The 288358-nt window shown below is 46.1% G+C and overlaps 1 protein-coding gene across 1 annotated transcript; it reads right to left on the minus strand.

Annotated features, from left to right (window-relative positions):
- Positions 1–32651: 32651 nt before the first annotated feature.
- LOC138521256 (myosin-6) lies at positions 32652–182220 on the minus strand. Its single transcript, XM_069633953.1, has 38 exons — positions 182118–182220; positions 159913–160121; positions 157071–157214; positions 150362–150518; positions 145913–145940; positions 141688–141790; positions 141377–141469; positions 141142–141205; positions 140354–140452; positions 129006–129109; positions 126637–126775; positions 113062–113180; positions 112555–112704; positions 101654–101824; positions 98741–99050; positions 97829–97896; positions 93874–93961; positions 88608–88725; positions 88320–88443; positions 87807–87943; positions 86274–86529; positions 85698–85940; positions 81632–81808; positions 80188–80333; positions 79704–79794; positions 77683–78072; positions 72458–72703; positions 69480–69676; positions 66811–66994; positions 66382–66547; positions 63562–63686; positions 59061–59369; positions 40817–41020; positions 39281–39406; positions 37417–37692; positions 36458–36553; positions 35023–35157; positions 32652–32800 (listed from the first exon to the last, which is right to left on the minus strand). The coding sequence occupies exons 2-38, from the start codon at positions 160111–160113 to the stop codon at positions 32780–32782; spliced, it is 5805 nt and encodes a 1934-aa protein (XP_069490054.1). The 5' UTR covers positions 160114–160121; positions 182118–182220; the 3' UTR covers positions 32652–32779.
- Positions 182221–288358: the final 106138 nt, after the last annotated feature.

The raw sequence follows: 288358 nt of genomic DNA on the forward strand, positions 1-288358 counted from the left end.
CTGTGTCTAGTAGTACGGGCCCTGTATTCTGCCAATTGCTCAACCATCTTGCTTTCCTTCCTCTCTCTACTGCTGTTTCCTCTTTATTCTGATCTGTGCGTCATTCTGACCGTATGCACTTTAATGAGATCTAATAACATTAGTGTTACCACTCTAGAAACTGTATATATTTGCCATTGCTGATTTTTGGAGTACAAAGTGAGTTATCGTGATATTGTATATACCTTTAAACATTAATTATATAAAGACTGTGTTGTAACCGATACAGTGTGTGGACATTCCTTTGTGGGTGCTTGGGGACTACACTGTACTTAAGGACCAGCTCGCATCACCTTCCGAGAAGCTAGGCCTTGATTGCTCGACCACAACTACCAATAATAGAGAATCTTGGCAGGGATCTCTGTGCCTCCCCTCTACCATATAGAGAGTGGAAGTGCAGACCCCCTCTCCGGCCTTTACACGATGGGTGTATTTCTTTTCCTCCTACAATATGGTTCTCACTTATATTGCAGGAACCAGTAACCAGATAGCAGATGCCTTGTCCAGATGCTTTTTGCAAGAAGTCCAAAAACAAAGCCAGAACATCCCTCCATTGGCTGTACAAAGACATCGACTAACCATAGAGGATGGATTGTATTACCACAACAAACAGTTGTACATACCCACAAGCCTACTCAAACAACAAGTCCTCCAAATGTGCCATGATCACAAGATTGCGGGACATCATGGAATCACTACCACGCTGGATTTGATCAACCGATATTTTTGGTGGCCACACATGAAAACCGACATCAAAGAATACGTGTCGACTTGCACAAATTGTCTTCAATCCAAGACTTCCAGAAAAGGTCCCGTGGGCAAACTCATACAGCCTGCTTTGCATACCCGCCCCTGGGAGAAGATTTCCGCTGACCTTATAGTTGAACTCCCTCCTTCATCTCGAAACACCACCATCATGATGACCATTGACTCTTTAACCAAATTGGCTCATTTCATTCCCAGGGTAAAGATCCCTCTGCTGCACAAATGGCTTCTTGTTTTCTGCACACAATCTTTCGATGACATAGACTGCCAAAAAGTATTCTCTCAGATAGAGGTCCTCAATATATTTCAGCCTTTTGGAAATGCCTATGCCAGTCTCTAAGTATACAATGCAACCTCACCTCAGGATATCATCCACAATCTAACGGCCAAACCAAGAGGCTTAACCAATCACTGGAGCAATACCTCAGATGGTTCATTTTAGCTTCTCAAGACAACTGGAGTTCATTGTTATCTTATGCAGAATTTGCATACAATAATTCTCAGCATTCAGCCATACAAATGTCACTGTTTTCTTTGCTCCTATGGTTATCATCCCTCAGTTTACCCTACAGCTGGACCAACCCCAACCAAGATACCTTCCGTAGATGCTCTAGTGGCTGAAATACAAGCTGGTCACGCCACCGCTCTTACGGCTCTCACTGATGCCAGACAAAGGGCAAAACATCAAGCTGACAAAAGACGCTCACAAGAACCTACTTACAACCCAGGGGATCAGGTAAGGCTATCCACTAAATACCTCCCCAAGTGTCTCATACCATCCAAGCTGTCTCCAAAATATTTTGTACCCTTCAAAATTCTCAAGGCAATCAGAGAAGTGGCCTACTGCATTCAATTACCCAAGTCTTGGCACTGAATACACAATGTGTTCCATGTTTCTTAATTGGAAACCCCATGTCCTAGACAGATTTCAAAGAAGACGAACACCCACTCCTCCACCAATCAATACTCCAGAAGGACCAGAATACGAGGTGGCGGCCATCAGTGACTCTAGGTATTACAGGGGTTCATTACAATACCTTATAGATTGGAAGGGTACTGGACCTTCCGATCGTACATGGGAACCGCCCACCGCTGTACATGCACCCGCCTTGGTGAGTAGATTCCACCAAATGCCTCCCTGGAAACCTGACCCTTCTACCCCACAGGGAGGCCATACTGTTAGAGGACCCTTCAGGTCCGTCTAGTTACATTGGAAATTACATCATCCTTGTTGTACCACACAGAATCCAAGATGGGGCCTTCTCATTTCCATCTTAAAGGAACCTAGCAACAGGTCTAGTCTTTTTTCCAAGATGGCGGAATCCGCCTCCACCGTTTCTCTCATTCCGATATCTACTCCAGAGAGTAACAGGTAAACGCATCGCTGCTTCGCCCTGTTCCTGGCCACAGCTTTTGCTATTGCTCAGTGAATATTCCACCGCTTCTGCAGCGGTTGCTTTTATTCCAGTTCTGTTCTGTCTTCCTCGTTTCATTCTCTTGTCCTTCATTCTGCCTTTCTGCTCTGTTACTCTCTGTCCGCTCTCCCTTTGTTTGCACTTCTTATCCCTCTTTTCCATCTTGCTTATCCTGTTCTACTTCTATTTCTTTATTTCCTTTTGTCTTCCAACGTGGCTCCTCCTGCGGCCTATGTTCTGGTGCTGGTATCTGCCACTGTTCCGTGGCTGATCTGTTCCTTGCTGCTAGTCGCTCTCTCATCCTGCGGCGTTGAACTTCCTTGAGGCTCTCCGCAGCGTTCTGTTGTGGTCGTGCCTTTCATTAAGACGTCCTCTTCTAAAATACAACTGCATCCGCAGTTCTACGAATGGATTGTTTATTAGGCGCATTCTACTTCTTCTGTGCCTGCTACTTCCTGATTCACCGGCAGCCTTCTCTTCATGCAACTCGGCTGTATTCGACCTTGCCGCCATCTAATCCACTCCAGGGTTCCTTCTCCTTCATCTGCCAACTTGGATCGTTGCGGTAATCACATCAGCCACTCGTTGTCTACTGGGATTTCTGCCCCAGTCACTGGTCTCTGGACAACTAGAGGGAAGCACTCACCTACTTCAAAGACCTATATCAGCACTAAGAGGACACAACTGTGAGTACCTTCTCATTTTGCATCAAGAGAACTGCATTATTGTTGGGAAGCTAATAGAAACAAGATAAAAGGCAATAGAAACCAAGAGGCCACAGTGGCCATCTTGCCTTCCTTCAGGAATCCCTTGATTCCTATGGCAGGGCCTGTGTTTCCAAAAATGGAGGACACGCAGAGCCACTGCCAAGTAAGCATGTAGCTGCCACCATTCCATACCCTGTTCTGTGGGCAACACACAGGACCCTACAAACACACATAAGGGGTACATGGGTGTTCCCCTCACTCACAGATGTCATAGGTATCCCATGGGTGTTGTTCAACAAAAGGAAATAAGGCAAGGAAGGGGTGGGCACAACGTGTGTCATTCAGATTCTCTTATTCCATTAGTCGCTTCAAATAGTAAACTTTTTATTAACGGGTTTGACCTGGAGATGTCAGAAAAAGGATGGTCCTTTGACACAGGGACCAAAAAATATATAGCGAAAAAAATGACGTGAAACCACCTCATTAAATCTGGCGCTCTTCACCAAAAGGAAAACATGAAGAGCTGCACTGCCAGAGGTCCAGTCTGGACCTCAGTGGCAGAAAACATAAAAAGTGGTAGGACAAGGACTTGGAGGCCATGTCCCTCCAGAAGCATTTCCAGCATTACAGAGCCAATCGAAGCGAAAGCAAAGCCGACTTCACCGTAGCTGGTGCTACGGTTTGCCGCAAGAGAAACAAAAGGCGCCAGAAGAGACAGGTGAGTCCCGTGGGATGGGAAAGGAACACCGCGGCATATTGGAGGCGGCCTGTATAAAGAAATAGCAGAAAGGGGAAACACGTTCACCTGGCAGGCAAAGAAACCATATCCCGATAAACTGAAGCAAAGTAAGGATGCAAATGACATTTCACATAGAAACACGCATTTTCTGAATGCCGAACCGAATGAAAGTACGCATTTTGAATACTGATCTGAATGACAGCAGTTTTGTGTGGAAGCTTATGAATGTCCAGGAAATGTGAACTTTGAGAGAACAAGCATTGGCAAGAGCCATATGAACTATATCAAGCAAGGAGCTGTGTGTTTTGAAAGAATAAGCATTGGCCAGAGCCATATGAACTATATCACAGAATTGTGTGATTTTGAGAGAAACAAGTATTGGCCAGAGCCAAAAGAATATGGAAAAGTGTAGTATTTGCATAGGGGCCAACAAGTAAAGGTTAAGCATCAAGAGGATGTCAAATGAGCCTGAAATTAATCTCACTGTGAATCTGAAACAGTGGAAACACGCGGGTGAAAGAGAAACCAGTTAGGTGTATCAGTTGCATGCCCTGTAATGTGTCCAACAACGGTGCCTAGACCAAGGACACCCACCTATGGAAAGCCAATTGAAATTCCTGCAACAGAGCTTGTGGGTGAATCTGAAGGAAACCCAGTGTGAACTGCAACCCAGGATTTGAACTCTGTGGAAATATTGAAAGACTTGAAGCCTCGGGGAAAGGAAAACCCATTGGGTGTTTTGTGAACTATCCTGAATCGTGGGGAAGAGAGATCCCTTGCACCCCAGAGCTGGAAGCAGACTGGAACTGTTATTTGAACACTTATTATTTTGAAGCGGACACCCCTATATATTGTATCCAGCTAGATGTGAGGGCAAGTATAGGGTTTTGACACAGACAGACATTTACCATGGACATCCTGACATAGACTATCCTTAGTAGTATTTAAATAGGGAAATCCCACCTCAATATAGGGCATGGTAGGCCTTTTCCAACCCTCTTTTGATTTAATAAAAGTACAAAGAGGAAACTTGAATTAAAGGTGTCTGTGTCTGCTTCCTGATGCCTTCACATAACATAAACAAGAGCAGGTGATTGATCTGATGAAAGAGAGATCAAATAAACAGAGATCCTATAAAGAAGAACATGTGTATCCATAACAATTCAAGAATTCACTGCCACCCTACCTGCAGAAAGTATTGAAACAACATCACCCAGCCTTTTTGGAAGAAGCAATTTAAAGCACTGGTGAGTACCAACAGGAGTATGCAGTCAGATCTGGAATGATACAATGGGACCTCAAACAAGCTCCATTCCCGAGACAGGGAGAAAAGAGACCATACATCCTATGAACGGAATACCTCACATCGCTGGAGAGAAACGCCTAGGACCGGTGGCCCTATGTGGGCATGAAAGGGCCAGATTGTGCTACTATACCACCGGTTGGACAGGCAATATAGCTCAGTCCTGTCCAGAGTCTTAGGCTCTCGGGCAGCAGAACAGGTGGATCCCATCTATTTGTGTCCCGGATCGCCCCCATGGGAGTGGCAAGAGGTGTGGCATGATCCTCTATGGGAGGAAGCTGGAGATCCCAACCCATGGATAGTCATGCCAGGCCAGCGGAGGGTGGCCAAGAGTACCATTTCTCAGTGAACATTGAAGAGACCACGGTTGGTTCTGAATGGAAGCAGACAGGCAGCCATTCAATCAGACGTGTGCTCGGTGATTTATGATTACATCTCCAATTCTAAAACAGCGACATTCCATGGTGCAACACCCCCTAGTACAGAGCCCCAAACCAAAATTCTGGGACAAGAAACAGGATGGATTTTGGCTTAATGTTGTGTTTTGTTTTTTAAATAGTGAATCAGATCTAAAGTTGGCCCCCTACCGTTAGTGTGGAGAAGTCACCAGCAATGCTGTACAATTTACAGGCAGCTGGTCTTCTGAAAAAGAATAGCTTGCATTTAATCATCTTGCTACTTTACAAAGCACATATACATCCATTTGAATGAATCAGACTTATTTAAACGAGATTTCTAAATATCAATGAGCAATATACATTTCAATATTTCCGTTTGTCAGCTAGTGGGCATTTTAAACATTTCCATCAAACATAGGCAGGTCAATATACTTTGGATTTGGTTGAATATCCGATAATCCAATGCATTTTATTTTCTCCAACATCATGACAAGTGTTGATATCAGAGAAAGGTTTCAAATTAACATTCAATTGAAGTTACTCTTCGGCTATTGAGAAGTATTGGCGTCAGAGAAAATCAAAATCAAACTATATATATTAAACAAGGACGCAGGAGCCCCTCTACTGCGAAAGCCACGTGTCTGGGGTTGCTGGTAGTTCTCTTGATCAGAGGGGAATTACCCAGCATTCCCAGGTCAAATGATTTTTCTCAGAACATATTGGATGAATTTGTTCTGTATTTATCTCGAGATGGCACGTGTCTGTGTGGGCACAGTCCACTTTATTTATTTTGCATTTTTAAAGCGCTCACACAGCCCACGGGCATCGAGGCGCTGTTACAGGAATCGTTTGTTAGTTGCGTAAGTTTTTTGTCTTAGTTGCGTATTTATAACATGCTTTGTTCTAAGCGCGGACCCAGGGATCGAACCTGTGTTGCTTCGTGTCATCTTATTTCAAGGCGAGCACGTTGCCGCTGAGTTATCCTCCCACTTAATGTGTTTATTGGATGAGAGATGAAAGGGCTGAGTTAACAGATGACTGACTCATGACTTCAAAAGCCACTGGCATTCCAAGCTTCCAAAATCAAGTGTACAGAAACAATGTGTACTCCTTTGGTTCCTAAAGGAACCATATATTCGGGATGCGCTTTCAAATGGCAATATTTTCCTCCCAATTCCAACCGCAATGAAAGTCTTTTTAAAGCACAGAATATGGACTGCGCTCATAATACAGTTGGAGTGACGTCTGCATTTGTAAAAAAATCGCATACAGTTTAATTTGATCATTATTTTCAAACAACTTGTATTAAATGGTACATTTATATAGAAAAATGACAGAGCAGTTTGTAAATGTGTTACAAATATATTTTTATTAATGTGATATAGTTTATAAATAAACTTTACACATAAAATACATAATTAAATAAACAAGGTTTTAACATATAATTCCTAAAAAGACATAACAATTATTAATTCATTATCACATATTTAGTTACCTGACTTATCATACAAACAAATCATACAACAAAATAAGTACAGTCAAAATAGAACCAACGTTACATCACATCAATTTCAGTACTGAGAAAGGATTTTGATCGCACTAAATCCACATATTACAATATAGAGTACCTAATATTATTCCTGCTGATCTTCAATATTTATGTTCAAATCGAGATTCCCAATAGACTCTCTATTACTAACCAGGCATTATACATTGCAATAAAGAACGTAATGTTTGTTGTGTTAATACTGTGGCACCAGAAAATTGTCTCTGCTATATAATCTTTGTCATGCACGTATCTCCCGTACTGCGTCTGATACGTAGTTAACGTTTTTGGGCACTTCGTTTCCCTGTTTTTGTTGTTTCATTGTTCTTACATAATCGGCAGAAACGTTCAACAAATGGTATCTGATTCATTATTCCAGTAATAGCCAGCACTGGTAAGTAATGGACCCTGAGGAGTAATATGAAGCCGCTTAATCTAACTCCAGGGCAGAGATTTAGATAAAACTGTGGCTTTTGATAGGTATACAGCATGTGCGTAACAAAATGGTAATTCTCAAGGTTTCCAGATGGACGTCATTTTCTAACCAATCCCAATGTTCAGCTTTTTTAGATAGAGCAATTCTTGATGTTTTGAAAAAATCTGCCAATGCGAGTGCTCCACCCTATTTCTTTAAGATAGTTCTCTACCTTGTTTTTTAAGAGTGATTTCCCAATTCGCTTCAGAGTTTCCTGCCTCATAGAAGCTGATAGTTGGCTGCCCGAGTTGCTCAGCATGGTCAAATACAATTCTGCCCTTTTCTTGAATACTAAAGATTTTAACGAGAACAGCCCCAGTTCCGGCCTGATGATGGCCATTGGAACGCAGGTAGGGAGGCCTATGATCTTTTTCCAATACTTTCCTTCAACTACCTACAACCAATCGAGATCCATCGTCTGATGGGCTTCAAGGCCATAGATAATCATTGGGGCTAAGACCTGCTGGTAAAGAAGACGCGCAGCCCAAATGGTGAAGCCGCCATGCATGATGGTAAAGCGATGTGCCAAGGCAGTGATTTGGGCGGCTCTAATCATTCTAGTTTGCTTGCATTGGAGATAATCCCCCTTATTTTCGACTTCAATTGCCAAGTATTTGTAATCAGGAGTGTAGAGGATCTCCGTCTCCTGTACCATTAGCCTGGTACGAGAAATCCTTCTGCTTGTGAACAACATCAATTGAGTTTTCTGCAAATGTGTTACTGTTATGGAAAGAAACATTATATGGGTTTGCCCATGCATGCCCAATCATACAGGTTTGGCTTTCACGTTAATACATTGGCACGTTTCTCATATGAGCTGCAGGAGCAGAACAACAGGACCCTGGTGTATTTTTCCTTGCGTTTATCTAATGTGTGTTCTTTTTGTACTCAAGTTGGTATACTTTGCAGGTTCTGCCCCATTGGAAAAGCAGAGTTGGGAAAAACACATTGTACACAGATACAGTGCTCCCCTGCTGAACTCCTGACTGAAACTGCACTGGTCATCTAGCTACCCTCTGATCCCAGGCCCAGGTCCCCTCCCCCACCAGTTGCACACCTGCATTGCCTCCCAGGCAACACCTGCATTTGGGGGCTGTTCTGTATGCCCACAGTCCCCTACCAGCTCTTGACACTTGATGTCTGCACTTACCCCTGTATTTGCCAAAAGCTGGCCACACTTTTATCTATTGTTGTAATTTATTCTATTTATTTTACTATTGATCCTATGTATTGCACTGCCCCTTCCCCCTCCCTCCCCGCAATTTTTCACCTCCCCCCCTCCCCTGTACTTGCGTGATCTCAATGTCACCTGGCCTAGTAAGATCGCTGTCTTTGTCGTCCCTCTGCTCCCCCTCCCTTGCCTCGTCGCGCCTCGAAACACTTGTGTATAGGCGCGTTATAAATGCCATATCATATCATATCATATCATACATACCGTAATGCACCATCCGAGCACTTTGTTTTAGCACATGTGCGTTCTATTTACATTGAATAACTTTCCGACCTTGTTTTCCCAGAAAAGGTCAGAATGGACCATCTGAATCAGAGCACATGTGTCTATAGAGTGCAGGAACTGTATCCCAAGGCCCAGTGAGCCTTTGGCATGTGGGGACACCAGGCCTCGTGGAAGCCATAGTCATGATCAGACTACCTGAGACTATAGTCTCAAGGACTGATCAGGAGGAATTCTGCCTAAATTAGAGTTGAACCCAAGCTCATGAGAAATCAAGGGAGTCCAAGGGCCCTTCTAGAAGAGCCTCCATCAAGCTCCTGAATCGAGAATTAGGGACCTAAAGAACCAGCAAACACGCTCTTAAATATGGCCCTGGGATTTTGAGAACACAGACATGCATTCCCCAACTGACAAGTGTTATACCCAGACAATTGAGAGCTGGTGAGCGATAGTCCCTAGGAGGAAAGAATCTGGCAGGGGCTGAAAAGAAAGGGAGGGCTATGTGCTGGAGACCAATGTAAGAAGCATTGAAAAGTGGGGAGAGAGAGAGAGAGAGAGAGAGAGAGAGAGAGAGACCCTAAGGCCAGAGGAGACCACCTGTTATGTGATGTTGATCCAGAGGTGGAATGTGGTGGATCCTGTAGACCTCTCCCCCATTATTGGGCTACACATTAATATTGAAATTTGCCATCCAAAATTGGATCTGAGAAGTTATCTTTTCACCAGGTACTTGGGTGCGTGCACACCCTAAACCCAAATGTGCTCTGCAAACCTTCAGAACAAAGAACTCCCAGTCAAATGCTGTGGACATCAATCTTCGGCGTACTCCTTTTTCACAGACCAAAGCTGCTACTGTGTCCATGAACAGCTGGCATCATAAACATGGGAAGGGGACACACAGAAGTGAGGGGACCATTTCCCCCTATCAACTATGCACTCAGAGTCAATGAGAAGTTCATTAGTTCAAATGTCTGTCTCCTTACCCTTGCCTTACCCGTTTCCGCCTCCCTCCCCCTCCAGCACTATCTTAAATGTCATCAGGCCTAGTAAGATAGTTGCTTGTTTTGTTCCTCTCCCTCCTCCCTCACCTCTTGTTAATCCCCGGCTCTACCAGAAATGTCGTCAGGCCTAGTACGGTCATCGGTTGTCTGTTTCCATTTCCTTCCCACTCTCCCCCTCCCTTCCTTATCTATGTTTTAGCACTTGCAGTATCTGAAATGTCGCCAGGCCAAGTACGATAGTTCATTTCACATTCTTGTTGTTCATGGCCTTATAAGAATGTCATTGTATTTTCCCTTGTTCCCTCCCTTGCCTTGAAGCGCTTTGAAACATATTGTGTATAGACGCTACATAAATAAACTATCATATCATATCATACCAAGTCGGGGTGGGGTCCATTAATGTAGACCAATCCTAAAGCCCAATCCATGAGTCCCCCCCAAGGGTACCTGATTGAAACATTAACGTGACTAATTTCCAAAAGCTTAGAGTATAAAGGGAGCCTCTGATGCTGAGGCTTGTGTTGGAGTTTAGAACCAAACCTGAGGCCCTGAAAGCTTGTTTGATTTTACATCCAATCTGATTGCGAATATTTGATTGGAAGAGGCGCCATCCTTTTTAGCCTTCGGTTATTTATACGTTTGAGGACTTGAAAGTGCTAGATACCATCAAGGCCAATAGCACGGTTTGTTGTAGATCTACGAGCATGTATATCCCTAAAGAAGATTAGAAAATCAATTTTAATCAAAAATCATACTTAAAAAGACAAATAACATTGACCAGGAATGCAAACCATCAACCAAAGGGAATTACTGACTGCTCGACTGCGTTTTGTACCTTACACCATAATGACTTACATCCTTGGACAGAAGAATTAAGTTCTCCTTACAACCGGATAAATATACTCGTGGCCCTGATCACCTGTTTATTACATCACCTGTTCCATTTAACGCTTGTAACTATTCAATAGTATGTCGACAAGAAACTTGGCTTTTAGAAGAACCATTAGTGAAAGGGTATATTAGCTTTCAAGTTTGTGCCCAGAAAGGCCTAGCGGGTGGTCCTATGGGGGCCTAATCACTGCCATTCATAATAATGTGGGAAATACAGCCGAAAAGTGGGATATTAATGCAAATGACATTCTAGCTGTTAAAATGAATTGGGTAGAGCGTGGGTCCAAAATTCAGTCCCATTGCTTATTATCGAATCTATATTTAAATCAGAAAAATCTGTCTTCTTTTATCACTCTCATCCTAGAATCCCTAGAAGAAGGGTATGCAAACATCTCAGGTCACATTATAATATTGGGTGACTTTAATTGCGCTCTGTTTGACAGTGGATATTATAGCCTGGGTCTGGATCCAACATACCATCAGCTATCCGTCCGCAAATACCTCCCTTCTCGAGCACTCCGCTCCTCTACCTCTAACTCCCTCAGGGTCAGTCGTTTCTCAAAGAAACGAGCTGGCGGTAGATCTCTGTCTTCGGCTGGCGCCTCCCTCTGGAACAGCCTCCCTGCCACTCTAAAACCTGAGGAGAACCATCTCCGGTTCCGGAAGCACCTCAAGACCTTCCTCTTTGCTTCTGCCTTTGTCCCCCCTCTCCCCTGATGATTCTACTCTCCCTCAGCACCATGCACCTGGCCACCCTCTTTCCTCCGGGCCCAGGTACCTGCTCCTCTTGCCACTCGCACGCACTGCCTCCGGGCCACCCCTTGCACTGGGGTCTGTATCTGTACCCATACAGCCCCCACCCTCTTTTTTTTTGTTCTTCCTGCACTTATCAGACCTACCCAGCCTGCTGTCTTAAACCCAGCACTGCCACTTGTGGCTGCACTCCCTCTGTTTGTTGCCTTTTTTATTTATTAATTTATTTATTATTATTTATGTTTTTTTCCTCCTTGCTCCACACTCTCCTTTTTGTTCCCCCTTCCATGCACTTCTCCCCCTTCTCCCTCTACCTTGCACTTGCAAGTTCTCAATGTCACTGGGCCTAGTAAGATCGTTGTTTTTGTTTCTCCTCTGTTCCCCTTCCCTTGCCTTTGTCGCGCTCTGAAACACTGTGTATGAGTGTGATAGAAATAAAATATCAATATCAATATCAATAGCGATTTATTGTGGTCCACCCCATCATTGGAGGCACAGAAACTTGGTCAGGCAGTACGAGAAGTACTGAATCTATGGGTCTTCTTTTTGTTCAATGGTAATATTTTAAACAATATCCTGGCACATTTCACATGGATTAATGTTCAGAGTTACTCCATTTTAGATTATACATGGGTTTCAAAATTGTAAGTGAATAGTTGTAAAACCGTAAACATTATCAAAAATACAAAGTTATCTTTGTCTATTGGTTTTATCCATGGAATTAGAGATATGTTGAGGCCTGCTCGGAGAACGTTGTTCTGGATCACCTGCATCTTTTGAGTGTTGCACGATGACATGCCTGTGAAAAGTGCATTGCAGTAATCTAGTCTGGGGCCAATGACAGCTTGCGCAATGGTAAAGGGGAGATAAGAACGGTCTGCAGGCATTCACAAGTCTTGTGGTGTGGGCAGCGGAGGAGGCAATGGAATTCACTTGACTGGTGAAACATCAAGATAAACTCCCAATGTTTTCACTGTCGGGGAGACAGGGATCGAGATACCGTCTATAGTGAAGGTAGCATATTGATGGTTAAGATAGTTAAGCACCACAGAAGGTCCTACGAGGAGGATTTAGGTCTTTTCATCATTGAGGGATAGAAGGTGTGTGGCAATCCAGCAGGCCTGGATGGGCTGGTGGACAGTGTTTAATGTGTCAGAGTCTTCAGAGTAGTTGCCTGTAAATTGGTGCAGAGAATGGTTTGCTTAAGTTGGACTTTTCTGTGAAGGGTGGATATTTTGTCTAGGAGGGTGTTTTGTAACTTAGTGCATGAGGCCTCATCTTTGGTGAGGTTGGGTGGGGGGGCTTCCAGTTCTCTGAGGATGGTAAAGATTTGTCAAGGGTTGGATATGACGTTAGCAATTCTTGTGTTGTAGGTGGTAGTTTTTGCAATTAGGATGGCTTGTTTATACAGTTTAGCTGCGGTGGCAAACAAATGTTTTGCTGCAGCACAATACTCTCCCTTCTTGGAAGGTTTCTAATATAATTCCAATCTTTAAAAACGGAGATAGGCTTAACCCGGCTAATTATAGGCCTATCTCCCTTTTGGATGCTTCGATAAAGATTTTCTCAGCATTGATTTTAAATGAATTAGAAAAATGTGCAGCTGCCTCGAGTATGCTTGATAGAAATCAAGCTGGCTTTAGGAAACCAGTGGGAATGGCAGTGAACAGTTGCATGTTTTACCTAGCCTTTATAGATCTCACTATGGCTTTCAATGGCGTCAACCGTTTGAAATTATGGTGTAAGCTACATAGGATGGGTTGTCCAACACTGCTATTTAACCTTTTGGTGCAATTGCATTCAGATACTAAAGTTAATATCCGACTCAGCAGAGAGGATAATTGCTCACATTATATACATCTGAGTCACGGCCTACAACAAGGATGCGTTTTAGCCCTATTTTTATTTAATGCGTATATGTCAGATCTTTGTCAAGTATTATCTTTGGCCAGCATATTCCCCGCACCCTTGGACTCTTTATCCACTTCATCTATAGTATACAAACTCAATGTGTCAATACCTCTAATTTGCAGGATTCTTTACAGTGATGTTGTTGATACTGTAATTGATTAATTTGATTAATTAAAGTAATTGTTTTAAGTAAGATAGGTTTGAATTGACTTTTCTTCTGGTTCTTTGTGTAAGGTTTGATGTTTAAACCAATTCATAGTAATACTAAAAAAAACACAAAAAAGTTTACTTGAGAGCTCTCCTTGGTATCTGAGATCATTTGGAGACTGAAAGGTTGAGCCCGAATGAGGAGGACCAAAAAAAAGATCTAAGCAGATGAAAGACTCCAACTGGACAGAGTAAAGAAGGGAAAGAGTGATGCGTTACTGCCCTTGGAGAATGGCTATAATGATGATGGCCTGAAAATCTACATGGGACCGATGAGGAATACATAAACCGTCACCAGGCAACCATCGGCATCTTTTTCTGTGACCTGGAACCTAAGGTGCAGAGAAATACCCAAAGAAACCATTATTGAATTTGTTTTGAGGGTCCAATTTTACAAAGATTTGATGATCTCTCAACTCAGGGTAACAACTGTACCAGGCCCGCCTTGTGCCTTGTGAACATTTCCTGCCCTTGTGAGTTCACAGCCTTCCCTCTTGTTACATAATAGTCTTGCCCTATTTTGGTTGAATTTTCCTGTTGCTGTATTTCAATCAATTTTCAATGATAATAGAATATTATTGTATGGTTATGTGAATAAAACTAAAAGCAGGAAAATGATGGCTTTCACTATGATTAAATTGCGCACTGTAATTCGGTTTATTTATTTATTTACTCGTTTACATTGCGCCTTAGGCCCATGGGCAAACGGGCGCAGGATCAAACAATGTTCATAACAGACAAACAAGTAAACACCAACAACAATAATAAAACAAGTAAGAAAAAACTGTTTGTACCTAAAACTTCCACAGAAACATTCAACCCATTAACGCATCTAATAACAGGTTCAGCAGTCAATTGATTCATAAAAAGTCCAGATATTAAATTAAAAAGCATAATTCGCCCAGTGGCAAGGGACACTAGATCATTAACTCCACCGCATTCCCCAAATAATGAGTATGTGTCCTCTGCATAGTTAACCACAATATTGAAATCTGAATAGAAGTGCCGCAGCAAGCCGAAGGAGAGTGCCATTTCAGGATCCATTTCAGTTTGGATGGTATTTGGGGCTGTAAGGTACCAGATCTTGTCAGCCAGTCTTGTGAGAACACATTCTTTTCAGTGGGAGGTATACATACAAGTGTATTAAGTGTCAGTGTATTAATCCTTCATTCGCTGTCGACGAAACCTCAGATCTGGCAAGTGTATTGTCTGATGAGACCATTTAGTTATCTTTTGCCCATAGGCTGGTCTCAGTGGTTGATCCCTATGGACACATGAGAAGTCTCCTTTCCAGCCGTATGTTCTGAAGCACATCCTCTCGCTCCTCAGCCTGCCTCAAACATCTTTAACGTATGCCTTTACTTCATTCACTCCGCCATGCATGCACTTTGCCACCTTTACATCTTCTCTATCTTTCACTTCTCCTAGCATTGACTTCATCATTCAAGGTGAGATCCCCTTTACCTCCTTCGTTACTAACCCATTTTCTTCCCCGCTTAACCCTCACCCTACAGCTAACCGTGCCACCATGACAGTCAGACGAAGTAAAAGCAAGGAGAGGTAAATGCCTGATGAAGGAAGTCAATGGTAAGGTCAGAGCACAGAGCTCTAGACATGGGATTGTGAGTCGAAGAGACATAAGGAGAGGTTTGTGAAGAGGAGAGTCGTGAAGGGAGTAGAATAGAAAGGAGACACGCGAGTAGAACAGAAAAGAGAGTCAAGAGAGAGAAGGGTGGAGATAGAGGAAAGGGAGAAGGGTGAATTGGGTGCAAACCTGGGGAATATGGAAGTCTGGGCTAAAGAGGGGAGAAGTCCACGGGAGGACAAGAGAGAGAGATGCCCCACCCTCTCTCCAGCAGTGGAGCGTAAAACTGTCTGCCCTTTAGAATTGCACCATCTGCACCACTGCAGTTGTGAGAAAGAAATAAAAACCCTAGAACTCTCTTGGAGACTCTGCAAATTCTTGAGGCCATCTTTGAGACTGGGGCCACAAACATGGCACGGTATGGACGAGGGGGAGTTGGGGTTCCGCAGTATTTCTCCCGTAGACCTACATCACAGAGCAGAAGGTAGTCCCCGCTTCCAGAGTCTAGACAGTGCCATCCTCTAGCCTTGGACATGTGATTTTTCCCAGGGCCTAATTATCAAAGCAACGTTCATTGATTAACTAACCTTTTATAGCACGCCTTATACCAGAGACCAGTCTCTAAGCGAGGGACGGGATTCACACCTGTGTTGCTTTGCATTGTCTTGTTTCCAAGACAAACACGTTGCTGCTGAGCTATCCAACATACACAAAAACAGGTAGGAACAGGGGGTAGAAAGTCCAAATAAACTGTGGAGGGGGTACAGGGGGCCCACTTGTCGTAATGTGCACGGGCACTTGTGGAATGTTGATGCCGGTTCAGGAGTCAGCATTCCACAGCGGCCGTTTTATCAAACACTGGAGGAGGAGGCTGCGTCTCTGTGGGGTCCATGAATAAAAGGACTTAAATACAATTACCTGTGTATGGGAGATTGTGTCTTTGGCGACGAGGATTATCGTGGACCCCGGTTCCACGCATGCAAAGGGCGGCCATCCTTGATGCCACTGGCGCACCTCTGGCCTGCGACGTGGGCAACCGGCGGAGTCGCTACAGCCATCACGACAGCCAGTGACCGTGGTTGGGTGTCGCAGGAGCGGCAGTGGCCGTGTGAAGAACCGGAGGATCGGTGCTGCTGGGATTGGTGCTTCCTCCGCCGAGGTGAAAGGCTCCGCGTCCACAGGGCTGGGTGAACCGCTTGCAGGAGTGGCTGCGGGAGGGTCCCGCCTGGACGTGCGGCTCTGCCTAGCCGGGAGGTGCCGGAGGATCGGCACCGTGTGGACTGGTGCCGCTCGTGCTGTTTCCACCGCCGGATTGCGGGGATCCGCGTTCAAGGGGCCTGGTGAGCCGTTTGCTGAGTTGTGTGCAGTAGGGATCGCCTGGACGTGTGCGGCTCTGTCCAGCCGCACTGCTGCTGTGCGGGTTTGGCGACAACGGGCTGAGGAGACTGGCGGCTGTTTCCAGGGCTGGGACGTGACTCGCATCAGCGTTACCGGCTGTCCTTCGTCGGTTTTGACGAGCGCTGCCATCAAGGACCGGGGCTACCATCGGAGTCTCTCTGTGTGAGCAGGGGGAGTTGCAGTGGAGGAGGAGACGCACATTAAAGGATAAGCCGACAGCAGGAGCGTGGCTGCTATGGAGATGCCAGGGAGCTGTTAAGGAGTACCGGCAGGTGTTCTGGTTTGAGGGTTGTGAGTACTTGGATGGTTGGCATCAGACACAGTTTTGGATGGCTTATTACGCGCAGTGCATCTGATATTTTGTGTTGACTCACCCAAAAGCCACTTTTAGGTTGGGAGTACTGCATTAACGTGTGGGTGCACGTAGAGAAGGTGACAGTCTACGTGGAGGCTACACAGTGGTTAGGGAGCAAAATGCCTTGTGGCTCAAGGAGAAGTGTGTTGATTCCTGTTGGGGCCTGGTGATTTGGGTATCGTCGGTTGACATGTTGCATACAGCTGCCAGGCCTCCGCCTTCTTTTTTGCCTAACCCTGGTGAACCCACCGCCCCTTGGGAGCAGTGGGTGGATGCCTTCAAAGTGTACCTGAGGGCCGCCGGTGGGGCAAAGTTCAACGACGATGAGAAGGAGGCTGCATTGCTCAATTGTATTGGCACTGAGGGGCTGAGGGTTTTTCGTCACCTACCTGGGGAGAATGCAATGGTTCAAGGGGGTGGTGAGGGTGAAGTGATCATAAGTGCTTACGAGACTGCCTTAAGAAAACTGCAAATGCGTTTTTATAAAAGAGTTAATGTGGTTTTAGAGCGGTATAAGTTCTTCTCTAGGGCGCAAGGTTCCACGGAGAGCATAGATACTTATGTTACGGCATTACAGGCACTCATGGCTACATGTGGGTTTCCGGGTAATGGGGATGAACATACCAGGGACCAAATTATGATGAAGACATCCAATCAGAAAATCAGAGAAAGGTTGTGGATTGAGAGTGATCCATCACTAGATAAGTTGTTGGAGATTGCCAGAGCAATTGAAGTTTCTAAGGCGAGCGTACAAATTGTGACTGAAAGGGATATGTCTAGGGAGATTGTGCATGCTGTAATGCCAAGGAACAAGAAAGGTTTGGATAAAGTTGTTGGGCAAGGGGGTAAGGGATCTAAGAGCAAGGATGGGTGCAAAAATTGTGGCTGGTCCAGTCATGCTGTTGATTCTAAGTCCTGTAATGCTTGTAATGTTGAATGCAGGAAATGTAAGCGTTTGGGCCATTTTGCACGCATGTGTAAGCGGCAGATGGTGGCTAGTGTGGCTCCAGATGATTCCACCATGTTGCTAGAAGGTGCATCAGGAGGCGGATCTAGTCAAGGGGTCATACTGCATGTGGAGGGAAGTGGGCGGAAGGGTCCATGGGTGTCGGTATTGGTGGATCAGCACCCCGTGGATATGCTGGTCTATTCGGGGTCACCTTATACACTGGTGGCTCCGGAGGTTTATCAGGAAGTATTGAGAAAACAGGTTTCAACTTTGTTGGCTCCGGACATCAGACCATGTGCATACGGGCAGAGTCCCATTGAGCTACTAGGGTACAATTGGTCCAATTTTTCCTTCAAGGGGAGGCAAACTTTGGGTAACCTGAATGTGGCCTCAAAGGGCACGAGTGTGTTGGGTGTTGGGTTGGGATGAGCAGGCATCTCTAAAGATACAGATTCATCCGGGTGAGAAAGTGCCGGTTCTCAGTGCCGGGGAGGGAGCGGGGCAGAATCACATGATGGTTACCCCAACAGTGCTCATGAGTGAGTTTCCTGAGGTATTTTCAGACACCCTTGGTAAGCTCAGAGGTTTTACCCATCGTATTGTTTTGAAGAAGGGCGCAGTTCCCAAAGTACATAAGGTCAGGGGAGTGCCAGTAGCAGCGAGGGAGGCTTTGAAAGAGGAATTGACTAAATTGCAGACGGCGGGGATAATTGAGCCTATCGAGTCCTCAGAGTGGTTGTTTCCGGTGGTTTTAGTTAAGAAGGGTGACGGGAGCATCAGAATGTGTGTAGATCTCCGGGAGCTAAATTCTAGCATATGGGTGGATCGGCATCCCTTGCCGAATATCAATGAGTTGTTGACATTGGGAGATGCCAGATATTTTTCCACCTTTGATCTGTCAACAGCGTATCATCAAATTGACTTGCACATTGAATCCAGACCCCTGACTTCATTTGTGACTCCTTTTGGGGCATACAGGTTTTGTCACATGCCATTTGGTCTTGGTTCGGCTTCTGCCGTGTTCCAGCGGTTGATGCAGCAGATGTTGGGAGGGGTGTTGGGAGTAAGTTATTTTCAAGACAACATCTTGGTGTGGGGCAGTAGCAGGGAAGAACATGATGTTAGAGTTAGGAGGGTCATGCAGATTCTCAAAGAGAGAGGTCTGACTGTGAAATTAACCAAGCGTCAGGTGGGTGTGGAGGAGGTTACCTATTTAGGACATACCCTAAATTCGCAAGGTGTGAGTCCCAAGAGGGACTTGGTACAAGTGTTGAGAGACACACCAGCTCCGGTCAATAAAGATCATCTGAGGGCTTTCCTGGGCCTTGCAGAGTACTATGTTAAATTCATTTCCAATTATGCTGAAAAGACGGTGGCCATGAGAGCCCTCATGAGGAAGTCTGCCAGATTTGTGTGGTCTGAGGAGTGTGGGGCAGAATTTGAGTTGGTTAAGAGGGATGTGGAAAATGCTCCGTGCCTGAAGTCTTTTGATCCTAAAAACAAGACCGTGCTCACCGTGGATGCGAGTGAGGTGGGTTTGGGTGCGGTATTAGAACAGTGGGTGAATGGTGAATGGATGCCAGTGGCTTTTGCTTCAAGGATGTTGAGAGATGTGGTAACTCGGTACTCGGTGATTGAGAGAGAGACTTTGGCCGTGTTGTGGGCCTCAAAACATTTCAGGACATTTCTGTGGGGTATACCATATATTGTTAGGACGGACCATAAACCGTTGGTGCAAGTGTTTTCTACCAAAGGTGTCATGGCAGTATCCCCGAGGATTGCGAGGTGGTCAGCGGAGCTACAGAATTACAATTTCTCTTTGCAATATTTTCCAGGGAAGTTTAATGTCGTGGCGGACTGCTTATCCCGCTTGCCCGTGAGGGAGGCGGAAAGTCAGGAAGGGTTGGCGAAAGAGGAGGACTTGCAGGGATGTCAGGTTGCCTATGTGGCTTCTGCTGTTGACAGGTCATTATGGGAGGTGGAGTGTGAGGCTGATGCGGAATTGAAATGGATTAGGGAAGGTCTGGTCAAAGGTTGGCATACCGTCAAGGATAAACCCAAAGGGAAAGGCTATGCCCAAGTTTTGCATGAGTTGTCTGAGGGTCCCTGAGGTGTGTCCAGAGGCGTCAGGTTAATTCCCCCCTGTAAGTCTAAGAGGTAAAATGGTGGAATTGGCGCATGTCGGTCATTTGGGTCGGTCTTTGACCAAAAGGAGACTCAGGGAGGAGTACTGGTGGCCGTCTATGGACAAGGATGTAGAACAGGTGGTGAAAGACTGTCAGGCACGTGCTGTCAGTGATAAAAGCAAGGTACTGCATCCCCAACCTGTACATCCTGTAGAGGTTCCTGAGCAAATTTATCTTACTGTTTATTTTCCATTTGTTCAATTCATGTTTTGCATTTAACTGTTTTACAGCTTGTTAACTCTTTTGTTATGTAAGGGAAGAGGATATGTCATAATGTGCACGGGCGCCTGTGGAATGTTGATGCCGGTTCAGGAGTCAGCATTCCACAGCGGCCGTTTTATGAAACACTGGAGGAGGAGGCTGCGTCTCTGTGGGGTCCATGAATAAAAGGACTTAAATACAATTACCTGTGTATGGGAGAATGTGTCACCACTATCATTTATAAAATGAAACAAAACAAATAAAAGGAGAAAAAAGTTCAAAATGAACAGAGGAAGAGTCCAGAGAAATAGACCTTGAACTACATAGATTCCTTCAGCCGCAGCATATTAGAAACCTACACTGCCCAGCCAAAGCCTGACGCCTGACTCCACAGGACATGTTGAGGGCTACAGAATCCATGTTCGGCCTGTTGCTGTGTCTGATTCGGCGGGCCTACAATACAAGGCAAAAGGATAATGGCCCCTACTCACACTTGGCCCAGCGAATCAAGATAAGAGTCGCAGGAACAAGTGGTGTAAGAGCTAGATAGCCAATGAGAGTACATGAAGGTGGTGATGTGAGGGAACCGATATGTCCTGTGAAGTAAGGAGACCACCCCATGGCCAGCACTTACACTACCCCCGCCACTAAACACACATCCCGGGGCAATGAGTCGGCGCCGTCGACCAAACGCCCAAGTACGGCGTCAAGGGGGAGGTCTGCAGAATCCCTGTCCTCTGGGCACTCAAGGTCTCGATCGCCCCATGACAGGCCCCAGAAACCGAAAGACGCTGCCCCTAAAAAAACGATTGCCAATGCGAAAGAGTGTCCGACATGGAGGTCAGTGTACCCCAGATGTGGCAAGAAGGAGCACTTTATGAGCTTGTGCAAAACGCCCAGACAGACAGGGGGCAACAGAATTGTGAGTGGTGTGTGCTGGTTGCTCGGTGATGAGCCAGGAGATTCTGCAACAGAGTGGCGTTTCCCAGTTGCGTGGCTGATGAGGATGATGTGAATTGCCTGTGGCGGAGGTGTTGGTCATGGGGCACCGCTCCAGATGCTGGTAGATTCAGGGTCCCTATAAATTGGTACCTGAAGCAGTGTACAGTCGGCTCTGGCCTGGAACAGAACACACATTGCATTCCAGACATAAGGCCAAGGGAATATGCTGGTGGGGGTTGTTGGGGGGGGGTTCCTAGTCATTGCATCGACTGCCAAACCGTTGAATGCCATACCATTGAAAAAAATGCATCGAAAAAAAGCATTGAATGCATTTTTTAATGGGGGCTTCCCCCTCAGTCCCCCTTTTTTTACCTTTAAAATCCATTATAATTAAACTAAACCCTTTACCATTTAAAATAAATGCATTTGATGCTTTTTTTAATGCATTTTTTTCAATGGTATGGCAGTCGATGCAATGACCAGATACCGCTGGGGGGCAATTGAGGTACTGTGCTATGTGGAGGACACCATTATGCACCATGATCAATAAATCAAGGGCAACATTTACGTGGTGAAGGATGGAGACTGTCTTCTAGGGTGGCGGCACTACGGGAGTTTGGGCATGGAACTCCACCCAGGCAAGATCCAACAGATATGAGCAGTTGGTGAGGACCTGAGCCGGGATTTCACCAGAGAAGTGACAAGTACTTTCCAGAAGGTCTTTTCAACCCACTTTGGCAGATTTAATTGGTTTTGCCACCGTATTAGGTTAATAGCAGGAGCCAAACCGGTAGTGCACAGAGTTAGGTGCCTCCAGTATGATATTTTGATTAGTGCAGCGATGGGGGTCGGGGGGGTGCATGCCAGCCACATGTATTACGTATTAAAGATATTAGAAATGGTGGATCGAACAGTAAAAAGTACCAGATTAAGGTGTGCCTGGTCTCTTCATTATGTCACATGTTAACCAAAATATGACTATGGGCACTTTCCACTTTTTCTTTCTTATTTGGGGGCTGTTTCAAAAAGGGACGACCACACCTTAGGCAACAAAAGCAAGGAAACAGGCTACCCCTCCCTTGAATGCATTCAATTGCGCGACATAGTATGATTAAGGAAAAACAGGGGTTTCCTGGATTAAGCCAAGTGTATGTAAAGTAAAACAGAGGGCCTCATTACCAGTTTGCCCTCCAGAAACAAGGGTGCTGGTAAGCTCACCACACCCTTGTTTCCAGACCAGCAAATTGCGAGTTTGCCTGCCGGGGCCGCTGCGCCTGAAAGGTCTGACCCTGCCAGGTGCAGCGGCCACGGTAGGCAGGCTCTTCACAGAAGCACTGGTACCGTTAGCAACGGTGCATGCGCTTCCGAGTCCCCACTCCCATAGAGTCCTATAGGACTCTATGGGAGTGGGGACTAACATTTTGCCGGCGCCTGACTTCCCAGGCTGCCTAACTTGTAATGTCCCGGTGGCACCGGGAAGTCAGGCGCCGGTAAAATGTTACGAGTCCCGCTGCAACCCACTGGTAGCAGCGGCAGGGTTACCGCCAGACTCGGAATGAGGCCCGGAGTGTTAATCGTGTTGCTCGACTGTTGATGCTTAACACTGTTCAAATTGCATTTGCACAAACGGCACGGTCCACTAACCCCGTTTTTGTGAGCACTGTCTTTTCACATTGTATGCCACATAAACCGTTACACAGCATACCACAAAAGAAAGTGTGAAATGCTGTATGGATCTACACATTTTTTAACAGATAATATGGTACACTAGCAGATTTTGATTTAACACTGCTTGCTGAAGTCGTGATTATCACATGTTAACCAAGGACAGGATCTGCACACACCCCAAAATGGTAGATACCATTCACAAAATGGAGCCAGCTAACTGTAACGACAGTTTGATGCAAGGGCCAAGACGTCTGTAACAGTGACACTTGCGCTCAAGACCTTGGAGTGGTTCTGAGTCAGGTGTCAGAGGTGGGCGTGGTCCCCATTATTTTTGCTTCCCTTTTTGAAATTGAGTTTTACTGTTCCTATACTTTTTATTCGGGAATGTTTTTGTTTTAAAATTAAAGTGTAGGAAGAAGTTGAAACTTGCACTTCAGAGCACTGCACTGAATGTTACCATAAACAGCAGGTGCATATGTTTGTATGATTTGTGGTGATGGGGTTTGTGGGGAGTGGGTGCAGGCCAGCAGGGGAACATAGTTCCACTACTTCATTTTGTACACTTCGACCACTGCCACCCCTAATTCCACCAGTGGTAATTCCACCAAAATGTGTAATTTGGCGGTGCAAGAAAAATTGAGGTAACGGAATTACTGCCACTTTATTTCCTGCCATAAATCCCCAACGGAGTCCTATGGACGCGAGAAAATGGGGATTTACACCACCTGCCACCACTTGTAAACCCGTGGTAAATCCACAGCACCACAGGACCAAGTGGTGGTAACTGTAAATCCGTTTGGTGGTTTATCAGAGGATTTACCTCTGAAATACCTCCAAACTCGTAATGAGGCCCTTTCAAGTGTTTTGAAATAAGTTTCATTGACAGTATCACCATGTCTACGGTCATTCAGTTCTGGAGGAGGTATGCTAGAGGGAGGGGATGCTAGGAACAATCGTGTCAGACAATAGTGTTCAGTTGGTGTCCAGAGAGAGTCAGGCTTATCTGGAGGAGAAAGGGATCATGAACTGTAGAACAGTGGTATAATCCCAGGGATAATGGTTTGGTGGAACGGGACAACTGATTAGTAAAGGAAAGTGTACAGTTGGAACATGCGAATGGTGTAGACTAGGTGACGACACTACATGACATGATGGTGAAGTACACGGGTACTCCTCCCTATATAGACATGGGTGGCACGATATGCCAGGATGTGAGGGGAGGGTCATCACAGCCCAAAATGTATCCACGTTGGATGTCCGAGGTGGCACAGCAGGGAGGAGATGTCCCCAGAATAGAAAAAAGGATTCTGCATCACCAGTTCAAGAATAGGAGGGTGCAGGATACCTCCATGCCTGCTTAAACATCATGGGGCAATGGTGGAACATTTTAGGGGCATGTGGTGAGGGTACGTGAACCGTTTAGGGTCCCCAAAGGAGTTTCAGCATGTTCCCCTAGACAGGTCACAGTAGAAGAGAGGAAACAAGTGGTGATGGACGATGGCAGTAGATGGATAAAGGTTTGGGTGGCTGTTAAAAGTAGCATGGGCACTGGTGTAGGACTACGTACCAGCGTTGCTAATACATGTAAACCTTATCCGTTGCAAGACCATGAACTGGAGCAGAGGTTGCTGGCAGAGGAGGAATGGTGGAAGTAGGTGTCTGTGAGTCAGGGTAGCGGTGAGCTGCGAGAAGCAACGCCGGCAGCGTCACCGCCATAAAATAGATGTGAGACACCAAAGTCACCGACTGGCGCAACCGCTGCCCACTGTGGCTCCTTTGCTTATTCACCCCGTAGAAGCATCTCAAGTTGCGGTGTGAGGTGAGGTATGTGGTGCGATGCCAGGACGTGTTAGCACAAGGCCATCTCATTTCAATGATTACGTGTTGCATTGAAGATCTATAGGGTTGGATTTTTAGTGCCATTTCATTTCCGTTCCCTTTCCATCTTTTCCCTGTTTGTCCTATTTTCCCTTTCTCTCCTTACTCCATGGGAGTCCTTTGTGTGGGGGGAGGGCATATGTACAAAGCATGGGTTATTAAGGGGGGACTTGTGTTGTTGCAACCTGCGCCACCTTTAAGTTCTACATCGTTCCTTTGGAAACGGCAGTTGGAGACAATGGGCCTCATTACGACCCTTGCGGTCCTGTAATGAAGGGTGCCGATACGGGACCGGCACCCTTCATTACGGGAGCGCTGATTACGAGGTTCCCTTTGCGGGACTCGGAACAGACGTCTGGTAAAACGAGGCGTCCTTTCCGGGTCCCGTGAGGGGAAGAGGGAGGTAATAACGGGCCATGTATAATGTGCCCGTTATTACCTCCCTGCCCATTCCCATTGAGCCCTATGGGGGCTCAATTGGGAATGGGGAATGGTTCCTTCAAGGAGGAATTACCGGGTCCTCCAATGTTGGAATGACCCGGTTATTCCTCATTGAAGGAACCCGGTAACGGAGCTCGGTTTGGAGGCAGCCATGGTACTAAAAGGGATTCGAACCTCTGTTGCCCTGAGTAGTCTTGCTTCCAAGACCAGCGCACTGCCCCTGTGCTATCCTCGGTTTACTGATGTTTGATGATAACCTCACCAGCTCCCCAGGTACTGAAGCCATAAACCCGCCTGCGGCAGCACTCCAATGCCCGTGGTCTGTAGGCTGAATAAACTACATTGGCTCACCCAATCCCAGTCACTGCTGATGGGGATCCTCTTGACCGCTCCTCTTTATTCTGGCATCCCAGTAAAAGGATCACTGCATCTCACCAGCTCTTCTCACTGTAACCCATTCACCCTGTGACTGGGAGCTTGGTACTGCTCTATATAGGCCCTGTTTATACCCAGATAATACCCTCGGCTCCCCTTTACTCTGCCCGTGGCCCCTTGAAACCTGTATCCTAATTATCTTTTATTTTTAGTTTTTTATTTGTATGGTTTATTACAAACCTTTATCTTTAAAACAAATAAACCAATCCGCACATTGTTCATAAAAGAAGAAAGGCAAAAATAAAACAAAACCCATCCAATCCAAAAGAAGAAGAAAAAAAAGAGCGCGTAAAAAAAGAAAATGATCCCTTGATGGGGCCTCTGCTCCCGATTCTGTGTATCCCAAGAATTTGCATAGAAAACGAGCACGTGCCCTACTGTCCTCTCCCAAGCACCCACTGACCAATGAGAAGAGTAAACCCAAAGAGATCAGTCGGACGCCGCTGTGTGAGAAAGCTTGTCCCGTGTTTCCCGATGAGTGGTGGCTGGGTGAAGGGTTCCAGTGCCAATTGCTGGTTACTTTGTAGTTTTTATGAAGCTCATTTCAGGAAAAAGTTATATGTACTGAGAAACAAGTTTTAAAAAACATTGCTAGGTAAACTTTTTAACTGATTGGCTTTGCAGTGTTTTTTTGCTGTGCTGTGCTATGCTGGGTGACGTTTTGTGATTGCTTTGGCTAGATAAATAGGTCGTGTCCACGGCACTCTGCTGGGGGCTTTTTAGTTGATCCAGGGCCTGTAATCATCCAGGAGACTGTGGGTCTCTGACCTTTGATCCTGGGGGTTGGCTGGCCAGGAAATTCGTGGTCAATTTCGAAGTTCCATATTGGTTTAGCTGCAGAATTTAAGCTGCTTCCCAACGGTGGTTGATCGACATAAGAGTTATTTCGGGAGACTGTGGGGTTCTACCTTTTGATCCTAGTGCTGCAGTGCTGAGGCGACCTTGGAACAGCTACAAGCCTATGAGAAATTAGGCTTGGAAGGCTCTCATATATTTGTGTGCCTTGCAATAATGCCAAGTGAAATTTGCCTGCGGAAAAATAGATATTGAAGATACTAGTTTACCAAATCACTTGTAAACAAACTTATATCCCTGTTTGGCATAAATGTGCTACAATTTAAGAAGCGGCATAGGTGGTGCTAGCGTGATTTGAAAGAACCATTTAAGGGCTCCTGAGACCGATAATATGCAAGGTTTCAAAGCCCACGATGCTAGCACATCTACACACTATCCGCAGATTCTACATATTCACAAGGAGGGGACAGTCGATCTCAATACTGACTTCTCTGCACATCTTGTAATATCTAGTCCCTGCCCCCGCTCACGGATGATCTCAATGCCTAAAATATTGCGGAATAATTTGGACTATACACTTTCAACTTCATCAATTAAAAAAAACATCTTGAATGGGAACATTTAAAAAAGAACTTTAAGTGATAGTACCACGTGTGAGGGTTTGAGCGGGGGGCTCAATGACAATGGCAGAGAAGATGAAGAGGAAGTTGTGGTTCCAACGGACCACTCTCAGGTTCAGACAAAAGAACGGGAGGTGTTGGCCGATGCAACCCCGGTCATTGAATTCCAGGATATTACTCCTACAAGTAGGGAAATGAAAGACACAGACCAAAGGCACCTAAGTGAAAAAATTATCTTAAGCTTAATGGAAAAATCTCAGCTCCCTTCAGAATACACACTCTCGGCATTGAGTTTTGTATTAAACTCTTTGGTTAGTGTGTTTGAACTGCTAAAAGTAGAGGTTCAATCCAATTCTGGAATGCTACTGGAATTAACAAAGGAGGTGGGAGCTTGCGAGTCTGCAATGATAGGCCTAAATGGTCTAATCCAAGCCTCAGTTGAAGAAAAGATATTGCTTTTGAGCGACGAGGTAAAACAGAATATAACAATGGGCAAGGATATCAAGGCCCACTTGATCAAACTTGATTCAGACTTTGATCTCTTAAAATCAGACGTCATATATATGAGGAATGACTTGGCTGAATTAAGAGATGCCAGTCGGGAAGTACCCATTGAACATTTCCCATTGGACGACACTCCTCTTTCACAATCGACTCTGGAAGAATTTATAAGATTAGCGCAACTGGGTGATGACGCCATGCCTATTTCTCCTTGGAGGGTCAATCCTAGGGCAGAATCAAGGATGCCCCATGAGGAGCCTAAGGATCAACAAGATGTTACTGTGAACTCAATAGAAGAAAAAACGCAGGAGGAAGAGAAGGGGGAGGAAATTCCAAATGAATCAACTTTGGACTCACCTGCCCAAAAGGAGGCATCATTGGAGAGGGACAATCGGAAGAAACAGCAAAGGAAAAAAAGAAAAAAGGAAAAAATGATGCAAAAAGGAGTGCTGAAGATGGGGAAGCACCGTTTATTCCTATCTGGCCACAGAAACATAAAAACAAAAAACAGGGAAGACAAAAAATAACTGAGAAAACAAAATTCTTTAAGGCCTTAAACAAAATCTCAGAAAACCCCTCTTCAGAATCCAATAAACATACTTTGGGGGAACCAAAAGCAATTAATCCCTTAAGAGATCTGGAATAAAGTCCTGGAATCCTGATTTCGGACTTGGGAGTACCTAAGAGTCCTTTAAAGGTCAACACGGTTAGTGTGGGTCTACAAACTGAAGATAAAACTGGCCCCGTTAAGAAACCTCTCAGAGTTGCTCCAATATTTCTAAAAAGGAAAACAAAACAGCCTGAGGAATTAAAAGCAACACAACCCAATCAAGATGGTAACTCCGACAAAGAAGTAATCACCATAGGAGATCTAGAGGAACAAAGTCTCACCAGGGACTTGAGTCAAGGTCCTCCACAGATGGAGGCAGAACCAAAGCCCATGCCATCAACTCAAGGGGAAGTTGCCAACGAAGAAATGGTGATGGGTAAAGGCGGCCAAGATCTTGTGGAGAAACCTGTGAATCCTTTTGCAATCCCTAAATTATGGCTCAAAGGGTCTAATTTTACCAAGGACAAGGGAAGCCTAAATAGAAGCAGTATTTTGTCATTGACTAGACAAATATCTGATCTCTATTTACTCTCAACGCAAGATATTGATTGCGTCAGTTTCCCGTACAATCAGGCTCCATGGGTAGCAGGGGTGGTGATGAAATCTCATCTGGGAGCCATAGCTATAAAGAACGCAGCGGCCGACCTGAGCAAAGTGGGCCTCGAAGACTGCCAATCATTGCCGATACTTGAGGGTGGTCAAGATCGATATCAATGTGCAACTGATCCTCGACTGATGGGGCCTTTTAAATCAAGGTCAAGCATCGAAGGAAGGTGGGCTAGTGGACAACAACAAGAGGGGGTAGGAGCAGGGGCCGAACCCAAAGAACAAGATCTGGGATCTCTTTCCGGGGATCATCACAGAGGTTTTTCAGAAGCTATCTGTGTCTGAGGACTCTCTCTAGTAATGCAATGTTTGGGGATTGTCAGTTGGAATACGTGGGGCTCTAGTTCACTTATAGAAAAAAATACAAAGTCATATATGTTTGAGATCCATGATGTGGTCCTTCTACGGGAGACTTGGCTCATGGAAAAATGGTATCTCAACGGTTTCCCGACAATTCATCAGGGGGCTCAAAAAGCTCCAATGGGAAGACCAACTGGTGGTATGATGATCATGATGGGAACTCCCACATATCCCGGTTCGATCAGCTGAACACTAGTAGGCAAGAGATTCTTGCAGTGACAGTATTGTTCCTCCATCGTGAAAATTCATTTATAAAAACTCCATGGATTATATTTAGTCTTTACTGGAGCCCCGTCCATTCTAATCTGTCTGACTTAGACAATCTATCGGATCTCTTATCACTCGTGTCGATTAAATATCCTGATGACAATATTTTGTTGGCAGGGGATTTAAATTCAAATTGCTTAAGGAATAGTGCTAGCGCTAGTGAGAAGGTTCCATATCTTTACATCGTCGGTGGTCTAATTTCTTTGGAGATTGCAACCTCTGAATAGCCAATGGGTCAATAGAGGGTGATATCCAGCCGCTAAAATATGGAGAAGTGGTGGGAAGTCATCCACAATAGACTACTTTGTAATGTCAGACCAGCTTTTTGATAACTGCAGGGAGTCTAAAGCTGTGGATAGAGGGTCCAGTGACCATATCCCTCTCTCCTTATTCTTTGATTTACATAAAATATCACAAGTTAGGGACACATATAATACTGTTCTATCGGTAAATCAGAGGGGAAATAGTGTCCGCACGTTTAGGCAGCAGGGTGACCAGTTGAACAACAAATTAGATAATCAAATAAATAGCATTAGGAGTAATACCACTCACCCACTAATATTTCCAGCCACATTTGTGGAAGCCCTTTGGGAAATTGACAAACCCATAATAAAAAAGGAAGGGCATCTAGTTAAACATCTTCATAGATTTGACAAAGAAACCGCCTCCCGTAAAAGAGATTTAAACCATGCTATACGTAAGCTCAAACAGGAAGGAAGTGACTCCAACATGATATGTAGGGAAATAAAAGCTCTGCAAAATAAACATCGAAATTGGTCTCATCTCCAAAGGGCAGGTAGATTGGATTTAGATGGAAAAGAGATTTTAGGGGCAGTAATGGAGTCTATTTCCAGAAATTTCAGGAATTTAATTAGCGGCTCTTCCTCAACGAATTCCAGCTCTCAGTCCAATTGTATTGGTGAGCTGGTTTGGATCAATCATTTTCAATTTAAATTTAAGGAATCAAATCCAATCGACTGTCAGTTGGAAGATGATCAGAAGTGGCTATTAACCATGGATGAAAATCAGATAGAGGATCTCATCCGCAGCTCTAAGAAATAAGAGCATCTGGCCCTAATGGTCTGACCAATGAAATCTTATGGAAGTCAGCTGGATTGTGGTCTTCCATTCCATTAGCTCTGTTTAATAACATCCTGAGCTCTTGTAAAATCCCACCTTCATGGAACAATGCAATAATCATCCCGATCTTCAAAAAAGGGTGAGAGATCCGACCCAACCAACTACAAACCCATAGCTTTAATGTATGTGCACAGTAACATTTTTGCCAGACTGGACCTTAAAGACTTGGAAGAATGGGCGGACCAAGCCAATATAATATCAAAACATCAAACAGGCTTCCACAGGGGTCTCTCTACCTCACTAAAGGGCACAATATCGAAAATCTTGTCTACCAACAATGTAAGGCAAACACGTCTGTATGTGGCGTGGATCGATCTCTCTTGTGCATTTGATACCATCAACAGAGGTAAACTATGGTGTAAATTGAAGAAATGGGGTATACCACATGGGCTCCTGGCGATAGTCATCCATCTGCATGAAGCCACCTCAATCCAGGTTCGCTTGAACTTGGGGGGAGATGTGTCCTCAAAAATAGCAACAACTAAAGATGTTAGACAGGGGTGTATAGTGGCACCCTGTTTGTTCGTTTTGTTTTTGGCAAACCTGTGGAACTACCTCATGGGTTTGGCATTTGCACCCTCATGGATGGGATACCAAAAGATCTGTGCTTTAGGTTATGAGGAGGATATAATGCTAATGGATTGTACAGAGATAGGACTGCAAAGGTTGATTCTTGCTTTTGCAAATTACGCTAAAGAAAATGACCTGCTGATAAATCCCTCAAAAACTGTTGTCATGGCTTTAAAATCTAATAAGGGAGGCGTAGTAAAAAGAAATTTGGGTGGTATGTTGAAAATATCAAAGTGCCTATTGTAAAAGAAACAAAATATTCAGGTTATCAAATTAGAGCAAATTCCCTGATTGTAGCGATTGAGACTCACCTCATTAATAAAATCACACAGTTTGTAAGTCAGATGAAATCGATTTTACACAAATACTATAAATTCTGACATTTTATCAAGCCAAAGTAGTCCCAGTTCTGATGTACGGGATGGAACTCGAATCCCTGACTTCAAAAATCAACTGGAATCGATTGGAGGGTGGATTGTGGAAAAAAGTCCTAAACCTGCCACCCTCCTTATCAATGTCACAGTTGAGGTATGAGCTGGGTATTTAATCATTAGCTCCCCAAGCGGAGTGGAAAAGAATGGCCCTATTTAGGCTTATTATAGTTCCAACAAAAAATTCTCTATATGATGACATTAAGTGTCTTTTGGATTTAAATACCAACCACTTTTTAAATGATCTCAAAAAGGATGCCACGCAGCAGCTCATACTATGTAATTGAACAGAAAGGGAGCTAATATAAAACGCAGTAAAAGTGAAGAAAAAGTTTGCAGAAAGCGATTGGATCAGAACAAGATCTATGTTTGTGGAAATGAAAAATATTTTGGACATACTACCTCTTGATAGACCTTTAGGTGAGTTACCAAAGTATTTGTCTAAATTTCTGAACAATTACTGGAGTAAGGTTTCGAATGAATTTGATAATAACAAAAGCGACTGTCAGGATTAGAAAGAAAGCAGCGAAGAGGGAGGGTATATGTGACCTTTGTGACTCGGGGTGAAAACAAATAGTGAACCATCTATTGATGGGCGATTTGTTCACGATTCTTTATTGGTTGATGGCTGAGGAATTTTGGAAAACATTATGTGAAGGGAATGCGGTTTTCTTGGCGCTGGAAGTCCTGAGATTGCTAAAGGAGATCGAAATATTGATAAATCCTTGAAGGTTTACAGGTCCCCTCCGTTTGGAATTGAAGTTTGAGCCTTCTCAAAGCAATAGACGTCATAATGAATTTGAAATGTTGAGTTATTAAATCAATGTAGTGGGGGTGTATCCTGTGAATCATGTGGAAATTTCCTTAGTCTTATTTTTGTTTCTTCTCATGAAATTTCATTTTTTTATACGATAACGAATGCTATCAGTATTTTATGATTGATTGGTAGCATGATTGCTGTATTAACTGCTCTGTTGTTTTTTTCTTTATTCTTTTGTACCTTTGTGTGTCTTGTAAATTGATGACTTTCTTGTGTTTGTCTGTTTGTGGAAAAGTCAAATGTTGACTGTATCACAAATAAAAACATTTTTTTAAAAAAGAGATCAGTCGTTGTGCCACACAGAGTTTTATTTAGGGAAATATGTCTACAGGATGGCCAGGAGGGATCACAGTCAAGGTGGCTGCCACTGTGGATTTTGCGCCCCCCTCGAGCTGTTTGAGCGGATACAGGGGTGTTTTCATTCTTCATCTTGCAGTTTCTGGGGAAGAGAAAGAAAAGTAGAATCAAGGAATTCATGAGTACAATGAAAAAGGGAGTCTCCGGGTTACGAGCTGTTGTACGTGACAGTAAAGAGTGTGGGGTATTTTAGTTAATGTTCAACAGAGTGGGTTTGGGGAAACAGTCTGCCATTGTGGGGTACAGAATACTGTGCTGGGCAGTGCTGGAGACATAGTTGTCAACATAATCCATTCCAATCTGTAGGTGCTTATCCAGTCCTGGTTTCTTCTATGCATTCTGGGACTTGTAGTCCGAGGTATATAATGGGAAAGTGGAACTACAAGTCCCAGAATGCAAATTAAAAAAACAGGACTAGATACGCATGTACAGGTTGGAATGGGTCACGTTGGCAAGTGTGGCTGGAGAGATCAGAGTTTTGGCATAGAATATATTCTACATGGCAGAAAAGGTTGTGATATGCTTGCGCTGGTGTTGGACGATATGGTTATCAGAGAATATACGCAGGGCAGAGCAGACTTTGCGAACAGTGAGATTTCTTGGAAGTTGAATATCAATGAAGGACTGTGAGGATTGTAAGACAGTATACGGCTGTGTAAATAATGCAGAATGCCAGGATAGTATACACAGAGCAAGACAAGAGGCTTCTGGGAGAGTACAATCTGGATCGGAATCTTGGACGCTGTATGAGTGATTGGGCAAGGAGTCACATGCAGTGTGAAAAACCCAGCACTAAATAGAGCCCCGAACCTTTTTACACCCACTTCTAATGATGTGAAATTTGACCTCCACAAGTAGGTGTCAAACCCCGAAGTAGACAGGGAGAGTTGTGAGAAAAGACTCACTAGAATAGGGCAGAGGGGACCATGGTATGTGATATGTTGGTGTTGCACGGAGAGGTTTGTTGGGGCAGAAGACGCCAGTTTAGGACAGAACATTCTGGGATAGACTACGCCTGTGGGTGAGAGAGAAAACTATGAAATACGCTATACCTGTGTAGAACGGAGACGGGTGCAAAATGTTTATTTATGCCAGTGTAGTTGGATGAGACAGAGGATTTTGGGATAGGATACACAGATGCAGGGCAGGGAGGATGTTGGCATTGGCCTGACCATCGTAGCAGAGAGAGAATTCTTGGCTACGTGGCAGTGTAGGACGGCGAGCATTGTATAACAGGATATACCTTTGTAGAACAGAAAGGGCTGTGAGAATTCTTTGCCAGTGCCACAGAGCAGAGAGGATTCTGGTGTAGAACACCAGGGAAACACATATTGGCCCTCATTACGACCTTGACGGAGGACCATGGTTCTAATAGCACCATGGTCCATGCCGCTAAGGTCAGGATTCTGCCATGGTGGATGGCGGAATTACCGCCCCATTCCAAGGTGAGTGGGGCGGTAATTCCCCATTCACCAATGGCCCCTTCCCCATTCCCATTTTTGCCCATAGGGCATAATGGGAATGGGGAAAGGCGCTAATTACGGCACCGTAAATTACGGTGCCGTAAATAGCACCAAGGTCCCTTTGCGGCATGGGTTTTAACGCCTGCAAAAAGCCGGCGTTAAAATCACGATCCCGCAAAGGGACCTTGGAATCAGGCGTTAAGGGTCGGCGCCGTTTACGGCGCCGTAAACCCCTTAACGCCTGGGTCCTAATGAGGGCCATTGGGTATATTACATAATGGCGTGGCATTCAGTCGATGCCAGCATTAGGATATGTCACTGTAACCTAAGGATGCTGATAAAGGTTAGACCAATTCAGGTCCGAGAAGATCGCAGAGTATGATAAAGCTGTGAAAATCTGGAGGCATTCTTCAATAGCATGTGCCAGAACACAACTGAGGATTCTGGGTTATGACTCGGTAGTATAGGACTCAGCGGACTGTAATACATGATGGGCTTGTGTTAGACAGAGTATGATGGTGTGTTGGTATATGCAGGTGCTGGACACAGAGGATTGTTGGGCATGAGCCAACAGTTTAGGATAGAGAGGATTCTGGGAAAGGATAGGCCAGTTTGGGACCGATAGAATTGTTGCAGAGAATATGAGCGTTTAGGACAGTGACTACTCTGGGATAGGATAGGCCTGAGTGGGATGGACAGAATTCTGGGACACAATATACAGGTGTAGGAGAGAGATAATTACCCACATTGCACACAGGGAGATTTGTGATATACTACTGCCATTGCAGAACACTGGATTGGAAGTATTGTGGCCTCAGTTAAGGAAAGTCCTGGTACCCACCTTTCCTCCAATGTCGCGGCTCTTCGCACGCAATTTGTTGACCTGCGATTCAGCAATGTCGGCCCGTTCCTCGGCCTCATCCAGCTCATGCTGTACTTTGCGGAATTTGGCCAGGTTGACGTTAGCTACTTCTTCCTAGTAAGGGACAAAACAGCACATTTAATGGGAAGATGAGGGGTGTAAAAGAATAGTGGCCAAAGCGAGTTTCGTAAGTAGAAAGGTGAATCAGGGAAAGAGCAGATTGACTGGATAGGATGAAAATGGCCATAGGAAACGGTGATTAGACAAGAAGGATGCAGGAAATTAGTAAAATGTTTAGACGAGAGTGATGTGAGTTAGGAACACAGTGAGTGGGAAAATGTGATGTGTGGGTGGAGTGAGGCAACTGCAGAAGGGGGATTTGAGAAAGTAGCAAGGTGGTTTGGCCTGATGTAAGGAAGGAGTGAGATGGAGGGATAGGAGGATAATTAGGACAAAGCAAGGTGATTGGACAAGAGGGGGGTGGGAGCATAGTGAACCAACAAGACTGATATTCACACTATGCATCATGGCTGAAAAGAGTTGGATGGAGGGAAGAAGCACCAGGATTGGAGAAGACGGGTGTGGTAAAAGAGGAAGGTAGCTTGTGAAGAGACATGATATGATAGGTTATTTATAATGCTCTTAATACCCATAGGTTCCTAAGCGCAGATCCGGGGATCGAACCTGTGTTGCTCTGCATCGTCTTGCCTCCAAGGCGAGCATGTTGCCCCTGAGCTAGCCTCCCGAGACATGCAGAAGATGAGAAATGTGACTGGGCAAGAGGCATGTAGTTAAGAAGCAGCATGGCCAACATGTGCTTTCTGGGAATGGAAAAAGGGACAAGATAGGAGGCATGTGGGAACATAAGACGGATGAGGGAAGGGAGCAAGGCGATTGGGTGAAAGAGATAAGGGTAAAGGGATAGGGAGTTTGAACTGATACTGTATGTTAAAAGAGCAGGACAGCTGGCTAGAAAAGGTATTGAGAAGAAGTAGGGAGATTGGATAAGGGAGAGGTAGGTGAAGGGCGGGAAAGTAAGCAGAGAAGAGAAATGCATGGCAGGTTATTGGACAACAGAGATAAACGAAAGGAGTAGGTTCATTAGACAAGACATGAGCATTAAAGAAGGCATGTGATTAACAAGGTGTTATTGAAAGAGACATCCCAGACTTCACCTGTCTCTTCAGAGACATTCAGATAAAGAAGACAATGGTTTGTACTGTCTCCACTGCCTGGCATGTGTTGCTCACAACAAGAAAGCTGGATTGTGTAATTGAAGGGAAAGATACACTGCCTTTGCCTATCATTTGTGAGACAGCTACTGTGAGTAATGGTACGGAAAGCTTATTACCACCTCCTCCGACTGTCTCTTGTGAGACAGCCGGTTTGAGCGATTGTAGGAGAAGCCACTTACCGCCTCCTCAGCCTGTCTTTTGTAGGCCTTCACTTTGAGCTGCAATTTGTCCACCAAGTCCTGCAGGCGGGACAGGTTCTTGCGGTCTTCCTCTGTCTGGGGAAAGGAAGGCAAAGGCTCAAAATCACTACTGCAATTACTGCCCATTCACTCCACACTCAACTAAAGCAGAGACATGCAGGCGGCGGACTATGTGACCATGCCAGCACTGTCGCATGGCCCATGGCTGCCTGGGTGAATTCCCATTGGGCATGGCCTGATTGTTTACTTCTAACAAATTGGGGTAGATTATATGCCTGAGCTTCTAAATACATACTGCTCTTACCGACCATGGCTGGTGGTAAAAAAAAATTACTCATCGTAGAATCTTCGCGGAGGTCAAACTCCCCATACCTGGAGGAATATTATGTCTCCCCCAGTTAGGATATTTTCCTGAATGCTAATTACACATTTGTGTCACCCTACCTTCCACAATCTTGGGGTAGGTATAAATACATCTCCCCTCTATTCCAGAATAATTGTTCATAACTGTCTCCTATCCTTGGTAAGTAAACAGGCATGTTCACATCTTCCAGAATTGTGAAGTAACGCTGTACTCTATATTAGGAATGTAAATCTATTTTACTCCATTTTATAGAATCTTTTTTGAAGCCCTCAACCCCACACCTAGTTGGTAATTGCATCATTCCCGTCTTCCAGAACCAAGTAGAAGGCCTGCCTCCATAATAGGTGGGTAAATATACATTTTTGTTTTGCAGATCCAACTTGGCGGCTTTGTACCCCATACTTGACAGGTACATTTGACTCCTTCATTTTCCGGAATATTCGAAAAAGATGTGGCCATATATGTTTCGCCACCATTGTACAAAATCTGCTTGGGAGCTATTTTCCTATATTTGATAACCATCTATCTTTCGCGTACCTCCCAGAATATTCTTGGAAGCCCCGCCCCACTATACCTGATAGGTCAGCTCCTTGACACGTCTCTCGTACTTCCGGACGCCTTTCACTGTCTCGGCGCCCCGCTTCTGCTCAGCCTCCAGTTCATTCTCTAGTTCCCGCACTCGGGCCTCCAACTTCTGCACCTGCTTCTTGCCGCCTTTCATGGCGATCTGCTCAGCTTCATCCAGCCGTTGCTGAAGGTCCTTGATGGTTTGCTCCATGTTCTTCTTCATGCGCTCCAAGTGAGAGCTGGTGTCCTGCTCCTTCTTCAGCTCCTCCGCCATCATGGCCGCCTAGGTGAGAAGACATCACAGAATAACCAATCGCTTGCAGCTCAACTCGATCTCTAACAGTTTGTTAAGCAAGGAATTGCCAAAACATTATGGCAACTAGAAATCATCAAGACCAATACAAAATGTCCCCCGATTTATTGCTTACGTGGCGGCGGAGCATGGTATAAAACCCAATAAAATAACATAAACTCTTTTGAAAGAATAAGGCAAGGAAATTCAATGCCCAACTCTTAACGAATTACTTGGAAACCAGTTGTATTATATGTGATGTAACATTAGTCTAGTAAATATACTTATCAGATTAAATGTTAATTTAATTTGTTTATTTAATCCTGTACTGACTTCCACAACAATAGTGGCATGGCACTTGTACATATAGGTGGCATTGCATAATTCTTGCAGATGCCCATATTGGATGAAATAAGAATACCTTTACCCTATACTAAAACTTTGCATGTGAAATCTAAATCGGTTGACTAAAGGTTTACTAATATAAGAATATTTGTTTCTCAAGAATGTATGGATCTAAATAACTGGTTTCCAAATCATTATTTCATCTTAGGGTTGATTATTAAATGATGTTACATGTATACTTTAATAACTGGTCTCTAAGCAATATGTTTGTGGACTTTGGGGCCAATTTACAAAAAGATGTTTCCCGCTTGATAGTGCCAAGCCACAGGAAAGTGGGGAGACTGGTACCAGGTTGCACAAGGGAGTATTTACAGATCCTGCAGCTGCTGCCACATATTCCTTTGTCCCTGTAGTTCTGTCCTCATGCACAATCTGTGGGTTGTGATTGTGTCGCAGTGGGGTTGTCAATAGCGCCCAATAGACCACATCCCTAATTCAAAAGAGGATTCACAATGGGATGCACTCACCCTGTGGCTCTTTTGCCTATGTCTGGTCTGTGTGTGAGCTTGCGGTGTGGTGCAGTGCAGGGGTATGTGTAAAGAAGGCAACGTTCATGCGAAACACCTGCTGGCCCTACAATGACCGCAAGTGAAACACACTGGCATGGCAGAGGGGTTGATATGATATGATATGTTATTTATAATGTGCTTAATACCCAGAGGTTTCTAAGCACGGACCCTGAGATCGAACCTGTGGTGCTCCGGGTCGTCTTGCTTCCAAGGCAAGCACGTTGCCCCTGAGCTATCCATCACTGAAAAAAAGGTGAACATGAAAAAGATGAATTGCAAGTGACAGGCCCTTCAGGGACAGCCACCCACAGTGCAAACCCCGCCTTCACATGTGTGCAGGGTTGACATAGTCCTCCACCTGTGTAGATGCAGGTAATCAATGAACACCTAGGTATTTGGGCACAGTTCCAACATATAGATATGCAAGAGAGGCTGGATGCAAAGCGCTGGCATTTGCTGCCTGGACCTCCTTATGTGTGAAGGTGCCCTCTGCTAATCAAGGGACCCAAGTACATACACTGATGGATGCAGGATGTGGCAAGCACTACTCATCACATCCTGCCCTCAGCAGGGGTTGCGGAACATTCCCCAGAATGCATTGCTCCTGACAATATGACAGCCAAAGTAGCCTATATGGTTTGTGAAGGCCTGAAGTAGATACTCACATCAGTGATGGCCTTCTTTGCCTTCTCCTCTGCGTTACGACACTCCTGGATGGATTCCTCCACCTCGGTCTGCAGCTGGGACAGGTCTGCATCCATCTTCTTCTTCTGGTTGATAAGGCTGGTGTTCTGTATAGGTAAATGAACAACAGTAATTCCAAAAGTTATTCAAACTTTATTATGAAAGCTCAATAGAATTCCACTGTTACACTGATTCTACCTCTAAAGTCAAGACCCAAGGGAATGTCACCAATAAAGAGAGTGGCCAACTTCATTCCTCCTCTAGAGTGAACGATCAGTGGAATTTCATCACTGCAAAAAGTAACCAATAGGATTTGAGGGTTACAGTGAGGCCTCAAAAAGATACCTCCTATATCATGAAGGGCTATTTGGATTCCAGGTGCACTGAGAGTGACAAATATGATTGCTTGCCTACAGAAAGTGACCAATGAGATTTCATTACTACCATAAGAGCGCATGACTCTTTTACGGGTACAATTGGATTCGGTGTCTATTGCAAGTGACCAAAGGGATTCCACCTCTGATGTAAGTTTCCAAACAACCTTCTTTCTTATTACGGAGCATCTAATGGTAACCATACAGTGAATGACCAGTGGGACTGAAGCTGTGAGTGTCTCATGGGATTACTCATGTCCTGTGTGTGACCTATGGGCTATAGCCTCTAAGGGGAGTGTCTGATGACATTCCAACTCCACGTTAAGACTCACACACGCTTGGCTCCCCAAACTGATTGACAACATATTTCCTCCTTTACTGCAAACATCAAATAAGATTCCATATTTACAGTAAGTCAACAATGATATTCTTGATCTACAGTAAAGGCACCATAGAATTTCTAGAAGTTGTGTTACCAATATAGTTAGGACAAACTGATTGGAGCATGCCAAGACTGGATGGGGCAGTTGCTAAAAGGAGATCGGAAAGTAGGACACATAACTGCGCGGTGTAAAACTAGCCCCTTAGTGCTGTCATTTAAGAAGGAAAAGGTGGGGTAGATCATACCATGCACAAGTGGTGGTTTGGAATGCACTATTTAAAGGCTGGCCAGGGGGAGCAATGGAAATTCCACTTAGGCCCATCACCGGACAATGGATGAGCTGATCCCTCACTCTGTGTCCTGTTGATGGTCCACACCTTCTGGATCTCCATGAAGGCTGCTTATACGGGAGTGGAAGCACTGCATGCTCCCTTGGCTCAGGTCATGCTGTAGTTATCACCCTGGTGGCAATAGCTGCTTTCTATAGCAGAGCTTCTTTGTGGTCCCTCACGCTGGTATGCTTTAGCCGCTTCCTCTATCTGAGCTCTGTTGAAGTCCCTCATACTGCAGTGTGAGAGATGTTCCATCCCTCAGACCGCCATAGAGCCCCCATCATAAGAAACAGAGGAACTTCTCCTTTTCTCCGTGCTCCCTTGAGGATGCTCATCTGAAGAGTAGGAGTGGCTCTGTTAGGATCTCCATTAAGGTTTCTCACATTTGATGGGGAGCTGATCCCGCCCTGTTCTGTTACGTTTCCTCACCTGGGAGTGTAGGAGCTGTACCCTCTCACTGGTCTCGATCAGTTCCTGCTCTGCCAGCTTACGTGCTCTCTCCGTCTGCTCCACCACGGCCCGTAGCTCCTCCAACTCAGCCTGCAACAAGTTGTTCCTCCGCTCCACAATGGCAATGTTCTCTTTCAGGTCATCATTGGCTCGCATCACGTCATCCAGCTGCAGCTGACTGTCCTGGGTAGGAAAAAAAAGATGGATGAGTTGAGAATGTATGACAAAAGCTGCATGTGTGTAGGCCTCATGTGCATAGACTGGGTGTGATATATGTCATGTCGTGTGCAGGCATTGTGTGGAATAGGTCACGTGTGATGCAGGTCATCCGTGGTACAAGTCGATCATGATACAGTCTGTGTGTGCTACAAGTCCACTGGTCATAGAGGAGAAGTACCCCTACCTCATGTCCTGAAGAAAAATACAACAGGTATGCTAGTTTTGTGAAACATACCATATGCAGCATTTCATTTTGGACTTTGTATAATAAATATGGTATACATACGGCATCAAATTATTAAAGAACAATACAAACTTTCATTTTCCTATCAATAGACCTTAACTCCTGCTGGGTGATGCAGCCTGCTGCTACAAAAACCCTCTGTGAAAACTGGAAAGAAATACTTTTGATAATTCTCCATACTGGGCTACTGCACGCCTTTGTGGCCTTTCTATGCCCCGATACACGCTTTGGGAATGATTCCAAGCTCCCGTTCATTTTCCTATTTCAGCTTGGACCCTTTTCCCTGTTTCACCCCAGGCCAGAATGTCAATGGGGAGTGAATGGCATCAGCAAGCATACCACAGAGTGAATGGCATCAGCAAGCATATCACCGAGTGAGTGGCATCAGCAAGCATACCACTGAGTGAATGGCATCAGCAAGTATACCACCGAGTGAATGGCATCAGCAAGCATACCACCGGGCCAGCGACTACCCAGCCCTCATCACTGCATCTGACAAAGGTGACACTTTACCTCCATTCACTTTGGGCCAGACTGTCCTTCAGACAGAAGAGTTTTGTTCTATCTGTGCCTGATTAAGTCCTCTGAAGATTACGAAAGCTTGCAAACAAATACATGACTTTGCTAGCCTAATTAAGGTATCAACCTGTTCGCTTTTTTGGATATATATATATTTTCAGGGGATTCTGCCAAAGGCCTATCTGTGATAAGACTAAAGAAAGCCTGCCTTGGATTAACAGGTGGGCACCCCCTAGGTTAGATTGAAATACCCAAAGGTTTGGTAGCAACGGCTGAGCCTAAGGGATGTCCCCTTGTACATCCAAGGTGGGCTTTCTAAAGACTTGTCACAGATAGGAAAAATCTCCTAACAGGGGTGTTACAGCGGTGGGATTGTGTAGCTATAGACACGCTGAAACATGGACATACAAATGTTCAGGGAAACCATACTCTAAGGATGGTCTCCAGAAAAGGTATGTGTAAAAGTATCTTGAACAAAACAGTATTATGGAGAAATTTAAGCAAGAGGCTCTTGTTTCACTCAAAGTTGAGCAATTTACAGATGTTTATTAAAAAAGAGGCCTCAGCCAAACAAGGAAACAAAAGTGAATTGATCCACATGGTGATAGACTTCCTTCCAGAAGTCCCAAAGTAGACCTGTATCACCGAGACCAAATATTGATTTAAGGGAGGACATTGAGGTTGACTGTGATTTGAGCTCAAATTTGGGCGCAGAGGAAGAAATAGGATTTGAGGAAGACTTAGCACCACCTAATAGGCCTCCTCCAACCAAACCTCCCATGCCAATGAACCCACATACCATGTTTCGCAAGGTCCTCCTTGAGTTAGAAAAAAAGAAAGCCATGGTTTTGGAAATTGAGTTGCAACTGGAGTACAGAAAGCTTGAATTGAGAGAAAAAGAAATGTGCAATAGATAAGGAAGATGTCTTTTGGTAACTCTCCTTCACTTTCGGGGTCCTCTGGTATGGATGCTTCCTGCACCAGAAAACCTAAGCTCCCTGAGGAACTGGTGAGTCAGTATGATGGTGAATTTGATATGATTGATTGGTTGAAAGCTTTTGTATTAGCATGTGAGATGCGAGATGAGAGTGGGGAGATCAAGTCATTTGGGTTCTTTCTAGGCTCCCCCAGAAGGGCTGTGATGAGGTTTTGGAGATGGATGCAGTAGACAGGAATATAGGAAGGACTACATTTTGGTCAAACAAGCTCTTATAGCCAGGTATGAGAAGACCCCTTCCCAATATCTGAAAAGGTTAAGGGAGTTTAAGAAGAGAGATGGAATGTTATGGGCCACCTGGGTTTGTGAATTCCATAAAAACTTAGATTGGTGGATTGAAGGCCACAAAGTAAGAACCTTTGAGGGCATGAGAAATCTCCTCATGCTGGAAAGCATTTTTGATGTCTATTCCCCACAATTGAGACAGGATCTGGCTGGCTAAAAAGAATTTGATTCCAAGAAGCTAGCAGTAGTTGCTCACTTGTGTTTAGCTAACAGGGTCAGTCATAAGGATTATGGGGCTCCTCAAAAGAAAGAGGAGGGGGGAAAAGCACAAGAAGGAAGTCAAAGAGATCTCCACAAATAACTCATCCAAAGAGGGCTACAAAAATAACATACCAAGAAGCAGAAACACCATAGTAAATTCAATAGGGTTAGTGAAATCTCTGGAGCAAAACCAGAGGCAGGTTACCAGAAACCCTCATTCCAGAGAATCTTTAGTAAATGTGTGGCATGTGGGCCTGGTGACCATGTGAAAGGCAACCCCAGATATAAGGGTGAAGCCTTGGGGTCCAATCTGTCTCCCTAGCCTTCAACCAAGAGGGAGAAGCCCCTATGACATGTGCCAAATTTCAATCTCTAGCTCAAGAACAAATTGGAGTGCAGGTCAGAGTTACATTAGTATAGCTTGGGTCACGGGAACAAGAGAGTCAGAACATATACAATTCCATTCCAGATAACACTAAGGAATATTTTAAGGACAGTTTTCTCATCAATGGGGTATAGACATCTGCCATCAGAGACACTGGGGCCAGCATCAAAGTGGCTGATGAGAGTTTACTCAGCCCAGAGGCAGTAGCTAAGGCTCCTATGAGGCCAACCAAGCTTGCAGGTGGCCCTATCCAAATGCTCCTACTAGTGCCTGTCAACTTGAAGTGTAACCATATGACTGTCAGGATTCCTGTGAGTGTTCAGGCAGGTACTGGGCTCCTGGTCAATGACCTGAAGGTCTTAGGTGTTGTCTCAAGCACAGCAGAGCCCACACGTCAGAAAGGCAAGGGCTGAAACAAGGAAGGCTAGAGAGGACAGCTTAAAGGACCTCTCACCAAAGACTAAGGAGAAATCCAGTGTCTTGAAAGGAAGGAATGGCATCAAAGCCAACACTAAATTCAGAAAAGGGCTCCACGAACCAAGAAGCCCAGGGTCACTGAGGTGACCCTACCACCAGCTAAGGTGACAGCATCTCCTGAAAATCCCCCTAGTGGTTAAAAAGAGGTGGAGGACATTCAAGCTTGCTGGGAAGATCTGAATCCTAGAGGCCATCCTGATGTGCAGACTTTACTTGCTGAAGGTGGACCCTCTAAGGGGAATTTCAATAAGGGACTAATAGAGTGTCTCTCTCTGGATGGCCTGCACAGACAAGCAGCATCCCAGCTTAAAGGGCAAGATCCTGGGAAGCATAGGATCTACTGGGAGGATGTCCTCCTATATACTGAGCCTACAGAGTCTACTCCAAAGGATGACAGACGTTGAATGGCACCCCAGGAAGATAGACCCTTACTTTTTCAGTTGGCCCATGAGGTGCCTCTTTCGGGTTTACTTGAGTATCAAGAAGACCAAGGAAAGGTTATCACGGTACTTTTACTTGCCCCAGATTGGTGCAGCAGTAGATAAGTACTGCAAGAGTTCCCACACTTGCCAATTGTCTGGCAAAAGTACAACCAAGATTATGGCACCCTTAGTGCCACTCCCAGTGTTGGGAACACCTTTTGAGAGAGTGGGGATCGACATAGTTGGTCCCCTTGGACCTCCAACTTCCTGAGGCAACAGATGTATTCTTGTTGTAGTTATATTATATCCTTGTGAGTAAATATCCTGAGGAAATCCCTTTGAGAACTATAACTGCCCAAGCAGTTGCAAAGGCCCTACTTGGTATTGTTAATAGAGTAGGATTTCCCAGAGAAGTGGTATCTGACAGGGAGACCAACTTTATGTCCCACTACATGCAAGCCGTGTGGAAAACCTGTGGGCTATCATATACGTTCCCAACTGCTTACCATTCTCAAACAAATGGATTTGTAAAGAGGTTTAACAAAACCTCGAAGAGCATGATGGGAGCTTTAGAGGAACTCCTTCGCAGGAAGTGGGACATTCTACTACCATGTCTTCTCTTTGCTTATTGAGAAGTACCTCAAGAGGAAATGGGCTTCAGTACCTTTGACCCCTCTATGGATATCAGGTTAGAGGCCCTTTGGCCCCAATCAACAAAGGATTGGAGGCTGCTCCACATATGAAGCCAGTGAACATCACTGACTATGTGCTAGGACTGAGAAGAAGGATGGCACAGATGATGGCCGAAGTCACTGAGAACATGAAAGCTGGACACGCCCTGGTCAAACCCTAGTATGACCAGAAAACTAACATGGTGGAGTTTAGTCCAAACTAGTAAGTTCTAGTGATGGTCCCAGTAAGTCTCAAAGCCTTACACGACAAGTGGACTGGACCCTCCAAGGTTGAAGGCGAGGTTGAAGAGGTCAAATATTTGGTAGACCTGGACAATCCCAAGGAGGCCCCTGGGGCCTTCCATGCCAACCGTCAAACGGCTTATGTCCCCAGAGCAGAGATAGGTGCTTTGCTCCTAGCCCCTGGCCAAGATGAGGAGGAGAGTGAACCGTGGCCTGACCTACTTCAAGGACACCCTTCCGATGGAACAGTAGAGTGAGTACAACTCTCTTCTCATCTGACTCTGGTATAGCAGAGGGAGGGAAAAGCTCTGTTAACTCAGTTTGCCCCCGTTTTCAACTACACCAGGGCTGACTCCTTGCCGACAGCATGATATTTACACTGGTGATAGTGTCCGTGTAAAAAGCAGGGGTTACAGGATGTCAGACAATGTGAGTAATCACATAAAAACAAAGGTCAGTAAAATGCTTGACCTCGGAGTAATTGAACTCTCCAGCAGTCCATGGTCTAGTCCAGTTGTACTAGTATCAAAGGCAGTTACTTAGATTCTGTGTGGACTGCATGGCCTTGAACACAGTCACAAAGACTGATGCCCATCCTTTACCAAGGAAAGATGAAGTGGTGGATAGACTTGGGTCTGCCAAGTTCCTCAGTACATTTCACTTGACATCAGGCTGTTGGGAAAACACTCTAACAGACCGTGCCAAGGGAAAAACAGCATTTTCCACACAATGAGGTTGTTTCCAGTTTAGGGTAATGCCTTTTCTATTAGGAAAATATGCCTGCAACCTTGTAAAGACTGGTGAAACATGTCCTGAATGGGATAGAGACCTTCTGCATGGCATACTTGGATGATATATCAGTGTTCAGCTCGACTTGGGAAGAACTTCTTTGCAGGCTCTTCAACAGGCCAGTCTGATCTTCAGAGCCAGCAAGTGACAAGTTGGTCAGAGTAAAAGTGGTCTACTTTGGACACAAGACAGGAGGGGATGAAATAAAGCCCTTATCTAGTAAAGTCCAAACTGTACATGTCTGTGAGGCCCCTACTACTCAAACTCAAGTGAGAGCCTTTTTAGGCCTCGCTGGTTATTACAGGAATATCATAGCTCACTATGGGACCAGAGCACCACCCTTGAATACAATTTCCTCTCCGAAGTACCCTAAGAAGGTGAAAGGGACAGAAGAATGCCAGAAAGCCTTTCGGTGTGGAAAGGTTCCCTTTGCCAAGCTCCAGCGCTTAGAGCCCCTGATTACTCTCAACCCTTCCTTGTACAGACTGTTTTTGGGGCAGTCTTGATATGAGAAGTCATTTATAACACGCCTGTACACAAGTGTTTCTAGGCACGACATGATGAGGGAGGGAATTGATTGATTGATTGATTGATATTTTATTTCTATCGCGCTCGTACACAAGTGTTTCAGAGCGCGACAAGGAAAGGAGGGGAACAGGGGAGAACAAAACAGCGATCTTACTAGGCCCAGTGACATTGAGAACGTGCAAGTGCATGGGAGAGGGGGAGGGGAAAAGTGCATGGAAGGGGGGAGAGGTGGAAAGTGCGAAGCAGAGGAGAAACAGATAAATAACAATAAATAAATAATAAAGCAATTTGCAAGTGCTAGGTTTAAGGCAGCAGACAGGGTAGGTCCGATAAGTGCAGGAAGAAAAAGGAGGGGCTGTATGGGTACAGATACAGTCCCCAGTGCAAGGGGTGGCCTGGAGGCAGTGCGGGAGGGTAACAGGATGAGCAGGTACATGGGCCCAAAAGACGGAGGGTGGCCAGGTGCACAGTGCCAAGAGAGAACAGATCAGCAGGGGAGAAGGGGAGCGAAGGCAGAAGAAAAGAGGCAGGTCTTGAAGTGCTTCCGGAACCGGAGATGGTTCTCCTCAAGTTTTAGAGTGGCAGGGGGGCTGTTCCAGAGGGAGGCCCCAGCCGAAGACAGAGATCTACCCCCAGCTCGTTTCTTAGAAAAACGACTGACCCTGAGTGAGTTGGAGGTAGAGGAACGAAGAGCTCGAGAGGGGAGGTATTTGCGGAGGGATAGCTGAAGGTATTTTGGACCCAGGCCCCAGAAAGCCTTGTGGACAACGCAGAGGGTTTTGAATTTAATCCTTGCATCCACTGGGAGCCAGTGAAGAGATTTCAGAGCTGGAGTGATACGATCCCAGGGCTTGAGGCCAAGGACAAGTCTCGCAGTCCTGTTCTGGATTAGTTGCAGAGGGTGGAGAGTAGAGGCAGGTAGATTTAGAAAAAGGCTGTTACAATAGTCCAAGCTAGAGAGAACCAGAGCTTGAGATACCATGAGCGTCTGGGGGAAGGAGAGGAAAGGCAGAGTACCTCTGAGGAGGTGCAGTCGGAAATTTGACTTTTTAGAGACCTCAGAGATGTGGGCGGAGAAGGAAAGGGTGGAGTCAAAGATGGCCCAGAGGTTCTTAGCCTCCCCGGTGGGGGTAGAAGGAGGGCCAAGGGAGGCCGGCCAGAGAGTGAGGGGAAAGGATGGTGAAGGTGTGCCGATGAAGACAGAGGGAGGACAATACAAATGTTCTTACTAGGCCATGTGACATTCCTTTGCAATGGCCTCCCTGCCCTTCATTCAGATTGTGAAAGTGCGACAATGGATATGACCTTGTCTCTGTGCTGGTTTGAGAATTTTAAGACTGCTTCCCCCTCTGCGTGCTTAAATGGTGCCACACTTACCGACGTGTGGGTTCCAGTTTAAAGAACTGTTTACTCTCGGGCTTAGATAATCGTAAATATGCACAGTTTCAAGTGTCTCTCTGTTGACTTTAAATATCAGGTGAGGGGCCCTCTTCAACCTCAATGGCTTACATACCATGACTTTCGTTTTATTGGTGTTCACTTTTAAGCCTCTCTCCTTGGCAGAATTAGAAAATAACATATTTAACTTTTGCAATTCTTTCAGAGTTTTAGTGTCACCTGCAAAAAGAAGGGCTGCTATCTTCTGGCCCACCCATGCTCGGTGCATCTGTATCTAGACCCATGAGGGTATCTATCAAGGCATTAGTGTATAGTGAAAAAAGCAAAGGCGCCAGTGCACATCCGTGCCTTATACCAATCTTTATATCAAATGGTAGCGTAAGTCCGTTCTCTTGTCCTCCTCTGACATTTGCATAATTATTGTAATACAAGAGCCAGACCGTAGAAATTAGCTCACTTGGTATTAACATCTGTTCTTATGCTCGGCATAACTTATCTTGTGGTACCAAATCAAAAGCAGTTTGGAGATATATAATTGCCAAATAAATTGGTTGTCTTTTTAATAATACAACTGTATACAGTACTAGTAAAAGTCTAAGAGATTGGTCAAAAGTAGAACTACCGTTTATGAAACCAGCCTTCATGGGAGAAAGAAGGCTGTTTAATTGTCACCAATCCTCCATTCGTTGTTGTATTAGCTTGCTAAAAGCCTTGCCAAATGCGTCTAAAAGAAAAATTGCTCAAGAATTTTGAGGGAAATCACAATCTCTCCTTTTAAAAATAGTACTAAAATCACCCCATGCCAACTGCATGGAACCTTTCCCACTAAAAGAAGCTAATAAAAAATGTGTATTAAAAACTGAGACCATATTTCAGGTTGTTTCTTAAAAATGTCAATGGGAATAAAATCTGGTCTTGGGGCTTTTCCCAATTTTTTGGGCTTGGAGGGCCATAAGAACCTCAGATACCTGATAGAGTGATGTCTTTACATAAATGCTATCAACGGGCCTGAGTGGGTTACATGAAAATTCAATAGAAAACCTATCATTATATACATTTTTATAGTAATCCAACAACTGGAGGTCAGATATATTGTTTGAATGTTCATTATCCCCCTGTGCTGTCTTCATATATACAAGTTACCAGAATTCTTTCTTATTCACAAATTTTGCAGCCATGTTTAAAGCGGTCCATGCCTTTCTATCACGCGCCCCTTTTTTCCATTTGATGAGTTCTTCATAAACCGTTCTCAAATATTTAACAAAGTTGGAGTCTCTATTCTCTCCCTTACTGAGTTAATTTACAAGGGACCTTTTTAGTCAGTTTGCATTCTACACCATACCATTTGTTGTGTTAATGGTAATTTTTCTTTGTATTGGGCCTTGTGAGGTTTTTGGTTACAAATGGCCTTTATTGAGCTAACCAGTTCTTCGTGGACATCCTCAGAGTTATAGACATAGTTTTCTAGTAAAGGTATTAATTTAGCTTACACGTTTGGAACATCACACTCTGGATTGAGTTTGGGCCAATGGTGTCTTAAAGGATGGTCTCTAACCCTTTACCTGTACTATTGACTCTATTTGGAAAGGATACATTGCAATAAATGGGATTGTGATCACTCTCAGTTCATTCTAATACCTTAAAAAGTGTTACATATTTCCATGAGAGTACATCAACTAAGATGCAATAAATCCATGAGCATTTGTTTGGTGTTCTAAAAGTGGGACCTGCAGGGGACTCTAGAGCCCATCTTCCATTGCACACCCTTAACCCCAAGGAAAACATCAGTGATGCACCGAGTTCAGTGTTCCTATAGGCAGACGAGGAGTGTACAATGCCAGGGCTGGGATCCCCCAAATCTGATCTTACTTTTTTATTAGATCATATAAACCTGAATGCGGTTCCAATTGAAGATTTATGTCTCCCATCAGAATTAATTCATCATAATTATCCTGGCAGCTCATATCATAGAGGGATGCCATTTATTTTGAAAAGTTATCAATTGCACTGAGCTCTCGTCTTAAAAAGACATTCATAAGGGCGTAAGTAAGATTACTTGGTAATCGGACTCTAATAGCCAGAATGCCCTGGGAGTGAACTTCTAACAGGGTACATTTGGCATTTAGTTGATGTTTTATCCCCAAAAGCAGTCCTCCTTTTGGTCTACCTCTACTTCCCTTGATTGCCGAGGTATTAAACGTTTTGTAGCCTATCAGGAACTTTAACTATGCTAATTGTGCACTATATTGTCACATGCCTGACACTTACACACCAAATACTCATATTCCTTACATCCCACACTTTATGAAACATGATCTTATGACACATGCACTTAAGATACATGCACTCACGGCACGCACTGTTATGACATGCAGTGTTACGATATACACTCTTACCATAAGCACTCTTATGACTCACACTCTTATGGCACATATACGTATGTCACACACACACACTTAAGATACATTCTTTTATGACACATTCTCCCTCCATGTGCTCTTACAACAGACAAATGTATGGCACATGCTCTTATAAAACACACTATTACGACACATGCTCAGAATCAATACTTATCTCCTATACAAACCATACTCATAAGAGTAGGAGAAGTACATTCCATACATGAGCACTGATACAAGTATCACTTAAAAGTCAGGATTGGCTTTTAATAAATGTTTTATATGTATGTGAAATGTATTACAGATGTAAATAAAAACTCACATCAAATTAAAACCTCACTTTAATGTGTTTTAATAGATATAGGAGATTTGCATTTCATATAACTTCGCACCACACACTATACGATACTTATAGGCCATACATAGATGCCAAACACTTACACGCCAAACACATTTATGCTACACACACTTATGCCACACACATTTACACCATACACTTGCTTATGTATGGAAGGGCTGAAAGATATGTTAAATGAATGAAATTCTTCTACACGAACTGAACACGTTTGTGTGTAAAATGTACAATACATGCATGTGCATTATAATATGTATAAAAACTCACATCAAAGCCGAGATTGACTTTTATGTCAATTCCCATATGTACATAAAATGAATATGAGATGTAAATTTCATACATGTACAAAATTTAAACTGTATGGCACGCACACTCATACACTTATATGGCATAAATTTAAACTAAATACACCGTATGCCAAACTACCCACTAAAAAACGAGTGGATTTGGATATAGAAAAAACATCATGAATAAGGAGTTATGATTATTCTAACAAGGAGCAACGTTTACAAAGAGTGGGGAATAAGAATGTTAAGGTACAAACACCCACTGCATAACACTACACATTCAACCTTGAAACTGTATAAACACTCACTCCATACCACTACAAATTCAACCTGAACACTCACTTCAAGTATTAGGTAGATTACAATAGTTGAAGCAAGTGCTAAGGTTGGATTTGTAGTGGTATGGGGGAAATTTTATACTTTGAGCTTCAAGGTTGAAAGTGTAGTGGTATGCAGTAAGTGTTTGCACCTTAACGTTTGTTATTTTCGCTAGACATTACTTGTTGTTAGATGAACCTTAACTGTATTTAAAAATGTTTTTATATGTATATGTACATCACAGATAGTTTGGAAATGCAGAAAAGGCACGTGGAACATTGTCACACTTTCCCATTTTACATCTACTCTTCAAGCACCTCTTAACAAGCAAAGCAATAGTGCAATCGTGTCTTAGAGGAAAATGGAGAACAACCCACAAATGTGATAGAATTCTGTCAGGATAAACATATCCAGAAAAAAGAAGCCTGGACAATGAAAACCATCCCATAAGGTTGGTAGGTCAGGCCAAAAACACAGAGCCATCAAATGTTTTGTGAAGCTCAGGGAGGAAAGTATTATTCCAGAGGGATTGTACCAGGGTGATTTTATTTTCCCAGCCTATATGTCTGTGAGTCTCCACCCAGATCTAAGGATGTGGGTTGTTATCGTGCGAGGGGGAGGGCGGCCCACTATGTGATATAAGCTTTCGATCGGGGGTATGCCATGTCTCGCTGCTTTCTATGCTCGTATGTGCAGTATTTCTGGATCTCCATGCAATATATCATTTATGGTCGCCATCTGACTCACCCAGTAGTATGTTTGAATATTGAGGGAGTTCAATCCCTCCCTCCCATACAGAACGTTGGAGGGTACTTAGCGCTATCCTTGGGTGTTTGCCCCCCCATAGAAGCTTCCACAGTGTCTTGTCTATTTTGCAAAATTCAACGGCGGGAATGTGTATAGGGGCATTTTTCAGTATATATAGAAAGCGGGGAAGCGCCAACATCTTGAAGAGTGCTGGTCAGTGGCAGCGTCACTCAGTGGTTCACGTCTTGCATGAACCGCTTTATAATTGGGTATAGATTATGGGACACCTAATCTTCCAATTTGTTTGAGATCAGGATGCCCAGATACCTGAATTGTACCATCTCGACTCTATATGGGGAGCCCTCAGGGGGTATGCAGTCTATTCCTTTAATCATGAACAGTATCGATTTACCCCAGTTCACTTTCAGTCCACTGAATCTGCCATATTGTATCAGTATCCGTTTGATAATAGGGCAGGGGACCCCCGGGTTACCCAGGTAGATCAGTAAATCGTCAGCATAAAGTGAGATCCTGTCTTCCCAAGCTGGGTCCCATCAGAATCCCGACCACAACGGTGTGTTTCTCAGTATTATTGCTAGGGGCTCAATTATTAATGCGAATAGCATGGCTGATAGGGGGCATCCCTGTCTGGTTCCCTTTCCCAGCTGGATGTTACGAGAGGGCCAGCCGTTCACTCTTACTGCTGCTATGGGGACGTTGTACAGGAGCTTAACCCAGTTTAGGAATTGTTCACTAAAGCCCATTATTCTCATGATTACCCACAATGCTTCCCAGTGGACTGAATCAAAGGCTTTCTCAAAATAAATTGCCAACACCGCCAGTGATTCCTGTGGGGCTGGTGCTCTTTCAAGCGCCAAGTGCAGCCTACGGATATTCATCCTTGTGGATCTTCTTGGGGTAAACCCACATAGGTCCGGATGTATCAGGGACGAAATTACCTTTTGGAGTCTGCTGGCGAGTACCTTTGCTAGTATGTTAGTTTCACTATTTAACAGGGAAATGGGCCTACAGGAGCTACATTCTTCTGGTGGCTTCCCTTCCTTTGGTATTACTATTATGGTGGCTTTACGTAAATCCATAGGAAGGATCTCTGCTGTTCTGGACTGTTCGAACCTAGTAAGCAGATGCGGTACAATACCGTCACTATTTAGCTTTTTTCAAATGTCCACTGGGAATCCGTTCGGGCCTGGGGTTTTACCTGTTTGGAGTTGGGAGATGGCTGTCAATATTTCTTCTTCAGCAATATTACCTTCCAGTATGTCTGACTGTTCAGTGTCCAGTGTGAGGAGAGTAATCCCGTCTAGTGCCGTGATGTCTATCGGGACATTTGGGGAGCTGTAGAGCTCCACATAATAGGATGCAAAGCATTCAGCTGAGACTATTTTGGCGTTCGCGGTTTTGATATTTATGATTTGTTAATGGCCCTCGTCTCTTTTTTCCAACCAGACTAGTAATTTACCCGATTTCTCCCCTGTTTCATACAATTGGGCTCTCATAGCTTTGTGTGCCTTCCTGGCGCACTCTAGTGTACATTATGCAATTTCTTCTGTGCCCATATCAGTGCTCTATTTGTCTCTGTTTCGTTTGTGCCTACATGTTGCGCTTCCCTGCGCACCACTTCTTGTTCAGCTTCTTCCACCTTTTCCCGGTGTGCCTTTTTCTGTGCTGCTGTCAATGCCAGGATCTCCCCTCTCAGTACCGGATTATAAGCTTCCCACAGTGTTCCAGGATTGTCTACGGAACCTGTGTTCAGCTCAAAATATGTGGAGGTAGTATCGTGTATTTTTTCCACCAGGTCAGGGAACCCCAGGTAATAGTTGTCCTCTCTGTTTCAATTTATATTAGTAGTGGGGAGTGATTGGATATGCCCTGTGGGAGTAGGGATGCACTATATGTGTTGTGAATATTCTGAGATGGTAAAAAAAAGTAGTCTATTTTAGAGAGTGAAGCATGCGCGCCTGAGTGAAAGGAATATTCGCGAGCATCTACATATAAGTCCCACCATACGTCCCTCAGCCCTAGCGCGGATGCAAAGGTTGCTAGTTTAGTGTTGGATGTGGGATTCCTCCCCCTGTGTGGGGTCTAGTGTATTATCCATGACCTCACTGAAGTCTACACCTAATACCCAGATGTCTGCTACATTCGTGGCGAGGATGGGAGTGATCTCTTCCAGTAGTGTAGATATAAGTGCTGGTGGGGAGTATACTGCCATTATCGCAAGGGTTTGGTTCCAAATTGTGGCGTTTATATGTACATACCTCCCCCCAGTGTCATGGGTCACCTTAGTTATCGTTAGTGGGAGCCTCTTGTGGATTAGGATCAACACTCCTCTAGCACCCATGGAAAAACCTGCATGCATTGCGGTACGGTAGTTGGTTCTTTTCAAGAGGTTGCATATCGTTCCAGCAAAGAGTGTTTCTATCAGGAGCACTATATCAGGTGTTTGTCTATTTATAAATTGCGTCACCAGGTGCCGCTTGATGCTAGACCCTAGTCCGTTGACATTCCATGTCAGAAGTTTTAAGCGTTAGTTAATTGACGCAGTTGGTGGTACCATTGGATTTGTACCAGTGTGGACTGTTGTTATGTCCTAAGGGAAATGACTGTGTCTCAGTTACTATCATATGCGCTGTTGCTATTTTGCTTGTGTTTGGTGTGGTCACAATACCTCTGTGTGTGAAACAATAAACAGATAACTCATACCCAACTCCCCCCTCCCTATACTCCAACCCCAACTGAAGCATCTGTCGCCCTATTGTAAGCCTAGAAACTAATAACACACAACACACATGCATTAATTCCTGACAACTTGGCATCCCTGACCTATGCTGGAGTCAGTGCACTGTTGTCAGGTACGTTAACTACGTTAACTGGGGGGAGGCGGTTAAGGCAGCGTTTCTTGGGCCGCCAGCCATCTTGTATGTTGGTTATTGCAACCCTAATTTGACACTGCCATGAGGCAGAGTAGCAGTTACTCAAATGAGACAGGCACATTTGCTTGTCTGTCTATTGTTTGCGCTCATTTATTATCTCTTTGCGGTTATACCCTCACTTGTTGCTGTTGCCTCTCATCCGGTGGTCTGTCTGGGCGAGGTCTATTCCTTCGATTTAATTGCCTTCTCCATTGATTCAAGTATCCTTCCAGGTGACGTTCTGCCAAGGCCCATGCCTCTTTTGGATCCGTGAAGTGTATAGATGTGCCGCCATGGTATATTTTCAGCTATGCCAGGAATAATAGGCCGTACTTCACCTTCAGCATCTGCAAACGTTTCTTAAGAGGATCAAACGATTGTCTTGCTTTTTGAACTTATTTGGTGAAGTCAGAGAAGAAGGCTATTTTGGAGCCGTTGTATGTTATAGAGCCTTTTGTTCTGGCCATTTAAAGCACTGCATCCCGGTCTCTATAATTCAAGATCTTGGCGCTCACTGTATGTGGTTGTGCACCAGGGATCGGGTTGCCAGATGGTATCCGGTGAGCACGCTCGACAGAGAAGAATTTTGACAATGTCTTTGGAGCAAATAAATCAGCTAGCCATTGCTCTAGGAAGAGTTCCATGCTTGGACCTTCTGTTTATTCAAGCAGGCCAAGGATACGAATATTGTTCCTTCTCGATCGTCCCTCTCCCTCTTCACCGCGCTCCTCCAGTGATTTCATGCGTTCCAATACATTGCTCATTTGATGGCCCATACCCCGTATCTCGTCCTCAGCCATGGATATTCGCGTCTCAGCCTCCCCCGTACGGGATGATAGTTTCTGAATGTCACAACGCAGAAGGGACACTTCTGTGCTGATGCTGTCCATTTTCACTTCCTTGGAAGTATGCGAGCTAGAGATGGCATTCATCACATCCCTAAGAGATATGCTGTCTTCAGAGTCCTGTGGGCCACCAGGTTTATTTTGTTCCGCCGGGGGGGCAGGGCAGACGTCATGAACTGTTCCATTGTACTCTATGTGGCAGCTTTCTTGGCCTTTTCTTTGCCCATTTCAGATTTAATGCTCTGATCCCTTATGTATCACTGATATTTGATTGTTCATGGAAAGGAACGCAGTACTCAGTGTGATCTCGCTGCCGTGACGTGCCTGTGAACTGGGGGCAGCACCGTAGCCCGGTCACGCCATATATCTGTGCAACAGTGTTATCTCATGACTCTGGTGGTTAGCTACATGTTCAGCGTATATTTGCTGCCTGTGTGTGGATTATTGAATATTTGGGTCTTCTTCTCCTCACCGGTTGTATCACACGAGCACACTGCTCAATCCACACGCACAGGCCGCAGGCATGTGTTCGCGGGTGCCGCTTTAGCACCAAATACACACAATGGTTGGCCGGTGTCTGTGCTCCAAGTGGTAGTATTTAGGGTCTATATTCTGTCCTTTTTCCCCTCTGTTTTCTCCTCCTCGGGTCTCGCTGGGCAGTCCGTGGGGATCAGCTCTGTAGCAGGGTGGTGGCTATTTCTGCCCCAGGCTCCCCTTGCTACCACAAATTTCCACTTTTGCGTAACATGCAGGGTACAGCTCTCTTCCACATTTTGGCACTAGTATAAGCCTGCTCCCACCGTCTGGTCTCAAATGGGGGGAGCATGCGGTGGCTACACCGGGCCTTGGGGCAAATATGAGTAGGGAGCTGAAGCTGAGGGAAGTGAGCTGTCCGCTTCAATGGAGCGCTCTATGCCACGCGCATCCTCAAGCGCACAACACAGCCACATGGCCACACAGGGGTGGAAGCTTATAGCACCATACCTCGGTGGACTGGGTGATCGCCCCTTTGTCCAGGAGGGCTCACCTCTTGCATCTGGGTCGTCCGCATTTCAGGACCAGCACTCCGCAGCACCCTGTGCATGCTGTAACTTCGTGAGCGGGAGTTTGCGCCAGGTATGGCCAGCCGGGATCACTCCTAAGAGGCAGCGCACATGCAGCACACCCTTGGTCTCTTCAGAGTTGCACGGGGCAGTTTGGGTCCGTCGCCCCGCTGTCTTCGTGTGCGTGTGGTTTCTGTTGGGTGTTGTATGGGCATCCCAATCCGCTCTAGTTGCTACATTTCTTGCACATATGCTACGTGCACAGACAGTGCATGGGAGCTTCCACTTCCCGCAGACAATGCCATGCCTCGGATCCAGGCGTGGTGGGACCTCCCTCCTCACTGGGGCCCTGTCACGGCACTGGAAGTCGCTCCAGCTGTTGATGTGGACCGGGGGAAGGCCGCAGCACACGGGTCTCTCCTCTTCGCTCAATCGCAGGGTCAGCCCTGCCAGATGGTGGTAGCCGGTCTGGGGACAGCGGGGTCTCGGATCTCCCCAGCAGCACCTGATCGATGGGTTGTTCCAACAGGAGGGAATCACGTCACCTCCGCCAATGGGCCTCGCGTCTCCTACCGCCTACCCCACCCAGCGGCCATCTTGCTGAGGTCTCGGCAACAGGCGCTGTCAGTTTTGGCCGGCAAAATCGTTGGCTCCGTGTTCCGATTCCACCCCACACTGCTACCGGGCGACACCCCAGTTCTCCGCCACTGGAAATAGTCTTTTTCTGTTGTACTGGTACAAACTTTTCAGGATTTCTGCAGGATTCGGCTGGCGGCCACTGAGCACCGAGGAATCACGTCCTCATTGTGTGCTAGTTGGCCATGCCCCCATCAAAGATTTTGTTAGGTAAAAGAACTTTTCTGTCAGAAAAAAACATCTTCAATTCTTCCGAGATCCCTCCATGATAACTGGAAAATGGAATTCAGGTGGCGGTTATCAGGTAAGATGCTACGGGTGCTCAGTGGCTGGCAGCATCACAACTCCCTGTTATAGTTCTTCAGTGTATGATTCTTTTCAAAAAGACCAGTTTTAGATTTTAGATTTGTATTTCTATTAATTATTTGTTCTACTACTCTTTTATTGGGGTTTTTGCATTTACAAAAGAAATAACACAGCAAATGCACTGTTGTTTGGCAAGGTTACCGTCACCCAAATAAGAGGGATGGAGTGTTGCAGAAAGCGTTCAACTTTCAGAGATTAGCCTAAATATATGAATAGTGATGGTGATCCCATATTTTGTATTTGAATGTTGGCTTTGTGTAGTGCTAATCAAGCAATGGAAAATGAAGCACTGTACAAGGGAGGCGATGATGGGTAATCAAAGCTGGTAAGGGTAGGGAACAATTGGAGACGAGAGAACATTTCTTTCAACACCATCGGTGCATGTGTGTACAAATTCAATGCCCAAGGAGAGCTTCTGATGAAGTCCCCTGCCTGATGCTCAATTTGGATGGTGGGTTTGCCAAGGGGGGCAGATGCCATTGTCATATCACCAGCTGTCTGATGCTGAACCAGGGTTGGCATTGGGAGGATGCCCTAGCTAACCCCATCGTGCCCTTTGTGTACAGAGGAGGCTCACCACTTGAGAATGCTAAGACACACAGTCCCTTTAAGAGAACCTCATGGGAAATGCTACAATGCTGGGCTTTAGAGACAGAGATCTTTGAAGCAAGGATCTCCGGGTGCAGACTTGTTACCTTACAACTTGAGCAAGAGAGAGTTACAAGTCCAGCGCAGTTGGTCTCTCCCCCATATGTGCATTCTGAAAAATCTTAAATCAGTGACAGATTTAGACTGCGGGATAGCAAGGGTCAAAGTAAAGTATAGTAACTTGTACTTAAAGAATATGGCATGTGGTGTGATCTGTGTTCACTTTGAGACAATCCCCCCCCCCCTCAGTGTATTTCCCAACTCCTACCTTTAGGTGGGCCTGGGCCACTTTAAGGTGCTTGAGGGATTCCGCAGCTGCTCGGTTTGCTTGACTGAGCTGGATCTCCATCTCATTCAGGTCACCTTCCATCTTCTTCTTGATGCGGAGGGCCTCGTTGCGGCTTCGGGTCTCAGCCTCCAGAGAAGCCTGAAGGGAGTCAGTGAGACGAAGGTGGTTTCTCTTGGCCTGATCCATCTCTTCGTCCTTCTCAGCCAACTTCCGCTCAAAGTCCGACTTCACCTGATTAAACTCCAGTTGGGCTCGCAGGATCTTGCCTTCTTCATGCTCAAGAGATGCCTGAAAAAAGAGAGAGAGAGAGACGGTTCCTTTGTCAAGAATCTAAGGTTTGGTCCTCAGATGGTGCTATCTGGAGGCTCACTGGAACTGTACAATCAACAAGAGTCATTGCTTGTTACAGACCAATGCATGTTATTACATGTTAGTACATCAGAGCTGATAGTTTCACAAGTGATCTTTGGATTACTACATTGATCAGATGTTCCAGGGCTGTCCATTGTGAGCTCCCACCGAGAAAACTAAGAGCATATGAGGCCAAGCAATGTAAGCTGCTTTAATGTTACAGCTTGCAATAATGTGTTTTGTTGATTATTACCTATGCCCTGACCATAAATCATGAATCCTATCACTGCACTGCTCCAGGACCTGTTTGCTATGAGCATCTGCACTGTTCTTCTGCTGGCATTCGTCCCTGCTCCTGACATCTGTAGTAAGGTAACCCCTTATAACTGCCACCTGAGAGTTTCTGTTGTGCTGGTACATCATGGATTCATGTGCTAAACCTGCAGATAACGGTTTCTGAGTTATTGTGCATGCTGGGCACTCATTGCCTACCGCTTGTGCCAGTTCTGCAATGACTGCTTTTGCCTAGTTTCACACTTGTGCTAGGTTTCTGAGGCCCGGTGTCAGCTCTGAAGGTTAGAATCCATGCATTTCTTCCCCTCTCTGCTCCCTATTACTCTATCACTCTTTGCATTTTGAAAAGCTTGTTTTGCTTGTTACTAATCTCAGCACCAAGGTCCTTGTCTGTGATGACTCTCTGGGGCTGATGTTCCTGAAATGAGTAATTTGATGGCAGACAGCCGTTACGTTTACACTGTAACATAAGCAGCTCCCCACTGCCAAATTTTCATCATTTGCACAGTGGGGTGCAAAATTAAAGTGCAAAAGGTGGCGTACAATCGTGTACGCCGCCTTTTGCGCTTCACATTTGCGCCGTGCATTGCAAAGTGAGTAATCACTGCCTGGCATGATGTCCTGCTCTTTTCTCTGTTGTCATTTTGTGTCTATTTCCCTATTATGCGGTATTGCAAAATGGAATTTAGGTTAATTTACTTGAACTATCTCTTCTGTATCCAGCACATAGCAGTCTGTGCCTGTTGTTCTCTGCCAATTCTGCTCAGCTTTGTTTCATGTGTATGTCTCTTGAGGGTTCTTGTTTTGTGGCACTAGGGGATAACCTATGCATTTGGTATTTTCTCAGAGAATTGGTAGTCCTGAGACAGTTTTCCAGGTTTTAGCTTGGGAACATCCGGACATCACTCTGGCCTTTGTAGGTTGCCACAATGAGAGATCTTGACTGCCCAAGGAGCACTCACATCTGTGTTCTTTGTGATGATGTTCCAATGAAAAAGGATTTGCTATGGTAATGGATACAGTTTCAATTGCCACATGGAACCGACGTTCACTATCTGGCGATACTGGCATTTGTTTGGTAAGAGGAAGCTTGATGGTTGCTTCAGGATGAGGATTACTTTCCTTATAAATACAGTATTGTTACAAATAATACTATTAGTATGGTGCATCACAAAAATGGAAATATCTCTTCTTAAAAATGTGATGCAATTATCTTGAGGAAATCTCTTCCAATTGACTTGCAGATGTTGTAACCTTCGGCAAATCATCTGATTATAGGTTGTGGAAGGGCCGGCACTAGGATCACAGGCTAATGTCCAACCCATTAAAGGGCTTATGAGGGTTCTTTTAAGCAAAGATAGATCACCAGGTAGCATCCCAAAATGCTAAGCTCCCCCTTGTTTTCTTCACAACCCTGTTTAGACTGAGATGCTTCAACTGCAAATGGCATAAGAGGATCTATAAGTCACTGTTAGGAAAGATTCTTTTTTGCGGCTTTCCCTCCATTGACATCAATGGAACCCCCAATGTTTTGCTGTTTGATTACAGTCCTGACCTTTGAAGGTAAGTAAAGCTTGTTTGCTTTAGTTTCTTGCTTGGCTCATCTTTTTGGGGGCACTGGTCAGTCCCTAAGCCTACCAGTGCAGGGGGACCTGGTCTCCTTTTTTAATGAAATTCCTTATTGGCCGAAAGCTGTGCACATCTCCTTAAAGTGAAGTTTGGCAGCGGTACATTGTATCTCTTTTTCTTTTACTCTTAGTAAGATGTTTGTTACTACCACAATTTGTTCAAGATGGGCTGGTGGCAGCAATTATTTTTCTAGCGTGTTTTTTATTTTTCATGCGCACAGTTTTGCATTTTGCCATATAATGCCTTTTTCATTGCCATATATTCAAAATGGCTGAGCCATACGATTTTCACCCAGTCCTTTGGCCATCTTGTCCTCTGGCCTTAGCTTTCCTGGACAAGAGGCAATGTGTCGATCTGGCCAGATGTGGGGGCTGGAACTGTCTGGTCCCAACCCACACTCCGATCAGTCTGTTGCAGGGCACTTGTGGGGAAAGGGGTTGTCCAGGATTAGACAGCCCTTGCCAGTTTGAAAAGTGCAGATCGTTCTCATTGGAGGGATGGTGGCGACCCTGACTCAAAACTAGGATAAAAGGAGGACTCATTGTCTTCAGATTGTCATTGGAGGCAAGACTACTGTTAATAGTTACAATCAGCTGAATACCCATGTATGGCCGCTGAAGACTACCAGCATTGCCCCCAGTCAAGTCCTGGTGAAGACCAGCCTCTCTGGACTGATCTCTTGAAGACCCTTGTCAGTGCTTCAACCCTTGGGTCGGTGGGGCCAACCAGTCCACACCTCGGAATGCTAATCCAGACCACTGGAGCTTTCAGAAGTGTTCCTGTGCTTTTCTGTTGCCTGACCAGCTCTGTCCATGGCATCTGCTATGCACCGCTCGCTGTTCCAAGTCCCACCTTGAAACTCTACAGGTCTCCAACTTATGGCCCAAGAACAATTCTCCTGCAGAGGCTGCTCCCCAACATGATGACGGGCTTCAAGGAGCAGTTTGTTTGTGCTAGCTCTGTGATTCTTCTGCCACCGCCTGGGTGTGGTGATCTTCACTGCTGCCCACTTTCATCATGGTCTGGGGAGGGTCTCCTGTCATCATGGGACTCATGGTCGCCTGCATCTCGCGGGATGCCTGCACCCTCCAACTGTCCAGCAACAAGAACCATCTCAACAGAGTTAGGAACCACCGCTTAGCCAGACTCAATCCTAAAAACAACCTCTGTACAGCAACCCCTGCACCCCCTGCAACAGAGTGAACAATAGTACTAAGTGGGCCCAGAGAATGCAGGAACCAAATGGATGGCTTCTAGTGGAATCAGAGGAAGGGGTAAGTGTTTCCACATGCCTACTGCCATTGGGTTGAACGGGTGCAAAGTCATGACCCTTTCTCTTCTTTACCTGGTCGTGATCAGTGGAGTTTTGGCTAAGGATCCCCAGGATTTCCCCTAGATTGGTGGGATTAGGGTGGACCCCAAATGTTTGGTACTTACCTTTGTTTCCACATCCTTGGACCATTTGTCCTTTCCTGTTGGCTTTGCCAAAACATTTTTCTCCACTTCTAAAGACCCACGACTCGCTACTAAAGTTTCTTCTTGGTACCTTTGAGTCCTAGGGGCCCTAGACCTACTCACCTTAGCAGGGAAGGGCCTTTGAAGTGTTAGGGGCCTTATTTTATAAGGCAGGGTGATAGAGTTTCTATTGCTATTTCAATACGTATCTCTAATTTCAACTGTTTCTAGTTTACATACCCGTTTTACTTGCTTTACTGCACACAGTTTGCTTGTGTTTACGAATTGAATCATCTTTAAGTATCTTAAAAATTAAGTGAGGTATTCTCTGCTGAGAATACCCATTGAGAATGTATATGTGTGTGTGGTAGTAGGTTGGAAGTAATGCGTACCTCTTACTGTTATTGCTTAGTGTGCTTTCAGGCCTAATAAATGATGCATTGAGTTATTTGAGTGCTCTGTGTGTGTCTCATTGTACCATTACACCCCCACACAATTCCTGAAGTCAAAGCCTTACTGCTCTACAACCTACCTTGATTAAGTTGGTCCTGATCTAAGTCTCTTTTCCCTGTTCACTATCAAAGAGAGGCCTCTCAGAGCCCTCCCTCAGGTCTGGTTATTCAAGTCCATCTTAACAGTCGCTTATGCTAGGAGATAGAGAAGGAAGGCTTCCTATCAGTAGAAGCCCAGATCCCTGTGGGAGGTGTCTCTTGGGAGCCAGGTATTGAGCATAGAGAACAGGAGAACACACCTCAGCTTCTTCCAGAGCAGACTGCAGCTCTGACTTCTCCTGTTCCAGCTGCTTCCTCAGCTTCTCCAGCTCATGCAGACTCTTTCCATTTCCTCCCAATTGTTCCGTCAAGTCGGAAATCTCCTCTGTTGACAAAGTGAATGGGATTGTGATTAAATAATAACATTCTTTTGAGATTGTGGCACAGACCACACACCATGCACAGTGACCAAGAACCGGTTGCTACCCACCTACCTTTGACATGCCCTATCATATGCACCCGGTTTGTAGAACAATGAGCTGCAGTGCTGGTGGTGGACCTACCCTCTATAAACTTGACATTTTGTATTTGGTTGTTTTACAATTTGTATGTTAAATCACCATTGAGCAGCCTTTACATGTCCAATCTATGGCATCATATGGTGTTAGCGGGTGTTTAGCTTCTGGATATGCTGACTTCTGTACTCCTTGAAAAGTCACAGATCCTTCACCGCATGCAGTTGTGGCTGCTGTGCAAGTAGATATGCAGTACTTCAAACCTTGAACTAACTCCACCCCCTTCCCCTCATGGTGTTAAGTGATAGTGGGCCTCATTACGACCCTGGCGTTAGGGGGTTAACGGGGCCAGCAGAGCTTCCGGCCCGTTAACCCCCTACCGGCTCATTACGAGGTCTGCCCGCGGGACCCGCTTAGGACGCCTGGTAAAACCAGGCATCCTTAGCGGGTCTCGCGAGCAGACCAGGATGCTAACAACGGGCCCGTCATTAACGGACCCGTTGTTAGCATCCTCCCCATTCCCATTGAGCCCTAGGGGGCCTCAAATGGGAATGGGGATGTACTGGGTCCGGGTTCCTTGAATGGGGAAATACCGGGCCCCCCAAGGTCGGATTGGCCCGGTATTTCCCCATTCAGGGAACCCGGGCCCAGTACCCGGAATGGAGGTAGCCATGCCACAAAAAGCAGCATGGTTACCTCCAGGGTCGTAATGAGGCCCAGTGTGTTGCAGGTGGAACAGTCCTTCCTAACAATCTTTTAGGGTTTAGACAATTGGGTTTTAGACCTCTCCATAGAACGGAGACTGCCCTTATTGATCTAAAAATTCAAATAGAGCTACTAAAAGACAACAGGCAATGTGCTCTACTCCTCCTTCTGAACCTCTCAGCTGCGTTTGACTTGGTGGATCACAACATCCTCTTTGAAAACCTATCATCTGCGGCTAACTTCTCCCAAGATGCTGCAAACTGGATGAAATCCTTCCTCAGTAATAGATTGATGAGAGTTTTCTCCCAATCAGATGCTGCAGACCCAATCCCCATTACATGCAGAGTACCACAAGACCCGTGCGTCTCTCCGACCATGTATAATGTACTCGCCAAGCCACTTTTTGACAAACTAGACCATCTGGGTGTCATCTACACTAATTATGCAGATGACATCCAGATACTTATCCCCCTATCGGGAAACTATGATTCAGACCTTGCCCTACTCAATAAAATGTATCTCATCATCCAGCCATGGATGACTATCCATAGCCTCTGCCTGAAGGATGAGAAAACAGAAATCTTGATTCTAGGCGCTTCCAAGCGCTCTATAAATAAATAAATCAATCAATCTTACACTTGTAAGCTTATACACACATACAAACCATACCTCTCAACTAATAATTGCATTATTCTCGCCAGGGCACTAATCCTGTCCAAACCTGATTACTGCAACGCACTATGTGCAGGAGCAAATAAGTCTACCACAAATAAACTTCAGATTCTTCAGAATAATGGGCTGAGAGCTGCTCTAAATATCCCAAGGAGAAATCATATCTCAGAAACGAGAAGGAATCTGAAATGGCTGTCCATCAACGATAGGATCAACTTCAAATTAGTCTCTATCACCCACAAGTGTCTCAACAAGACTGCACATCAATATCTAAGCGAGAAAGTCACAAGAAAAACCTCATCCCGACTGACTAGGTCCACCATCTCCTTCCTGATCAATGTTCCACGGCTTAACTTGAAAAGAGCAGGAAGAATCAGCTTCCCTGTCCAAGTAGCCTTAGCCTGGAACGCCCTCCCTATTCGCCTACGTACCGACCAGCCCTTGCAGTGTTTCAGGTCCAACACTAAAAAATGGCTCTCCGTAAAAGACACTCCTTCCTGCTATATTTAGAACATTAGGGACTATCCCCTACTACTATGCTGTGATGCACTTATCTTCTGACCACTGACATCTCCTTTACACAGATGTATCTGTTACTCTCTTGTTAGACATGCTATGTACCTATCCTACAGTGTTATCTCACCTCCCAATGTATCAATCTGTGTTGTCTGAATGTACTGTTGTTATTCTATGCTGTCTTGTAACGCGCTCACATACCTGAGGGTGTGGCGCGCTTTATAAATAATAAACAAACGAACAAAATATTGATGTGCCACATGTCTTGCAATACACAGTTCCTCAGTGTGGTACTATCTACTGCCGCTTAACATGGTTCTAGGTGATTCTGTGCTGCTGAACATATAGTGGTCCTGCAGATCTTATATGTACCCCAACACCGGCACCTCGTGTTATTAGGGCGCTGTGTTTTTTGAGGACCTACACAACCTACATATGCAACCCCCTCTTGCATCAGGGGGTGCAGTGCTGCTTGGGGTGCTGTCCACCAATCCCTGGGAATGTCCAATCTCCTGAACCTAATGGTACTTGGGGGTGTTGCACTGTTGAAGTTATCCTTTATTCTTTGTACATTCCCTATCCTGCACCCCATGATGATTTTAGAGAGTGTTGTGAACTGGGATTTACTAGTGTGAATACATACACACACCGACATAGAGATGCATTACTCACCTTGCAGGTTCTTGTTCTCTCTCTTGAAGGTCTCCAAATGTTCCAGAGACTCCTCATAGGCATTCTTTAGCTTGAAGAGTTCAGTGCTCAAAGACCGGCTCTCCTTTTGTGATGATTCCAACTCCATCTGTGACTCTTCGAACTTCTGCTTCCATTCAGCAAGGATCTAGATTTAGGGCATAGGGCATAAGTACAGAGTGTATCATCAGAAATACTATCTCCTAGAGTAGATAGCTGCCGCTTCACCCTTCCATCTGTTTGTCTCTGCCATACTCCTGATCAACTAAGGCCTGTCACCTTTTTCATTCTGTCTATCCATTCTATCAGATGTCATGCTTTGGCATCTATGTCATCTCCCTCTTTCACCCAGCCCTCTTCTCTAGTGCATTAAGACATCCGATAGCCCTCTTAGCTCTGCGGTTCGCACACCTTGTCAAAGTTTTTCTGCTTCTTGTCTAGGGCAGCAGCGGCAGCGTTGGACCTCTCCACATCCACCATGAGGTCTTCAATTTCGCTCTGCAGCCGGTGCTTGGTCTTCTCCAGTGAGGAGCACTTGGCATTCACAGCCTCCACTGCCTCCTCAGCTTCCTGAAGCCTTTGGGCCAACTTTTTCCTGTAAATGATCCAGGAGAGCAGAATTATAGCCGTCTATCTGGAAATACTGTATACTAGCAGTACAGCCGTACCAACATTTTCAGGATTATCGTTGCCTTTCTATAATGAGGCAACTCTGCTTCTACCTTCACTTACATGGATGCACTACTACTACCACTACAACTATTACCTTCCTTCTGTAGTGTAGTGCCATTGTGCCTATTGGGCAGCCCAATCACTGTTTTCATACGACATCCCAGTGCTGCCACAGCCTTTCTACAACAGGAGAGGGCTATGCACTCCTTCTGTAGATCCACATCCCGCTGCCTTTCTTCTACGTGTCAACCCTTTCACTGCCTTCCTTCCAAGGGCAGCATTATCACTGCCTTTTCACAATGGAGCATCATGGACTTGAGCATGTGCATCATTCCATATGTTACGTATGAGGCAGCACAACCGCCACTTTCCTACTAAGAGGCATCAGCACTCCCACCTTCCTTCTATACGGCAATGCTATTCCTGCTTGACTGACTTTCCTGCTTCCCCACCAAAACAATACCACCAATTTCCAACATAGGTACAGTTCCACAACTGTATTCCTACTCTACTGCCTTCCTATAATGGGTCTATGTTGCCACCACCTTCTTACAGTGGGCAGCATGACCATTGCCTCCCTACCGTGGGGCACCACCAACTAGATGCTCTACCCCTGCATTCCTAGCACAGGTGCTGCTACCAATGGGACAGTGCAAGTACCTCATTCATCATAAGAGGCATCAGTACCACCACTTTCCTACAATGGGCAGCAACACCACATTGCCTTCGTAATACAAAATGCTCTCTCCCACGACTTCCCACTTAAGGGCAGTCCCGTGCCACCAAAATACTGCAAGGCAGCACTGCAAAGAACCTCATATTTGCAAGTGCTACTCATCGTCTTCCTGTAAGTGCTACTATCACCCCCTACTACAGCTCAGATCAAACCTACCACCACCTTCTTCTGACAATGCAATATTACCACTGCCATTCTCCATTCTGCTTCGGGATTTCTGGTGTCATGATTATATCACAATTTCCAGACTTACAATTCCACATTAGTGAGAGCGAAGGTTTTGGCCCAATCTTTAATTTTTATTAGAAAACTGTGATTTCTGCAACTGATAATCTATTGAAGTCTCTAGATTCTATGGCTATTACGAAGTCCAGAAGTGACACCTCTTGAACATACTCATTGGGGATAGTCATCCCTGAGACTCCACTGAAGTCTATGGACTCATACTCAAAAACATCTCATGAGTGGCACTCTTTAAAGCCTATGGAACACAATGAATTGGCATAAATGAGGCTCCACTCGAGTTTAATTGGCATTTGAGGTATGTAGTACCCGTAGTACCCGTAGTGAGTTCTTTGTCCCAGCTCTGTATCATCAAGCCTCTGCACCCCAAAAAGCTTTCATTACATGTTCGCCGTCACAACTTAACACATGGCAGCGTTATGCCTATTTCTCTCAATATTTTGCTGTGGCGTTATCTTCCAACCAACAAGCTTTATGCTCGTCTTATACTACATGTTTAAACATAATCCAAGCAAAAAGCTTATTTGTTAAAAGAATATCAATTGTCAGAGGATAGACTGGCAAACACCATAGATCCAGGACACGGCCAGAATCAGGGAATACCCTCCAAAGAGGGTAGAAATCAGAGAACGCACTCAGAAGATGGACAATATTGAAGAAAACACTCATATACTGCACTCAGGAGTGGAGTAATATCAGAGAGTATGCCCAAGATTGGTAATAAAAGTGAGAGCACTGATCAAACTACAGGTTGCACAGAATACACTAATGAGATGGGGGGAGTCTATGAATACATTTAAAAGATACATGGTGTAGGGAGTACACTAAAGAGGCATTTGGGGAAAGGATTAAGGGAACATGGATAGCCTGGTAGAAAGATCTGTGAAACAAGGGCAGGCCTTAGCAAAGCATTGAGGAAACAGGGCAGTCCAGGTTGAAAGTACTGAAGAGACTGACAGCCCTTGGTGGAAAATACTATGGAGAAATACTATTCACAAATCAATTTAACGCACAGAGAGGGAAATACATTTCATGCACAGAGAGGGAACCGCAGTGGGTAATTTGCACTGCAGGTTCACCCACTCCAAGTAAGGAATCTGTCTGCCACTATGTGGCATCAGTATTACGATACCTGTAGAAAGGTAGGATTCCAACAGACTTTACAAGCTTTTTTTGCACCTCCTAAAGAGCTGGCAGAGACCTTCAAAAACAATTCTAGTATCAATTGTAATAACGACGACCATGTTTTTCATGGTGGCTGCTATTACTGATCATCGAACATTAAGAATTTTGATCATCGAACATTACAAGTTCGAGCACTATGTTTCTGTATCACTTTCTTGGTGAGGTGGTTTGTTCATTCCCAAACAAATTCACTCCTCCAACCTTGTCAAAGCATATGCCCCTTTTGTCAAGACGATGCACTCACTTGGCGTCCTCTAGCTCTTCGGTTCTCTGGATGGCATCTGTCTCATACTTAGTCCTCCACTGTGCCACCTCAGAGTTGGCCTTGGACAGCACCCTTTGCAACTCTGCCTTGGCCTCCTGCTCTTCCTCGTACTGCTCCCGCAGCAGATCACAGTCGTGCCGGGCAGATTGAAGGGCATGGGCCAGGGCGTTCTTGGCCTAGCAGGAAGGAGATATAAGAACATACCTATGAAATACAAAACAGTTAACAAAAAACACCTCAGCAATAAACAATAATAAAATGTAGTATGTGAGTAATTCCAGTCATTCAAAGGTGTTGGTTTTAGGAAGGTTTCACTGTTCCTTATCGTCAGGGGGAGGGAGACTGACCCAGAATGAGTCAACAGTGGGTCCGATAAGCCTTCTCTGGCTCGCCCAGTGGTAAAGGTGGAGAAGCAGTTAAGGGTAATAAGATGGAAGTGAGTGAATACAATGCAGGGTTATGCGTATACAACATTCAATGAGATGTTGTCCACTCAAAGGAAGCTGATAAGAAAAGGTAAGCATATTTCGATCAGCTTACAGGTAGGGAATATTTAATAGGAAGAGTCCTGTTGGGTTCAGAGGATGTGACCCTTTCAGTTAGGCCCGAAGCCAATGTCCAATATTCAAAGGATTATTCAGGAACTGAATCTGGGAGTCTGTGCCACAGGGGTATCTAGTAATTCAAAGCTGCTCAATCTGAGGTCAGCTTCTTTTAGAAATCAAAGGGAGTAGCAGACTAACTTTTAACTAACTGTGCAGGATATGGTCCTGATGATGCGGTACGCCTCACAGTTAACTATAGGCCCAATGATATGAATAGGGCTCAATCCCACAGGTATGTATTAGCAATAGGCAACTGCTAGCTTTCAAACTTTGTAAGTGTGAAGAGTCAAAGTTCACCGGTGGCAGCTTTGGTCTCTGCTCCTCCCCTACAGCTCCAGTAGTGACAACGAGATGTTGCCAGCAAGCACGTCAGTGACTAGCCTACTGAGGAAGATGCTAAACTAGGGAATGACACACTCTTGTGGCTGGGGATTGGTGCAGCTGTGATGGGCAGACACAGGCTTTTTCCAAAAGTCAGACTTCAGGTAAGAAGATGGACTCCTTGAAGACCCAAGGGATCGGTAAAGTCCTTGATAGTTCTTGGTTTTGTAGTGATTGGTGGTGTTGAGGGCTTTTCAGTGTTCCTACTTTCTTCGTGGAAAATCAATACAGCGATCAATAGCAAGGCTTCTCCGGGATCAGGATTCCTTTGGGGCTTTCAACTCGCAGACATCAGTTGGACTTGGCCCTAGATTGGTCCTGCCAAGCTGCACCAGCAGGACTTTCTCTTGATCGACTTAGATTTTGGATTCTTTAAGCGCAATAGGACTTGTTCCATTGTTAGACAAATGAATTGGAGCAGACTCCCAGATTAAGAAGGGATATTGGGAGCTGAAAGCATACACAGCTTCCAATCAGGAGGGTGCATCAATTCAATCATTTTGGGCCCACCTAATAATTGGTGGTCTTCACATTCAGAAATTCTTAGGCTACGTCCTGGCAAAATCGTCAAGATGTGGATTCCACTCAGGAATCTCAAACACCATTGAATCATCCAGCCACATCTGGCCTTGGCTTCTCACTGCCCAGCCCCCTAAGGCAGGCAGAGGCCTTGTCAATATATGGCTTTTGTAGTTACCTTTTGCACAAAGGTAACGTGTTTTAGCCGTGAAACTCACATTGGATTTCTAACACACCTCCTGGAGCCTCCTATCACCAACTAAAATGTGATACAACTAACTGTACAAGAGGACTCACCAAAGAAGAGGTGTACCATGACCCTGTGAGGCAGATAGTCTTGCATGGGGCACATTACAGGGTCACATACAGAATGCGGTCACAAATTTAGATTTATCCAGGAAAAATGGATCAACAAATCAGCCCGAAAAAAATGAAGTAGTACAGGGCTTCTGGCCAGACTCACAATCTCGGGCTCTCATCCTTATATTCTGCATATAAGGAAATTGCTCAATATTTCTTATTTTGTGTGGTTTTATTGAGAGGATAAAATAAATACAAATTCACTATAACACTGTATATGGTATATAAACAGCCACCCTTGAACAGGGCGCAATCACAAGCATAAATACCATTTATAATTATTACCCCTATATATATTGCCTCCATCTTGGACAGTGACACCCCCATACAAGGGAGACACAAGAGGGAAGGGAGCACTAAAGACTACATATGGGAGAAAAGACACACCACAGCTAACCACAATTTGATTAAAGGCTTTGGCACAGCAATTAATAAAGAGTGATTGTATATGGTCACATTGTTCTCCCGTCTCCCTCTGCTGGTACGATGCTTTCTCCCTCAGCAAAGTGTAAGCAGATCTTGTATCCAGTTCTCAACAGTCAGCCTGAATCCAGTTTCCAACCTTTCATGATCTGTTCCTTGGTTACCAGAAATGCTATATCAATCTATTTTCCACTAGAGAATCAGACAAGTGGGCTATGCAGGGAAAGTCCCAGGACACAGAGGGTGGTAGATTGTGTAATTGGTAAGGACTTTGATCGGCCTGGACACTGACTGAAGGTATCACATGTGCTTGTGACAGTTTTTGTCATCTCTAATCAGAGCGTCACTTCTTAGCGTCAAAGCCCTACTTTAAGCGGTAGGCCTTAGGTTCTACAAGCTTCAGGGAATTTGGCCCAACTGCTGACAACATTTTGGCCAGAATGTATACTGTCCTCTTTTGTTTCCATCTGCCTCTAATAATATGGTGCAATTTATTGACATCCATTGCAATAATGTTGGCCAATGATTACCTTGGCCTCCTCCCACATGCTTTTGACAACATAACCAAATGGTTTGACAATCTCTGGGCAATAGGTCTACATCACTTGCTTTCAGCTCCTTTTCACACATGGCTCAGAGAACTTGACCCAACTGTTGGCAAATGCTTACTTTCGTCTCTTCCTCCAGCTGCCTTTTCAGGTCTTCCAGCTGCTGAGTGTAGGTCTGCTTGCCACGTGTCATCTGAGAGACCAGGGCTTCCTTCTCATCCATGCGTCGAGATAACTCGCCATTCTCTGCCTGTAGCTTGGCCTTCTGAGTGGTGATGTCATTGAGGGACCTCTGGGTCTCGTCGAGCTTTGACTTGTTCTCATTCGTCTGATCTTCCAGGGAGCGACACATTTTCTCCAAGTTTACCTTTACGGGAAAGGAAGAGAGATAGTACACATGAAAAAGGGAGTCACATTATTACAATTTTCTAATGGAAGAACAGTTGAGTAGGCAATAAACCAGGCACCAAATATTCACTGGCAGGATATAGATCTGCGTGCATGAAGGATTCCTTAATTGGTGTTTTTAATTATTTAAATATTTAAATATTGTAACTGACTAATGTATGAATGGCTTGTTCTTTATTTGGAAGTTTTTTAATGTAACAAAATTATTATATCAACACACAGGGGAGCAGGAAAACAACTTTTTAATGCTCTCAAAAACACTGACTAGAACTGTATATATCACAAGACACCCAAGAGGAGCTTTAGCCTTTATTTTATAATTGTTCTTTTAATACTTGAGGATGGTTTCTAAGCGCAAGACAGGGATTCAAACCTGTGTTGCTATGCATTCTCTTACTTCCAAGACAAACGCGTTGCCCCTGAGCTATCCTTCCAGCCTCACTTACTGCTCCACTTATATAAACATGGGGTTTAAAGCGTAACAGAGTTTGCATACTGTTTATTCAATACAAAATTAAGTATAACCCAATGTAAACATTATTTTAAACCACCAGAGTCTAAAGCCATAAAAATACAATTGATGTATCAACAAAGTGCTCAAGGCGTTAGTACATGAACAGTGTCATCCAATTCATACATCTGCATGAATGCAAATGTTCCAAGCCTAGCAAGATCTCTAAATTGGACAAACCACGGTCAGCTTCCTAGAAATGATGGCCAAAACAGTTGTGTTTATTCTACATATGTTATTATTCAGATTTGATTTGATTTTTGTATTTATAACGCGCATGACCACTGGAACCAAGCAAACAAATTGCATCTGGGCACCGGTGATGTAATAAAACAGGAACAAAGAGATAGATTTATCATAGACAGTTATTCAAAAAGTTATTCAAAAAGAAAGGTCTTCAGCTTTTTTCGAACATCACTTAGTGTCTCAATTTTCTGAAGTTCATGTGGCAAGGAATTTTCCAGGCATAAGGTCCTGCACAGGAAAATGTCTATCGCCCCAGGAAACAGACCTAGACGATGGAACCACTAGCAGACATTGCCCTGAGGACCGTAGGCAGTGGTCTGGAGGGTAAGCAATGATTGTTGAGGAAATATATAGGGGAAGTTCCTCGTGGACACTTAAAGATCAGACAGAGAGCCTTCAAGAGAACATTTTGCTGTACCAGCAACCAGTGAAGATTTCACCAAAACAGAGAGATAGGTGAGCGTCTAGGTAGCAATAAATCAGTCTAACAGCTGCATTTTGAGCGACCTGCAGGCGCTGGATTTGGCCTTTTGGGATTCCCGCTAGCAGGGTGTTGCAGTAATCTAATCCAGAGTTTACCAATGCGCCAACAATCAAAGGGCGATCTTTTGCTGAGACAAGAGGCATTATTGGTCGAGCAGAACCCTGAGGGAGGGATACGATTTTGTTCTGCTCCCGCACCATTCCAGTTGATGGATAAGCAAGATATATGCATAAGAACCACAACTGTTTTGGGCATAATTTACAGGAAGCCCACCATGGTCTGTGCAGTTCGGAGATATTGTTAGTCTTGGAACATTTGTATTTCATAAATCAATTTTATTTTTATGGCTTTAATGCATGCTCGATGAAAATAATGTTTATAATGCATTATAATTAGTTTTGTATTGAATAAACATACAAGCTTTGTTACCGTCTAGACCCCATGTTTATGTAGGTTTTACAGTAAATGGAGGCTAATGCTCCTCATAGGTGTGTTGTGATATACAAAATGATTATGAAATAAGCTTGGCTTTGTAAGACACAGAAGGGCCTCACAAATTGGTCTTCAAAAGTTGATAGTATTGAGATTGTAAGGAGCGGCTGTCATCTGGGGTCATTGATAGAACAGACGGTAATTGTGTGTCAGTACTAGGACCGGCTGCGGTCTGGGTCAGGGATCTAACAGCCTATAGAAACAGGCCACTTAGATGGCAGGTTGTAGTGTAGGATCTAGCCAAGGGTTACAGATCAGACAGTCATCTACGCTCAATCCTTGCTTCAATGAGAGCTGAGTTCTAGTATATACTCCTGAAGGCACGCCCCTGCACGCTCACACCAGATAAAATATAACCCGCTAGGGAAAAAGGCCCAAGACACCACTTGCAAGGATAACAAGTTTTTATTCCTACCCAAAAGGAAGTGCATCAACAAAGAACTCTGCTGCCGCCAAACGTTTTTCCAAAAGCTACACGAGCAGACCCTTATGAAGGTACAAGTCGCCATCGGTGACATCATTACATACAGTGAAAACCCGGGTGGCTGGTTGGTAGGGCGCTATAAATAGGCAGCCCACTCTATAGGCGATGATAGGCCATTGGTTCCAGCCTTGTTGTCCGTCACCATCCACGAGGGTGCTGCAGGGCTCGCTATCCGCAGTGAAACAGGGCCTAATAAGCAATTAGTTACTTTGAAAACAATGCTACTCTATCACTGTAATGGTGCACCTGGCAGACACAGATATGGGCACAGGGGGAGAGCCGAGGTCATACTAACTCACATATTTCACTCCTTCCCAGAGGCGCCAGCAACGTCCCAAGGTCTTCCACCCTCGTTTTGGGCTATAATTTCATCTCTCCCTGGCAAAACGCAGCACAAATCACGTGACCCAAATGTGAAGGCAAGATAGCCTTGCTTTCTGATCTTTTTGATCGATTGGGGGTCTTACAACTTTGTGGTTGGTGGTCTGGGCCTGGCTGGCACCGTGGTATTTAGGGGTCTTGGGATTAAAGCATAGGAGGGCTGTAGCTATGACACAGGGGGGGTTTGGGGCTGAGGGGCCATGCCATCCGCATTGTGGGATGCTAACTGCCAAGAGGCGCTCTGCCCCCTTCTTGTGGCCTGGTAGAGCACATTCTTCTTGGGATGCGAAGGCCTGCAGCCTCTGAGACAATTAAAGGCTTGTAACTCCCTGAAGCTCACTCGTGGTGTGGGTTATGTCTGTGCCAATAATGCAAGCTTAATACTAACACGTTTGGTGCTTTCGCAGCGCTTGGTCTACGTTCCAAAAAGACCGCCAGTAACTAAGATGGCGGTTACACTTGCCTCTACTATGTAGCTCCTAACGCATGCACTGCGCAGTTGTGCACTCTCATGCGTGCACCCCCCCCCCTGCTCTCTTGAAGTGCGGTCTATTGTTTGTTTCTCATTCGCAAAGATATGAATATGGACAGGGCACGACTGTTCAAAAAGGAGCAATAACTTATTTTCCTTACTAAATGTGAATAAAGTGGGCTAAAACTAAAACATTGAATGACGTAAGATAAAATAAGAGATATTATATCTATATGGTTCGATGCTTTGGATGGAAGGCTCCCACATAATGAATGGAAACTACATAGCCCATATGTGGCTAGGGCGAATAGCTTAACCATGCCAAGATGGCTGACCCACGCGACAGATTTTGGGCCGGGCATAGTGGGGCCCCCACGTGCCCACGTTGCTAGAGTATTGACAGGTAACAATGTCAGCGCAGATGCTCTGTGCACACGGATGAGCCCAGCTACGTGACAGCATTAGAGCCGGTAAGCTAGCAACCTTCTGTCGAAGACGTGAGGGGGAGACATGCTGTAGAAGCCACAGAGGCAGCTGTACCGACCCATGCGCTAATCCCTTTCCGTTGTTTTCGGCAAAAGGCATGCTGCACCGTTCGGTACTCGTCATTGCAAGAAGAACCAATGGGATGCTCTAAGTCATGAGAGTGTTACTAGAACAGATGAGTACGCGCCTACAGTGCAACCCTGCACTGGCGACTTGTGCATTGTATAATTGGACGTTAATCGGGTAACAAAAGCTGAAAATAGTGTTCGGCTTATATTTGCAGATGGGCACTCAAGAACGAAAGTAGTTAACCTGCAAGACACATGAAGTGTGTACATCTTTTGAACAAGTAAGAGGCAGCACCGTTTAGATAGGAGGTGTAATGAGCCCGAAGACAGATATTAATGCTGAAATGTGTTTACAGGTGCAGTAAAAGCATGCAATGAGGAGAGTTGAACTGTAGGAATACAAGGCAAGTAAATGAGAAGGAAAGTGGACTCATCATTTTTGAGGTCACAAATTAGCCAGTGGTAACCTATGTTTTGTATATTTTGTTCACCGATATTCACAGGCGGCGACAAGCAAGTTGCTGTGCGCCCGGCCAGAGTGCACGGCCGACTGAAAGCCTTGGAAAACAAGAGGATTAGAGAACCTAATTAGACTAGCTTGGTGTTGAGTAGTTTTGCATAAGGGTAATAAGGACCAGGTATATGTATGGGCAAATGAGCACCTAATAACAGTGCTTGGAGTAGCCATTAGATTGTATGGCAGCATATAAACTAATTGACTTGCCACATAAGTGAGGGAAACGATTTGTAAATCTGCACCCCAGCTACTAAATGAACAGAAAAGTATTTAGTTGCTTTACAGCACCTGAAGCTCTAGATATTTATTAGAATACGTGATAGAACGAAAAATGTTGGGCACATGATGGTTATGTAGACCTAGCAGAGGGTCTAAGTAACAATTGCAAGTTTTGCACAGGTGTTGTTGGTAGTTTACATTGTACTCAGTCCCTTTAGCACTTTGCACTTAAAATTGGTTTTAGTTGATTACGTCAGATCACACTGACATATGAAAATTGTTTATGTTTTTATGTAACTAAACCTTTATGTCAAACTCAAAGGGGGAATGTTGAAATGTTTTTAGAAAATGAAATGAATATTAAATGTTCTATTGGCTCAAACACTCATGGTCATGGTAGTTTTACAGGTTGTTTTGAGTTTCATTCGGAATCGCCTAGGGGGTGTGGGAACACCCTCTCTCCTTCCCAACACTCCAACTCTGGCTCACTAACTGGGCAGGGTTTATTCTGTATTCTAGTCTTGGCTCTCTATTTGATCTACTGCTCCCCTATCAATAGAACACTGGATCACCCGTACCTTGGCCTTCACCAGTTGCTCCATGTTGGACGCCATGTCATCGACCTCTAGCTTAAATTCACTCTTCTCCTTTTCCAGCTTCTGCTTCACCCTCTGCAGGTTGTCAATTTGCTCGCTCAGCTCAGCCACTGAGTCAGCGTGCTTCTTGCGCAGTGTGGCTGCTGTGGCCTCGCTGTGCAGCGTGGCCTCTTCCAGGTCCCTCCTCATCTTCAGAAACTCAGCCTCTCGCTTCTTGTTCATTTCCACCTGGAGAGAGGTGGCTCCGCCTGCCTCTTCCAGTCGCTCGCTGATCTCCTCGAGCTCCCGTGATAGGTCAGAACGAAGCTTCTCCACCTTGGCTCGGGCGGCACGCTCTGCCTCCAGCTCCTCCTCCAATTCCTCAATACGTGCCTTGTCAGGGGAAGAGAGAAAAAAGAGAAAAGGAATGAAAATATGGTTAATGCTAGAGCTGAGTTTCATGTCTACAGATGATTCATAATGCTGGGTAGCACCTCTAGTCTTCTACTTCCATCCACTCAGTGTCCCGGTAATAATAAATATTATCTGATATCTAATAATTGATCATATCACATTTTACATCTAGGTCTTCCTGCCAGATTCCACATACTTCTAAGCACTGTAATAATAGGCCTTTTTACCACTAAACGTAATAGCACTCAATTTATCGGCCTAGAAAGTATGGAGTTGGCAGTGTGGGAATTTGGTCCTGTGCCTGCCAATTGCACACAGAAGTCAGAGGGAACCACTTAACCCACTGAGCTATCTTGCTAGCCATAAAAACAGGGAACGGTTTGCTGTCTGAAATGGTGGACCAGCAGTTCCCCACCTACCTAACACCCTCAGACTATGGCGGACTATTTCTTTAGAGGACACAGAATATATTAATTATTTTATTTAACAGATTTAATAAATCACAGACTTTGCACAAGAAACGCTGACCGAGTGCTGTACAACAAGGTACACCATTATTAACAATAAAAGAGAATGGGAGCAGATCAAGTTTGATCCAGGTCTCAATTACGGTCTCAGTTTACAAGTATTTTACAGCAAGTGCCGGCAAACCTGCACAGTCCAGCCATGGAACCATTGCAGAATGCTCAGAAAGCACCAAGAGGGAAGAAAAAGGCCCTGAGCATAGGATCTTTCTGATTTTGTGAAATATATATGTGAAAGGAATTCAACTGGAGGGTCATTTTTAACACCCTACAAAATGTCAAATCGAGTAAAGTTAAAGCCACAGTTTCAGTGCTGGAACAGGAAAGAAGAAGAGCAAGTGGTGCAGTATCATGCAATGGTGTTAGGGGGTCAGGAGGTCAGGGGACAATGTGTGGGCATGACAGGAAATCACAGAAAGCCACAAGGGTGGAGATATTCTGGCCAGGAGGTGGTGGGCACAACAGGAAATTGAAACAGTCTGAGGCGAGGCAGAGCAGTCAATGAAGAAAATGGCCAGTGCTGGGTGCTGGAAATCAAGGAAGAGTAGGGAGACAGGAAAGAAATAAGTAATGGTGAAACAGGAAATCAAGGGACGATGCAAAGGTAAGCCAAGAATGTAGGATGAGGGATGAGGTTAAACATGAAATGAAATGGAACACATGGGTGTGTTACAGGAGAAGCAGTGTAAATCCCAGGGACTGGAGAGAGAATGAGGGGAGTGCATGGTAACGGCAATATAGGCAGGGTAGGAAATCAGAGGAGGGTCTGAAGCAGGGCGTCCTAAGGAGGAATGTCATTTGGACAAGGAACTAGGTAAGGATGAAGAGGCCATGCCAGGAAATTAGGAAACAGTGTGCAATAGCAGGAAATGTGGGGGGGCTTACTGTGCATTCGCCCCATAGCTGGTACATTATTGTATGACTGTGGATGCTGACATTGTGGCGCTGGCTTAGTAACACATTGAACTCTGACTTGGAAAGAATGTCACATGGTCCTGACACAATATCCAGGGAGGAGAGTTTCTATTTCATAGAAGATGGGTGAAAAGCAAGGCGAGAGATGGTGGAGGAAGAGAACAGACATACCTGGAGTTCTTTCAGTTTTTTCTGAAGCTGTAAGGCTATAACTTGCTCGTCCTCGATCTTGCTGTTCTGTTGATTGATGTCAAACTCCTTCCTGTAAAGACATTTGAGTCGTCAGTGGCTGCTCTCCTTGTCCACCACCTTCTCTGCATGGCCTTTCACCTTTGCATGGGCTTGCTGCATGCCCTAGCATGCGTATCCTCTCCATTGCTTCTCTCATGCTCTACTCCAAAGGCACTCAAGCCTTAACTCATCAGTTGCATCATCTCCATTTCAATCTGACTTCCTGTTTCATCAACAATCCTTTCTTTCTAGCCCAATGTCTCCCTGTATGCAGCGTTCCTGCTTTGACATCACCTCCCTTATACTGTGTGTCACCGACTATTTTAGGTCCTATATCGCATGCACTCGTCATTTTCTTTAGGTGTTGCTGCTCCCCTTCCCCTGCCCACTCTGCTCAACTCTTGTTTGCTCCAGAGCCACTCACTTTTTAAGCTTCTCCTCCAGCTGCTGCTTGTCGTTCTCCAAATCCATGACACTTTCCTGGGTCAGCTTTAAGTCTCCCTCTAGCTTCCGCTTGGCCCGTTCGAGGTCCATACGTACTTTCTTCTCTTGCTCCAAGGAGCCTTCCAGCTAAGGGAAACCACAAGAACATTGTCACTGACAATTTGCCTAGCCAAAGACTTGTCAAACTAATTACTAACTGTAGATGGCAACTAGGATTACAATTAAAGTTCCCAAACTCTAGGAATTTCTCTGTCCAATAAAAACCTATGAGGATTGCTTCTAATACCCCCTACTGAACATCCCAGCACCTTAAACCAAACAACCCCATGGCAATCTACAAAACATTCACAAAATCAGAGAACCCTCAGCCACAGGGATCATGCTATACCTTCCCAATACTAGAGAACCCTAAATCCGAAAGAGAACCACATCAATGAATCTAGAATTGACATACTCCAAAGAATAGAGAGACCCCCAAGAGAACTCCATTGAGCCTTCTGAAGCCTAGATTAACTCCTGATCAAATGGGATCAAAAGGAGTTCTAGTAAAATCTAAAAACTCCAAGGAGCTCTCAAACATTGAAATATACAGTGACCCCTTTCAGAATCTTCCTAATCCCAGAGAACACTCAAACCTTGAGCAATTGAAATGCATTATCTTTTAAATGTCATTTACAAAGCTCCCACCCCCAACCTAGAGACATGCACGGAAATGAAGCATGCCCACACCAGTGAACCTTCTTGCCTAAAAACAAGAAGTGTGTCCTACTTAACCTTCTCAGCACCAGCGACCCCTCAAACCCAGGGAGACCAGCATACATTCTAATGACCTTCAAAGAATCACAGAGAACCCTCCACACAGTACAGCACATAGCAATGTAATTATTATTTGCTAGACCAAAGAGCCCTTAAATGTATACAAAAATAAATCCTATTGATCCTTCAACCCTTCGAAAGATTCAAGGCCATCTTCATATAATCTTATCATTTTCAGAAATACCAAAAACCTAGAAAGACCCATAGACATCCCTCAGTAACTTGCCAGCTGGAGTAACTCCTCCAAAAACCGAAAAACCAAATACATCCTGAATTACTCACTGAGAAGCAAGCACCTAGCAAGATAAGAGACTGGCTCGTAAAGACTACATAGAAAGCAATACTTTTGCATGAATTACAGTTTTCTCTGATAGAGAACTCTCTGGGACACCTCCTTCAGAAGGTCTTCTCTGAGAGAGTGCAAAAGAACTAGCCCCAAAGAGGCTGTGGCCACAAAGAGAAGCTACCTGAGATAACTCTCCAATCAGACCCAGCCGTCATAGAACTGGAGCTCTACCAACCATATATGTCTGGACATATCTTCAAGGAAATTCAGTTCAAGACAACAGTGAGAACCACCACTAGACACCTCCTTAAAGGATACATACATCATCCACTTGCTGCTCCAGCTTAGACTTGGCTTTGCTGAGTATGTTGACCTTATCCTCCTCAACCTGGAGGTCATCCAGGGTCTGCTGGTGGGCCTCCTGCAGAGCCTTCTTCTCCTTGGTCAGCTTGGCAATGATCTCGTCCAGGCCAGCCATCTCCTCTGTCAGGTTTTTCACCTGGATGAGGGTGAAAAGTTACCCACAGTTAGCCAGCAGCAGTGCAATGCAGAAGGACATACACACACCTTTTGTTGTACTGTCAATATAGCATGAACTGCCTAGGGGAAAAGACAAATTATAGCAGTGTAGAATATAGAATAATAGAAAGCTATCACTGAAGACAGAGAAAGGGCATGGTTGTAGAAGAGAAGACAAGGTAAGATAATGGGGAGAACGAAAGAATAAAAAACAAAGAAAGTGATCAGAAGGCAAGAAAAGTAAAATACAACAAGAGAGAAGCGGCATAGAAAAGGAGAAAGGAAGACAAAAAGAAACACATAAAATAACCCAGGGGGAAGCAAGCAGCACAAAAGCAAGCCCAAAGTGGAGGAACAAAGACATATAAAGGAAACAACAGATATGGCAAAATGGCGACCAACTAAAAAAAGGAGAAAGTGTAAGGGACAATCACGATGGAAAGCGATGAAAGGAGCATGTGCAATACCAATTTAGAAAGGGGAAAGAGACAAACAGGAGGGGGTAGAAAAGAAACACTGAGATATAGCAATAAAAAAGAAAGAGAGAGCGAGAGAGAGTGAGAGATTGAGAACTGGAGAATTATAGTCATTAACAGTAAGTGAGCAAGGAGAAAGAAAACATATGTGAAGTTTGAAGGAATAACCAAAGAGAAACAATGAGAGGAAGTATGACTGGGGAATAGCAACAGATAAAGCTAGATGTGGAAAAGGGGTAGAGAAAACAAGGAAACAGTAAAGGAAATTGTAATAAGAAATAACATATGACAAAGATTAAAAGTAAAGAAAGACACAGAGACACACTGAGATGGGGAGCAAAAGCAGGGAATCCGGTCAGAAAAACTCAGAAACAAAAAGGGACAAATGAACAGAAATAAACCAAACGAACAGGATAGTAGCATTCATATCTAGAAAGAGAGTAGAAAGAAAGTATGGGAGAAACAGGCATGAATTCAGAGGGAAATGGATGGGAGCAAAGAGCAATACATAAGAGATACAGTTCGGAGGAACAAAGAATGAGAATGGGAGAATTGTTTAGACACATAAGGAGAGTGAGAGACAAACAGAGAGAAATTAGACATAAAGAGAAACAAAGAGGAAGAACAGAAAATTAAACTCTTATAAAACAGAGACATATGACAAGTACCAAGAGATATACGTGGACAGAATGGAACACCAAATTGAACAAAAGGTATGTGACAAGAAAAGAGAAAATAGAATTATATTTATAAACCTAGCGAAGAGAGTATAGCAGAGAAATCTACAGAAATGGAACTTAGTGATATAGATAGAAAATACGAAAGAAAAAGAGACAGGAAAGCAAAGAAAAGAACAAAGCAGACATTGGCGGCCTTCGCCAAAGACAGAAAGAGAAGGAAAGTGCTAAAGAGAGACTAGTAGGACCACTAGGTGGTCAATCAAATGAGAAAAGCTAAGAAACAAAGAAGTCAGCAGAGAAACAAGACGCAAATATAACAATAGACAAAAGGTAGCCCACGAAGAAGCGGAGCAATATAAAGTACAACCGAGTAAAAGGAAGGGAGAAAAGTGCCACCATCATTATTGTCAGTCGCAGGAAGGAGAAACAGATGCCTTTGACATAGGAAGCCTGAAATAGTTCTTGCTGGAAGGGGGCGGGGATAGTCGGCACAGTGCAGGTAACATTATAGGCCTTTTTACCTTTTGTCTGAGCCCAGTAAGCAGTGTGCTAGCTATTTCTGGTTTCTACTTTATTTCTATAGTGATAGAAAACCATACTACATATGAATTACAATTTGCTTTTTATTTGACTATCAGTTATGTCCTCGTCGGTCCGTCACCATATAGTATATAGTTTAATCATCTATTATGTCTTAATTGATTAGTCACCATACAGTATATAGGTTAATTTCCAATTTTTCTGAAGTGTTGGCTAATTTACAAGTCATCATATGTCTTTCATCCCTTTTGTTAGTTCATCATTATCATCATCAATTATATCTTCATTGATTGGTTTTGGTTTGTCTTCCAACCCATTTGTCGTATTTGCATTGGTAATTTTAATACTGATTGTTTTGATTATATTGGCAACGGATTGTTTGATTTACTTGATTTTTTTTAACATCCTAGTGCCCTTCTCTCAACACGTGTTTCTCCATGGATTTCTATCGCGTGGACAGGACGTTGAGGACAACCGTATCCTGGGTTGCCCCCTTTTTTCTAAGGGAACCAACTAATATGTAAAGAAAAATATATACTACTGGAATCACAACACTAAAACTAACCCTCAGAAGAATCTAACTAGACAAGCAAGTAGGCTTCTCTCCTGAGGAACCATGGATAGAAATCTATGGAGAAACACGTGTTGAGAGAAGGGCACTAAGATGTTAAAAAAAATCAAGTAAATCAAACAATCTGTTGGCAATATAATCAAAACAATCAGTATTAAAATTACCAATGCAAATACGACAAATGGGTTGGAAGACAAACCAAAATCAATCAATGAAGATATAATTGATGATGATAATGATGAACTAACAAAAGGGATGAAAGACATATGGTGACTTGTAAATTAGCCAACACTTCAGAACAATTGGAAATTAATCTATATACTGTATGGTGACTAATCAATGAAGAGAAACATTTGGAAATGAACCTATATACTGTATGGTGTCTAATAAATGAAGACATCATTGATGATTAACCTATAAACTGTATGGTGACGGACCGATGAGGACATAACTGATGATCAAATAAAAAGCAAATTGTAATTGATATGTGGTATGGTTTTCTATCAATATAGAAATAAAGTAGAAACCAGAAATAGCTAGCACGCTGCTTACTGGGCTCAGACAAAAGGTAAAAAGTCATTGGGCCTCATTACGAGAACGGCGGTAGCCATGCAGCTATCAGCTCCATGGCTGCCACCGTTCCGGGCATTACCGGGTTCCTGCAATGGGGACTTACCGGGTTACTTTGAGATAGGAGGACCCGGTAAGTCCTCCATGCAGGAACCATTCCCCATTCCCATTTGAGCCCCCATAGGGCTCAATGGGAATGGGGAGGGAGGTAATAATGGGCAGATTACATCTGGCCCGTTATTGCCTCCCTCTTCCCTTTGCGGGACCCGGAAAGCACGCCTGGTTTTACCATGCATGCGATACGGGTCCCGCGATGGGAAGCTTGTAATCGGCGCTCCTGGAATGAAGGGGGCCGGTGCGGTACCGGCCCCTTCAATCCGGGAGCGCCAGGGTTGTAATGAGGCCCATTGTATTTATTGTCATGGTCACAATATACTAAACCCTAGTGTGCAGACAGCTAAAAAACAAAAAGGTTTTGGACTTACAGGACTCGCCCTGGAACAAATCCTAACCCGACCACACTCTCCTTTAAAAAAAATAATTATAGGCCTTGCCTTGTTTTTGGTGGGGCTGGAGGGAGAGACATGGGAGGCAGGTGCATTGAGCATAGAGGTCGGATTTTATTTTTTAGTGGGAGGAAGAGAAAGGGGAACAGTCATCATTAAAGTTGGAAGCTTTCCTTGTTTTCTAGGGGAGGGAGGAAGAGAAAAACTAGACAAAGGCTTTCAAAGTATGTGGCCTCCTCCTTTGTTTGGTTGGATGAAAGGAACACAGACACAATAAATGTAGGCACCTCAGAATCTTTTCAGTAGAAGGAAGAGGATGGGGAAACAGGTGCCATCATCGTAGGAGGGTAACATTCAGTGGAAGGAATAGGAATGGGATACAGACCAATGAATGTAGGACCCTCCCCTTATTTATATGTTGTGCAGAAGAGGAAGGAGAGACAGGCAACCTCGAGGTAGGAAGCATTGCTGTGTTCCCAGTGCCAGGCAAAGGAAAGGTAGGAAATGGCTGCGGGCAGAAACACACCTTGTTCTCTGTGGCGTGCTTCTCCTTCTCCACCTTGGCCAGTGTGAGCTCCAGGTCATCTATGTCCTTCTTGAGCTCTGAGCACTCATCCTCTAGCTTCCTCTTTTTGGCTGTCAGCTCAGCGTTCATCTCCTCCTCATCCTCCAGGCGCTCTGTCTGCTCCTTCACCTTAGCTTCCAGCTGGATCTTGTTTTTGATGAGTTGGTCACAGCGCTCTTCAGCATCATTGAGGTTGTCTTGTTCCTGTGGTGGGGTGATAGTTGCAGAGAGGACATTTCTAAGTTACACCTCTAATAATGTCATCATATGTCTTAATCTAAACAGGAAGACACCAGCCGGGTTGTTAACCTTTGCTCAAACCCGATGGAAGCCCCTACTTCTAATTTCTACGGCAAGACACAAAATGTTGGCAAAAGATCAAGCTTTACCACACATTGGAGAAACATTGAAATTATTACTGTACTCTCTTAAATAGGCCAACAGTAATGAATCTGCCTCCCACTCTAGAACGTTTCAGAAGGTATTGTCCCTTCTGCAAAAGAAGACCCCCAGAAGAAGTGTTCAGAGGTGACTCACCGATTGCACTTGGAGCTGAAGGTCATTCTTCTCTTGGAGCAAGGACACCATCTTCTCCTCCAGCTCCTTGCGTCGAGCCTCTGACTTCTCCAATGCCTCCTTGAGCCGCCCAAATTCCTCCTTCATGGTCTGCATCTCCTTCTCTGTCTCTGCACTCTTCAGGAGCGGCTTGATCTTGAAGTAGAGCTTCATCCAGGGCCAGTTCTTGACAGACATAAAGGCACGGATGTTCCATTGGATGACAAGCAGGGCATCCCTGAGGAAGGCAAAGGATAAGGAATTGGTGCCAAGATTCTGTCTGACCTTTTGCACATCAGTCTGCTCTGTTACATAAGTGCACATGGAAAGTAGGTTGCTTCGGGAAAGACGGTCTTCTCCAAACTAAATCTTCCATGAGCGGGAAGGAGGCATGCAATTTTCAGCTCCCTGAAGTTGTTTAAATGGTGGTTCCATGGTTTTACGTATACTGCATCTATCTCTCTATGCATTTTCATTGGATGCATTAGCATCTCTTCTTTTTTTTAGATAAAAGGAGGCAAGCCCCCATACCTTTCTTTTTTTTCTAACCACCTTAACTTCTTTTTTTTTTTACAGCTGTTTTGTTTGTTCCCTTAAAAATGAGCAGAATTGGTATGTATGAAGTACATGGAAATGCAAAAAGATGTAAAGACATGCCATTGTAAATGGCAGAGGTGCACTTTCTGTATACCATGTAACATAGCTGTTTACTCTACCAAACCGTGACCACGCCTCAGTAAAAGATATAAGTCATACGATGTTGGGACCCCACTTTTCCTACCCCACTCCATCCCTAGTGGGAAAGAAAAACTAAAGACTGGACTCTTCAAACATCAACTCCTATTCCATGAGAGCTAATAGGACATTGGGATTATGGGTACCAAGTGGGCCTTTTGCCATGTGATCTACAGATGGATGTTTTGTCGGAAAGCTGACTTGTGTTTCCAAATTCTGACCCCATTTTATGAGAGAGAAGGAGGCATGAGTTATCGAGAACCTGCCCTACATTTCCCATCCTTGACCTCACTCTATAAAAGAGAGACTGAGTATGGCTCCCTGGTCGTTCCTTCCCAATCCGGACCTCATTCCATTAAATGAAAGTGAACATGGGATTATATGCACTTGGGCTATGTTCCACAATTCCAAAAGATGCTGAAATTCCATGAGAGGGGAGGAGAGCTAACTCACATCTTCTCTGCTTCAAATCTAGAGATTGCACTGAATATTCTTTTAAAAAAGGTGCATCAAACATAACCTGGTGTATTTAACAGAGGATGAGAAGTGTTTTGAGATAATGGTGTAGATTCCCAGCCTTTATAAACATTTCCATTGGCTGCCATCTTTGCAAGTGTCTCCATTATCCATTATCATGTCAAAGCGGATTGTATTCCATTTTCCTTCAATCCAACACTTGTGTGCTGTTGGAAGCATTTCACCAAAGCAAAGCTCACCAGCAAACTTGGTAAAAAATATTGAATGAATTGGACTTCCAAGGTGGTAAGCAATGCCACTCACCTCCTTTCCAGAATCTTTTTGAACTCCCGTCTCATCAACTGTCCACGGGATTGTGCCTGGATGCGTGTGATGATGCGTGACAGGCGTTCATCTCTCATCTCTTCCAGCAGACCCAAGAGACCAGCCTTGAAGAAGACCTGTGAGGCAGAAGGAAGAACATCACACGATATTGAGATGTCAACAGAAGTAAGACGGCAACATACAGGAAATTATAAATTGCACCCACAGCAGCGCAGGGCTCCGAACATCAAGAAAGCGTGCAGTATATATGCTATGTCTAGGGTCTGAGGACAGTGTATCTGACTGCACTGCACCCCCTGACACCATCTGATACAAGAGAAGGGAGGGGAAAGCCCAGTGTATGAAGTACAGAACAACTCCAGCACAGCATCCCAGGCAGCAATGGTGCAGGAGATCAGGCATTTCCGGGATGTGGGGGACAGACCAACACAACACATCACACAAAAGGCTGCAGGAGTTGGGGACATTCCATGGTGCAAGTAGGTGGCTTACCTTAGTGTGCCCAAACTTGTACTGGCTGTTGTCAATATCAAGAGAGCCGAGTAGCTTCTCAGCCCCCTTCCTGCTGTCAATGAACTGTCCCTCTGGGATAGCAGCTGGGTTCAGAATTCGGTATCTGGGAGAAGGGGCAGAACCAATATCCATCAACTGTTAATTAACAAACCCATGCACCCATGTCACCAACAACCTGACAGTCAATTACAGGATATGAGATCAGCATTGAGTGCATGAGTTGAGACCTCTTCTCCACCACAAATGAGAACACATGAAATCGCTCACCTCTGGCGAAAGTCTCCATAAAGGATCCTATTCGGAAACCCTTTCCGGCAGATTCTGATACCCTCCAGGACACCATTACAGCGGAGTTGATGCATGACCAAAGGGTTATCCATCTCACCTGCAGGGACAAAATATAAAATTAGAGGGCAGGATATTGGGATAGAGAGGACGCCTAGAAAATGGGGGCAGCAGAGATGGAAGAGGTCTTTTCTCTGTCACTCTTTGAGGGGCTATGGGTGTGAAAAGCCTCTCCAACCTTTGCACTAGCACTAGTGAACTCCCTGTGGGTGAAGCAGAGCTGAAAAGATAGTCCCAACAACCTGCTCTGCAGCTCTCCCTTGTGTATCCCTGAATGCCTGGATCCACTCCTAGACTGACCATTCCTCCCGTACCTTGGCATACAGGGTGCTGACTGATGTGAGAGTGGCACTAGAAACAGTGCTTGCCTGCTACCCATATGTCTTTCCTGTTTGTCCCATTTTTCAGTTGGATAGTCTTTTTTCTATCTTAAATCTTCTCCCTTTCGTGAGGGGCATGCTATTCTCTAGGAGCCGTGCCTGTGTGGTGCTTGGGGTGACAGTGCCTCCACAGAACACCCCAGAGTTTCAGGGACTGTGCATTGCAGTATATCCTTTCTTGTTTGGCTTGTTATACATCACAGGTAGAAATGTAAACATGACCTGCTCACTGTGGAAATAATAGGTTTAAGGGTTAATGTAGTGCAATAATTTATCTTGCAGTGATTTTGACCACCAATCATAGGCAACCTAGTAGCCAGGCATTCTTCCTGGGAGGTAGAACATGTCTTGGGTCCCTTTGATTGCCCAGTACGCATGCCGACAGTGGAGGGGCCTAAATCACCTTGAGTGACCTATTATGGCCACTCCCTATTTTCAAGGAGAGGAGACAAACTTGAACTAGATTGAACTCGGGCTGTGTCAAAGCCAGAAATAGCAACATTTGATCTTCTAGATAACTAAACTCGCAGTGCAGTCCAAATGAAGATCTAGAAATTGTTACAATCAGAGAAAATCGCTAATCTGATAGGTAAACAGTGTTGAAAAACTTGTATACAAATAATTCTGGAAGTTAAACAGTGGACTCTGGCTGCTATCTCTCACAATTCTCTGATAATATTTGACAAAGAACACATACTTATTTTATTAAATACATTGTTATTGTTAGCATATTTGTCTCAATTCTTTTAGGCAAAATGGAGAAAATACTTTGCTGGTTTGTCAACCGTATGTATGCGTGATTCTACCTGGAATCCCCCCTCTATTTTCCAGGGTCACAAATACATTCTTCAATATCTCCTGGGCAGTAGGCAGCTGGAAAGGATGTAAACAATCAATCACTGGTGAAATGGAATGTAGACATGCAATGCCACTCTAGGTCACGTTCTAGAGGAGTCACCCATTGTGGGTCGTGATCATGAGCAGACACGGAAAGTGTGTAGACGTAGGGGGCTGTGAGAAACCTGAAGGTGTCTCTCTAGCTAGTACCTCGGGATCTGTCATCCAGGTGGCCATTACACGGCCATCGCTACTGGATCCAGTTCTTGGCGGTGGACCAGTGAGGGAGGATCACCTGGATGAGGGTCCTTGGGGAGTGAGAGTGGGACACCGACGGGTGAGATGCAGTATCCCCCTTCTTTCAACATATTTTGCCCATCCTACCATGTAGGATATTCCAAAACACTGCCCCCCCGCCTTTTCCGACACTAACACTTTCGCACAACACAAAAAACAACGGACTAACACCAGAGCCGTTTACCTGACATGTCCCAATTCAAGGGTCAGGCAAAGTCAGGCAATTGACCAGAATCACATACACCTGACAGCATTTTCCCTTCCCCACATGGATAAAAGGTGGAGCACAAGAGCACAGGACGAGCAAGGCAGACTGCATGACGTGAGAGCTAACTCAGCATGGTAGTTCAAAAGAAGGCAAAAGACGGTGCCTACCAACAGGGTGACAAGGAGAGACGCGACCTTGCCCTTTTTTCCAATCAAGGCCTGTGAAACCTCTGCAGACTGAAACAAAAGACTGCAAATAATAGCCACCATGTGTTGAAGCAGGTGTTAACGGTACACAAGACCCTCATCTTCTGATTACCAAGCCGGGAGAGACTCGTGTCTCGGAGGTACCAACCTTGACTCCAAAGAAAAAGAAAGCCAAGTGGTTCATCACAACCGGTGAGTCGAGGGGAGAGTCGATAAGAAACTGAACTGTGTTGAATGAAAAGTAGCAAACGGCTAATTTGAACTTTGAAAGGTTTAAGGAAACTATTGATGAAAGAGCAGGAAATCCACAGCAACAGTGGCATCCGGCATCACGTGGGTGCTCACGCAGGAAACTTTGGGCGCTTACCCGATGGTAGAGACTACTGTAACTATAAGGCCTTGGGAAGAGGCGAAGAGAGGTCAAAGTGGTCGTACAGTGGTCTTGTAAAATCCTCTGTACCGTCGAAAGTCTTTGACTGACAGATTATTGTGAAAGCTAAGGGAAATGAATCCCGCATGGTGAAATTAGTACATGAACAGTGCGTTGCAAAGGATGGCAAGAGTGAACCCGACAGAGGGATGCTAACTAGAAGGGATGAAGTCTGAAGTCCCATCAATAGTGTGTTGACAGGAATTAATCCGACGGAGGGATGTCCACAGTGAATTGTTTGAACAGAAATTAAGATTTGTGAGTGCAAGAAGGATTGTAAAACCAGGGGAAGTGGATTGTCCCCCTTGGCATTAGGATCCAAGCCCGGCAGAGGTAGATCCAGGGGGTGGAAAGTCATCATCCCAACGTTCATTTGGAGAGGAACTTTTTTGTTTGTTTGTTTTACTGAATACATCAGGCCCTGGAAGGCAAGAGACTTTTATTGAAAAGAGACTTAACCATCGAAGAACCTGATAGCTGGTACGGAACTGTCGACTCGTGCTGGGAAGACTCGAGTGTGTGCTGTGCTCAGGAGATCCACCCTGTCCTGTGCTCAAAACGTGGGCAAGGGAGACCCCTGGCAATCACATCCTGACTTATTATTTGTGAACACTTTTTCCTTTATTGAAAACCCTATCCCACACTCTTTCTGTAATTAGTTGTAAGGATTTGGCAATAGGTTCTTTTAGTATAGGCCTTTTTACTTTGACAAGTCGCCACAAGGACTGCCTTATTTTTCATTTGAAGGTTGAAGCTTGCTCCCATCTTAGATTTAGGTTTAGATTAGTTGTTTTTCCACCCTGCATTTACAGTTTAATAAACGCCCTTGAACTGTGATCACTTGTGTCTGTCTTTACTGTTACAACCATAACTAGGACTGACACACAGGTGGCATCGTTTTGGCTATAGACTTTTATTATGTTAAAATAAAAGAGAAAACCCTACCTGACCGCATTACTAAGAGGGGTTTCCCTGCCTCAACCAAATATTAAGAATTCTGTCAGGATGTCCGTTCAAAACAAATAGCCCACTGTCGTGGATCAAAACCTATTTCCTTCCCTTACACTCTAAATCAAACTAAGCAAAGAGATGATCTTCTTGATCGAGGAGAATGGCACCCTTCTTCTGGATGATAAACCAAGTAAAAGGAAATGTTCTTCAGAAAGGTCAGAACCAAAAGTTACAGAAGCTTTCTTGCGTTGGTACTCCACCAATGCACATGGAAAAAGAAAGTCTTGTATCTTCCCGGTGTTCAGAGTGGGATGACTCCCTCTCCTCCCTAACCTTCCTTAGGTTTCTTAATACTTTGCACAGTGCCAGGAGGAACACCATCCTTCTCCTGGCCTTTACAGTGGAATTCACTATGCCAGAGAGAATGATTCCCTTTCCCTGGTCTTTCCTGGGTTTCCTATAATGCCAAGGAAATGACTCCCTACCCTTGGCTTCTCTCACAATGTGCACAAACACCAGGGCGCGACCATTCCCCTCCCCGGCCTTTCTCAGACTCTTCACAGTGCCAAGAGAATAATTCCTTTCTCGTGGCTTCTTTCACAATGTTCATCAACACCAGGGGAAATGACTCCCATCCCCTGGCCTTTCTTAGGTTTTATTTGTTTGTCAAGTCCGACCCACAGATGTGTGTTGTGCAGACCTGGTGTACTCCCCTGCCAGGTACTGCCACAAGGTACCCGTACTGTCGAGGAATTCTCTTTCCCTTTTCAGGGTTTCCCTATACCTGGTTCACTGTCCTGTCAGGTATAGTCCTTTTTCCTCAAATCTTCCCCTTTCTTCTCTTCAGGGTACCAGCCCCCTTTATATTTCTTCACAGACTCTTAAATATTGTCTCTTATGAGTGCAGGTCCCAGACTTGCCTTTTTTACTTAATGTTGCTGATAGACTAGGTTCACTCTCCTGCCAAATACTACTGTAGTGCAAGTCCCAGACCCTATATTCTCGACTTCTTTCTCCCCTCTGGGCTTTCCACCACCTTCTCATGCTCCCCAGTTTTCAGGAATGGCAGGAGCTTTCCTTATCTGGCTTGCTGGGCGATCCATCCATTCTGGACCAGCTGCAGACCTTCCTGCTCCCGCCGTGGCATCCCTGTCTGCCTTCTTCCTCTCTCCTGGACTGTGCTGGATCTCGCGGTTCCTCCACTGAGGACTCGACGACGCTGTCATGAGTCCCTTCTCAGTTTTTATGCTTGCCCAATGTCCATATCAGCTGGAATGGTTACAGTGGTTCTGCAAGGCGCTCTTCGTTGCCCTGCACATCTTCTTCGTCTCAGTATACGTATAATCACTCCTTATTGGGTTTGCTGGAATCTTCATTGTCCCTGTTTTCCAGCATACTTCAGATAAGTAGTCCCTTCTCTTCCTCGTCTCAGTGGTTCTCAGAAGAGTTGGACTATCTACTTTACACAAGTACATGGAAGTGTGGGGGATTAGTGTACTGTGCCCAGGGAATGAGGATGAGGGAGGTTGGAATGTATTTTGGACATACTGCGTTCTGCCCGAAGAGTCATCCCTAGTCCCATAGGGGGGATCCCTCCTCATGAGATCCTCGCACTGAGTACCACCCCCAGAGGGACTAGCCGGTAGCAGCCTCACATTCCAGGTCTCATAGGAAGGGGCTGCCGCTAGAGGAGAAGGGACGACCTCTGAGGATGCGTCAAAACGCTGACTCCTATGTTCCGAAAGACAGCACATATTCCATGAAATCCCCCAGTTGTCTAGTAGGCTGGTCTGCTCTGGTTCTGCGACATATGTACTGCCATATGCTTACCCCTTGATCCCTTTTCCATCATCCAAAGATGGTTACAGCACACCCTTACCTGGTGCCTTCTTCTCATTGGGGATTATGCACCGCACAAAGTGAGGATGAGTCTTCCTTAGGTTGGTCATGAGCTTGTTGAGGTTTTCCTACAGTGTGGAAGGGAGAGGTGGATATGAGTGAGTGGTATCTAACATCCATGCAAACATATGCAGCACTCCCCTGCACCCACCCTACACAGGCTGCAATTTCAAATAGTAATATTTGGAAGTCAAAGTCATTCAACCCAGATCTCCATCGCTAATGGCCACATCCAAGAAACATTTGTCAAGCCTCATACAAAACACACTCACCAGAACCTACAAAAGACGTCTTCCTCCCGGTTCAGTCACAACACTTTTCTGAGGGCTGATAATAGACATTTTATTCAGGCTTAATTCAAGAAACATTCCTCAAACACCTCCCAAGAGAAATCCCTCTGGCCACACCAAAGCAAGGACACGATCCTTGCACCTTCTCCAGGAAACATTCCTTAGGTTTTACATAAGACATGATACTCATTCCTTTCACAAGTCATAGGGGGTAATTACGAGTGAGACGGTAAGGGGTTAACGGCATCAGTAAAGGTGCCGGAGCCGTCAATACCTTGCCGCCTCATTACGAGTCTGCTCGCGGGAACCCGCTAAGGACACCTGGTATTACCAGGCACCCTTAGCGGGTCCCGTAAGCAGACCAGGGTGCTAACAACGCACCCTCCCAATTCTCATTGAGCCCTATGGGGGCTCGAATGGGAATGGGTTCCTTGAATGAGGAATTACCGGGTCCTCCAAGTTCAGAATGGCCCGGTAATTCCTCATTCAAGGAACCCGGACCCGGTAAGGGGGTAGCCATGCCACTAATAGCGGCATGGTTACCTCCTACCTTGTAATGACCCCCATATTCTTTAGGCCTCATCCTTGCCATAGCCACTATCCTTACCCAAGATACGTTCCCCCATGTCTCACCCAAGACACATTCTCAGATCTCACCATAGGCATATCCTCCAGGTCTCACCCAACACAGGCTCCCCAGGTCTCACCTAAGACATGTTCACTAGGCCTCACTCTAGACATTGGGGGTCATTACGAGGTTGGAGGTAACCATGCTGCAATTTGTGGCATGGTTATCTCCTTACCGGGTACCGGGTCCGGGTTCCTCAAATGAGGACTTACCGGGACATTCCAACCTTGGTGGACCCGGTAATTCCTCATTCGAGGAACCCGGACCCGGTACATCCCCATTCCCATTCGAGCCCCCAAAGGGCTCAATGGGAATGGGGAGGGAGCTAACAACGGGCCTGTTAATAACAGTGCCCGTTGTTAGCTCCCTGGTCTGCTAGCAGGACCCGCTAAGGGCACCTGGTTTTACCAGGCACCCTTTGTGGGTCCCGGCAGCAGACTCGTAATAGGGCGGTAAGGGGTTAACGGTGCTGGCACCATTGCCTGCGCCGTTAACCCCTTACCGCCCAGCTCGTAATGACCCCCATTGTCTATATGTCGCACTCAAGGTAAGTTTCCAAGTCTAATCAACAAAATATTCCTCAGGTTCCATCTAGGATACGGTTCTCAAGGCTCACCCAAGGCATGCCCCTTGGCCAATAAAGTTCTCTAAGCATCAACAAAGGCATGCTTATTATTCCCCATTCAAGGCACACTCTACATTATTGATTGAAGATACAATCCTATTGGAACAGGCCACTAAATGGATAATTTGAATCATGTGTAGGTTGCATGATGCAGCCATTATGCTTAAAGAAGTATGGAGGTGTTTTGGGCAGCCTCGATAACCCAATGTGATGATCATAGGTCCATTGTATGCCTTGATGGGTAACATAATGTATTTTGCTATTAGACCTATTTGTGAAGGAAGCTCTGCCACTTTTGCATTGCCAGTCCATGACTGGTTGTATTTGTTTTTGTTTGTATATAGGATGTGATGTTTATAGGATGAGTTGTAATTGAATAGTGTGGAAAGTTTATATTTTTTAAATCGTAACGCAACGTAATAATAAATACAATGTAAGTATTTTCTCTTAAAGGTCTAAGTAAACACGCAATCCCTTTTGTAGATTTATTGTACTAAGCATGGCATTTTTATCAAAGAATGTATGGATCTAATTGTTTGCAGTCTTCTGGGATAATGGTTTGGTCAAATGATCCTCCAGCCTCATCCAAAGCATAGTGCTCAAGGCCCACCCAAGAGATTTTTCTGATGCCTCGCCCAATACATGCTCCTCAGGCCTCATCCAAGAAACATTCTGCATGCCTCATCAGTGATTCAGCCCTCAGGACTCATCCAATACGGATTTCACACAAGACATATTCCTCGACTCTCATATGATACCTTTTCCTTCAAACGTATCCAATGCATGTGATCTCAAGCCACCCGCATGAAACTTTCTTCAAGCCTCACTAAAAAACATGTTCTAACTTCATTGAAGACACACTCCAAGGTACATGTTCTTTATGTCTCTGTTAGGTGCCCTGGGAGGACACTGCACTTTTGTTATTTTTCTATTTTGCCATTCGGGGTGATCTCCCTTCTGTCTCCTACTCTGGCTCCTGACTTCTACTTTTGAGGAACATTCTATGGTGAGTGTATTCTTTGTAATTACTGTGGATTGTCTGCTATTGTATCACAGATTGGCAGCATGAACACGCCCCTACTGGGAAACCCGACAGTCTCATCTGAAGAACATCCCTCAAGCATCACCAAAGACAAATCCCAATCCACAATCCACAGGCCTTACCCAATAAACCATCAGCAAGTCTTCCCAAGGCATGGTCATCATACCTTGCCAAGGACACATTCCTCCAGCCTCAGGCAACACACATTACACAAGCTTAATCCAACACACATTCCAAAGACCGCACCCATAACATATTCTGAAAGCCTCGCCCTAAACTGTGCTCATCAGACCTCACTCAAGATATATGTATTATGTTGCATCAAAGATACATTTGTCAGGCCTCACTGAAGAAACTCTCCTCACACCTCACTCAAGATATCCAACATGCATTTCTCGAGGCTCAACCAAGAGACTCACCTCAAACTTCATTTAAGACCTATTCCTCAGGCCTGTCCCAATGAACTTCCCTAAGCCTCTATCCAGTCATATTGTTAGGCCTCACTCAAGACACATTCCACATACTTCTCCCAAGATGTGCTCCCCCTGCTTCATTCATGAAACAGAACTCATGCCTTACTGAAGATCTGTTCATCAGACCTCACCCACGGATTGTTCCTCAGGCACATTTTTCAGACTCCCTCTGAGGCCTGTTCTCAAGGCATATTTCTCTCACCGCACCCAAGATACATTTGCCAAGCCTGAGGAAAATGCATACCTCATACTTCATGCAAGCTACATTCCTCATCCAACGTATATTTCTCAAGCTGCTTCAACCAAGAGATGTTCCTCAGGCCATTATGTGCTCAATGAACGTGGCTGGTAATTAACAGTGCCGCTGACATTCCCTTTGTTTTTTTGTGTTCAGCGTGCAGCATCCCTGTAAGACTGTTACCCCCACCTCCGACCACCAGCTTATCACCTTGCCTCTACCCACTTCCATTGGAGCTGAAAGAGAATGCTGCATCAGCATTTTTACCAAAGGAACTTACCGGGCAGCATAGCGGTTGCATACAGTTCTTCAGGACTCACCCAAGAAACGTTCAACGGGCATCATCCACAACAGTGTTATCAGACCTTACCCAAAAGATGATCTTCAGGCCTTACCCAAGACTTGTTTCCCACCCTGACCTAAGACATTTTTGAAGGCCTCACTTTTATATGTATCCTAGGGCTTCCCAAGATGACTTAGAGACATGTGTAGGTGAGTATAAAGGACAGATAAAGGAAAGGGGGAATGAGCACCCATTGGAAATTGGGGTAAAGTCAACAGCAGAGAAGTGCTTAAGATACAGCAATGAAAGCAAGTGCCCTCTTTGAAGAATAGGCCATCATGGGTGATGGGACTTACCCGGTGAAGAGCTGACACCGTCTGGAAGGAAGAGCCCTTCTTCTTGCTGCCTTTCCCTTTACCCGAGTCTTCGCAGTAGAAAAAATAAAGTGTGAGATGAAGAGGGGAAAGGAAGGAAGGAAGAAAGGAAGGAAGGAAGGAAGGAAGGAAGGAAGGAAGGAAGGAAGGAAGGAAGGAAGGAAGGAAGGAAGGAAGGAAGGAAGGAAGGAAGGAAGGAAGGAAGGAAGGAAGGAAGGAAGGAAGGAAGGAAGGAAGGAAGGAAGGAAGGAAGGAAGGAAGGAAGGAGAAACTCTAAGATTAGATGGTGTTGCAGTAAAGCAGCCTTGTGTCATTTTTACAGGTACCAGAGAACTGAGGAGAATTATCTCGGGGAGCTGGGCGAGCCCTTTTTACACCTGTATTTTGTCCATACCTCTTGTGAAGTCTATCCAGCTTACTCTCATCTCAGCCACATTACAAACATGCCCAATAACTCCATGAACTGGGTTCTGGGGTCGACTGGAGGCTTCCCTTACTCTACTGAGCCCACCGCTCCCCCCTTCCATGTCACCCAGTAATTCTTTACTTGTTGGACAATCTCACTTTTCACTTGACAGCACCCCACCATACTTTTCCCTCCATTGAAGGGCCCCACTTTTGACTTAACGGGACCCTGCCATTCAATTTACCAGACTTTGGACTTCACTGCAACGCGCAGTCAATTCACCACACTGAACAGCCCTGCTTTTGGCTTTTTGGCATTCAGTTACACTAGACTTCATTTGATAGGTTTACTTTTGCCTTGACAGTGAACTTGGCATGTCTTTCACCAAAGTAAATGATCTGTGTAGGGCACAACAAGATACAGTCACTCTGGGCTAGAGGCAAGAATCCCCCCCCCCATCTCCCCAAGTAGCATATTGCAAGGTTCACCTGCTTCTGCACCGGCATAGCTGGAAAAAAGGGTGGCCAAAAGCTTGAGGTTGGACTTCTGGTAGAGCCCCACCACGGTCTCGTTCAATGGGTCCTTGTTCTTCTCCAGCCAGCCGTTGATGTTGTAGTCCACAGTTCCGGCATAGTGCATCAGTGCAAAGTGTGCCTCCGGTCTGCCCTTAATGTTGCGTGGCTTCTGGAAGTTGTTGGACTTGCCCAAGTGGTTGTCGTAGAGCTTGGCTTTGAAGGTCATGTCTGAGGCCTTCGGGAACATGCACTCTTCCTCCAGGATGGACATGATGCCAAGGGGCTGTTGAGTACAAAGTAGGGAGAGAAGGAGGTTGGGGAGAATAGGGAGAAGTTAGAATAATTACTTTCTAATCACTCGCCTCTTGTCCAAGTTGGGTTTTCATTAACTGGGTGGCCATTGTTTCACACACAGCTCTTTAATCAGCAAGATCACAATGAGCAGCAGATACCAAGGGAAAGGTGGAGATTTTCCAGTGATTTGGTGCTTCTGAAATGTCAGTTGGACTGCAGCAGAGTGAGCCACTTGTCAAGTATGCATCTAAAATGTGACTACACCTGCATTTGGGGGTTACTGAGGCCTCCCTGGTAGACTTTGATCATGGCCTCTACCCTAAACCAAGTCCGATCTCCCACCGCCTTTCCAAATCATGTGTGCCCTTTACCTCAAGCTTCATCTCCTACAATTCACGGTAAGTACTGTTTGTAGTCTACAACTAACCAAATTCCACAACAGAAACAGTGGTGTTATGAAGGTCCAACTAAGTCCTTCATTCACAGGGGAGTGTTTTGAAGCAGAGGATTCTGGATCCACAGGTGTCAAACCAGGTGCAGCTACAAACTACAAGGGTGACTGTGGGTTACGTTGGAAAATTGATCTTGGCAGGATGGGAACACTGGCAGTGAAAGGTTTTTAGCTCTTTTGCGGAAACTAATTACTCATTCTCAAGCATTTCTTGAAGGTTGGTTTTGGATACTTGCATCATTTCTGTGGGGCTTTAGTAATTTTAGGATCGATTTTCATGGGTATTGACTGTGTCAATTTTTAGAGGGATTGGGGAATGAAGATCAAACTAAAATGAGGGTGACTGATAAGAATCTTGGAACCTGCTTCAGTTTTGGGAGGGTTTGGGAGACTCGATTAATGGTTTCTGTGCAACTGGGCGCCCTGTCCCTGTAGTGATAGCGACATTTAGTGCCCCTTTAAGGTCATCTTCTAAAATAATCAACAATTCCAAAGATTCCATCCAGCACTTCTTATGGAACATCACTCCTGTTTTTCATTTTCGAATGTTATATGTACCTCTAGTGTATAAACTAAATTCCTCTCCGTTCACTTTTCTTACAATAAATAATTGGGTTTTTTTTCATATTTTGGAAAAATAACAGCTATGATTAAATGCCTATGTGTTCCCATCCATGGACCATTTGAGATTTAGGGCTATTTGAACATCTGCAGAGCCTGAAGATTGTTTGGCAGGAAGCCTTAGGAATTCCAAGTCCTAAACTGGAGCCTCACTTACATCCTGGCTGTTTCAAGCTCCATAGCCATGTGACGGAGACTCTCAGTCTTAAGTAGGTGCTCTAGGAACTGAGCGCAAAGCCAGCCATCATGTGCCAGGGTGCGACTGAATCTGAAAGGCTGCTTCAAGGGGTTTAGATACTCTTAATGAACCCCTGGAGGGCACAAACAATTCTGGGATCAAGCCCCAGGGAATTCCAAGTTTACAATAATTAATTAGGCAACTGTGGAACTTTAGGATGTACCCAAGAAGCACTCTAGACCTGAGTCAATGCCACATGGAGAGCCGTGCTTATGATGGTGCCTCAGGAAGGCACAGCCCTGGGCCTGCCATTATCCCCCAAGGAGCCCAGTCCTGTCATAATGTCCCCAGGAGGACCTTCTATTCCTCCAATTGTACCCCTGCATCCCTGCTCTACTCCTTAGATTGGAGCTGCCACCTGTCCGTGTTTATGGTGATCTGTCTGGGTCAAAGGAGAAACTTGTCCCATAGGGAGCTACAGCATGTTTAGGGCTGTAAAACCTTGCCTCATTGAGGCCTGCAGTATGTTAAGACCCGGAGAAAGCTTAATGTCATTATTTGATTAGGAGTTTTGTAAAGTGCAAACATACACCACCAACACATTCTCAGTAGATTAGCAAATGGGGCGGTATAGCAGGAGAAAAAGGATTACTCACTGAAAAGTCAGTTCTTGATGGCCCACATAGTGAAATGGAGTTCCACAGAAGAAAATGAGGATGGTGAAGGTATATCCCCCAGCCCAAGCCTTGCAGTGGTGTGTCATCTGCTGTATGCTGTTGTTTTACTGACAGGAATTACTTCAACGTCCTTAACTTCGAAATCATTCCTCCGAAAACAACTAATTGAATTATATAGGAGGCGGGGGGTAATGGGTTAAAAGGGCTGGGGAGGCTTGGGATTGTATAGGAGAAGGGCAACTTGAGGGGAACCCCCCCAGATTAAAACAATTATAATTCAATTTGTTTTTTCGAAGGAATTAGTTAGAAGTAAATTACTTGGAAGTAATTCCTGTCTGTAAACGACATGGAACCGAATCTGCAGGACCTGGAGAGGTCTGACAGGAGTGTAATGTTATAACACTCTCCATGGCCTAGCAAACAAAAAGTGACAGGCCTCATTCCGATAACCCTTCCTTCTTGGCAAGCCCCACCAGACACACCTTTCCAATCAGTTGAATGCAGGCCTGCAATGGAGACTGCGTTGCTTGGTGGTGCCTCGGCTGCCATTTCTGAATGATACCTCCACTTCCCAATGCAGATAGTCATTCTGCAGATAGTCATTCTTTAACTATGTCCCCAATTTCTGGATGGTGCCCAGTCATTCACCTGAAAGTCCCACCTACCTTCTCGATGAGGTCGATGCATGCCTGTAGGTCCATGCCGAAGTCAATGAACTCCCATTCAATGCCTTCCTTCTTGTACTCCTCCTGCTCCAGCACGAACATGTGATGGTTGAAGAACTGCTGCAGCTTCTCGTTGGTGAAGTTAATGCAGAGCTGCTCAAAGCTGTTGAACTGTGAAGGGCAGGGGTGATAAATAAAAAGGGATGTTAGGCCCACATTGGGGAAAGGGGCAGCTAGCCACCTTTAATCTCTATGAATCTGACAAGGATGGTGCAGATATCTTCCCGGATCTTGTTTCATGTGGCGTATTCAGCCTGTTACCCTTTGCTCCTGATTATACAAACTTTATGGCGTTATATGTGCTTCTCCATACACTGGAGAGAATAATCAATCATGGAGGGGGGAGAGGCTGCAATAGCAGAAAGACACTTACAGACAGTTGTGATATAACAGTCAGAGGATCCTACACAAAGATGATCATTTAGAATAATCACGGTACAACAAAATAAATGAGTAAACAGTAAGGCAAGCGTAACATGGTTACAGAGAAATCATCGCTAAAGGGACATTGAGACACATTGAGGAGTCATCTGTAGTTCCTAAGGCTTTGTAATGTCAATTCTGGCCATAAAGAAGTTTATGGGAGTTCACTAGAACTTTGAACTTCGAATCAAATCTACCTTCCGTGAACAGTGTAATTTTAGTAATCGCCTCAGGCATCCATTCAACTAAAGGCAGGGGCATGTTTCCTGTGGCTCCAACTACCAACACTTCATTTTAGATCACCTTGACTTACGCATCTGCAAACAAATCCAAATCGAGATGCTGGCAATGAAGAATGTTTCAGAATAGGAGCAAAGCAAATCGTCAGAATAGGCTGCGGATAGCCACACAAAGCCATAACATTCAAGAGCGGGTGAGGACAGTTGGGACAAAGGCGAAAAGGGTTCCCTGGAGGTACACAACAACTGAGGTCTCTCTGTGAGCACATCCAAGGCAGGACTCTGGGCACAGAGAAAACATACTAATTGCAGAGGACAATACACTCCCTGCAGTGTCAGCCTGACACTCCAGAGGCTGTCTGCCCACACCTGCTTTCTTCCACCTCCTATAAATGGTGGTATTTCTTGCCTCTGCATAGACTGCAAAATGTAAAATGTTGCTGACTCCTGGACACGCTTTGCAACAACAAAGCTGAATGCGCATATCTTCAGGCCACTCCTCACCAGAACCGAGTGGCAGGAAAAAATAACAGACACAATATTTACAAATCAGAATAATAAGCATGTTGTGTGTGTCTTTAGAGTGAAAATGTGTGTGTGTGTGTGTGTGTGTGTAGAGGAGAATGAAGGCCACTCCTGATAGGCAGGGAATCTTCTTATGAGAAGGCGATCCCTGGAATGGTGCTCACCTGGCTGAACTCTCAAAGCACTCACGTGTGCTGGTTCAGTTGTGAAGGACCCAGTTTATCAGTAGCAAGGCATTTGCAGGTGGAGAAATTAATGGATCCCATGTGTCAAGTCAAGGCATTCTATTTCTTCTGGAGATAAAGCATCAGAGTGCAAAGCTGAACAGACTGGTGATGAAATGTGCATGCAGGGTGTGATTGCACTGTCCTAGAGGCTGATTTTGGCAGCTGTTGAGGAGATCCTACCAGTCTTATCCCCCAGCCTAGAGAAAAATACCTCTCGCCCTTTTCAAACCCTTTCCCATTACTAGCGACAAAAAGTGGGACTTCAACCTCACCGCAGGCGGCAGACAACTGCAGCAGTGAAACAGCTCCCTTTGCAGCCACATGCAGAGTGGCAGCACTTTGGTCTTGAGTTAAGAAACCCGGTGGAGCGCCATCTGATCTGGAGCAGTACTTAGAAAGACACATAAGGAGTAGTCCATGATGCTGCTTGACAGATGGCATCCAGAGGGGCACTGCCTGGGAAGGTACTGAAGCTTTATTGAGCCTAACAGAATGAGTGCAGATACCCTCTAGTGGAAATATCCCTCCCTTAGGATTCCATACAAAGATACAGAGGAACCACCCACGGATCAACCGGAGCCTTGGGTGCATTCCTGCCAGGAGAACAATCATTATAGACATCAAGAAGCCAGTGAACTAAATGGCCTTCCTGAGAACCTTCATAGCCATGTGGCTGTCTAGGCAAAGCCAAGATCTTTCACTTAAGAGAAGAGACTGGAAAAGAAGAACAGTGAAGAATGGTCCCCTAATTGACATAGGGTTCAGACAGTCACCGGGGCAAAGAAGGATGGGTCCCAATATCAATAAGATGTTTTCATGCCAGGTTCCCCCCACTTCGAAGTCTGTGATAATAGGTGTTATTATCCATATTTAATAATGCCAAATATATCGACCTCTGTCAGACCTGTTGGGATTCAAGCCTGTGTCCTTCTGGCTGAAAACAGAGCTTTGGGCGCTTAACTCACTGATCCAGCCTACTGTCACACGAACAGCCATGCCCTAGTAAAATATTGTGCAGGGCCCACAAGAAGAAGGAGCCTTCATCCCCCCAATCATCCAAATGGCAGTAGCATCAACTAGAAAAGGAGCCTCTATGCTACCAGTTGAAGGTTGCAGGAGGCCGCAGGCTCAAACAGTTTGCGACCTACAACACAACCATATTCACATATCCAGCTGGACAGTGCTTCCCAAAAGAGGGAAACATTTGCGGAATCCAATAAAGTTGAAGAAAAAGAAAAGCTTTCCTATTCAAAATGCCTAGACGGGCCAATGTAGACTAGGCAATGCTTGCACAATTCTATGTCGACAGAGAACTCAGCTCGGCAGAATACAGACGGCACACACTTCATTCAAAGAACAACTCGAGGGATTGGTTTTCTTGATTAATACTCAAAGGCTTTATCAGTATTTTCTCTTATAATGTGTCCTTGTGAAGCATCACCTGCCAGCATAAAGAATGGGTATGATCCATTCGGAAAACCCTAATAGCCACCGACTAGTTCCGTTGCGTATCAAGCAGACAATGACTAAAGGTAAGGATGGAGAAACTAGATTTGACCAACGTAATGTGGCATAAGTGAGGCCTCCTTAGCTGTGCCACCTTCTGCTGGAGAAGAGGGCAACACTTCCGGTGCAGCAGAAAGACTGCACCACAGGGGGTGTCACATTTTCAGCATGGGAAGCTCAGAATGGAGGTAGGCAAAGAAGGCAAACATGTATGCAGTTGGATCACCCCACTTCTCATAAGTAAGAAAACAATATCATTCTTGCGCCCCCCACTCTTGCAGAACGGAGATGAGAAAACTGTGTTTGTTCACATGAATGTTCTGGAGGGGCTGCTGTATGGACTGCTAAAAGTGCTGCCACCACTACCATCATCCTCAACAGTGCACGTGCATACACAAATACAACAAACATGATCATGAACGAAAACACTTTGAATAGTTGATACATTCAAATCTACAACCATTTTTATCAACTAACTGTACACCATGGTTACAACAATAATAAGCCTAAAATGTGCATTCAAATAAATCAAATGCATTTCCATAAGATATTAATAAAACTATCAGGCTGTTTCTAAGTGGATTTTAGGCTATGTTACTGTCTTAAGATGCCAGTGGGCATGATAAAACATGAATAGGCCACCTGAGTCTTAAGCCTAAACCTCCATGCCTAACCCAGGAATGTAGTGTATTTATTTCTCCTTATAAAGGGGGGTGTATTTCATTAGCCCTAATAGTCAAGCGCTGTGGGCGACTGGGACCAGCTTTACTGTACCAGAAGAAAGTACAAAATGCCTGGGTAGTATATCCAGAGGCAACTTAATGAACAATGTCTTGGAAAAACACAAGTGATCAAAGGGAACTCTATTAAATGACAAAAACAATATAGGTTCCATACTCTCCCCTCACTAGTTCAGGAAAAATGGTTTTCCTGCAGATACCAAAGTTGCTCAACCGGCACAAAAGACAGTGTATCATCTTTAAGGATGCAGAAGAGAAGACTGACACACAGTTGGTATAGGGACTGCTGTAGACTTTTAACTGGTAGAAAAATAAAGAAAACCTATCTTTCCCTATATCTATGAGGGGGTTCCCTGCCTCAACTAAGGAGCTGATGGGTCTGTCAGGATGTCTGAGTAACTGAAAGAGTCCACTGTCATGTGTCAAAATGTCCCTATCTCTGTCCCTTACACTTATAACTAAACTAATAAGTAGCACCAATGTTATTGGTCCAGGAGAATGACGGTCTCCTCCTGCACTGGGCGGCACAGTTTTGGTTGCAAGTTCCTTACCAGGGGGAATGCCTCCCTGGTTGTAGGACTTCACAAAGAAACAAAAGGATTGCAGATCCTCTAATACTCTGGGTTAGAACGTTCACTATTTTGTTATCCCAGAAGGAATGACTGCCTTCCGCTGGAGCACTGGTTTGATCCTCCTTGCAGGCTCAACTACCAGGAGAATGACTCCCTTCTACTAGCTTTCTTTGGCTTTGCTCTCGCAGTTCACAAAACCAGGGGAGATGACTCCCTCCCCATGGGCTTCCTTGTGCTTTACCTCACGGTACACAACACCAGGGGAAATGTCTCCCTGCCCCGAGCCTTCCTCAGACTTTATTTCACAGTTCACAACACCAGGGGGAATGTCTCCCTGCCCCTTGCCTTTCTCAGGCTTACTTTCACTGTTCACAACACCAGTCTCCCTTTTTGTATACTTAGTTTCACGATTCAGCTTTCTACTGGTTTGTTCTGCCAGGTACTGCCCCAGGGAAGATAGCGCATACTGGTCTTCCCTTGTGGTTGCGGGTCCCAGATCCGTATCTCCTTATTACGTGCATTTGGCAGACCTGGGTTGCTTCCCTTCCAGGTACTGCCACGAAGTTAGGTTTCGGTTCTCGGGTGCTCGACCCTGCCCTGGTGGTCAGTGGCTCTGTTTGACCCTTCAGCACAGGGGAGCCTCCCTCTTACTCTCTCTAGCTTTTCGCGTGGGTCCCAGACCCTTCTCTGGTGGCCAGTGGTATTTCAATTCTCACTGGGATGAGGGAATCTATCCATGTGGGCTATGCTTGGCTTTCCACTCCACCCCGTGAGTCTCCCGCATTTCCCTTTACCTCTTTCCCAAATGGGACGCGTCAATGGCTCTTCCAGGGTTTGCGGTTCTTCTTGCCAGCCTCTCTGGTTCCCTTCTGATATGATTCGTACAGCCGAAATCTTCGAACAAATCTCCCATTCAGTGCCATTACAGTGAACAAGGGGAGCGGGAGTTGCGGGGGTGTCCCTTGCACCCTTGTTTACTATAATGGCATCAGGGGTTGCAGGGGTGTCCCCAGCTTCTGATAGAATAAAGTTAGGAGAGAAAAAAAAAGGAAAAAGAGGATCCTGCGGTGCTAGTTCCCATCCACGTAAGTGAAGGGAACCGGCATCGCAGAAGGATGGAGGAGTCGGCGGCACACAACCAGGTGTGTCACCATCAGGTACCGGGCGATCATTATTTGACCCAGGTGCAACATTTCAAATTCGGCATTGCCGTATCTGGCAATTTTGAATTCGAAATGTTGAGCTTCCGTCAAATCATGGACAACCCTTGGGAACGCTACCTGTTTGGATAGGGTGATCCACCTCATAACAGGTGGGGGATTGCCACTTCTTCAACGCTCCCAGTAAGAGTCGGGGTCCTGCTGGCTCCTCTGCTGCTTCAGCATCAGCGACGTCTCACCTTTCTGTTCAACTTCGCCCGCTTTGAAATTCCTGAGTAGCTGACGCAGACTCCTCGCTTCTGCAGTAGAAGACCTCATTACAGCTTTGGCGGTAGCCATGCCGCTATTGGCGGCAGCCCAAAACCAGGTCTGGGTTCCCTGAATGGGGAATTACCGGGCCATTCTGAGTTTGGAGGGGCCGGTAATTCCCCCTACAGGGAACCCGGGCCCGGACCTTCCCCATTCCCATTTGAGCCACCATAGGGCTCAATGGGAATGGGTGCAGGGAGCTAACAACGGGCCGATTACGACCGGCCCGTTGTTAGCTCCCTGGTCCCCTTGCGGGACCCGGGAACGACGCCTGGTTTTACCAGGCGTCCTTACCGGTTCCCGCGAGGGGACCTCATAATATTGCAGAATGGGTTAACGGATGCCGCCACCATTAGCGGCATCCATTAACCCATTCCGCAATTCTTGTAATGAGGCCTGCTGAGTCATTCTTCAGTTTCCTTATTATTGGTCTTGTCCCGCCCTTGCGTAATGTCAGTCCTTGTTGTTAGTGGCTTCTTGGCAATAGTTATGCCTCTTGTGAGCCACCTCGCCTCAGTAAATTTCGTTTTGTCAGCTTCCCAGGCACTGCAGCAATAACTGGATATACTATTAGCAGAGGATGAATCATCAGGTTTGCTGAGGTACATGGAAGCATTGGGTAAGGTGGCAGGATCTAAATAGTAGTGAGGTGTGTAAGGTGTTGAGTGAGGGCTGTTATACTGCGTTCTCCCTAGATGTTCATCCTTGTCCCCAGAGGGGGAGACTCTCCTCATGAGATACTCCCGCTGAGTACCACCCCCAGGAGTACTATCGGGTTGCGGCCTCACCTCCCTGGCCTCATCGGAAGGGGCTCCCCCTCGGGGACAAGTGACCACATCCAACGATTCGTCACATACCCTTCCCCTTATGCTGCTAGCTTCCACATCTTCTAAAGGAAAACAGGACAGGAAATCCACGTTTCCCTTTCTGTGTTCGACACTAAAACAGAAGGGCTGAAGATCAAGGATCCAGCACATTGCCATTGGGATGGTGTCCTTTCTAAGACTGAGCCATGTAAGGGGTGAATGGTCCATAATTAATTTGAATTTTCTTCCTGTGAAGTAATATTTGAGGTATCCTACGGGCCACTTTATCGTTAAAGCTTCTAATTCAATAGTGGCATAATTCCTCTCTCTCTGGAATAGCTTTCTGGTGATGTAAAGTACCGGATGCTCCACTTCATCATATTCCTGTGATAAAACTGCCCCTATACCTACTTTGGAGGCATCTTTTGGAGAAAACATTCCTTGTTAAAGTAAGGGACTTTTAAAATGTGCTGGCTGCATAGAATTGACTTTGGGGTATCAAAACAGGCCTGGACTTCTTTTTGGCTTTTTCATTTCTGAGGTTCAGCATTCTTTAACTTATCAGTTAAATAGGAGAGTAGTTAGGGATGAATCTGCTGTAGTAACCGGTTAGTCCCAGGTAGGCCCCCCCATCACTTTTTATTTTGGGAATTGGTGTTTCTTGAATGGCCCAGGCCTTTTGTAACTGCAGCTGAACTAGTCTGTTTCCCACAAAGAAGCCTAAGTGCTTGATTGCTGAATGGGCTAAATGGCATTTCCTGGGGTTAGCAGTTAGGCCAGCTCGTTTTAGGGCCCTACTCATTTCATAGAGATGGTGCATATGTTCTTCCCAGGCCTTACTAATAAAGACAATATCGTCCACTTAAGCGCTGCAAAAACTACAATAGGGCCGCAGAATCTGGTCCATTAACTTCTGAAAAGTGGTGGGAGCACCATGGAGCCCAAATGGAAGAACTTTAAAGTAAAATAGTCTGCTACGGGTGGAGAATGCTGTTTTTTCCATGTCCTCCGGGTTTAATGGCACCTGCCAATAGCCCTTGGTAAGCTCAATCGTAGAGAGGTAGACGGCCCTGCCTACCAATATGACCTTATTGCCTGATCAATAAGGTCATCAATCCAAAGCATCAGGTAATTGTCGAATTGGGACACAGCATTGAGTTTTCTAAAGTCTATACAAAACCTCCACGATTGATTGGGTTTTGCCACCAGGACTACTGGCGAGGACCACAGACTTTGGGATGGTTTGATAAACCTGTGTTCAGCATTTTCTACACCTCCTGGAGGACTATTTCCTTTTGGATTTCGGGGATGCGGTAGGACTTGAGATTAATGACTTTCTGGGAGGAGTGCGTATATGATGGTAAATCCCCTTCACTCTCCAAGGCTCGCAGCTGAAGACATGGGTGAATTGATCTAAAAGATCTTGGATGTCTTGTTGTTGGGACGGTGGTATTAAATTCGATCTGTCTGTCTTTTCTGACACGAGACTGGCCATTAGCACGGAGGAGGATTCCACTGGGTCCTCTTTCCACTCTTTTAAGAGGTTAAAGTGGCATATCTGAGTATTAAGTCTTCTATCGGGTTGGGAGATATGATAGTTACAAGAGCCAATCTGTTCCAGTACCTCATAAGGTCCGTGCCAGCAAGACATTTTATGTTCAGAGGTAGGCAGGAGTACTAGGACCTCCAGTCCAACAGAAAGGACAGCGTGACAGTTCCCTTGACATATTGAGCCTTCTGGTGTTCTTGAGCCTTAGCTAGGTGAGTGTGGACTAGATCCCTTACCACAGTCATATGCTCTTCAATCCGTTGTGTGGTTTGGCACATCAGTAAGCACAACAGTAAGATAGCCTCCTCTGTCTGTTCCCAGGGCTCCCTTAGCATGTCTAGGACATCTCTGGTATCACGCCCATACAGCAGTTAAAAAGGGTGAAAAACGGAGGGAATCTTGGGGAGCCTTCCTGGTGGCAAAAAGGGCCCAAGAGACCATCATTTCAATTTTTTTTCCATCAGCTTCTACTAGCTTGCTAAGAACGCTTTTGAGTGTTTTATTCAAGGGCTGAACCAAGCCGTCTGTCTGAGGATGGAAGTTTTAATTTGAAGGATTTGTTTGACCTCTGCCATGATTTTACTCATAAAGGTTGTTCCCTGGTCCATCAGTATCTTCTTTGGGAAGCCTACCTGTGACAAAAAGGGAATAAGATGTTTTAGGATATGTTGCAAGGTGTTTCTTCGCAAAAGGAAAGCCTCTTGGTAACAGGTTGCATAGTTTAGTATAACTAGGATATACTTGTTCCTGAATTTCAATAGTGTTAAAGGTCCCACAATATCCATCCCTATTTGGAAGAAGGGGACGTCTATGATTGGAAGGGGTTGTAAAGAGGCTGAAGAAGGGTTATGTGGAGTCATCTTTTTACATAAAGAGCATGTCATAACAAAGTTATTTATGCCCACATATATTCCTGGAAAATAGAACTGCCTTACTACTTGTCCTTGTGTTTTTGCAGTTCCCAAATGTCCGGAAGTGAGTTGGGCTTGGGCAATTTCTAATACAACCCTGCAGTGGCCTCTGGGGACTAGTATTTGGGATCGAGGGGTTCCCTCGTTGGTGGTGTCTCCTCTATATAGCAACCCCTGCCTCAAGAAAAAGAATGGACCATCTTTCTTACTGCCTTCCTCCTCAGAGATGACTCTGAGGAAGGCTTCAGCCAACACAGGGTCATTGCGTTGTGCGAACGCTACCTTTGGGATTGTCCCATGTTTCCCCCTCCACAATACTCTGAGTAACCCTAGGTTTGGGTCTGGTTCTTGGTCATCTTCCCCAAAGCCTTTAACCCCTCTCTCAGTGGAATTTAACTCATGTACTTCGAGGAGTTTGGGGAATAGTGCACTGTCTAAAATTCCCTGAGCAATCTTCTCCTTGGTTTTACATGATAAGTATGTTTGCCATACGGAACTTGGAGCCAGAACTATGTCGCCCAGTCCAGGAGGAGGGAGTCATTCTCCTGGACCAAGAACATTGGTGCTACTTATTAGTTTAGTTATAAGTGTAAGGGACAGAGATAGGGACATTTTGGCACATGACGGTGGACTCTTTAAGTTAGTAAGACATCCTGACAGACCCATCAGCACCATAGATGAGGCAGGGAAACCCCCTCATAGATATAGGGAAAGATAGGTTTTCTCTACATTTTTATACCAAATAAAAGTCTGTAACAATCACTGTGCCACCTGTGTGTCAGTCTCCTTCTTCTGCATCCTTTCATATGGTGTCAGGCAGTGCTCCAGATAAGATTTGGAACTGGGAGTATTTTACTCCCTATTTTTTAAATTTGGGAGTAAAAGGATTTTGTAGGGAGTAAAAATGTAAATCCAATTCCTAATGTGAGTATTTTTTTAATAAGCGTCTAAACATGTTTCAACTGGAAAACAGATATGTTTTTGTAATAATTATTTATTTGCACTGACTTATTCATGCACACTAAAAGATATGTTTACTTCTTTCAATCAGGCAGTTATAATAGCAGTTTGTTCCTGTGGTAGTATGTGCACTACTGGTCCAAACATATCCATGGAGCTGTGTGAGTGAAAACAGGGGCACAAGGTTCTATGTGTCTGTTTTCTTTTTTTGTTGGCAGTATTTTTACTTCCTATTTTTATTTTTGGGAGTATTTGACTATTTAAGGGTGTATAAGTGGCTGATACACTCCTTAACTGTAGGGCCGGTGTCAGGAGTGGGATTTGACCTAGTTGACACAAACCAGAGAACCCTAAAGTTCACAAAGTTAAGTGACTGAACCTCTGGCCCATCTGTCACCACTACAGAGTCTATATGGTTTGACCTCTGCAGCAGTTGTGATATAACTATAGAACCTGGAGAGAGACAACTAACACCCTATGATTTAGTGGTACATACATGTTGTTATATCCAACATTTCCTTTACGTTGAAAGTCAAAGTCACCCTTATTCGGGTCGTTAGTTTTACACATAAGTATTTTCCTAACACTTTATTCACATTACCAACTTTGGGTTCAACCCTATTTGCAGATATGCTGTGATCCGGATATTGTACTACCTGGAAGAAGAGCTTGCATTTGCCCCTTCACCAGTGGTAGCAGTGTACCAATAAAAGTAGTGGAACTGTGACTCCAGCAGTGGATAGATTAGGTGGGAGGAGCGAGGTGCAATACATGTTTCAAGGGTTGCAGATCGGCCAAGTTAGCAGCTATGTGGGTAGAACAGGCAAAAGAAGGGGCGAGCAAGCGGTTACCTCTCTGAGCTATTGTGCAACTACATGAGTAGAGAAAGGTAAAGGGCAGGGGTCATCACTCACATCGAAGATCTCAAATCCAGCGATGTCCAGCACGCCAATGAAGTACTGCCGGGGCTGTTTAGTCTCCAGCGTGACGTTAATGCGGACCACCATCCACAGGAACATCTTCTCATACACAGATTTGGCCAGGGCTCCTATGGAGTAGTGCACCTAGAGCAAGAGAGACACACATGCATGTGCAGTGGGCTGAAATGACTGCTAGAGCAGTAATGCACAATAGACAGAAATGAACGACTACTACAATCAGAGGACCATCCTGTAATAGACAGAACGGACAACTAGAGAGACAAAAGACAGACAAAGAGAGAGGGACACATCCAGGAATTGCCAGGTTCGATAGCCAAAGAGACAGCATGGGCAGATGAGAACCTGCCACAGATAGTCTCACCTAGTGCTGGGGGTGTGCGACGACCAAAGAGACAAAAGACTAACAGAGTGTGAGAACATGCCAGAAAGAGCGAGACACAGGTAACGGGAGAGAGAGAGAGAGATGGGATGAGCACTTACCTGTTGGACACTCTGCCCCTTGGTCACATACTCGTTTCCCACTTTCACCCGTGGATGGCAGAGACCCTTCAGAAGGTCGGCCGAGTTTAGGCCCATCAGGTAGGCTGACTTGTCAGCATCTGCATCGAGAGAAGCAAGAGAGTGTTTCAGTGACACAGGAATTCTTTCGAGCCCACCAGTGAACATCTTTGGAGTTCACTGATTTCTGGTATTTGAGTTTTCTGTTGTCCCTCCTGATAGGACAGAGCAAGTGGGAGCTCAGTACAGGTGGCCGAAAAGGTGAGTATATCCGGTTCAGGTGAATCACTGAGGGCTCATGAGTCCCAGGCAGCCTGTATGCTGCAGCCTCTCACAGGTCTCCCAGAAACCTGCACAAAACCCTCCGAACGGTCAGCGCAAAAATGTCCACTAACTCCATGCCCCTCTTCCTCCTCTCAGTGCTTATTTTTGAGACATCAGCTCCCATGACCTGGAACCCATTTAGTAAAATAGACCCCCTCGCCACTGAGAGTATAATACCCCCAGTGTCCCATAATGCATTGCTTAAAATGTTCCAGCTTTATGAAAAGGGACTCAATTGTGTAACCTGAATACATAATGCAACATTTGATCCTCTTGCTGCTTGGCTTTAATGGGAAAATGTATTCAAGAATACTCCCTTCGGGAGGCATCCCTTCATTGGAAAGGTATTTCCCAAAGGTAGGAGACCTCCCGAAAACCCTGCTGTGCAAGGGAATCCAGGAAAGAGGTAAAGACTCAACTGGGAGACCTACAAATTAACTCAGGCACTGCGGATTGCAATGCAGTGAGTCCTTCTGAAGACCCTGCTTTACAAGGGAATCAAGGAAAGGGGTAAAGACTCAACTGAGAGACCTACAAATTAACTCAGGCACTGAGGTTGGCATAGCAGCAACGGTTTCAGACAGAGAATTGCTTTTTGCGCCTGAGCTCACCTAAGAATGAGATGCTAAAAGCAGATTTAAACATGCTCAGACTTGCAGGCAAGTGCTGAGGAAAGATGATTTCATCACTGCGGCGGGCCGCTCGCCACTGGCAAGCAGGTATTTGCACCCTTTATGTGCAAAATATGAGTCTGATTGCAATCATCAATTTGTACAAATGTCAGGATTCATCTTGGATTGGGAAGTGAGATAGGATAATGTCCAAGATTAAGATTTCAGCAAAAATATGCAAAGAAAGACATACATTGTTGCATTTCTGGCAGATTGTGGGAACACCCAGAGCAGAAAGCAGACATTATGAGCTCCGGTGGGCAGGATCGGAAAATAGAAAACCAGGAAAACTGCCACAAATTGACTCCACGGGCACCTCACCCTCCTCTGCTGCCAACAAAGGAGGTTGCATAAGAAGAACAAAACTTCTCAGGAAATGTCAGAGAAAAACAAAGCCTCAAAGGCAGTGGAGGCAAAGAGAAAGAGGGTCAGGAGAACACAGTCTACCTCTTCATTCAGTTCATCGTTATCATCACCCCCCTCTAGTGAGTCCTCGTAGGAGGACAGCAGCCCCGAGGGGAAATACTTGGGTAAAGAGGCGTGAGCTAAATTCCTAACTCATTTATCAGAATACATGGGCATTTAGAAACAGGACATCACTAGTCTCAAAGAGGATCCTAAAATAAGCAAAGTCAAGGACATTATAAAGGTGGGCCGCACCCTCATTTCTGATTTAAAAGTCGAAATACTGTAAGAGTAGAAGGATCCAGAAAGAATTTCAGTGCCAAAATGTGATCCTCACAGAGGCAAAAAGAAACCCCTTCTGCAGTCAGTATAGATTGGCAGCCAAGGGCGCAATTTTAGGGGGGCAAAGGGGTGTTTGTCCCCCCCAACTTTCATGGCACACGATTTTGTCCCCATTCATTTGAATGGGGCATTTTATTTTCAGATGACATGTCCCCCCCAACATTTTCAGCAACGTGACACCACTGTTGGCAGCATACTTCCCGTCTGGTAGGAAGTTTTTGAATGGCTCTGTAGGAAGCGCAGTGTGAGTTCCTGTAGGCAGGAAGGGAGACCCCGCTCTAACAAGCAGGGACAAAGGAAAGTACCATTTTCCATACGTCCAGCAAGGAAGCAAGCAGCAGATCAGGGCAAATGTTCTCTCCAACATCCGGGAAACCATTCTCCCATTCGAAAACACAGCCGTCCGAATGTCAGGCAATTGGGAGCCAGACTGGGTTGGTTCACGGAGGGCCTGGAAGAGACTCTTTTCTGATACACGGGTAAACAAAGTGATTTTACAAGCGTGCACGATAGAATGCATCTCTTTTCCTTTAGCAACCTGTACAATCCACACCCCAAGAGCAAGGCTTAAAAGAATCAAGAATCTGTGGATCAAAGGCACGATTTCGAAGGTGCATAAGAGTAAGGCGGGTTGAGGGTTCGACTGTCATTTTTCCGGTAACCAGGGAGAGGGGAAAATGTAGGCTCGCCCTATATCTGAAACAGCTGGCCAAATATATACCAACAAAGCAAAGTCCTGCAAGGTACAATCACACTGACCAGGGAACATATTTCCTTGCATTCCTAGATTTACAGGATGTATGTTTACATGCCATAGTGTTCACAAAGGTGCTAGGACTGGTAGTGGATCTTTTCACACAAAGGTATAAGGTTTCCCTTCTCTGGACAATTGCCTGCTCCTGGCATCGGCCTCGGAACAGCCAGAAGAGCATGAGAGATTGGCATGCCGAATAGGGGAGTCACTGGGGTTCTCAACACCTCATAAGATCTCCAGCTCATAGGGACTGGGTTCTGGACTTACGAGGGATGGGCTCTGCTACCAAACCTTTGAGCAAAAAGGCTACAATCCTTACTGAGGAGATTGCTGGCAAAGGTTTACTAGGGAGGATAGCTCAGAAGCAAGACGACACAGAGCATCACAGGTTCAATCCCTGGGTCCGCGCTTAAAAATATCTGGGTATTAAGCCTGTTATAAATAACCAATTACATATTGGCCAGGCTCTTCTTCAGATCCCAAGACACATGGCATCCAGTGTATTTGTAATTCCAGAGGAAAGGCTGCACATGCAACCATTACTTTCCCATCTCCACAGGCACTGCAGGATGAATTCTCAAGAATTAGTGGCCCTGGTTCCAATAACACAGGGGCTGAGGCATGTGTTGCAGTGGGGGCTGAGATGAGAACATTGTCTGGCAGGTTTTTCATTACAATGACCCTCTCTGATCGGTTCCATGTAACAATGTCGCCGTGAAAAAGTTGTCAGGTTCTGGTGACTTTTTCCTGGCTAGCAAAATTCTTTCCCCAAATATTCTAGGAGGGGTATAATTATATATCATTACCTCCAGTCCTAGAATATTTGGGGAAAGTGCTTGATAGCCTGGAGGGTGCATCCTTAATGCACCTGAATTCTTTTTTCATGGCAACATTATCACCTGATACCCTCTGATGTTGATTACAATGGATGCAAATGGCCTGGGATGAGGAGCCACTCTGGAAAGAAGTCAACACCCAGAGAATTGGAATATCCAGAATGCCTCTCAATCATCCAACTGGTGGGAGCCTGTGACTTAGTCCTGCTGTGTGGTCGAAGTCAGCCACATGGACCATACCTTAAACACAAGTCTTTTAAAAGAGGATTGCTAGAGAGAAAAAACACAAACTATGATCACCACGGACCTAGTAATAGTGAGACCTCAACTTTTGGAATAATACCTTTTTGAAGAGAACCAAACAGAGACAGGTCACTGCGGTGGTGAACACAGCATTCAAGCAAATGCAAGTGTACACAGCGATAGAGCAGGGAGCACGGCTGCCACAGCGAAATTGGAAGGAGACATAGCTTAGCTCTCGGAGCCCAGAGGTTGCATTCAGGTGCACCAAGAGGAAAGCAAACTGTAATTCCAAGTTGATGACCCAGGATTTTAGAGTCTTAGTTTGCGTACAAACAGGAAGTCAACCCCAAAGCTTTCACACACCTGATACGCGGGCACCAATACAAGACACCCAATCACAGACAGCCACTAATTTCCATATACAAGATCAGGCTCTTTCCCAAAGCTTGGCCCAAGGAGAGGGGACAAAGGGTATATAAGACCTGCCTGTACAGAGGGGCAGTGGTTGGGCATGTGGGAGTGGAGATAGCAAGAGTTTGAAGCAAGTTGACGAGTGGAGCAGGAGCCAATGAGTGGTTTTTTTAAGTCTAAAACTTGCATTATTTATTCCACAAATAATTACGGTTGATTTAGAAGGCCCCCCAATTTCTATCCATTTATAATGTGAAAGGCGGCTGGAGCGGTCTTTCTAAATCGATTTAGAAAGACCACTAGTGATAACATTGACTCACAAACCACTACCACAATAATGCCTGACCCAAATGAGGATTGTCTAAAGACTGCTTCTTCTGTGTCATCTACCTTCTCATTATCACAGGTGGACTCTGAGGAAATGGAGGCCTTGCTTCTGAAGTTGAAACCTACCAATCATGATTTTGACCCTATTCCAGCTTGTCTGGCAGTACAACATGTGTCATCTTTGAAAACCTTTTTTGTTAAATTTTGTGAATGCTTCCCTAACCCATGGGATGGTGCCACAAGAACTAAAGAAATCGGTCCTAACGCCCATGCTGAAAAAACCCACCCTGGATCATCAGGTGTTAGGAAACTATCGGGCCTATTGTAGGCCTGCCCTGGACAGCAAAGATTTTGGAAAGAATGGTCACCACACAGCTGCAGACTTATCTGGAGGAACATGCTATACTGAATATCTTACAGTCCTGTTTCAGACCTGGCCATGGGACTGAGACCGGGCTGGTGGCTGTATGGGATGACATTCTAAGGGCCAATGACAATGGTGATCTGAGCATGTTGATCATGCCTGATCTTTCAGTGGCTTTTGACACAGCAGACTTTGGCCAGCTGCTGAAGAGACTTTCGACGGTTGCTCAGGTCTCGGAGGACACTTTGAAGTGGTTCTCCTCTTTTCTGGAAGATATCACCTAAGAAGTTAAACTTTGAGCTTTTTATTCTAATGACTTGTCTGTCCTCTGTGGAGTTCCTCAGGGGTTATCAATGTCCCCTATATTATTTAATATCTATCTTCGCCCTCTGATGGAAATCTTTTCAAGATTCAATCTGGAGTACCGCTCCTATGTGGATGATACGCAAATTTATGTCAGATTCAAATCTGCCCCAGAAACAACAGGCCGTGGTTTAGCTTGTGCTAATGCCATACAAAATTGGATGACGGAAAGCAAACTTCAGCTTAATCCAAAACAGAGGTAATAGTGTTAGGCCCCAAAAATCTTTGTTAGTGATGCAAAAACATCCCTTTACAGCAAAGTAAAAAACCATGATTGCCTTTTGCAGGCATCCTTGGACTCTAATGGACAGGTCTCAGAGACAGTCAAAGCTGTATTTTACCAATTTAGGCCATTGAAACCTATCCTACCCCTCATCCCAGAAATGCATTTGGCGGTGGTCGGGGGGACCATGGTCAACTCTAGGCTCGACTACTGTGGCACCCTTCTTTTGAGTGCCCCAGAAGGCAAATTACACCATCTACAGGTAGCCCAGAATGCTACCGCTAGATTGATTTATAACCTTCCAAAACATGCTCCTATCTCCATAGATTGGAGGAAACTGCACTGGCTGCCTGTCAGAAAAAGGACTGAGTTTAGAACATTGGCCCTCATTACAACACCGGCGCTAAACCATGGCGCTATTAGCACCATGGTTGGTGCCGGTGTTGTAACGAGTCCGCCATGGTGAAATGGGGAAATACCGCCCCATTCCAAGGTTGGCGGGGCGGTATTTCCCCATTTCACCATGGCCCTTCCCCATTCCCATTTTTGCCCCATAGGGCTCAATGGGAATGGGGAAGGCGGCAATTACGGTACCGCAAATTGCGGTACCATAATTGCCTGCGAGGTCCCTTTGCGGGTCCCTACTTTAACGGCTGGTCCAGACCAGCCGTTCAGGTCAGGTCCCGCAAAGGGACCTGGTAGTAAGGCGCTAAGTGGTTAACGACGCCGCAGCCTTTTACGGCACCGTTAACCACTTAGCGCCTGGGTCGTGATGAGGCCCATTGTGTTTGATTTACAAATGTATCCAAGGGACGGCACCCAGATACTTGATATCTAAAATTCAGCCTTATCAGCCCTTACGAGCGTTGCGTTAATTCGGGCAAAATGTGTTGGTCACCCCCCCCCCTACTTACTACACCACCTGGGGGTTGCTGTGTTTCTATTAAAGGCCCTCGCCTCTGGAACTCTCTCCCAGTTGAGTTGGGGAATGCCCCATTCAATTGGTGCTTTCTGCTCAAAGCTGAAAACCTTTCTGTTTGTCTGATTTAGGAACTTGATGACTATACTTAAACTGAGCAAGTACTATAAACATTTGCACCTAGATGCAGGATCCAGGCTTGGTTCTGTAAGCATTTGCACATAATAAAGGTTAAATCAATCAATCAACTAGTGTCAGGGCGGTGGAGGGATGCAGTGTTCTCACTGACAGCGTTGCAAGTGAGTTTGCTCATCAGCAGTGTATGGTCACATATCGTCTAAACTGAGTCTGTGTCTTTTCGTCATCTGCAATGCATTGTTCATCAGGAGCCGCTACATGGTCCACGTCAAGCTTTACGCCCCCGAAAAGCAAAATCAATTGTCATAATCCTGCAGTTGAACATATTTTTTGCATTCAGCCTTTCAATGCGGCATTATAAAAAGAACCCAGGAAACTTGGAGGCACGGGGTTGGAGAAGTTCAGGTGGAAAGGGGAGAAGCTGAGCAGGAGGAGTACGAGGAGTGTAAGAGGAGGAGGCGGAAGAGGTTTGGGTGGAGATGAGAAGAGTTAAGGAGGCTAGACAAACTGTTTCAAAGTTGAGAAGAAGCTCTAATTGTACCTCCAGCTTGTGATGAGAAACAGCAGCATCTATAGAGGCTACAAGAAGGACTGGAGCTGGCCACTTCCCACCATCACCGGGAGACAAGCCAGAGGAGAGCCAGAGAGTACCTCAGACGCGGTGAGTTACAGGCCGGTCAGAACCCATGGGAACGTTATAAGGGAACTCGCAAACTGATGAAACATTTCAGAAGAGATTATCCTCACACTTTATATTCAAGATTGTCCCAGAAGAGGACCTTTTATATTAAATAAACCTGTTTTAACCTGAGATTGTGTTTGGCTTTTTTGTGACCCATGTCAACTGCACTACAGCATATATAAACAGACGGGGTGAGCAGGGGGTCTTTGGCGCAGGTCCCTGGAACAGCTGGCAAACAAGGTGGGCGACAGGGCAGAAGGCAACCTACTGTTTCTCAGGGTGATCCACCTGAAGTGAACGGAGCAGGGCAGACCACCTAAGCAACATTATTTCCCTCCTCATCATGGGATCTACGTTCAGAGGTATTCCGGCATATATGCCGAAGTTCGGAACGCCCTGATTGGACTTGTTTGCCTCACTGCAGAATATCCAACTGGCCCTTCTATTCCAGGTCCCATGCTAAGAAGCATAGTGGTGGTTCTAATGGAAATACAGGGGCCAGAAGGTCTTCTATGTGCATTCAAGCCTCTACTCATGAAGGCCAAGATGGTGGTAAAAATCAGGGATTCATCATCGAATGACATCCTTCGCGTTCCCTTTTGGCAGAACAGGCCTTTGTTAACGCTTTTAGTGGAACTAGCAGCAGGTCTGGATTCTCAGATGTGGCCCTGTTTTTCTCCTAAGAATCATATCTAAGTTCCGTCTACCGCAAGGCATTGTTCTGCCCATGTTTTTCCACAGCCCCTCCTCTCAGAAGACAGAGCAGTGGCTCAAGCCGGATGTGGAAAGGGTTCTATGGGTGAATCTGGACAGGGCAGAAAGTCAGGCGGCTTGTTCATAACTTTTGAGATGCACGACCCAGTGAAAAGCATCAGTACCAACTGTCAGCAGGCGGATTAGAGCAACCATCGCCACAGCATGTTCTTCTGCAGGTGTTCCTTTGCTGTAATCGACCCAATGGAGGTCGACAAGGGGCTTGTATAAATCATGGGCAGAGGATCAATGTGTTCCAATACAGGATATTTGTAGGGCGGCAACCAGGTCGGGCTCTAATACATTTATCAGGCACTACTGCTTGAATTTACACAGTCAAGGGCCTGCTTCGTTTGGCACAAGAGTATTAAGCTCCAGCATGCACAAAGATAGGTGAAGGTTGAATTGACAAATGACTAATAAATCATTGGGCCTCATTACAACTGTGCCGGGCCGGAAACACTGGTGCTGGTAAGCCTACCGGCACATTACGACACTGCGGGCGGGTGCCGTCCCACCCACCAGGGTCAGACCTGCCAGGCGGAACGGCACCCGCCCGCAGAGTTTCATGGAAGAACCGGCACCGTTGTTAACGGTGCTGGTGCTTCCGTGGTCTCCATTCCCATGGAGTTCTATGAGACTCCATGGGAATGGGGTCTTACAAAATTATCAGCGCCTGATTTCCCGGCCGCCGGAGTCGGAATACCCTGGTGTTACCGGGAAGTCAGGCGCCGGAAATGAATTACGGGTCTGACGGCAACCTGCCGGTTTTACCGGCACAGTTACCACCAGACCTGTAATGAGGCCCATTGAAGAGGTGTGGAAGCAGTATGCATAGTTGTCTGAGTCGTTGATCACAGGGCAATCCATGACTGGCTATTGTGTTCCTAAAAGTAAGTACTGGGACAAGGATTCACAGAGAGGTAATGCTTTGATTGTTTACCAGTAATCTTTATTACTCTTAGTCCAGCTTTCCTTGTCACCGTGACAAAATGACTACTGCTCTGCTAGAGTGCAGGGATGAGTAGTGTATAAACCACTTACTAGGGACCCACACTACTACCAAACCAGCAATTATCCCATTCACAAAGATAAAACAGGCAAAGCCCAGGAGGTATAACTCCTTCGCCTCTTGCAGTAACATGGCCCGAGTACAGGCTCTGCTCTTCAGGAGGGGTGTGAGTGAGTAAACTCTCAACACGGGTTAACGGGAAGGGCGAGCATTCTAATGTGCTTGGGGACATGTACCTCGATGGGGTGTTCATATCACTATTGCATCTAGCTTCCTCTCGTGTTCTGATACCGATGGTCAGACTACACTACCTGATGAATCCACTCACGTACATCATACACTCGCAGGGCTGCCGACACATCATATCTACACTATGCAATTTACTACAATCGGCTATACACAAATATTTGGGCTCGCTCCGCGAAAGGTTAAGTACCGACATGGGGATTTCCATCACTGATGATGATAAGGGCACCATGTGCACATCAAAAGCCTGTATCTCCTTCAACTCACAATTCCGCCCATTGCAACTTAAGGTGCTACATAGGCTACACTATACACCAGCGAGACTGAAATGCATCGATTCAGACAATCGCGGTCAATGCCCCAAATGTGGCTGTGGAATAGCTGATCACATACACACGCTTTGGGCCTGCCCCGCGTTAACTCTTTCTGGGTAGAAGATTGCAATACCCTCTCAACAATAGTGGGAATCGTACTAGAACCTACCGCGCAAACGTGCCTGTTCGGCTTGCTTAGCAACATGCACCTGCTGCAGTATAGATTCATAAAGGTAGGTTGCCTGTTAGCGAAGCGTTGAATACCCCGGGACTGGGTTCGACGATCAACGCCTATGGTTGCTGGCTGGCTTTCTGATGTCACCTGGGCGAATGACATGGAAGAATTGTATGTCTAAACCCAAGGATATCTGAGCACACTTTAAAGATTATCTACTTCAAGGAGTTTGCACTTCAGGTTTATAGCTTTAGGCACTGCATAGAGGCGAGCCAGGATGCTCTGAATACTCCTTCTGGGGGCCCATACATGTACGTATGGATTTCAACGACATGCCATGTATGTTCTAGCTGGGCTGTGGCTGCTCTGTACAATCATTCACACTGTATTTGGTCACTGTGCATGTTGCATGTGCCCCTTTTGCAATTTGTAACTGTGCAAATGTATAACTGAATGCTGCCAAGTGAATAAATAAATGTTTTTTTTATACTCCCCTATCAGTACTTGTACCAGAAAACCACTCTCCTTATATGAGATGGGATGGGAGTCAAGGCGCGTGTCTTGGGTCTCTTTATGTGGCGTGTATTTTTTTATTTTTTTGTTTATTTACTATTCATCAGCCGATAAGGGTTTCAATACAAGAGAATGCAGAATAACAATATAACAGAATATGAAACAAATTAATAACAATTTTAACCTGTCAAAATATAAAACAGAACAATAATGTAATACATTAAAACAATAATATATCTAAAACCTCTTTGGTGGTAACCCACATTTTTACCAAAGGATAAATTGACAACACTTCATTACCCCTGAAGAGTAGTTCCCATGTACTTTCAATACTTTCGGGAAGTGCCATATTCTTACGGAGCTAAATGTTCTCCTTCTTATATTAGCTAGGCTTTCACAATAAAGCAACAGACGTTTGGTGGTTTCTAATGACATGGTTCCACAGAGCCTACATAGTCTGTGCTGTTTGTCCAGACCCATCCTAGTCCCCAGACCTTCAAGCATATGGCCCTGATTAAACTTCAACCGCAAGCAATCGGTAACAATCTGATTGTTAGGATAATCAAGAAAATACCGAGGGGAGGCATCCCAATTGTAGAGCTGGAGTATATATTTGCAATAACTCTGCTCTGGATCAATAGCAGATACGATTGATGTCTCATGTAAGGGAGATAGGTACAACATGAGGGGTCAGTAGATAGATGAGTACCCCACTTGCGACCTTCATCCATTATTAACTTAGGGCAGGTTCTGCCCAGTCCACTAATAGAAATATGATCAGCTGACTGTATGATGGTAAGCAATGTATTTTTCAGGACTATTTATCAACTTCCAATAGAGAAGATTGTTCCTCACAAAGAGACCACCACCTACACTCGGGAGGCCACATTCTGCAAAGTATATATCCTATTGATGTTTGTCTGGTACATTTGGTGAGTGCTTTAAGGCACATCCCCTCAATCTTTTTTAATTTAGATAGATGTTTCCTACCCCAAAGCTCAGAACCTTGAAAACCTGTGGCTTTTTTAGTAAGTGTTTGATCCCAGAGATGTTATGTAGGTTTGCACAGGGTTGTGTTCTCATTTTGACGCTGGTTTTCTTTTTCTAAACCTGAGTCGGGGATCCCCTTCCTAGTCTCGGTAGAGCTGAATCCATCAGACACTGCTTGTTTTTCCTCTTCGCATGATTCAAAGGGAAATGGGGGACTAGACCTATATGTTTCCCTGCTCTATCAGGAGGAAACGTCGGTCCAATGACATACCACTAGGAGAGAGGTCTGCTTCGGCAGGAGGTTGGGGTCCCTTGTAGGTGAGGTGGCTCAGGAAATCCACCAGGCTAGCCTTGCCTATTAGGAGACTTCATGCCTCATAGGTGTTCTGGTCCTTCCCCCCTCTGGTAGATTAACAGTGCTGTGGGAGATACCTCATTCTGCAGGTCCTATTCCAACCCACTTCTGATACCATTTGTCTTGAGGTGAAAGGAACAGAACCTTCTCACACAATATGTATGAGGTATTAATGATATTCTTCAAGGCAAGGATAGTAGGGAAAAGGGGGGGTGTAACAAACAGAATGAAGTATACTTGGCAGAGTGGAGGATCAGAAGCAAAACATGATCTCCATTAAACAAAGGTTTATCTAACCTGCAGCATTCAATATCTAGAGGTATAGCTCAACCACTTCCAGTATCTCAGGGCAAGTTAGGGGTACTTCTTCCACTCTTCCTAGTTCCAGTTCTTGGCTTGTCGGGTATCCCTGGCTTGGGGTTTCCTCAAACCTTGTATTTGCCAGGTACAAATTCTACGTTCAGAGTAAGGTGAGTCAAACTCCTACATGAATAATTAGACAACCAAAAGTAGGACAACTTCTCGAGGAAATAAGTGTGACGATGGAAGGCTAACTCAAAGTAGTGAAGGGCCAACAGTAAGGGGACCCAGTGTCATAAGTATTTTGCTCCATCCCTCGTCCAACAAGGTTCAAGGGCGTCCAGAACAAGGAAAGCATACTGCAAATCACTCACACTCCCAGGGAAGTTATAAGTGCCCCAGCAACATTGTTTTCTTGGCCTTAGCAGACAAGCCTAATGTTGAGTAGTCTTTCAGGGCTTTGCACCCTTGATGAACTCCCACCGTGGCAAGACCTGTAACTGTCAAGGCAGGGCCATGTAGATGCCCCCTCTTCCCGTGTGGGTCTCTTTCATGCCTTACCAGTAAAACTCATACCATTTTACCTCTTGCCCTTGGGGATCTCCTAGGTAGGATTGTAGCCCTCCCTATCTAGTTATGTGTCAAGCTGCAGCAATTATAACCACTCTTCATGAGCCAAGAGTCTTCTCTGCCGTAATGGTACTAAGTGGCCATTAATGGTCGCAGCTGCAAAATGGTATGAGCACTGGGCATATTCACAGTGCCCGGCAAATGTCTAATGCGTATACACAAGCCAAAACTGTTGAGTTTGCCAATGGTTGTTTTTAACAGGACTTCAGTGATGGATGCACATACTGCTTATAAATCAAGCGGCTGAAGAGACACTTGGCTAAGCCATTTTTATTACACCTGTAGCACATTGATTTACAGCTCCAATTAAGCCTGTAACTCACTGAAGATGGCTTAATAATAACACTGGCAGGCACTTTGGTTTTACTGCTTGATAGAGCCTGCTCAAAAAGATCCCAGGACGATGTGTTTTGGGCAGAGTGGGCAGGAAGCGGGATGCGCTAGCCATAGGGATTAGCATGGTTAAGGACAGTCAGTGGGTGGGTAAATAACCAAACAACACCCACAAGCTTTGTGTCCCTCCTCATATCCCATCTCCCTCATAGCTGCACACCACTGTAATCATTTTGGCATATATGTGCAATTTAGCCAACTCCTATGCTCATTCCCATCTACTAATTGCCCCTCCTTGCCCAAAACACATTCTAGCAGTAACATCAACATTTCTGCTGTTTAGGGTGCCCCACTGTTATGTCTATAGTCTTCTGAGAGCTAATGGCTTAATTGCAGCTGTGCTACTTGTGTAATAAAAATATCTTATCCAGGGGTGCCTGATCACATGATTTATAAGCACTTGTTAAAAGAGTCTTCTAGTGCCATGCAGTTAACGGACCTCTACCCAATCCCTCTCCTGTATTCCAGCTGAGGAATGTGGATTTCTCTTTCTTGTCTCGGGTGGATAGCTCAGAGGCAAAGCGTTCGCCTTGGAAACAAGACGATGTGGAGCAACACAGGTTCGATCCCCGGGTCTGCGCTTAGAAACTTCTGGGTATTAAGCGTGTTATAAATAACCATTACAGTCTTGTAGCAAACTCTTTGTTATACCATGTGGAGTTAATATTTTGTCAGGCGGTGTTCACTACTATAATATGAGCTTTCCTCATAGCCTGAGAGTGTAATGGAGGATGAAGTAAGGACGAATGAACGCTTAAGATTAAAGTAGCTTTGCTAAAGGCAGGGGCAGTGGATGTCAAAAGGCACCTCTCGTGTCAAAGAGGCTCTGAAGAACACGTCAGCTCTGGGGAAATCTCTGGGGCTGGCGACTAACCTTCTGTGCCGTCAGGCTCGGCCTGCTCCTCCCGCTGCTTCTGCTTGAAGCGCATGTTTCCGTAGTGCATGATGGCGCCGGTCAGCTTGTAAATCCCGCTCTTCTCCTCGGCTGTAAAGCCCAGGACATCAAAGGCACTCTGTGGGCAGAGAAAGAAGAGCAGGGTTAGAGGGAGAAACAGAAGGCACACAATCCAAGGGGGCAGGACAAAGTTGAAGCAGGTGAGGAACAGAGGTTCGGTGGAAAGAAGCATTGACAAAGCCTATAGTTTTGCATTTTGTATAGGCATTTGCCTGACAGACATAAATTGCAAACAATTTACATCTCACGCCAGGTATTGTGCAGCTGGGATGAGAGGTGAAAAAGTGTCTTTCGGGGCCGCAGCCCCCCTCTATGTGGAAAGGGAACACTCTGGTGCCCCCTGGCTTCGAGGAGCGTGCACTCTGCAGAATGCACCAGTGTGCATGTGGAAGGCACCCCCAGCATGGAATTTTTGTGGTATAGCACTTGCTCCAGCTGCTATCAGCTGCAGAAGCGCAAGGTAGACAAGATGTATAGAAGCTTGCTAAAGTAGAAAATGCAAATAAAGCTGTCATGTTGAGAAAATGGACGTCAGTATCGAGAGGCCTTGAGAAGGTAAAACAATGCTGCAATGCTGACAGGCACTGGAATACAAATTTGTGCAAGAACAAAGAATATTTGTTTGGCTCAGGTACAACGATGACACAGCAAGAGAATTTGAATGTCTTGGAAGGAGTCGAAGAGGATAAGTCACGCACGCAGGACAGATTTCTCTTAGATTAAATAAAGGAAAGAACAGTTGCGGGTGCCAAGTATTGTTCAATTAAAAACGCGGAAAGCACAAGCAGGATTAAGCCACCAAGTCTACCAGAGGCAGAGGAGACTAATAGCACTCAATATAATAGAATCAAATAACACTAAATAGAAGGTCAGAATGGGCAGAATCATGGTCTCCTCATACGTGGTCCATGACCGAAAGACAAGGCCTATTCATTAAGCTCCAGGCAAAGATATCAATGTACCGTCACTCCCTTTAAAGTTTTGAGGAAGAAAATGTTCAGCAGTGTCAACTGCAAAGAAGAAGCCTAGGCTTAGGGTCTAAGTGAAGAGAGATGGTAGGTTAATTAGCCAAAAATTGTCTGACGTTCTTCTCCTTCACCTGGGTTTTGTTGCTTACATGCTGCTAGCGAGCCAAATGTTCATGGTTGGAAGAGAGTGCCAACCAATCATGAGGGCCTATGTAATGGTGGACCATACATTGTTGCAGAAGCCTATCCGCTGCTGTTGTTATGCTATTATCTGTATTTTATATAGTTAGAGGTGGTTTAAGGCGTGCCTACCAGATAAGGGGCATCCAATGATTATACTAGCACTTATACAAACTTTATGTACTCATTTTCCCTAACCAATCCCTCCATCCAGTGTGTTTTTACTGTTAGCCACATAGGATGATGTCATAGCTGACATATGTGGAGGTATAAAAGCTTTTGTGTAACCGAAATGCATTGAGACGTTGTGAGTTGCAATCTGTTTCGCTCGCCAGGTTTCCCTACTTTATTGAACTGATAATAAAGTAGTATTGTTCCATCTTCCTTGAGTTTGTCTGGTTATTTGCGCCTGAGATCATTTGTTGTGGTAATCCCATCCGGCACTTGGAAGGCACCAAGTGCCCTTGCACAACTTCCTATTCAACTTTAAGAGTGGGGCTCTTAGCTCTCTCTCTCTATCTCACTCAAAATTTTAAGAAGTAGTGTACATACAAAGGCATCCTTTCTTGGAATAAATTGGCTGCAGTGTAATTGTGTCTCAGAGCTTGTCACCACCCTGGAATCCAAACAACTGGATTTCACGAGTGGAGGATTTCACGGGTGCCTTCATGTGGTGTTTCCCATTGTCCAGCTAATAGGGCAATGGCAGGAATTTGCGACAGGAGGGAAGGTGAGAATAATATAGGATAGAGAGTAGAGAGAGAGAGAAAAGAGAGAAGCTAGAAAGATGAGACGAAGAAAGACATCCGAGCGAGAGAGACAAGAGGGGAAAAGAGCAAGGAAGAAGGGGATTGAGATCACACGATAGACAGAGGCCGAATACAGGATTGGCTGTACCCACTCCTCAGTGAAAAAGCACATTGACAGGTCTCCGAGAACTGCTTGTTGTAACTGTTGCTACACAAATGTGAGTCTTGGGTTTCATCAGACACACACCGTGATCTTTGCCAGATTTCTCTACTAAACTGCCCTTCAGATTTTCAAATCTAAAAATATTTGGAAAAGGGCCTTTCGGGCACAAGGTGGAGGTAAACATACAGCAGGGAAAAGCAGGAATCATCAACGGAAGAGGGCACTTACATCAGTGGCCATCAGCTCATCAGAGTCATCGATGGAGGCGACAGTCACCTCTCCTTGGGAGATGTAGGAGTAGTCGTACGGGTTATTGGTGATGAGCAGCATGTCTGTAGAGATGCAAACAGAAGAGGAAATGTTATTCAAGCAGCATACAACATATGCTCAGATAGCCACAAAAGTATCCAAGAACATTGGTGTATGTGATATGGCATAGACGGCCCCGCCAGGTGATATCTGTGAGGAAGAGAGGAGTATGTGCACTTATGTAGTGTGAAACCTATGAACTGGATTGCCTCTATTGGCTGCAAAGCTGGAGTAGAAGAAAGCCTATCGGACTAATGGGATTACTCCAACCAGCAACAGTAATCAATAGAAGATTAACTGCTTGAGGATCTCTCTGAAGGTAAAATTCTTCAGAGAGCCTGGCCAGTGTTTAACAGAACTGTAAATGTATCTATACCAATATTCAATGTGCCCTCCCCCCCTTATGGACTTTTTATATAGGGCACCTATAAGAGAGTAGTGTTAGAACATTCTACAGACTCAACCAGAGAGTGGTAAGAGGTTGGTATTCAGGCCAGCAGGGGTTACATTGACAAGGATATCACAGATCAAACAAACCACTTTGAAATAGGTTCTGTGGCCAATTGGCAGTGGCTGTAGAATCCAGCTCTGACCTCCACCATGGGATCTTCTCTTAAAATGCCCAGACAATAATCCCTTAGCTTGGGGAGGCATAAGATTTGCGACACAGGCCCACCTTAGTGATTGGATGCACAGTACAGGTTACACAAATATGATGATGCCTTAGACACCCAGAAATAGGAGCATGTGAGCTGTTATCTAAACTTGCCCAAGACCATTTTTGGTCTATAAAACATTTAAACGCTGGTTGAAAGAATGTGAGGACCGTGGGTGATCTACAATGCCAAACATTGCTCAGATACCCCTCAATATCAGCCAGCATTGTCACCAGAATCTAACCAGGAAAAATGTCATCCCATACCTCAAAAGACCATGGATGTCATTTAGGGTAGCGAGTGGTAGCACCGCTACCCATATGTTTATGCTTCTTTCCACTGGGGACTGCTTTGCAACCCCTGTGAGTGCATACATCTGATTACTGATCAATTGAAGAATAAATAATTTACCTCTCGGTAATGTTCTTTCTGATGGATGTTCCTCCAATGGATTCTTCATCTATGATATCCCTATCCCAGTGCAGCTGTTCTCTGGAAGCAGTTCCTGCTCCTTGTATTTCAGCCTCTCAGAAGCCAAGCATGAAGGTTCAGGCTGCTGAGGTTCGGATGGAGGACCCATCCCTCCGAATGGGAGAACAATTTGACTCTCCTCAGAAGGCACTAGCGAGGGCAGAGTGCCATGTCCAGCAACTCTGCACATGTCCCTCTTGATCAGGATCATTGTGCTACCGAACATGGGCCATCTCCTGAGAACCAGCAAAATGACAGGCATCAGCAGGAACACATAAAGGAGTGTGAAAGTCCACTCGACGATCAGTGCGTCCCCCAGAGCTCCCTGGCGAGGACATTCCCAGGAGTAGACAACTCTCAGCTCCTGTTGGCACTGGAAGTGAAGAGATCCACCTGAGGAGTCTCCCAAAGGTAGATGATCTCCTCTAGAACTTCCTGACAGAGCTCCCACTCATTGGAGGCCGATGTCTGTCTGCTCAAGACATCCTCTGTGACATTCTTTCGTCTGGCCAGATTAGCCACTGTCAGAGAGACAGTGTTCTCCAGAACCCAGAACCACAGTCACTTGCTTGTCTGCACAGAAAAAAAGAGCATGCACCACCTCATCTGTTGAGGTAGTGCATGGCCACTGTGTTGTATGTCAGGATCAGCACAGTCTTGCATTTCACAGAGGGGAGGGAAGCGACCAAGGCCAGCCCGATCACCCTCAAGTGCAGGAAGTTGATTTGTTCCCAAGACTCCACGGGGGGCACATTCCACTCACCGTTAGGTCTGACAAGTAAGCACCTAGCCAGTCAGAGATGCATCTGTCACTACCTTCACCAAAGGCCACGGTTGATGAAACAATGTACCTTTCAGTAAATTGTCTCGCACAGCCCCACACAAGATACTGAGCCACTGGTTCGAGACTTCTAGAAGGTCTGACATGTGGCCCTGGAACTGCGACCATTGGCAAAGGAGAAGCCACTGAAGCGATCTGATGCACAGTCTCGCTTCCGGAACCACAAGGATGCAGGAGGTCATGAGGCTAACAAGGAGCTGGTAAGCCAAGGCACAGACTCCTTCCTGGGATTGGAGACCATTGACCATCCAAAAGATGTTCGCCACTTGATCCTCAGCCAGGAAAGCCCTGCCCAGATGAGTGTCCAAGTCTGCCCCAATCAATCAGAGAGACTGGGATGGCGAAACCTGAGAATTTTTGAGGTTCAAGGAAAAGCCCAAGCTGTGAAAAAGAGCAGATGCTCTGATATTAGCTCTGGGGAGCAAGCTCAGACGAGCCAGTCATCCAGGTAGGGAGAGACATGAATGCCTTCCCTTCTGAGGCAAGCCGCTATTACTGCCAGCAGCTTGGTGAAAACTCTGGGTGCCAAGGAAAGAAAGACAGGACCTTGAACTGGTTATGGTGTTGGCCCACTATGAACCTCAGGTACCTCCTGTGCTTTGAATTGGCACATGGAAGCAGGCATCCTGAAGGTATAGGGAAACCAACCAGTCCTGTAGATTGAGGGCTTGCAGAACCTGGGCTAGAGTAACCATGTTGAACTTGTCCTTGTGTAAGAAGAAGTTCCACAGCCACAGATCCAGAATGGTGTGCCAGCCTCCTTCCTTCCTCAACATCAGAAAATAGGTGGACGCGGTCTTCGAACATTTCGTGCAGAACAAGGAAAGCACCACCCTCCCCCCAGAACTGTCTGGCTAAACACGTCACTGAGGTTTGGTGGTCTGGGTTGTGGCAGAGACAGAGGCTGTGGCAACCCCACCCCTCTGGGCATCTCTTCCCCTACCTCTTGGGAAGCGTCTGCTTCTTCCCGGGGTTGATAGTCCATGGCCTCTCGGGGCAAATGTGGTGAAGGGGCAAAAGCATATGCACCAAGATGACGGTTGTGTGAAGGGCTGTAGCACTGAAAGCCCCAAGCACTCAGCTGTCACCTTTAACAATGGAACCTTCTGGATGGAAGCTTTAGCTTTAGCTCCAAAAAGGCTGATGTTGTCGAAGGGAATGTCTACAAAGCTGGCTTGGACGTTGGCCACAAACCATGATGTCCTCAGCCAAGAGTGGAGCCGGACCATCATGCTGGTGATCATGGCCCCACCTACACAGTCCGCTGTGTCGAGCCCTGATTGCCCATCTTTCATGCCGCCTCTTTGCTATAAGAGACCAGGGCCTGGAAAGTGTCTCTCATTTCCCCCTCTGGGATGTGCTCGGCACCCTTAGCCACCGCCATCTAAAGGCCGAAGGAAAACATTGCCATAGTGCAAGAGGAATTCACGCACACAGTGCCAGACTGTCCGATGTGAAAACCTTCTTGCCCCATGCGTCAAACCTCTTACTCTCTCTGTCCGGTGGAAGGGGCGGGAAGGTATATGTCTTCAGGCTAGACATGTGGGAGGAGTGAAAGGTCTGACAGAGTGGGACAGTGTTTCTTTGCCATGTCTCTGTCAAAACAGCCAAAACAGAGGCAGGCTTCGCCAACACCTGCAGTACGGGTGCTTCCACTTTCAACGTTGAAGGGCAGGAGCGTCTTTTTCTTGGGCAACTCGTCCAGAGTGTTACAAAGTTCTTATTGAACCTTGGACTTGGATGGAGCAGACATCAAAGAGTACTGCCCTCTTTAGACATCAAGCAGCACTGGAATGCGGCTTGGGGCTTTCCCGGTATGGGAAAAGGCAAGAAATACATTTCTGGGGGAGGTCGGGGAGGGTTCGGGGGGCGAGGGGTGTCGAGTATGCTGCCTCCTTGCAGGTCTTATGCCAGTGCCAGCACATCCTCACCTTCCCTGAAAAAGTTGTCTGGGAAATCCCTCACTTCCCTAGAGCACAGAAGTCCCAGGCCAAAATGGACCGGGTCACCCTCATTGTCAGAGATCTAGTACATCCTTTTTAATGTTGTTAAATCTGTTTATTGATTTTCAAACATCATCTTCCAGAGCATTGTTTGGAATTACTGACATAGTCAAAGTTACATAACAGCAACAAGTCAACCAACTACGAACAGCAATTTGTCACATTTCCAGGCATACATATATCAAGATACATATACACAGACTTCACCAAGCGACGGTAAAGGGGGGGTTAATCACTACAACTTTCATCTCCATGACCCATATTCAGGGAGGTCTGTCATCTGAGGGGCAAAACAGCGCTTGTAGGAGAGCATTCCAAGCCTCCATATTATCCATGGGCTCCTGGAGTCCCCTCTTCAAGACTCTATACCACTCTGCAGTGGACCATTTTTTCTTATCCTCTCACCATAACGCATACTCTGGGCCAGCCCACTTCTCCCACGACATGGCTATCCTGGGTTTAGCTAGTACGCAGGCAGGCCCATTAATTTCACTGCATGTTTGGCCTTCTTTGCCCGAGGGCAAGTACATAATAGACATTCTTCCAGAGTCCATTGAAGCCTGATCACACCAGCCTTTCTAGGCATTTTACTAATCAATCTCCAAAAACCTTGAATAACCGAGCACCTCTAAAACATATGTATGAGGTCTGCCTTAAATCTCACCAGTCTATGTGGCGTCATATACGTCCTATGTAGAACATTTAACTGTAAGAATCTATGTCTGACATTTCTAGATAGTTGCTTCACATGTATCAACGTGCAATCCCATTGTTTATTATCCATAGTGTGACCTAGATAGATCTATTTCCCATGCTTGTTTAATCCGGGACGTTTTAACACACATATCCGACAGCAAACCCCCAGACAGTCTTGACACTTGCCTTCAACCATCTTCTAGCTCATACATTAAGGCCAGCACTTCCTATTGTTTTGGCTCCTCAGGCCAATCCGACCACTTCCCCTTAGCGATCTTTGTCAGTCTCATATATCCCAGGAATTGTCCCTTAGGCTTTTCTCTGATTTCTGGGAATCCCACAAATATCCCATCTTTAAAGACATCTCCCCAAGAGGTGAGACTCAGGTCTTCCCATGCTTGCATGCTCTTAAGATCATTCCTATCACTGCTCATGTGCACCGACAGAGGTATATGCAGCGAATATGGTTCCTGTATTTTAAGCAACCTTAATGCTCTGCTCCATATATTTCTACCCAGCAATAATAGGTAGGGTGCATCTCGTAGACATCCCTCCGACATCCACAGAGCCTCCTTGAGCGCCACCGGCTTAATGGCTGCATCCATCAAATCTGTTTCTAACGTCTGTTCAGCCACCAACCACCATGTAGAGTATTGCATATGGGCCGCCAGGTAATACAGCTCAAACCGCGCGGAGCTGCACACTGCCTTTCTCATATCTCATGCACAATGCCACTAGTGCAATGGTATGTCTCCCCTGACCCCAGAGAAACCCTTTAATCCAAGAACCAAAGATTTAAAAAAGGCACCAGGGACATTAAACGGAACATTGGCAAAGCGCTATAGCAAACGGGGTAAGACAGCCATCTTGACCAATGCCAATCGGCCCATCATTGACAGCAGTAGCTTTCTCCAGAAGCCTATGGATTTTATTATCCCATCAAGTGCCTTAACAGTATTCTGCATGCGTGTATGCTCAGTCTCATGCCATATGTTTATTCCCAGGTACCGAAAGGAATACATACCGTAGAAAAAGCCCAGCACAGTAAATCCTCCATCTGTTGCATGTGCATCCCAGCCAGCGGGAAGAGACAAGATTTCTCTCTGCTGAACAAGATACCCGAACGGTTGGCGAAATGATCTAGTACCTCAATGGCAAGCGGGAAATTATATTCAGCTTCCTGCAGGTATAAACGGATATCATCCGCATACTGCAAAATGAGGTGCCGGGTACTAACCAAAATTATTCCAGCCATTTCAAACGCCCTCCTCAAGTACACCACCAGCGGTTCCAGTGCCAAGATAAACAACATTGGTGACAGCGGGCAACCCTGTCTAGTGCCTCTGCGTAGCTTGCAAGGTGCCGATATATATCAACCAGTTTTAACTCTGACCCTGGCCTCTGTGTATATCAGGAGTACCCGTCTTAAAAACCCTTCTGCAACCCGAAATCTGCGTAGAGTAACATACATCCAGATCCAGAACACTGAATCAAAGGCCTTTACCGCATCAAGAGAGGCCACCGCATATGGAGCATCATGAGACGAGGTTCTATTAATAACATAGTGAAGCCTATGCAGGTTTAAGGATGTATTTCTGTTGGGCACACGCCCTGTCTGATCTTGATGAATCATTGAACCAATCACCCGCCTCAGTCTCCCAGCTAGCAACACTGCCAGGATTTGAAAGTCCTTGTTCAACTTGGATAATGGCCTATATGATTCACAAAGGGATTGCTGGTTCTCTGGTTTGAGCACCAGCACAATCACAGATTCATGCATACTAACTGGTGAGCGGTCTGCTTCGTATGCTTCTTCCAATACTTTGAGCATTTTTGGCACAAAAAGATCTCCATAAGCTTTATAAAATTCTGACGGCAGCCCGTCCCCTCCAGACGTTTTCCCAGTCTCCAAATAAGCGATTATCCCAGGCAAATCCATGTCAGTCATAGGTGTATCTAGCATTGCAGCTTGTTCCACCGACAGTGTGGATAGTTCAATCTGGGACAGTGTGACGTTAATCTAATCTACAGCGCGTTGTAATACCAACTAAAGGTTTCATTGATTTCATTTTGGGATCTCTAGCTTTCACCAGACTTGTCCATATTAAACAAGATCACATGTCACAGATTCTGGTTTCGAGAGAGCCATGACAGCAATTTACCCGTTTTAACTCCCTAACTATGCACCTTTCTCACATAGACACCAACATCAAATTTCCTAAATCGTTCCCAGGCTGCAGAACATTGTTGTCTGAGTACTACCAGATCATGTTCTTTTGACTCATCCAAGACCGCCAGTCCTTCCAATTTCTGTGTATTGCCTTCAAACTCTTGTAATTGCTTCATGAAGGATCTCCGAACACCACCCATCTTTGGCTATTGTCTCACCCCTTACTACCACTTTAGCTTTCAGCCCCACCAACAGGATCATCAACAACAGGGCAAGGTGAGTGAGCAATCAGCTATTATGCAGACTGCCTGCAGCGTACTAATGTCGCCTCTAAATAGTCCCATACAGGGCTCAGCTCCTTTACGTGGGCTCCAGCAACCCAGTAAATGCATGTGGGGGGATGATCAAAACAGATCCCCAGTGCAGGTACACACCATCATCGGTCTACAACCACACAGCCTCTCACTTGCCTTCTATTTTCAGTATATATCGCCAATGTTGGTATCTGCATATAAGGGCTATGTGGTACCGACCCCAACCATCACTCCCTTCGCCGCAGTGCAGCCACCACCAGGCTCATCAGCCACGCATGCGCCTCACCCTCCCGAGGGCTTGAGCGACCACTGACCCGCTGTCCCCCACGGGGAGCTCTGTCTGTTATTCAGAGCTGCTTCACACAACTCAGAAGGACAAGTACACCACCATATAAATTCACTGTCGGGCCTCCGAGTTACTCGCTGTAATCTTCCACCTTGATAGCGGTGTTGGGCATCGTCCACCCACAGCATTCAAGAGTTTGCTTCTTCCATCGATTTTTACTGCCACAATGTTCCACTGTCTGCCCACCAAATATTCAGCTCAAAGGATCACTGCATGCACTGTTTTAATATCATAATGTAGGACCTGTCCCAGGAGCCTACATCAGCCACGTCTTACATCCTTGACATATAATCATCCATAGGAAGTGCAGTGCATTCTCGTGGAGGTACAGTGTACACAGCGCCAATCGCCGCTATGGCCGCTAGGCCCGAAGGCAGGGCCTATCTGTTTTGAGTGACCTCAGCATTATTTTGGACGAGGCACAAGCCCTTATGCATGCAGGAGTGGTCCTCTATGTGTACCCTGCCAGACACGACGGACACAGTGGGCCCCTGCGGTGCCGTAGCAGATGGCACCGTCACCTGTGGCATAGGCGCAGAGACGGAACCGTCAGCGTCTTGGTGAAGATGTCTGGCATCTTTGATGGTACCTCTCCCCCTCCTACGGGCTAGAGGATTGGGTTGGAAAAGGTACCTCTTTTAGCCGCTCAGAAGAATGCCTGGAGCAGTGGCTTTTCTTATTTATTTATTTATTTATTTGTTTATATCGCGCCAGCAGCTCGCAAGCATGAGGGTGCTGACATGAAGACGTAAGGACAAAAACACATATAATCACGGGACATTTGATATTTGAAGAGGAAGATGAATGTCAGTGCGACGTGTGAGGACTCACTCGGAGAGCAGGACACCTCTTCCAAATCCTTCTTCCTCTTCTTCGCCTTTTCATTGCATGAAGCCACCTGTTCTTTGGAGCGCCGATCCACACCATGTGACCTCTACCAAGATTGTGGAGCCTCACCCTTCGCCTTGTGGACGAAGGTGAACATCTTTGCAGTCCTTTTCCGGAAGGTCTGCGGGTGCATGGACTGCCACGGCCCGCAGTCCTGGGTGTCCTGGGCCTCACCCAAGCAGTATAAACAGGTCCAGTGTGGATCTGAGACCACAATCTATGGGCCACAATCCGCACGCAGTTTGAACCCCGAGGGCTTTGACAGAGTAGGCATGGCGTTGGAGAACAAATTAAGCTCAGCAGGTATGTTCTCGATTATCGATGAGTGTGCAGAAAAACAAACAGGTTATGTTGCACGGCATGCTATATATACTTGCCCCGAGATCATATCCGGCGCGGGCGTGTAGAGGTCTCGGACGGAGCCGACATGGAGCCGCACTGCTCCCCCTGGCTGCAAAAAGGTTTCTGGAGAACAGCTGCGCTGGGGTATGGATATCATAGATGATGAATCCGTGGGAGGAAAGACTCCATTCGAAAGCAAGAATAGGAGAGATGGTAGGAGGTGAATAGGAAAGTTTGGGGGTAGAAGAGAAATCAGGGGATGGCATGATAAGAATCAGGATCTGACAGAATTTAGAGGGCGCGCACAGGGAAAAAAGGGTCTAAAACAGTGAGATCTCATACTACTAGGTCTCCTGCTCATCATCCACAGTGTCTCTAGGCACCGCCCCCTCATCCTTCCCTGGTTCTCACTCTGATGGATGCATTTACCCAGAGAATAAACAGGGAGCTAAAGTGAGTGAGCGGGAGGGCTTCAGGGACTGCCATGCGCACAGTCCTTCATTGCTCTATGTTTTTGGGGCTTAATGGAGTACAAGGATATCAGAGTTCGAGGGAGGTCATCCTCCCCAGGATGCTAAGGGGCAGGCAGCATCACCCCCTCGGGGAGGGGGGCCAGGCCTGGGCTTAAGCACTCAGAGTCTGAACCTAAGCTGCTTGGATGGCTGCTTCAAATAGGCTCCATGTGAGTAAGGAGCAGGGTAACTTTTGTGAGCATCAGGGATGCGTGCAGGACACTGGAAGCAGAACATTTTTTGAAAAACTGATTTGGCTTTTTGGTCCAGGAGGAGGCAGCAAAGGGGAGCTTGAATCTGGGGTAGGCTACTTTTGCAGAGGCGGCCCTCTCTAGAAAGAACATTGCATGATAACCTGTTCTGTGGTTGTTTCCCACTGTGAGAGCCTTGTTGGGCCACCTCAGCGAGGTCAAAGATCAGCTTCTGGGTATCAGGAGTAGCAGCTACCTCAGGGGGGCGGGGACGGTACACAGTGATTTAAACAAATCCAATATAACGAAGGAATTCATAAGGAATCGAAATCAACGAAAGATATGGAGGTTAAGGGGCTAAAATGGGTGGGGAGGGGATTGGGGTGGGCTTTCAAACATAGGGAAACGGGGGTTGTGGAGAATCCCCCCAACATTTTTTAAAACATTTGATATTTTTCATTGTTATAGGTTCGTTATTAATTAATTCTCTGTTATTTGATTCGTTTAAATCACGTGGAACCACGAGGAGCTGCTGCATAGCATGCGGCAAGCATAATCTGCAAATGAGATGCAAAGTATGCATTGTCCATTCTATACATGACTCATTATGCTTTCAATGTCTTCAAGAGGTCGCCTAGCGGTGCTTTATGCAATTCCCAAAGATACAGATGAATGTCACCTGGGTGTTTGTAGGGCAGCACTGGGCCTGGGCCGCTCATGCTGCTGCTGGTAGCGGTTAGGCTCCTGCTAGCCAGGCTCTTCGAAGCTACAACAGGCGGCAAGTAGCTTCCGGCTATATCGACCCCTGCCAGCAGCGGTGACTGCAGACCGCGGATGTAGGGGATGGGTGTGTCATTTGGTGTGTCTGTGCCTGTACACTAACACTGATATGCCTGGCATTACACTAGAAGCCATGAAAGCACTGGCTGTGTCTGCCAGCAAACGCAGACATCCTAAGAGAAGGCTGTACTTACAGCCCATCGCCCAATTTGAAAGGAGGGCCAGAAAGAGGTCACTGAATATAATGTTTACACCCCTTTGGGGCATTTATTTATTTGTTATTTCTAACGCGCCAGCAGCCCGCAAGCATCGGGCGCACACATACACATGAGACAACATAAAGCAGGACAAACCAGCCAGGATTCAAGATTCACTAAGACTGGGGAGGACTGATTACCTGTTTAGTAACGTTTTTAGTTCCTTGCGAAAGGAAACCGTTATGTGTGCACTGCCCACCCATGTGATTAACTGTATATGGCATCCTTGGCGCCCAACCTTCCCAAAGGAGACAATGGCACACATCATGGTGTTCACCTTGGGCGTTCAAATGCTTTGCTTAAAGGGCGTACTCTTTAGCAGACCAGTTGCCACCCCATGTGGGTCCCAGAGACTGTTTTCTTACCTATTCCCTACCTCCAACCCCTTATCTTCCCCCCACCCCCACTTAAAAATTCGATGAACGTTTTTGTTATAATATACACTTTGAAATGCCTGGCGTTGCAATTGCAGGCGATGAAAGGACATCGTATCCTCCCCTTGCCCAAAGTCTCTGAGCCTCAGCCAGTCACTAAATCCAAGTGTCTAATTCACCATATATGACACAATTGGGGTACTCCAGAAACAGGGAAACCGCCTTCATGAAGCATTGCACACAAGACAGAATGGAGAGGGCTACGTGTTAACCGACTGCAGGTCTCAACCCTTCCAAGCATGTGTGTGTCCATATTACATTCGCTCACATGACAGGCCCTACTCTTCCCATGGAGGCTCCTGCCCGCGCATAGTGTTGGACCGGCCAGTGCAGGTGGGCCAGCGGGACGGGGGATGGGATGCTCACCCAGCAGCTCTGGCTTCTTGTTGGACAGGATCTGGTAGAAGATGTGGTAATTCCTCTCGGCTTTCAGCTGGAAAATGCAGCGAGACTTCTCCAGGAGATCTGCAGTGATTAGACATGGAAAACAGAACAAGACAAAGAAACTTGAGATCTGGGAATGCCAAAGAAGTCCTACAGGAAGGACAGGTCTGGAGCTAGAAAAGGGGAACTCTGTTGCTACGTGCCTTCGTCTTAGTTCTACATCTTCGAACCTGCCAATATTCTAGTCGGCCCTTTGATTTCAGTGCACAGCCAATTGGTAATATATTTGAAAAGGTTACTGAGTCTGCCGCAGATAATAATAATAATAATAATTATGTGTGTTTCTATATATGACTGCAGGTTCCTCCCACTCAGCGCTGTTAAACAGGTATGATTACCCGATGTATTGGAAGGTTAATGGGCTCAGTAGGCCTTGCTGTGGGATTTGAACTTGGAAAGGCCATGCTGTATCCATGTCTGAGAAGAGCACTTAACTCGTGAGCTATCCACCCAGATAAATACCTGCATGTAAAATGGAGGACAAACATTTGAATCCATCTGAGTTTGAGCACACTGACTTGGGTAATTTTGACACTTGTTTTTATAGTGCTTAGAAGCCAGGCGATGAATAGCAAAATGTTAGTTCACGATTGTCCCTTTAGGGGTCGGCAAACCATGAAATGAAACAAGCATAACACATTTTGTTTTTAAATCAATCTAGCCTAGATCGGCCTCAATTTACAGTGCCGGAGGTAAGCATTCTCACTTACAGGTCTCGATGTCGGCGGATGCCAGCTTTCCAGTGGCTCCAAAGTGGATCCGGATGAATTTGCCCTGAAGGAGAAGAGGGAAGGATTGAGAATGAAAGTGCATGAAGAAGAGGAGATGGACACAGCAGCCAGGAGTGGAAATCAGGCATGGGGCAATGCAACAGGGGGGTTGGCCTCTCGGGGGTTCGCTTCACAATAGGATGGGCAAGTTCTACAAGCATTTAGGAATACTCACGAATCGGGAGGAGTTGTCATTCCGGAGGGTTTTGGCATTGCCGAAGGCCTCCAGAGCAGGGTTGGCCTGGATGATTTGATCCTCCAGAGTACCCTAAGGGAGAAGAAGAGATGATGGCAGATCATTAGGGAGTTAGATCATCCCTAGACGCCGAGCATGGACTTGACTCGGTGCAGAGGTTGGCTATCCGCCGGGGTTGCTTATGAACATCTGCTCTTGTTTGAATCTGGGGAGTCAGCTTCCGTCCTGCCTGGGCATCAGGAGCCAGCTCCCTGCTTTGCTGGGTCTTAAATGTGAAGTCCAAGACTCACCTTATTGGCGGTCTCCTTCTTGCGATCGCCTGTAGCCGCAATGCTGGCAAAGTACTGGATTACTCGCTTGGTGTTCACAGTCTTCCCAGCACCGGATTCTCCACTAAAACGATTGGAAAGGAGCAAAGGCATAAGAAGGGTTGGGAGGAGCGCAACAAACTAGAGCCATTCATGGAGAGCAAAGTAATAAGCCTGTGAGAAGAGAGAAGATGGAGTGAAAATGGAGAGAAGGGATAGAGAGGCCATACAGTACAGGAATGAGAGAATGTGAGATAGAGAAAGGGGAAAAGAAAGGGCGAGCAAAGGAGTGAGACTGGAGCCGGAGCGAAGGAGAGACAGGGGAGAGGGGAGATGCTACATAGAGAGTTCCATCTCCAATTGTTTTTCTTAGGGCCGTTATGCAGTAATCAGCTGCCTGCCATTTTGTGTTCTCAGCCACACCCTTTCTGCAAAGCCACCTACAGTCTGTCTGGAGGTGCAGCTATCCAATGGACTAGGAGGCCAGAGCGATTAAGCAGGATAAAGACCTTATGATCCTCCTTCAATGAGCAATTGTGCAGCCATTATGGAAGTGAGCTGTGAGACTATGTAACCTCAAGGCTTGCAACCCTGGTGGGGGTTGGCAAGAGGATGTGACAGACTTGCCTTGTAATGCCTGATAAATCGATAATAGGCCATAAAAAAATAAGGGATGTTTAAAATTGAGGAGAAGGTTTATGACACCGCAAACCGTGTATTACTAAATGAAAACGGGGTCACATCAATGAAAGTTGGAGAAACCCCAGTCTAGAGGGTAGAGCATACTGAAGAGAACTCCCTACACGCATCCTATGAGGCCTCAACCTGGGTCCTTTGGCTACAAACCCACCTCAAGAGTCTGCATTATGTTATGTTATGTTGATTTATACCACGCACTACTACCACCTAGGGGCACCTCTGCACACCTCCTATGAGGCCTCACCACCTCAAGAGTCTACATTATGTTATGTTATGTTGATTTATACCACGCACCACTACCACCTAGGGGCACCTCTGCACACCTCCTATGAGGCCTCACCACCTCAAGAGTCTACATTATGTTATGTTATGTTGATTTATACCACGCACCACTACCACCTAGGGGCACCTCTGCACACCTCCTATGAGGCCTCACCACCTCAAGAGTCTACATTATGTTATGTTGATTAATACCGTGCATCGCTACCACCCAGCGGCACCTCTACACACCTCCTATGAGGCCTCAACCTGGGTCCTTTGGCTACAAACCCACCTCAAGAGTCTGCATTATGTTATCCTATGTTGATTAATACCGCGCATCGCTACCACCCAGGGGCACCTCTGCACACCTCCTATGAGGCCTCAACCTGGGTCCTTTGGCTACAAACCCACCTCAAGAGTCTGCATTATGTTATCCTATGTTGATTAATACCGCGCATCGCTACCACCCAGGGGCACCTCTGCACACCTCTTATGAGGCCTCACCACCTCAAGAGTCTACATTATGTTATGTTGATTTATACCACGCACCGCTACCACCCAGGGGCACCTCTAGACACCTCCTATGAGGCCTCACCACCTCAAGAGTCTACATTATGTTATGTTATGTTGATTTATACCACGCACTACTACCACCTAGGGGCACCTCTGCACACCTCCTATGAGGCCTCACCACCTCAAGAGTCTACATTATGTTATGTTATGTTGATTTATACCACGCACCACTACCACCTAGGGGCACCTCTGCACACCTCCTATGAGGCCTCACCACCTCAAGAGTCTACATTATGTTATGTTGATTAATACCGTGCATCGCTACCACCCAGCGGCACCTCTACACACCTCCTATGAGGCCTCAACCTGGGTCCTTTGGCTACAAACCCACCTCAAGAGTCTGCATTATGTTATCCTATGTTGATTAATACCGCGCATCGCTACCACCCAGGGGCACCTCTGCACACCTCTTATGAGGCCTCACCATCTCAAGTGTCTACATTATGTTATGTTATGTTGATTTATACCACACACCACTACCACCCAGCGGCACCTCTACACACCTCATATGAGGCCTCAACCTGGGTCCTTTGGCTACAAACCCACCTCAAGAGTCTGCATTATGTTATCTTATGTTGATTAATACCGCGCATCGCTACCACCCAGGGGCACTTCTGCACACCTCCTATGAGGCCTCACCACCTCAAGAGTCTACATTATGTTATCTTATGTTGATTAATACCGCGCACTGCTCCACCCAGCGGCACCTCTACACTCCTCCTATGAGGCCTCAACCTGGGTCCTTTGGCTTCAAAGCCACCTCAAGAGTCTGCATTATGTTATGTTATGTTGATTTATACCACGCACCGCTACCACCCAGGGGCACCTCTGCACACCTCCTATGAGGCCTCACCACCTCAAGAGTCTACATTATGTTATGTTGATTTATACCACGCACCGCTACCACCCAGGGGCACCTCTAGACACCTACGAGGCCTCAACCTTGGTCCTTTGGCTACAAAGCCACCTCAAGAGTCTATATTCTGGCTCACCCTAAGAGGACTTGAACGAAGGTGTAAGTTGAACCTTCAGCGCTGAGCTCTGGAACATGCATTCTGCATTTTCCGGCACGTGGAAGAAGTAGGCTGGGCCTTTCTTGGCCGTTTGCTTCGCCAGCTACTGGACGCTTCCCAGCCGAGCTCAAGGAAGAGTGCAGCTCTTGCTTGAACCCAAGAGGAGGAATTGATATTTGCAGGTAGCAGTTTAGCCGTGGAATCTTTTAAGTGATTCATTCTACGGCCTTAGGAAATGCATGGGAAGCCCATCGCTTTTGAATGGAACAGGCCTTTGCTCTTTAAATTCAACATTCAATCTCTATTAACCCTTTGGATCTCATTTTGTAAGAGCACGTAATTTGGGGTGGGGAGCCGCCACATTAACACTGCAACATAAAAAGCCCCTGAGGCCAAATTTTGGTCATTTGCACAGCAGAGTGCAAAAGTGCAGTCAGGGCAAAAGTTGGCGGACAAAAGTGTATGCCGCCGCTATCTCTCTTCTTTTGTACTGCGCCGTGCAAATGAAGCAAATGCTTTTACAATGGATCCCTATGGGACCCGCCTGCTGTTTGTTGGTGCATAAAGCAGCCGTACCACTTTGGGATCTCCAGAATTTGCGCAGGCATGAAAATGAATGTTGGCGCAAACACTGGAGGATTTGTATGGCGGAGCAGGAGGGAGTGATGGTAATGCAAGATGCGTTCAACCCCCTGCTCTCAGCCATACAATTCCAGGAAAATAGGGTGTAAGGTTAATGAAAGACGTAAAAGCCTTGCACAAGGCATTTACATCTTTCATTAATGTTACACCAGGTTCGAAAAAGAGGACCTTTGTGGTCCTACTGTTCAGAGCGAGGTTTATGCTGAAATCTTGCAAAACCGGGAACACCTTATGATGTGACCCCATCTGGAAGTGCGGGCATTACCAATGCCAGGCGGGAGTGGTACCAACTCTGGGGACAATTTTATGCAATGCAGCAAAGGCTGGGGGAAATAGTACAGTGCCCCCAGCAGCGTAGCAAGCTTTATGTGAAAGCAAACCCCTTAGTGTTAGGCCCCATCACAAAGGGAGGTGAGACTCTATAGCTCCCACACCCTCCGAGTGCATAGCTCTTGAGGGGAATATGCTATCTCTCTACAGTAGGGTGACCAGATAAAAAAAAAATGGCCATCGACATAGACGTAGGACTACAGTAAACACAAACAGGACTCAGATAAAATGATAGTCCCACTTCTATGTCGCAGGCCTGTTGCAGGGGTGTGTTCACAGACACACTCCTCTCATTTGGAGGAGAGTGACCAGGGAGGGGAAGGTGAGGAAATGGGGGTGTGAAAAGCCTTCACGCGCAGGTAGACTAGAGTCCCACCGGCCCCCGATTTCGGGATTTCTTAATCGGTTCCCGGCAAAAGCTGTGACCGCAGCTACCCGCCCATCCAACCCCGGGATGGGGTTCATTACATTAAAAAAAACTCTTGGGAGCCGAGAATGGAGGGCGATTTCGCAGGACTGTCCTGGGAAAAGTGGGACGTCTGGTCACCCTACTCTACAGATCAGTCTCCCTCAGTGGCAGCAGAAACCCCAGGACCCAGCCTCGTCTTGTCAAAGGATGTGGCCTCTCAGTGCAGAGTGACTGCCACGCAATGGAGTGCATGTATGGAGGAAAACGTCTGTTTACTCACGTGATTAGGACAGACTGGTTCTCTCTGTCTGCAAAAGAGGAAGAGGAAAAAAGGAGATTGTAAACATCCATTCTATGCAAAGCCAAAGTAGACTGGGGCGGCCATTTTAAATAAAGTGTGGCTGCCCTGGAGAGGATCGCGTACATCTGCACCTCTGTGCAGTTATTAACTGCTCCACGGTGAAATGGAAAAGTAAAGTCTGAAATATAAGCAACATCTTCTTTACACGTGAATTCCCTCTGTGCTTGTGGAAAAGTGTAATTGGCTCTCACAATTAACAATTATATTGGGTTGCTATGGAATCCGCTCGCTTTTACCAGTTGGCAACGTCAGACAAATATTCCATAGGAATCTGATGGCTTTCCACCAGCACGAAAATGCATGCGGGCAAAAAAATAGATGGACTTGACACCATAGCTGGAAGAACTTTACTCTCCAACTCTGGCTGCCAAGTAACAGCAAATCCCAAGGCCCTGGGGGTGTAAAAAGTGGTAGTAAACATGGTCTAACACTTTTACCACTACTTGTTACACTCTGCAGGCCTTAAAAATGATTTCCAGGAACATTGTGAACAGTAGGGGGTCATGTTTATTTGAACCGCGAATTGCACGGAGAGAACCACTTCCGTTTGCACTTAAGTATAAAAAAGGTCCGCACCATGCAACTTTTGACTTTTTCACCATGAAGTGGCGAAATCACCTTTACATTTTACTTTTGTATTGTATTGTATTTGTATTTTTATAGCGCACCAAGCCCTTAGGCATCTGGACGCATTTCTTACAGTAGTGTTACATGAGTCATTTACAAAGGCACGCAGTAGGTGGTTTATTTTCCAGCACGTTTGCAGTTAAAGTGTAAATGCCTCCCACATATGATGATTGTGGGAGGCATTAACGGTGGATTATTCAAGAGGAATCCATTGTGTTACTGCCAGCATAAGGACCAGGGTTAAGACCCCTGATATGCAGGAGTTAAACCATGCACCTACTATGAGGTCATAAAAGTGTAAACTCAGAGAGCATGCAATCTGTCATCTAGTAGAGAAAGCATATAAGGGTATGGAGAGAGCATTACCTCAGGGCTCTCTTCCTCGTCCCAGTAATTATGAAGGCAATTAGCCTTCTGACATAAACCTTTAAAAACATTTCATGCATTTTCCTTTATGGCCCCTCCTCCTCCGATCCAGGGTATAAAGCGCATGACTTGTCCCAGAATCCACCTCCTGTTTTTGCTTTCTGACCTTCAGAAAAGGAACCCTGCGGAGGCCTGCTGGGCTTGCCTCCTCCTTCCTGAAATGGGAGCCCACTGATGGGTTTTGGGGTTCAGGTATGCTGCTCATTTTCCTCCCCTAGTCTTGGCTGAGCTTGCATTTTGATGGGAAGGGCAGCACTAGGCCTGGGATAAGGCCGCTCTGTGGGTTCATACAGTGATAAGAGCCGGGGGTGCCTGGATCAGCGGGGCTGGGGGGTGCAGATAACTCTACGGAAGCTGCAGCTAGGAGAGGCACTGGGATTGAGCAGCAGGAGTACACACACAGTCCATGAGCCACGGATGAAGCACCTTAATGGGCGAGTTCATTCCTATGGCAGCAGTTGTGAGTACACTGGTCTCGGGAGGATAGCTCTGGGGCAATGCGCTCACCTTGGAAGCAAGACGACGCCGAGCAACACAGGTTCGATACGTGGGTCCTCGCTTAGAAAGCTCTGGGTATTTAGCATGTGATAAATAACCAATTACAATGACATGATATTGCCTCTGGTGTTGTCTAATCACTTCCCACAGGGGCTTCTTCTTCAGGGTGTTGGACAGAATGATGGCCTCATTCCTTGCTGACTGTTTTCAGTGGGGGTGGGAGGCAAAGTCCCGCCTCCTTCAGGTCCTCTGACCCAGGAAAGGGGGGAAGAAAGGTCAGATGTCAGGCCCTCAGCCCCTGATGGTTGCTGGAAAGAGAGCTCAGCTGCCTTGCGAGCCTCTGGGTTGGGTGGATCGTTTGGTATCCAGGCATTGTTTCGGATATATAGTTTCGAATGCCAAAGTTTGGAAACAAATGCATCGAAAAAATGCATTTTTTTTGTAGGTATAAAACTAAAATGGCTGTTAAGGGGTAGAAAAACAGGGGTTGGGGGGACCCCCCATTAAAAAAAAAACTTTGTCATTCGAAACTTTGTCATTCGAAACAAGCACTAGGAACCAGTCTGGTATCCTGGGAAAAATCCAGCCTATGATGGAGGTAGTTGGGAATGGCCTGGGGTGCGAAAGTAGCCTGGCCATCTAACGCCTTGACTCTTCTTTGATGAAGGGTAGTATTTTGGGAGCCCGGCTTGGGGGTGGCAAAGCATGCCTCTCAGATCTGGGTAGCTGCCTTGGAGGCCCACTGGTAGGTATCGTGTGGTGTGGTCTGACTTGATCCACTTCTGGGTCGGCAGAATGCTGGCTGGGTGGATGGCACTCCAGCACAGCCCTTCTACCAGTGAGGTGATTTGGTGGCTTACGGTCGGTGCCATTCTGGGACCTTTGGGCACTTTGTGAGCTATTGTCCTGAGTGATGTACAGCGGCGTGTGAGGTTGCCTCTCCTGTCTCCTTCCTTCTGCTCCGACCCTCTTGCGTCCGCTTTGCACAGATAGGGTCTGTTGGTGGGCTACGTGTTTAGGGTGATTGTCCTTCGTTCATATGATACAGTACGGCGTCGCCTATTCGTGGGTCGATGGTCAGGCATTCCTGGTTTTTGCACTTCATCTCAGTACTGCTTGATGTCTTCCATTTGGACTGGGGTTCAAGCAGGGCGGCAAATGTTGTTGGTTGCCTTTTAGAAAGGGTTCAGAGAAGGTTATTGCTTTTACTACGCCCCCGCAGGGGTAGGGGGATGAATCAGCCTGCACAGACACCCCCTCTCACCAGCCCCGAGGTATGGTAGTTGCTGGGGCCTTAGGCCATCCTGCGCCTACAGTTTGGCCTTTGTGAAGCCTTTCGCTCTGGGGGCTGTTGCATGTCACCCCTTACGGGGGACATGGTACCGGGTAACCATGTGACCATGGAAATAAAAGGGACGAGCCGCTTCCGGCTCGTCAGTCGATTTGTTCGTGCACCATGCTGGCAGCGCCACAGGGCCTTGCACGAGGCCCTTCCCTCGGACGGTGTCGCTGCTGGGCAACACGGTCCCCTTGCAGATGTTGGGACCATGTGAACATGGTTGAATGGGTTGCATTATGCTGGGTGCCCCCAGCCCACGTGTGGAACTCCGGTGATCCGGAGGCGGGCCCCAACAGGGGCCTCAGGCGGTTGAATTTGGTGGTGCGTCACCTACTGGTGAGCTGTGGCTCTGGCGGCTCAGAGAGAAGTGTGACTGCGCTTCAAGTTGATTCGGAATTGTCAGTAGGTCTGCAGTGGTGCCGCGTACAGGTCAGAGGGGACACTGGCTTGATTGGTAGGGATGTGCGTCATTTAGGATTCTCTGTGCTGGTTCTCGTTCTGACTGGCCTATGGGTAGCATCTCGTCTCGCGGTAAGAGCACTGAGCCTGTCTCTCTCGATTGCTCGCTTGGTTGCTGGATCTGGAATCTCCTCAGGTATGCTGAGGCGCTGGTTCGGCTTGTGGCAGCAGTCCTGCGATGCCTTTCCTGTCATTGTAAGTGGAAATTGCTTTTGGGCTGCGCATCACTGCTTCGGGTGCTGGTGTGGGTTTACAGGCCGCGGTTTCCTCTGCTGAGTGTCTTGCTGAGGGTGCCCTTTTGACACTAGTACATGGTTGGTGATAGTGGTGCCTGCTCCCCAGAAGTTACTCGAGGGGGGCTCATCGTGCATTGGGGCCCTGCGCTTGGGGATTGAGCTCTCTCTCTTTCTCAGGTTGCCTCCTCCACTTGGGCTCACTGATGTTTCCTCTTTCACTCACAACTGCCTGGGATGTGGACGCCCCAATTACTTACCGGTAATCTTCACTAGCCTTAGTCCTACCCTTCCTCGTCATGGTACTGACGCTCGCCTCTCCCTCTCAGTGGTAAGATCGTCCTGGTTTCTTTGGTATGTCAGGGTGATTCTTGGGCAGATCATGTGCTTTATAACCCAGATGTGAGTGGGTGTGGCAATCAAGAAATAATTCATGGAATTTTGTTAAAGGGCTCTGTCAGAAGGTAGATTGCAAGTATGAGTAAGTACTATGACGAGGAGTAATGAATATTACCAGTAAGTAACCGGGGCATTAAAAGCTGCCTATTCAGAGTGTAAATATACTGAGAGTGTACAATTCCATTGCATACACAGAAAGGCCAAACGTTCTAAACAAGGGGGATGTAAACATTCATCCAACATCAATGTAGTGCATACAGAGCGTAAACAACCATTCTACTAGGAAGAGATCTGATTGCAAACAGTACACTGTAGAGCTGTGAACACCGATCCTGAAAGGGGCAGGAAGAAAAGCAGCAGTAATTGCATGGGGAGAAGGCCACCTACCTGTCAGCATGTACTGATAGGCGTTGTCAGAGATGGAGAAGATGTGAGGCGGCGCCTCCGCTCGCTTCTTCCCGCGATACGCAGTCACCACTTCTGCACTGTAAACAGGCAGGGCCTTGTAGGGGTTCACGGTCACACAGAAGAGGCCCGAGTAGGTCTGCAAGGGGAGGCCAGAGAGAAAGACAGAGGAGTGGGACATGAGGAAAGACGAACAATTGCAAATAAGCAGATAGCGTGATAGGAATTGAGTGATTGAAAGGCTGTAAAAGAAAGAGTAGGCGAGGTGCAGTTAATGGAACCTAACAAAGGGTAATAACATTAAAGGTCGTTTTAATAAGAGCAGCAGAGAATAATAATCCATTTCTAGCGTGTAATAACACACCGCGTAGGAAGCAATAACAGGCGTAAAGCGCACTGCAAAGTACTGACGAATAAGAAAACCACAGTAGAAGTTATAAAAGGTGCAGCAGGATGCACTATAAGAGTAGTCGCTGAGTAAATCTCAAAAGTACATCTTAGTTTTTCCTTCATCAATTTATTTACCTCTACCAGCTAGTGGAGCCACTCTCTGAGTTCTAGCACTGTGTTCACAAACTAGAAGCTCTGCCTCACTTTATTTGGCTGTACCAATCAGCATAACCGCACAACATCGTCTGCATAGTGTTACATTCTTGACTTCTTCAGTCCGGTTAACAACAACATTGGGTTTAGGTTGGTTCTGCCTCAATTTATTTGGCTCTACCAACGAGCCGAGTGACTCTCAGAGTCTTAGTAATGCAGTCACAAATTGTAGGTTCTGTCTCAATTTATTTGGCTTTGCCAACCAAGAGAGCCACTCTTCGAGTCCTAGTTCTACACCTCGAGATTTTGCCTCAATTTATTTGGCTCTACTATGACAGAATACCATCCAGCGAGTGTGGGATAGCCTGAGTTTTTTTATTTTTAATGTGAAAATGATGCAGGTAATTCTGTTTCCGAGAAAAGGGATCTGCAAATCAGATCCCACTTTCTTAATGCTTAATGCCGAACAGTCTAATGCACACAAGTATCTTTCTGGGACCGTCTCCTGATAACCCCAGCAAATATCCTGTGGTGGCAGCAGGCCATGTTCAAAGGTCATATGTGCATCCTGGAACACAGCAGAACAACAGAGGTGGTGTTTCCACTGTTTGCACCTCTGGTTAAAAATGTTATAATCGTGTAACCCGGACAGCGTGGTGGCAGTTATTAAAATATAAATATAAGCCATGTCTGGTTTTTGGCATGGTGGCTACTGGCATTACACAATTATACATCCACAAGCATTGGATATAATATAGCCAGCTTGGTGAGCAGTGACTCATACATGATGGGTCCTGGGGCATGGTAGCTGTCTGGCCTGGATGTACCCACAATAAACATGTGGGACTCAGCCCAGGAGGCCTTCTTAGATTCCCCAAATCAGAGTAGTGGAATACTTCCTCCAGGGAACAGCAGCCTTCCCTAGGAGATCCCCTGGGACTCGGTGCTTCAAAGACAGTCCTGCCATGGCAATAGCCCTCTCACACCATGGTGCTGATTACTGGAGTCCTTTTAAAGTAGGCAGACAGAGGAAGGAGGGGTGTAGTTAGAGAGCCCAGAGTAGACGTTCAGACCATAGAGGGGTCTCACCGTCTTGGATGTGCAAGGGCTCCCCAAACCTCTTGACCCCCTCCACTGTAGACATGGCACTCTGTTCATGACCGCAAAAGGCAAAGGACACTTGTTACAGCAGTTTGAATGTGACCCTTGACAACAGGATTGCTCTCTACCAATCCACTGTAGCATTTTGCCTACATAAGGGGGATACCCTCCCCTTAGTTGATTCATCGTTGGACGACTAAACAAGAAATATTTAGCTGAAGCCTGGTTGAGAGTGCAGTCTGCTCCAAAGTCAAGGTCAGAGACTTCCAAGCAAGAGGCAAGCGCTTGTCCGCAACTAGCCCATCTGCTTATTTCGGGTGAAGCTACTCTGTGGACTAAGGCCTTATCTGTTGCCGGAACACTGGAAACAAGACCCCCTTCACTGTAAGAAGCAGTTACTGCGGGTGCTCTCCGGTAACCTTCTCTATGTGAAAGTGCAGAACAAGGACTAACCTTGCCCACGCAGGTCCTGGCCGTGATCTATCAGCAAAATCGATGACAAGGAACAGCCCTGGGCCCTAGTTCTTACCTCAAACTGCTTGTAAGCCACAACGAGCCAAACATCGCCTGTCTGTCCCAAGCTTCTTTGTGGTACGTACCTTCGCTGCATGGGCCATACCGTGTGTCGGACTCAGAAGAACAGCTCACTAACCCAACGCTAAATTACTGATCAGGAAGCCCCTAGAAACCTGGCTCAATGCTGCAGAGCCCCCGGAACATGAATTAACAGTATGTGAAGTGATCCTTTCCCCTCACCTGCCATAAAGGGTCTTAGCGACTTGTAAGATCTCACGCCCTACATTTTTTTAAAGCATCTTCATAAACTCTGATATTTTGCTGCTGAAATCTTTGCCTCAGCATCCCTGTCTACAAACCCAGAGTGCCCCTCTTTTTAAAAAAAAGTCTGTTTTCTCTGTGTTTTCTCTTGCACACGTGTGCCAGTAGTGTTTTATTAGTTGTGCACATTTTTGTTTGCTTAATTATAGATCCTATGTGTATATTTTGGTGCACCCACACTATTGCTGTTTGCGTTGCTTCTGCATCAGCTTACACCACTACTGAAGAGCATAGTCTGCCCTCGGGCCATTTTACCAAAGAAGGCAAAGGAGGCATGCATGTTTCCCCTTTATGCTTGGGAGAGTTGCTGGTTTAGTAGTAGCGTGCTGCTGTGTGGGCTCATTAGCCACTACCTCTCCCTGTGCTCCTGCAGGCCACACATTTCTCAATATCTACCAACCAGCAAAGTCACTAATACCTTTTTTCTGCACTCTCCCAATGCACCATGTTCTCTGTTTAGTACCCTCATGTCCAGTCATCTAGAAAAGGGTAGGATGTTACAGGAGCATGTGCTTCTCCACGGCATCCACCGCAGGCTTGTCATTCAGTTCACAAGACCGACAAAGGTAAGGAAATGCATGCAGTATTTGCCTGTATCCCTCATCATGCTGGTTCACCTGTTCTGCTCAAATGGCACCACACCCTGAATTATACCACCAACAATGGGAGGATGCACTGCCAGAGGTGATAAAGTGGCTCTGCTAGTCCATGGTGCCACTGTGCTCCATGAAACCCTTATTGTGCCACAGCCTAAAGTGCTAGCACATCGAGGAGGTGCCCAAGTCACTCTTACTTGGGTTACCCTGATGAACTTTCTTCTGGCAGAGGTTGCATATTACACCACCCCTCTGACAGTCACATCCTACAGCTGCCTGAAGTAGTCCCACATCTATACCCATATGGGTGGGGATTTCATGGATGGGGATGTCTTCTGACCTGAATTCCCACACTTGAGGAAATCCTGAGTTCAACATGCCCCGATGACACAGGCAGGAAATGGTGCAGTGGCCTCAGTCTCCACCTCCTAAGCAGTCTGCTGGGGGATCATCTATGGCTCCTGCGTCTGTTGTTCTTTGTTGTCTTAAAGCATCACAACCTCCTCCTCATTTGCTCTTCTTCGCCCTGTGCCTGAGTAACTACTTATCCTTTCTGCTCCTCAAGTACCTTCTCCTCCCTGCCAACTCCAAGATCAATGCACTCGCCCACTTTCTGCAGGTACTCCTCAAGTGGCTCCACTGTAACATCCATCCACCCTCCTCCTTGGGCTATCACTCCACCTCAACTTCTAGAAAAGAGGTTGAGGTGTAATCCAGCTCCTCATCATCTCCTCCTCCTGCCACTCTCTCCAGATAAAAGGACATCTTACTTCAGCTCTTAAAGTTGTGACGAATCTGGACTATTTGTTTCTTCTCCCCAGAGGGGAGCCACTCCCTCTGACGCTAGAGAAGTGAGCCCACTCAGCAAAACCCTCATTAGGGGTCTGGGCAAGTGGGACCTCACTGGGAGTGACTCCCCTCTCGGGACAAGGACTCCCATTCCGATAAGGCACTCCCGGTCCAGAGTACATTGTCTGCCTACATGGGAATCGGAAAGACTGTTGTTACTTCTAATTTGGATTCTCTTGGTAGTGACATTTCTCCATTCTCTTTGGCTTCATGCAATGCTGGATCCCACCTGTACGTCACAGTCAAAGAGAAATGACACACCCCTTTCGTTAGTGAGGATGCAAATATACCCATGAGGAACATGGAATCATGAGGAAGAGGAGGGAATCCTTTTCAGAGGTGATCCTCTGACGGGACGCGTCCTGGAGGGGCAGAGCCATGCCAGACAGCGGAGCTAGCAGTAGTGTGCTGGCAGAGCGAGCGGATCGCTAGTGAGATGCCATAAGGCTGGTGTTCTGATTGGCAAAGAAGCCAAGCTCAAGATCGAGACAGAGCCAGTAAAGTGACCGTCTCACCTGGTCGCGCCACCACACGGACGCTGCAGTGGGCATGTGGCCCATTAACTGGCACCTGAGAACAGAATGCAGCAGAGGCATCTAATCCCGACCTCCGTACCAGGAGTACATTACCTGCCGAGCTGGGCAGCGGAAGGGAAGCAAACGTTCCCGAAGAGGTAACACCATTGTTGGGGGCAAACTATGGTATTCAAGGCTGAGAAAGCCACAAGGGTTATGGAAGCCATATAAACCTCAGCGTGCAGAGGCCCTACCGTAGTCAAGCTAAAGCTAGCCTGTCAGAGAGCCAAAGGCCTTTGGAGAGCCCTGAGAAACGAAGAGCCAGTACTACTAAAGGCTGAGAAAGCCACAAGTGTTACGGGAGCCAAAAAAACCTGAGCGAGCAGACGCCCCACTGAGGCCCCGCTAAAGCCAGCCTGTCAAAGGGCCAGAGGACTTTGGGCCAGCCCAGAATACACAAAACCTATCAAACAGAACAGGAGAGGGAGAGAACCTGGAGGGTTCCAGTCCATAAGTACAAAACAAGAATATTGACATGCACCAACAGGAAAATGGTGGAATTAAATCAAGAAACCCTTAATTCCTGGAAAGAGGGAACCGCGTGGAAGTTGGCATACAGAACCTGCAGAGAGGTTGAAGACTGTATTGGGAGACATTCATGAACTTTTAATCACAAACCTGCTTGGAAAAGCTATCCAAGTGCGTGGGCCAGGCAACAACCAAGGACAGGGGCTAATGCTCCGGCCTCCATCTTTTTTTTGTTTTTTTCCTAAGTGGCAGGGCAAGATAGCTAATAGGATTTGGACTAAGGACTATTTCTTTTAGACTTCGACAAGCACCCTTACGTTTAGTTTGTCAGGTAGGCAACTCCCATCATAGTAGAAGGGCAAGACAGGCATTTTCATTATTATTTAAATAAACACCCTTGAAAATGGCACACCCTAATCCACCTCCTTCTTCTGGTTTCCCACAATGTGCAAAACCCAAATGGGCGTAACATGCCTAAAGTGTAAATGTGCAAAATAAATGCAAGTGACAAAGAAAAACACTGGGATTTTCTCATGGCTCAAGTGATGGGAAACAGTTCTCAAAACACATAAACAGTATGGAAGGTAACTGAGCCATATAGGCACATACACAAATGTGTCTCTACAAACACACAGGCGAGCAAATGTACAGGAAACATTGTTTGGCTTTTTTGTGTTTTTGGGGTGGCACAAAGGCAAAGGGGGAAAGTACAAGAGGAACTTTTGGGGTGTTTTTCAATGGGCAAAGGGGTAAAAGGGGACGATTAAAGAGGGAGTCTAAAGAACACTCATAAGACGCAAGGGGATAAAAAAAGATATCAATAAACACAAAAACACCACTAAAAACTAAAAAACTGCACCAAAAAAACCTAAACGCCTCTAAACTTGTAAAAGGAATTCTAAAATACCTCCAAAACCATCAATTTGTGGACCTGTCCTGTCCATGCCTACCCTGACAGCCATAGGAAGCAGGAAGCCACCTGGGCCTTGGGCAGGCCCTTGATCATGTTTTGGATTGGTTCAAGACTCGAATCTCAGGCCTTGCAATTGGATGGCGGACCTTGAACCCTGCTTTGAGACCCACGGCTAGGTTTGACTCTCAGGAAATCCTGCAGGAATCCAAAAGGAGGAGGAGTCATAGCCACCCAGCAAACCTTGACTTTCTCACAGGGCACATTTTGGGAAGTTTGAGCCCCCCTAGAAGTGACCAACTTCAGAGAACTTACAGATTCGTAAACTACTCAAGCCATCTCTTCCTGAGACTAAGTCACTCAATCCTGCCTCTGTCTCAGCTTACTTCCGTGCAGCAGGCCGCCAGTGATGAAGACGTGCAAAGTACGTTTATTGTAACATAATTATATAATAGTAGAGTTTCATAACAGGGATAACAGTAATACCATGCAATGACAGCACTAGCACGTGACAACAGCACAAGAATGTAGTAGCATCCCCATTGTGAACGGAGGGGAGCACAGGGGCAACGTGCTGGTCTTGGTGCAAGACCAAGCAGAGCAACAGAGGTTCGAATCCCGGATCCGCGCTTAGAAACCGAGCTCAGGTATTAAGCACGATATAAAACACCAATTAAATTAATAAAATGGATAAAGCAGCAGTAAATTGTCTTAACAGCATCACAGGGGTGCAAATAATGCAGCAACAACAAAGTGAAGAAGCACTGTAGTTGGGGGGAAAAGGGGGTGCAGAGAGTAGACAGTAGACTTACATAGATCATCCAGGCTGCGTAACGCTCTTTGAGGTTGAACAGCACAGCTGGCTCGTGCAGGAAGGTCAGCATAGCCATGTCTTCGATCTTGTCGAATTTCGGTGGGTTCTGCTGGTGCACGTTGCAGTCCTTCACAGTCACCGTCTGGAGTGGAATGGCAGAAAGGTATGTGTGAGCATGAAAAATCATTCAAACATTCATTCTTAGAGGCTTACGAAGGGATTGAGCCAAGTGTTTTCGACTGTACCCAAAGGGGAGCAGCAGCAGCTGTTGTTCAGCCAGCGTATGCTGCTGCAATAACACAGACTCTCAGTAGGTAGTGCCCACTACCAGTCCATAATGGACGATGGGATGCCAACCAGCCACCAGCTATGGAAGAACCCAAGGCAGTCCCGTAAAAACACTGAGCGCTTTCTCAGCTACAGAAAGAAGCGAATGGAGCGCTGCTGGGTTGGCTTTAACTGTTGAAAGGAAACATGGTTTCCCTTTGGTAATTTCAATTCCAGAGCGCACAGCCCCAGTGGGCCATGCAAAGCCGGCAGCGTTCTGATTTGCTACCTTGCACGGCCCATTAGGGATGCAGGCTGGGGGAGTGCGGGCCTAAATTCACAAAGGGGTGCTCCTGCACCTCCCTGTACGATTAGGTCACATGGGCGGTGTGATGGAGGCACTCCAGCTACACCACACATGTGCAGAAATCAGGAAACACTCTGTGCTTCCTGCAACGTGCTGCACTGGAGCCAGAGGGACCTTTGGTGTTGGTGGCTTCAGGAGTCCAAACCGGGCAGCAGGTAAGAAACACAATGCATGTATGTGAGAGTGTACGAGTAAATAATAAAGTGAGAGTGCATGAATGCTCTATAGGGGAACAGGTGAATGAGAGAGTGTGGGTGTATGACTGCCATATGAAATGCTGTATGAATATGTGTGCCGGAGAGCAGACCTCAGATTTTGTGCGGGTGGGTTAATGGGGGATGGGGTCCATTTGTGCAGTGGCATCAAAGACATGTTCCTGTACCCTGGCGTGGCATTTTTTATTGGGCATCAAGGGTAAAGCCAGTATGATGAGTGTTCTTGTTTGGCCATACTGGCCTACATTGGATGAGCCAATCTGGACATTTTTTCTTACTGTGGCATGGATTTCTTTTACTGGCATCAAGGGTAAATAAAACCAGCATGATGAGTATCCATAAATGGCCATTCTGGAATACATCGTCTGGACATGTTTTTTTTTTTGGCATGGCATTTTTTACTCAGCATAAAGGGTAAAGCCAGCATGCAGAGTGTTTTTTAAGTGTCCATACTAGTGTACATTTTTGAAGCTGTCCTAGACATATTTTCTTACTGTGACATGTCTTTTTGCTACTGGGATGAAGGGTAAAGCCAGCACGATGAGTGTTCTTACATAGTCCTACAAGCCTTGGACATGTTTTCTTATGGTGGAATGGCATTTTTGACTGGGCATCAAGGATAAAGCCAGCTTAATGGTTGTTCATAAGTGGTCATACAACCCGACATGGGTGGAGCAAGTCAGGACATATTGTCTTACTGCAGCATGGCACTTTTTTTTTACTATTAACAAAGTCAAAGCCAGCATGAGGAGTATTCTTAAATAGATGTACTAGCTTACATTGGAGGAGTCAGTCTGGGCATGGTTTTACGGTTCTGTAGAATTGTTTACTGTTATCGAGGGTAAAGCCAGCACGACGAGTAGCCGTACATGGCTGTACTGGTCTGCATTGGTGCAGCCAGACTGGACATATCTTCTTACTGTAGCATGGCATTTTTTACTGACATAAATTTTCTTACGTGACCATACTGGTCTACATTGGTGGCCCGTGTGTGGACATATTTCTTTTACTGTGGCATGGCATTTTATGTTGGCAAAACCAACACAAGTAGTTTCTTAAGAGGGGATACTGGCATTTATTTGTAGAGCCAGCATGGGCATGTTTTCTAATAGTATCATTACTGACATTATGTGGAAAGCAAACATGGCCATATTATGATATGGGAATACTGGCATATACTGCTGAAGCTGCATGTATACAGATGGGCACAGGCAGCATGATCACGTTTTTTATGCTGGCATATATTGAGGGGAAAAGAATCATGAACATGTGTTGGAAAATGCACCTGTGCACTGCTGGTGATCTGTTGTATTTTTGTACTTGTTACATTACAAAAATGGGTTGCAAACTATGTTCCTTTTTTCCCAATGTTTCACAGAAAGTGTGCTATAAAATGTTAACACATTATTTTGAAAATGTTTTTGTGGGGAGAACCCTGCAGACTCCACTTGGCTGGTTTAGGCTCCCTTGCAAAAATCCACCATTCCCGTATATCTGTGGGGAACATTTACGCCGTTCCAATTAAAGAGTTCATCCGCCGTCACTGCCCAGTACAGCTCTTATAGGGACACCTGCTCACAGGTCAGTCCTCGGAGGGCTGTTAAAGTGACATAGCCCCTAAGGTGGGAGACGTGCAGTTTTTAAAGTGGGATCTGCTGACCGGGGCTGGGAGTAATGCTGCATAAACAGGGCACTGGTAATGCAAGGACAAGTACTTCTTTTACAGTGACATCTGCTGGACAGGGCTGGACGTGCTATACCAGTCACAAACCCCTTGGAGCACACAAATACTGCTCTTGTGGTGAGTAGCACCTGCTGGCCAAAGCTGGCAATGCTGAGAAATAACAGCCATCTTACAGGGAAAGTCAAGTATTTACTTCTAGTGCCACCTGCTGGAAAGTACTGGAAGTGCTGCTGAACTAACACCCACCCTCAGAGCAGGGTCAAGTACAGGTCTTACAGTGACACCTGCTGGCTGAGTTGGAATTTACCTTTCCATTTTCGGTCTCAGCTGTGACTTTGTCACCTTCCCTGCTGATGATCTTGGCCTTCACAAACTCCTCCTTGTCGTCAGGCACAAAACACTGGGTTTTGATGTCAAAGTTCCGGGTTTGGGCTTCCAGGCGCTCCTTGTCTGACTTCCTCAGGAAGGGGGCAGCAACCCCGAATTCGGCCATTTGTGCGTCAGACATGGTGGAAACTGAGGGGATAAAAGCAGCATCATTTGTGATTGGAAGCATATAGATACACTGCTAACAGTCATTCATTTACCCAGGCACTCACTTGTTCATTGTACCGCCCACCAAAGAAATAGCACTCCCCCACCCTCCTGGAGACAACCTGCCACTGGCCCCTGCTGGCGATAGGGCCTCCTATAAGTGCCCCACCGTGGTGAGACCACACAGATTAAGCCCATGCGCCACACCCTCGGGAGAATGTCCATGATATCAATGAACCATGCCCACTAAGAGCCTTATCCACTGTCAGCGCCCTCTATCCTGGTTAGAGCATGCGCTACAGTAAGTGCCTACACACTGGGGAGAGCACCCACTTTTTTCAGTGCCCACCAGCCCAGTGAGCGCACCTCCGCCTGTTAGAGACTTTTGGGACTCTGACTTTTCCATTCGGTAATTTCACGCAGATCCTACTAAACACGCAGGAGCTTTTGCTCCGATTGATCTTCCAGTCCAGGTTATGAAACGGTTTCCTGTGCAGGCTCTGTGGCACTCGAGGTTACTGTATATGGTGTTTAACTGAAAGATCGGTGGCCTGATCCCACCCAGAGATGTTGTATATCTGGCTTTGAGTGTCACTGTAAAATCATTGAACTACTACAACATGCACCAATTAAACGATTGCGTGGATTTGTGGGTAAAAGAGCATTGCAGCCCGTCTCTTCTGTGCTTTACTGGAGACCGTGGTCATTCGTAGCTGCAGTGCAGCCGCCAGGAGTGTTGCTAGGTCTTGAAAAGATCCGGGGCTACACTAATTCCGGGGCTGTCGGGGACTCAGGTCTAGCTATAGCCTTTGGGTTAAAGCCCCATAGCTTCTATCTGGGTCTACAACCACAAGATCTGGGGCTATAGCCCCCTCGGACTCTCCTCAGCAGCGGCTCTGGCAGCCAATGGCATGAAGATGTATACTCTCGATGCGGGGTCTGCAAGTGGTCAAACCCTCCTCTCCCAAAACCAGGACCGGGTCTCTCGGGACAAGATACCAAAGGGGCCAATTCCGGGACGTCTGCTCTCCCTATGCTGTTAGCCCATTGGTCAGGTTTGATATTGTTTTTGGTTTCTAGGTGTCGCTTTAGTATCACCTGGTGGAGCAACAACTATTGCTGTGGAGAGTTGTGGATGATAAATGTCCAGGTGATGTGCCAATATTACCTCCTTCTGTGTGTTTCTGGCATTGTGATTGGCTGAGAAGTGAATATTCTGTGTGTGTCTTGGTTGCAACTGGGAGTCTCTGCTGAAAATGTAATAGACCGAATCCCTGGCATCCAGGCTCGACAGGACAGTGTTTCGTTTGTTCTTCATGTTTGTTTGTTTGTTTTTGTGTTAACTACTTTAATGGCCGCTCTCACTTGTAATAGTGTAACCTTTATTGTCGTCCCACAGCCATAGCATGAAGGCATTTTTTCGGCATTTGAGGCTGTCCTGGGACGCTGGCAGCAAAAACCTCTGGGTTTTGATCTTTTGGGAATCCGTGTTTAATAGATTCCCCTTATTACATGTGTGATAGTTTTACCTTGCTTTGATTTGCTGCAAGGGATCAAATGGCTTCAGCAGTCCTAGACAGAGGGAGGAGCAAAGGGCTACCTTGGGAACGGGGCAGATAACCTGTTAATTGGGCACTGCCTTCATTACTGGGTAGAGAGAAGAGAAGTCAAATCCTTCATTATTTTAGGGAGTGGAGGATAGGAATGACCTGGCGAAGGCTTTGGAAATCTATCCTATTGACTGCGACTGATAGAGGCCGCCACCAGCAGGGCGCCTACTCCACAGTGTAACTCTTTGGCTTTTAAGGCCGCTGGCCTCCAACAGAGGTTGAAGCTGAATTTCTTTTACTATTAACCAAGCTAAACATGGCGGAGCTTCTGTTTGAAATGCCACTCTTTGCCCCTAGTCTTCCTGCAGATTATAGGGGAAGACCTTTCCCCGTTTCCTGAATAACCTGTACTAAAATTGTCAATTTTAAGGCCTCTTCGGTTCTTGTCCCTGCACCTCCTGGTCACTCCTTAGACATCTTACTACTGCTCACTCGCTAAGCATAAAGATAAAAACTGAGGGGTGAGGAGGAGGTGTGAGGCGGAGGAATGTCAGGATTGTGTACTGGTAATCTCAGTTCTCTGAGTCCTTTTCTTCCTCACACCGGTCTTGGGGGCATCCACCTCCCAAGACCGACAACACCGTTTTGGATCCAATCAGAAATGCCCCCTTTGCTCACCCATGCCCTGATGCAGAGAGGGTACAAAGGCACCAACTAGCCAGCTTTGCTCCTATTTTTTCTGTCTCCCACAGATGGCTCACAGTAATCAGTGCAGTAGATGCAAGACTCCCCCTCCTGCAGCACCCGCTGCCACCACCTCTTCCGCCTGCCAGGGCTGCCGTTCCTAGGGGTTGGTCGAAAGTCTGTGGCCTAGGTTTGCTCAGGAACTCCCAGAGACTCTGAAGGTGGACTCCCACCCCTACACCCTCCGCGTTCCCTGGAGACACATCCTGTGGCCTCCGAGGGTGATGCTCCATTGGGCCTTGTGGATAGGAGAGTGGAATCAGTGCTCCTGGGGCCTCAAGTTCCACACCAAGGGCCGGCGCTTCATCCAGCTATATCACCTGTCCACTCCTGAAGGACTTCCTGGCCCACATTCCTGCTCTAGAGGGGGGCCAGGACTGCGAGGATCTGCTGGAGATCACAGAGGTGGGGATCATGTCAGTGGTCGCCCAGCAGACAGTACTATCGTAGACCTTAGAAAGGAGTGGAATCTCAAAAGGCCATCCTGATTCCCCTGCCCTTCCTGGCCAGAAACATTTCGGATCCTAGGTCAATGGTTGGCTAAGCAGGCTAATGAGGACAATGCCCTGACTGTGCCATCCAAGCCAAGGGCTTTCAAACATAAGCCATCTCCCCCCAACACGGTCTGCACACAGGCCCTATGAAAAGCACCTTCATCTGTCCGCTCCACTCTTCCCTAGTCGTTCATCATGGCAGTGCGGAGCATGCAGGGGCTAAACCTGTACCAGTAATACTGCTAGGACAATACTTTGTGGGCCAGGCAAGCAGCTCCTAGGGAAAATGATCATTGACAAAGCCGGCCGTTGTGGGGCATATGTGACCAACCCCATTTGATATGAAGGCTGTCGTTCAAAAGCCTGGCAAAGGGTCTGGGGAGGCAGCCAAAATGGCTATTGGAGGGCAGCCACTTTGCCAACAATTGCCACCAAATGCCTAGTAACTTGCCCTATATCCAAGGATTACGAGCGACTAACCTGATACGTGTACCATGCCAATGATTGCCATCAAATTGACAGGTACTTGCCGCGTTGCCATGGCTTGCTGTCAGACATACAGAACCTTATGCAAATGCCCACATCTACCCAGGAACTTGGTCTATTGTTAAGAATGGCCACAAAATGCCTGGAAATGTACCCCTTTGACTAGTGTTAACGTCAACTGCCCAGATACCATTGCAAAGAATGGTCATCAAGTGCCCAGATGTTTTCCCCAGGCCAACAACTGCCTAATTACTTGCCCCATTAATAAGCAATGCTATTAACAGCTCAGCTGCTTGCCCTTTGCCAGGGATTGCTGTGAATTACCCTGGCACTTGGCCCATTATCAAGGGATGCAGTGAATTGCTCTGGCACTTAGCCCATTATCAAGGGATGCAGTGAATTGCCCTGGCACTTGGGCATTATATAAGGAATGCAGTGAATTGCCCTGGCACTTGGCCCATTATCAAGGGATGCAGTGAATTGCCCTGGACTTGGTCCATTATCAAGGGATGCACTGAATTGCCATGGCACTGGACCCATTTTTAAAAGAAATTTTTTTAAAACTTTCTTTATTGGTTTTTTCCAACAAAACAAACAAACCATGAGACCGAACGTCGGTCGTACTGTGAAAACTGCACCCTTCTCACCCACTCCTCCCCTCCTCCTCCCTCGCCCATCATGTTGAAAAGAGTCATTGTGCTAGAGGTTATCAACTACGTGGCGCCGTTGCTGGGGCACCGGCGTTGTGTGTCGGGCTGGTATTTGAGTCCTGCGGTGGTTCCGATTGTTGAGAGTCAGCAGCGTCAGTCGTTGAAAGTAGGTATGTGATGTACGGCCCCCATATGTCCGGAGGGAGTGCGTGTAATGGCATAGTCTTGATAAAGTCTGTTTCCACATCTTGACAAAAAGTTACGTCTTTCAGCCAGTGCTGTACATTTGGAGGGGGTCCTCTTCCCCACGTGTAGGCAATTCTCCTTTGTGCCAGGACCAGTAGTAGATCTGTCAGCCTTCTAACTGAGCTTGGTAGCGATTGAGTCAGGCCTAGTAGTGCTGTTTTTGGCTCGGGAACAAGCTCTGTTTCGATTATTGCTGAGATTTTTTCGAGTACTGCTCTCCAGAAGGTAGCTACTGGAGGACAGGACCACGCCAAGTGAAGGAAGTCAGCTGTGGGTGTCCCACATCGGTTGCACTCTGCTGAGATGGAGTCCCTTTGGGAGTGCAGTTTCGCCGGTGTGTGGTATGTTTGGTGGAGAAAGTTAAAGTGGATCAGTTTGAATCTCGCATTGATCGCTACTCTATGGGTGAGTTTTAGGATGTGGGTCCATTCTTCGTCTGAAATCGCGCTGTCTAGTGTCTTTTCCCATCTCTTTTTGGCTTTTGCTCCGGATGGGATTGCTCCATTGAAGAGACCTTTGTAGATGTTAGTTACCAGGTGCCCTTCTCCCCGGGCTTGGATTGTGTAGTGGAGTAGTGGCCAGATTGGTGGTTGCTGAGGAAAACTCGGGATTATTGCCTGAAGCAAGTGTCGTAGTCTGTAATATATGAACGTGTCGAGGGCGTTGTCGCCTCCTCTTTCTCGGGCTTGTTGTGCCGTCATGAAAGTCCCTTCTGGAAAGAGGTCGTCCATGGAGTGCACCTGTAGCTTTTCTGTCCAGAGCAGGAAGACTTTTTCGGTCGTAATGGGGATACCAGGAATGTGCTTTACTGGCAGGAGAGGAGAGTATCTGGCCGAGATATCGTTTACCTTAGCAATTTTCTTCCAGATTGAATATGTGGTGGCGACAGGATTCATTCAGGACTGAGTGACCGGGAACTGCCCAAAGATTATGGCTCGAAGGAGGTGCGGTGTCGCCAATGCTCTCTCTATCTGGACATGTGGTCGTATGAACTGCGTTGAGTACCATTGGCTGAGGTATTGGGCCTGGGCCGCCCAATAGTAACGATCTAGGTCTGGAAGGGCCAATCCGCCATGCCGTACCGTTAGGGTTAGTGTGGAGTAGGCGACTCTTGCTACCTTGCCGGCCCAGACGAGATCTAGGACCATACTCTTTATGCGCTGGATAAGTTTCTGTGTGAGGAGTAGAGGGATGTTTGAGAAGAGGTACAGCAGTTTTGGTAAGATGATCATCTTTACAATACAATTGATACCCTGCCCAGAGGTTGAGTGGTAGGGACTTCCATCTCTCGATCTTGGCTTGGAGGATGTCTATAGTGGTTTCATAGTTATCATGAATGATCTCCTCTCTCAAACGGGACATGTAGATGCCGAGATACCTTACGTGTGTATGTTGCCACTGGAAGCCAAAGTCGTCAGTAAATTCAGTGGTGGCGGCGGTGAGCGGGAAGATGACTGATTTGCTGTTATTGATTTTCAGCCCAGAGAAGCGGCCAAACTGTATTACCGCTCTCATTGCTTGGTTTAGGTTTTCATCTGCGTTCTGTAGAAACAGGGCTATGTCATCTGCGTAAAGCGAGATGACCATTTTGTGTGGGCCGAAAGAGAGGCCTCTGTGAAGGTGTCGCATACGCATGTCGGAGGCTAGGGGCTCCATTACTAAAGCGAACAAAAGTGCTGAGAGTGGACATCCTTGTCTTGTTCCTCTTCTCAAGTGGATATCAGCAGAATAGTGGCCGCCTAGCGTGATGTTGGGGACTGGTTTTTTGTAGAGTAGGGAAATCATTTGCAAGAAACGCTTGCCCAGCCCCATCCTTTCCAGGACAGTGAACAGAAAGGGCCATTCGACCAAGCGAAAGCCTTCTCGGCGTCTAATAGTACTGCCACGGCCTGACAGTCCGGTTCTAAGGCCTCAATTGCTCCGAACATCCTCCTTATCCCGTATGAAGTGTTCCTCCCAGGGATGAAGCCCGCCTGGTCAGCCAGCACCATCGCAGGCATGAGGGGCACCAGCCTCCTGGTTAGGACTTTTGCAAAGATTTTGTTGTCCAAATTTATTAGCGAGATTGGCCTGTATGAGCCGCAATCCATAGGATTTTTGCCGAGCTTGTGCAAGAGGATTATGTTGGCCCTGTATAGTGTTGGTGGTAGATGGTCATTGGTCAGGGCCTCATCATAGACCTGGAGTAGTAGCGGGGCAAGGAGGTCTGCAAAGTGTTCATAGAATTCGCCGGACAGGCCATCTGGACCTGGTGCTTTAGAGTTCGGTAATTCTTTGATGACTTCAAGGATCTCCTCAATGGTAATGGGGGCGTTTAATGGTTCTCTGAGCTCTGGGTCGACCCAGTAAAGTTCTATTTCATCTAGGTATCGTGTCAGCTCTGTTTGGTCAGCGGAGTAGTTGGAGTCATACAGTTCCTGGTAGAATCTGCGAAAATTTTCAACAATGTCGATCGTAGAGTGGACGGTATTGCCTGTTGGGTCCCTTACTGACTCAATCGCTGTTGGTTTTCTGTCGGCAGCTATGAGCCTCGCGAGGAGAGCTCCGGGTTGCTGCCCTTCACCGTACTGCCGAATTTTGCGGTGTCTGCCCAGAAATTTTATTTCCCTTTCAGCTGCATCGCGGAACACTTCTAATTCTTTCTTGATTGCTGCTAGTGATTGTGGAGTTTTGTTTATCAGGAGAGCGCCTTCAAGGTTTTTGAGTTTTGCTTCGCTGGTGTTCAACTCCCTTTGCAAAAGTTTTAATATTCTGCATTCCTTCGTCATGCAGACCCCTCTGGTGAAACATTTTAGAGTCTCCCACAGAGTCCCGGCTGAGGGCACTGTGTTGGAGTCGAGGAAATGTTCTAGTCCACTTTGGAGTTCTTCCGCAAAGACTGTGTCTTGCAGCGCTCGTGCTTGAATCTCCAATGAAGTCGGGGTTTGGTTGTTTGTGCGGTGTTGCAGGTAAGAGACACCATGGAGTGGTATGACAGGGTTCTCGGTAGAATATGGCAGTCGTTCCATTGTAGGCGGCTGTGGCAGGACACGAGGATATACTCTATTCTCGAACTGGTTCCGTGTACCCAGGAGTGGAAGGTGAAGTCGCTGGTGTTTGGGTTCTGGTGTCTCCAGATGTCAATGAGGTCGTAGGCTTTGCAAATTTCAGTAGTTTGTGGGGACGCCTTGGATGGGGTCACTGTTTAGTTATGCAATTTATCTTTGGCTTGGTTCAGGGTTGTGTTGAGGTCGCCACCCCATATGATCGTGGACCGACTGACCGTGCTCAGTTGGGTCATTACCCAGTCGAAGTTATTGGGACCATCTGTGTTCGGGCCATATGAATTCACGAAGGTGATTTCTTCTCCGTCAATCGTTCCTTGTACCATGAGCGACCTGCCTTCTGTGTCCTTTTTTTGAGCGATTAGTTTGAAATTGATTGCCTTATTGATTATTATGGCCACTCCTCTGGCATAGGACGAGAAAGAGGCAAAGTAGCGGTGACATCCCCAGTCTTTGGCCCAGGGGTGTTCGGACGTTGGGCGTAGGTGTGTTTCTTGGATAAACGCTATGTCGATTTTGTGCCGGCTTAAGTATTGAGTCATTTTCCTCACTTTCGCTGGTTGATTCCCACCTTTAATGTTCCATGTGGCTACGGTGAAGGCGCTGTGTTTTCAATTCTTTACACGTGCGGATCGTGGCATTTACCTACTAACGGGCGGGGGTGGTTGGCCCTGTTGGGCCGGTTTTGTTTGTGGTGTGGACTTCTCTTGAGTGGAGCATGTGTGGTGTCTTGGGTGCTGTACAACTTGTTAACCCCCAACTTGTGTGCTTCTCCCTCCCATTTCTCACGAGCAACCCCCAACTGGCTCGTCGTGGGTCCCCCTTCTTTTAACTTGTAATTTGAAAACTTAAACATTGCTGTGCTAGGGGCGCTTGGATCTTCCCAAGTCGCGCGGCCTTAAGGTTGTTTAACCATCTATTTTGCATTCCGGCAGCGCTGATTGTTGCTGTGTGTCGTGTTCTTTTGCTTCAGTCCGTTTATGGAGGGTTCCTCTGGGCCCTTTCTCTTTGAGCTCATGCCTGGTTATTCTCTGGTGGTCGACAGCCCGCCCGGTCTAGGTACATATTTGCCTCTTCAGGTGTTTGGAAAAACTGGGTTTTTCCGTGGTGTTGTATTCTCAATCGGGCTGGGAACAGCATTGAGTATGGTATCTGGTTCGTGCGTAGTCTCTGTTTAGTGTTTGTGAAAGACCTCCTTTGTGCCTGGACGGCTGGGGAGAAGTCCGGATAAAAGTGGACGGTATCGCCATCGTGCTGTAGCTCGCCTTTCTCTCTGGCCATTCGAAGTATCCAAACTCTGTCCTTATAATTGAGTAATTTTGCAATTATTGGGCGAGAGGGGGTTCCGGGAGCGGGTCTTAACGTCGGTATTCTGTGGGCTCTTTCGACGACGAACAGGGGCAAGAAAGTTTCCGGACCGAAGAGCGATTTGCACATTTCTTCAACGTGGTCTTCCATTTTGCCTTGTAGTTGTTTTTCTCTTACTCCCACTATCCAGATGTTGTTCCTTCTGGAGCGCCCTTCGAAATCTTCGTTTTTGCCGTTGATTATTTTCATTTGGGCCTCGAGAGACAGCACTTTGGTATTCAAAGTCGATACCCCATTGTCCAAAGTAGATATCTGTTGCTCTGCCTCATCCAACCGTTCATCGTGGGTGTCCAGCCGGTGTTGGACTTGATCAACCTTGGACGCAAGGCCGTCCAGCTTACTATCTAGGTTACTGATACCGGATTTCAGTTCCAGGAGCAGTGCTCTGATGTCGAGGGACTGGGTATCGACATTCTCTTGGTGTAGTAGGTGTGGCGGGGACTCCGATTCGTTGCTGTGTCTTGGGGTTTTTGCCGAGGTTCCAGGGTCAAAGTTCAGTTTGCGTTGGTTGCCTGGTCGTAGAGTTCGTGTGGCGGCCGAGGTGGGGGTTTCCTGTGCCCTTATACAGTGTTTTGTGAGATGTGTTGGTCGACTGCAGGGACGGCCTTTGCCGGACACTCAACCCGCCATATGCATCCTGGTTGGTGTCGGGGACGGTGGATTATCGGGTCTCAGGATAGTTGGTTCAGTTCGGAGTTATATGGTCCCTCGGTGCGTCACTGTGCTGTCGGAGTGGGGCCTCTTGCTAGATAGCGCCGAGTGGGTTGTTGGGCACAACCGCGCCGCCTCCCCCCCAGTGTGCGCCGTACCTGGTGAAGCCTCGCCCGCGTTCCGCTCCTTCGGTTTGGCCGCTGCTTCGTCAGGATGCAACTGTGTAGCTCGCCGGCGGGGGCTGTGGCACTGCAAGGTTCTGCTGGGATGCTGCTTCTCAGCTGCCGAGGCGGTGCGGGATCTGTAGCGCCGGCGTCTTGGGCATTGGGCTACTCCTTTCTCCCACTTTTCAGCACGGCCTCGCCTGGGCTGCGCTGCGGTCGCCGAAGCGCTCTCTCGTGGCCTTCAAGGCACCCCAGCCATCCGGGAACGTCGCAAAGCAGGATCTAGACGGTCAGGTTCTCTAGATTCTGCTTCTGCACGGCTGGTTTTCTTCCCTGTACACTGGCTGACGCTATGATAGTTGTTTTAGGGGGTTATACTGCCGGAATAAACAGGATTAATAAGGATTTTAAAAGGCCGCGCCGGAGCTCACAAGGGAGCGGCCATCTTGGTCGGGTCTCTAGCGCCCTCGGGCACTGGACCCATTATCAAGGGATGCAGTGGATTGCCCTGGCACTTGGCCCATTATCAAGGGATACAGTGAATTGCCCTGGCACTTGGCCCATTATCAAGGGATGCAGTGAATTTCCCTGGCACTTGGTCCATTATCAAGGGATGCACTGAATTCCCATGGCACTGGACCCATTATCAAGGGATGCAGTGAAATGCCCTGGCACTTGGCCATTGGATAAGGATTGCCATGAAAGGCCCCCCGCTCTTGCTGTTCATGGTAGCAGTGAAGCAGGCAAGGCAGTCAGAGCTCTTCTTTCTCACCCTTCCACATCCTATGAAGCACCCAATCGTACAGTTTTGTAACGTGGTGGACTTGCTGCCATCTTCTCTTCCCGAGACATTATGGAAACTGAAGGAGATCTAGGAGCTGGTCTCATTGCAATGCACAACTGTTATAGGTATACATAGGGAAGGGCCTGTACAAAAAAGTGCTCACATGCTCTGAGAACCTGTTAACCTTTTTCCTTCCCTTAACCTTTCCTCTTTACCAACCTCAGAATTTTACCAAGCACAAAAGTGATATATAAATGCCATTACTGTCCTGGTAATGGAAGTCACCTCAGCGTGTAGGAAGTGTGTATGAAGCATCTCTAGAGAGTATCTACTTGCTGACATTGATTCTGAGAAAGTATTTTGAAGTGTATTTTTATTGTTGCACATTGCCCTTTTTAACGAATGCTTATTTAAAACTGGCAGTTAAATAAATAATTATTTACTAGAAAACCTTGAGTGTGTTATTTGGATACTTGTATGTGTGGATTTCCATGCTACAGCTCTACGGCTCACGTTTACCCCTCTTGAGGTAAGTCTGGCTGCTCTGTCACTCTACCAACTTGTGTAGTACAGACCTATACCAATAAGTGGGTTACCTAATACCAAGAGGACAAGACTGGTGCAGTCTCCCACAGGGTTACCTCACCAAATCTTGCCTAACTCTAACTCCCTAGTTATGCTGGTTCCTTATGCAACATTATCAATGCCCTGGGGCAGGTTCAAGGAACTGAGTGGGTAAAATCTAGAGGGAAGGAGAAAACCAGTGGTTATGGGCGCTTGTATAGGTCTGTTGCACCATCAGACTGCTTCGAAGCACCGATTGGAAAGAGAAAAGGGTTGGGTAATATAAAGAGAAAGGGGGCAGAAAAGAGTGGGAGATTGGTGGAGAAATCAGGAGGTCTACGTCAAAGAATCAGGACCTATCAGTGAGCTAGAAGTCAGGGAGCGCAGTAAGAAAGGTACCCAGTCAAGCAAGCGAGTGGGCCTGCTCTTGCCTTCATGCCACGCAATATCTGCACACAGGTCCCACCTGGTTCAATGTTCTTTATTTTATGTTGTCCTTTTTTCGTCGCTTGTTGTTTAAAGCAGATTTTTTTATTCACTAATTGAAGCAGAATGACAGCAGCCATTAACCATCTATGTGTTTTACAGCTGAAAGGAAAGGCCAGAACCCGTCCAGGGACGTGAGTGAGTGCATGCAGAGCTAGCCAGACCCCGCCCAAGGGTGGCAAGGCTAGAGTGAGTGGGAACCCAGAACTAGCCCTGGTTGGCGGGTAGCAGACAGAGAGGAATCACAAAACCTGCCAATTTGTCGAGGTGTTGGGTGGAGTAAGAGGGACCATAGAACGTAGTCCTGGTTGGTGGGGAGGAGGGAGAGGGGATCACAAAACCATCCAGGTTGTCGGGTGGTGGGTGGAGTGAGAGGGACCATAGAACGTAGTCCTGGTTGGTGGTTGGTGGTTGGTGTGTAGGAGCCTGAGGGGATCCCAGAACCAGCCAAGTGGTTATTGTGGTGGGTGGAGTGAGAGAGTCCTCATAACTTAGCCCTGGTAGCTGAGGAGGAGGAGTGGGATCCCCAAACCACTCAAGTGGTCGAGGCGGGTGGTGGAATGAGAGGGACTTCAGTACTTAGCCCTGGTTGGTGGGCAGGAGGTTGAGGGGATCCCAGAACCAGCCAAGTGGTTAAGGTGGTGAGTGGAGTGAGAGGGAGTCCAGAACCAGCCCACAGGTGGAAGGAAGGAGACGGAGCCCATAACTAGTCCAGGGGTGGGCAGTGGGTGAGAAGGAGCCCAAACCAGACCTGAGGAGGAAAGAGCGAAGTGAAAGGACATCCATAACCTGGTCAGGGTGGAGCCAGTCGGTAACCATAATCCTACCAGAGTTCTTCAGGGAGGCCAATGTCCGCTGCCACATTGAAAAGAGTCCCAGGAAAGAGGTGAGGTGGGCTGCCAGGTGAACAGGCCAACAGGTTTTACCCTTGCCCTGATTGTGCCATAGCCTCATAATTGTCACTGTGATGACTGGCTTACGGTCCAGCTATTTCCCAATCAGGGACATTGATTCTTTGCAGGTGGGTGGGCAGAAGGAACACAGGAGCAATGGAGATTTCAGGCTGTGGGAGGAGGGTGGGGGGGGGGCTGCCATCAGGCATGGCCAAGTCCCCACTCCTCCAGGGAGGCAGAAGGCTGAGGTGTGGAAGCAATCTATACATTGATAATTAATACATTTACCTTAACAGTCCAGAGATGATGCATAAAGTTGATGCACGCGTCGTTGTGAGGACAAATAATTAGTTCAAGCCAAAAGGCAGGAACCTAACGAGGCAATGAGCCGTTGTAAGCACAATAACTTATTTGGGTGGGTACGCTCTCGATTGTGAGCAAGAAAATTCAAGATCATTTGTGAGCAAGAAAATTCAAGATCAGTCTGCCTCTTGGTGGCACAAGGGCCTCTTCCTATTGTTTAAAAGTCCCTGGAACAAGATTCACACCATGGCCTTAGTCTATACGGCGCGCATGCTTTCACCCTTGCATTATGCTCCGGCCAGGGTGCCTATGGCATAACAAATTCACGGGGCAACAACCTTCCGAGAATATGGCCCTGAGGTAAACCCCACCAAAGTACATTGCCTGAAGAGGACGCCCCGAGCAAAAACACAACCCTCCTACCAACCTTCCATGATGTCTTGGGCTGCGAGGTCAATTACACCAATTCCTGAATGCTTACCAACTCCGCGCAGGAGGGTTTAGGACTGGCGAGTTGGTTTCCTTATAAGTGTTCAGAGCAGCGCATCAGGTATCCCCGGCTGCGCATAACACAGCATGCGCCAAGGTTAGACATTGAACCATGGGAGCCTTAGCAGGGGATTGGGGGGGGGCTAGCAGGGCTCAAGATGCATCAGTGCCTTAGCCTTCTCGAGCTCTTCAGTACTCAGCTAATGAATAGCCCAGAGTTCTTGAAGGGCAAGCCAACAAAGAGCCTTTTCCTTGAGCAGAGGCAGGCCAAGGCCTGGGGTCTCCAATGCCCGTCCATGAGAGTCCCAATCCTATAAGGCTTCCAGGATCTCCGCTGACTATGTGAGAAACTCCCATCCAGATTCACAGTATTCACATGCATCGTGCGCGGATATCCTGAAAACAAGGAATTCATTCATCTCTCGAGACTCGGACTCGGAGACCCATAGACTAGAGCATAGGTTCTCGCTGCCGTTCCTCGAGGTTTCTGCCATACCAGGTTTTGGCATATCCAATGAATATGCAAATCAACTTTCCTTCATATCAATTCTTTGCACATTGTCCTCCTTAATATTCATTGGGGCAAACCCTGGATTCGGCGTTCGAGGATGATCAGCGAATACCCATGGCCTGGACTGGAGTCCCAAGGGAAACATTAGCGAACTATCAGAGAGGGAATAGAAATCTCAGTAACTAGTACTATGCGCCTCTTTTAAGGGGTCAGCAAAATTGGAATCATAATTGTCTGATGGGATTTAGTGAATTTCAAAAGATAATAATTTATGTTGTTCTTTAAAAGTGAGGGACCGGGCAGGGCTTTAAGGATTTGCTATGCAAATTATGATTAAAATGTGTAACCTCGGCATTGAAGGATTTCAAAAGAAATGATGATACGTTTCTATTACCAACCCATAATGAAAACAAGGAGTTACAGAGTGAGAAGCTTGGTTTTTTCATGCTGCAAAGCTTCTGTGTTAGAGACACAGGAGTCAGGGGGAGGCGGCCATTATCTCCACACAGTGCTTTGTAAATGTCAGTCAGTCATGTGCCGGGAGGATAGCTCAGGAGCAACCTGCTCAACTTTAAAGCAAGATAAGAGGAGCATCACAGGTTCGATCCCCGGGTCTGCGCTTAGAAACCTCTGGATATTAAAGGCATTATAAATAATCCATTACAATTACAGTCACCTTTGAAGCACTCTTTGTTGATTAGTACGATAATCCCAACCAAATCTCTCAAACGTTATTTCACTATTTAGTCGGTGCCATGGTGCCATTGGAAGCAAGTGCTAACCATGCCACTGGTGTGAAAGGGTGAACTTAGAGGGTGGGGCTTGATGCCCTCTCTTCTAACTGCACACTGGCATAGTCTTCCTTCTAGTAGGGAGGGCATTTGGTTAGACAGCGGGCATGTTTAATCAGGCTTTTCTGGGTCTACCCAGGAATGTCAAGAGGAATTGGGCCACTCAGACATGGCTGCTTTATTTGACGCTCAGGCACTGGGCGCACAAGGGTCACATAGTGAAACAAGCTATCGCCAGACTTTGAGCAACTCATTTGCTTGCTCCAAGAGTCTTCCGTTGACATTTGGTGGACCTCCACAAAGGAGCGGGAAAAGGCCTATGCAAAGGAATGATGTGCAATAGGGTGTAGATGAGCCATGTTAAGTCCTCACCTTACATGTATTAGGATTTCTATAGGGCCAGCCTTGCTGCCGAGCAACCAAACACTGTACAGAAACAGGGTTTCCCTGGTTACATGAGGTGGGGATGCACAATGCGGGGAGGAAGGATGGGGATCTGGCAGTGATTAGTAATCACTCTCCTTTTGTGCAGAGTAAAGAGATTTGATATACATTGGTCTATAACAAGTATCTGATACCCGGTGGCCAAACTCATACCTATTATCATGCTTTGGGTGGATGCTGAAGGGTCCCATGTGATAGAAGTGCCCTAGTACTTACAAGGTGCCCTGCACAAAAATGCCACCATTCTGCAGAGAAGTGGGCGTCGCGATCAAGGATAGGAAATAACCAACTAGAGACAATTAGTCTTTTGGAGCCTAATTGTAATTGGTTATTTATAATGCGCTTAATATCGAGAGGTTTCTAAGCGCGGACCCGGGGATCAAACCTGTGTTGCTCCGCGTCGTCTTGCTTCCAAAGCTAGCGCGTTGCCCCTGAGCTATCCTTCCATTATGAGAAGCTCTACCTCATGGGTCTGCAGGGGGGAAGCTGAGCTTGTTTATATTATCAGATGAGAATTAGAAAATGGCGGCTCCTCTGAGATCAGCAAACATTTCTGCAGGAAGCTGAACATGCCCGTGATCAAGCACACTTTGATGGCATATTTGTGGGTATCCTTCAGGAAGTTTACATGCTCAGCTTGTGCAAGACTTCACCCTTCTGCCCTGCACTTGGAGTTATTATTATTATTATTATTATTAATATTATTGATATTGTGAACCAAAACCAGGCAGGGCCTCAGTGGCTGGGAATGATGGCTTCTGAGAGTTGATTACATATCTAGGAAAACTCTCTGATACCAGAGAAAGTGAAAATACCAAGTCCAAGATATTCAAAATAATGTTGGGAAAAGGGTCATGGTGCAGGGGTGCGCTTATCACACTGGTGTGTGTGGTAATGTGTAAAGAATTGTCCTAGGTATGAGAAAAGAAAATGTCGAGCAACGCACTTAGGGAAGATCAGGTGTGCAACTTGGCTTCTGTGAATGTTAGATGCTTAGCTTTAAGGAGATCAAAGAAACGATTAACCAGTGAACTGTGTCCTGAATCCTTAGTAGGATTCCCTGACACCATCTTGTAATGTCTGCTCTAAAGCAAAACAAAAGAGGTGATGGCTGGAAGGTTTTGAATTAATCTGAACCTTTGTCATTCCTCTGGGCAACCATCTAAACCATCGTTCTTCACCTGCCAAGCCATTACAGAAAGGGGAAAGACCATATGCAAATCAGGCTTGGTCCCACCCCCAAAGGGGTAGTCCAGCCCGAGGTGCTAGGTCATATCCCTTCAGCACAAGACCACAAACAACCCAGACATGTTTCGGCCTCATTGGGCATCACCAGTAAGGTGTAGCTTGAGTCCCTAGGCTCAGAAGGCATGCGGCCCACAACCGGGTGACCAAAGCAAAGTGAGAAGTGAAGAAAAAGTCATTTGATGTGTCATACCTAAAGAGGCACAAAGGATGTGAATAAAATGCTTAAGTAGCACAATCAATAATACAGTCTGGACTGCATGTGCGAGTAAAATAGAAGGAACAATCATAAAGCGAGCCAAGACTCTACTAGCTGACATTGAGAGTGCAAATATATCCGGGGTATCTGCAGAGAGATGGCTTTGCTAACTCCTGGCTGATCACTTGTCTGTCTTTCATTGGTAAAATGACTGAGAGGCAGCTGCCAACCAGCTCCATGATCAGACGACTCAACGTGGCATGCCCTGTGAGTAGCAATCTGCATTTAGACACAGAAGCAGCGGCCGAACGGATACCATCCAGGTCATAGATGATGCTCTCCAAATAACGGATCCATCTGACTCCTGTATCTTGGTCCCCCTTGTGCTCTCTGCACCGGTTCACTCTGTCAACCAATTCATGTGTACAAGACCACTCGTAGATGGAATGGGGTTCCCATGCACAGTCCTTAGCTGGTTCACCTCCCTGCTCTCGGGGTAACTTCATATCCAACCATTGTCCGGACACCTGCAGAGTCCCACAGGAATCAATACTTTCCCTAGTGATCATCACTTTCTACGCGGAACCACTCTGGCTACTTCTTAGTGATCCGAATAACTCACTTCACCAATACACTGATGATATTCATACCTCAAAGCGAATTATACTCAAAGCATGCCATGCCTCAGGAAATGGCTTGACTCCATCCAAGTTTACATGACAAGCACCCACCTGAAACTCAATCCCGTCAAAATGGAATGTGTTCCCCTAGGCCATCCATCTAAACAGAAGGTCGTCCAAGGGAGGATGAATGACACGACCTTGATGGAGTCACACCTCAGTTGGCTCCATGTGCCAAATCACTTGGGCTCATTAATGACAGCCATCTGTCCTTCCAGCAATATGTCAACAAAAAGGCCCGAATAGCCTGGTAGCAGCTACCACCCTCCAGAATATAAAACCCTTTCTCCCACCTGAGGAGTTCAGAACCCGAGTCCTGGCCCTGGTAATCTCACCCATTGATGAATGGAACTCCCTCCTCACTGGCATCCTGGCCTCACACCTGGCCCCGCTCAGAGCCGTCCAGGCCACATAAAGGAAACTAAGAAATGTGACCACTTCACCATCATCCTAAGAGAATTACACTGGCTACGCATCCCAGCCAGAATGTTCTTCAAAACGACCTGCTTCATGGATAAGGCGAATGCTGCCCAAACACCTGCCTACCGAGAGGCGAAACCTGCTGGCTCTGGTGAAACGCACACTTCTAGGAGCAGACCATTGTCAGATTAGAAACTAAGAAATGTGACCACATCACCCTCATCCTAAGAGATTACACTGTTACGCATCCCAGCCAGGAAATTCTTCAAAACGACCTGCTTCATGTATAAGGCAAATACTGCCCAAACACCATCCTACCTAGAGGTAAAACCTACTGGCTCTTGTGGAACGCACACTTCCACGACGCAGACCATTGTGTGATTCGAAACTAAGCACCACACCACCAGGAATGAGCCATCCCACCAGAAGTTCAAAAAGGCATTGAAAACTTGGCTCTTCAACAAATACCAACCCAGGAAATAGAACCATGGCCATGACCGCATATTACCTGTAGAGTGTAATTTTGGGTTGGATGCTATTCTGTAACAAGTAACTTAGCAGGTAATGTTAGTATTCCTATGTTAAAAGTAACTTTAACCTGTAACCCTTACTTACCTGTAACTAGAATTGAAGTATACTATAACCTGTGCTGTGATACCCCTGGGTTTGAGCGTGTAATACATAAATTAAATAAATAAATAAGCGCACACAAAGAGGAAAACAGGAGGCCTTTTCATGCTGTGCCCCAGCCTACTGGAACGCTATCCCAGTCACAAACAGGAGTGCTCAAAATGCCCCACAGCTCAGCAACGAACTCAAGACCCTGTTCTTCAGGGAATTCATGGGGTCACCTTGGATCCGCTACTTCGAGCAAATTCTGTTACATCTATATTACCATCTATATTACTTATACATCATTCCATTGATAAGTTTGCAACAACTAAACCCAAACACAAATACAAAATACAATACAAACACACAACAGTGCGATGGGCGTGCGTACTGCTCGGATCGGTGTGAGGGCCTGTGGTGGCCACACAATAGTGTTCATGGTGGCTCATGTCCATGAGTGGTTTGGATGTACACCTTTACCCTCCACCTTCAATGGGCATCCGCCTACTTGTCATTCCAGCCATAAACACATTTGCCTACTTACCTGCACATCCTTAAAATACCTGTTCATCTATCCACAAACTCACCCGTAAGCCCACCCACTCACGCGGCCTTCAGTCCAGATTGCCACGCATTCCTCACCTTTCCATCTATGCCCCCACATCTATCCATCAAGTTGCTTATGCCCCCTTCACCCATCAGCCCACTGTCTCCAACATCCGCTAATCTCTCGACTTGGGCAGTCACCTACTCACACATGCCTCCTTTACTGGACACGGTGCTTGCATTTATTTATTTTATTTTTAAATTTATTTTAGATTTGTAAAGCGCACTAGCAGCCCAGAGGCATCGAGGCGCTGTTGCAAGACAGTGTCTTAGTTACAGGGACGAGAGCTTTGCTCAAGGTTACAGTGAGCGTATAACCTTACATGGTGAAGCGAAGATGGTTACAAAGGTGGTTACAAGTTACATTTATCACACAGTAGCAGTGAAGGTTACACCGCATGGTGGGAAGTGGCATATAGCACAAGCAAAGAAGTGAGGTCAGTCGGCCCCGTTTATACAAACAGCAGAGTTTTCATAGCTTTCCGGAAGCCAATGTGAGAATCTATGTTTCTGAGGTGGCGTGGTATGGAGTCCCAGTGGGTCCCGGCCACGACAGGGAAGCTAGATCATTTAGATAAATGCATAAAGGGTACAAAAGCACACCCATCTGTTCAACATGCACAATATATAAATACAACAATATCTGCAACAGGGATACACAGAATAGCAGAATAGAACAATTCAAGCCATGCACAGAATAGGAAGAAACCGCCACCTGTGAACCCCGAAGCAGCCTCCCACCCTCAGGCTCTCAAAATTCTGCGTGAGAAGGAGGAGCCATGTGTGCCACGCCACCGCGCCACCCAGCAGCCACCACTGGAAGTTCAGGTCTAGTTCAGAGCCACAGGAGCAAAGCACTATGGGTATGCAATTTAGCCCCAATGCGAGCCATTAGCTCCAGAAACATGTCCTTGCCTTGAAAGACAACTTGTGAACGTTGTGGTACTCGATTCCGTACAGAACCAGCGCTTCGGCCACGATTTCTAGTTTGGGGTTTCCTACACGTTGCTGCTTCTAAGTTGAGCAAGCTCTGGATAGGTGGAAATGGCAGGAGCTGTGGGACACAAGCCCCCTCGCTACCTCTTACGGCCATCTTGTGCGTGTTGAGTTCATCCGCAGCCAGCTGTGGCAAGCAAGCCATGTAGCTTGCAACACACCTCGCCAGCCTCCCCTTGAGTCTCACAAATCATTTGTGAGAGACACCTGCACAAACAGCTGTCACGCGCTGCAGTGGAGGCGGGTCACACACAAGGCACACATTCATCCATCTATCTGTCCATTCGTACACGCGTCCATCCCCCTACCCACCCATGCGATCGATACCTGGGCCTGTTTCGGCTATTCGGCAATCCCGTCATCATGTACCCATTCATCGCTTGCTTATCCTATTAAGGAGTCGATTCTTGAACGCCTCGTCTACACACCCATTCACCCATGAATTCATCGATCTCTGCATCACCATTAAACTCACCGGCCCATCTATCTAGCCATCCACTCACTCACTCACTCACCTGTCACTGCTACAGCGACTGTGTTCATCCAGCTCCCTATTCCCCCTCCAAGCAATAACCTAATGATTCACACATTCACTCAGCTCGCTGCTTGCTTATCTAACGGCGTGCCAATCCATTCCTAAATGTGCCCGCCTTTCTCCCGCTCCTCTATAATACCACCCGTCTATGAACCATCCAGCCAAATGTTTACATATCTATTTATCCGTACTTCTAGCCGCTTATACACCGAGAATCACATCTTTGTATTCATCCGTCCACTCATAAATACAGCTAGCCTTATATGCATGTGTCTGTTAATGTATCTGTTTACTCTCACATTCATGAACTCATCCATTTGTCCACTCGTCCATCCGTAAATTCAATCAACTATTCACTCATTCATCTGTTAGTCCAGCCCCCGCATAAACGTACCCATCTGTGCATCTATTCTTTAACTCATCCAGCCATTCACCCGTTCCATCATCCATCTGCACACGTGCTCGTCTATTCATCGATCTATCCCTGAACTCCCCCTTCACTATTCGATCAATCCCATTGGGGCACCTTAGATTGCAGGGACGCCCGATCCATGTTCCCATTGCCTAAACCCTGTTCATCGATCTGTCCATAAACTCATACACCCATCTGTGCATCTATTCTTTAACTCATCCAGCCATTCACCCGTTCCATCATCCATCTGCACACGTGCTCGTCTATTCATCGATCTATCCCTGAACTCCCCCTTCACTATTCGATCAATCCCATTGGGGCACCTTAGATTGCAGGGGCGCCCGATCCATGTTCCCATTGCCTAAACCCTGTTCATCGATCTGTCCATAAACTCATACACCCATCTGTGCATCTATTCTTTAACTCATCCAGCCATTCACCCGTTCCATCATCCATCTGCACACGTGCTCGTCTATTCATCGATCTATCCCTGAACTCCCCCTTCACTATTCGATCAATCCCATTGGGGCACCTTAGATTGCAGGGGCGCCCGATCCATGTTCCCATTGCCTAAACCCTGTTCATCGATCTGTCCATAAACTCATACACCCATCACCTGCTCCCAGTAACCCACCAGTAACCACACATGTTCTGCTTGCAGGAAGCGAACCACGACGATGTCATGGAACTGCACAAGCTGCACTATTGGAACGTAATATCCCAGACATAGATCCAGTCCGTCCAAACTAAACCACAAGTTCAGTCACGCATACAACACCCCCCCCACCCCCGCCACCCAGCAACTCGTCCACTTCGTGCATCTATTCACCAATTCATCCTTGTGAACAGGCCCATCTATTCAGCAGTTTATCCTTCAGCCCATCCATCTATGCATCCACGGGCATCTATTCAACAACCCATCGTTAAAATCACCCTTCCATGCACACGCCAGTAAACACGTCTCCATATCGACCCATCCATGTTATTTACCCGTTCACCCAGTGACTCCTAGATCTTTGCATCCGTCTCAGTCACACTTCATCCAGCGACCCAGGGCTGCCAGGCAAGGCTGGGTGGTGTCCAGGATGTGACATCTGAGATGTGGAAGTGAGGTAGGTCCTGGGGTGTCTAGACCGTGACCTCTAACACAGAGGCAGGTTGGGCCGCGTTCCCAGCCGAGCGCGCTCACACGGCTGGGCCCACGCTCTGAGCCTCTGACCTATGGCACAGAGGGACTTGAGCACTCCAGCCCTCAGCCCAGTGGGGCCTTGGCACTGCCAGCCTGCGGCCTCTGAGACAGGGAGGCCAGAGCTGCATCCGCACCCGGGGGAAGGCAGGTGTCCTAACTGTGACCTCGGGCCCAAAGGGCGTTAGGAGATGCCCCTTCCCACAGTGAGGAGAAACATGGGGCTGCGGTCACTTGCGACATGGGGGGATGCGAAGGGGGGCCTGATGCATACGCATTAAGTGTATACAAATTGGGGTTCACTACTACGCAGAGACCAATTGTGAGACGCCGGTATGAGTAGTACTCCAGTCCTATCCCCACCTTACACCATCAGTTTCCACAGCGCCCCTCCCCTCTGCACCCCGCAGCCCCCTAGGCCTTACCACAAAGCGTTACGACCGGACCTCTTTGCCGAGCTGTCCTTCCGGCCACTTCACTAGCTCTTATACCCACAACCCTCTCTCTAGCGGCCCCCTGCCCCCATCCCTCAGCCCCTCCCGAGCAATGTCACCGGTGAGGAAGAGGAGGCCGGGCGCTCCAATGGCAAACAATCGCAGAGGTGGTACTGGAAATGGAGGAAGGCTTTGGCCTTTTAAGGAGTGACTCTGTGCTCCTTGAGGCCTCCAGCCCCCAACACCACTTCACCCCACTCCTCACACGGGGCCCAGTGGCTGTTTATAGGTCGGGTGCATTCCAGCACTAATCTGAGGCCTTGTTCCACAGAGGACAATGCACGCAGCCGCCCTCCCCCCACGCTTCCAGAAAAGAATAGGATATTGATAGCACGCGACAGGACCAGGAAGAGACCAGGGGAGAGGAGGGGGCCGTCCTTGATCCATCAACACCCGACAAGTGAAAGCAGAAAGACAGTCAATCAGCATAGCTTGGATTAGACCCTGCGCTGCCCCCCCCTCTCCGGCCCTCCCCCACATCCCTGCGTGACGTCTGGCTTATCAAGGCCATAAGTGTGTGCCCTGGTGCAGGAGTTTGCGAGATTCCTAAGTAACCATAACGACAAGCCCTCCAACAAACTCACATCACAGAGTACACCTGTCCCTTACCAAACCCGTGTCATGAAATCAATGCCCACCACTCCGGAGACCGCCAAACTCTCATCACTGAGACATGAGACCACTACATGTATGCAATAGAGTTCACCAAACTCATATCACCAAGACAGTACCCATGTACAGCAGAGACCACCAAACTCTCATCACTGAGACAGGAGACCACTACCCGCTTACAGCAGAGACCGCCAAACTCTCATCACTGAGATAGAAGACCACTACACGTATGCAATAGAGTTCACCAAACTCATCACAGAGAGTACTACCCACACACAAATGAGACCACCAAACTCATATCACTGAGACATGAGACCACTACACTTATGCAATAGAGTTCACCAAACTCATATCACCGAGACAGCTTGAGACCAGTTCCCCTATAGAGCAGAGACCACCAAACTCATATCACAGAGACAGCTGACGACCACTACCCACATACAACAGAGAGACCACCAAACTCATATCACTGAGACAGGAGACCACTAACCATATACAGTAGAGACCACCAAACCCACTTATCACTGAGACAGCGGAAGACCACTACCCATATACAACTGAGACCACCAAACTCATATCACTGAGACAGCTGTGGACCACTACACTTATGCAATAGAGTTCACCAAACTCCTCACCGAGACAGTACTACCCATATACAACTGAGACCACCAAACTCATATCACCGAGACAGCTTGAGACCAGGTCCCCTATACAACAGACACCACCAAACTCATATCACTGAGACAGGAGACCACCAGCCACACACAGAAGAGACCGCCAAACTCTCATCACTGAGACAGGAGACCACTACCCACATACAGCAGAGACCGCCAAACTCTCATGACCGAGACAGGAGACCACTAGAGGTATGCAATAGAGTTCACCAAACTCATCACTTAGACAGTACTACCCACACACAACTGAGACCACCAAACTCATATCACTGAGACAGGAGACCACTAACCATATACAGTAGAGACCACCAAACCCACTTATCACTGAGACAGCTGAAGACCACTACCCATATACAACTGAGACCACCAAACTCATATCACTGAGACAGCTGGAGACCACTACACTTATGCAATAGAGTTCACCAAACTCATCACCGAGACAGTACTACCCATATACAACTGAGGCCACCAAACTCATATCACTAAGACAGCTTGAGACCAGTTCCCCTATACAACAGACACCACCAAACTCATATCACTGAGACAGGAGACCACTAGCCAAATACAGCAGAGACTGCCAAACTCTCATCATGGAAACATGAGACCACTACACGTATGCAATAGAGTTCACCAAACTCATCACTGAGACAGCTTGAGACCACTACCCACATACAGCAGAGACCGCCAAACTCTCATCACTGAGACAGGAGACCACTACCCACATACAGCAGAGACCACCAAACTCTCATCACTGAGACAGGAGACCACTACATGTATGCCATAGAGTTCACCAAACTCATCACTGAGACAGTACTACCCACACACAACTGATACCACCAAACTCATATCACTGAGACAGGAGACCACTACACATATGCAATAGAGTTCACTAAACTCATACCACCGAGACAGCTGACGACCACTACCCATATACAACTGAGAGCCACAAACCCATATCACTGAGACAGCTAAAGCCCACCACCCACATACAGCAGGGACCACCAAACTCATATTACTGGGACAGCTGGAGACCACTACCCACATACAACTGAGACCACCAAACTCATACCACGGAGATAGCTGGATACCACTACACATATACAATAGAGACCACCAAACTCATATCACTGAGACATCTGAAAACCACTACCCATATACAACAGAGAGACCACCAAACTCATATCACTGAGACATCTGAAAACCACTACCCATATACAACAGAGAGACCACCAAACCCTTATCACTGAGACAGCTAAAGCCCACCACCCACATACAGCAGGGACCACCAAACTCATATTACTGGGACAGCTGGAGACCACTACCCACATACAACTGAGACCACCAAACTCATACCACGGAGATAGCTGGATACCACTACACATATACAATAGAGACCACCAAACTCATATCAGTGAGACATCTGAAAACCACTACCCATATACAACAGAGAGACCACCAAACTCATATCACTGAGACATCTGAAAACCACTCCCCATATACAACAGAGAGACCACCAAACTCATATCACTGAAACAGCTGGAGACCACTACCCATATACAACAGAGAGACCACCAAACTCATATCACTGAGACAGCTGGAGACCACTAACCATATACAACAGAGAGACCATCAAACTCATATCACTGAGACAGCTGGAGACCACTACCCATATACAACAGAGAGACCAACAAACTCATATCACTGAGACAGCTGGGGACCACTGTGATGCTGGAAATGCATCGGAGGGACAGGGCCTCCGTATTCTTGTCCTTTACTGCCTTTTATCGTGTGTTCTGTTGTGTTTTCCACGCCAGAGTTCATTTGGGACTCCTGGCGGTGCAGCTCTCTCTTTTGGTTTTGGTGAACGGACCAAAGGGATACCCTTATGGCACCCCTGGGTGGCGGTACAACCCTGTGCCCCTAGTGTATGTTTTTGGGCACCTGTGTGTGGCCCACAGAGCAGGGTACAGCCTGGTGGCAGCTCCATGCTGAATTGACTGGTGCCCTGAGTATCCTCCATTTTGTTATGCCCAGGCCCTGTCATTGGAATTGGTAGATTCCTGATGGAGACAAGATGGCCCCCGTGGCCTCTTGCCTTCCATCGCCTGTTACCATGATCTTCCCGAAGTCCCGGGAAGCCCTGACTCTGTCCATTCCCCCTGACAGGCTGTTGGGTGGAAGTTCCATATATGGTAGTGTGGGGAAGTGCCAACCAGACTGGCTGGAGCCTTCTCAACGACCGTATGTTGTGGGTACGCCTGTGGGTGGGACCTGGGTGAATGGAGTGTGTGATGAATACGCATTCTGTGTTGTGGATGTCTAGTATCTGGTGTTTGACACAATGACTGAGAGAGCCCTGCCCAAAACTGGTATGAATGCAGTGCAGAGTGTTGAATGGCTGGGTACTTGTCCCAATACACATAACTTGTTGTGAGTGTCTGGAGAGAAGTGAATGGCCTGAATGCACTATGCACCTGATTGGTTGCCTGCTTGCATGAATGTCTTTCGTAGTGATTGGATGCTTAAGTGTGACCCAGTGTAATGAACAGGAGATCAACAGTATATCTGGGGACCTCTCACTGCTAGGAATTGTGTTCAGAAGTGTTCAGAGCTGAAGTCCAAACTATGAAGAGTAACTGGAGTGAAACTGACACTTGACCTTGAAGCCCTGCTGAAAGAGAAGAATTGCTGTTGCCCTTCTTTATCAATCAGAAAGTTGCTGTGTCTCCAAGGACTGACCCAGAGAGGATTTGGTAAGGGGCCCTCTTCCCAAGCTACGAGGGACCATTGTGCACCAGCTGATCTTTGCCAAAGCTCCCTGGTAGACAGACCTTCGACAGGCTGCCGACCCGAGACGGGGACTGCCGCAGAATCCCAAAGAGAAGCACCCGGACTGTTGTCCGCCACTGTCGACGACCACCGTCGCTGACCGGAGCCGCCGTGCTCCCGTTTGCCTAAGAACTTCATTTGATCCAAGGACGCTCTCATCTGCATCGTTGCGCTGTATCCCACTGGAGAAGGCCTGACCGTCGACGTGTCGAGGAGCGTCCGCCGGTGGGTTTCCCGCCGCCCGAAGGCCACAGAGACACCAACGACTCGACGCCCTTGCTGGGCCACAGTTCTTCTAACTCTTTGCGGTCCAGAACTACTGACACCGAGGTGCCCCGCACGCCTCTTCCTTGCAGGACGTTTACGCTTCCCTGTCGACGAGCACCGCTAGGAACGCAGCTGCCACTTCACCGTCATAGCTCACCCTGTTCTCCGTCGGAGGTTCGACGACCCGTGACTCCTACCTTAAAGGGAGGGCACTCAAGAAGGGCCGTCAATACCCCGACGAGGAACTCTACAACGCCAGGTACTTTGGGGTTGCAAAACTATTGGGAAGGCGCTTGTGAACAATATATGGACTGGGGTTGTATCTTTATTCTACATGTTGCCCAGGTGGGGGATCTCCACACAGAACTGTGTTTAACGGTAGTGACCAGTATTCTGCCAATTGTTCTTATCAACTGCTTTCCTCTTACCTCTATGGTTGGTTTCCTTTACAAACTGATTTGTGTGCCATTTAACCGTACAGTTGATGCACTTTAAAGAGATCTAATAGTAATTGTGGTACCACATAGAACTGTATATATTTGCCATTATTGATAACCGAGTACAAAGTGAGTTATCGTGATATTGTCTATAACCTTGAATATTTATTATATAAAGACTATGTTTTAACGAATACAGTGTGCGGACATTCCTTTGTGGGTGCTTGGGGACTACACTGCACTTAAGAACCAGCCTGCATCACCTCCTGAGAAGCTAGGCCTTGATTGCTTGTCCATTGCTACCTTATTGAGAATCTTGGCAGGGGTCCTCTGTGCCTCTCCTCTACCAAATAGAGAGCATAAGTACAGACCCCCCCTCCGGTCCTTCACACTGGTGGCAGCGGTGGGATGCTTATGATTTTAAGAATCAGTGTATAACCGTGCCACTTACCAAGGATATCTGCACTTTGTTAAATTGAGGTTTAGTTGTGTACAAGATAACTACATTACAAGCAATTGAATCTATTGCGAATGGTAAATTGACTCGGATGAGCTTAGAGGCTCTCCAGAGCCAGACAGTTAGACTTTGTGGATAAGTCTAGGGCTCAGCTGATAGCTGCCATGGTGGACGACCAGACCGATTGTGAAACTCTTGAAGGGGGGGATGCAACCAATGAGGACTCTGCCCCTTTGGTTTTTGCTGAATCTGATTCTGGGAATGTCACCATTCCTGCGGCCTCTGTTCCAAACCCCAGCAATTCCTTGGAGCTTGAGTTATTAAGGATGAAATTGGCCTTTGAATATCGCAAGTTGGAAATAGATGCTGAGCTTAAGAAAGAGGAGTTGGCACAGCAAGTGGAGCTCAAGAAGCGGGATCTTAAGCTTAAAGATAGGGATCTTGAACTCAAAGATAAGGACCTTGAACTCAAAACCCGGGACACTGAATGTCAGCGAATCCAGTTAGCGAAAGCTCAAGTGGAGACTTCAGCTAAACCAGTTGAGAGTGCCAGGTCCCCAGCAACCAAGTTTATGAAAGATTTGGTTGGTGTGTATGCGGAGGGTTCTGATATCCTCCAATGGATTGAAGCGTTTGAGATGGCTTGCCAATTCATGATGTTGATAAGAGAGATTGGGCTAAGTGTTTGTTAAGCAGAGTGCCTCAAACTGGATATGACTGTATTCTGAAGCTGAGTGTGGAAGAAAGGGGTCAGTATGAGTGCATGAAGTCGGCTTTGATTGCCAAGTTTGGCAAGACACCGACCCAACACCTTAAAAGGTTCAGGGAAATTAAGAAACAAGAGAATGTGTCTTGGATTGACTGGGTGAGTGCTGCGCACATGAACATGAGGGGGTGGATTGATGGTTATAAAGCGAAAACGTTTGGTGAATTGTCCCACCTTTTGTTTTTTGAGCATTTTTCGGAAGCCTCTTCGCCAGAGCTGCGTCAGTATGTTGCTGACCAGAACATTTTGGACCCCTTTAAGCTGGCTAGATTGGCTGACAAGTGGGTCTCCCACTGGGTGTCCACTAAGGACTCCAGTGGGAAGGACAAGGACAAAGAAAAGGGGGCCTCTCAGAAAGCGGTGCTCCCATAGAGATTTCCTTAATGTCCCTTGGGTCCTGGGACCAGTACGCAGAAGTACTGGCGACTATCCCACAGAACAATCGTAGGTTTTTGAGAAGTGTCCTCTTGAATGGCCAGCCTTCTCCTGGTTTGAGAGACACTGGGGCAAGCATGACAGTGGTGGACAGGAACCTGCTCAAGCCAGAGGACTATGTAGGTGCTCTTCTGAGAACCACCAGGTTAGCTGGTAGGCCTCCCAAATTATCGCCTGTAGCCTTAGTCAACATTACGATTGGAGACAAGACAGCGAAGCTTCCGGTCCTGGTTCAGGACAACGTGCCTGCAAACATTTTGTTAGGAAACGATTTGGTTGAGTTGGGAATGATCATGGATGGTCTACCCATGGCTGCTGTGGCGGTCACCCGATCGCTGGTCACACAGGGTCCGGCTGCGAGCGCGCTATCCTTGCCGACAGGGAAACCCAAGGCACAGAGGAAACGGAAGAGTAAGAAGGCCACCTCTGTGGAGGGAGCCCCTACCCTTCCTGCTGTTCTGACAGCACCCAGTGGGATCCATGCTCTGGACGGGCTGGGTCCAGTGGTAAATCCCGTCTTAACTCCTGTGGGAGAGGAGCCAGAAGACTTTCCTGTGGCAGAGGCTCTCAACCTGGAGGATCATCCTGACCTTCAATGCTTGTTAGCTGAAGGGGGACCCTCCCGGGCAGACTTCTGTAAGGGACAGAGAGAGTGCCACGCTCTCGAGGGTCTGAGGAAACAGGCCCTGTCCCAGGCACAAGGAGAAGTGCCTAGGACATTCCAGATTTATTGGGAGGATGAGCTCCTTGTTAGTGAGCCCACTAAGCCTGAACCTGGTGCCCTCAAGAGGTTGGTGGTACCCCAGGTTTACATGCCCTTCCTGCTGCAGTTGGCGCATGAGGTGCCGTTGGCTGGTCATCTTGGTACCAAGAAGACTAAGCAGAGGCTCTCTGCCCATTTCTACTGGCATCGGATGGGAGTAGAAGTGGAGTTCCACTGCAGGACCTGCCCAACCTGTCCGTTGTCTGGCAAGACTGGAGGCAGTGTCATTGCCCCACTGTAACCATTGCTAGTGTTTGGCACACCGTTTGAGAGGGTGGGCATCGACATTGTCAGTCCCCTTGACCCTCCCACTTCAGGTGGACATCGGTTCATCTTGGTCCTGGTTGATCATGCCACCACGTACCCTGAGGTTATACCCCTTCGGACTGTTACTGCCAAGGTGATTGCCAGGGCTCTCCTGGGCATTTTCACCCGTGTTGGTTTCCCTAAGGAGGTTGTCTCTGACAGAGGATCCAACTTCATGTCTAGTTACATGAAGACCATGTGGAAAGAGTGCAGGATAACCTCCAAGTTCTCCACCTCTTCCCATCCAGAGCAACGGTCTGGTTGAGGGATTTAATAAAACTCTCAAGGGCATGCTAGGCGCTTTGGAAGAGCCCCTAAGGAAGAAGCAGGATGTTTTCCTGCTATGCCTGCTGTTTGCTTACAGAGAGGTACCTCAAGAGGGTGTGGGTTTCAGCCCCTTTGAGTTGCTCTTTGGACATTCCGTGAGGGGGCCCCTTGCCTTGATCAGAGAAGGTTTGGAAGCCACCCCTCCAGGTCCCGCCAAGCAAGTAGGGGACTATGTGTTAGGCCTCAGAAGGAGGATGACACAGATGATGGGTCTGGCAACAGCAAATCTCAAGGCCAGCCAGGAATTAAATAAGTACTGGCATGACCTTAAAGCCTTGCAAGTGGATTTGGCTCTGGGACAGGAAATCCTTGTGATGGAGCCTACCAAGCCTAGACCTCTGGCAGACAAGTGGACTGGACCCTTCAGGATAATCTCCAAGATGGGCGAAGTCAATTATCTGGTTGACATGGGAATCCTAGGGGTAGCCCCTCAGGTGTACCAGGCTCAAGCCTTTCCACAGGCGAGCAGAAGTCTCATGTCTCTTGCTAGCTTTAGAGCAAGAAAAGGATGAGAGTGAGCCCCTTCCTGATTTGCTGCAACCGTACAGTTGATGTACTTTAAAGAGATCTAATAGTAATTGTGGTACCACGTCGAACTGTATATATTTGCCATTATAGATAACCGAGTACAAAGTGAGTCATCGTAATATTGTACATAACCTTGAATATTAATTATATAAACACTGTGTTTTAACAAATACAGTGTGCATGCATTCCTTTGTGGGTGATTGGGGACTACACTGTACTTAAGAACCAGCCTGCATCACCTCCTGAGAAGCTAGGCCTTGATTGCTCGTCCATTGCTACCTTATTGAGAATCTTGGCAGGGGTCCTCTGTGCCTCTCTTCTACCAAATAGAGAGCGCAAGTACAGACAACCGCTCCGGTCCTTCAGAACCACTACAAATATACAATAGAGACCACCAAACTAATATCACTGAGACAGCAGGAGACCACTACCCATGTATTTTCATTCTTTTACCTGTCCTTTACACAGAATGACCTGACTCTCATGGCCCTAGAAGAAGGCTTCCATCTTCTCAGCCGAAACATCTGCAGCCTCTCTGCCCACATCTCCCTGGGCCCACATCAATGTCTGCACCTATATTTTAGACATAGACCAAACACAAGGTCATATTCTAGCCGGGCATAGGAGATGCTTAATCTAGGTCTCCAATTTACTAAATCTGTTACTACTCTGTGTTCATCTAATTTGTTTTCATGATGCTCTGATTGTCTTATGAGTTGTTTTTCATATGTTTTAGCGCATTCATCATGCCTTGAAATGAACATACTGTTGTATCTTACTTTGGGCACAACTGTGTACAGCATTAATTGTTTTCTAAAAAAAAGTAAAAAAGTTAGAGTATCAGCTAAATAATAAAAAGCTGTATAACTACATTTGAAAGTCTGTGTGTTTTCACAAGTAGTTTGCTAATGGGACAAATGCTGAATGCCCCCATTTAGATGTGTTTTCACAAGGGTTTGAACAAGACTTGCATTTTAGTTACTTGCAAAGATTTAAATTCTAGAGGGTAAGACTACTGCCCAGTTACAGCACTACCCATATACAACAGAGAGACCACCAAACTCATATCACTGAGACAGTTGGAGCGGCATTCCCGGAAAAGCAGACATTCTATTATTACAGGAGAAGTGGGCTGTGAACATGATTCACATGGATACATTTGAGGTTTTTAGCATGAAGGCCTCTCCACCCGTAAGGGGCAGGAACCGTGGAGGCCTTGCCACATATGTGTCGAGTGCCCAGAAGATCAAGAGGACCCGCCAATTCGACACCTCACTGACACTGTTGATCATAGACGTAGAACGGGGCGATGGCACTTTGTGGCATATAGGATTTTTATAATGCACCCTTTGATAATGACAGCAGTGGGCCTTTGGCGGGGTTGCTGGATGTAATGCACATTGCAAGAAACCGTGAATGTCCCCCGCTGGATATTAAATACTTACTGGGTGGTGATTTTAACTTAAAAATGGGAAACTATGGCGGTACTGTTGATGGTGCGGTAGAAGAGGACATGGCATTTGGTATTCATCCACCAGCTCTCACAGAGTCCATTGTGGATAGCAGGGGTAAGACATTCACGGATGGTTTTATTGAATTGGGGCTTAGGGCAGTAAATGGAAGATTTCTATCCGATGTTCCAGGCAAGCACACCTTTGTAAACACCAGATACTCTTCAACTATCAACTATTTCATACTGGTCACCGAAAATTGGCCCTGGATTAAAGATTTCGAAGTGGTCTGCAGGGTTGAAAGTGACCGCAACCCCTTCGTCTTGACAGTATGGACTGATGATGATCCGCCCTAAATGGCAAATAACAGGGTGGAAGTGGGTGCATATAAAATGCTGCACTAGGGGAACGAGGACTCACACCTGCTGGTCACCAGAGTAATGCACGCAATTATGGATAATTTGAGAAACCTAGAGGTGTTCTCCCATTAAAACCCTGAGAGTCCTCTATTCAGGTGGCTAGGGGAGGGCCATCGCTCTTGGATCCCAACCCTAGGGGTGGACAAGTGAGGGAGGATCACCTGGGTGGGGAAATCCAGGGTTACCTTTGTGGGAATACCCCAGACGAGAGGCAGTATTCTGATGGGGCGATAGAAGAGGGGGAGGATGTCCCGGATCCCTTCATGGGATACATTGATTCCTGTCACCCTAATCCAGGTCTTATTTTCCCTAATTCCAATCCCGTCATTAGTGACCCAACAGGGAAGAAGGACGGAGTTGATTGCCCAAGGTATGGAAGGAAGAACAACCAACTAAAACAAAGACAGGCGTCTGATATTACTATCTATTAATCCTCTACCAAACTAGATTACAAGGAACACCATCAAAATTCATGTTTGTATAATCAACCATCCGGAATGTGGAAGTGGGCAACCAAACCCTTGAGGGAAAACCAGGCTAGAGAATGTCCCTATGTCCTCCAAAACCCTTCCATCACCCCTTCCCAATTTCCAACCAATACTGGGACGAGGAAGAGGCAACCAGGAGCAGTGAAGATTACCCATAGAAACAACATGGTGAAAGTAAGGGAAACCTACTATAGAAGCAACTCAAGCTGTCCCACTAATAGAGTCAGGCAGGGTCAGGCATTTAATAATGACCACTCACACCTGCCTCCACTTGACTATTTTTTCAACTATAAATGATGGTTTTTCACAAGGAGGAGAGCGAGCTGGGGATGCTGCGCGGATCCGTGAAGCAAACGTGCAGGGAGCAGCAGGGGTTAAAGCCTACAGGAGAACGACATGCCGAGACACTGGCCTGGTGTTTGTTAGGGGCTGCAGCATGGCTAGGGAGCCGTGCCACCAAGGAGCCAGATTAAGGCAGCCTGTATCCTGCTGGTGGCTTTCGGTAGACTGCTTGTTCCCTTGGGACATGTACCAATCCCATGGGTGTCTGAGGGGCAGGTGGGGAGACCCTGACCTCAACCTCTTGTAAAAGATATACCACGGGTACCTGGTACAGTCTCTATCTGTCGACTGCACTGCCATTCTGTTTAGATGCTCATGGAGAGCGTCATGCATTGCCGTACAGGAACCACACATACCCAGATCTAAGAAACCAAACCCAGTCAGAAGCTGAAGCTCGTGCAGAATAGCAGCCAGGGAATGCACAGCATTCTCCACGATAAGAGTAACCAGAGACAGCTACCACCATTGGCCCCCGTGTTCAATCAGGAGTGTACCACTTCCAAAGTAATATGGATGACTGGGATCCTCCGACATGCACATAATGGGCTCTTTTTCAAGTGATACAGTCGCCTGAGCATTTGAGAGAAACCCTGTTAGTCCGGAGCTTGCATCTAGAATCAACCCCTGGAGATGAGGTATCAATACAGAAAGGCATAGAAGTGGGGCACAGCGAGGCACCCACTTTGTCCTGAAGAAGGCTCTTGATATCAGAGGGCCACAGTACCAAGGCCCGCACATTCTGGCGGAAACACGTGTCGACAATACTTGTTTAGCAAAAAGACACATCTGTAGACATATGGGGTGTATGAGAATTGGCGAATTGTTGTTATTAAGTCTTTGATTTACATAGGCCAGTATAGAAGAGTTGTATTGAATGAGAAGTATGAATCAGGCTACGAATGATTACGCCTAACCAAACAGGTTGGATAGAGTTGGGGTTACTACTCACACTAGATGTTGGTTAAGAAGATATTTGCTAAATTTTGATATTACCATGTCATTCATGAATTTTGTATGAATGTAATAGTTATTAAGTAAAATATTTGCTTATAAGAATCTATAATCAGTTCTGCCCACCACTTTTAGTCTTGGTCAATTGTTCTGTCTCACCACCGTGTACCAAGAGGGACCGCTTGTCAACGCAACGCTACCCGGTGAGAGAGAGAGAGAAAGAGAGAGAAACTCGCGAGCGTGCGTTTGGCTGAAGTGGAGTGGGAGAAAGACACTGTTTTAAGTGGCACAGAGCAGAAAGTGAGATAAAATATATAAAGGCCAGAAAGCATAAGAAAATAGCAGAAGAAAATAAATAGAAAGAAGGGCATTTGAAGGGTGCAAAGCATGTACATAAAAGAGAGGACAGTGTGTCAAGTGTGCGGGAAGCACGAGAAAGAAACGGACAGGTGCAAGGGTGCACGTTAAGGGAAGAGAAAGTATATGAGGTGCACAAGATGCACGATAAGAAAGCAAAGGAAAGTGCAAGAGTGCACAGTGGGGAAAAAGGAACAGTAAAAGGGAAGGTGCAAGTGTGCATGAGGAAGAAGCCAAAGAAAACAAGAAGGGTTGCAGGAAGCACCGGAAGGTGAAAGGTTTAAAAGGAAGAGCAAGGAATAAAGAGAGAGGGGTTACAGATCAGAGTGGTCACACCTAGGAGAAGCAAAGAACCCGGCGATTTTGAAAGTCTCTGATTGTACCCCACAAGTGAAGTGCGTGTGAAAGAACTCTGTATGGGAAAGGTACAACCTGACAATTTGAACTCGTGTTTGAAATTAAAAAGGAGCCCAAGCTTGGGGAAGGGAACCCTGAGAGTCCCAACAAAGTGGAAGACCTATTCTTTCATATATTGAAGGAAAAGCAAAGTACATCCTGACAAAACTGAATTTCTGTTGAAAACTGAAAGGGGCCTGAGCTTGGGGAAAGGAACCCCAAGGAACCAAAGAAATTAAAAGTATTTGAGAATACTGCAAGGGCCCTGTGGAGAAGGTCTAACGAACAGCCCTTTTTGATTGAACTTATTTTTGTGACATTGACCAAACTAGACCTGGTGAGAAGACCTCCTGAAACCAACCTTGTTTTCCTATTTTCTGTACAACCACTATTTTTCCTTTTTAAAGACTTGGGAAAGTGTAGGTTTAGACACAGACAGACTTTTATTTTGGACCATCAGACATTGACGGCTTTTAGAAACATCAATTGAGGGAACCATCCCTTTGGAGTTAGGGCCAGTCAGGCATTAGACCAACCCAGGCACCTTAGTAAATAAATGTTTTTGAAACTAATATATCTGAGTCTGTTTCTCTTTTGATACTAGTAAATACATGTTTTTTAAACTAATATATTTGAGCCTGTTTCTCTCTTGATACCATGCCTGTCTCACAATAATCTGGAGAAATGGCTACACACTGGCTTCACTGACCAGGCCAAATGGCTGGCCTGGACTATATAACACCCATCATCAGTCAAGCATTCAGTAAAAACCCTACTGTATCAAAAACAGACTCAGGCAGTGCACAGTGGTTCAATGCAAAACATAGATTGGCGAAACAAACCCTCTTATCAACACTTAAGCAGCAACGTTGAGATCAAGAGGAAATAGACAAAGCCAGGGCACTTTAACAGAAGACCCTAAAAATAGGAAAGAGGAACTGGCGGAACACACCAGGTTAAAACTAGAGAGGGATGCACTGTCAGGTAACCTAAGGAGTATTGGAGAACTATCTTTGATGGATTATGTTCTAATGACAAACCTCTGAATGATCACATATACTTGGTGGGTGAGGTTAACGGGATTAGACATTTGTTGACATTATATGATAGCTCATGTGATGAGAGGGGCAAGAGCACTTTAATTGCCAGACTATTGATCCCAGTCTGGTGGTGTCGATGATTGAAGTCGTTAAAGCTCTCGCAGGGATGGCTAATGGCAGATCAGCAGGACCGGACTCAATTCCAATCGAGTTTTTCAAAGATGAGATGGTAGGGTAGGTGCCAGTAGTTACTCTGATCTTTAAAGGGATGCTATATCTAAAAACCATACCGGACTCTTGGAGGGAGGCGATCATAGTACCAATCTTTAAGAAGGGTGACAAACACAATCCAGCATGCTACCGTTCAATCTCCCTAATTGACACTTCAGCAAAATAGTTTGGACGGGTGCTGCATGGAAGGATCATGGACTGGGTCACAAAAAATCGAATCCTCTCTGAGCACCAGTACGGCTTTTGTGAGGGCATCGGTGAGGTCAATCAAATATTGAATTTGAGCGTTGTCATGGATAAGCATGTCTGTGGTTATAAAGGAACAATCTATCTGGGCTTCATGGACCTTTCAACTGCATTTGATTGCATTAACCATGGGGAGCTCTGGGAAGTACTTTGTGCACTATGTATGCCAGAGAAGATCTTGCAAGTCCTAGTACAAATGCATTCAAGTTTATTGGCAAGATTGAGGGTGGGGATCAGAGGTAAAACAACCGAGGCATTTTGAATGGCTCAAGGAGTCAGGCAAGAGTGTGTAAGAGCCCTGCTACTCTTTAACCTCCATATAAACTCACTGCCAAATGTATTGCTTGACGTAACGTGTGGTGTCCCCAGGATTGCCGGCCAAAAGACGTGTGTACTTTTCTGTGCTGATGACACAGTCCTGATAGCCCGAACAAAGCAGGCTCTGCAAACATTGGTCAATGGGTTTAACAATTATATGGATCAAAAAGACTTGAAAATAAATGTGGGGAAATCAAAGTTCATGTATGTGGATAGTAACAATCCCTAGGGAAACGCAATAACCATAGAAGGTAAAAGATTGGACTAGGTCACTACCTTTTCGTTATCTATGCGTTACAATTTCCCTTGACCTGAGATGGTCCCCACACATCAAGGAACAAATACTGAAGGCTTTGCAAATCAATGGCTCAATTCTGAGATATGGCTCAAGACTGTTCGTATTTACTTGGCAAAATCAGCACCATTGTTGACTTATGGTGCAGCTGTGTGCGGTTACCACCTGGCAAAGACAGCCCAGATCAGTGAAAATCAATTCCTGAGGAAAATCATGGGCATGCCTCAAGGCTTCCCGGGGGTACTTGCTACACAAAGAACTCAACCTGGTCTATATAGAAGATCTCACACCATTACAACCATTAATCTATTGGCTATGCCTATCTGGAAAATCTCATCTGTCACTAACCAGAACGTTGGTGAGAGATGTAATGACCTCTATGACAGTGGCTCTTCTCCCTGGCTAAATTACATTAAGTCATCTCTTTGCAAGCTTGATTGCACACGTTTTGTGAGTGAAAAACCATCAGTTGGCAATGTTGGAGAAAGGGAATTCGTGGACAGCTTTATTTCTTATAGAGCAAATGCCAGAAGTAGAAACAAATTGCAAAAACAACGTGTGCAATTTTATCACAAGAATATCTCAGCCGCAATGGCATAGATAGGTTGCGCCAGTGGTTTATAGACCCAAGGGCAAGGGCAATTATCCTTCATCTCAGATCAAACCTACTTCTCACAAATGAAACAGCACCCTTTCCGCAGACCAATAGTACCGCTGAGTGGAACTGTGTATGTTCTTGATACAACGCGCATGACTTGCAACACTTTTTATTTTTCTACCCAATTTTTGCGATCCCGAGGAAGAAATTCCTCCTTCCAACATTGAGGGTGTGGGGAGTCTGAGAAACCTGAAGGTGTCCCACCCGCTGGTCCCCGGGGATCTGTCATCCAGGTGGCCAGGTCATGGAAATTGCTATTGGATACAGTTCCTGGGGGTGGACCAGTCAGGGAGGATCATCTGGATGAGGGGTCTTTGGGGAGTGGAAGTGGGACACCAATGGTTGAGATGCGGTACCCCCTTCCTTGTAACACCTTTTCCCCATCTTATCCTGTAGGATACTTACAAGCTCTAGCCCCCCATCCCCTTTTCCAACACAAACACTTTCTTACACCGCAACAGACAACAGCCTAACACCATAGCCATTTACCTGATATGTCCCAACACACGGGTCAGGCAGAGTCAGGCAATTGACAATAAACACGCACACCTACCTTCCCCACAGGGATAAAAGGCGGAGCACGAGAGCACACTACAAGCAAGGGCGAACATACGAGGGCAAAAGCTACACTGAACCGGCAGTTCAAACGGAGGAGAAAGGCAGCGAGACCTGGAGGGGCGATGAAGCGGGAACTGCCCTCGCCCTTTTCAAATCAGTCCCGCAAAATCTCTGCAAAGGGAATTGTAAGACCGGGAATTACAGCTGAAATGTGGAGTGACCGATGTCAACGGTGCACGGGGGCCTCGCGCATTGATAACACAGGCAGGGAGTCACTTTGGATACCGTGGTACCATCCTTGACTCAAGAGGCAAGCCACGCCAGCGGACTCCGTGCAATCAGTGAGTCGCAGAAAGCAGATATCAAAGCGAACTGTATTGAATCCCAGGTTGCAAGTGGCAACATTAGATGAACACAAGAACTGGAGAACAAAGAGCATGTGTGTGTTTTCAACTTCTGAGAAAGCCCAGAGATGGGCCAGCTGCAGAGTGGTCAGGCACGACAGGAGTGTTCATTTGAAGGACTCGCTGGGCCCCTTTTGTATTGAACCTACAAGTACCAGACGGCCCTACGAAAAGAGTGGTGTGAGGTGTTGGAGTGGTCCTACAAGCGTCAGGTCAAATCCCTTCTGCACTTGAAAGTCTCTGACCATTGCCATGGGAAAACTAAGACAAGTGAATCCTGGATCACAATAAAGCAAAGTGAACTGTGAAATTGGCAAATGTGAACCCGGTGGAGGGATGCCTGCAAGTTGGGGTGAAGAGTAATACATCTGTGAACATTGTGTTGACAAGAGTGAACCCGGTCGAGGGTTGTCCGCAGTGGGAAGTTGTTTGAAAGGACATTTAAGGCTCTTGAATATTGAGAGCTGCATTGTGTGAAAGGCTGCAATGAACCCAACGGAGGAAGGTCCAAGTTGCAAGAAGGATCCGAGCTCTGCGGAGGGAGATCCAAGGGGTGAAGAGCAATCACCCAAAGTGCAAGATTACCCAAGGAACCTTTGTTTGTTTGTTGTTTTGATCCAGCAGGCCTTCTAATGCAAGAGACTTTGTAGTAAAGAGACATGGCCCCTGAACGTCCTGGTTATCATTGAACCTGAATAGTAAACCTTGTGCTGGAGAGGCCCAGGAGTGTGCTTTGGTCAGAAGTCCAGCCTTATCCAATGCTAAAAATGTGGGAAGGGTGATCCAGCCATACCTTCCTGACTTATCATTTTATGAACATTTCTTTCTTTTCTGGTCAACATTATCCCGCACTCTTTTTGTAAACGTAGTGGTAAGGATTGGCAATAGTTGTTCTTTCAGTATAGGCCCTTTTTATTTGACGAGATGCCGCTAGGACTGCCTTATTATTATTTGATGGTTGTAGTTTTCGCACATCTTTGATTTAGGTTTAAATTAGGCATTTATCTCACCCATTATAAAGTTCAATAAACACAGTTGAACTGTGATCACTTGTGTCTATCTTTACTGTTGCCAACATGAGTTTCTTACATATGGTGTTAGGAGTGGAATGTGACTCAATTGAAACAAATTGGGGAATCCTGCAATTAAGTTATCAGGTTTCGAGCCCTTCTGTTGTCAAGGAGTTCCCTCTTCTCACCAGAATCCGTTCTTTACTGGTGTTCTTGGAGGCTGCCTTCTTTCAGATGGATCGGGTTTTGAAGAAGGCGGCCCGTGTCTCTGCCAAATCCAGAATGCGTTCAGTTTTCCAGGAGGTCGAATCCAGGAATCCAAGAGGCAAGGTAAGTTCGCTAGAACTAGAATCCAGGAGGAAGAAGAAGGGGAGGGTTCGAGGAAAGGATAGCGGAGAGGAAAGGAGAAGAACCGCGAGCTACGGAGCACATGTCTGGTCGCCAATCGCTATAGCATTGAGACGCGTGGAGCCGCGGAAGGTGTGGTCTAGAAATAGAGAAAGGTTACGTCCAACGCATGGAGCGAGAATGGAATGCGTTGGACGGCCATATTGGAGGTATTAATGTGTTTAAGTGCGTTGTGACAAGGACCTTGAGGCCCAAAAGGGGCGCTCCCTGCGATTCATGACAGCATGCCTCCTCCGAAGACCCTTCCCTCCTGGTTTGCCAGGGTGGATGAGGTAGAACCTTCTGAGCAGCCGTGGGGCCTTGATGTTTGAGAGAGGTTCCCAGGTTCTTTCGCTAGGAGGATATCCTTTCCATTCAACCAGGTATTGAAGTTGGCCCCTTCTATACCTGGAGTCACAAATCCGAGATACTTCATATTCCAATTGGTCATCGACCAGTATAGGAGGAGGTCTGGAGGGTTTTTGGGAGGATGGATAGTAGGGTTTCAATAAGGAGGTGTGAAACACTGGGTGTATCTTCTCCCAGGATTCAGGCAACTCGATCCGATGAGAAACAGGATTTATAATTTCTTTAATGGAAAATGGACCATAGTACCGAGGGGCCAGTTTACTAGGTTGTAGATGTCGGGGTAGTAATTTGGAGGACAACCAGATCTGATCACCGACTGCATAAGAAGGGCCAGGTCTTCTTCTGGAATCTGCATATTTCTTGGTCTGTTTCCTGGCCTTCTCCAAAAATTCCTTGGCTTCTTTATGTATGTTGACAAGGGTTTCGATCCAGGAGTCAACTGTAGGTACTGGTGTAGATTGCAGAAGAACAGAAGGTAGGACCGACGGATGAAATCCTTGACTGCAATAAAAGGGGCTGATCTTAAGTGCCGAATGGTCAGAATTATTGTAAGCAAATTCAGCCACAGGTATCAGGAGCGACCAGTCATCCTGGACCTTGGTGGCGAAGCATCGAAGATACTGTTCCAGGGATTGGTTGACACGTTCTGTGATTCCGTTGGTTTGAGGGTGGTAACCTGACAAAAGGGCACGTTGGATCCCTAAGCATTGACAGAGATGTTTCCAGAATTGTGAGATGTATTGAGGTCCGCGATCCGAAATGATCTTGGAAGGGAGTCCATGCAAACGGAATATGTGTTCCAGGAAGATTCCTGCTAGTTCAGAAGAGGATGGTAATTTACGCAGGGGCGTAAAATGAGCCATATGATTGAACAGGTCTATGGTAACCATGATGGTTGTATACCCACGGAATGGTGGCAGTTCCACAATGACGTCCGTAGCGATAATCTCCCAAGGCCTAGTTGGCAATGTAGGTTGTAGTAGAAGGCCCGCTGGTTTCTTGTTATTGTGTTTATTTTGACTACAGACAACACAGGATTGAATGTACTGCCGTACGTCGGGTCCCATCCTAGGCCACCAGAATTGCCTTTGTATCAGACGGAGGGTATTGGTGACACCACGATGTCCGGAATGTAGGGTATCGTGGCAGAGATTCATTATTCTTTGTTCTAGTCTTTTTGTAGGGATGACCAAATGATTGTCTTTGAACAAATAACCTTCCCGGACCTTTACATTCCAAGGATTTCTTTTGGATTTGTCCTTCCACAGATCAGAGGATTGGGTTTGGGCTTGGATTTCTTCGAGGAGGTTGACTGCCTGGGCCACAAAGAACTTGGGAGGAAAACATCTGAGGATATGCCTTGTCTTCAGTGGGCTCATAGTCAGGTCTTCGAGATAAGGCGTTGGCGATCAGGTTTTGTGATCCAGGAACGTGAGTGATATGGAACTGGTACTGGGCAAAGAAATATGCCCAACGCGCCTGACGACTGTTCCTACACTCCAAAGACTGTAGAATCTGGAGGTTTCGGTGGTCAGTATGGACCTGAACTGGAGGTTTAGCTCCCAAAAGTAAATGTCGCCATTCAGTGAAGGCTTGGCGGATGGCTAACAATTCTTTTTCCAGGACTGAATAATGTGTTTCACTAGGAGTCAGAGTTTGTGAGAGGTAAGCAATTGGGTGTTCCAGTTTATCTCCTAATTCTTGTTTCAGGACTGCACCAATGGCATAATTTGAAGCGTCCGTTTCTACCAGGAAAGGACGGCTAGTATCGGGTTGAGCCAAGATAGGAGCTTGCGTAAACTCTGTCTTTAAACACTGGAACGCCATATCTTGTGGTGTTGACCAGAGGAAAGGAGTGTCTTTCTTCAGGAGAGGAACAATCGGTTGAACTATCTCAGAGAAATTAGATATGAATTTCCGGTAGAAATTGGCGAGTCCCAGGAAAGATTGAATTTGTTTCAAGGAAGTAGGAGTGGGCCAGGTCAATATGGCTTTTACCTTTGAAGGGTCCATACCGATTCCTTCTGTGGTAAGAATAAACCCTAGATAGTGAACGGAGGTCACATGAAAAAAACATGTTTTAGGTTTGGCCAGGAGTTTATGATCTCAGAGTCTCTGCAACACTGCCTTCACATGCTCTTCATGTTGTTTAGGATCCTTGGAAAAGATCAGTATGTCATCCAGATATACAATAACAAAGAGAAACAGCATGTCAGAGAACACCCTATCCATAAAGCGTTGGAAAATTGCCGGGGCGTTGGCCAATCCGAAGGGCATGACTAGGTACTCAAAATGGCCAAAGGGTGTTCTGAAGACGGTCTTCCATTCGTCTCCTTCCCTGACACGGATCAAATGATAGGCGCCCCTGAGATCCTACTTGATGAATATCACTGCGCCTCTCACGGCTTCCAGGATATCCGAAATCAGGGGTAATGGGTACCAATCCTTGAGGGTACATTGATTTAGCCCGCGATAATCAAGGCAGGGTCTGAGTTCCTTGGTATCCTTCTTGGGAACAAAGAATAGAGAAGCACCAGCAGGAGATTTCCAAGGTCTTATGGTGCCATTTAGAAGGTTGGTATCCAGGTATTCTCTTAGGGCCTTCTTCTCGGGTTCGGAAAGAATGAACATCCTGCCGAAGGGAATCACTGCAGAGGGTTCCGTATCTATTGCGCAGTCTTCAGGTCTGTGCGGGGGTAAGGCCTGGACAATGGCAGTCAAAAACACATCAGCATAAGCCTGGTAGACTTCAGGAACTTGCATGACATTGGATACCATTAGTGGTGTCTGTTGTTCCTTTGTTGGTTCCTTTGGGTGTGTTAATGGAGGTTCTAGGGATAGACAATGAGACATGCAAAACTCCGAGCCTAGGAATAGGGAACCCGCAGACCAATTGATATATGGGTTGTGTTTCTGTAGCCAGGGCATGCCCAATACCAAGGGGTAATGAACTGACTTAATAATGTAAAACCTGATCAGTTCTCGATTGTGATTTATTGAAAGCTGGATCTCCTTGGTCTGAAAGCTTCTGGGTCCTGATGTGAGGGGTCTTCCGTCGATAGCCTCCATAGGCTGCATGGTGCTTCGTGACTCGTAGGGAATCTGATGTTTATCAACCCACTCATGATCGATGAAAATTCCCATAGCTCCGCAGTCTACCAGGGCCAAAATGGAATAGTTTGTATTCTTGGATGGTGATAAAAAGGCCTGCAGTACCACCAAATTGTTTTGTCCAGGAGTGTTCAAGGATCAAATGGATATGGAGCAAACATCTCTCTCCCGAAGCTCTGCTCCATCTAGGATCGGGAGCTGGCGTTTCCCGAACGCCGAGGGGGTGCTAAAGGACACTCTCTAACCAAATGCTTATCTGAGGCTCAGTACATGCACAAGCCTGTATGAATTCTCCTCATTCTCTCTTGTGGAGATATGGGTCCACAAAAGGCCCCAATCTGCATGGGCTCGGATTCAGAAACTGGGCTTAGGTTGATTTCCGGTCTGGGGGTACCCTCAAATGATACTTTGGAAGGAGTTCCCCTGGATTTCTTCTTTTCTGACTTCCTTTCCTGGATACGGAAGTCAATCTGCATGGCAAGATCCATTAATGCCTGGAATGAGCTTGGATGTGCCACTCTGGCCAGCTCATCCTTAATTTCTTCATTCAATCCTCTCCTGAACAGGGTAAAACTCGCCTCAGTGGACCAGTCGGCTTCCTTTTGATTGGGTGGCGTCTCAAACTGTCAAGGAGTTCCCCCCTTCTCACCTGAATCCGTTCTTTACCGGTGTTCTTGGAGGCTGCCTTCTTTCGGATGGATTGGGTTTTGAAGAAGGCGGCCTGTGTCTCTGCCGAATCCAGAATGCATTCAGTTTTCCAGGAGGTCGAATCCAGGAATCCAGGAGGCAAGGTAAGTTCGCTAGAACTAGAATCCAGGAGGAAGAAGAAGTGGGGGTTCTAGGAAGGGATAGCGGAGAGGAAAGGAGAAGAACCGCGAGTTACAGAGCACACGTCTGGTCGCTAATCGCTATAGCATTGAGACGCGCGGAGCCGCGGAAGGCGTGGTCTAGAAATAGAGAAAGGTTACGTCCAACGCATGGAATGAGAAGGGAATGCGTTGGACGGCCATATTGGAGGTTTTAATGTGTTTAGGTCCGTTGTGACAAGGACCATGAGGCCCAAAATGGGCGCACCCTGCGATTCATGACATCTGTTGCCGTAAAAGAATCAATAGGTTTCGATATTTGTAGCAGAAGGAGAGCTGTCATTTCCCCTGGGAAAAGAGGAATTATTCCTACCGATTTTGTTTTAATACCCCCTCCAGGGTTTACATCAGGCTAACCCAAAAAATCTGGCCTAGCATGGAAGTTCGGTATAGATGTTTTAGCAGGCCTCATAGACCCAGACTTCAGAGGGGACGTAAAGGTTCTCTTACAGAATCATGACCAAATCCCGCTTGAAGTACATCGTGGGGACCAAATTGCTCAATGAATTTTGGAAAAGGCACTATTCCCTCAGTTTAAAAAGAACAAGCCTGGCAAAACAGACAGTGGTGCATTGGGCTTTGGTGAAGCTGACAAACCTGCTAACATTGAAGGAACGAAGGGAGAGGAGTCCACCATCTATCCCGATCGAGGCTTCACCAAGCGAAACAACTCCACTCTCGTGGAAGCCTTTCACCAGACTATTCCGGAAGGGAAAGGTATAGAAAAATGAAGCCCCTTCTTCTTCCTAAAGCAGGCATAGTAGTACAGGAGAGAAACATCGACCTAAGGGATAATAGAAATACAGTTGGTGATCCCCAGAACCCCCGAAAGGTTGTACTGGAGATCGCACATTCCCACCTTACCGGGGATCACTTAGCACAATCCAAAACCCATGCACACATCAGTGAAAAGGTTTACTGGCCAGGTATCCACACCGATATAAAGACATTTATCCAGATGTGTGAGATATGTTAAAAAAATAGAATACACATCCCATTGCCTGCCCCTTTGAATCCTTTACCCATCATAGAAGTCCCATTTTCAAGAATTGGAATGGGCATTGTTGGATCTCTAGAAACATCCAGATTAGGCAACAAATACATCCTCGTGATTGGTGATTATGCCACTAGATACCCCGAAGCATTGCCAATACAATATAATACCACACAGCAAATCCTTCAACACCTCCTCCGTATTTTTCCAGGGTTGGCTTTCCCAAGGAAATATTGACCGGTCACGGGTCAAATTCTATAAGAAAGCTCATGGGAGAGGTCAAAGAGCTACTCCACATTACCACCATACGAAACTCTGTGTACCATCCCCAAACCGATGGTTTGGTAGAAAGATTGAACAAGATCCTAAACTTAATCCTGTGGAAATTAGTGGACAAGGATGGGAAAGACAGGGAATTAATTATCCTGTGGGCACTGTTTGCAGTGAGGAAAACCCCACAGGCCTCTACAGGATTTCCCCCTTTGAAATGCTTTATAGTAGAGAGCCCAGAGATGTCCTGGACATGCTCCGGGAAAACCCGGAAGAACGAGAAAAGGCACTATTTCCATCTAGAAAACTGCTGCCCGAATGCGATAACCTAAGGGACTTGTTCGATATCTAGTCAGCACTCATATGAAAATGACCCAGAGCCAACAAAAATCTAACTGCGACAGGAAAGTAAGTTTGAAATCATTTTCTATAGGACAAAAAATATTAGTCCTATTACCCACCTCAGAAAACAAGCTTGTTTCTAAGTGGCATCGAGCCTATGAAATAGTAGAACAAACTGAAACCTGCACTTATAAAGTAGCCCAACCTGACAGAAAACAAAAGGTCCATTCATAACACTTAAATCGCTTAAAGGAGTGGAAAGATAATGCATCAGCCACCCATGCCAAAGTACTATCTTGTTTGGTTCTGGAAGATATAGACAACTTTGAACTAATTCCTCCTGAGTTGTCTACTCAAAAAGATGATCTAAAACATGTTATTACCTCCTTGCCCAATGTATTTTCAGACAATCCAGGAAGAATTAAAGGCACATACCATTATATTGGATCACACAAGGGAAAAGTGGTACATTTAAAAATGTGCAGATTCCCGGAAGCCCGTAAACAGATAGTGGTCAGGGAAGTAAACAAAATGCTGTGCTAATATTATTAAGCCCTCTTCCAGCCATGGTCCTCTCCTATCGTGTTGGTCAATAAACCTGACCGTTCCTGGAGGTTCTGTATAGACTTCCGTCAGGTTAATGCGATATCTGACTTCAATGCCTATCCCATGCCACACATTGATGACCTAATTGATAAACTCGGAGCATCCACCTTTCTAACCACCCTAGACTTAAAAAAAGGGTGTTGGCAGGTACCATATATGGGCCAGATAAAGAAAAGACAGCATTTTCAACACCCTGAGGACTGTTTCAATTCAAAGTTCTCCCTTTTTGCTTACTCATCACACCAGCCACTTTTCAACGCCTCATGGATAAAATCTTACGTCCTTATTCCGCCTTCTGTGGAGCTTATATTGATGATATCAGTAATTTACAGTAAAACCTGGGAAGATCACATTTTCCACCTACATACTGCCATGAGAGTCCTCAGACAGGCCGGCCTACCTGCTAATCCATCTAAATGCAGACTGGCACAGTCAGCCATAAAATACCTTGGGTTTTATGTAGGGAACAGAAATGTACAGCCCCAACATGAAAAAGTGAGAGCCATTCTAGGTACCCCTACACCCAAGAGCAAAATGGATCTTAGAGCTTTCTAGGGTTAATAAGATATTATCGTAGGTTTATCTAAAATTTTCCAGAAAAAACAGCTAAGATAACAGATAAACTTAAGAACGCCGAACCCCAGAAACTTCATTGGCTTGAAGAGAATGATATATGTTATAATACCTTGCCAGAACCCAATCCTCAAGGTAGTAGACTGCTCCAAGGACTTTATATTGCAGACGGACACCTCCCTTACCGGGTTAGGAGCAGTCGTATCTCAAGGTTGAGACACATTAGAACATCCTATCTTGTTTACAAGCCGCAAGCTCTTCCCACATGAAAATAAATACTCTGTGATGGAGTTGGAGCCCCTGGCCATCAACTGGGCCATTATCCACCTTAGATACTACCTTTTAGGAAAAAAGTTTACATTAGTCACCAACCATTCTCCCCTAGTTTGGATTAGCCAATGCAAAGAATCAAACTCAAGTGTCATGTGATGGTTTCTAGACCTGCAGCCCTACTGCTTCACAGTGGAACACCGGAAAGGTAAAGACCAGGGAAATGTAGATCCCCTGTGAAGCAGATGCAACTACATCCCATGATGGAGGAAGGGTATGTGAGAAACCTGAAGGTATGTCACCCGATGGTCCCTGGGGATCTGTCATCCAGGTGGCCAGGTCATGGCCATCACTATTGGATCCAGTTCCTGGAGGTGAACCAGTGGGGGAGGAACACCTGAATGAGGGGTCTTCGGGGAGTGAAAGTGGGACACTGAGGTTGAGATGCGGTATCCCCTTTACTTGTAACACCTTGTAGAGGAGGTCCCAAATAAAGCCTGCACTCCCATCCCCCATTTTGAAGTACCAGGAACATTCACACCAAAATATGTGACGTATGATGAGCAAATAAACCTGCAGAGAGCCGCAGTAGGGCTCTGCCCAGTATCCATCAGAAGAGCAACACCTATTGAAGTACCAATACCCAGACAACCATGGACAGTAAGGTATCCATTGAGAAAACCCGACCAACAAATGAGACGAAATGAAGATTGCCTAAAAGGTCTTAATGGAAGGCAAATGGTGACGTCATGAGAGCCCAGACGGACTCACAGATAGAACAAATGACGAACCAAGAATGACACAAGGAGACAAAACGCCATGAGAAAAGAGATTGTGAGCTTAAAGTGATAGCTATCAAAGCGTAAGAGAGTTAAGCTGTAACCAGAATGAAGATATTCAACCAGCTAACTAACGCCTATACATATGCTTGAAACCGCAAGAAAGCTAAGAAAACAGTGTGGCTTGCTATGCTAAGTAGAAGAATAGCGCGGCAAGCGCCATTGTACATAATCTACCTCAAAACAAAGCACATTATTATAAGTGCAATTCCACTTTACACGAAAAGCAGAATGAACTCAGGTTACTAGAGGCCAAACAAGACAAGAGTAATATACTAGCAAAATGAGAAGAGACGGCTGAATCGAAACTCAGCAGATGCAACTCATGCCAAGAGAGCCAAGGTCATACCAATAGAAGGAACGAACAGTAGCTACATCTAATTGAAACTTAAGAACAGAATATCCTGTCTTTGAAAGGTCAAGATAAGGAAGCGTAGGCAGGTGGCAAGCCAAATAAGAATTAAATGCAAAAATTGAGAGAACCTAGGAAAATTCACAGTGTCTGCATCACGTGACCATCCGAGCGAAGAGAAGCACGAGTTCACACCTATGCTTGGCATCCGCCCAGGAGGAAATATCGGAACTTTCCTAGACAGAAGATGCAGTTTTGAGGCCAACCACAGTAACATTATTGACACATTGTTGTTGAAGTGATGATTGATTGTAACCTTAATTGAAGGAAGGCCAGGTAGCTGAGGGGGCACCCTGCACCTGGCTGACCATTCTGCGTGCTGCTAAGTAAAGTGGAAATGTATGCATGGGGCTGGTGCCAACCCAATCACAATGGACCAAATAATCTAGTGTCCTATAGTTAGTAGAACCAATGGGATGTCATACTTTTAGTGACGTCTACAGTAGTCATTTTGAAGGAAGGGCTTTGTTGCCCACCTGACAGTATTTACCCAATCTCCTCACTCCGTTACCATATACAGATATAGCACCTATATTAAAGTTACTTTTTCCGAACCAATAGAAATGCTTATTAACTTTTGAGTGTTACACGTCACTTATGACACATTTTCAGTAAAAATTATGTGTTTTTTATGACGTTCATTGGAGTTGAAGCGAGACGGACTATCGCATCACTGCTGATTGCCATGACTCCCTGTTTTTGCACTTGCCATTAAACGGACTCCATTTGCCAAACCATTGAGTTGTCCATATTGATTGGTGTTGGAGTAATACATCTGCACCCCCATCCATCTCAAGGTGCAGCTATCTCATCTTAAAGTACTCTCAGAGCAAACCTCGGCTATATGGGCCAACCTGGGGTCTCCTGAGTACACTTGGTAGCAGAGGATTGTTATCGATTATTGATTTGAATAAGACACCTATTGACCGTCAACATAAAGTAACTCTAGGTCTTCGGCAATATCACGAGTCCTTTGCCATTCGGCTGAGTAGAGTGTGAAGCTCCCCGTAGACAATGGTAGAGTAAAGAGACTGCAGACAGGGCCTGAAGGGACCTGTGTTCCCCACGCAACCCTTCCCATTTCTACGGGCAGCTGAACGGGCGAAAAACCGAATACATCGGTAACAAAGGCGGTGATCCAGAGGGTCCAGAGAAGAACAATGCGAACGGTGAGTGAAAAAGACTACTGTTCTGGCAAAAGTGCATGCTTTAGAACAAGTAATGGGAAAAGGTAACGGAGGGAGGCGGGAAAAAACGAAATATAGTTTGAAATAGAGAAGACTGTATATATGAGGGGATAATGACTGGGAATAATTAAACAAATAAAGGTTACCAGGGAGGACACCCGAGAAGAGAGAGGTTACTGTGGCAGACACCCGAGAAGTGAGAGGATTTGCCTTATTCCTACGCTTTAATATAGCGGCTGGAAGAAACGTATACCCAGAGTCCCACATAATGGGGAACAAATCGACTACCACAACGTTTAAAGACGTCATGAAAGGGGGGGGTTTAAACTCCATGAAGGGGTAATGATTAGAGGCAGAGATATCTGTGTTCAGCTGATTTCCGTCTAGACTGTCAAGCGTCTGTCTTACATGTGTTTTTGGTGTGACGTCATATGTAAAAAAAATTCTTAGAGAAAACTGATTTAAATTTTATGCAATTTAATAGCTGAGACAAAATCACATTTGAATTGATGTTTTTTGAGTAAATCAGAAGGTATAACATTTTGTGAAAATTTGGATTGGAGCTTGCACCGTTTGGTGCTGGCTCATATTGTTAGAAGTTGTTTAAACCACACAAAGCGTTGACAAGTGTTATATAAGAGAAAGGGGAACAGGTTTAAGCATGGAAGATATGACTCCATTGGCACACTTATGCAAGTAGTTGCCAAAACACGCACCCAAACTAAAGAAATACAGTACAGAGTGGGTTAAAGGTACCGCCCACAAGATGTTCATGCCATGGCCACAAAATGGGTCTTTATCGAAAGCCGTCTTACAACATATGACGACATAATTGCATGCCACATATACAGGCAAGAAGTTAGAAAAATGCCTTGCTGTTCTCGAGTTGTGGAAAATTTATGAACAGGGAAATGAGGAAGAGCCGCCAACAGATTGGATACTTAATGTATGCACCGAGGGGGGTGAGACGCCTACTGCGCCACCTGCCCCATCCGAAACAAAAATTAAAGAAACTAATGACGAGGGATTATACCCAGTGAAAAAACTCAAAGCAGCCACGAGATACAGCAACCCCGCATACGAGTCACCTACACATAGTAATGATGAAAATCAAGGGAAAGATAAGGATAAGAATATTGCCTCTGCAGTCCCAAGGGACAAGGTGAGACGTGATAACAAAAGAAGAGATCAGGCACAGACAAGTGCATCTCTCGACAAAGAAAGAGAAGGGAAGAGATGGAAGGGTAGCGAAGATAGAACTGATGAGATAGCATTCGCAAAAGACGAATGGATGGGAGGACACATTTTATTGAAACTCGATGGCAAAGGCATTGATGACGCGAAACAAAAAGAGAGTTTAGATGAGACACAGAGGAAGGGGAAAGAGAAGGAGTTAAGAGACAAAAGGATAAGAAAGAAAGACAGACAAAGGCGAGAACAGCTATAGCACGAGGAGCAAGAGACAGCTCGATCGCAACGCAAGAGCAGGCCAATGACCAAGACAGACAGAAACAGCAAAGGTTAGAGGAAGAGCAAAGGATACGTGAAAAAAGAATAAAAAGACAAAGAGATGAAGAAATTCGAAGGGCAGATGAACGTAGAAATGAAAAGAGAAAGGAAGAAGATAGGGTCAGAGAAGAGGCGAGGAAACGCAAAGAATTTGATGACGATGTAGAACGTAAGCGAAGACAGAGAGCATGCGATCTTGAATATCTGGGGAGAGAGGTTAAAAAACCTGCTCCAGTTGTAGCCTCGGAAGACATTGAAGAATTCTTTCCTGAGTACGATTCAGTACCAGGCACGTCTAGGGCAAATATTGGCGATGACTTCGACACCAGAAGCATCAGAGAAACGATCGATAGAATATATGATGAAATGGGGCTAGAACAAATACTCCAAGGGGAGGGGGAAGACGAGCACCTGGAGAGCACTCAGCTGTATGACACTGAGGATGTCACCCGAAGTAGTGGGATTAGAGAGCTATCCCTGGATAGATTAGAAATAAGTAGGAACAAAGAGGATACGAGAAGTCGCACTAGTTGGGGACAGACAATGTCCGACTCCAGAATGGAGGAATGCGAGGAAAATGAGGAAGAGGGACGGAGCGAAAGACGACTCCCAAGGGAAAAAGGAATAAGGTGGTCAGACAATAGCGAATCTGCACCAAGAGCATCAGAGTCCGCCACGCAACCTGACCGATATGAAGAAGTATCTCACGGTCAGAGGGGGGTGTCTTCACCGTGTATGTGGACAGACTAAGTGCATTGCCAGGTAGACGGCGATGCAGGAATATTACCCCTGCAATAGAAACGAGAACAATGAGAGAAGAGAGAGAGGGCTACACATTCCAATTTCCGTTGCTCGAGAAGGGGGGAGTAAGAGCACAATATATACCATAGCAGTAGCAGTAATCGCCATTGAAGAAGGATATCGATTGACTGACGTCACCGATGACGATCTGTTTGAAGAGCAAAAAGATATAGGAGAGACAATGGCAGAAGTGAGTCTCACCTTTTGGGTAAAGATGATTAAAAGAGAAGTACCTCAGAGAATGATGTTGGCACTAAATCATCCTGAATATTTTGATGATGACATAGCCAAGGTGCCTGTCTCAGTATGGACTATAGGCCCCTATGACGTAGGCCTCTTGAAGGGGGTTGGAGAAGTGAAGATTAAACTGAAACCAGGAGCAATTCTACCAAGAGCCTGACAATATCCCATGTCCAGAGAGGCAGATGAGGGGATTTTTAAGACAATTTCTGCCATGATGGACCAGTGCATCTTAGTGACGTCAGAGTCGCTATGTAATACGGTAGTGTATCCTGTCAAAAAATCAAAAGGAGGGTCTTGGTGTTTAATTCAGGATTTACGGACAATAAATGATAGTGTTGAGGCCGAGTTCTCTCTAGTCCCGAACCTGTCTACAATTCTATGTAACATACCGGTTGAGGCAAAATATTTCATGGTGATTGACTTGAAAAATGCATTTTTCTCAATCCTGTTGCACCGTGACTCACAAGATCTGACATCATTCATGTTCAGACAAATGCGTCCGAAAAGCACGAGGCTGCCACAGGGGTACTGTGAGTCTCCTTCTATTTTTAACAGAGTCCGGCAGATGGATTTGAGTAATATCGCACTAGAAAGTGTCGTCCTGCAATACATGGAAGACATCTTAATTTGTAGCACAAAATAAGAACAATTCAGGAACAATTCTGTACAGCTATTGACTATACTGGCTGAGAAAGGATATAAGGTTGACAAAGAAAAGTTAAAATATTGTCAACAAGAAGTGCTGTACATAGACTAGCTGATCTCACATGAGGGAAAGAAAGTGACCCCAGAAAAGGTTGAAGCCATATTTTTTTTTGTAAATTTGATTTTATTAAGTTTTACAAGTGTGAGTCATGGTACAACAATAAGAAAAGCAGTACATATCTTATAACAGTAGAACTAAGCCATAAAACTCCATGTATTCCGTGTTTGTCCGGCAGACACGATCTTCATACATAATGTTCGAGTGTAAACATGACTTCCCCCCACCCCTGTTGCCCACCCCCCACCCTCCTGTGGTCAAGCAGCGTTTGGTACAGTTCTTGCAGCAACATGGCTAAACCACACACGATTAAGCACATGCAGAGCTTTTTAGACCTATGCAACTATGTCAGGGCATGGGTCTTCGACTACAGCTCTTACACCAAGCCTTTTCTTCAGGCCCTAAAGAAGGCCCAAGTGACGAAAGAAAAGATCGAATGGTCTGAGACCATGGAAAAAGGATTTGCTGAACACAAAAGAGCCATCTGCACAGCACCAGCTCTAGGGATCCCCAATTATGCAGAGGAATTTTACCTGTTTTCACCCACAAATGGCAGCATTATGACGGTAGTACTCACACAGAGAACCACGTTGGGGTACAAGCCGCTGGCATACTATAGTGGGAACTTGGACCCAGTTATGAGGGGTCATTTCCAGTGCGTACAAAGTTTACCTGCCGCAGCATTCGCCATAGAGAAGGCTACAACCATTGTAATGGGATGCTCAATGATGTTGTACATCGAGCACTCGCTATTTGCCATTCTAGAGAAACCAAAGGGCACAATCACATCTCAGAGAGCTTCGGCTTATGAAGTGATCATATCAAATCCATTGATTAAAATAGTCTGATGTAAGATAGTGAACCCAGCTATGTTCATAGCAGAGCCAGTCACTGAAGGAAAGCCCATACATGACTAGGCAAATTATGAAGAATTCTATGATGAAATCCCCAGGGTGAAAGAAAATGCCTTGGCAGAAGGAGAGATCGTCTTTATTCATGGGTCTTCGAGGATCGACTAAAATGATGGGCAAAGGTACATAGGCATTGCTGGAATGAAACACACAACGAATAGAGAGTTTCGAGTGCTTCTTAGTGCACGAATGCCATCTCATTATTCAGCACAGGCTGTAGAATTATTGGTGTTAATACTCACCACTGAGAATCACGCAGACCAGGAAGTAACGGTGTACAGTGACTCTGCCTATGTGACGTCAGCAGTGCACGCAGGCTTAGCGTGCTGGAAAAGGAAGCGCTACCTCTGAGCAGACGTCACGCCAGTGCAGCACGCAGCCTTATTGGACAGGCTAATCAAGGCACTACAGCTCCCAGTGGGCATAGCGGTCCTGAAATGCGGTGCCCACACGAAGGGGACAGATTTTATCTCACGCGGGAATCAGGCAGCAGACACGGAAGCCAAGCGTATGGCATACAAAAGCGAAGTTATCAATGCCAATGAGTGAATGATGGTTACACGAACTGCACCTGAAAGTTACAGTAATTTGGGGCAAACACAGCTAATGGAACTCCAATGGGAGGCACCACAGGAAGAGAAGAACCTGTGGAAACTTTGAGGGTGTTCTTTAAACTCCTCTGACAGCTTGTGGCGACAAGACAGCCCTGGTAAACCAGTAATGCCTGTAGCCCTATTAAAAATAGAGCTGGAGCAGTTACATTACCCGGGGCACATGACAAAAGAGAACTTAGCAGCAACACTCGCAGAAGACTGGTTCATACCGAATTTAGCAGAGCACGTTGCATTCTTTATGGTAAACTGTATAATTTGTCAGCAATTCACGGCGGGACACACAATGAGAGGAGTCATCCCAAAGCCAAATGGACCTTTTCAACATTTGCATGTCGATTACGTCGACATGATTCAAGTATGTAACGGGTACAGATACTTAATTGTTGTGGTGTGTCCATTCTCTAGATGGACTGAGGCAGGTCCATGTACACACCCAGACTCTACCTGTGCCGCCAAATTTTTTGTGAGAGAAGTGTTCCCCAGGTGGGGGTTGTGCAAGGTCATGAGGTCAGATAATGGCCCTGATTTTGTCAATGCAGTGTTCGAGCAGATTAGCTTGCTGCTTGGTATAAAGCACAAGTTCTCATCGGCGTATCATCCACACGGTAATGGGATCTGTGAGAAGCACAATGGCTTGTTAAAGGAAAGGATAGCCAAGTTGAATCTTACTCTAATGAAGGGATGGTTGCACTGCCTTCCACTGGTACTGTATGCACTTCGGAACCAACCAAATGATCCGACCATCATCTTACGCCACATGAGATAGCCACAGGAAGAAGAATGAGAACTCCTCTGACACCCCAAGATAGAGATAGATGTGATGCCCAGTCAACAGGAGAGGTTTTAGGGTCTGAAATGCAAAACTATCTGAACGGCATGACATCTTGCCTTACTTTAATTTCAGACCAGCTGCAGCGATAACAAAAAGGGTGCAGAGCAGCATAGAACACAGAAGGAGACACTACAACATACCAAGTTCAAGGTTTACGTGTTCCACCCATCTTCCCTGGAGATGCCGTCCTTGTGAAGAATCATACAATGGAAAAAGTGGGACGAGCCAAGGTTCAACGGTTCTTTTACAGTGGAGGACTGCACTCCATCCGCAGTGAAACTACAAGGCAGGAGAGCTTGGATTTTTCTCGGCGATATAAAACCCTACATCGGAGAAGGCCCCATGTCTGCACCCCACCGAGAGGAATCGACGAGCGACGGGTAAGAACCACAGCACGTGCAGACGAGATCCATGATGTGGAAGAAGGATGCATGACCAGCCAGACAAAGACAAAGAACGTTTTGTAAATTGTGGCTTAAATTGGACACTTCCTCTAAGCAGAAAACGGGATAAGGACATACAAAACAGACACTCTGTGCATACGAGTTGCAGGGTGAAGAAGAAAATTGCATGCACAAGCCACAACACAGTCTGATGACTTTAAACTTTGAACTGAGGCACACTTAAACTTTGAGAAAAAAATATACCAAATTTTGACCGAGGACACTTACATTGGAAGCAAACACAGTATCACGACTCGTTCCACATGGAGACCCTATTCAGAATCACTTATGGTGTCCCGCAGTAGCGAAATCACCAAGGATGTGATCACCTATTTTGATCTAGTGCTAAAATCATATCCGTCATTGGTAGGGACGCTCACCAGTGTCACTAACTTTCTACAAGATCCTGAAAACGAAAAGACAATAAGACAACTCCTCACTGTCATTGTCAAACAATGTATCCTACTCCCTGAGGTCAGTGAGAAAGAATCAAATGTTCCCAACACAGGCGGAAATAGATGAGCTCATCAACACACTGTTCATTCACATAACCGAAGACTGTCCAACTCTTATTGGGAGAACAACAGATACACTCACATTCCTCAGAGACCCAGCAAATGCAGAACATTTAAGCCATCTTTTAAATAAAAACATAATTCTAGTTGCACTCCACGCGACCGGACAGTGCAAACATTTGGCCTCATTACGAGGCTGGCGGTAAGGGGTTAATCGCGCCGGTAAGGATGCCAGTGCGGTTAACCCCTTACAGCTGCATTACGAGGTCCCTTGGTGGGAGCCGCTAAGGGACCAGGGAGCAAATAACGGGCCCGTTATTAACGGGCCCGTTATTAGCTCCTTCCCCATTCCCATTGAGCCCTATGGGGGCTCAAATGGGAATGGGGATGGGTATTTTGAATGGGGATTTACGGGGTCCTCCAAGGTTGGAATGAACCGGTAAGTCTCCATTCCCGGACACGAGTTTGGAGGCAGCCATGGCGCTAATAGCACCATGGCTGCCTCCAAACTCATAATGACCCCCATTGTTTACCTTAAGGAAAAGAACACATAATCCTGAACCTAAGCAAAGACAGGATAGATGTCCCTGTCACCAGAAGACAGCAGGTTGTCACACAACATCCTTTTTCGTCTAGTCACCGACTTTCCCGAGCTAGTGGGGAGACCAATCAATGTTGACGTCCTCACTTTCATCAGAGACCCAGCTAATATTGCACAGATGGGAATGCTCTTACACGGAATCGTACTCCAAGTGGAACTTTCTAACCATCAGAGGAGCTATCTGAGGAGATTCTAAGAGCCTTCCACTGAGGGACAGGTCAAGGAAGCGGTGCCAAGAACTCCATGTGTCATATTTGTTGTTATTTAGTCCCTAATCCTTCATACTGATCAACGTACACTATGTCCTCAGGACTGAAGCAAATCCGAGGAGTGGATTGGGAGCTTACCTATTTTGAACATGCACACTAAAGGGACTCACTAACATGTTATTTTATTTCTGATAATTCCATAGTCTAGCAAAGAAACTGTATCTTGACAAAATAGACAATGGGCCTCACTACGAGTCACCCAGTATGGAAATAACGGTGGCGGTAAACCTGCCGCCACCGTTGTTTCCATACCTGGTGATCTCGAGTCCTGCAGGCGGCGAGATGTCATTCCCGCCAGGTCTGGCCTTGCGGGTTTAACACCACTCGCCTGCAGGCGGACGTGGAAACACCGGCACTATCACGAGATGGTGCCGGTGTTTCCATGGTCCCCATTCCCATTGAGTCCTATGGGACTCAATGGGAATGGGGATTTACTGAATTCCGCCTCCGGAATTCCCGGGTCACCAAGGTTGTAATGCCCCGGTAATTCCGTGAATTACAGAGGCGGAATGGTAATACGAGTCCGGCGGTAACCGAGCCGGAAAAACCAGCAGGTTACCGCCAGACTCGTAATGAGGCCCAATTTGTCGCTTGTGAGAGGGGGGACACTTGTGGAGCACCTAACACTTTTAAAACACAGAACTCAAAAGACGATATTGGTTAAGGAAATGCAATAAAATTGACATTTAATGAATGATCGAGATGGGGGTTCAGAGCAGCAATCTGGTCCTACCACAGGAGAGAAGACCAAGTTTCTCTGGAAGAAAATGCTGCCGCCTGACCTACAGGGGTATAATGTACTTATACATCATATTCATTATTGTTTTACTGTCATTAACGATCAGAACTGCATTCTTTATTGATGCACAAAGCTTCCCAATTTCAGTGCACCCACCTAATGATGCACACAAAAAATCCACAAAAGCACGCAGACCTTATATAGTCATTCCAGTCCCTAGAAGATCTGACGGTGGAGTGAATGAACTTGAAATGGATGCGATTAGCAATGATACACACACACTTGTGGTAACGAATGAAAAGAAAAGCCGGAGACAGGGTCGGCAAGGGATGAATGAAGTAACATCACTGACAACTACACGCACACAAACACTGGATGCACACGAAACAGGCCTAGTGACAATGACTGCAGAACCACAAACCAAAGTAGCAGAGAAGAAGAGACTGCATGCCGTAAGAAACTTCACAGCAGATGTTATGAGAAAACAAGAAGAGTTAAAATGAAAACCAACAGAATGAGTTATATCAGAAACTCTTAAGAAAACAAGAGCCAACACTGAGAAACTCTCTGCACGGACACAACTGAAAGTAGACTCATTAGTTTTGCACATAGCCAAAGCAAGGGAACTGCAGGAGGAACTGAAGAACATATTGCAGAGACTGTATTACCAAGCATATATATTCCAACGCAAGGAACAAGTACCAGTTCTACAATACAACCATACACCGGACCAGTGTCAGGCTGGTTGGCATGGGCATTTGTAACCAGCAGGAGAAAGATGTATGAGGAGAGGGAAAGAGCTACCAGGCTCTTGTCCACTCAAATGGCGTAGATGAGGGGGCCTGGATACCTTAGAATCCTCCAGCAAGAAAAAGCCATACAGATGCATTCAGGGATGTAGTCATAGCCAACTACAGGAAAACATTAAGAATCAAGAGAAGTATGCATGGAGATGACAATGAACTCAACGACAACCTGGACAGCACAGCACATCTGGGAAACAACATTTGGTACCAGCACATGAAAGAAGTTGGAAGACGAAGTTCAGAGGGGGAATGCTTTGTTTGTCCACTCCTACCATACAGCATGGGGAAGTCTAAGATCTTCCTAGCTGTAGAAATCAATGTCCAGACAGCACACTGTATGTCGCACGTAGCAATGTGCAAGACCAGAGGCCAGTTCATGGGTAGTGATGCCTCTCTGAAAATAGGCAACTGAAGCAACTGATCCAAATGAAGACGACTATGTCAAGGACGTAAAGACAAGAAACAATGGAAAGACGAAACACATTGTGATCAGATATGAGAAGCCTGGAGTTAAAGGAGCAGAGATCAGAAGGGAAGCAAACCAGAAGCTAAATGTCCAAGGAAAGTCCAAGAAGAAGCTCGGAGATGGAAGAATCGAAGCCAAATGCAATTTGGGGAACAGTGCTTTCACCAGACGGATGGGAGAAAGGAGTAGTGATATGCCGAACATGGATGGTCTTCGGTCACTACAAGCCAATTATCAACATAGTGCGAAACGGATGGAAGCCATTATGGCCAAAACTTGCAAAACTACTTACATGGGTCGAAGACAGAGGAGGACCCTTGCAGATAGTGCCACTGGAGAGTCCAAAGTTCTGATTTAGGAATAATGTTACAAGGAAGATGGGAGACAATCATAAGTGTGGGCGAGTTTTTGACGCTCCAGGACATGGAACTGGAACATGGAACTGCAGTGATTATGGATCATTATTGGGCATGTGGATCTAAAGCATACATCAAACTGCCAAGAGACTGGGGAGGCATATGTACGATAGTGAACGTCCATGTTCCAGCATTGGTGATCCCGAAAAGTGACCTGAATATTGACAGTTTCCCAAAAGCAGATGATCACCTGAGGAAGAAGAGATCTGTGGAACTGATAACTCGGATGAAGAGAGAGAATTACTTCTCTGCGAAATCAGAAGAAGCTTTTCATGCAATCCCATATGAACACAAGCTGTTCAGCCTCACCTCATCAGTGTTCGCAACAATTTTCATGCCAAGATTCCAAGTTGGAGCAAATACTAAATGGTTACAGATAACCAGATGGGAGTTACTGCAGACCATCAACACGACAATAAAAGGATTCAATGCAATAAAGGAAGAGCTAAGAGCCATCGACTGATGACTCTCCAGAACAGATATGTGCTTGACATGATCACATTTCATGGATGGTGGAGTTTGTGCAAAAATAGGAGAATCATGTTGCACATTTATACCTTCTCACGACGACGGAAATGGAACTTTAACAGAAGCCATAGGTATGCTGACGAAGCTACAGAACCAAATGATCGACGAAATTGACGAAGTTGATGAAGACAGCTGGTTTCAATCACTATTCTCTTGGGTCCCACAATGGATGGCAGACATATTCAAGTTCCTAGGAGCCCTGCTAGTGATGATATTACTAGGATTTTGTGTTATCAAGAAAATAATCTTGCAATGCCAGAAAACTGCGAAGAAAGCCATAGGGATGAAGATCATGATTGATGTCAAGCCAGGATGGAAGCCCAAAGACCTGACTGATGAAGAAATAAGAGACTTTGTGAAGGCCAGCAGGCATGCACCAGAAGGTACAACATTTCTCTATCACAGGAAGCACAGAAACTATCTGGGAAGATCGGTTTACTGTAGCCCAAATGGACAATGTCAACTAATGACATGGAATAAAATCGAACATGTAAGGACAGCAGGAAGCCTGAAAGGAGTAATAAAAATATGGACTCCAAAGAGACACTTCTTCAAACCATCATGTATAGATCCAGAAGATGAAGAAGGAATGAACCCAGGCGATGCAGTGAAGATAAATATAGAAGAATCAAGTGAATTGCATCCAAAGAAGGAGATGAAAGTGGTTGATGAATCGCCCAGAGGGGGGGAGTGTAGAAGAGGTCCCAAATAAAGCCTGCACTCCCATCGCCCATTTTGAAGTACCAGGAACATTCACACCAAAATATGTGATGTATGATGAGCAAATAAACCAGCAGAGAGCCATAGTAGGGCTCTGCCAAGTACCCATCAGAAGAGCAACACCCATTGAAGTACCAATACCCAGACAGCCCTGGACAGTAAGGTATCCATTGAGAAAACCCTACCAACAAATGAGACAAAATGAAGATCGCCTAAGTACCGTCCCGGAAGAAACCAAAAAGGTCTTAATGGAAGACGAATGGTGATGTCACGAGAGCCCAGACGGACTCACAGATAGAACAAATGACAAACCAAGAATGACACAACAAAGGAGATTGTGAACATAAAGTGATAGAAAGCTATCAAAGCGTAAGAGAGTTAAGCTGTAAGCAGGATGAAGATATTCAACCATCTAATGCCTGTACATATGCTTGAAACCGCAAGAAAGCTAAGAAAACAGTGTGGCTTGCTATGCTAGGTAGAAGAATAGCGTGGCAAGCGCCATTGTACATAATCTACCTCAAAACGAAGCACATTATTATAAGTGTGATTCCACTTTACACGAAAAGCAGAATCAACTCAGGTTACTAGAGGCCAAACAAGACAAGGGTCATATTCTAGCAAAATGAGAAGAGATGGCTGAATCGAAACTCAGCAGATGCAACTCATGCCAAGAGAGACAAGGTCATACCAATAGAAGGAACGAACAGTAGCTACATCTAATTGAAACTTAAGAACAGAATATCCTGTCTTTGAAAGGTCAAGATAAGGAAGCATAGGCAGGTGGCAAGCCAAATAAGAATTAAATGCACAAATTGAGAGAACCTAGGAAAATTCACGGTGTCTGCATCACGTGACCATCCGAGCGAGGAGAAGCACGAGTTGACACCTACGCTTGGCATCCGCCCAGGAAGAGATATTGGAACTTTCCCAGACAGAAGATGCAGTTTCGAGTCCAACCCCAGTAACATAATTGACACATTGTTGTTGAAGTGATGATTGATTGCAACCTTAATTGGAGGAAGGCCTGGTATCTGAGGGGGCACCCTGCACCTGGCTGACCATTGTGCGTGCTGTGAAGTAAAGTGGAAATTTATTCCTGGGGTTGGAGCCATCCCAATCACAATGGACCAAATAATCTAGGGTCCTATAGTTAGTAGAACCAATGGGACGTCGTATTTTTAGTGATGTCTACAGTAGCCATTTTGAAGGAAGGGCTTAGACGCCCACCTGACAGTATTTACCCAATCCCCTCACTCTGTTACCATATGCAGATATAGCACCTATATTAAAGTTACCTTTTCCGAACCATTAGAAATGCTTGTTAACTTGTGAGTGTTACACGTCACTTATGACACATTTTCAGTATAAATGATGTGTTTTTTATGAAGTTCATTGGAGTTGAAGCGAGGTGGACTATCGCATCACTGCTGATTGCCTTGACTCCCCGTTTTTTGTACTTGTCATTAAACAGACTCCCTTTGCCAAACCATTGAGTTGTCCTTATTGATTGGTGTTGGAGTAGTAAATCTGCACCCCCATCCATCTCAAGGTGCAGCTATCTCGTCTTAAAGTACTCTCGGAGCAAACCTCGGCTATATGCGCTGGCCGGGGGTCTCCTGAGTACAACCTTTTCCCTATTCTACCCTGTAGGATACTTAGAAGCTTTAACTCCCACCCCTTTTCTGACACAAACACTTTCTTACACCGTAACAGACAATTACCATGCACACCTGACGGCCCTTTACTTTCCCCACAGGGATAAAAGAAAGAGCACGAGAGCACACTACGAGCAAGGCCGAACGCACGAGGGAAAAGCTACACTGAACCGGCAGTTCAAATGGTGGAGAAAGGCGGCGAGACCTTGAGGGACAACAAAGGGGGAATTGCCCTTGCCCTTTTCAACTCAGACCTGTGAAGCCTCCGAAAAAGCAATTCTAAGACCGGGAAGTACAGCTGACATGTGGAGTGACCGATGTCAACAGTGCACGGGGGCCTTCCGCATTGATAACACACGCTGTGAGGCACGCTGGCTACTGTGGTAGCGTCCTTGACTCCAGAGGCAAGCCAAGCCAGTGGACTCAGTGCAATCAGTGAGTCGGAGGAAACTGATTTCAAAGCTAACTGTATTGAATCCAAGGTTGCAAGTGGCAACATTAGATGAACTCAAGAACTTGAGAACAAAGAGCTTGTGTGTGTTTTGAACTTATGAGAAAGCTCAGAGAAGGGCCAGCTGCAGAGTGGTCAGGCATGATAGGAGTGCTCATTTGAAGGACTCTTGCTGGCCCCTTTTGTATTGAGCCTGCAAGTACCAGAAGGCCCTAGGAAAAGGGCGGCGTGAGGTGTCGGAGTGGTCCTACAAGGGTCACATCAAATCCCTTGTAAACTCTGAAGTATCTGACCCATTGCCAGGGGAAAACTAAAACAAGTGAATCCTGTAACATAATAAAGCAAAGTGAACTGTTTAGTTGGCAAATGTGAACCCGGCGGAGGCATGCCTGCGATTTGGGGGGAAGAGTAATACATCTGTGAACATTGTGTTGACAAGAGTGAACCCAGTCGAGGGCTGTCCGCAGTGAGAATTTGTTTGAAAGGACATTTAAGATTCTTGAATATTGAGAGCTGAATTGTGTGAAAGGCCGTAGTGTACCCGATGGAGGGAGGCCAAGGTTGCAAGAAGGATCCAAGCCCGGCGGAGGGAGATACAAGGGGCAAAGAGCAATCGCCCAAAGTGCAAGATTACCCAAGGAACTTTTGTTTGTTTGTTGATTTGATACAGCAGGCCTTCTAAGGCAAGATACTTTGTAGTAAAGAGACTTGGCCCATAAAGGTTGTGTAATCGTTAAACTTGAATTGTAAATCTCGTGCTGGAGCGGCCCAGGATTGTGCTTTGCTCAGAAGTCCCGCCTTATCCCATGCTAAAAATGTGGGGAAGTGAGATCCAGCCATACCATCCAGACTTATCATTTTGTGAACACTTCTTCCTTTTCTGTTCAACATTATCCCACACTCTTTTTGTAAATGTAATGGTAAGGATTGGCAATCGTTTATTTTTTTAGTAGAAACCCTTTTTATTTGTCAAGACGCCACTAGGACTTCCTTGTTATTATTTGATGGTTGTAGCTTTCTCCCATCTTTGATTTAGGTTTAGAATAGGCATATATCTCACCCATTATAAAGTTTAATAAACACCCTTGAACTGTGATCACCTGTGCCTGTCTTTACTGTTGCCACCATGAGTTCCTCACAGGAGTGAGAAATGCTCATCCAGCCCGTAGGCTTCTTTTATGAGTCTTAGATTTGTGTGTTTACTATTACATTGAAAGCGTTTTTTTTGCATAGCAATCTACTGTAAACAAAATGGTGCATGTGCTGCTTATTCCAATGCACTATGTTCATATGCTGTTTTATTCTAATTTATTTATTTTATATATGCATCATTATGGTTGCATTGTGTTTATATTGTGCATTCCTTGATGGAAATGACTATTCCGAAAAAAGAAAATTAAAAGTAAAAGAGACAGATGGAGACCACTACATATATTCAACAAAATGCCAAAACCATATCACCAAGACAGCTGGGGAGCACTGAACAAATGTAACTTAGACAACCAAACTCGTCTCACTGAGACAGGAGACCACTACCCACATACAACAGAGATCATCAAACTCATATGACTGAGACAGCTGAAGTCCACTACATATATACAACTGACACAAAACCCATGTCACTGAGACATGGGACCACTACACGTTTACAGCAAAGATCACCAAACTCATATCACTGAGACTGGAGTCCATAACCATATACAACAGAGACCACCAAACTCATATCACTGACACAGGAGACCATTGCCCACATACAGCAGAGACAACCAAACTCATGTCACTGAGATAGCTGAATACCACTACCCATATACAGCAGAGACCACCAAACACATCACTGAGACAGCTGGACTCCACTACCCATATACAACAGAGAGACCACCAAACTCATATCACTGGGACAGCTGGAGACCACTACCCACATTCAACAGAGACCACCAAACTCATATCACTGAGACAACTGAACACCAAATGCTCCAAAGTTCAACAAATCCAGATGTCAGTTGGTAGATGAAAGTCAAAAGTTCCAAGTCTTTCTGATGTGCCAACACAAAATGATGTGTCCACAAAGTTTTTTCAAGCCTTCACCAAAAGACAAGCTAAATAAAATATCAAATATAGGCTTTCCTCAAGAAGGGTGTTACTCTTTATCTAGGGTTTACTAGTAGAGAGCATGTTACATCCTCCAAACTCCTCTTTGAGGGGCAAGCTTACCTGGGCTGCCAAATCTAATACTGAGAGGTGTGTCACGGGTCCTGCAGAGTGCTGCCACCTAGTCTTCCCCTTGGGGTTCTCTCCTGGTGAAACAGCAGAAGCTTCCCACCAGGCTGGATGAAACAATTTGGCTTGCAGGATGTTTTGGTTCGATCATGTGGGGTTCAGTGAAGAAGCGTGACCCTATTTTCCCACTCCACCCACTCTTTCCTTTGATGTTCTCTCAGGGGCCATTGCCCTTCTGGACTGATCCTATTCTGTCCTTCTGATCCCCTGGTGTAGTAACAATGTCTCGTTCCTCCACCCGCAGCTACAATTTTCCCTGGTCCAATGTGGTCCTCTGAATCCTCAGTATCCCTGTTTGCTAATGGAGTGGCTACTTCTTCTTTCTCCTTCCTTAGATGATCTTGCTCTATCCCTTCCAGCAAATCTGTCTCTTCCTCTGTCTTCATGGTGCTTCTTTCCTGCAAAGTAAATTTTACTCACCTCTAAATATTTTTCTCTCTCCTTCTAGGTCCTCCCTCGCCTCTTTAAGTTGATTTCTCCTTTGTTTCTCTACCAATCACTAACACTCTTGTCTTTCTCTGATGTAAATGTGATTCACACTCTCAACGTAACCACAGAAGCTGCATGTGCACGATCCTCCCACCTTTGTTGGCACGGGATGCCCATTCAAGTACAAGGGTCACCTCGAGGCTGCCAAAGGGGGCAAGAGGGCTGGGAAGAGGTTATGGATGTGCGTGCTCACTCCTTTCCTCTCTCTCTCTGGCCAACCACTCTGGGCCCTCTTCCTGCTCCTTCCTGTGAGGCTAAGAACCTTGGTGTCATCTTCGACTCTACCCTCTCCTTCGCTCATCACATCTCTGAAGTCTCTAAGAAGTCAAACTATCAGCTGCACCGCCTCAGAGGTATTCTTTCTTTTCTCACTTTCCCCCAGAAGCTCACTGTCGCCAGAGCTCTGGTCCTCTCTAGGCTGGAATATTTCAACAGTCTCTTTTGAAATCTTCCTGCCTCTACTCTTCAACCTTTACAACTTATCCAGAACAGGACTGCAAGACTTGTCCTTGGTCTCAAGCCTAGGGATTGCATCTCTCCAGCTCTGAAATCTCTTCACTGGCTCTCCGTGGCTGCAAGGATCAAGTTCAAGACCCTCTGCATCGTCCACAAGGCTTTCTGGGGCCTGGGACCGCTCTACCTCCAACTTTCTCTTAAAAATCATCTTCCTTCTCTAGCTCTCCGCTCATCCACCTCCAACTCTCCGAGCATCAGACGCTTCTCCAAGCAGAGAGTTGCGGGCAGATCTATCTGCTCGGCTGGCGCTTCCCTGTGGAACAGCCTCGCTGCCTCTCTCAAACTTGAGCAGAACCATCTCCGGTTCCGGAAGCAACTTAAGTCCTTCCTTTTCACTTCCGCTTTCTCTCTTTCTCTCCCCTGCTGATGCACCTGACTGCTCCACGCACTGGTCACCATCTGAACTCGGATCCAGGCTCCTGCATGTCCAGTTGCTCTTGCGCTGCCTCCTGGCTCCCCAGCACTTAATGGTCTGTATCTGCAACCCTACAGTCCCTTCTCTCTGCACTTATGAGCCACCAGCTGGCTGTACTTGTGAGTTAACTGCACTTCCCCCTTCCTTCATCCCCGCACTTGTGCGATCTGAATGACACAAGGCCTAGTAAGATCGTTATTTTGTCCTCCCTTTGTCCCCCCCGCCCCTTTTCCAGCGTGCCTAGAAACACTTGTGTACAGGCGCGTTACAAATGCCACATCATATGATATCATATATCATATTACGGGGAAGGTGGGAAACCAGAAAAAGGATTACCAAAGACACATTGGATAGGTAGGAGGAAATGAGGAAAGGCTCACTGATACACCTCACACACTGAAACAAGTATACCTCTAGTTTCCCCTAACAGTCCAATCTATGGACCTCTAACCAGCATACCTTGTGTTTAAGCCATAGACTACAACATATAACGTGCACCTAACTCTGGCAGCCTTATATGAAGACATGGTTTGTAGGTCAACTGGTCGAATCTAAATGGTCGACAGGACAAATGGTCGACACCAAAAGGTTGACAGGTCAAATGATGATTTTTTTTTTTTCACATTTTGTTTTTTTGGGGGGGGGGGGGTCCCCCATTACCCTTTTTTTTGCTAAAAAGCCCTTTTTTCCATAAACGAAAACCTAGAAAATATATATATAACTAAAAAATAAAATTCGATCATTTGTCCTGTGGACCAAATTGTGTCGACCATTTGTCTGTCGACCATTTGTCTGTAGACCATTTGACTAGACACCGAAGACATGTACTAAACCTGACATCTTTCCAACTTTCCAACTTTCCTTCCTGTCTCTTACCATAGCCCCTTTGTACTTTGCCACCTAATGTCTCCTTTCCCCTTCAACACCACAATACCTTCTTGTTTCCTTCCAGATATTGTTTTCCTAAACAATCATCCTCTGCACATCTTTCCAGATGTTATCCATTGCTTTTGTCTTCCAGCAGCTACCCCTCTTTCTCTGCTCCCAAACATTCTCTCTCTTTGTTCCCAATACGCAAGGAGCTCCCTTCAGCTCCATACTTCCACTGCCGCCTCTACTAACACCAAAAGCTTTTTCTTCAGGCAAATCTCTTTCCTCTCTACTTCATGCTCTTCTCACATCAACTCTCACCAGTATCTCCTCTTTCCAGGTCTCCATCTGGAAGCTCGAATCGCTCAAAGTCTCCAGGACGGGGGTCTTCCTTGGTCAATGGCTCTCCTCAGGACAGTTTTCCCAAGGAAAGATCCTGGCTGACTGGGCTAGTTGACTTTTAAAGCCTGATCATTACTCCTCTTGGTGGTGCCCAGGTACATTGTCTGCACAGAGAAAAGTGGTTTGGGCTGTTCTCTGATTAGACCATATGCCTAGTGTCATGTGGGCTGTAGGAGGCAGGATCTGAGGCTATACAAGGGCCTGCTGTTATCTTGGATTGTAAACAGTTCCCGGAAACACGGATAGTCAAGATCTACTCCCTCCCTCTCCCCCGGGTAACAATGCTGAGGTAAGCTACATAGTACTGAGTCTCTCTCCAGCTACAGCGTGTAAATCAAAGGTCAGGAAAACCCTTGGGACGTGAGGAAGGTGTTTTGATTCTGGGTGTTCATCATGGGAATATGGAACCTGTGTAATTCCTGCAACACTCTGCGGAGTGGGAGAGTAGTGGATGTTGATGTCCACCCTCAAATGGGAGACACACGTATGTTTCTTTCCTTCCCTGGAAAGCACAGCTTGGTTTGCACAAGTCTACAAACTGCCCCCGTCAGACACATTTGTTCACATGATTCCTCCAGCAGCATTGCCAGAGGAATAACTGCAGCTAATGCTTTGGTGAAGGATTGAGCTCATGGCCCTTAAATAAGCAGCATCTCGTGCAGTAGATGGGATGCAAAGTAACTCAGACACCAAATAAAACAACTCAGGAAGAGGGCAAAGTCATTTAACCGTTTTATTATCAATTGTCTAAAACTGGGAGTTACAAAGGACATGAACGGATGTCGCACAGCATAATCTCACTCAAAGCATTTCATAGAAAATTACATTTATATAGTAAAAACTTGTCATATATGATGTCATACTACGTGGCAAATAAGAAAAACCTATGAGGGATTGTGGTTGGCATAAAGGGAACATCGAATTATACTTTCTATACTGGACCTGTTTGAGATTGGCTCTCTACAGTCAGGTGGACAACTTATGTCCGCCCCTATTGCAAGTCATCTTCAACCGATATTTGACACACAGCTCATCATTGGCTATCAAACTATAGGGCTCTTGATTATACAGCCTTCTACAATTGGTTGACACGCTCATGCCGTTCTGGAACATTTGGCTCACTAGCAGCACGTAAGCTGGTACCCCAGGTGTCAGTGGGTGGACTTTGACAGGCACTCCCCACCCAATTAGCCCAACATCTCTCAACGCCCATGCCTTCTGCCATGAAGATTGTCTTTGAACTTTGCCTTGCACAGTATCCTTCCTTCTGGGAATATATGGGAGTGTGAGCCTATCTCAAGTCTAGAGCTGCATGCCCACCTTCGATTTCCCTCCGTAGCCCACGTGAGAGGAGACCACATTTCGGCTCATTTCCTAGCATTTAATCGTATTAAATGAATAAACATGGCACTCATGGTGTTATTTCTTTGCACCTTAACAAGGGATGACTCAGTCTCTCTCGTTCACTGTTCTTCAAGGATAGATAATCAGTTCTTGGCTGCTCCAGCTTTTGAAACCAGGCCAGACAGCCTTTCTTGGTCCTTCCTCGATTACAACGGCTTTCTTGCTGCAACACAGTTTTCAACCATCTTCTCCATGTGCTTAAGCTTACTAAAATTGTGACACTGATGTCCAGATTCTATATATAATGGCAGCACAGTCTGCAGTCTATTCTCTACATATAGCGAGCTTCTATGATCACTTAGTTTACCTGCGTTCCTGCATCTGAACAGTTATTAAATGGCTTGCATTTTCTGCAGTGCTTTTCACACATACAATCTTCACATTGCATATGAAAGTTTACTCAATTCTTTACTTTGTTATCAGATTCTATAAAGTCCATACACTCTCTTCTTCAGCCAGTCTTCTCAGTGTGTCACGCTCATCTTGTGTAACATCACCAACTTCTGGGGACTTCTTCCAAGAGATTGTCATCACTACGGTGCTACATCAGATAGGGTTTTCCTAGTGGATACCTTTTCTCAAAGAATCTCTGCGGAATAGGCACAACTGTTGGTGTCATGCATGGCACGATTTCTGGATTCCAGCATATAGGTAGGAGGGGGGGGGACTTCCTGCAGAGGCATTCGGCTGCTCCTCTACACTCCCCCTCTGGTTGATTCATCGACCACACCTTAATTAATTTCAACATTTTGATTTCTTCTCTTGAAGAAGTGCTTCTTCGGGGTCCAAGTCTTCACTACTCCCTTCGGGGATCCTGCTAATTTTACATGTTCATCTACACTCTAGGTCATGAAGCTGCACTATCCATTCGGATTACAGTAGACCCATCGTCCCACATACTTCTTGTGATTCCTTGGATGCAGGAACTGTGTTTCTTCAGGTGCTAAGATGCTGGCCTCTATATATTTTCTGATATCTTCATCTGTCAACTCCTTGGGTCCAAACCCTGATTCGACATCGATCATGATGTTCATTCCCACTGCCTTCTTTGTTGTCGTCTTGCACTGTGTAATTATTATCTTGATTACACAGAATCCAAACATTGTCATCACTAATACTGCACCAAGAAACTTTAAGATGGTAGCCATCCTTTGTGGAACCCATGAAAAGATAGAGGCAAACCAACTGTCATCTGCAATGGCCTCTGTCTCATCTTCCATCAGATTGTGTAGTTTCATCAGCAACGTTATGGCCGCTGTCAAGGTCCCATTCTCGCTGTTGTTTGAAGGTATGAACATGCAGCATGATGGCCCGATTTTGGCACAAATTCCTCCATTGCAGTGATCATGTCAAGGACATACCTATTCTGGAGGGTCATCAGTCGTATGGCCCTCAATTCTTCTTTGATAGCATTGAATCCCTTTATGGCAGTTTTGATCATCTGCAGGAGCTCCCATCTGGTTATCTGTAACCATTTAGCATTTGCCATTGTGTGGATCCCTGGCATAAAGATAGTCGTGAATACTGCAGCAGTCTGGCTAAACAACCTGAGCTCATATGGAATAGCATCAAAAGCTTCTATTGATTTTGCGGAGAAATAGTTCTCCCTCTTTGTTCAGCTAAGACGTTTTAGCACTCTTCTCCTTCTCAAATGGGCACCCACTTTTGTAAATTCACCAATGTTCAGGTGGAATCACTAATGCTGGAATAAAAAATAATAAATGGGCACTAATAAATGGGCACCAAGGAACATGTCTCACCCCAGTCATTGGGCAGCTCCATGTAGGCTATGGACTCCCAAGTCCAATATCGATCCATCAGGACTGCTGTTCCTTCCTTCATGCCTGATGCATCAAAGATTCGGCTACACTGGTGTGATTCTCTCCGACTTTCCTTGTGCCGTTATTTCTAAAACATATGGACGAACTCTTCAGAGGTAATATCTGCATGGTCCTCCTTTATTGTCAACCCATGTCAACAATTTTGCAATCTTCGTCCATTGATCCTTGCATTCTTTTTCTGCATTTAACACAACGTCTGCCCACTGTCCGAATAATGCTGATGCTTTACCCACAACCAATCTGTCAGCCCATCCTTCATGAGTCAACACTGTTCCTTTAATTTGTAATTTTCCTCTTTCCCAACATATCCGTATCTCTTCTTTATTCTTGCCTTGGCAATTCAACATCTTGTTTTCTTCGGTCCTGATTCCTGCTCTGTTCATTCCAGGCTGTTCATATTTTATTATTTGATGCCTTGTTTCTGGTGTTAAGATGGATTTCTGAACTCTGTCCTGGAGGGGCAGAGGTTCAGAAGGCCAGCCTAGTTTCTTGGAACAGGGTAACCTCTGGACAAGCCAGACCAATCAGGGTAGCGATCGCGGCGGTCAAGACTAGGTCTCAAGAGGGGTGAGGGTGACTGAAAGCCCGTAATGAGCACACAAAGCAAGGACACTTACAAATTACTCCAAGCAGGTGTTATATTAAAAATATATACACATTTATTACAAGGCCTTTGTAACATTGACCGTAGCGAGAAATCACAGTAAAACTCAAGTAAACCAACGCATACCAAACCAATACAATATATATACAAATACAAACGAGTCTAACGAGTTAGACGCACGAAATGTGTAGACCACCTAGATGGGGAGGAAAACAGGCAGTGCAATTATAATTAGACCCAGTCTGCCCTCAGAGGCACCTAACTAAATGGAAGTCCAAGCCTACAAAGAGTGGAGCCTTGTGCTCAAAAGTACCTGCACACGCTGGTGCCAACGGGCAAAAAGGGGAGTCTCTTCGAGGGAATCAGGCAGTTTAGTTCGGTGAACAAATGAAGATGAACAGAGCTCTGCGACTCAAGCGCAGCCTCCACTGTGGGCAGAAGCAGAGCTCGAGTACGGAAAGGCGTGCTGTTGGACACAGCGGGGAAAAGCTATGGGCTACTGCAGGAGGGCGACCAGTTCCTAGCGATGCTACTCACCGGTCCCCGATGCAGGCAGACCCAGGCTTCTCCGCGTCAGTTTCGATGCTGGCAGGTTCAGATACGAGCAGGGGACGTCTCGGCATCGTGTAGATTCCGCAGCAGCAGAAGTTGAGTTGAGGACGTCCCAAACGCAGTGAACCCGCACAGTTTGTTACCACAGCAGAGCAACAGAGCGGCCCTGTGTATTTCAGCCAAATGTACACTACTCACTTCAGACCTGGCAATGCCAAGTGTACGAATCGTGCGAGAGTGACAAGGACTCGTAATACAACACAACCTGACGGTGGTTACAGAGCAAGACTTCTGGGTAGGCTGGTCAGTCTGCTGGATGGCCCACAGACACTTCCGAAGGCTTACGTGCAGGAGATGGTGAAGATGCCGAGAATAGTTGTTCCCACTATTCCAAGGGTCGAAGTACCATTACAGGCCTTATCGTTCGATCCGAGGTAGAAAGGGTTTCACAAAGCGACAGCAGTGCAGAGGAGCAGTCCTTCAGCAGGTCACCAGCGATTCCTCGGTTCAGCCTCGTGGTTGCAGGATACGTGGCTCCTGTATTCCTTTGTCTGTGAGAACTCAGGAGATCGATCTGGTAGTGGTGTTTCCAGCCCCCCTTATCCACGGTTCCCTTCGTGCCAAAACGGAGGGGACCCAATGGGAGATCTGCTCACAAAACACTCACACCATACGTGGACCTATCACGGACCACGGAGGTCCCAGGCATTCACACCACCCTAGACTCTCTGGCACCCAGGATGTGTATTGGGACCAGACATCCCAGCCCACATCCTGGAGGCACACACAAGGCCTGTAGAAGCCCTCGAAAGCATCTGTGTTTCGCGGGAAAGTACATGCCCAAATAAGGAAGGCCCCGGGTCGGCTCGACCTGGGGAAGGTGAAGGGGGCAAGATGGTCAGCGGACAGGACAACGAGCCTTGTGGTCTGGCCATTTTGAGAGCCAGGCCACCATTTTGGGCTAAGCGCGAGAAACGCGCTTAAACGCCAAAATGAGCTCAAAAACACAAAGAAACGATCGCTGCCACCAGTCCCGTCCGTGATTCACTTGCACTGTTTGTTATCAATCCAAAGAGAGTATCCAGGGCCTGTAGAAGACTAGAGACCCAAGAGAACAGTAACTTAGCTTACAGTGCCCTCTTGTGTCATGTTGCGCGAAAGCTGCAACATGATAAAGAAACTACGGAAAACAACGTTTCCCGGTACTGACTGTCTTATGGGCATGTCAGTTTCCCCGTAAGAATGGAGTGAAAGCCCAGAGGAGTGCGGCAGAAGTCTGCACTTCTCTGGCAAAGTCTAGATCCTGGTGAAAACAACAGCAAAAAGTTTAGGGGTTGCCACATGGAAGGAAAATTACCCACAATTAAGAAATCTTTCCTAACACTCGCCCCTCCCAGACTATGGACAGGGGGAACTAATCCACCCCTGGATGAGTCTCTTGTTCAGGTCGGTTAAACATCTGGACAACCCATCAGCATTGCTATGTTGGACACCTGGCCTATGCTCAATAGTGAACTCGAAGCCTTGTAGACTTATGGACCACCTAAGCAACTTTGGATTCTCTCCCTTCATGTTCATTAGCCACTTTAAGGGCTTATGGTCAGTTTGCACAGTGAAGTGGGTCCCATAGAGGTAGGGCCTCAGCTTCCGTAGGGCCCACACAACAGAGAAACATTATTTCTCCACTGTGGACCACCAGAGCTCTCTGTCCTTAAGCTGGCGACTAATACAACCAATAGGGTGTTCCTTACCCTTCTCATCTACTTGCGATAGTACAGCTCCTATCCCAGTGTCAGAGGCGTCCGTCTGCACAATAAAAGGTCTTTGATAATCAGGGACCCTGAGGACAGGGGCCTAGCACAAGAATTCTTTTAAGCCGTTGAAGGCCTTCTCACACGCGTCGGTCCAAGTTACCTTCTTGGGTTTCTTCAGAGTAGTGAGGGCAGTCAGAGGGGCAGCTATGGTGCCATAGTCTGCCATGAAATTGCGGTAGTACCCTGTGAGTCCTAAGAAGGCTCTCACTTGGGTCTGTGTAGTGGGAGTAGGACAGTCTTGTACTGCTTGTACTTTACTGGGAAGAGGCTGTATCCTCCCTCCACCTACTTCATGTCCAAGGTAAACCACTGAGCCTTGTCCAATCTGGCATTTACTAGCCTTTATGGTCAAGTGTGCTTTCTGAAGAGCCTGGAGCACAATCCCGAGGTGTTGCACATGGTCTTCCCAGGTGGCACTGAAAACTGCTATATCATCCAGATATGCAAGACAGAATTCGTCCAACCCATTCAACACATGATTCACAAGCCTCTGGAAAGTGGCAGGTGCATTTTTCAACCCAAACGGCATTACCCTGAATTGGTAAAGGCCGTCTGGAGTAGAAAACGCTGACTTCTCCTTGGCATCTTCTGCTAAAGCTATTTGCCAATAGCCAGCAGTGAGGTCAAACGTGCTGAGGTACTTGGAGACACCCAAAGTATCCACCAGCTCATTTGTTCGAGGCAAGGGATGTGCATCTGTCTTGGTGACAGCATTCAGAGCCCTGTAATCCACGCAGAACCTCAATTCAGAAGTGCCTGCCTTTGGAACCAAAACCACAGGGCTGGACTAAGGAATACTAGAGGGTTCAATCACCCCAAGGTCTAACATCTTGTTGACCTCGGTCTTAATGTAAGACCGTACTTTGTCTGACATCCTGTATCCCTTACTTTTGGTAGGTACACTGTCTCCTGTGTCTATGTTATGTTTGCACCAATGTGTCAAACCAGGCGACTGTGAAAACAGGGGGGAAAACTGCCTAAGCAAACTTTTCACCTCAGCCTGCTGATTAGAAGTCAAGTGAGGGGCCACTCGGACACCCTCAAAGGAGCTATCTGAAGGACCGCTTTGGAACAGGTCAGGGAGAGGTTCAGACTCCTCTTCCTCAACATCTGAAGCCAGTAGCAGTGCTGCGATTTCGACTCTTGGGACGAAAGCCTTCACCCTATTCACATGGAACACTTTTGGAGCCTGTCCAGGCCGTCCAAGGTCCACTAAATAGTTAACCTCACCCAGGGGCTCCACCACTGTGTAAGGGCCTGACCATTTGTCCTGTAAAGCTCGAGGTGGAGACTTTGGAAGGGTTGGAGGCAGTGACCTTTCAGGGTAACGTTCTAGTCCTCATTCAAGATGGCAGCACGCACTATATCTTCCGGCTCCGCCCCTCCAGCCAGTGCGTTGTATCTGTTTACCTCTCGTTAATGCGCTCCGCTTTTCTGAATCCTTCTCTCGTGATTTCAATTCTGTCATTCTATAGTATCGTTGCTATCAGTCCTTTCTAACCTCTACGGCTACTCGCTGTATTTTCCCTGCTACTCTACTTCGGTTCGCCTGTTTGTTTTCCTCTTTCCGCTAGCTTAGACTCCATATCTCTATTCACGGCGCCTGCCATTCTGCATTGCTTTCTCTCATTGTTCTACGCGCGAGCTGCTCTCGCGACTTCCATTTCTCCTTCCTACCTTCACGGCGCCTGCCGTTCCGCACTGCTTACTTTCTTCGGTCTGCACGCGAACTGCTCTCGCGACTTCCATTTCTCCTTCCTACCTTCACGGCGCCTGCCGTTCCGCACTGCTTACTTTCTTCGTTCTGCACACGAACTGCTCTCGCGATTTCCATTTCTCCTTCCTACCTTCACGGCGCCTGCCGTTCCGCACTGCTTACTTTCTTCGTTCTGCACGCGAACTGCTCTCGCGACTTCATTTCTCCTTCCTACCTTCACGGCGCCTGCCGTTCCGCACTGCTTCCTTTCTTCGTACTACACGCGAGCTGCTCTCACGACTCCCATTTCTGCTCCGTACATTCACAGAGCTTGCCTATTCTGCATAGCTGATTTCATTTTACATACAAGTTTACTTTGTGTTTGTGTACTTTCATTGTGATTCTCAGCATAGGCTCACGGCGCCTGTCCGTTCCTACTTATTTCTGTTTATGATTCCATCTGTATAGGTTTTCAGTTTCCATAGCAATTCCCTTGTTGGCTCTAGTGCTATCTCTCTGTATTTTTGGTACTTCCTCCTTTTTTTTATTAGGTTCCATCCTCTTATTTCTTTTGCCCTTCTCATCCCGTTGGATCATCTCAGGACTTTGGTCTTTGGAAACTCAACTTTCCCCACATCTGCAAAGCACCAGAACCAGGGTTTTTTCTGCCTTCTGGCTTTTTCCCTGGGGCGAGGCTGGCCCTCCTGGAGGTCCCCTTGAGCAGGTTCTCATCTCTGTCACGGTGGCCTCTGAAGGGGCCAGACCTTATTTACACGAAAGAAAAGGACGGAGACTAAAGGAAAGTCCGCCCAAAGAAAGAAAGAAGGACAAGAAGAAGGCTGAAACAGCACTTAAGGAACGTACTTCCGAGTATTCAGGTGAGGAGAAGGGGGAACTGGAACCGGAACCTGACAGCATACAATGCCCTACTCACACGATGGCTTCCTTGGAGCAATACCAAGAACTGGTAGCTGCGATGCAGAATCTAACAGCGGAGGTGCAAGCCCTGAGAACGGAGAATGTTGCACTCCGACAACAGGTCGTTTTACGCCGTGATGACTATGGAGACCTGCCAACTATGCCACTCTCTTTCGGAAAGTACGATGGGTATCCTGGTGGTCTAAAGGACTTTCTTGATGCCTGTAAGGTGTACTTTGCCTTCAGGCCCCATGCATATGATACGGCCAGATCAAGGGTCGGGTTCATCATCGCTAACTTCTCTGGAAATGCATTATCTTGGGTAACGCCGTTCGTTACAAGCAATGACCCGTCCTTAAATGATTACGATCGTTTTTTGGAGCTGTTTAAGGAAAGGTTTGACAGACCGGAAGTACTCTATTCCGCTTTCGAAGCCATTCTGGATGTTCGCCAAGGAAACACGGATTTGCAAACTTACATCTCCCGTTTCCAGAGACTAGCAGCCAAGACGGACTGGCAAGATTCGGCCCAGCAGACCATTTTCAGACGAGGCCTTCGTGATGAAATTAAAGATGAGCTGGCTAGAGTAGCCCGACCTGCTTCTTTCAGGGATCTGATAACTCTGTCTCTCCAGATTGAATTTCGTCTACAGGAAAGGCAACAAGAAAGAAGACGACCTAGAGGAACCTCTCAGGCATTAAGTTTCCCTTCCCCTTCTCCTCTCACAAGACCCTCAACCATAGCAGATCGGAGCCACCCAGGGCACCCTGACTCCAGAAGAAAGAAAGAGAAGACGGAACTCCAGGTTATGCATGTACTGTGGTTCCCCCAAACAGCTACTGAGAGACTGCCCGGATGTACCTCCTCGACGGAAGGAAAACTTCAGCCCCCGCTCTGCTGAAAGGGAAGTGTCGGGGGAATTGACAAGCACCCTTGCATCAACACAAGAACCTTAAACAACCCGGAAGAGAACAGTCTGATGGTGTTCAAGGTTAAACTTTGGTTGTCTGGTTCTGCCCCCACTGAGGTATTAGCTATGTTGGACTGTGGAGCAGCGGGGAATTTCATGGACCTAAGATGGGCAACCGAACACCAGGTAGCTACCAGACTCAAGTCTGCTCCCATACCAGTTGAGGGTGTAGACGGCAGATCTTTATCATCTGGACCCATTACCTCTGAAACATTCCCGCTCAAGATGATGATGGGCCACCATGAAGAGATTCTGGTATTTGACCAGATCAGAGCAGCTCATTTTCCCTTGATAATAGGGATTCCGTGGTTAAGAAAACATAACCCACACATCAACTGGACAGATAATAAGGTGAACTTTGACTCACAGTTCTGTAAGACCCACTGTATGGAACTTTCCATTGCCGGAACCACAGATGTCGGAGCTGAAACAGGAAGACCAATCCACAATCCAGTGATCGTTTCTTCTATCCCTCTACAATATCAGACATTTGCCGAGGTATTCATGGATGCGATACCCAAGAAGCTGCCCCCGCATAGAGCTGAGGACTGCAGCATCGACTTGATACCAGAAGCCGTGGTTCCTTTCAGACGTATGTATCCCTTATCGCTCCCTGAACGGACTGCCCTTCGAAGCTATCTGGATGATAATCTTCAGAACGGACTTATTCAAGAATCAAGGTCCTCCTGTGGGGCCTCTTTGTTCTTTATCCCCAAGAAGGATTCCAAGGAGCTACGTCCGTGTATAGATTATCGAGGCTTGAATAAGGTTACCATCCGTGACAGATATCCCATGCCATTGATTCGGGACATATTAGAAGCGGTACAAGGAGCCGTCTACTTCACGAAGCTTGACCTAAGAGGTGCCTATCACTTGCTGCGTATAAGAAAGGGGGACGAGTGGAAGACTGCATTCCGCACCCCCTTTGGCTTATATGAATACCGGGTGATGCCATTTGGCCTGGTAAACGCCCCAGCCGTATTCCAAAAGTATATGGATAAGGTGTTTTCTGACATGTTGTTCATAACAGTGGTGGTATACCTAGATGACATCTTAATCTTTTCCAAAACCCTTGCAGAGCATAGAAGACTTGTCATACAGGTGTTGCAGCTTCTTCAGTCCCACCAGCTACTGATCAAACCGGAAAAGTGTCAATTTGAGGTTACGTCAGTGTCCTACTTAGGATTTATCCTGTCTAAGCAAGGGATAGAGATGGATCCGATCAAGATAAGGGCAATCAGATACTGGAAAGAACCTACTAATGTAAAGGAGCTACAGAGTTTCCTGGGTTTAGCAAACTTTTATCGAAGATTCATACCCAATTTCTCAAACACCATGCTTCCTCTAACTTCCTTGTTAAAGAAGGGCGTAAGGTTCGTCTTTTATGAAGAGCCCAGAAGAGCGTTTATCGCCCTTAAGGAATGCTTTTCTAGGGCACCCATACTGGTCCAACCGGATCAGTCTAAACCATACATTCTGGAAACCGATGCTTCTTTGGGTGCAGTCGGGGCAATCCTACTACAGAAACTAGAAGATGGCGTAGAACATCCTGTGGCCTACTATTCCAACACCCTGACTACAAGTGAGCGCAATTATTCTGTAAAAGAAAGGGAACTTTTAGCAATCAAGTTAGCATGCCAAGAGTGGCGTCATTTATTGCAAGGAGCCGCCCACAGCTTTGACATCAGAACAGACCATCGTAACCTTCGGGTCCTACAACAGATGGAATGCACTAACGCACGCCACGCCCGGTGGGCTTATTTTTTCTTGCAGTATGACTTTAACATCACCTATATTCCCGGCACAGAGAATATGAAGGCTGATGCTTTGTCTCGCAGTCTAGGGGAATGCTCAGGTACCTACATGGGACATGAATTGGTCTTCCCAGGACGCAGGATAATTGCATCCTCTCTTTCTTTTCTTTAAGACCTATTACCTCAGTATCAAACAGGCTCTGAACTCCCTTCCTCGGTCGTTCTTGGTAAGGACGGGTTGTATTATCAGGGTGAAGCACTGTTCATTCCCACCAAGAGACTCCAGACTCTTGTCCTCTCTTGGTGCCACGACACCCCACTAACAGGTCATCCAGGAGTCAGAAAGACTTACAACCTGCTACGCAGGGGCTTTTGGTGGCCAGCTCTTCGGAATGATGTGGATCGGTATGTATCTACGTGTTCGGTTTGTGCCTCCAACAAACTTCGAACTGGGAAACCGCTAGGGTTATTGCAGCAACCCTCCTTGCCTGAACGCCCCTGGGAACATATTTCCACAGATTTTATTGTGGATCTTCCCCCATCCGAAAACATGACTGTGATCATGGTGACTGTCGATTCTTTCAGTAAGTTGGCTCACTTCTCCGCCTTCAAACACATTCCTTCAGCCTCTGAGACAGCGGCAGTATTCCTCCGCGATATAGTGCGCCTACATGGGTTACCTCGGACAGTGATTTCAGATAGAGGACCTCAATTCACTTCTAAGTTTTGGGCTTCTCTTTGCCAGACTCTGGGGATTCACAGGGCTCTCTCTTCGGGTTATCACCCTCAGAGTAATGGACAGACCGAGAGATTGAACGCCAGTCTGGAACAGTACCTGAGGTGTTTTTGTAGCCCGCAGCAGGGGAATTGGTTTCCCTTTCTTCCGCAAGCAGAGTTTACCTACAATAATGCTCTGCATACTACCATCCAGATGAGTCCTTTTTTTTGTACTTATGGGTACAATCCCCAACATTTGTCCTGGCTCAGCGCCCCTTTCACCAAGATTCCGGCTGTGGCTGAGGTTCTGAAGGACTTACAAGAAGTTCATGAGATAGCTCAGAAAGCACACCTGAGCAGTCAACAAGCACAAAAGAGATGGGCAGACAAGGGCAGAAGCCTCAATCCTACATGGCAGGTTGGACAATTGGTCTGGTTGTCTACCCGTTTCTTGCCTAGGTGGGTACATTGCGTCAAATTCCCCACATCTGCAAAGCACCAGAACCAGGGTTTTTTCTGCCTTCTGGCTTTTTCCCTGGGGCGAGGCTGGCCCTCCTGGAGGTCCCCTTAAGCAGGTTCTCATCTCTGTCACGGTGGCCTCTGAAGGGGCCAGACCTTATTTACACGAAAGAAAAGGACGGAGACTAAAGGAAAGTCCGCCCAAAGAAAGAAAGAAGGACAAGAAGAAGCCTGAAACAGCACTTAAGGAACGTACTTCCGAGTATTCAGGTGAGGAGAAGGGGGAACTGGAACCGGAACCTGACAGATAACCTTTGCTTGGTCCTCTTAATACCAAGGTGACCAGCAAGGGGCACTTCATGCGCCAGCTGCAGGAGGAAGGGTCTTACAGCAAGGGGAACCACCAACCTCCTATGGTCTCCGTCTGTAGACTCTGTGGGCTCACTATACAGGAGTCCACCTTCCCAATAAATCCGATGCGTCCCAGGAGGTTCACCCTCAAGCTGGGAGCAGGCCTGTCTCCTTAGGCCTTCCAGAGATGGGCACTCACGTTGGCCTTTACTGAATTCTTCCCTGTCAGGACCACCTTCTACTAACAAGTCTTTTAGTTCAGGATGGTCGTTGGGGTCAAATACTTCAGGCATCGCCACCTCCTCGTCAGGCCCGGGCGATTGACCAACTTCCTCCACCAAAGTGGTAGGCGAGCTCGGGGGAATGTTCTCTTTCCCTCGTCTTGACGTGCTTACTCCTTTCGCCTTGGGTTTCCCCTTCGGCTGGGGCGGCGTATTGGTCTTGGCCAATGCTGCCCGTGTTTGAGACCATGTGCAGGGTCTGTCGGCAGTGTCTCCTATGAGCCCTAAAGCTCTGAGATCATTGCCTAACAAGACCTTTCCTGGGACGTTTCTCTGAATGCTCACTGGAATCCCGACTGCTGTACCATTTAAAGTAAGATTTACAGGTATTACTGGAAACATGCGAGGCGGCCCATCAGCCAATTTAGTGGGCACCAGAGTAGCTCTGGAAACTTCCTCTGAGTATACCAAGGTAGAATCCACTACAGTTCAACTGCACCCACTATCCCTAAGAGCTGGAGTATCCACTCCATTGATCAGCACACTGTCATTAAAGTAGTGCTTGGTATTATCTGGAATCCTAGCATAAGCCTCTGTGACTTTAGGCTCCCAGGAACCCAGGGAAACTAAAACTACCTCAGCTTCTATCCCGCTGGGGAAGGAGTCTGAGGAGAAGGATGCTCCTGTAATCTCTTCTTCCTTGTAGGAGGAGAAGGCCAGATTAGCGGAGTGGACCCCCAAAGGTTTAACCTTACACCGGGGATCCTCCTTCACGTGGTCAGTTGCTCCACAAGCAAAACAAGATCTATTGGGTCTGTTTACATAGGGAGGCTTATTGTAACCAGAGTTCTGTTTCGGAGGCTGACCTCCACTACGCTGTGAGTTCTCTTGTGTCTTACCCTTATTTTTCTTTTTGTGGCCCTTTTGAGAAGAAGATTTATCAGATTCCCCACCCTCCTTATCTTTGGACTTTTTCCCTTCCTCCTGCTTACCAGGATGAGTTTTGTCCTTATGGGACACTCGATTTGACACCCATAAATCTGCGGCAATGGCCAGCTTCTTAGGATCTATCTCCTTCGAATCGGCCAAATGCTGCTTAAGCTCCAGGGAAGAAGATGCAAAAATATGTTCCAGCATGACAAGACTTATCATGCCTTCAAAGGTAGAAACCTTATAACCTTCGACCCAGCCAGTCAAGTTTTTTAAGGATTCGATTACATAAGATACCCAAGTACCACCTTCTTTTTTCTTATACTCTCGGAATCGTTTTAAATATTGGGCAGGAGTCTTTCCAAACTTGAAAATGAGAGTTTGCTTTAACATTGCGAAATCCGCTCGCTCAGCCTTCTCCATTTCCATAATGGCACTACAGCCAGAATGGGGCAGTCTGCTGAGTAACCAGGCAATCTTATCAGCATTGTCAACTTGTTGAACTTCACATGCATACTCAAACATATTCAGCCAGTCCATAATGTCATTCTTTTCCTCATACACACTGAGCAGATGTTTTGGAAACCGTGGATGAGGGGAGGCCCCAGACCCATGTCCAGGACCCTTGGATCCATTTGCAACCTGAAGCTTGGCCAGTTCCAACTGGTGATCCCTGTCTTTCTGTTTTTCTGCCTGTTCGATTTTTAGCTTGACCCTATTGAACTCAAGCTCTTCCTGTAGTTTGGCCATATTGAACTCAAGCTCCTTCTGCCTAAACAGCAGCTCTTGCTTCTTGAATTCAAGCATGGCCTCCCCATCGACACTGGCAGAGGAAACATTAGACATCTCATCCTCCCTGTCCTCGTGTTCGCGGTGGACCAGTACAGCGGCAGAACCATCGGTTCTACCAGTGAGAGCAGCCCCACCTCCTTCCGCACTGTCCTCAGAAGTTATAGCGTCAAGCTGCGCTTCTTGCCACGCCACGATTCTTTGGATCATATCCAATTTGGTGCCTTGAGAGGAGACACCTCTCTCCGCACACATCTTTTTCAATGTTTCGGATTTAGAAGCATTTAAAGTTAACAAGGTATTTGTTTCCATACTGTTAGATAGGACTATGGCCTTTTAATAGTTATACTATGACAATTCACTACGTGTCCTGGTAGGAATAACTTGAAATGCCTTCGCTCGTGCGCAACACTGGATACCTTCAGTCGTATCCCACCGCTGTACACCAATTTGTTAAGATGGATTTCTGAACTCTGTCCTGGAGGGGCAGAGGTTCAGAAGGCCAGCCTAGTTTCTTGGAACAGGGTAACCTCTGGACAAGCCAGACCAATCAGGGTAGCGATCGCGGCGGTCAAGACTAGGTCTCAAGAGGGGTGAGGGTGACTGAAAGCCCGCAATGAGCACACAAAGCAAGGACACTTACAAATTACTCCAAGCAGGTGTTATATTAAAAATATACACATTTATTACAAGGCCTTTGTAACATTGACCGTAGCGAGAAATCACAATAAAACTCAAGTAAACCAACACATACCAAACCAATACAATATATATACAAATACAAACGAGTCTAACGAGTTAGACGCACGAAATGTGTAGACCACCTAGATGGGGAGGAAAACAGGCAGTGCGAATAATAATTAGACACAGTCCGCCTTCAGAGGCACCTAACTAAAAGGAAGTCCAAGCCCTACAAAGAGTGGAGCCTTGTGCTCTAAGGTACCTGCACACGCTTGTGCCAACGGGCAAAAAGGGGAGTCTCTTCGAGGGAATCAGGCAGTTTAGTTCGGTGAACAAATGAAGATGAACAGAGCTCCGCGACTCAAGCGCAGCCTCCACTGTGGGCAGAAGCAGAGCGCGAGTATGGAAAGGCGTGCTGTTGGACATAGCGGGGAAAAGCTATGGGCTACTGCAGGAGGGCGACCAGTTCCTAGCGATGCTACTCACCGGTCCCCGATGCAGGCAGACCCAGGCTTCTCCGCGTCAGTTTCGGTGCTGGCAGGTTCAGATACGAGCAGGGGACGTCTCGGCGTCCTGTAGATTCCACAGCAGGAGAAGTTGAGTTGAGGACTTCCCAAACGCAGTGAACCCGGACAGTTTGTTACCACAGCAGGGCAACGGAGTAGCTGTGTGTATTTCAGCCAAATGTACACTACTCACTTCAGACCTGTGAATGCCAAGTGTACGAATCGTGTGAGAGTGACAAGGACTCGTAATACAACACAACCTGACGGCGGTTACAGAGCAAGACTCCTGGGTAGGCTGGTCAGTCTGCTGGATGGCCCAGAGACACTTCTGAAGGCTTACGTGCAGGAGATGGTGAAGATGCAGAGAATAGATGTTCCCACTATTCCAAGGGTCGAAGTACCAGTACAGGCCTTCTCGTTCGATCCGAGGTAAAAAGGGTTTCACAAAGCGACAGCAGTGCAGAGGAGCAGTCCTTCAGCGGGTCACCAGTGATTCCTCGGTTCAGCCTCGTGGTTGCAGGATACGTGGCTCCTGTATTCCTTTGTTCGTGAGAACTCAGGAGATCGACCTGGTAGTGGTGTTTCCAGCCCCCTCTTATCCACGGTTCCCTTCGCGCCAAAACAGAGGGGACCCAATGGAAGATCTGCTCACAAAACACTCACACCATACGTGGACCTATCATGGACCATGGAGGTCCCAGGCATTCACACCACCCTAGACTCTCTGGCACCCAGGATGTGTATTGGGACCAGACATCCCAGCCCACATCCTGGAAGCACACACAAGGCCTGTAGAAGCCCGCGAAAGCCTCTGTGTTTCGCGGGAAAGTACATGCCCAAATAAGGAAGGCCCTGGGTCGGCTCGACCTGGGGAAGGTGAAGGGGGCAAGACGGTCAGCAGACAGGACAACGAGCCTCGTGGTCTGGCCATTTTGGGAGCCAGGCCACCATTTTGGGCTAAGCGGGAGAAACGCGCTTAAACGCCAAAAGGAGCTCAAAAATACAAAGAAACGATCGCTGCCACCTGTCCCGTCCGTGATTCACTTGCACCGTTCGTTATCAATCCAAAGAGAGTATCTAGGGCCTGTAGAAGACTAGAGACCCAAGAGAGCAGTAACTTAGCTTACAGTGCCCTCTTGTGTCATGTTGCGCGAAAGGTGCAACATGATAAAGAAACTACGGAAAACAGCAATTTCCGGTACTGACTGTCTTAAGGGCATGTCAGTTTCGCTGTAAGAATGGAGCGAAAGCCCAGAGGAGTGCGGCAGAAGGCTACACTTCTCTGGCAAAGTCTAGATCCTGGTGAAAACAACAGCAAAAAGTTTAGGGGTTGCCACATGGAAGGAAAATTACCCACAATTAAGAATTCTTTCCTAACATCTGGCTTCTCTATTGTCTTTAAACTTTGCACACAATTATCTTCTCTTTGATTTGTTGCTTTATTCATCCACGCTATAGATGCTGTTTGGCCTTGGAACTGTCCTCTTGTCAGGCAAAGTGTGAGATACATTAGGCAATGGGCTTTTTTCACTGGTACTTCTGTAGCTATAAATAATTTGAGGGTTTCCATGGTATTAGGTACTAGAGAACACACATAGCAACTTTCCTTAGATGTTCTCTCACCTGCGCTTTTCATGTGCTGGTACCACATGTTATTACCCAAGTGTGCTGTACTCTCTATATATGTATTTATCCCACCATTATCTTCTTCTGCATTTCTCTTGTATCTCCCCAATGCATGGTTTATGGAATACTCATGAAGCATATCAAAATGAGTTCTCTTTGTGGGGAGGATCATAAGAACATTTACCTCAGTGCACATAAGCAAACCAAGAGTAGTTCCCATGGTGGGGGAACCATAGTAGTCTCTATTTCAATAGGAGCATCAGTATAACGAGGAAGGCTAAACAGGAGAGAAAGACACAAATTATAGTCGCACATACATTTATTACAAACCAATTTATGAATCCCCACCACTTGTGGCATTCTGGAATTGGTTGAGCTTGCTCATTCCCCATAATCGTACCGGCTTCAACATTCCTCATTTTACTTCAATTGTTAAGGAAAAAACACTTTGAATCTGGCAACTGCAATAGATCTGGTAATTGCAATCATTCTTCTACTATTGCTACACGCAGCCTTGGGATTAGGTTATAGGTCAAAGGTTTGAATGAAAAGGATCGAATGACAAAAGGGTCGAATCAAAAGGACCGAAAACAAAAGGGTCAATTTTTTTTAAAAAAAAAAAATTTTTGGGGGGTGTCCCCCAACCCTGTTTTTTGTGGTAAAAAACGCTTATTTTTCCTATACGAAAACCCCAAAAAATATATATATTTAAAAAAATAATTCGACCCTTTTGTTTTAGGTCCTATTGACTCGACCCTATGGCATTCGATCCTTTTGGATTTGAACCTTTGACCGAACACCTTCTGATTACAGGGCCATTCTCAGGATCCTGTAAAAAAGTGTGAATATCAATGTCTCTTCTGGCAAGAGCAGGATAAGCTTGAAGGATAAATACAAAAACAGCAAATATAAGTCTGTGAACATCTCAGTTTGTTAAAACCATACAGCTAACCAAATAGAAACTCACTGAGAAATGAGTCCGGGTTCTGCTCTCGTTTCCAGTTTTCAAATTCAAAGTCAAGCTCAGGCATATTTGTGACGCATCAATATCTTTCTAAAGTTAATTTTCCAAAAGATTCATGTGACTCTCGGCAAGGGCTGCATGCCTGCTATAATATCTATAAGGAGTGTCCACACGAGTCACAGTCCATATGAAAAATCAGCATTTATCAGTTGTCGCTTTATCATCCTTCTTCATTGTTATCGATCGAGTCTGCACACACTGAAATTCTTCTTGTCTTGCTTGTGGATCGCCAGCTGGGGGTGTTGCAGTCTAGCCAGTATATAACTTCACGGCATTCAGGTGAATCCAAGATCGTCTGCCTTGGACTTTTACTGCTGAAGGAGTGACATTTTTAATGCAAAAGGCGCCATTCAATCTCGGCTCGTGCCACTTCCTATTGTAGTTTTTGATTAGCACGATATCGTCAAAAAATAGTCCAGGTGTTATAGTAATTCAGGAGATCCGGTTGCTGAATGGTCTTCATCTGTGTTCTGAGACCGATACCCCTGATGCTTGAGTTGATCTGAAATGAGAGAGATGCTAGAGGTGATACATGTCAAATAATTGTGCAGCTCATCACCTAGCAATTTTGCAGTACTCTGGGCATCACTTCTACTCTTCGATGGAGGTGTAAGAGACATTCTCATTTGCCTCCCTGTTACTAGTTCATGGGATGTGAGGTGGTGGTCTGACCCAGGCTGATTCCTTAGGGCATATAAAGCTAAGGGCAAGCAACATAGCCATCCCTTCTTCAAAGTAAGCTTAAATTTGGCTATCCTTTCCTAAAGGAGGCTTTTGAGTCTCTCACATATCCTGTTCACTTGCTGGTGATAAGCAGAATAAAACTTGTGTTTTATGCTCAACAATAGTCCTATCTGCTCAAACACTTCATTGTCAAAATGTGGCCCATTATCGGATATCGGGCCCTTCACACACACCACACCTTGGAAAGAATTAATATACTAAAAACTTCACTGTGCAAGTGGCGTCAGGGTGTGTACACGGACTTACTTCGATCCACCTAGAGAAGGCACACATCACCACTATCAGATACCTGTATCCATTACACATCTGCAGCATATCAACCTAGTCAGTATGTAATTGCTGAAAAGGACCATTCGGTCGTGGAATTACTCCTGTAATCATTCTCAGTGTATGCCCAGCTGTAAACCTCTGACATACAATGCAATTCACTACATCGACTGCAACATGCTCTAACAGATTCAGAACAAACCAGTCTTCCGCAATCGTTACAGCAAGACTCTCCCTAGTCACAAGCGCGGGGTGATGCAGCTGTTCTTGGGTGATCTTTAATAACGCTACTGTCATCACTGGCTTTCCAGTGCTATCCTATTGCCATAATGCTTTTGTGGGGGATAAAGAACACTCCTTTCATTGCCATAATTCTTTTTTTTTAAAATGTATAACACGCCAAAAACCTGCGGGAATCAGCGCGTAGATATACACATATACACAAGGGATGACAGAAGCAACAGGACAAGAGCGGCTAGGTCGGCATAATCTTAGAGACGTTAAGGCGACATACCATGAAATTGCTGATTTCAGATAGCTATACACCTTCCCATGAAGCCATTTATGGAGCAAGGTTGCTGCTTTAAACTGGCATCTTGCCGCAACTGGTAACCAATGAAGTTCCCGAATTGTGGTTCTAACAAGAGTAGCCGAGTTTTCTTCATTAAGATAGGGGCGGATATTCCTAAAATGTTTGAGTTGCTATGCACAATTCTTGGAGACTAGGTTGACATATGCCTGTCAACCTCAGCACCTACGGCACAGTCAGTCTGAAAACCAAGTGTTCCTGTGGTGCACTTCTCATAATCTCCATTAATTGGGTCTTTGGCAAATGATTTAACCCTTCTCGCATTACCATAGCCATGGTTACTCCCTTTCTTATAGTAGGAGTATCAAAACTCGATATATCTGAAGAACATGCAACCCTGTTGGCTTCTACGTCTGCGGCTTCCTTCCAGCAAGAGTTCATATCTGTTTGCTTAGTATGGGCTGTGTATTTAACTATCGCTATGGCTGCTAGGAGCTGTAGTGCCTTAATAAGCCTGTCCAATAAGGATGCGTGCTGCACTGGAGTGCCATCCGCTCTGAGGTAGCCCCTCCTTTTCCAACGTGCTAGCTCTGCGTGCACGGTTGACGTCACATAGGTAGAGTCACTGTACACCATCACTTCCTGTCCTTCGTGTTTCTCGAGCATGACAATGAGCACCACTAATTTTGTTGCTTGTGCTGAAAAGTGAGAAGGTTGCCTTATAGTCCATAGAACCTCACATTCCCCATTCAATTTATGCCTCTCTACAGCTGTGCCAAAATGTCTTTCTCCACTTGTTTGATCAATTTTCATAGAATCATCAATAAAGAGAATTTCCCCTCCTTACAATACATTCTCTTTAATGCATGGTATATCATCATGTTACCAAATTTGCAAAGTCATGCACATGATCACTCTCTGCCACTGGCTCAGCTACAAATGTGTACGGATGTTGGATTTGACATCATTACTTCATAAGCAGAAGCTCTCTGGATGTCAATGTATGTTTGGGTTTCTCTAAAATGACAAACAAAGCATGTTCCACAAAAATTGTCATAGAGCAGCCCATTACAATACTTGTAGACCTCTCAATTGCAAACTCGGTGGCTGGCAATGACTGTTCACACAGAAAGTGTCCTTTCATAACTGGATCTAAGATCCCACTATAATACGCCAGAGGTTTGTACCCTAATGTAGTCTTCTGTGTAAACACTGCTATCATGACTGTGCCATTTGTGTGCGAGAATAATTAAAACTCCTCAGCATAATTGGGGATTCCCAAAACGGGAGCTCTGCAAATTACCTTTTTCAACTCCTCAAATCCTTCCTCCATTTCCTCAGTCCATTCTATTGAAACACCATTCACCTGTGCTTTCTTTAAAGCCTGCAAAAGGGGTTTTGTGTACAAATTGTAATCAAACACCCATGCTCTTAACATAATTGCATAGCCCAAAAAATTGCTGCATCTGTTTCACTGTGTGCGGTGTTGCGGTTTTCATAATCGGCTCAGCCCTTTCAGGTGTCTCCTTTTTTCCCTCATGTGAAATCAACTGCCCTATGTATAAGACTTCTTCTTGACAATATTGTAGCTTCTCTTTGTCTACCTTGTATCCCTTGTCTGCTAGAATAGTCACCAACTGAATAGAGTCCTGTCTGCACTCATCTTCTGCAGTGCTACAAATTAGAATGTTATCTACGTACTGTATCACAGCACTTTTTAAATCAATATTGTCTAAGTCCATCTGTAGGACCCCGTTAAAGATTAATGGAGACTCACAGTAGCCTTGTGGCAGCCTAGTATGTTTCAGACGAGTCTGGTGGAATGTAAATGAAGTCAAGTTTTGTGAGTCTGTGTGCAATGGGATGGAGAAAAATGCATTTTTCAAATCAATCACTGTGAAATATCATGCTTCCACTGGGATACTACATAGTATCGTCACTGGGTTAGGAACTAAAGGCCTCTACAATCTGGTTAATCAGTCTCATATCTTGTCTAAATCACCACGACCCTCCCTTTGATTTTTTTCACAGGATACACTGTGGTATTGCACAATATTTCTGATGGCACCAGAATACCTTGTTTCATTAGTGCTGAGATAGTCTTGAATATACCCTCATCAGCCTCTCAAGACATCAGGTACTGTTTTCGTCGAGTACAATCACCCCTGGCTTCAGCTTTATTGTAATTTCCCTATTCCCTTCAATAGTCCTACGTCATAAGGGCCTGTAGTCCATAGGACACTGGGCACCTTCTCCAAGTCTTCATCAAAAAATGCTGGATGCTGCCACATTATCGCCATTCGCTGTGGGATTTCCCTCTTCTCTATTTTTATTCAGTATCTAATGCTCATAAAGAACACTACTTCATCGCCAGTTGGGTCATCTCTAAACATGTCATCATAAGTAACGTCAGTCAACCTGCACCCTTCCCCGGGAGCTATTACTGTTCTCCATGGTCTACCCTCATCTTCTGTTCCTTCAAGCATCTCCATTTACCTTCATACTATGGCTGCTTCTAATTCTAGAGGGATAGTCTGTCCCCCTCGTCGTCCATAGGTATCTGTGGTCTAAACAAGAATTTGTCAGGTATCCTCATAGTCTTTCCCACTAAGCCAGGTAGCCATATCAATAGAATGCTCATCCCATAAAGAAAAACCTCTGGCTCTCCCGGTACACCTCACAGAGCCACTTGCCCTGTGAATGACAGTATAAATTTGCCCACATTCAAGTAGTGTATTCCAGGAGTGGAATACACTATCCCTTCGCCAGTAAAAGAAATCATCATGTTAAGTTTTGTCATCAAATCTCTTCCCAATATGTTAACTGGCACCTGTCATGAATACAACAATGGAACAGACATGTCATACTCTCCGATGGAGACTGGTAATTCATCAGTAAAAGTAACTCGACTCGTAGCTCCAGAAAACCCTTGAGCATTCATGGCAATTCCCGACATTGGATATTTTCACTCTCGTATACATGAATGAGCAGCCCCAGTGTCTATTAAATAAGAAAAGATTTGCCTCCTATCGTCACAATAACCCTTGGTTCCTCTTGGGGGTCTGTTGTCACTTATAATACTGAACACATCAAGTCACCCTGTGAGCTGTCCTATTGTGGGTATATGCATGCCTCTGTACCTGTAAAAGGATTCCCTCCCACTACAGTGGCACCTCCTATTCTGGGTGTCAATAATTGGCCTGTGTTTGCATACTGTTGTATCTGCATGAGGGCGTGTTGTGACTGCCCTTGCGGTGGATTCATTTGCACTTGCTGTGGTTGCTGTGTCTGTTGCATTTGTGGCGCTTGTGTCTGATACACTGTCAGATCTTGGGCAAACCCTTCCCTATTTTGTGTGCTATATGGTGGGGGATAAGCTGTCCCCCTCTTGAGAATTGGCCATTTTGTACATTCCCCTGTCTCCCACATATGTGTGCAATGTATCCTGTCATCCCAAAAGTCCAACATACAGGAGGAATCCGTCTGACCAGTCGCCCTTGGTTGAATCCTTCTTGCACATTCTGATTCTCATTCTGTGCATTCTGAAACTCATCTTGATTGCTTTGGAATGCACCCCTTCATCTGTAGCCCATGACTCTACCTCGTGACATGAACCCATTCACTGCTTGGTTCAGCGGATGCTGATTATTTGCCTGCGATGTACCCACTGCTTGCTGCATTCCTAACCCTTCTCCGCTTGTCAAAACTGCCCCTTCTATGGCATACTTTGACCATTTTTTCTGAACTAATTTAGCTTCCTCAATTTTCCTTGCCTCATCTTTCTTCTTGTTTTTCTCCTGCAATAGCCGACAGTGATGCACTATTGTCAACTATATTTCAGCTCATGGCTTTGCTTCCATCCCAACTTGCTTCTTTATTTGCCTCTGTACTTGCTGTGGCAACCCCTGACATAAAATGTGGTAAAATAATGCCTATTTTTTTTTCCACGGCTCACTCGTTTCAAGAGTCCAACACTCTTGAATGTCCTGAATGCAAGCAATAGGGTCTTCATCTTCTTTCATCTTACGTGTCATAATTGCACCCATATCTGACGTGTCCGGATACTGCACCCCGAGAGTGGTGCTCCTTCATGCGCTGTGTTCTGTGTTCTCATACTTGAATAGCCTGCTCTCCTCTATATGTCATTAGCTCTTTCCCCAAGAATTGCTGCTAAGAGACCCTTAATGTCCCCTATGTTCAATGTATTTCCTCCTGTCATTTTTTCAAATTCATACATCCATTTTCCTGCACCCGATTTCAAACTCGGGAGTTTGCATCTTAAATTATTCTTATCCATCTGTGGCCATGGAATATACTGTGGTCTTGCTCCCCCTTTTTCCAATAAGGGAAACTTTGTCAATCCTATCCTGTAATTGGCTGCCATCTTCTGCCTGTCCATGGCAGGGGCGATGGTCCCTGACCATCTTCTTGCTGGCAGCGACCTTAACCTGCTCACATATGGTGGTGATTCTCCTTTCTCACTATACGATCGTCCTCTGGGATGCTCTGGATATGCTATGGGATCTGGTGTCCTTTCCTTAGGCTGCTCTAGATCAGACGATCTTACTTCCTTGTCCGCCTGCAGGCTTCCCTCGGGGCCACATGAACCTCCTACCTCTTCCTGACGGAAGGATTCTCTCTCCTCATCTGACATGTCTAGTCCCCAACTAGTGTGACTCTCATCCCCTTCGCCTTTATCTAAGTTCAGTGTACTTAAGGATAAGGCTCTATGTTTGAGGCTAAACAGATTTTCTCCTTCGTCTCATAATTGAAATACTAGGGCTTGATCTCTCTTCCCTCGGCTTCCCGATTTGCTACTTTGCTTTAATTCTTGATAAGCCTTATCAATCCTGTCTCCGATACTTCCAATATCAAAGTTCTTTTCATCTAGTGCTACTGTAGATGCCCCTGACATTGCTCCCATTAACGGAAGGAACTCTTGCATTCTGTCCCATTGTATTGCTGGACTTGGTCCTATTAGGTCCTTTTGAATGAGGTTAATATCAAGCTCCCGTTGTCTCCTCTTACATTCTAACTCTTCATCTAATTCTATTTGCTTTTCCGCCTCTCTTCTAATTCTCTCCTCCTCTTGCCTTCATTCATCTCTCATTGCTTCTGCTCTCCTTTCTTTCTCTTCTCTTCGTCTCTGTATTCTTTTGTCCCTTAATTTCTGCGCTTCCTCCTCTTCTCTTCCTTTCTCATCTGTCCCTACCTTCTATTGCTCTTTGCCTGTTGTCACACTTTCTTTGCTCCTCTGCCCGTTGTTGTTTTTTCTCTTGCTCCTCCTGATAAATCTGTTCTCGTCGCTCCTTGCTCTTTCTCTTATGCTCATCTTCGTTCAATCTTTTTTCTGGTTCCCTGTCTTTTCTTTCCTGTTCGTCCTGATCGTCTCTTTATCTTACTACGTCAATGCTTTTCCCATCTAGCTTGAGTAATAGCTGTCCTCCCATCCATTCGTTCTGCACAAGCGTTACCTCATCAGCTTTATCCTTCTCTCCTTTCCATCTCTTAATCTCTCGTTCTATTTCTGTCAATGCATTCGAACACTCATTTTTTTCTTCCTTGTTTTGTATGATCTTAAAGATCTCCTCTTTTCTCTTACTCTCCTCTGGACTATCATCACTGCTATAAGCAGGCGGTTCGTATATTGGATTACTATTCCCTTTTGCCGCTTTCAGTTCCTTTAAAGGATCCAACCCTACTTCTTCCGTAATAGCGCCTTTTACTTCGAGTGAGTTAAGGGGAGCAGAGGGCTCAACACCTTCCTCCTTACACTGGTTAAGCATCCACTCTTCAGGTGAAGGATCTTCCCTGTCTTCCTGGTACATTTTCCAAAGAGCTAAAATAACTAGCCTTTTTGTCCAATTTCTGCCCCGTGTAAGCAGCGTGCAAGTATGTGGTCATGTGTTGCAGTACTGCTATTGACAATGATCCCCCTTGCGGCCATGGCATGAACATTTTATCTGCCATGCCTTTCATCCATTCCACACTATACTGTTTGAGCTTCGGCATGTGCTTTGGCAGTGTCTTACACAAATGCATCAGAGGAGTGTCTCCCATTGTGATGAGTCTCAATTGACTGTCAATACTTACTAGGCTTTATAAATTACCTTCACCAAAAATAACAAATATGAGCATGCTCCAACAATCGCTGTTCAAATCTCTATTCTTTCCAATTTTCTCTGTCTACCTCTGGATTGGTACCAACCACTTCCCAGGATAGATAGTATAAATTCTTGACTTTATCTCAATTCTTTCACAACTGTTCATATCGCTCTTTGATACCTTATTTCAGCACAAATACACAAACAAACTAGTCGACTCTGTACATAAAAACCATGGTGATCACACTATTTCCTCTTGCCTCTAAGTAATACTCTGATCACAAAGTTTAGCTAGTCTCCTGATGTAAACCTGTTTACATGTAGCCTAGCGACCCCCGCTGGGGTGTGAGACAACCTCTTCTGGACCCCCTTGGGTCAGGAGTCTCAGGTGCTATATCTCTCTCTATCTTTACACAATATTTCCCATTTCTCCCAGTACTCTAGTAACTTTCGTACCTTTTTAAATTACCACAACCCCATTCCCTTAGTTTGCCATTCCCCTTAGTCTACTCACCATTCGCTCAGTTGACTCGAGGCCCTTGGTATCGTCTCCTCCTTCAACCGACCACTTTGACCTTTCGTCCGCAAAGCGCCTGTGGAAACCAGGTAGGGATTTCGTCAAAGAGGGACCCTGCCCACCGTCTTCATTTGTCTTGCAAGATTTCTATTTGGCCGCTCTTCACTGGAAACTCTGCAATCTTCTGGGTAGATGGTAGAGGATGTCCGATCGTCCAAAATACTGGAATTACTTAATCGATGGGTCTAACCATCCTACCACTCCTACCAAGTGAGTTTATGGCCCTTAAATAAGTAGCATCTAGTGCAGTAGATGGGATGCAGAGTAACACTTACACCAAATAAAAAAACTCAGGAAGAAGGCAAAGTCTTTTAACAATTTTATTATCAATTGTCTAAAACAGGGAGTTACAACAGACATCAACGGATGTCGCACAGCATAATCTCACTCGAAGTATTTCATAAAAAAATGTATTTATGTAGTAAAAACTCATCATACGTGACGTCATACTATGTGGCAAATAAGAAAAACCTATGAGGGGTTGTGGTTGGCTTAAAGAGAACATCTAGGTATACTTTCGATATGGGAACGGGTTGTGATTGGGTCTCTACAATCAGGCGGACAACTTATGCCCACCCCTAGTGCAAGTCATCATCAACAGTTATTTGACACACAGCTCATCATTGGCTATCAAACTATAAGGCTCTTTGTTATACAGCCTTTTACAATTGGTTGGCACGCTCGTGCCCTTCTGGAACATTCGCCTCACTAGCAGCACGTAAGCTGGTACCCCAGGTGTCAGTGGGTGGACTTAGACCCCGTCTCCCCACCCAATTAGCCCAACATCTCTCATCGCCCATGCGTTCTGCCAAGCAGATTGCCTTTGAACTTGGTCTTGCAAAGTATCCTTGCTACTGGGAATATATGGGTGTATGCACATGTGCTATCTCAAGTATAGAGCTGTGTGCCCACCTTCGATTTCCATCCATAGCCCACATGACAGGAGACCACAATTCGACGCATTTTCTAGCATTTAATTGTATTAAATGAATAAACTTGACAATCATGGTGTTCTTTCTTTGCACCTTAACAAGGGTTGACTCAGTCTCTCACGTTCATTGTTCTTCAAGGATAGATAACCAGTTCTTGGCTGCTCCAGTCTTTGACACCAGGCCAGACAGCCTTTCTCGGTCGTTCCACGATTCCAGCTGCTTTTTTGCTGCAACACCACCATTTTCAGGCATCTTATCCATGGGCTTAAGCTTGCTGAAATTGTGACACTGATGTCCGAATTCTATATATAATGGTGGAACCACCTGCAGTCTATTCTCTACGTATAGCTAGCTTCTATGATCACCTAGTCTACTTGCGTTGCTGCATCCGTACAGTTATTAAATGGCTTGCATTTTCTGCAGTGCTCTTCACACTTACAATATTCACTTTGCATATGAAAGTTTAATCGATTCTTTACTTCGTTATCAGATTCTATAAGGTCCATACACTCTCTTCTTCAGCTAGTCTTTTCAGTGTGTCACGCTTATCTGGTTTTACGTCACCAACTTCTCTTCATATTCCTTCGGGGACTTCTCCCAAGAGATTGTCATCTCTATGGGGATAAATCAGATAGGGTTTTCTTAGTGGATAACCTTTCTCAAAGACTCTCTGCAGAATAGGCACAACCACTAGTGTCATGCATGGCACGATTTCTGGCTTCCAGCGTATAAGTAGGAATGGGGCGGGACTTCCTGCAGAGTCATTCGGCTGCAACCTCTACAGAATCCAATTTGTTGAAACGTTGTTCCCGGAAAGGTGAAGGGTTCCATTCCCTTGTCAGGTGATTGGGTCTGGCTGGGGGAGGCTTTCACCTCTTCGAACACTATGAGGGTCCTTTCCCATGGCTTTTTTCTAAACCTGAGTTCCATGGAAGCCTCAAGGGATGTATAACAGGTCCACTAGAGCTCACAAGCAATAAGTTACCAGTAGTAGTCCAAGAAGAAGAGTACACCAGGCAAGAAATAACACTGTTTATTAGAGCAGAGCAAGCATAAATCAAACAGCACAGTGGAACAGAACTGGTTGATGAGAGCTGACAAACTGTCTCACAGCGGACAGTTTATGCCGCTAATACAATGTGTGTACAGTTAGAAACAGTTGCACTTCAAACACCACGTCTTCTCTGTTCTCATGAAGCTGACTGGTTAGAATACGCCATGCCCCTATAGCTAGACATATGTTAGTTGAACATGATTGGAGCAAAACAGACCTGCCCTCTCCTGGCTCATCCCCTTCCAGTGTGGCACCACATTGCTTCCTGGTCCATCCCGCAAACAGTTTGCAACTAGTAATAACATAATTGTTTTGACCTCCAGATCTTTATCTGTCTGACATTGGCCAGCACCAGAAAGGAAGGAACATGTGACACCCTGAACTAGTGGGAATGGAGACATTCACATGGCACCTGCCTGATGATGGCCTTCCTAAACACTATTTTGGACACTATGTGGGCTTGTTACTTTCCAGGGAAATCAAAACTTATCATCTGATTGGTTCTTCTTGGAGTGCCCCTCCATCCCACATCCTTGTTCCCATACCAACTGGCCAAGGGGTGATTTGAAACCACCCCTGGTGTCATGCGAGTGCCTCCCTGGATTAGGTTGGTTGCCGTAGCTCCCACAAGTAACCGTGGGACTGGCTCGCCAAGGGCGTTACATAAATAAACATTACCATACCATCGCCCGGTGCCGTTCCCAGCAACTGTGGTCTGCTGGATTCGAGTAACCTGAATTTGGCTTCCACCCTCCCTCAGCCGCTGCATACAGGCCATGTGTTCAAAGCTGACCTACAGTGTGAGGCCCACCTGTGGTGCCCCCATGGAGTGTGCTTACCTGTTTTTTTGCCTCCCTCGCATTTACTCAGCAGGCTCCCTTGTCTCAATATTGTTCGCCAACTGTAGCACCTAATACTAGGTAATCTGCAGTCATTTGTCATTTGCGGCTGATTGTACCCTGGGTAGTAGTAGGGATGTGAAGAAGACCAATGCCATGTTGAAAGGTCTGAAGTGCCCAGATCAGCGGTCCTTTATCTCAGAAGGAGAAAGGTTACCACATCAATCTGCTGGAGCTGCGAGCAGTCAGACTGGCGCTGATGGCTTCTTAGCCTTCTATGCAGGTGGAAACATGTCCCGGTATTAATGGACAACACAGTGACCATGCCTTACCATAACAAGCAGGGGGGCGTAAGATCACTGGCCATGTGCAGCGGGGCTATGCAGCTATGGTTCTGGATGCTAGAGAACAACATCTCAGCCTCTGCAGCTCATCTGCCAGGGGTAGCAAATGGGTTGGTGAATACTCTGAGCAGGAAGAGCTCAGTCTCCCACAAGTGGGAACTATGCCCGGAGGTCATTACGGAGATTTGTACCTGGTGGGGCACACCGACAGTGGAGGACCTTTGTGCGGTGGTAGCCACCACGAAGTGAAGAAGTTCTGTTTGAGGAAATTTCCCCCCGGGGACAGGGGGCGTTGTCAGATGCATTTTTACTGGAGTGGGTCTTCAACCTCCATTATACATTCCTGCTGATACCAGTCATCCCTTGGGTTCTCAGGACATTGCTGAAATTCAGGGTTCACCTGATCCTGTTCGCCCTGTACTGGGCAAGGGGTATGTGCGACCCTGATGGGCAAGGGGTATGTGCTACCCTGATCTCCTGGAACTGGTTGTATGCCCACCGGAATCTCTTTTCACAATTGGAAGGCAATGTGCTTCACCTGAACCCAGACCCTCCCAACCTGCACGATTTGCTCTTGAACGGCTTAGGTACAGTGACTGGGACCTCAACAAAGGGGTACTGCAGCTGGTGCTGGCTACATGTAGACCATACATTAAGTCCCTGTATGCGTGCAGATGGAGAAGGTCCGTGACTTGGTGCAAGGCAAAAGGAGTGGACCCCATGTCGCACCTCCTCAGTGATAGAGTTTTTGTTGGCCTTAGTCAAATCGGGCCTGCAAGTGGGCACAGTGAAGGTGGAGTGTTTGATCGAGAGTAGCCCACAGCGTTTCATTTTGGGAACCTACTCTGATGCTGCTGTGAGACGCTGTTGCTGTACCACAGAGTCTATTTGCTCTGTTTGCTGAAGGGAGAATGAGGAGCCAAAGGCTCAAAACACCTGCCAAAAGCAGAGCGTGGCCAAGTGTTTGGCTGAGTGTGACCCACAACATTTCATTTTGGGAACCTGCTCTGACACTGCTGTGAGACGCTGTTGCTGTACCACAGAGTCTGTTTGCTCTGTTTGCTCTGTTTGCTGAAGGGAGAAAGAGGAGTCAAAGACTCAAAACACCCGCCACAAGCGGAGCGTGGCAGAGTGTTTGGCTGAGTGTTCGGCCAAAGGGGCTCGGGCGAGGCATTGCGGTCAAAATTTCAGCTAGCGTTGGCCATCCCTTGAATCTGGAACCAGCACATACCTGGAGTGATCCTCTACATTGTTTCTCCATTCTGAACGTTTACGGACCCTGCCTTGCATCTGCGTTGAAAGCAACCGCACCTGAAAGCTGCTCAGGTGACTACCCGAGGAGTCTATCGAGTCTATTGAAGATGGATTTGGACGGGAACAAGATACGGGACTCCGCAAATACTACCAGCCACACTACTGAAGAGGAGGTTAGTGATTTGTGTATTACTCAACCTTGCCTGGTTAATAATGTGAACGTGGTGATCGTTGCAAGCACCGTAACCCATATGATGGTGGCCCCGATGTCTGATCCCGTTTCAGATATAGAACCTAGCGGGCACAGTGAAGCGACTTTTATTAACCCGGCTTCCGCAGGAAATGTCCATTATGTGGCCCCCCAAGTGGGTCCACAGAATGCAGCTACAATGGACCTGGGTATACAGATTACTGCGGAAGGGAGCCTTGCTTTATCATCTGACCCCTTGACTGAACCGCCAAGGCTAGAGAAGACACGCGAGGAGACGACAATGAGGCAGGGGGGCGAGGAGAGAGTCATCCAAAAGGAGACTGTGAGGACCCCCTCTGACCTCAACTGTTTGAATCCCCCCGGTGACAATTATGGGAATACAGGGGAGTCAGGGGGCTGGGCCTGGGGAGACCAGGTTTCCCCGAAAAAATCTGGATGACCATTCTAAAGATGTTTGGAAGGCTGGTCCTACTAGAGGTATTGGGGATGAGGTATGCTCATTAAACCAATGGGCTACCAAGTCCGGGAAAACCAAAGTGCGCACAGTGCCACCTAGAAAATACATCGCCTCACCGTATCAGCACCCAGATAAAAACATTTGGAAACCTAGAGGCCTAGGTAAATTTGACTCAGCTCTTGACAAGGACATCTACTACCCAGGATCAATTCCACCCTGTTATGGTGTGGTAGGATTTGGGGGTAACAAGGAAGTTGAGATTTCTGATCAGTTACTGCTTGAAACCGCTTCTTCATTGGAAAAAGAAAACAGACATTTGAATCCATCCACAAAGCACTTTGATCTATCGGGGAAGGCGATCCCTAATGAAGATCCAGGAGATTCGCCACACTTGTCCATCCATAACTCACAAGGGAGGAATTTTCATCCACCGGCACAAGACCTACACGGATGGGCACATACTCTGAGTATAAAATAGAACCTGAGCACAAAGGATAATGCCTTAATGAAAATTCCCAGCCGGAATGAAGAAGCCTACACTCAAACAGACCAGGAGGCGATCAAAGGAGGGACCAACCAAAACGTAAGGCTGGAGAAAACAGACAGACAGGCCATGTTAACATCCAAAATGATTTTTCTAGAGGCTTTTATTACAGCAATACAAAAATATATTCCAGCACGGCGAACGTGGTAGGTCTTCTTCACACAATATTAGACCTGCTGGTTAAAGAAAAAGAAACTCGACAGATGTCAAGAGCCTTTGACCGCCCAGAGGCCGACGGCCTCAATAAAAAAACATCTGAAGTTGTAGGCGACCCGTTTCAGTGTACTGCCCCCATACCAATAGAGATGTCAGGGGGGTGACTCAATGCGAGGATAATGTTAACTCTTTTTTAGTGAAAACATCAGTTCCCACTGTGAAAACAGTGCCACCTCAACAGGTCCCACATGTGGCACCAGACATACTGATTAAAAGAGCGAATATTGAACAGCAGGCCCAGGCAGACATTGGGAATGTAGGCGAATTGGCAGAAGAGCCGATTAATGATCCACCAGCCATCAAGAACCACTCGAAACAACATGTTCATGAAAGGAAGAACTGATCATGCCACAAACCCCACAAGGGAGGAAGATGAATCAAAAATCGTTATAAAGAACAAGGGTGCGAGAACGTCTGCTGTTCAAAGGAAATTGCAGCCAACACAAAAGACAATCACCTACCAGCAAGGCAGAAGAATGGTAGTGAAGAAATGTATTAGCAACATATCGATATTAGCTAATAAACATCCTGTGCAGGTGGAGAAAACATCAAAAAAGTTGGTGGAAATTGATACGCCCAAATTCCAATCATCAGCGGGAGGACCCCCAAGGAAGGAGGTGGAACCCGATTATTAGATAGAAGTGTCTACCTCATCGTTAGATTTGATGGATCTATCGATTTATTTGATTCCTGATTCCATATTGGAAGATGATGATAGTAGTGAAGAATTTCAATCCAACGAAGAGGAGCGAATCAGAGGCATGAGAAAGGGTGAGAAGCTGGAATGGCCTGGTATACCGAAAGGACCACTCTGCCTACAAATTGAAAGAACAAACGTTGAAAATATTCCTATGAAAAAATACCAATCAGGACCCACTCAACCAAACTCTGTTGGAATTTGCCAATTGGCTGGGATAACACCTACAAAGAGTCTGCATCAGGGTATGGTAAATTCCAAACCGGATGTCATAACCTCCCCCCTCAAACCAAAAGAGGGCAAGAAGGCTTTGCTTAAGCTAAGAGCCAAATCAATTGAAAAACCTAAAATAGATACTGCACCGGCCTCTTTCCCTAACCACCAGACAGAAGATGAGACCAGATATATAATTTCGCCACTCAAACTGCCACGGCTTGTATGGAGACGGGAAGATACGGATGCCACACATGATCGTGACCCGAGCAATAAGAGGGGAAACTCGGAGGTGCCCAAAAATTTGGGCTATCAGGATGGCTTACTGCTAGAAAGGATGGCCCCAGAATCTGATGGGCTAATCCTCAATAGAGCAAACGTTTTAAGACTACTCCATCACAGTCCCTCTCTTACCCCGTTAACATCGGATGATCTAGCCATTGTTGAGTTTGTGGATGATTATCGCTCGGATAGAGTAATTATCTATCATACCACGCCATTGATAACTCAACTCCTAAAGCAGGAAGCCATTTCGCTAAGGCCACTTGGATTTGATTTGATGCAGCAACAAATTACAATAAAACCACCTAATCCTGCACACCCCAACCACAGAGACGATCACGAGCGTCAGGCCCCTTGAGGGACGTTGGCCAGTGGAAGGGGTCTGAAAGAAGAAATCATACTCAAAGATCGCCAAGTAGAAGGAAGGAAGAAAATGTGAGGAACAGACGGTTAGAGGATCACCATCAGAGCTATCATGGACATACCCTTTATATTAGGAAGAACACCCATGAAAGATCTTCTATCCAAAAAGAAGATCAGAGGTCATGGATCGGATGAAAATTGGAAATGGCTAATGGGATTGGTTGCGGATAAAAACAAAATAACATAGACCTTACATCTGGAAGTACATAAGCCCCTCACTGTTCCAAGTTGTAACAAGAGGGGCTTTCAGCATCTCATGACAAAATGGGGAGATAAAATAAAAGAGCATGATATATTTTGTCTCCAAGAGACCTGGCTAAGTACTTCACCATTGGTTGATGGCTACTCAGTCCACCTCTATCCTGCGTATAAAGGGGATAAAGGACGATTCATGTCTGGTTTATTAATATTAATTAGCAACCAACTCCAATTTACCATCCTGGAAGAAATCTGTCCGACGACCTTAATTCAAATCTTGGTGGGAAGAATCAACATGACAAATGACAAAACAGAAAAAACCTTGATCCTTTTTAACCTGTATTGGAATCCGGCAACTATGGCCAGTATAAACTTTCCTACACGGGTGTCAAATTGGGTTGATAAGTGCAGCCTAAAATGGCCAGGCCCCTGGTTTGTGATATGTGGCAATCTAAATGATGAGTGTATTGACAGAGATGGTGATTTGATGAATCAAGATTCTATTAGAGCAACTTCATCTGAAAGAAGATGAAGGATGTGGAATGAAACCATATACTCAAAAGAACTGACAATAATGAATGGAAGCACCATGGGTGATATCCCACAAAGTTAACAAGGAAGGAGAATTGTGGGGGCAAGGTGCTAGAGTATATTTGTATTTCTGAAGCATTGGTTGCCATCTTAAATAGGCTGATAGTAGACCACATGGAGGACAGTGACCATAACTTACTATCGGCCTCCGTGATCCCGGGCACCAAATCTAATGGCGACATGTATAAAACAAAAGTGGATGTAACAACAGGGAGGAACAGACTAAAAATGGCCCCACAAAAAATAGCAGGACTAACAAAATGCCTCAGTTCTAGCATCAAGCTTGCCGAAGGGAATGAACCATTGGAGACTATAGATTACTTGGGTTTATTAAACCTCTTTGAGAATAAAACCAGAACTGTGAATAAGATCGTTTTCTCACACCTGCACGCATTCAACCAGTCAACAGTAAACCAAAAGAAGATCACAAGAAAAACTATTGCTCTATTAAAAAATGACCATTCAGCCTCGGAAATAGCTACCCGACACAAAATTCGCCAGCAATATCATAATTGGCTGCGTCGCCATAAGAAAACCTTTTGGAGGCAGGATTCAGAGAAGATGTTTCCACCACTCAGTACAAGAAACACGGCCGAAATGTGGGGCTGATAAATCGATTAGGTATGACTCAGGAAGCTACAACTCTAAATCCCATTCCTGCTGCGACCTGGACTATCCATTTTGGTTCCTTTTACGATCCAAATTCAGAGTCAAATAGAGAAATGGAACCAATAAAGGTGAACTGGGACTTGATTAACACAGACCAAGAGGAAATTGATGAGATCATCCACAAATCCTCGAATTCGAGAGCACCGGAGGCTGATGGTTTAAGGAATGCCACCTTAAAACAGGACAAATTCCAATGGGCGGAATGTTTGTCTATTCTGTTTTCATATATAGTGAAGTCACAGAAAATTCCAAACTCTTGGAAAGAAGCAATCAAATTCCAGTCTACAAAAAAGGGTCACAGCTTGACCCAATAAATTATCGCCTGATAACCCTGTTAGACGTCCCTGGGAAAACCTTTGCTACCCGGCTACTAAAATCATTACGAGAATGGACTGTCATTGCAGGATACAGGGATATCTGGCAATCAGGTTTTGCCAAAGGAATGGGCACCAATTTAAACATTTTTATTATAAATCTTTTAAAAGCTTGGACAGAAAGAAACAAAGAAAAGAAACTCTACGTAACGTTTACTGATGTAACGCAACCGTTCGATACAGTCACCCGGCCGAAACTATGGTCCAAACTTTACAAATGGGGATACCCAAGATCTATCCTAGACCCAATTAAAGAGCTCCATCTTAATACATCAATTAAAGTAAGACTGAATGGAAGAGGATTGTTAACCAAATTTATGAAGACAAATTAGGGCTTAAAACAGGGATGCCCTTTGGCCCCAGACCTTTTTAATCTATTCACTTCTGACCTTGATTCTACATTTTTTGACATCAGATGCTTCCCACCTAAAATTGCCAGCATGGAGGTGGGGAGGCTATTGTACGCAGATGACCTGGTACTTCTTGATCAAACCCTGGTGGGGCTGCAGAGGCTATTGACCACATTACAATCTTATGTCGAACAAAATGGTCTAACAATTAACCCAAAAAATCCCTAATATTGCCGTTAGGATTCCCGGAAAGGTCCACAGAGAAACCAGAAGCTTGAATGGCAACCGAAGGGTTTAAAAATACTGTAGTACACTCCCTTACTTACCTTGGGGTGTGTCTAAACACTAGTTCAATTGACTCCCCGAGATATGAATCTTTGATAAGAAAAGCACAAAATTTGGCTGGACAGGGGAGGATACTCCTAAAGAGATACTGTGGTTTTTCACTGAGTCCATTGATTAAATTCTATAGAGGAAAAGTGACCCCAATCTTAACCTATAGAGCCGAAACATCAATGTGCTTTAAAATTGAAAACTGGGCAAAAATAAAGGTTACCTTTTGGAAAAAGGTATTGAGAATTCTTAGAAGCACCCCGATACAAGCGGTAAAAATGGAACTGGGGCTTACCTCGCTAGAAGCAATAGCAGACTGGAAAACCTTGGCGTTCTACAGGAAGTGTATAGAAGACCAGGTACATGGAGGATTTATCTGCTTGAAGAAAGCCCTGATTGAACATAAAGATCCAATACTGATAGAATGGCAGGACAGGTGTAGGACTCGTCTGCTGAATTTAGGAGAATCAACACAAACTCTTATCAATAATCCTGACATAATCAGAAAGAAATTGCACATCCAGGATTGGATTTGGACACAATCAGAAAGACAGAGATGCACTGTATATGGGAAACCATTAGAAGAAAGCCGTAAATTAAATACACTTCCAAGATATCTTCAATCTTTCCCGAATTGGTTTTTTAGAGACCAGTTTTTCAGACTTTGTCTCAATCTATTTAATACCAAAGAAACAATAAAATGGGGGAAGTCTGGTGGGGTATCCAAATGTTGTAGGATGTGCACTGTGGACGATTCGATTGAAAGCATAAAGCATTTGGTGATGGACTGCCTAGCTTTGGAACAGCAAAGAGTGAACGTAATGAGTGAAGCGATCACCAAACATGGTCATCGACCGACGGAAGAATGGTGGAGAATACTCCTTTCAGAAGAAAAGATAACTATAACTTTAGCAGTGATTACATTTTTAATTGTGATTCAAAAGCTACTGGAAGATTTTTAATGGATTTTGGATTGATAGAAGATTGGAAACTCGTCTAAGCCTTTTGGTTTTAATATCTTTTATGTTCATTTTCTTTTCTTAAGATTTTGTTTCCTCTGTGTTGGGAAAACTAATTTGGTTAAAGGTTGTCAATTTGTATAACCAGTTTGAACCAGGGTAAATAAAAAATAAAAAAGAAAGAAGGGGTATTTGGCCACTCCCTTTTTAAAAGGATGCCAGAACAAGGCTCCTTCTTTACCATTCTGGTTGTGTCCCCGTTTTTTAAGGGCCTGGTTGATTTTTTCCCTCCTTCACCTTTTGTGGTTCCTCATTGGGATCTGAACTTGGTCCTTACCTTTCTGATGGCGGCTCTGTTTGAGCCTTTGCATTCAGCTCCCATCAGACGCATCACATTAAAGACTGCTTTTTGGGTGGCCATCACATCCACTAGAAGGGTTAGTTAATTGCAGGCATTCTCTATTAAAGACCATTGTCTGAAGTATTTTAAAGAGAAAGGGCCTCATTACGACCCTGGCGCTCCCGTAATGAAGGGTGCCGGTACGGGACCGGCACCCTTCATTACGGGAGCGCCTATTACGAGGTTCCCTTTGCGGGACTCGGAACAGACGTCTGGTAAAACCAGACATCCTTTCCGGGTCCCGCTAGGGGAACAGGGAGCTAATAACGGGTTGTTATTTACATGCCCGTTATTAGCTCCCTCCCCATTCCCATTTAGCCCTATGGGGGCTCAAATGGGAAAGGGGAATGGTTCCTTCAAGGAGGAATTACCGGGTCCTCCAATGTTGGAATGACCCGGTTATTCTTCATTGAAGGAACCCGGGTTTGGAGCCCGGTATGGAGGCAGCCATGGCGCTAATAGCACCATGGCTACCTCCATACTTGTAATGAGGCCCAAAGTCTCCCTGAAGAGCGGGATACGTTTTTGCAGACAGTGGTTTCAGAATTGCATCTTGCCAAGAGCATCGACCTACACAGATTGGATCCCAAGAGGGCGCTGAGTTTTTACCTGGCTGGAACAGGGTCTTTCAGTAAGGACAACCAGTTATTTGTTGCTTTTTCACAACCCATGTTGAGGTGAGCAGTTACTAAGCAAACAAGCCCTCGCTGGATAGTGCTATGCATTTTGAAATGCTGTCAGACCGCAGGTAAAGAGGTTTCTGGAAAGTCTTAGGGCTCATTCTATGAGGGGGGTTGCAGCCTCCTAGACTCTTAAGATGGGCGTGCCAGTTAGAGACATTTGTTGTGTGACAACAGGGTCTTCTCTGTGTGTTTGCCAAGCATAACAGCTAGGACCTGGCCCATGGGGCACGCAGGCACTTTGGTAGGGCAGCCCACAAGAGTTTTTTTTATGCGACTTCAACCCTGCTCCAGCAAGATTATTGCTTTAGGAGTCTATCAAGATGAGGAATATGTGGAAGAATGCAATCTATTAAAGAGAAATTACTTACCAGTAATGTTCTTTCTATGGATTCTTCGCCCACAGATTCCTTCTCGCCCTCCAGCCTTCCCCGCCTGGAAGTCCATGATCTTAATCACATTCTGTGGTCACGCTTCTGTGTGCAATGACATGAGGGGCAGAGTGCTACATTTTAGGCAGAAGCAGTTAGTTGACAAGACAGCCCTACATCTTCTGGGTGCATTTCAAAGTTTTAAATATGGAAGAAAAAGGTGAGGAAGCAATGGTTGTTTGTTGTTGTTTGTTTCTATGCCTTTGCCCATTACTGCATGTTTCCTCTTGCAGGTGAGCCTGGGGACAAAAAGTGGGGAACTGCGGTAAGAAGGCATAGTGTGTCTGTTTATGTGGTGCCCAAAGTCATGCCTATTGTCGAGGAGTGGCACGGCCGTATACGAAGGAGTCATTGACGATGATATCAAGCGGCACTACGCACTCTATCAAAAGATCTCCCGAGCAGCTGACACTGGATAGCTATCTATCACAATGAGGAATATGTGGGAGAACAATTCATAGAAAGAATATTACTAGTAAGTAATTTCTCCTTCTATTTGTGGAATGATATAAAGAATCTGTCATGTCTGGGAGAAGCTGATGTCTATCCTGGCCCTAAACATAAACGTGCTAAACAAATAAAGACATGTTCAAGGTGTTTCCCTGGTACTTATTTGGCCATCTAGCTGCAGCTTTGCTAGTGGTGTATGTGACAAACTCTAAACAACACCCTAACACCCTCTTCCAACATTGCCACCAGATAGGGAGTGTAAGAGGATAGAAGCCTTGGCCAAAAAGGTATTTACCTATGGGTCATTAACGCTGCCCTCAGTCAATAGTGCCACCACCTTGGCCGTTACTAGGTCGCCTTGCAGCTGTTCATGGATAAATTGATCGTTCAGCTGCCGATGGTGAGTAGGAATGCCATGAGGGAGGTAAGGTAATAGCTGATGGCTTTGAGGTATCCAGGAACATAATACAGGCAAGCCTGCACACTGTGCACTTGGTGGCCAGGTGATTGGTGAGCTAACAAACATTTTTAAGCCATGGGTGGATCCGCTTGGTGGGGTTTTCAGCCAACGTGTATGACAAGATCATGGACATACCCTTTCAAGGGAGAAACTGTTCGAGACAAGGTTGACAAGACCTTGTAGATAATCAGGGAGTGCATAGAAAAAGCAAATTTATGAGGACTGTTGGCTAATTCAAAGCCGTTCCTTATGACTGAAAAATACACGGGCATACTGGCCACTGCACAAAAGCAATGGTTTGGCAGGGGTAACCTGGTGTGGACTCAGAGAACCAGGAGACAATTTATGGGAGAAAGGTGGAAGAACTCAGTGCCCAAGCTATTGACATCTCAAGGGGCCGCAAGCCCTAATAATCCGCTTTAATGAGTCCTTAGCTCATGTGACAAACATGGGGGGGCAGGCAAGGGGACTTAATTGAGGAATGCAGGGCTATGATCATGGACCATGGGACCTTTAGGTTGTGGAACAAGGCTATTGCTTCATTTCCCCACTGTCCACCTCAATGCCGAAGATAGCAGCTTCATCAAAAAATGCTCCTTTTAGAGGCACAACAAATGATGGAAAAAAGAGCAATGGACTGACTATCCAAAGAAGAACACCAGACCAGGTTCTACTTCAGATATATTCCAATCCCGGAAAGGGAACCAGGACAACTGAGGCAGATGGCCCTGCTTTTGGCAGGAGTTGAGTTGTTGGTACAATGAAGAGAATGTCATGGCAGATGAGCCATTTGCTCTCCAAGTGTTTCAAGCGCAGATTGTCATGGACGCTTCCCCGATGGGCTAGACAGCATATCATGATGAGCTGGATGTATGAGGGAGAGGGCCCTAGAGGGAGATGAGTTCCCTAAGAGTGATCTATCTGGCCCTAGAAGCCTTCCAATCATGATTGCTGGGCCATAAGGTGATGATCCTGATGGACAACATTACTGCAATGCATTATGTGAACAAGCTAAGAGGGTTGGGTGACCTTAAGGTATGCAGGGAGGCATAGGGCGTTTAGTTGTAGCTAATGACCAAGAACGTCTCAGTCCACATCTTTCCTCTAGCTGGGGAGAGCAGCGTGAGGGTGAACACTCTCCGTAGGCATCAGTCAATGTGGTACTAGTGGGCTCTAAACCAGTTGGTGGCTGATCACATCTTCCAGATGTGGGGCCTACTGATAGTGGATCTGTTTGCTACTCACACCGACAGGAAATGCCATTTATTCTACGCCAGTGAAGTGCCCAAGTAGTGTATGCTAGGTGATGCTATGAGGATCTAATGGACATTTGGAATGATGTATGCATTCCTCACGATCCACCTGTTGCATATGGTCCTGAAGAGATTCAGACACTACAGGGAGGAAATGATTTTGGTCACTTTGAGGTGCTGCAGAGGGCCTGGTAAACACGATTACCCAACCTGAGCAGTGGGTGTGCTGGTGAATCCTGGTCTTGCCCAGCCTGCTGTCACAGAAGGAAAGCAGGGTTTTCCAGCCAGACCCAGGGACCATTAAGCTGGACACTTTGCTCTTGAACATCTGAGGTTCCAGGGCAATGATCTATCTGAGGAGGTGTTGGACCTCGTGTTGGGGCCCTGAAACAATAATAACCACAAACTGTACTTATGTAGATGACCATACTTCTGCCGGTTGTGTGACCTAGGAGGGATCAAATCCTTCTTGGCATTAGCAGCCATGGTCTTACATTTTGCACTGTCATTGGTGGAGAGAAAACTACAGGTGTCCTATCCATCTCCATGTGCAAACCCGAGCAACTCTCTTTTGTCTGAGATCACAATTGTGGTGCAATTTCTGAAGGGCTTGGTAATTCAGTACCCACCATTGCCTTACATTTAGGTGCAATGGGACCTGAAGTTGGTCGTGGCACAGTTAATGGCCTCACCGTTTGAGCCCATACACTGCTGTGGTATCAAATCCCTTAGCTTAAATACTGCTTTTCTAGTGCCCATCACATCAGCCAGGTAAGGGAGGGAGCTCCAGGCCTTGTTGGCTGACAGATCTTATGCAATCTTCACGCAGGACACAGTGATGCTTTGGACAAAAGTGTCTTTCTTACCCAAGGCCATAAGTGAATTTCACATCAACTAATACAGAAACATTCTGGATTTCCTCCCACCTCTTAAATCGTACAAGGTGGAGAAGTGGTTGCATAGACTCAACCCAAAGTGGGCCCTTAGCAAAAACATCACCAGTTCTGATGAGTACGGCATGGACAACAACATATTGTAGCCTATGGGCACACATCCTGGGGGTGGCAGTGACCAAATAGATTATCCCCAGATGGACTATGGTATGTGTTACAGATGGCTCAAAGAGTATTCCAGTGCTCTGAAATGGCTCAAGGGTTTTTATTAAGATTTCAATTGGCCCTAAGGCTGTCGCTCTCTCATCTAGAAAAACACCTCTTCTCAAACACAGGTGTCCCTAACCCCACGTTAGCCTATACTGATTATCTACCACTACTATCTAGGTTCTGGCTTGTACCTAAAGTGATGAAATAAAGGTCAAATAAACTTCCTAAACTGCCCCTCCTCTATCCAGTGGTTAGTTGTCTAAAGGGTTATTGAATTGTGCCCTACAAATACCCTGCCCGACTCTGTCTCCTTTCTATCATGCCACGTATTCTTTTCCCTCTCACTGCTTGGCATTCCCCTTTTGCTGCTCTCCTTCTCAGACTCCTCCCATCTCTAATTCCTCTACTCCCCTCGTAGTCCTCCCCTGTCCCTCTCACATCTCTTCCTCCTACTAAGTCGCACCCCCAGGCTTTGATGTTCTGTCTCTAGGACACTACAACACACTCCTCTACGCTTCTACTCCCTCCTCCCCCCTACAGCTCCCTCCTGCATCCCATTTTTCCCTCTGCCACACTACTACTCCCTCCTCTAGACTACTACCACTCAATCCCACCTCTTACTCAGACAGCCTCCTTTCACTCGCACATGCACTTCACAATCACTCCCTCCTAGTCCCTCACACACACTCACTACCCACTACCAGTTGCACTCACAAACTAACATCTCACCTGCTCCAGAAACCATCTCCATACTCCTTTTCTCCTTCCTTCCTCCTACTGGTGTCAAGGGCCTCATCACGACTTGGGAGGTAACGGTAACGCTATTAGCGCGGGCGGTATTAGCCCTACCGCCGAACTCCCCGGCACTAATAGCGCCGGATCACGAGTTCGGCGGTAATGTAAGTCCCCATTCCCCACTGAGCCCATTCGGGAATGCCCCATTCCCCATTGGGCTCAATGGGTAATCTTCGCGCTAATACCGCCGGCGGATTTCTCGCCGACGGTAATAGCGCGAATTTTCGGCAGATTTCCCCCCAGCTCAGAGCTGGGGCGAAATCCGCCGAAGCCCTGATTTGGCGGACCCTTAAATCCGGCGGTAATAGCGCTACTGCCGGATTTAAGGGTTACCGCCAAAGTCTTGATGAGGTGCTACCTCCTTCTACTCTGACCTCACCCGAACAACCCACACCTTACTGTTTTCTGGCGTCTCTTTAAATACCTATCCCTCCCCCCAGTTGGTCATCTGGTCCTGGCAAATCTGGCCCTGTTTTCCACGCCCATAGTTGGTTAGAAACAGCAAAGATGTTACATAATGGGATAATTCCTGCCCCTTTTGTCCATGCAGCAGAGGCGTCGCTAGGAGGTGGCTGGGGGAGCTATAGCTCGGGTGTTTTGGTTGTAGCCCCGGATAGAAGATCAGAGGCTACAACCAAAAGGCGTGTCTGGGCAGTCCCAACATTAACGTAGCCTCAGCTCTTTTACAAACCTAGCAACACCCCTGCCAAGCAGTACACACTGCACAACAGTGATGGCGTACAATGTCCATGTTTATGTTGGGGGCCTTGGACTGGATCTGCCTAAGGTAAGTGCATTTTGTGCAGGGTGGCGCCCCTTTGATTAGTCCCTGGTTGTCTAGGGAGCTTGCCGTTGATCCAGGTTGTTTGTTACTGAGGCTGGGGACTGCCACTCAGTCGGTTCTGCAGCCATGCAGATGCAGCAGTTCCTTTGCCACCACCCTCTTCTTGCTGATACTTGCCCTTAGGCGTCGGAACATGGCCAGCCTTTGATGCTGAAGGATTGCTCACACTCAGCCGGTTCCAGTTCTCCAGTGTTGCAAGATCATCCAGGCACCTTTTGATTTCCGCCTCTTGGAAGGGTGTCACGTTGTCACTACGGATGCGTCGTGGTAGACCATGGGTGGCGAAGATCTTTTCTGGAGCCGGTATCACCATGTCTGCGGATGTGGATGACACGATTTCTACCTCTGGATATCTTGTGTGGTCATCAATGGCTACTAACAGATATGTGTCTTCCTGGACCGTGCAAAAGTCAATGCTGATCGCGTCCCATCTTGAGGACCCCCGCTCTACTGCTTGAATGGGTTTGGTGGTACACTTGTGATTTGACACGCGAGGCATGCTGTTATGAGTTGTTCTACCTTGGTGTCGATGTGCGGGAACCCTACTCGGTGCCTGATTCTGGCTTTGGCCCTGACCATGCCTTGGTGGCCTTCGTGAGCCAACGTAATGATTCTCTCCTGTAGACTTGCAGGGATGACTATCCAAGCTCCTCTTAGTATGAGTCCTTCCTTGGTGATAGACAGGTCTTGCCATACTGGAAATATACCCGTGAGGAAATCTCTGGCTTCGGTTATGCGATTGTGTACATTTCGAAGAAAAGATTTCCATTCGCCGAAGATGATGGAGTCCTTGACAAGGTCACAGCAGAGGTCGGCTTGGGTGGCTTCTACAATGTCCTCAATGCTGATTGCTTTTGGTTTCATCGTGTGAACGACCTGACAGATGTGTTCCTCGGTTTCTTCTGCCACATTCACTTCTCTTGGCGTGGCCGCTCTCGGGTGTCTGGACAGGAAGTCTGCAGGGTTGCTGGTACCTGGCTGGTATTTTAATTCAAATTCGTATTGTTGCAGGTGTAACGGACATCGTTGCCAAGTTGGGGATGAATCTCCCACAGTATGTTGCCATCCCCAAGGAAGCTACGTACCTCTGTGGGTGTAGTTGGGGGATGAGAGGCTTCTTTGATGTCTGCAACTTTTTGTGGGTCGGCTGAGACTCCTGTGCTGTTGAACACGTATCCGAAAAAGGTGATTTCTTCCTTCATGAATTCATACTTCTCCCGGTGAATGGTTAGCCCTGCGGTCTCCAGCCTGCTAAGTACCATCTTGAGGCGACGCATGTGTTCTTGCCTGTCGCTGGCATGGATGAGAATGTCATTACTGACATTGAATACTCCCGAGATGCCCTGTATCACCTCCTGGATGGCCGCTGAGGATATGCCGAAGCTCAGCCTTTTGTATCAGCATAAACCCAGGTGTGTGGAGAAGGTCGTAATATACCTGGAGTCTGATGCAGTTTTAATTGATGGTATCCAGTATTGAGGTCAACCTTGGAGAACACTTTCGACCCAGTGAGGTCCGTAATGATTTCGTCCAGCGTGGGGGTGATGTGCCATTCCCGCTTGATAGCTGCATTGGGGAGGCGCATGTTGATGCAGATCCTCACTTTCCCCGGTTGCTTTGGCTTCTTGGTCACCACCATGGGTGATACCCACGGTGTCAGCCCAGTTACTTCCTCTATGATACTAGCTTTCTCAAGTTCTCCCAGCTCCTTTTCGACATGGTCTCTCATGTGGAATGGTGTCCTTCTGTGACGCACCGCTCAGGGCTGTACTGATTCATCGATGTGGAGTTAAATAAGCTTTCCTTTCAGGCATTCGATGCCTTTAAGGAGGCCCGGGTACTTGTCAAGAAGGCTGCCGATGTCTGTTGAGTCAGTTATGTCACAGATGAAGCATATTAATCCTAGGTCTTCTGCTGCATCCCCACTCAGTAGGCACTCGATGCCTGTGTTGATGACATATACCTTAGATTCTAATACTAGGTCACCACTGCTGAGGGTTATCCAAAAACGTCCCGTCACTGGTAGTGGAGTCTCGCACCCGTAGGCAAATAGAAGCATGTCCGTTTTTTTAGGACTGGGGGGGGCGTAGTTTTGTAGTTTTAAGAACATGGTCACCGGAATAACGTCCACTGATGCCGCAGTAACAATTGTCATTTGTGTCTCTTGGCCTTGTATGGCCACAAGGCATTTCCATCTTCTTTGTCTTTTTGCCGAGACTGTGCCTCTGTGTTCGAGTGCTGAGACTATGTACACTTTGCTCCCCCTTCTCAGTTGTCCGCTTTCTGACTCTTTTGTCATGTCGCTGCCGCCATCGCCTTCTTCATCGGTGGATGAGTTAGCTATTCCGACGCGGCGGGCATTGGCCTGTTTCTTTTTTCTCTGGGCACCCATGTCTTGTTGTGGCTGGGGGCGTTGTGCTGGCCCGGATGATCTACAGACTCTCGCGTAGTGATGGTTCCGGCCACATGCTCCGCACGTGGTTCCTTGTGCTGGGCAATTTTGCCTTCCATGACGTATGCCTCTGCACCACCCACATTCAGTGGGCCCTGGAATCCTCGACTGCCACCGAGGTGAGGTGTTTGCATCCTTGGGGTCTTCTCTCGGCTGTTGGCGGCTGGCTGGCGATTTGTGCTATCGTCGCGGACCTCTGTGTTAGCTGGAGCTTCTGCAGGGTGGTGCTCATGTGTGCTGCCCTTGTATGTGATAGTTCTCTCGGACGCCAAATTCAAGGATTCTGGCTAGGGAGATGCCCTTTTCGCTCAACACCATCCTGCGCAGTTTTTCAGAGTGCATGTCATTGAAGTTTGGCATCTGATCTCTTTTTTGATGTTGTCAAAAAAGGAGGCAGTGTCTCTTTAGGGGTCTTGCTGAAGGACGCTTGTCCTGCTTTGGCTGCCCTCGTGCCGGATGGACCGGATGTGGTTAGAGCCGTATCCACCTGTGGCTTCTAGGCCGAAGCCATACCAGCCAAAGCCTGTTCAAAAACTTTCAGCATTTGTTTTTTGGAGTTCTTCCACTCCTCCCTGTATGCACCATTAGCAGGGTACAACTTACCTCTTTCATCTGATGCATCGGAATCGTATCTGCACCACTGTTTCATTTTGTGCAACAATGACAAATCACAGTGGTAATATTTGTTACGGTAGTGCAACGTTTTTTGGATTTCTTACGGCGACGTCCCTCTCAATGTTACTCGGGAGTAGGCCCTTTGGTATCGTGCTCCAGAGACCTTGCAAGTGATTTCGCTGGGGTTTTAGATAGCGGTCTGCCGAGCGTCAAATTTGCCGAGCGTTCCTTTACCACCTTCAGGTTCTTTGCCAGACAAGATCCACATTGCTTTGTATCATGTCTGACAACAAGACACCACACACAGATAGTATGTGGGTCCATCATGGACATTTTTAGAGTTGTAGCCCTTGCAGTGTTTAAATCCGAATGGTTTAGGCCCTGACATACTGATATAGGATTGAATTCTATCAAATCGAATACAAGCGTGTTCGAATAGCGCTCCGCGCGCACAGAAAAAAGGAACTACAACTAAGGTATGGGGTCATAGTCCATCCTTTGATATGGAGCTGACACCACGTCCTTTGTCGAGGAATGGTGCGACTGTATACGAGGGAGTCCTCAACGATGATATTGAACGGCACTACACCCCGTTGAAATGTTTTCCAAGCAGCAGATGTAGGATAGCTATCAAGACAAGGATAGCTATCAAGATGAGGAATCTGTGGGAGAATGCAATCCATAGAAAGAAAGGTTGGTCCTCCTTGTACTAGGTGCCCTTGTTCATCACATTCATTAATTTGACTTTCTCATTGTGGTATGCTGTGTCGAAGACCTAGATTTCCACCGCCTTGACTACTCTTCTTATTTAGAACCATGCATGATGCACATTCAGTATTGGGGTCCACTAGCACCCCAATTTTGAGAACTGTCTCTGGTGACGTGTCTCGACCACTGTCATCTTGCAGGTTCTTTATGACCCCCACAGTCTTTTCCAAGTTGCCTCTCTCTCACTAATAATACTCCTCCCAGTCGCCAATGGGATGATCTTCCCCATCAAGGAGTTCATCTACTTGCTTGTGTGTCTCAAGATCAAGCTTCTCTACTTCAAAGTAAAGTGGCTTTCAGCTAAACGCAGCACTGGCACTGTACTGACACCATGTGAAGCCGTAATAGCATTTAAGGGCACTATGCCGCTGGTAAGCGGCACCACTCTCGACTCCAGAACGTCAAAGATCTATTAGAAGTTAGTATTCAAGGCCTCAGTGTAACCAAGGGAGTTGCATGAGCACGACCCTCACACCTAGTTTGCATAGGTCCCTGATTTTAGTATACAGGTAACCAACCGGCAGCCATTGGGGAAGAGGGTTAGGGAGAGGCTGAGGGTAGGTAAGGGGAATTAGGGAAACCGGGAAGGGGGTTAAGAACACGTGTAATGGACCATTATATTGTTCCCATTTATCTTGAAGCATGCAAACTGGTCGTCCAGCTTTTTTAATTTCTGCTTTGTACCGACAATCAGCAACTCTGTCTTTTCCTCATTAAAGGCCAGAGAATTCATCGCCATCCACATTCGTATAGTTTTAAAAACCTCATTAACTTTAAGTACATCGTCCTTATATACCCCAGATAGTTCCAAGACTATCTGGGTGTCATCTTATGGTCTGTTAATACTGAAATTGAATGCCTGGCTCCCAAAAGGTAGTTTTGCCATTCGTCAAAGGCTACCTTGACTGCCAGGAGTTATTTATCAGTGGTGAGGTTGTTTCTTGCGCTGTCTGTCAACTTTTGGGGGTAGAACGGTATGGGATGCCTAATCCCCCTTTTCATTTTCCAGAGATTGAATTCCCTGCAGAGCATTGTTTGAGGGATCCGTCTCAACTTGAAAGGTGCCAGATGCTGCAATAGTGGGGGCTCACGGAAGGTTGTCTTTAGTTGTGGGAAAGCTACATTTATTTTTATTTATTTATTTAATTGTTCATTTATAATGCGCTTAACACCAGCAGGTGGCGTCTAAGCACGGGATCAGGATTTGAACCTGTGTTGCGCCACCTTATCTTGTTTCCAAGACAAACACGTTGCCCCTGAGCTAGCCTCTCTCCCCAGTAAGCTTCCTTATTCCAGGTGATTGGCATTTCCTTTTGGAGTAACCTTGTTGTAGCAGTTATTGGGCCTCATTATGACTTTGGAGGTAGCCATGCCCTTAATTGTCATGATCCATCGATCACGCCCCTTTTGGTCCTCCTGGTCCCTGGTTCGTCGGGGGTTACTCGCTGTAGTACACCCAACATGGCCGAATTCACAGAACACGGTCTATCGGTCCATGCAGCACGTTTCATAAAGGAACCACGCCCCTGCGGCCCCGCGCGTCTCAACGCTATTGTTAGCTGAGGCTAGACGTGCATCGCAGTTTGTGTTTCTGGAACTGAGTTGCAACCCGTATTCCGAGACCCATTCCTTCTCATTCTCCTTCCTCCCCCTTGTACCTGTATTGCATCCGTGTTCCGTGCAGACCGCTCTCGTGTGCAGTCTTCTTTCCTGGTCTTCCTGGAGTTCCATGGTCCCGGACGAAGAAGCTGAAAGAATCCTGGAATCCGACGACGGCCGAGCGGGCTTATACAAGATCCGAACAGCATGGAAGAAAACCCCGGCGAAGGATCCCAGCAAGGCAGCAAAAACAGGTGAGAAAAAAGGAAACCTGTGACAGATTGAGACGCCACCTGATTGAATTCGACACAGACATGGAAGCGGCCATCCAGGACCTTATGCGTGGCATGCAAGAGCTGACGACCGAAGTGCAAAATTTAAAGGCAGAGAACGCCGTCTTAAAGCAATTGGTATTGTCCCGTGAATCTGCTACGAAAGAGAGTGTAATCCTTGGCGGCGTTGTTGATAAATATGATGGTTCCGCAAAGAGCCTTCGTGGATTCCTTGACTCATGTTTGGTCCACTTTACTTTCAGCCTTATTATTTTTCTACGCCCGGCTCGGTGGGCCTTCTTCTTTGCCCAATATCAGTTCCAGATTCACCACATTTCTGGAACACAAAATCTAATAGCTGACGCCCTCTCTCGACGTCCAGACTATGAACTTCCGGGAGATCGGCATATCCCAAGATGTTTCCTAACACAATATTTATAGCTCAAGCAAACAATCCCCTGGAAGACATTTGCATACAAACTCAGACTTCGGATCTCTGGAAGGGTCTTTCAAAAAGGAATCAATGGGATCTGAGAACCAAGGACGGATACTTGTTTAAGAATAACAACCTGGTCATTCCCACACAGAAACTACAACAGAAGATTATAAACCTCTGCCATGATACCCTTCACTCCGGTCATCGTGGCATTTCCAACACCCTCCATCTAATACAAAGACAATTCTGCTGGCCCAGAATGAAGGCTGGCGTTGAACTGTACGTTCAATCTTGTTCCATCTGTAATCAAAACAAACATGACAACCAGAAACCAACAGGACTCTTATTACAGCCTACTCCACCAACGAGACCTTGGGAAGTCATTGCTACAGACTTTATTGTAGAATTACCGCCATCTAGAGGGTACACCACTATCATGGTCACTATTGACTTGTTCACTCATACGGCTCATTTTACACCTCTGTATAAGTTACCATCCTCGTCAGAACTTGCTGGAATCTTCCTGGAACACATCTTCCGACTGCATGGACTTCCTTCCAAGATCATATCGGACAGAGGACCACAGTATATCTCTCAATTTTGGAAGCACCTCTGCAGGATACTCGGAATCAAACAAGCCTTCTCTTTAGGATATCATCCCCAAACCAATGGAGTCACAGAACGAGTAAATCAAACCCTTGAACAATACCTTCGTTGTTTCTCTACTAAGGTCCAGGAGGAGTGGTCGCTTCTAATACCAGTGGCAGAATTCGCCTACAACAATTCAGACCATTTGGCTGCTAAAACCAGCCCTTTTTTTTGCAGCCATGGATTCCACCCTGCGGTATTACCTTCAGTCCTTCCGCATCCGACTCCAGTTCCAACAGTCGACTCCTGGATTGAAACACTCATCAATATACAGAGAGAAGCCAAGGAACATCTAGAAAGGGCACAGATCCAAACTAAGCACTATGCAGATTCGAGGAGAAGACCAGGGCCTTCATACACCATTGGGGATAAAGTATGGTTATCCTCGAAGCTACTGCCCCGTCATCTCAGACAGAATAAGTTTGCTCCTCGATATTATGGCCCTTTTCCTATAAAAGAAGTCATTAATCCTGTGGCCTTTCGACTTAAACTACCAGACTCCTGGAAGAAAATCCATCCAGTTTTTCACAAATCTCTATTGAAGCCTTACATCCAAACCACCCGGACTAACCTTAGACCCAGTCCTGTGATTGTCAATGATCAGTTAGAATATGAAGTTTCTCGAATATGTGACTCCAGATATAGGCGAGGACAACTTCAATACCTGGTATAATTGAAGGGCTATCCACCCAGTGAACGTACCTGGGAACCCGTCTCAAACCTGAACTCCCCCAGATTACTCAGAAGGTTCCATCTAATACATCTAGGCAAACCCGGTGGAACGAGTTTTAGAAGGGGGCATGCTGTGATGATCCATTGATCACGCCCCTTTTGGTCCTCCTGGTCCCTGGCACGTCGGGGGTTTACTCGCTGTAGTACACCCAACATGGCCGAATTCACAGAACGCGGTCTATCGATCTTTAATTCCATGCAGCACGTTCCATAAAGGAGCCACGCCCCTGCGGCTCCGCGCGTCTCCACGCTATCGTTAGCTGAGGCTAGACGTGCGTCGCAGTTCGTGCTCCTGGAACCATTCATAGTGGAGACAGATGCCTCCAGCTACGCTATTGGAGCCGTTCTCAAACAGCTATTCGGGGACAGGATGGAGCACCCCATCGCTTACCTTTCACGGACATTAACTCCCAGTGAAACCCATTACTCAGTCTTGGAAAAGGAACTGCTAGCCATCCGTCAAGCCTTCACCGAGTGGCATCATCTACTCCTCGGAGCAAAACATCCTGTCCAGGTCCGCACGGACCTTTGAAACCTACAAGTACTGCAGGCCTTGGAATGTAGGAATAGCCGAGTTGCTACTCGAATTCCCGGACCCATTCCTTCTTCTTCTCCTTCCTCCCCCTTGTACCTGTATTCCATCCGTGTTCCGCGCAGACCGCTCTCGTGTGCAGTCTTCGTTCCTGGTCTTCCTGGAGTTCCGTGGTCCTGGACGAAGAAGCTGAACGAATCCTGGAATCCGACGACGGCCGAGCGGGCTTATACAAGACCCGAACAGCATGGAAGAAAACCCCGGCGAAGGATCCCACAAGGCAGCAAAAACAGGTGAGAAAAAAGGAAACCTGTGACATTAATAAGGGCATGGCTGCCTCCAAAATTGTGTCTGGGTTCCCTGAATGGTGAAATACCGGGCCATTCTGACTTTGGAGGACGTGTTATTTCCTCCTTCAGGGAACCTGGACACGGTCCTTTCCCATTCCCATTCGAGCCCCCATAGGCTCAATGGGAATGGGGAGGGAGCTAACAACGGGCCCGTTAATAACGGGGCCGTTGTTAGGTCCCTGGTCCCCTCGCGGGACCTGCTCTGGACGTCTGGTAAAACCAGACGTCCAGAGCGGTCCCGCGAGGGAACCTCATAGTAGGGCGGAATGGGATTAATGGCGCCGGCACCATTACCGGCGCTGTTAATGCCATTCCGCCCATCTCCTAATGAGGCCCTTTGTCTCAGAAAAGTTGGGTATAACATGTCAGTAAACATCTGGGATTCTCAGAAGAGAGTTCACATCCATTAACAATCCATGGCGATGGCCATTAATTTACTGTCTTTACTCCATTTTGGGCCATCTCGTTGAGGATGTACCCCAGAAATTACACCCTCTGTGCATGAAAGGAACATGTCTTCAATGTAGTGCAAAGCTGATGTTTCTGCTGGTATTGGAGAATCACCTGGGCATGTTGTACATGCTTTTATAAATTAAGATTTTGTTGGTGTAAACTAGAACAAAGTTATTGATGTGCCCCATAGCTCCACATGCATAAAGTATTAGAATTCCACTAGAGCACTGCACAATCCAAACAGCAAGACCTGATACTTGTACAAGTAAAATGTTGTACGAAAGGCGGTTTTCAACTCTTCACCCACCTTGACTCTTACCAAATGGTAAGCGCAGCGGACATCTACTTTTGTGGATATTACTGTGGATCAGAAATGGTCAAGGAGGACGGATTTCAATGAAATGGGAACCTGTTCTTTATGGTCATTTTATTGATTGCGCAATAGTCTATACATGCTCCGAGAGTCCATTCTTCCTTGGGGAAAAAAAGAGGGATGAGCCTACAGGGGATTTTGAATGATGAAAAAAGACCCTGTTTAACAGATGATCGATGATATACTAACATAGAGTATCATTCTAGGCATCAGCGAGCGGGTATAAACCGCTACCAGGTAAGTGTGCATTCATATGGAGGTCTATTGTATATTCATAAACCGAATGTGACAGAAGTGTTTCAGCTCGTTCCTTACCAAATATATCCTTGAAGTCTTGCCATACTTCAGGGAGGACTGACTGCTCTTCTCCAATAGTGTGTAACTCACAGTTCCCTTCAACTAAATGCAGGCCGGCTCCTACCTGAGCAGCCAAATGGGAAGCAGTTTGAGATGAAGGCCCTGAGGCCTGCAGGCGAGTTAGCGCTTTACAAAAACTAAATAGAATAGAATAGAATGAAAAGGAAATAGTCTGTTGTTCCCAATCTATTGTCAGGTTATGCTTGGTGAACCAAGGCATTGCTAAAAAAAAGTCCAAACTAGGGGGCGACAATTAAGCCAAACATTGGTTCTTCTTTGTGATTTGGTAAACTGAGCTTGAAAGCTGTCGGATTTGTGAAGTAATCAGTCCCGGGTCAAAAAGAAACCGTCCACCGAAAGCACAGGTCCTTGACTATTCTTAGCCCGTGCAATTACAATGAAATTGCTGGTTGCCCCGGAATCAACCATAGCAGGCAGGGTCGTTTTGGCATTCACAAAATGTAGGAAGACCAACATGTATAAATGTGCAGTTGTACTTTAGGAGTGTTGGCTACAACCTTTGGGTCTGTGGCAGGCTAGACTTGGCGGCAGGACTGCTATTAGTCCTGGGCTGCTTTGTTTTCTGCCTTTGACCCTTTCCTGTCAGTTGAACCTCAAGTCTTGGGCTTGTGTGTGCATTTCTACAGAAAGTGCCATTTGTTCCCGCAACACAAGCATTGCTTGTTTTTAGGATCTCTTCTCTTTTTCTTCAGGAGCTGTTGGTCCTTTTAATTAATTAAGAATTGATGAATCTTTTAAAACACGCTTAATACCGGGTTGGGGAAATGTCTGAGCAAGAGAATATTTTAATTCGTCCCTCAAACACTCATAAATCAGATTTGTTCTCTTATCCTCAGGCCATTTTGTTTGTCTAACTAGCCAAACGAAGGGCATGACATAAGTCACTCAATCTCTTGACCTCGGCTTTCGAATGAATGATTTTTTCTAAAACCATTGATACAGCACATACATCAAACAGTCAACCAAATTCACATTTAAACTGACCATAAAAATGAAGAATCGGTTCATCCTCTTGAACAAAAATAATTATTCATGATGCAGCATCACCTACGAGATATAAAATCACAGAGTCTTTGCCTGGGCAGTTTGTAATACAGCTGGCTTATAATTAATCACTACCACTGCCTCTGCTGCTTGTATTAACATCCTCAACATTCAGAAAATGCATCCTTTTCTTACTAATCACTGTACAGAAACTCTAGTTGCCACTCTCATGCTCAGCAAACTTGCCACCTTAGGTTAATGTTACTTTTGTAGGTCACCTGTTTTCTTATATATCATTTTTCTGTTTGTTTTGTCCCTGCTACATGTCCCACTTTATACACCCTCATACACTGGCTCACCACTGATTCTCATCTTTGTGCTGTTGTACAGGCACCGTTCCTGTGAATGCCTCCGCCATCTGTAAATGTGTTATTGTAAGTGATTTCTGCTCGAAATTGACATCCCTTTTCTTCAAATAAACACAAAAGAAAGAGGGGCGGATAACACGAGGCACTTCTGAGAGCTTTTCCTCACCTGTGCTGGTGTTCATGAGGGAATCCTAAATGATCAGCGCTTGAACACGGGTGGGAAGTTGCTTAAATACAATCCCAGCCACCTAGCAGGCTGCCGGGCCCTCTGGATCATGCAGGTCGCCACCAGGGTTTTGTGGCTTGCCTATTGCGACTGAAGCAACAAATGCTACATGCAACATGTCCTTTGCCTCAGACAGTGCACCTCTGTAGACCAGTGGCCTCCACAACCCTGCCAAACGTGTCAGTGAAGGAGTCCACACGCAACAGGTCTGTGACCATGGCTCACAGCTCTTTCAGGGATGCCTAGAGCCACTGCCCCTTTTGCCCTGCAGAAGCATGCTGTGCTACGTCTTCAGTCTGCACTGGGTACTAGACACAGTAAGAGCAAAAATGGGCACCACTAGCTATTGCCACATTTCTCACTAGAACACTGGAAGGTCATCAAGCCCTGAGGAGTCGCCAGTGCTGCAGTCACCGGCACCAGCCCCGGCGCTGGGGCCATGGGCACCTGCCCTGATTCTGGGCCATTGGCACCTGTGCATCTCCATCAGCTGACATTACTGGCCTGATGGTGAATTCCTAGGAGGGGCCATTCTTCCTGTTCATTTTCTCTGACCTGTCAGAGTGGATGTGCTTCGAATAATGGGAAGTGCTTCTTGAGTTAGCTCTATTTTCGTACCTTCTCCAGGCTCGGACTGGCCTATTGGACAATAGAGCAATGACCGAACCAAAAACACAAAATGCTGCTGTGGGACAGTTTTTTTGTCGAAGTGGGTCACATTTTTGGCCAGTCTGGGCCAGTTTGACGAGTTCACTTCACTATGCATCAAGTAGTTTTGACCAGTGTTGATGAATACATAGGGCCTCATTACGAGTAAAACCGGCAGGCTGCCGCCGGACTCGTGAGGAATTATCGCCACCTGACTTGCCAGAATAACCAGAGCATTACAGCCCCGGCGGGCCGGTAAGTCAGGCGGGGGCAATTGTTACTCCCCATTCCCATAGGACTGAATGGGAATGGGGAGGACGGAAGCACTGGCACTGCGCGCAACATTGCCGGTGCTTCCGTCAAAGTCTGCTGGCGGGTGCCGTTCCACCCACCAGGGACAGACCTGGTGGGCGAAACGGCACACGCCAGCAGACCGGTAGTTTGCCGGTCCGGAAACAACGGTACTGATAAACTTAAAGGCACCGTTGTTTCCGGACCGGCAAACTTGTAAAGAGTCCCATAGTCTCTAAAATGCACAATTTGCATCACATTGTATCGATAAACATCCCCTAGGGTACTATTCAAACAGTCTGTTACAAAAGGAATTATTTGCCATTTGCAACTATGGGCCACTTTATCATTGGTGGCCGAGACAATGTTATGCCCTAGTCCAACCCTGATGTAACGTGGTCACTCCAGTTCCAAGGATCTCCAGTGGTCCTCTGAAAGTAAACTCTGCTCCTTTACTGAAACACCAGGAGTCAACATTCCCACGACTGAACAGCCTTTGAAGTCACACCCCTGCACACCTCACACCCATTGCCCTTGTGGCGGGTGCTGACACACCACATCCAGCAGTCAAAAAATAGGAAACATAATTTAAACTTGCATGACCGTTAGAGCCAGCGGCTCCGAACGTGGTTCAAATTCTAACCTGTTGGGCTCATGGCGGGCAGTGCCACTTATGCACGTCACTAGAAGAACTCTTGTGGCCCCACTGATATTGGTTGCTCCACCTCTGACGCCGCCCCTGTGCGAGCCTGCTTAAACATTTCCGTAGTTCCCAGCATGCAGGCTGGACATTTCGAAGATAAACAATCTGCCAGTGAGATAGTCTCCGTTGGAACAGATAACTGCTATCCCGCTCGCACAGAATCCTGGGAGGCCAGTTTATTCCTGTGCCCCTCTTGGCGGTTGAGAATGCGAAGACAAGTGGTCCCTGGGGAGAGGTGACTCGAAGAAGGATTGGTGGGCCCTTTTTCCGTATTTATCTGCCACTGTAGAGGCATCATCTCTCAACCTTTTTTGTGCCCCCACAACACCCCCCCTTAGGTGGGTAACAGTCAATTGAATTGACAGAATCATGTCTTGGCGGGTGATTGAACACATTCCTGGGCGGGTGACACCCACCAAAAGCGTGTGAGATGAGAGCTATGGTAGAGTTCACGAAGAGAAATATGGCATCCCTGCTCAACTGCTTTTCTGTGCACGCAGCCATGCCAGCTAGCTTGGGAGAAGGGGTAGGAGCCAAATGTGACATGTGGCACATGCCACAGCATGCCACCAATCTCTGGACTGGCCGATGTAAAATGTACAGTTTAAGGGATTTCAAACACATTCAACAATGCCATATTCGGCTCCTACCCCTACTGCAGCTGGGGTTCCATCCTAAAAGCTGGCTAGGGCAGCTCGCTCGCTCAGTGGTGAGAGGGACTCCCTTATTTGCTGTTGTATCACTACAGCCAGTGCTGGAAATGTAAATTATTAACTGTGGGATCCTACTAGCCGGTTGGTGAAGCTTGGGGGGAGTGGGAAGTTGGGGGGGGTTGTAAATTAGGGGGAAGACGGAGACTCTAGAGATTTTTCTCAGATCCCTCAAATAAACGTTTCCATTTGAATAATTAATACATTATGAACTAGAAAATAACACATGAAAGGAGGAGTGTTTCCTATAATGTTCCAAGCAAATTATAAAAGGGCAACACATCATTTAAAAGTACAAATCTGTACTTAAATATTTATTTTCTGCAGTGTACGATCATTACAGGCACATACTGACATGTTTTCAACAGATGTTCCAGTAGGTAAGTCTCTCCTGACAGCTCAAGTTTGAAACCCTGCTTCAGTGACAAAAACGTGTCGAGTATGCAAACAGATTTCCGAGATCCGGGGAGACATTTATTGCCGTATGTCGGATCGGAAAAAAATCAGATTTTCAACACATTTGTTACAGAAAGTCATAATTCTATTAAAACGGAGGCGAAGGATTATGCTATCTCTTCAACTTTACTGTTCAGCAGCAAAGAACAACCAATGAACATGAGACACAAAACTAATAAAAAACTATAACAACCATGTTTTTTCTGAGTCTTTGTAGTCCATTTCTATTGGTCCTCAAACTGACCACTTGATGTCTTTAAACCAATCCAACAAGTCCTCAATACTAAAAGCTCCTGTCCTCTTTTTCTTCCTCCTCTTTCTTTGTCCCTGTGAGGTTGATTCCAGTGCATTTCTGAAATTCCGTCCGTTCTATCACCATCTTAGTTCAATTCCCGGATTGCTTGTTGTCCGTCGCCAACCCTATAAAATCATACAATTAAAGAGGTGACTATAAACTGAAACAAGGGTGGGACAATCGTAAATTCAACTACATAGCAAATAATTTCTCTCTTGTGTATTACAGCATTATTTCCTATTCTAATCATCAATGTAATACTTTATTAAACTAAATAGATATCAACATTACAGCATTATAATACATTACATTCTTACGATTGATAGGGTGGGATAATCCTTCGCCTCCGTGTCTCTAATAGAATTATGACTTTCTGTAACGAATGTGTTGAAAATCTGAATTCTATGTCAAGACCGGAGGCTCGGATTATGCTTGTTCAAAGCTTACTCACCACTAACGATGTCGCACTTTCCATAGGTTTGAAATAGAAAGTTTTAAAAGTCGATTTATTCGACCAATCTGCAGACCTCATAATGTCTTCTACTCTGGCTCCTACATTAAAGGCTTTAGTAGCCATCACTCCTCTAGTTGAGTGGGCGCCATATTTCTCAATATCAATGCCCGCTTCAACCATCACCCATCTAAGCCATCTGGCTATGGTAGCCGGTGGAATTGCTTTAAATGGTTTACAAATTGCTAACAATAATTTTGACACTGCTGGGGGTCTTACTTCCCTTGTCGTATCTTCATATGCTGTTAAGCATCTGACTGGACATAATTTCGGTTGACCTGGGAAAGCCTAATAAGAAATAGATTTCAAGCCTGTCTTGGTTCTTCCTGTTATGAGAAAAGTCACTCCGTTCGGAGATACACTTTCCCTGTTGACCTCCAGTGCTCTAACATCTGAGGATCTCTTACATGCTAAAAGACATAAAAGCATGGATAACTTGCCTGAAATCGCTTTCCGTGTTAAATCCTGATTATCTGGCCATGATAGAAATAATCTCAGAACTCTATCTACATCCCATAATTGATTATACTTTTCACTAGGGGGTCTGATCATCTTCACTCCCCTCACTAATCTACATATTAATGGGGGTTCCCCAATCGCTAGACCTTCTACTCTAGGGTGTCCTGCCGATATCGCAGACCTGGCTGTGTTGGTAGTTCTGTATGCCTTTCCTTGCGCTGCCATCTGAGCAAAAAAATTAGCTACATGTACTACATCCGTTCTATCGGGATGGATATTCCTCTGCAGACACCAGCTATTCCATCTAGCCCATGCTGATTTATACGCTCTGTGTGTCCATGGGGCCCAGGTTTTCGCTAATGATGTTTTCAGCCTCATCCGATAATTCTGGCCTAACCCAAGATCTCCTGAAATCGCCCAAGCTAATAGGTTGA

The sequence above is a fragment of the Ambystoma mexicanum genome, chromosome 13, assembly GCF_040938575.1.
Source record: "Ambystoma mexicanum isolate Mex_15411 chromosome 13, UKY_AmexF1_1, whole genome shotgun sequence".
NCBI lineage: Eukaryota > Metazoa > Chordata > Amphibia > Caudata > Ambystomatidae > Ambystoma > Ambystoma mexicanum.

What these genes read in the sequence shown, in the direction of transcription:
- LOC138521256 (XM_069633953.1), bottom strand. Translation starts at nt 160,113, where the DNA reads ATGTCTGACGCACAAATGGCCGAATTCGGGGTTGCTGCCCCCTTCCTG. An exon ending in CTATCAGTACATGCTGACAG is followed by an intron (nt 145,941 to 150,361) that starts GTAGGTGGCCTT and finishes CCTCTTTTGCAG; the next exon opens with ACAGAGAGAACCAGTCTGTC. An exon ending in CTGGATTTGAGATCTTCGAT is followed by an intron (nt 101,825 to 112,554) that starts GTGAGTGATGAC and finishes TGCCCTTCACAG; the next exon opens with TTCAACAGCTTTGAGCAGCT.